The 252,702-nt window shown below is 40.1% G+C and overlaps 6 protein-coding genes across 8 annotated transcripts; 3 read left to right on the top strand and 3 right to left on the bottom strand.

Annotated features, from left to right (window-relative positions):
- Positions 1 to 46,600: 46,600 nt before the first annotated feature.
- Positions 46,601 to 116,826, bottom strand: igdcc3 (immunoglobulin superfamily, DCC subclass, member 3). The gene is made up of 14 exons (XM_080885061.1): positions 116,531 to 116,826; positions 110,755 to 111,060; positions 85,388 to 85,532; positions 85,163 to 85,293; positions 84,679 to 84,816; positions 80,923 to 81,081; positions 75,744 to 75,909; positions 60,050 to 60,297; positions 57,818 to 57,982; positions 57,358 to 57,546; positions 57,043 to 57,147; positions 55,121 to 55,256; positions 54,762 to 54,972; positions 46,601 to 54,640 (listed from the first exon to the last, which is right to left on the bottom strand). The coding sequence occupies exons 1-14, from the start codon at positions 116,592 to 116,594 to the stop codon at positions 54,515 to 54,517; spliced, it is 2,289 nt and encodes a 762-aa protein (XP_080741187.1). The 5' UTR covers positions 116,595 to 116,826; the 3' UTR covers positions 46,601 to 54,514.
- Positions 116,827 to 121,204: 4,378 nt separating this feature from the next.
- Positions 121,205 to 152,550, top strand: LOC308398938 (anoctamin-5-like). Its single transcript, XM_080885832.1, has 20 exons — positions 121,205 to 121,515; positions 131,672 to 131,730; positions 136,356 to 136,463; positions 139,847 to 139,915; positions 140,092 to 140,376; positions 140,568 to 140,687; positions 140,763 to 140,869; positions 140,950 to 141,084; positions 144,868 to 144,973; positions 145,246 to 145,306; positions 145,625 to 145,776; positions 146,102 to 146,176; positions 146,262 to 146,508; positions 146,607 to 146,785; positions 146,911 to 147,008; positions 148,444 to 148,574; positions 148,680 to 148,885; positions 149,006 to 149,184; positions 149,938 to 150,043; positions 150,161 to 152,550. The coding sequence occupies exons 1-20, from the start codon at positions 121,449 to 121,451 to the stop codon at positions 150,386 to 150,388; spliced, it is 2,718 nt and encodes a 905-aa protein (XP_080741958.1). The 5' UTR covers positions 121,205 to 121,448; the 3' UTR covers positions 150,389 to 152,550.
- Positions 152,551 to 154,597: 2,047 nt separating this feature from the next.
- On the top strand, positions 154,598 to 168,245 carry slc17a6b (solute carrier family 17 member 6b). Its single transcript, XM_080885339.1, has 12 exons — positions 154,598 to 155,249; positions 157,212 to 157,467; positions 158,319 to 158,437; positions 160,118 to 160,232; positions 161,409 to 161,496; positions 161,610 to 161,696; positions 162,107 to 162,249; positions 162,447 to 162,596; positions 163,780 to 163,912; positions 164,267 to 164,377; positions 166,872 to 166,999; positions 167,738 to 168,245. Exons 1-12 carry the CDS (start codon positions 155,176 to 155,178, stop codon positions 168,077 to 168,079), a joined length of 1,746 nt encoding a protein of 581 aa, XP_080741465.1. The 5' UTR covers positions 154,598 to 155,175; the 3' UTR covers positions 168,080 to 168,245.
- A 23,442-nt stretch (positions 168,246 to 191,687) lies between these two features.
- Positions 191,688 to 207,595, top strand: gas2b (growth arrest-specific 2b). Its single transcript, XM_080884930.1, has 8 exons — positions 191,688 to 191,805; positions 195,627 to 195,896; positions 197,442 to 197,551; positions 198,100 to 198,241; positions 200,151 to 200,214; positions 200,627 to 201,191; positions 201,286 to 201,393; positions 206,690 to 207,595. The coding sequence occupies exons 2-8, from the start codon at positions 195,674 to 195,676 to the stop codon at positions 206,909 to 206,911; spliced, it is 1,434 nt and encodes a 477-aa protein (XP_080741056.1). The 5' UTR covers positions 191,688 to 191,805; positions 195,627 to 195,673; the 3' UTR covers positions 206,912 to 207,595.
- Positions 207,596 to 208,095: 500 nt separating this feature from the next.
- Positions 208,096 to 220,694, bottom strand: tmem276b (transmembrane protein 276b). The gene is made up of 4 exons (XM_080885852.1): positions 220,024 to 220,694; positions 217,061 to 217,174; positions 211,986 to 212,123; positions 208,096 to 211,741 (listed from the first exon to the last, which is right to left on the bottom strand). Exons 1-4 carry the CDS (start codon positions 220,418 to 220,420, stop codon positions 211,491 to 211,493), a joined length of 900 nt encoding a protein of 299 aa, XP_080741978.1. The 5' UTR covers positions 220,421 to 220,694; the 3' UTR covers positions 208,096 to 211,490.
- A 2,643-nt stretch (positions 220,695 to 223,337) lies between these two features.
- Positions 223,338 to 249,249, bottom strand: slc39a13 (solute carrier family 39 member 13). 3 transcript variants are annotated; one of them, XM_080885630.1, is made up of 10 exons: positions 249,054 to 249,249; positions 242,357 to 242,738; positions 239,951 to 240,058; positions 239,607 to 239,749; positions 235,584 to 235,700; positions 231,184 to 231,273; positions 225,785 to 225,835; positions 225,518 to 225,650; positions 225,313 to 225,412; positions 223,338 to 224,255 (listed from the first exon to the last, which is right to left on the bottom strand). In XM_080885630.1, exons 1-10 carry the CDS (start codon positions 249,093 to 249,095, stop codon positions 224,177 to 224,179), a joined length of 1,245 nt encoding a protein of 414 aa, XP_080741756.1. In that variant the 5' UTR covers positions 249,096 to 249,249; the 3' UTR covers positions 223,338 to 224,176. The 3 variants fall into 3 exon arrangements, with proteins under 3 accessions (XP_080741756.1, XP_080741757.1, XP_080741758.1); XM_080885631.1 differs by having other exon boundaries at positions 242,357 to 242,722; XM_080885632.1 differs by lacking the exons at positions 223,338 to 224,255; positions 225,313 to 225,412; positions 225,518 to 225,650; positions 225,785 to 225,835 and adding an exon at positions 225,872 to 229,078.
- Positions 249,250 to 252,702: the final 3,453 nt, after the last annotated feature.

Below are 252,702 nucleotides of genomic sequence, written 5' to 3'. Positions count from 1 at the left end.
TGTCAAACTTACAACATCTGCACTAAAACGGTGTGGCCTGGATCACAGTAAGTCGTAAGTTGCAGAATGTAGCCTACCACACACAATATGTTTAGTTGTAATGTATTACTGTTGGATTGGCCCACATAACTCACGGTCAGGAAAGCAATAAAATAAAATTGGCTGTGTTAGTCTCAGCAGTGGAAATGTTATTGAAAATGTGCCGTGAAAGAGGTGCTTATTTAAGTATGAGTAAATAAACCACAAAGGAAGTCAGCAGCACGAACAGACTGAAGGCTGGCAGACCTCTCCTTCACATCTTATGATTACATTAATTCAGGCTGTTTTATCGAAGAAGGATTGTTTTTTTCTCCTTGAAGCAAGAAAAATAGAAACTATCATCAGAGATCAATTAAACAGTTTTTTTGCAAATTTTTTAAAACGTTGTGACTAAAGGTAAAATGCTGTTTTACAGCACTGAACACTGAAAACCTATTGATTATCATGGATCACAGTGTGTGTAATGAGTTACTGAGAAAATAAGGACATTTAAGAATATTTAGTTAATATTTTGATACTTATTGTATTATATTATAAGGCTGTGACTACTGATTGTTGTTAATAGCAAGATATATATTCATCCATCCATTCTTTTCTGCTTATCCAATTCAGGGGAGTCAGGAGCTGGACACTATCCGAGGTGTGATCGGGTGAGAGGCAGGAGACACCCTGCATGAGTCACCTGCCTATTTCAGGGCTAACACAGAGAGACAGACAACCACTCACATTCATACCTCTGGCAAATTAGAACCACCAATTAACCTATCGTTCTCTTTGGATTGTGGGTGAAAGCCAAAGCACCACGAGAGAACCCACACAGGCACAGGGAAAACATGTTACTCCACACAGAAGGGCCCCAGCTGGGAGTGGATTTGAACCCAGGACCTTTTTGCTGTTCTCACCACTGCACCACCACGCTGGCCCTGACTCACCACAGTAGGTAGCTCTGTATGTTTGATCTGGCAGTTTTCATGCCAGATGCCTTTCATAACCTTTCATGATGGAAACCCAAAGGGATTTGTGTCTCTTTCTGTGATTGAACCGGGAAGCTTTCATGCTGTTCTGTAAATGTGTTAACAAGTTAATTAGACCACCTGTCATAAAAACAAGAAAACACAAATATTTAGAAATCTGGGAAACACTTGTTTCAAACTGGGTCCACATTGTTATACCCGGATCTGGTTCCAACATGTGGATTCACACTGAGAAGTCAGAAATGAATCAAGCATCACATCCAGTCACTGAAACGAATTCTTCTATTCATGAATGCCATTAAATAGCAATAATTTCTGCCTTTTCCTGCAAAACGGTACATTTGAAAATTTATGGATAACAACAATAGTTATATTTTAGCATAAAAAATACAATTTCAAAAAAAAAAAAAGACATGTATGTCTGAACCCTATAAATTTATGGCAACTGAGACATAAACCTCACATTAGGTAGCGGTTTGTTAAGTACGGTACATTTAATTGTTAGTTTAGCAAGGTGATCTTTAAACGGCATATCTGAAGGAAGAGAGGGTCATAAGTAAAAACTACAAACTAGCATGCTAACTTATAATCAGCCTGAGGGGTAATGAGTTAGCTTCCTATTTTCTTCAGTTCCTGTTTTCAACAACAAGCTGCAGCTACATTTAAAGCCAGAAATAAACATATAAGGGCCACATGGTGCTCTCTGGAGCCATACTGGTGTTCTGGGACATAAAATGCAACACTGAGGTCATTGAGCATTCAGGTCACCAGGCCAGTTACCAGATAATTTATAAGCATTATGCAGCTTTAATTTACATGCAAAATGATGACATGTTACAATAAATCATACAGCAATGTTCATCATTTAAAAAAAAACAAAGTTATCCAAGAAAAATATATCTAATCGATATATCTAATAAATATGTCAGACAAGTTGAAAGGTGCTAATATTAGAAACCTGATACTGTGCATGTTTATGAAATCTGCTTCATGCTACTCTTTACCCTCACTAATGACACACTTACATCAGTGTTTTAAATGGAGAAAGCATGTTTATATTACAAACAACTAACTTGGCATTTGTACAAGAATGTAAACACTGTTTGTCTAACATATCGCCGATGTTCTTAGCTTAATGACACCCAGTCACTGAAGTGGAGAGCGAACATCTGCGAGATGTTAGGACCAATCCATTACTGCACATGACCAAAGCGCAAACGCATTTCCTCTTAAATGACTGTAAAGACATTTTAACCTGGAAACAAGCAAAGGGAGAGGACATATGGTTTTCTCCCTGCCACGTTATAGAGAACACAAGTAAATGTTCAAGCATCGACTTCATGTTTTCTGGCTCTAGCTCACTTAAAGCATGAAGACATGCAGAAATAAGGGGTAGATTAGAAACATGTGGCCACTGACTTGGAAGACAGATGATATGTGCTCAACAAGGTCATCCATTTACCTCTTCAACCAGAGTTTGGAGACCCCTGGGGATCCTCAGTGCTAAAGGTCTGAGGAGATGGGGATATCTGGCTTAGCAGGAGAAAACAAAATAAAACAAAACTACACTTTTTTTTGTCTTCATCTTATTGTAGTTCTTGTTGTATTTAATAGCATCTTAGTTTTTTTTTTTTTTTTTTTTTTTATCTCTTTACTCTTTTCAAAAACTATCTAGACTGAAAATTGCACATTGTTGTAATTTCTGTCTTAGCGCTCTGGTCTGGTTTGGTAATAGACATTTAAAATCAAAAGAAGGACTCACCAACATCGTAGGCCATAAATAAAAAATAAAACTGTAAGAAAAGTGTAAATGTCGTGGCTTTTTATTGGAACAACGGTGTGATGCAGTCTGACATTGCAGTATAGATAAAATACTAGTAGATATTGAAAGAGTCTGCCACAGAATTTGGTCAGTAAAATAAACAGGAAGGTGAGTCAGTCTTTGGGAAAGATTATGAGATGGAAGAAGATGTTAGGAGAATCTTTAACATTTGAGAAACTGAATCCTGGTCAGTCCAACATGACACCGCTGGCTTCAGAAGCCTCTAAGATGCCACATATCCACGCAGACATTTGTTCAGCTCTTCCACGTTTTATGTTGCTCTTCTTGAAGTGTTCATATTGTATTTTATTACTTGGAGTATCCTACAAAGAGTGCTGCTGCAGATGTTTGACACACTATATGGACAAAAATATTGGGTTACACTTCTTAGCCTGTGAATTTAGGTGTTTTCAGTCTTATGGCCTCAGCTGTATAAAGTAATGTGACCAGCCTTGTAGTCTGACTTGATAAAGATTTGTGAAAGAATGTCTCGTTTTAAATAGCTGACTGAACTGAACTGAATTCCTTCGCTTCTAGATAGTCTATGATCAAGTGTTATTATTGCAAAGCTGAAGCATTGAGGAACACAAAGTAACAGAGGTGTAAAAGTCACCGACACTCAATGATTGCAGAGCTCTAAACCTCCACTGGCATTAACATCAGCTCAGAGCTTCATGGCATAGGTCTCTATAGACAGGCATCTCCTGTAGATGTAATGTGTCAGTGACCCAGTACTTTTGGCCAGGTGGTGTATTTATACAACTTATTATCAATAGAAGAGGATTATAAACTTTGCTCCTGTCCATGAAGAAAGACATTTATATGAAGGTTCCTCATTTATTCGTGCTTTTTTTCTCCCAACAAGAGTGAAAGACAGGAAACTCACACAGCTGTGTGAATCACATAAGATCACGAGTTTTCAGGAGGTTAAAGTAATTCAAAATCTGGCTTCATTCAATTTCACAGAAAAAAGGAAATGGTACAAAACCAGACCACACTTGGACAAGAGGCTATTCCCCAGTCACATGACTCACTTTTAGGATCCCATCCAGGCAAAAAAAGAAAGAAGAAGAGGTAGAAAATGGTCCCTGTGAAACCTGACTCACAATGTGAAAACTTTAAACATAACTACACTTTGGATCTTTATTTTCTAACCAGTTTTCTTTGTGAATTGCTGTCTATCATCACGGATACATCTTTTTGATACACTTGGGTATAGTCTGTCTGTAAGACGTGAAGAGACAGGAAATGCAGTTTTTTCTTCCCACTGTCACTAAAGTGCTTGCTCACAGGGTTTTTTTTCCATTGTGGGGTTTTCTTTGTATCATTGTAGAATCTTGACTTTATAACATAACAAACGCACCGTTATGTAATGTTGTTGTGATTTGGAGCTATAAAAAATGAATTGAATTGAATTATGTGTCGGTTAAGATTTAATTCTAACACTGACAATGAAACTTATCATTAGCTCATGAAAAGGCAAATTTAGCCCTTTAAACTTTACTTAAAAAACTTTGTTCTTTTACAATCCCTTTCTGATATGTAAAAAGCACAAAATCATGACAAGCGGTTGTTTTGGGTTAATGTAAATTCCCTCAGGGATTTTAAGACAAGTTTCCCCAAACAAACAACAGCTTAAGAGTGCAGGAGTCACAGTTTATCATCTTGCAAACAATAACTGTACTGGACAGGACTTTAGTGTTGCATGATGTGGAAAACTGTTGCAGGGAGAGAAAAAACAGTTTGTTCACCTTCCGGCCAAGAACAACAGAAGATGGGGAAAAACTTTCCTGGTCATGGTACTTCATTCAGAGCTAAAATTCAGTGGTGCCTCATTTTATGTCCATGTACCAACACTACTCAAACAGCAAAAATGTCTTGGAAGTCGAAATACCATAAGCACAAATAAGGACCATGTATTTGAACTACATGGTTCAAATATGGTGTGACAACCTTTATAAAAACAGTCAACTCACACATACATTTAGCTCTGGAGCAGGTTGGTGGACCACTTCATTAATCACTGCCAATGACTGCCAACCTCTGAATCTGTTTCTCTTGGAGTCAAATATGAGAAAAGTTCTCAGAATCAGCTGGTGCTCTTTTTGTACAATAAACACATCTAACATATCTAAAGAATCCATGCATAATTTTATTATTGGGAAAACTGTTTTAGTTACATTTAATGACTGTATAAAAGTAATTTGGCTGTAAAAGTAATTTGATGCTTTTTAAATTGCTATATATATTTTTTCCCCACAGTAAAGGAAATCTTCACCTATACCACGTGGTGATAGTGTCACACAGGCTGGACTCAAACTTCAGACACAGACGGGGGTTTAGTGACTTTCCCAAAAAGGAGAATGTTTATAAATAATACACAAAACTTGAAACTACGAGATGTAGCTGTACGTGATACAAGTGGTGATAACTAAGGCACAGCGCAGGAAAGGGATCAGGATACGAGGTGCTGGGGTCAGAAGCTTTGAGAGCAGGTCGGAGGAAGCGTGGGGGAGAAGACTGCCGACGGGTTTCCGGTGAATAATCGTTTGGCTGTGATCCAGAGAGTCCAGAGTTCCAAACCAGAGATGATGGCAGGAGGGAAGGCAGGTGCAGCAGGTAATCTGAGTGGTGTAGTGACCAGCGATGAAAAAGGTAGGCGAGAAACTGCACAAGGTGAGTGAATGGCCCTAGAGGTATAGGGTCAGCAGAAGATAGCATCCTACCCGTTGTTTCTGGAGTTGGACACCCCTGAGCTAGAAGCATACTCTAACGGGCAAAATTAAGGGGCAAACCGTCCTACTTATTTAAATTTATGCTGGAATTATTGTGTGACAGCAGAAAGGTGCATAAACTACAGAACACCGGTCTTAAATAAAGCCAGCTGAACAGTCAACAGGTGTGGAGAACAGGCTATGAGGCGTGGAGTGGAGTTCCAGGAGTGGAACCGTGACAAAATACAACACGTGGCATAAAACATTTTTTAAATTTAAAACTTAAAGACAACAAATTTTCTCTAAATTATTAGCAGAAAAGAGATAAAACATCCAGGGTATAAATGATTGTTACTTTCATTTTATGTCATCAGCATTAGACTTAATGATGCACAACGTTGGTCATAGAAAAAATAATTTTAACAAAGGGGGATTTGAGCTTTAGATTGTGACACTTGAGTTGGTTTAAGTTTTAACACACTTTAAGTATGTGTTGTCAGCCCTGAAAATGTCCTGTTATGAGTGGTGAAAAATGTTGGAAAAATAACAACATTATGCACTTCAAGAGGCTGCGACGCACAGTTTTCATAGTATGATGGTAAAATTTTACTTTTTTTATGAAATGTACCAAAGTAATTGTAGAAAAATCACAACTGATATTAAGGTTCAGGTGGCTGGATTTACTGATTTATTTCATAAACTGACTGGAAGGTTAACCGACAAGCAAGCAGTGTTGAAAATTACTCACTTATCAAACAGCTGATGATAAAGGGAAGAGCCAATAATTGTAGCTTTAGTTCATTCTGTAAATACTGGAACTCACTGAAGGGTGATGAGAAGTAATAATATATTAAAAGTAAATTAGTATATGCAAATGTGAAGGTAAATGTTAATCATTGTGGAAGATCATTATTATATAGCCACGAAATTAAAACTTGTTTGCAAGAAAATAAGCTGCCAGTGCCACACAGAGCTCTCAGCGACATCAGTGGGAACAAGTCTGTCCAGTCGCCTTCTGGTGCTGATGTTTTTTCTAAAACGTATGACATCACCGTCTAGGAGCTCCTTCAGTTCCTTCCTTCATCTGACTTATCAAACCAGCCACAGTCACAGCGGAAAACTGATATCTACCGTTAGGCTGTGTTTAATATTCACGCTCACAATACAAACAGGAGCTCAGTCTCGGGTGCTGGAGTTCTCAAACCTAAGCTTGAGATGTCCAGTCCTGGCAATGTTTAAGTCAAGCGCCTGGCTTTCATTTGTGGAAGTCAGGGCATATTTTGTTCTGATAAAACAGCTATGTCACATGATTATTTGGCTCATGATTACTGTGTGAAACCGGCCTTGAATTAAGGTACTTTGGAAAATTGTAGGCTATAATATTGGCACGCTGGTCTGCGTGACTATACATGAAGGATTATCCATACTGTGGTCCTGATGATCAAGCTAAAACATCAGGCTGTAGAGATACAGTCTATTGTTATGTCTTCTTTGAATCAACATCTGTTTCTAATCTTAGCTACTTAATCGGGAGTGTGTGTGTGTGTGTGTGTGTTTATTCAGACAGGAACTGTTCTAACAAAGTGTGACATGAATAAAGTTTATATGCCATGTCTTTGAGTTTAGGGAAGAAATATGTAAACATTTGCCAGATGTTCATAAAGCCCACAAGTGCTTAAACCTAAACTTGATAGTGTAATTATTCTGTCATCTGCAGGTGTTTGACATCTAATGCAATGAGCTGTAGTAATTTTCATCACTCACTTCCCTCCTTCCCTCCTAGGATCTCATCATTGACCCAAAACTCAAACACATGATTTTAATTTTTTTAGTCTTTTCAACTCCTTATTCATTTATTCATACAAATACAATTTCTAAGTGTTCATTCATTCCTTAAGGTATGAAATACAACTTTGTTCTCAGTCAGCTATGTTTACTTTAAATTGAAACGATTCAAAATTGAAATCGATTCAAATTATAGTGTTTTTAATTTTTAAAGCAATCTTCAGTCAAAGTCCCTAATGTTTAGATGGCTGTCAGACAGCAGTGAGGGTTGATGTTCATGTGAAATACACTTACAGTAGAGACTCATCCATCCATGTCTTCTTGTTTATAATTTGAACTTTCATAAGTCATAAAGTTAAAGACATGTTTGTCTGGAGCCAAACAGAGCAAAAATAAATAAAAAATAAATAAAGTTTCCCTTTAGAGCCATTTATAATCTGCAAACAGGAAACCTTCATGCTGGGAAAGACATCAAGCCTAAACTGCTCCAAGACAGATGTGATTGTGTTCCCATCACTGCAGAGGGCATTTCATTTACTTACATTCATGTTGCAGCGACTTACCCTATGTAAACCTAAATTTAAATCAGCCTCTCTTAAATTAAACCCTTTACCTGACATCAACAACCTCAGACGGTATGTCTTGGTCCACTAACAAAACGAATTAGCCAAGGTCACCGTAAGTGCTTGTCTTCAGGAAGCTTCTTTTCCTTGGAAAGCCAGATCTTTCCTGGTTTTCTCTTTTCCCCACAATTTTTGTCCAAATATAATCTGGATGCCATACTGTCTGAAGGTTTTCTTCAAGGTCATATATCACAGTGCTGCTCTCTAGTGTTGGTTTTTATCACCGCCTGCCAAAAACCTCTGAGAAGAAATCAAGAACTAATGAGACATTATTGATGCTCATTTACTCTGTGATAACAAGAGAGTGAACACTGGTGTTGACCTCTCTTCACCGAGGAATTTAGCAACCTGAAAGGTGGGAATTATTGCTTTTGAAATTAGAGAGCATAATCAATTTCTACACTCATGTATTCAACTGCTCAATCAGCCAATCACATGGCAGCAACTCCAAGCATTTAGGCATGCAGACTTTAGTCAAGACAACCTGCTTAGGTTCAAGCTGAACATCAGAAAAAAGGCGATTTAAGTGACTGAACCCAGCATGGTTGTTAGTCCCAGAAAGGCATCCCTGTGTCTCAGAAGCTGCTGATCTACTGGGATTTTCCCACACAGCCTGTAGGCCTTACAGAGAATAGTCTGAAAAAGAGAAAATAACCAGTGAGTGGCAGTTTTCTGTTGATGTTAGAGGTCAGAGAAGAATTGCTAGATTGTTAGAATCGAAGTAAGCAGAAGAGCATCTCTGAACACACAGCACGTCAACCCTTAAAGCACATAGGTTACAGCATGGATCCAATCTGCCTTGCATCACCAGCTGAGGCTGTTTTAGTTGAGGATATATTTGTGGCTCAGTTTTTGAATCTTGACACGAATTAAGCATTGTGAATGCCACAGCCCATCTGAGTATTGTTGACTATGCTCATCCGTTTATCCATGTTCTGCTTCAAGCAGGCTAACAGACCACGTCACAAAGCTCAAATCACCAAACTGGTTTCTTGGTCATGACAGTGAGTTCACTGTTCTCAAATAACCTCCGTAGTCACTAAATCTCAATCCTATACAGCGTGTTTGGGGTGTTGTTGTTGGGATGGGAGAGTCACATCATAGATGTTCAACCAACGAATCTGCAGCATCCATGTGATGCTATCATAATTTTACCGTGTTAAATCTGTGTCATGAAGAATGAATGTACTGTTAGTTCCAAAGGTAAAAGTGCATCCAACCCAGTGCTAGCAAGGCATCCCAAAAGAAGTAGCCTGTGAGTATAACTTAGCATGTCAGGAGCTCAGTCTATTGATTTTTGTTTGATTGTTTGTTTTTGTAATACATTAAAGTTGTTTAACTAAATAAGTCTATATTTACGGATTTCTAAATTATCAGTTTGGCTACAGCATCTGTGAGGTTGATTTACTTTAAGTTTGCATAAAAATTAAAAGGGGATCATATTAGGTGGTAAATATATCTTTAACTTGTGGTAAATGTGATAAAAATGGTAAGAAGGAAGGAATCCTGATCTAAATATTGTTTCGACCAAGGTCATTCAGAACTGTCAGTGTACACGCTTTCTTCTCCCAGCAGGTGCCACTATTTGGCAGCTGATTTTCACCAGAAGACTCGCACTATCACAGCAATACTACAGGATATGACATATGACAAATTCAGCATGAGATCCATCACTCCGAGAAAATTCACTCCCAGCAGACCCCGAATATGGAGCTGTGGTGAAAACAAAAGGTTGTGGTGAGTGAATGCACACGGCCAGCCAGCTGTTCTGTTATGATTCACATTAAACATGATGGCTTTTAAAGGTTAGCGCAGATGGCTTTAAAGGTCAAAACTGGCATAACCTATCAGTAAGAATGTTTTCTGAGAAAGAAGTAGGCGCTTCTTTAAAATTTCAACAAGACGGTGTTTCTCTGTGAGCTCGTGGAATCAATCTTCCTTTTCTAAAATGGGCTTTAAGCTCTGGAAAATGAGAAACAACCCAGAGCAGCCACAGCTTTTAGTCTAAACACATCTAGATTATGTGTGTGTTCAGGTGAGTAGGAACAAGACAGCGTGTTCTTCTGTGTATGTGTTTCCCCAGGTGTGAAGTTGCCACCCAATCCTGAGTAATGGATGTAATTAACTGGGCATGGTAGCATTGAGCCTTTACATAGCATAAGTAATAGTCATGCTCGAGAAAATCACTGGGTAATGGGCAATTCCCCTCCCAGCTGGGAAGCTAAATCTCTGATCTCCTTTTTCTAAATTACCCAATTAAAGCTTATGCAGCAGATTTGTTTTTCTTTATAATCTTCTGTTTTAGCTGGATGGCATGAAGTTACAGGATTTATTTTTTAACAGCACAGAATCAAGAAAACAGCAGCAAAATTGTGCAGAACACAAGCCAACATGTTATGTGGGTTCAGTAAAGGTTTTCTTACATCTGTTCAGACAAGAAAGCAATGCAATATAGATTAAAAGGTTGTCTGTACACTAAGAAGTGAGAATTTATGTCAGACAGGTGGGGGTTAAAATTTGGTAAACACAACCTCAGATGAACTGCAGAAATGCAGAAACAGTGAATGAAAAACTAAGTGAAGGTTTTCTGCTTCCATAAGAATTATTGCACTTCATTTGTTGATCACCAATAAGTTTTGTGAGTTTGCTCATCTGGAAGATTCTCTATGCCACGGAGGAAAAACATCAGCAATGATCTTACAGAAGAAATTGCTGCTGCCTTTTGATCTGGGAAGGGTTAAACAAACATTTCCAAACAATGTGAAATCCATCACTCTGCAGTGAGACAGATTCATTGGAAATAATTATTCATTATTGAAAAACATTCAAGGAGCGCAAGGAGTGTACATCCTAACAAATTCACCCCAAGGTCGGACCATGCAAACTGCAAAAAAGAGCTACAGCTCAGACTCTACAGGTCTGTGCTTTGGAAAGACGACACCAAAGTGGAGATTTTCAGCCAAAACGTTTGGTGACTATCAGCACAAACACCTCATACCAACTGTCAAACATGGTGGTTGGGATGATTTGGGTTTGTTATAGCAAATCTATGACAGAATGACTGAAAAAAGACAAGAAAAGAATGAAGGTCCAGAACTTAACCTGACTGAAATGCTGTGGTGGGGACTTGCATAAACTAATACCTGCAAATGAACTGAAGCATTCTTGTAAAGTAGTTTTGTAGCGTAGGCCAAAATGAAATAATGTTCCTAATTTTTCCATACGCTGCTTCTGCATTTTGGGTCAGTTTCTGTTAAATAAATAACAACAGTGTGTAATATCTCATTGTAATTCATCTCAGGTTGGATTTACCTAAATTTAGAACTTGGTAAAAACTAGATCTTGATATGCAAAACCTCAGAATTCACAAAGGGTGTACTTTTGTTTTACCATGACTCATGTAGCATAGACGAATATCATTCACTGAAGTATTTTACAGCCTAAGCTAGTTTGCCTAGACAAAATATAAAATGCCATCTTCAAACATTATATATACATTAGATCAAAAAAAAAGCTGGAGATAGACAAAAAGACAAACAGATACTTTACTGATCAGAGGTTTTTCACTGAACACAGCTGACTGTTGTAGAGGCATTTGATAATTTTCTATATATTTATAACTACCTGCACCCTGTTTCACAGAGTCTTCATGTTGCCTTTGATATACTGCTGTGATAAAAACACTGATCAAAGCTGCTTTAATATCAGACACAGTGTTGCTAAGCTGCTAACGGACTGTCACTGCTGTGGAAGCTGCAGATAAAAGATGACATGTGGCAGCAGTCAACACCGGTAGAGACTGAAGACAGGAAGGAGCTTAGCAGGGAAATCCGTTTAAAGGCTGTAGAAAAATATGAGTACTACAGATCCATTTACTAAGGCTCACATAGCTTTAACTGTTAATGTCTTACCATGATCAGCTCATATACACACAGTAGTGGTAGAATGGGGAGTACTGCATACTCACATGGTAAAGCTTGACTTTAAAGGTGACGTCAGAGCACGAGGCTGTCAGAGGAACTGAGGACCCATATGTTGTTGAGAACTTGTTACAGGTGTTGAACTGAAGTGTGGTGCTTGTCTGTCAGTGATAATAGATGAGCTGGGACTCACAGGTTGGTCTGCGGCAGGGGCAAGGTGGTTACACAGATGGGTACACTGGCGGAGCTGTGAGAAAGGGAGCAGGTGGCAGACAGCAGCTCTAGGCCAGTCGATAAGGGACTGTTATGATGAAGCTCCGTGTGTTAGTTTGATGATTCGAGCAACGGCGAGATTTGGGTGGTAACCACAGTGCAGACAAATCAGCTAATGAAGGAGCTGCGGGTGGTAACCGGTATAATTAGCCCTTAATTGTCGCACATCCAGACATGTTTGATCATTTGGGTTTGTTTCATTTTTTAAGGCAACAAATTACACTTGGCTCCACTTTCCATTGATTCTACAGAAATTAATAGAATAGAATAGAATAATCCTTAATTGTCCCACAAGGGGAAATTTACTTGTAACAGCAGCCAGAAAGACACATATACAAACAAACAGTACACAGGACACAGAACAGAAAATACACAATTTTTCTTACATATTTACATATGGACAATGGTTACTATAAACAGAGTACTGTACAGTTATTAAATTAAATAAAAATAACTACAGATAAGAGGCAAACCAGGTTGTAGTGCGGCTCGGTTGATTAAATTATTGCAGTTACAGCGCAGATGTAAACATCTATGTTTGTTGGGAGCAGTTTTTTATTGTACAGTCTGACAGCTGCAGGGAGGAAGGTCCTGCGGAAACGCTCCTTCATGCAGCTTGGGGCGATCGTGCCTCAAGAGTTGGGTGTTCGCCTTGTAATCAGAAGGTTGCCGGTTCGAGCCCCGGCTTGGACAGTCTCGGTCGTTGTGTCCTTGGGCGAGACACTTCACCCGTTGCCTACTGGTGGTGGTCAGAGGGCCCGGTGGCGCCAGTGTCCGGCAGCCTCGCCTCTGTTAGTGCGCCCCAGGGTGGCTGTGGCTACAATGTAACTGCCATCACCAGTGTGTGAATGGGTGGATGACTGGATATGTAAAGCGCTTTGGGGTCCTTAGGGACTAGTAAAGCGCTATATAAATACAGGCCTTTTACCATTTATCTAGGATGCAGCAGTCTGTCACTGAAGGAGCTCTGCAGTTCAGCAACATTTACATGCATGGGGTGGGAGACTCTGTCCATCAGAGATGTTATTTTGGCCAGAGTCCTAATCCCGTAAGGCATAAACACCATGCCTCTGAATGCTCTTTAACAACATATTGATGCCACATTTTAAACATTTAAAATTAAATGCCTATTGATTTTAAGTGCCATAGGTGGAACGGATGTTGCTTTTGAGCTAATGTTCTAGTGTTTGCAACAGTTTATACAGCTATGCAGTAATGGCTGAGGGTTGTCACAGTACTAGAATTGCAAGCTTGATGCTAATACCCAGGAAAATACTCATTTTCATTTTCAATGCCACAGGGGGAAAAAATGATCCGAAATTAAGAGGAATTATTTGTTTCATTAAAAAAATAAAGATTGGAACAATACAAATAATAACAACAGTGCCAATGCAATTAAATTAAATTTGTCTTATGCCATGTGGAGAAAAAACAAACCTACTTTAGAATAATGGTAAGGTGTATATAAGCTACATTTTTTAATTTTCCCTTTTTAAGTTATCTGAGGTTTGGCTGTTCTGGTAATTTTCATTTATAATCAAATAAAGTTATTAAGGTAGGCTGCAATGTTTTCTGTCCAGACACAAGTAATTGTCCTAGCCTGTTAATTTAACACTGTCTATTAACAGTACAGACAGGCAGGACTGGTGCAGTTTGCTGTGTAGCTCCAGCATTGTTAGTTTTATTTTTTGCCATAGCCCCTACACTAATGATGCTAGTGTGGCTATGGAATACCAGTTAAATGGCTCGTTAGCATGTGTGTAGCTCTGGTTATCATTAACAACACTCCAGGAGCTTTACTAAACTCATGAAATGCCTCAGGTTTGTGAACATCAGCTTCTGTATGACGTCAAATCTCGCAAACGAGTATCTAATCCAATAGTGATTTTAGTGTTAATTATAATCCGAGTACTGATTTTTTGACAACCATAGCATTGGCTGCAGTTCTTTATTGCTTCTTTATTTTACTAATATGTGTGCTTCACATAAACCATGCAACTTTTAGCATGAACCTTCCCTGCCTCTGTTACATATCATTGACAATAACTTTTTAAACCATAAACCAAAAGTCTCGCACCTTTGCTTTGGCCTTTGACCTAGCTATCATTCTCGGGAATGCTATGTCCTTTGGACTATTTGATGGAATTTGACAAAAACAATGACAGACTTATAATCACTGGGCTGTCAGAAGTCAAAGGTCACTGTGACCTCTCAAAGCACCTGTATGGCCATAATGTTTTTGGCCATACACATGAACAGAAGGGGAAATTGTGGGTATATTTGACATTTGATCAGATACTGAACGGTTAATGCTACACTTTGGTGCTCATCTTTTAAATTCATTGAAATACTTCAGTACATATTGTGATGTGTTGGGTTTGGCTACATGTGCTCTTACATCACACCCCCGGGACCTAAATTTAAGGGAATTGTGTTTATTGTATCTGTTATGGTTGTGTAGATGTTACAGTTTTGTTACTACTGAAGCTACAGTGTTCTTTTATAGCAGACAGTTGCTGTTGTGGACAAATATAGATGTAAACTGTGATCTGACTAGTTGGTGAAGGCAAGATGTAGAGAGGAAACGTGGGAAAAGTGATAATGCGGTCCCAAAAACACGAGGTGATACGGTGATTATTTGTTGTTACGGGCACTTAGTTTAGATAAAACACTGCGTAAACGACATAGAGGCAACAGATCCAGTGGACTTCTGGATTTGTTCTCACTGAGAGAAGACATAAAACAAATGTATAAAAGTGAATTCATGTGAAGTCAGTCGTCCTTGATATAGGTGAAATGTCTGAAACTCTGTTGTGGATGTGAAAAACTTTTTTGTGTGGTTTAGCATATTTGTCTAAAAGTCTCTGCAGGTTTTAAGTTAGGTTGACGTCTGGTGAGTTTGAAGACCATAGCGTGACTCACATCATTTTTGTCCTCAGGTCATTCGCTCTTGTCGTCCGCGAACAGATCGGCAATAGTCATGTTTCTCCTCTTATTTGTTCAGTCGTCAGTCATCTGTAAATGTGTCAGTTTCTGTTTGTTGGTGTGAAACCTCTCTTGACTGTCTTTCTATCCTCCCTGTGGGCCGTTAGCTGCGCTGTGCACGTCTGTTACTGTCCCAGTAGTGTGCTGCACACACAGAAGGGAAAGAGAAGAGGCCATCTGGACTGGGTCACACTGTAGCAGCGACCACACGGGACGCAGCCAGAACTCCTCTCCAAACCATAATAACCGCCCGGGTGAGAAGAATAATGACAGCAGCTATGGGAACATTTCCCCTCTCTCCTTACAGTCGTGGTCTTTCTTCCCATACACCCCCTACCCCTCTCTGGATCTCACTCTTTCTTAACACCTCTTGAGATAGTTCTGCTTACATGAGTTGATAAATCCTTTTTTGTGCTCCCTCGTTTATCCATGCTTTGTCTCTGCACTACTGGCTTTGCTTCATTCAAGAGGAAAGCAGTGTATCTGCAGAGAGGGAACATTTGGGAAAGAGCCTTTTGTTGCTGATTTGAATGAGCAGCTTCCAGTCTGACAATTGGTGGCACACCGATAGGGGACAAACTGTGGTCCGCACGCATTCCCCGACACACTATTTCCTAGCAGTTACACACACACACACTGAGAGAAAGATCAGCTTTGTTCCTGCTTAGTTTAAGTGAATGTCAGGAAGGATAACAAAGCGCCACCACGAGTGACACAAAACCTACAATTCACCTTTTTAATCATGCATTTCCATAACATTGGAACAGTTGCTGGTACAATAAAGTACACTTCTCTTTCCTCTCTGGCATTGTGGAGATGTCTATGCGCAATGAATGCCATGTTGTGTTTTGTGTCTGACACTCTTGACCTGCATTTTTTTAGACCAGCATCCCTCCTGCCCCTCTTTAGAGCTCTGAGAAATTCCCCACTGTGTACGGGATCCCCAGTGAACACCTCTCTGTGTCTTTTCCTCCCTCCCTGTGTAAGATAATGAACTCACATGAGGGAGTGGGTGACCCTCTTTCATACTGTTCCCATCTATCTTTGCTGTGTGACAGAGAGAAGCAGTGTGGAGTAAAGAAAAAGGATGAAGTGCAGACTGGCAGTAATATCACAGAGACAGAGATTGAAGTCCTCTGGACTGCCGTGTGCTGGTCTTGATAATAAATGAGGTTAAGTTGTAAGTGGCCTCATCTCTAGCAGATGAAGAAGGAAAATGTCTCTCTTTTGGCCTGCCCACTTCAGCACAGCATTGATTCACTTCTGGACGGAGCAGAAGTCTATTATCTTGGAGATTACTTTCAAAGCTTTTCGTTTTGTCCTTGTGCCCGTGGATCGGCCAGGCACTACTGGGACTGATTGAGTGCCCTGCGGCCACAGGTTTGGCCTGAATGCAGGCGTGGACATCGGGCTCAGTGTGGACAATGGACACCGTCTAACTCTCACTCACTGTCACTCCTCTGGCCTCCATCCTGTCCTCACTTCAGCTCTTTTACAGATGCTTCTTCTTTCCTGTGTTCACCTCCTCACACTGCTGTTACCCTTTGGCTCCTTTTTTAACAAACAGCATTCATTAGAAGTCAAAAGCTTTCAGATCACTGTTCAGAAAGAGGAAAAAGCTGTTTCTGTAAAGAAAAACTAGAGTTACTGCCTCATTAATGCCTCAATGGGCCCATTAATTGTTGCTTAGAGTGGGGATGTCAAACTCATTTTAGCTCATGGACCGCATACAGCCCAATTTGTTCTCAAGTGGAGAGACCACTCAGTCCAGCCCATAATTAAAGAAAGTTAGTTGTAGAATATTAATTGTTGTGTTGTATGCTTGGTGATATAATTAGAACCATGAGTAAAAGGGGGAAGTAGTTAATAGGGGTCTCCTCATTCAGAATTCGAAAATGGTCAGCCATCCAGCAGCCCGAGGCATGCCTTCAGTTTAAAATTGCTGTATTATGGCCTTCCTCCCTGCAGTAATTACACTTTGCAAAGTTGGCTGTATTGGACTTTCTGTCGGCTTTAGCCCATGGGCTTATTTAGAGTCACATCAATACTTCTCTAATGCTTCATGGCAGACACTGATGTTATTCTGCTCTCACATTTTGCAGTCACAGATTACTGTAATGTTTTTGTTCATGTACATTTCATGTCACATATACAGAATAAATTTCATTGTAAAAAATATTGATATACAACATTTATTATTTTTAAAGCTTTATTCGGCTTATTCTCAGATTGTTTTTGTAACCTCAACTGTTTTTTCAAACTTTAATCTAAATGAAAAATCTCACTGCTGTATTTTTACCTGATAAAGTGATCATCTCTTTCCCTTTTATTCTGAAATATAACTGCGAGGTCTCAACCGAAATTGCATAATAAAAGAGGCCCTTGCAAGTCTTCATACCGCTCAGGGAGACTTCTGATTGGAAGCCTTGACGTCAGGTACAGGGTCAAGCCATCATGTTCCAAAAAGAGGTTCAGTTTGCAGGCCTTTTCAGATGTAACCTTACAAAGATCCTTCAAAGTTCAAAAAGTTAATCGTACATAATGTTAATAAGATAGCAGCTAAGCGTCTGACTCTGTGGAGGGTCTTTACCTTGCAATATAAAGCAACTTGAAGCAACTTGTGATTTAGCACTATATAATTCAAACTGAATTGAATTGAACTGAATGGAGTTTGGAAACATTCTAGTAAAGAATCCCCAGCTAGCTAACAGAGGTACCTGTTAATGCTATTTCTGTGCATAAAAGCATCTCCCTGTTGCAAAATCATGCCCTCTGCAGCACCAGTCCAATGAAAGACTATTTGGACCATCAGGAAACACACTTCTTTTTGTGCGTTTCTAGTTTCACTGGAGACACTGAAAGCAGTCTCTTCACTGTTGATCTAGTTGGTTCTCTGGTTCTCACTGCAAACCCACATTTCAAGCTTCAACCTAACCTATATTTGTGGGAAATGCTCGACACCAGAAAGGGTTCTGTGCTGATCCAAAAACCCACTTCTAACAGCAACACCAGCTACCAGTAATTAGCGATACTGATATAGGTGTTTGTGTTTCCATCTGTTGTGGGTGATCTGTGATACTCACAGTTTGTGGTAACAGAGTGGGATTGGCAGGCGGTGTGAGTGGTTTGTTTACAAAAGCAAAATCAAGCCTGCAGGGTGGATGGTTGGCGGATAAGCATTGTGATTGGCAGAAAATTAGTAAAGACGAAACTGAGACGGCAGACAGAGTTTAACAGTCTGTCAAGAGAGGGATAAATAACATGGGGAGCCGAGGACAGGTGAGATGGGTGTGGCGGACGGATAACTGACAGCAGAAAGTTCGAGGACATCTGGTGAGTGAGTGGGGTGTAAAAGGGAGGCACAAAGAGGCAGGGGAAAACAAAACAGGGAACACAACACAAGGCTTCAAACGGTGACACCTTAAGTGCTTTCTGTTTTCTCAGTCTTATAATATATAATCGTGTTCCTGTGCCTCTGTACACAGGGCTGAGTGCATTTTAATGTACGACACATTAAGGTTCCAGTAATGAAATGGGCTACAGATAAAATTGCCTTGCATAATGTAAATGTCTCTTCTTATTATATTCACCTGGCAATGGTCTTTTGACTGTCAGGCAGTGGGTGTCAACGTTTGCAGTTTTTCCTTATTAAATTGGTTGTCAGCTGTAAGTAGAACAGCAGTGAATCTGTTGATTATGTCTGTTTGCTTTAATATTATCTGATTGCCACCGATCTACAGTTTTTTCTCGTTGGAACTGCAGTTAAGACATTTTATTTACTGTAAATTTTGTGTATTTGTATGCAAACACGGCCTATAAGGTCAGCAAATTGTTCCTTTCCTTTCCTTTCCTTTCAATTCCTTTCCTTTCCTAATCCTTTTGCCCCCATTAGCTGGACCATCTGTCCATCCATCAGCAGGGCACCTCAGATGGGTCCACCTTTCATGAAGCACATTAAGTATTCCCTCCAGCTGTGTTGGTGGATGAATCAGTCAGTCATCACAGGTGCATGTGTCAAGCAGTCAAGTACCATGATTACTTAAAGAGCGTCCCAGCCAACCTGTCATTATAGACAGTTATGCAAATTAAAAGCGAGATAAATCTTTGCCTCTGTTTTTTTGGCTTTTAATTTTTCTAATTGATTTTCAGCGGGTTTCACTACTCAGCTGACGAGGAGCCAAAATTAGTTGCTCAATTCTTGTCCTTTGCAAATGATTTTATGGCAGCGTTTCTACTATATTCCCTGGACCATCCTGATCAATTAATCATGATAGATTTCCAATTTTCAGAGGCCAGAGTTTGTAAGATCCACCTTTATTACCTTTGGGACTAATAGAGTAACCTTTGCTGGCCTTGAAGACACCATCTAGACTAATGATTTCTTTTTTCACTGTACATATGCAGTGGGGACTATTAAATAAAAGCACACTATGAGTTTTATCAGTTTTATTGATTAAAAGATTTTACTGGAAAATGGATGAGACTGTAAAATGACACTGATAGCCATTTTTATTGAGATCCTGCGAGAGTAACAGCAAATTTGATGCGACTGAAAAATAATGACTGACTGATTGGTTGTGACTAGAGATGGCACGATACCACTTTTTTATGTCCGATACCGATATCATAAATTTGGATATCTGCCGATACCGATATGAATCCGATATAGTGTTTTTTAATCAACAAAACTGTTTTTTTAAAAATATCTTGCTGCATTTTGTATAAGTTCATACTCAAGTTTAAAACAACAACTACACTAAAGCTATTCTGTTATACCTGTATGCAAAAAAAAAAAAATTTCATAGTTCAGCAATACTGATCAATCTAATAAACTTAAACCTACACCATCCTCCCTATTCTGGTATTTTAAAGAGTACTTAGCATAAATATTAAGCAACCTAACTAATAGGGTTCCAACTCCCAGCAACAACAAAAATAAATAAATAAAAAATAGGGACCCACCCCTCACACTCCACCTCATGATGCTTAATCAACGTAATCAACCTTAATTTGATGCAGTGTGAAAAAAAAATGCACAGAAATCAATTATTTTTCAAGAAATATTAAATAGATTCAACATCTTTCTTCAACAAAATTGCAGACTGCACAGATGGTACCTTCTCAAAGGAAAAAGTACTATAGCTTACTAGGGTATATATATTAGACTTAATAGTCACTATATACAGTAATTGACTTCTATTCATTTTACATCAAATTAAAACTTTGGGTGAAAGATTCGGATAATTATTTATTAAAAGCTCGACATTTTAAATGAGAATAAGAAAGAAAAGTATGTCTTTGTGCCCCCTTTTCCCTGTTAATGCCCTATCGGCCCCCCTGGCTAAACTTTGCTAGATCCGCCCCTGCACAGTTACCAGCCGTCAGCTACGTAGAAAAAGATCCTCGTAGAAAGTAATAATAAATAAATTCTAACAACAGCTGATCAAGCTTAAACGTGCTGCTGTTGTTCAGCCGCTGGTTTCCTCTTTCTGGTGCAAAGTGGGCCAAAAACAAACTAGAGACACGGACTCGCGACAGAAAAGCCGATCAGCTGATCATTAAGCAGTTTCATGATTGAAGTAGCAGCCGGAGAGCGAGAGGCAGTCGTTTGTTAAGCTTAACGCAGGAATGCTTTACAAACATTCAGAGATGGACTTACACACTTGCTTTACTTCTCTCGGGGATAACTTTGTCGGAGATGAAATGCCGGGTTGCTAGCGAAGCTCCACATGCTATCCAGACCACCGACAGGTCCCGCATGCCACAGCCGCTCTATCACGTGATGCATACTGCTCTGACGTGCTAACGTTCTGAGGTGAGTTACGGCGTGTTGCAAGTTTTGTGAGGTGCTTTCGTGATATTTAATGGATCGGATTACATTTTTTATTTTTCTCCGATATCCGATCCAGTAATTTAGGTCAGTATCGGACCGATACCGATACGTAATATCGGATCGGTCCATCTCTAGTTGTGACAGTTAAAGCATAATTGGTCTCAGTGCGCCAATGGTGGCGCATTCATTAAAGACTATTATTGACTCCTCATTAAAGAGGGGCTGCGATATTTGTGTTTCCTATATTGAGAAGTCAAATTACATTCTGCAGTACTTTTATTCAATAATAGCACTTGGTGAGCTGAGCGCCTCATAAATATACCAGATTGTGTACAGTGCTTGATGATGGGGCTCCTCCCCTTCTTTGATTGGTGTCTAAGTGGTTCAGATGAAGGGCAGAAGGTGAATTGATCCAAGTGGTGTCCGGTTCATAGGCGGTGACTTGCCCATTTCGTGGAAGTCAGAGGGTGACAGCTAGTCCGCCGGCAGGGACGCGGCAGACCGAATGGCATCACTCTGAGTTGGGAAAGATGGAAAGGGAGAACACAGTAGAACAGATCTGTTGCTAAGTCTGGAGATGACCTTGAGCACATCATCCACAGACAATAATAATGTGACTGCTACGCCTCCCTGCTCTTACAACAAAGTGTGCTTGACTGTTGCTTTATTCACATCTTGAGCCTTGACAAACACTTATTTTTGACCTTGTGAGAATGTACAAATAACTGCCACTTTCTGTCTGCGTACGCCTTGTATGGGATCCCTGTTTCCTGCAACCTGCATTCATGTACTCATATACTGCTCACAAAAAAACTTAGAAACACATAAAATCTCAATGGGGGACAAAAAAATCATGCTTGAAATCTATACCAATATTTAATGTGTGTTAGGAGCAAAAGGATGGTACATTGTTTGATGGAAATGAAAATGACCAACTTACAGAGGGAAAATCAAATAAGATTTGCTGAAATTTCACTGCAGCAACTCAAAGTGGTATTCAGTAGTTTGTATGGCCACCACGTGCGAGTATACAAGCCTGTCAACATTGGGAAGACTATGGATGGTTTCGTGGGGGGATCTCGCAGATCTGGACCAGAGCAACGCTTAACTCCTGAAGAGTCTCAGGTGCAACTTGGGGCCTAACACCTGGCACAGGGCACCAGTGGTAAACTTGTCAATTCTGGTATTCAATGGCAAATTCCAGTCTGACTCCAATGTGCTGGGCAGTGAGCACAGGGCTCACTAGAGGCCCTCAAGCCACCCTTTATGCTGTATGTTTCCAGCATCTAGCTCTCCTAATGTAACTGCTGGTCTCCTGGAATCTCCTTCATCCTCTTGATACTGTGCTTCGCATTAGTAGCAGTGACACTGACCACAGCCAAATGTGAAACTAATGAAAAAACAGTCACAAAAGAATATAGGAGGGAAAAAATTGAAGTGACCTCCACCTGTAAAACCCAGGTGGATGTTGCCCCTCTAGTGCACCTGCTGTCAATTTCATTTTCAAAAAGAAGGTGAACCTGATTAACAAACCCCTCTGCTCAACTGATCGGATCAATATCCAAGTTTAACTGACTTGAGGCTTTGCTCTGATGAAAACATTTTCCTGTGATTTTTTTTTTTTTTTTGTCGTGTAGTTTGCAACAGCCATATTTTCATCTTACTGTTTTTTTTTTTTTTAAGTTCAAAACTGTGGAAAGCATGCTTATTTATTCTTTGGGTGGTGGAGGAAAAGAAAATCTATTGTTCTTGTGTGTTTGTGCTGAGTATGAACCCAACTCCCCAGGCAGTAAGTTTTGCATAGTATCTAATGGTAACAAGGGAATAGCTATTTTAATCCCGCTCCAACAAGAAACTTTATCTGTGTTGTGTTTATACTTCACTATCGCTGCTACAGCTGGTGGCCTGACCACCTTACTATGATTATATGACAAAATTGTATATTGTATTATTGTCACATCTCTTAACAACTTTATGGGCTTTTCCAGATTATTCATTCACTCACCCTCTGTTTATGGATATTGATGTCATTTTTTTCAATATGCTAATTAATGCTAAGTACATGCAAACAACAGTACACTGTTTGGACACAGACTTATTGGTGTACTACGTACAGTATGTGGCTGGGCTCCATCACTGTATTCAAGATGGCAGATCAATGTGGTGGTTTCCTCAAGTGTATGAGAGTGCATCATATTGTCTGAAGACATAATTACACAGTAATCAGTGTATATTTATGAGTATAATATTCTTTTTGCTATTAAATCTCAAACAAACAAACAACTGCACCTATAAGTTAATTTAATAATTTCAGTAATACTCTTTTTTTAGAAAGAAGGAAATTCCAGGCAATGCTTACTGACTGATGACTTGTCAGTCATAAGTGAGCAAACAGGTCAGTTAAATCCGTCCCTTGCTCGTTTTAAGCCTAAGAAGGATGTAAACATATCTTATTTTGTCGTAAATTTAGTCATTTTAACATGGGAACAAAGCAGGATTGACTCACGTTGGTAACAGCCTCAAGTGGCCATTTGAGGAACTGCATTTTTGTGTTTGTTTTTCGTTTTGTTGTATACCTCCTCTGATCATGAAATTTACTCAGACCCTAGCAGTGCCTTGCAGATCTTTGTCACATTGTTGAAATGTTTGGAAAACTATAAAAATAAGCATTTAAAAAAGGTAGCAAAACATTTCCATTTCCAACAGTACAGCAATCACATTTATGCTTCGCTTGTGTTTCCTATCAGGCAAGACAAATTAGCTGTGCATAAACATAATTTCCAGGAGAATGTATGCCTCGCTGTCAAAGATGGAGATTTAGGATGCAGGAATGAAACAAAAGAGCACCTGAAAGAAAACAGGGGAATTCTCTTCAAAGCACACACATGCTTGTTTTGTTCCCAGGGCATATTCATGTCATTGTTCAAGCCGACCGTGAAGCATTAGTGACAAATTGATGACTTTATAATTATGAATCCTCATACATACTGAGCAGCAGCAGGCAATCCACGAATGTGTCTCCAGCTGCAGAATCTTCTCTGGTAGTCAAACGACTCTTTTAACAACCTGGGTGGAAAAAAACAAGAAGAAGAAGAAGAAGAATCCCCCGTTCAGTGTTATTGCCATGTGCTTGACAGGCATTATCGCTACCAAAACTACATGTGGCTCACCAGCTATTGAAATGCAAATGTGAAAAACACAACAGGAGAGCAAACCCATTTCTGTAGTGGCTCTAAAAGCCATATGCTACTGCACACTGCATGCTTGCTTCCATCAGAATTTACTTTGTATTTTCATTGACTGCATTTAATGAAAATGAAAATGAGCACGAGAGATGAGGCAAAGGGAAAAAAGAGCATTTAAGGTAATTGCAGTATCCATATACTGTTTGAAGTCCTGTTTTTTGTGTTCAGATGGCTTCAGTCACTCACTATATATTCATAGAAATCTCAGGGAATTTGAATGTGAATTTGTGAACTTCTTCTCTTTGTTCTTTGTTGCAAAAGCATCTGCGATTCACGCTGAGAATTAACAAGTAGATTTGGCTACCTTTGAATTCCTTTTTTGCTTCCTTCCCATCTCCATATGAACTGGCTGCCAGTGTGATGCATAATGAATTATTCAAGATTTGCCTTGTGTTTGTGTATGTATGTAAATTATTGGAGATAGTTACAATAATTGAATAAAGGTGAGGCTTCAGTCTGATTGAAAGTGATGTGAGGAAACTCACAAAAGCTTTACCTTGGTACAGTTCAGTGTATTGATTTGCTCATTATTGACATCTACTTTTTTCAATGCACATATCAACCCTATAAACAGCACGCATGCATACTTAATTGCGTTCTCGCATAAATATTTGTTTATGCCGCGAATCATTTAGTCATTACGGATGAATTTTTCAGTGCCAACAGAAGAACTGAGGTGGCATCTTGTGTGACTGTGATGTTAAACAGAACTGAGTGACAGAAAGAGGAGGCAAATGTGTGTGTGTGGAAAAGGCTGCTTGTTATTGTGACACATATGCTGACCTTAATGTGCCCCACAGTGAGTGCTAACTAGGGCGGAGACGGGGCAAAGGCTAACGGATTAAAACATATATATCCTTCCACATTTTATTTATCTCTTTCTCCATGAGAGACAGTTTTACTTTGTTAAAATATTGACATTTTGGCCTCATGGTTGCTATTAAGCTTCAGCTACTGATAATACAAACACGTACATATATTTAAATGTGAAATAAGAGTAGATTGCTAAACCATTTATAGATTTGCTACTGATTCTTGCCTAAAATATTCTCATGGCCTTTTAGCAAAATGCACATATACTGTAACATACTCTACAAAAGTCTTGAAAATGCCAAATAGTTGCAGGGATTTATTGAAACATGCACAGCCATAAATGTATAGCCACAAAAACAAATTTTTGCACATTTATAACAAGCTTGAAAGTGAATATTTGGTATTACAATTTTTTTTTCTTCATTTTCTAGTGATCCACTCTGTGTTTATCAATCCAAGTATGCTTTCACTGCATTGGTAGTGTGTCTGGGATCATTGCCATGCTGAAATTAAGCCTTTGCTTTCTATATATTATTGCATGGTGGTTTAAAATCAAATGGTAGTTTTCTATGTTCATAATTTCATGAATTTCAACAAGATCCCCAACACAACACACAACACAGCTCCAAGCCATGACAGAGCCTCCACCACGTTTTACAGATGGCTTCAGATACTGTTGTACCTCTCTCCGTCCCCTCATATTGACGACAATTTGAATCATCCATCCATTCGCTTCCGCTTATCCTTTTCAGGGTCGCAGGGAGCCTATCCCAGCTGTCATAGGGCGAGAGGCGGGGTACACCCTGGACAGGTTGCCAGTCTATCGCAGGGCTAACACACAGGGACAGACAACCATTCGCGCTCGCATTCACTCCTGCGTTCACACCTATGGGCAATTTGGTTTAACCAGTTAACCTATCCCCACTAACTACATGTCTTTGGATGGTGGGAGGAAGCCGGAGGGAACCCACGCAAACACGGGGAGAACACAGAAAGACCCCGGCCTGATGGTGGAAGTGAACTCAGGACCTTCTTGCTGTGCGGCAACAGTGCTAACCACCGTGCCACCGTGCTGCCCTAACCACCGTGCTGCCAAAATTTGAATCAAAACTGTCAAATTTGAATTCATCACTTCATAAGAGCTGTTGCCACTGATTTTGAGTCCAGTTCTTGTATTATCTGGCAACCATTTCTCCCTATTTCCTACCTTCCACCATTTCTGATGAGGCTTGAGTGAACAGCAGATGGATCAGCTTAAGGGTCAGGTCTTTGGTGGATTATTTTTTTAAATATTTTTTACGATATGACTTTCAGATACTGTTTATCTCCTATAGATAGTTTTTCAGACTACGAATTCTACTTTTGGTCTCGACACACATGGCACACCATGCCAAGATAAACCAAGGTTTTGGCTTTTTGGGAATCACCTTCCTGGTGATTTTCACAAATTCAACTAAAAACATGAGAACATATGATATGTTTTTGTTGAAGTTTGTGTTATTTTGTCTCCATGTCTAAGGATACAGTTTAAATTGGTTGTTTGCTTAAGTGTCACAACACAACACTGGTTCATCCCTTGAGTTAGGCACCTTTTATGTTATTTATATAATATTTCAAAGGTCACTGTTAAGTAGCCTTAGAAACCAAGAAACCTTCTCCTGAAAAAAAAAGTACTTTGAAAGACTGTTTTGTAAAAGCCTTAGAGAACTGTTACTCAAGACGGCTATAAAAAAGTCTGGCTCCTTTGAAAAAAAATCCAGAGAAATGAGGGGCGGGTCAACAGTTTTGCTCAGTATCTTGCACACAATGCATAACATTCATTAACTTGCAAACTATAAAAGTCTTTCCACCAGTTCCTCTGAGCTGTGTGTAAGGCATCCACCATACAGTAAAGCAAGTTGTGTGTGAAAATGAAGAGGCTTAAACAGGATTACAAGGAAATAATGGGCTGCGGGAAGAAGCTGATGCTGTATTACTAATGAGTGGCCTTCTTTTACATCATTTGAGAGTTCAGATTAGTGCTGCAACTGCAAACAGGAAAAAAGACTTAGATCCTATGTAGTTCCCAGGGGGCTCCCCAGTGGGCATTTACCCACAAGTAGAGCCGAAAACTTTTCGGTCTGAAAATTGCTTACGTGAAAACATTTCATACAGTCTATTAGAGCTCCTCATCTCTGCCTCAAGCTTCACTTTGAATTATTATTTTTAAAATCTGTGTCTAAGTAGTTCAGATTCTGTTTCAATGCAATCTTAATAAATTATGTTTCGAGGCGCACTGTGACCCCTTTGTGAGAAAAGACGTTACAGGGTGAGTTGGGGTCATCCAGGGTCTTCCGTCCAAAATACTACAACTAAAATATACTTCTTTTATTTCTGTGGTTGTCTGGATATTGTTGTAAGCTATTGTGAAAACATAATTAAAGCATGTTAATGAAGGAGAGCGTGACATAATTTCTAAGAGACAAGGTTACGTGCTATGAAAGCAAACAATATTAAATTTTTTTTCATCTGATATGAGCTCAGGCAATCTGGCAAAACATATAACTCAGTCCCTGCTGAGTGAAAAGAGATGATTTCAATAACTATAAAGCTGCTAAATGGGGAACAAAAATGAAAAACCGTTATATAATTGATGACATTCATCAATAAGAGAAGCCTGCGAGGCTGAAAATATTTATTACTAGTAATTCATGAGCAAAATGAATTAAAAACATATTTTTTTCTGTCACTTGGCTCATTTCACAAAAAGACACATATCAAATGCAAGGCAGTAAATCCCAAGTTGAAATCTCTTTGTGTTACTTTAATTAAAGCACTGAAAACCACCACACCAAAGTAATGTTACAGTACTTTTCTAAACTGCATTTGCACCGAATCGATAACAGCGTGCGATGGATTTATGAGGTAGCTCTGAAGAGGCGTGCCAGGCACAAGTGTGAAGTCAGCTGATGCAGATGTGTATGCGGGTTTGGGGGGGAGGGTGATGCCAGGCAACTTCTCATGGGAGTGTTGACAAATCCCCAGATATTGATTGGATGCAGGAGCTTCTGGACACGTATGTCCAAACTGATCCCCTCAAAGCCCAGGTGAGAAACCAGAAAGTACATGTAGAAGACGACGCTGGAAAGGTAGTAAATGTGACAAAGACATATGCACTGCCAAGAGAAAGACTGTATCTCCCTGACAGTCTTATTGCTACTTGGTTTACTGTACATAGCAATATCCAGCACTGGATGACTGATTGCCCTGCAAGGGTTTATGGTTGTTGCAGAGGCACGTTGTGCATGCGTGTGTGTGTGTGCTTCAGAGAAAGAGAGAGATGCGGGTCTGCTTGTATTGACATAGCAAAGTAACTGCACCCTCGTCAGCAATACTCAGCAGGACAGTCAATCACTGAACCGACGACCTGGATGCTCCCGTTCTCTGGGGTGCAAAACATGCACATGAATGGAGACACACTCTGACATACACGCTGCACCCAGATGATCACATGTTTGACAGTGTGAAGAATTTCTTTATTTTTTCAGTTAAATGCTACCAAAAAAAACCCCGAACACAAAAAGGAACAATAAATATTTCCAAACTAATTCTCTGATTGTGGAAACAGTCTTGGAGTTTAACTTATGTTTATATATCTTTACAATGAATTACTGTTGGTCACTTGTGAGCTGAAATTTGCAGCCGCTGTCATCAAGCGTTTGCTCACAGGGGTCATGTCATTGTTGGTGTTTCTTTGTATTATTGTTGTAGTCCCATGAGGTGGCTGTTGTTGTGATTTGGCGCTATATAAATAAAACTGAGTTGAACTGAATTTTCCAGACCAAAGATTTATTGCTTCAAATCACTCTCACCACTCACTGTCAGTTTCAGCTGCAAGCTCCACTAACTCACCGTCCACATCAACGTATGAATTTACCTGAAAAATGCAAATTCATGTGGCTTATCTAACATGTTACCAGCTCTAAATCCTGTTTATAAGGAAAATTTTTAATATTAAATAATTTTGTCATTGAAGGGTTATTACAACACTAGTAAGTATGGTTATGATAATCCATAACAACTCGACATTGAGCTGTAATAGGTTTGAGTTTATAATGTGCTGCATTCACAGAGTCTGTGATCTCTTGTGCACACTGTCACAGGTCCACTGATGATGTCATCACAGATAACATGTTGTTTTCGCCCAGGGGAGGCAACGTCTAGCCATAAGTATGATGACTACCTATCGAAACAGCTTCACACTTGACATTGCATCCCCTTTAGTTCCTTTAGGTCAACAACTGTACACCCACCAAGAGTGAAGCAGTGTGAAAGCTTATATAATAATACACACAGGAAACACAGTATTCTACTTTTTCTACTTATTAAATGCTTAAATAGTCAGTCTGTAAGTTTGTTAAGAATTTAGATGCCCTATAATGAAACAAATGAATGCGGCTGCAGCTAAATAAAGCAAATGCCTATTAAATCAAACCCTCCTGAATGTGGTGATGCTTATTTGAAGCACCTCTGAACTGCTTCGTTCCACTGTCATGTCAAACCGACTATGTAACAGTATTTTATTTATGTGTGTGTGTGTGTGTGTGTGTGTGTGTGTGTGTGTGTGTGTGTGTGTGTGTGTGTGTGTGTGTGTGTGTGTGTGTGCATGCATAAACTTGAACTTAAACTGATCAGGGTTTGAGTACATGCATGGGTAGCTTTAAGCTGTAGTTACTCCCTCTGCCCATCAGGTGGCAATGCTTTTCTTTGCTTTGCATTCTTAGACCTTTCTTATTGAGCTTTATTGTGTTGCCATCCATACATTACCAAGCATGCAGTGTCTATAGGCTGAAACAACAAAGGAAAGCCCAGTCTCTGTGATGGTTATAATAACAAGACAAATCGAGTCAAATGCGATGTTTTCCTGTGAGACTGAGCCAGAAAACGATTCTGAAGTTTTAGTCTTGGTACGTTTTGCTTGAAAATGATCATAAAGTACATCTGAATCTCATCTTATTCTCCTGTCTTAATATGATTATACTGCTGTGATTAATGAGTCTTCCACTCTTTAAACAAATAGATCCCTCAGGTGAGCTCACTGGTATGTTATGGTCAAGTATTGATCTGGGATTAATGGCCCTGCAGACTCCACCCACTTCTTGTCCAGCTGAGAGTAATGGTTATTGAGTGAGCTGTCGATGGTAAAGAAGGACACTGGCCAGAGAACCGTGGAGGTGGTGTTAGTGGCCGGAGGGGGGGGGGGGTTGGGATAGAAGCAGCAGCCACCCTGACCTTCACCTTGCCTCCACACCAGCCCACAGATTTGATAAAAACAAACCAGCAGCCACAGTGACCTCCACCTGTGATCATTCATCCACTCATCTCTCCACCTTAACCTCACTCTTGATCACACAAAGCTTGGCAATGGGTCCCGTGTTTCAATACATCCATTATTATGACCATCTTTACTCCTGCGGGCAGTGATGCAATATGAGAGCAATGCAGTCATTGCACGTGATTCTGTCTTGGTGAAGCATAGGATTAAAGTGGACCCTCGGGCTAATCCTTGTGTTTATATGTTTGTGCTGTCAATAAGACAAGCTCAGCAGCTTCATATTACATTTGTTGTCCTAAAGCTTTAATCAAAGACCTTGTATACATGAAATGTTATTGTTGTTTGCCTACTGTTTCTCTCATGAATGAACCTTGAAGGAGGAGGATTAAAAAGAATAATGAGTTCAGACACTGCTCCACAGTTCAATAGTGGATACTATACAAGCATATATAAAAAGGAAGTTTGAAGCTGTTGATGGTATATGTCGCCCGTTTGCTCGAAAATCTCACAAATCTATTAAATGGGTCTGTTTTGTACCGGATTATGGATTTGCATGTTACATGCGCATTTCAAAGGATTTGGAAAGGCAGAGGAAATAAATTCTCGTGGGACTACTGAGCAGCAGAGAGGCCAGGTGAATAATGGAGTTCAGCGTATAAGGATGTGAGTGCAAATGTTTGCGAGACGAACATCAGAGGAAGCCGAGGCATAAGTGATAAGCAGCACCTGGCTTGTTAAGATTATTCTACCACTGGTAACTAAAAATAAAATATACAACAAACAGCAAAGAATCCATTAACTGCAGCTAAATGTGTCAACTATTAAACTCTCTACAATGCATGGACAGAAACTTTAAAGGTACAGTGTGGAAAATCTCACTGTTATAGATGTCAGTAGATGTGTTGCGAAAAAACAACGTGAAATTCAACATTTTTGGATCCAAAGTTCTTGTGTACAAACACCAAACGCGTTGCATTTTTGCAGAATTCGTCCTCAGAAAACAAACTGTGAAAGAAGTGAAGTCAACATGAAGTGATGACGAGCTGATCCTGATGCTTCTAGACAAGAAAAAGAAATTCTGGGTTCTCAGGAGAAGGCAGCAGCAGGGAGAATTTAATGGTATGATCCAGGATTTAAAGCTGTATCACAAATGCTGTCTTACATATTTCAGGAAAGGGATCCCATCACTCTCAAATGGTCACAACAAAAGGCTGCCCCTCGCTGAGCCTGGTTCTGCCTGAGGTTTCTTCCTGTTTCCTTTCCACTGTCGCCAAGTGCTTTCTTAAAGGAATTGGTTTGATTGTTGGGGTTTTCTCTGTGTTACTGTACGGGCTTTACCGTGCAATATAAAGCATATAAAGTCAGATCTGTTTACTCTGATCCAAAAATCAAACTTGGTTTGAAAAATAAATACAATAAATTTGTCTAGTGAATTAAATGGACATTGTAAACGGCTGCATTAAGAATAACAGAGTCCGAAAAATAGTTTTACAGCAGAAAATATTTGCATAGATTTTATGTATCTGGTGTAAAACTAGGTGTAAAATTATTCCCATTACTGTCAGCAACGAAACAAGAAGATTAAATTTACACTGCTAGGTTGAATTACTATGGAGCTAAATGTTTTCTTAATTTGAAAAAGTGATTTGAAACTGAAATTCTACCATTTGAATCGTGTCTCATCCTTTGATACATGACCACATGCAAAATCGGGGTCAAAAGTCTGAACCTAAAAAAATGAGATTTGAAGCTGAAAAATAAATTTAAGCTGTAAAAAAAATATTTGCATTAAAAAAAATATTTTCAAGTAAAGATTCCTTTTTTAATATCAAAAGTTAGAATTTCAGTTTTAAATCACTTTTCAAATGAATAAAACTTTTGATCCTGATTTAGCTCCATAAATAACCTGCTGAGCAGAGAGCAGGTGACTTCTGCATCATCCCTTCCATCTGGGAACCGTGCCGTTATTTACTCTCATTTTATCCCGACGCCGTCATGTTGCCTCTTCTTGTTTTCAGTTCTCCTGTGAAGGGAACGCTGCTCAAACAAAGGTGTGATCCTTCATCCTTCATTTGATCTTGACTCCAAAGGTGCAGACACAATTAAAAATCGCCTCAACAGCATGCGGACGCCTATAAAGTCTCTTCTTTGCTTATGATGCTTTGCTAAGTACTCTAGCCACATACGTAAAACACAATGAAGCGAAACAGCGATGTCCATCTCAGCCACTGTTTTCAAGATGGCGGAGGAACATGGTGGCTTCCACACATCTGTGTCTGCTCCTATGTGTTTTTAATGGATTAATTCCAAATTTACAAGAATACACCAAACAGCTGGAAGATGTAACACCCTAATATATATTTATAAGTATAGTGGTCCCTCGTTTATCGAGTTATGTTCTAAAAATAACCTGCGATAGGTGAAATCCACGAGGTAGCGAACTTTATTTTTTACAGTTATTATAGATGTTTTAAGGCTGTAAAACCCGTCACTACACACTTTATGCACTTTTCTCAGACAGGCATGAACATTTTCACACTTTTCTCTCTTGTTTAAACTCTCAAAGTTCAAACAAACAAGTCCAGTATCATAGAATGAATAGAGCAGCTGCGAGAGAATTCAACATTAATGAATCAATCGGACAGAGAGGAGGCTAGAAGAATGATCTGAGCAAAGTTTGACTTATCAGACTGTTTTGTTTCGCTTAATGCGCCTTATAATCCGAAAAATACTGTAACTTCAGCATGTCCAGAAATCCAACTTTTTGTGCGATGGTTAGCATCTTCCTCTTGGATGCTACCACAGCTGGCTTTGACGGTGCAAAACGTTTCATCGACATTGTTGTGTTTGTTGGGGAGAAAACTTACAAACATACAGTACAGCACTTCAGAGTCACACTGCTAGCGATAGAAGATTTATGTAAATTTGACAAGCTGAATGCATTCTGTACTGTACAGGAGACACGGCATTAGATTGATTGACAATGGTCTACAGCCAATCAGGACACAGAACCAGTGCACTGTAAAAAAAAAAAAAAAGCATGCAAAATTGTACAGAAAAAAAACCCCGCGAATTAGCGAGGGACCACTGTATAGCATTCTTTTTTTTTTATTAAATAACCTAAACAAAATGACTGGCTGCACCTTGCTACTAAATCTGCAGTCTATATTCCTGCATCTTCATGCATGATAATGATCTGGGGTAAACCCAGGCTGGTGTGTAAATTATAAATCAACTCATTAGTGATTCATCACTGCTTCAATCAGATGAAAAAAAAAAGTAGCAGCTGAGTTTTCTTTATCATCTTTGTAAAACAGAGAACTCAACCACGGCACCAAGTGGAGCAGACAGATGCACAACAGCAGCTATTTATATCTGTTTTCTCATTGTTTTTATTTATATTCTTACTACTAAGCATAAATATTTATTAAAAGTTGAACTGTTGCTTTCTAAACGTAGAATCTGTCTTTCTAACCATGAAAGTGAACAAAAAATGAGCTCCCCACACATGCCAGTGTGAACTCATTTAACTTTGTTTACTACATCATCTGATTTAAGCTTAAAATGTCAGACCAATTAGTCCTGGTTATTGATCAGCGCATCAGACTGAAGGTCTGAGGTCTAATACGGGCAGAGATTGCATTGTGTTTTTTCTGTAAGAGAGACAGTCAGTCCTCCTTAATTAAGGGAAGTATACCACAGCTGTGCTTCAGTCCTCAGCAGTTATTGTGGTCACTATGTTCTCCCTGACAATCCAACAATTCCAAGAAAAAAAATGAAAAATACAACAAACATGATCTTTTTATATGACAAATCTTTTTAAAAAAATAATTATAAGAACTTAAAATGAATATTTGCATGGCTGATCTTTAATTCCATAGATATAAACTCAGTACTTAAAGATACTAAAGATCCTATACTAATACTTAAAGATATTAGTATGCTAATGCCCCCACCCATGGCCCCAACTCAAAAGCAAAACAAAGACTAAACAAACACGCACATCGCCCTCAGATAAATAATAGTCCCGAATGGCACGTGACATCCAACATCTCCTCTGACCCAGCTGTTTCTATCCAGTAACCTTCTTTACAACAAGAGGACAGCTGGGCAAACACTGACCCCCATCTGCCCCTTTCGCTACAACCCCTTGAGATGACCTCACCCTCAGCAGCTCCCCAAATGGCCCCCCCTTTGGACCTTTAGTTCAAGCAGGCCGCCTCAGCAGCCAAGCAACTCGCCCTGATGCCCACCCAGGTCTGGGGTCCCTTAGTAGGAGCGATGAGCAAGACTCAAACACAGACCTTCTGCAAATACAGAAGGTCGTTTCACACAAGGAGCAGGGTCAGCGCCTTTAGACAACAGCAGCTAACCACACACTGCTTTCTTTCTTTCGTTCTACATATCCTCACATAGAAACTGTTAGTTGCTCAATGAGGAATGAGTGAACCATTCTATTTTTTTCCTCCTCCACACACACACCACGCACACACACACACACACGAACGCACGCACACACACACACACACACTGAACAACCCACTGCTTATTTGTTCCCTGGTGAGTTCACTCCTCAACTCCTCCAAGTCTCAGGCTGCCAGCCTTATATAATCGACACAGTACAACAAGTTCAACTCTCATTCTAAACAAAAGAAATCTTGGCATTTCTGGACCAGACAGACCGAATGTCTAGGATAGTTTTATGTAAGTAAGTGATGTATTTAATGTACATGTACGTAAAAGCAGATCAGAACATGTGGCTGAAAATACAAGATGTGATTCTCTTTGTTTAATATTACTGTTGGTTGGATGGGGGGATGGATGGATGCTAAAGCTGTTGCTCTTTCTGATTTGTGTATTTGAGATACTAGAGAAATATTTTGGTGCACCTGACACACTCTACTCAACCAGGTTGCAATTCTCCTAGTTTATGTTGGGATGATGATTCCTTCTCTCAGATTTGCAACTGCTGGAGTCCCTCATGTCCCCAGTGTGTGGCCACGCCCTGGAGTCTAATTAATACAACATACTGTGCATCCATATGGCTCTGTGTGATTAAACAGATAGGAGAAGGACGGGAGAAAAAAGGGGAGAAACACAGGAGATGATGCAGATGGGGTCCACTCTTCCATATTTCCATCACTGATATGGACGTAATGCTGTGTTAGTTGTTTCTGCTGCCAGTGGCAACGAAACAGGAAGCCAGCCTTGGCAGAAAACAGCATAAATAAATGCTGAAAAAATCTATTTGCAAAATCTTTGAAAGGTACCTTTTTTCATTTCCTTTGCTGTGAAACAACACACTTCGAAGGTCAGATATAAGTGCTGGAACAAAGCAAATCTTCAGTGGGTATGTATGCATTAGGTACCAGGAGAGGGCTGATGGTGATGGACAGAGACAGGCTGGGTGAGAGTCAGTAGGTTACCGTGTAGAAGAGCAGAAAATGAAAACACTGCAAGAGACTGAATGAGAAGAACTGAGAGTGGAGAGATGAAACACAAGTGTCATCCCTCGCCGACAGCCATCTTGGTAGTGTCTCAGTGCCAGGGCGGGGTGTAACACTTCCAAAGTAATATGTTACCGTAATCAAGTTAAAACAACACATTCAATAACTCACTAATGTCAGGAAATGTCAGCAACTGGGAAATGAATTGGTGGAGTGATCTACAGCTGGTTAGGAAAGGAGTTGTGGACATTACTTTCACTGTTGCTGCATGAAACGACAAGCGTGATGGTGAAGAGCAAACTGCCTCCAGGGGTGAATAGGTAGCAAAGGCAGTGATGAGCAGTCAGGTTTGCAGGCTTGTAGTGTAGAATCGCTTTAAAGTTTCTTTGGACTGAGTTTCATCTTTGCTTCAGGTTGTAGGTTTTATCTGTAAAACCTAAAAGAAACATTTTATGTTGCCCTCATTAGGATCGGGATCTGTGTTGGTGTGTGGGACGGTAGCTTCAAATCAAGTATGGAGTGATTCTTATATAGCACTATTCTACTCTTCTTAAGCACTCATAGCACTTTATACAACATGTGCCATACTCCCATTCACACTCACAGATTTGCACAAGTTCTTTTTTCTACGTCTAAGTGCTCTCTGTGTGACACTAACAGTCTGATGAACGCATCAGGAGCAACTCAGTGGCCATTTCTCAGTACGCATACTTGCGTGTTCTTGTGTAACGTCATCAGTTGCAACCCAAATAATGTATGCATCGAGTCAAGTACGTGAAAAATGCAATAAATGAAATAAGACACAAAATAAACTTTTATGATGTTTTTAGGTGAGAATGTGTAAACTTCAAACATCTGCCCAGTTGATCAAGTCAATTTTCAAAAGGTCTTCAAAGTTTTCGGAGATGCCCGTTCCCGCTGGTCTAACAGCCAGCTCGCCCCACCAGCTGTCAGCTGACCGGGAGGTCGAGGCTCACGATCACTATCGTTTTCAAAACACCAACTGGCTTTTGCCACTCACTGGAGTTAAACACGAGAAATAATTCACTTAAATGGTTTCTAACAGTTAATATTTGGTATATTTCAGGGTTTAATTTGTTCCTGAGCAAATTCGTTTGACTGACATTAAAGATGAGCTTCATACCTGGATTGTTTCATTTAATTTTAGTGTGTCAATGTAGAGCCGTGAGTATATTTGGGGATAAATTAAATGCACTATACTTATTTTAACCAATAATCCTGAATTAAAACTGACATTAAAAAAATTTTAATTTCGGAAGAAAGTGCAAGAGTTTTCAAGAACAGACTTACATACTCAGGTATTGAGAAACAGCCAGTATCTTGCCCCAGGTTTCAAATTGGAGCAGCCTGGGATCAACCCACCAATCTTCTGATTAGTAGATACCCTGCTCCAACTCCTGAGGCACAGCCACCCTAAAATGTGACAGTGCGCTTCAGGTCCATTTACACAGTAACACAAGCAGTGAAACAAATGCATGCATTTGCATGCAATAATGACTAATGTGTAGTACATAACTACAGGCCTTTACAAACTGAATGGGTTGCAGAAAAAATGACACGATATTTCAAATTTTCTGATCTGAACTTGTTGTGTAACATACACCGTTCAGCGTTTTTGCTGAAAATTCATCCTCAAAAAACACACTGTAAAAAGTGTAGATGAAGGGATGATGAGCTGGTCCTGATGATTATAAACAAGAAAAGGAAGAAATGGAGATTCTGAGTTGATCCAGTTCTCATGAGAAGGCAGCTGCAGAGTGAATTTCATGGTTTGATCCAGGAGTTGAAGCTGTATCATAACCGCTTTCGTATGTATTTCAGGATGTCTGTGAGGCAGTTTGAATTTGTGTTAGCAGAGTTCGGACCACGTCTCAGCAGGCAAAGAAATCATTTTAGAGAGCCAGTTGACCTGAAACAGCATCTACTGTAGCTGTGTGTCTGAAGTAAATTAGTATTTAATTATTTTTATCGTATTTGTATTTAGTACCAGTGTGTGATTTGAGTTACGAGTGCACTCGTTGCCAAATGCAGTGGTCTGATTGGTCAGATCTGAAAAATTTGGCTTGGTTTGAAAAAAAAACAAAAAACTAAATGCCCCAGTTTCATCTAATGAAATTACACCACTGGTATAAATGGGTGCATTAAGAATAGGTGTGTCTGACAAATATTTTAGATGGATGTCCAGTGTTTAAACGCATTAGTAGTGGGGATGATTTGTGGCCAGTCTTAGATTTCACACAAAACCACAAATGTCAGCTTCAGTAGGTGAAAAGGACAATGAATGCCATAAAAAAATTCACTGAACTCTTTCCACTTGTTCACATTTCACTAAAAATGTACTCAGCATGTGCTCATAGAAACAGTGTTACTGTTAAGGTGGATAAACCACAGGCTGCTGCAGACTGACCAGTTTTTCATGGGAACTGCCTCTACACAGGCTGTTCGGGACTGTTACACTGTAAAGTGCTTCAAGGCTCTCTCAAGCCTCTTTGGGGCATTTCTTTACACTTTCCCTAAGTGTTCAATGCATCAAACATTCCCGAGGGAATATCGACAATTCAGGGTGTTCTAATGTTGCAAATGATGGCAGGAGAAACTCATATTATGCCTGCAATCTCTGAGCAATGAATAGTGGCTAAAATATCAAATCCACACATTTATGTGCACCACTAGATGCAACTAAAGCTTGCAAAATTCACATTTTGTGATTTGCATGTTAAAGCGGTATATGCCATCTTCTTTTCCCTTCACGGCTTTGCATCCTCACACCTATTGCCACCTCCAGAATCATTTAATCTTCTTTCTTAGAGCCACCTCACACCTCCATCCCTTGCTTGCTTTGTCCCACCCTCCATCCTTTCTTTGTCCTGCTCTTCACTGCCACTGTGCACACAGGGGATGTGATATCTCTGCCACTTCCCCTCCCCCACACTTTACCCACCTCCCTCCTTTGCCTTTCTTGAGGGCGCTTGGGTGCACTGTACCCGTTAACCGGTGAGTAGTCATTCAAGCCCTTAGTGTGTGCATGGATGTGTGTTTGAGTGATAAATGAAGCAAAATCTTTCTTAGATGATGAGTGCCTACGTCTGTATGTGAGCCCTACACTTACTGCCAAAAGAAAAGGCCTCAAAATTTGTTTCTCAAACACATCTCAATGTGTTATGAGGTCAGGAGTAAGGTCTGCATGGTCGCTCTGCAGAACAATTCCCCCTGCACACATTGCAATCACATCAGCCCACCATCTCTCAGAACCAGTCACTCCATTAATGCTTTCAGTGCCACGTCTCCTGTGGCCTCAGCACGTTAATGCCCACATTCTCCATCACTCACCATCCACCACATGGCACTCCATCTCAAACCGGAGCCACAGGCAACAGCGTGGGGAGAAGTGGCAAAAATTATATCCTCTCTTTCAAGCACACAATCCTTTGCCGAAGCACACCCACACAAACATTTACAGCAGGCGATTTATCTGCAGATGTTCCATACATGAATATCTCCATTATTATCACAGTTTTAGCACTTAACAATCTTTCCCTCATTTACACTGCTGGTGGCATAAAAGTACCACTTATGCATACTAAAATATTTCATTTTGAAATGGTCTAAAACATAGACCGTATTCAAAGAGTGGATGTGAATTTTGTATCTGAAAAGTAAAGACAAGTGCTTTAAACCTGTGTTGATGTTTAAAAATTGGCCTCACACTGGTGACATCACAGTGGCTGCTTTCTGCTTTTACGTCTACTTCCAAGTGGGGAGGGTGTCCTATTTTGCATTAGCATTTTTTCACCCAATTGGAATTGTTAGTCTGCTTGCCTATCGATGACTCTTATCGGTTCCACTTCAACTTGCGTTACAATCTGCTGATTTCAGTTCATGTGCCGGAGAACCAAAACAGTGGCACTGTCTGCAGCGTGGATATGGACATTACTTTTACTTTGATTGCACCGAAGGACGACAGCGAGATGGTAAAGTACAATTTGTATCTAGGACAGAAACGGCTACATTACACTGCTATCACAACTTTGGCTCTTTGCAAGCATCTGTACAGACAGCATGATAGCGCAAGCCAAGAACCCACAGTGACGTTAACTGAGTGAATGTTGAATCCAGCCCAGCAGCCAGACCCTGAACTTCAACAGGTAACAAAAGCAGTCAGGCTGCAGCCTCCATTTCTACATATTCAAAAGTATGTTTCAAAAGTAGAATTACCGTGGCGATCGCTTTAAACCCTCTTTGTGCCACAGATAAGGGAATCGATAAGGAATAACGATAATGTAATGGGAATCACTAAATTCTTATCATTCCCATCCCAGTTTATCAGGCCATCTACACAGGTATTTTGCAATTTGCCTTTCCTTGATAACTATAACTAAGTGGCATTTTTGGTCACTGTAAATTGAGGTTTTGAAAAACTCCCTTCAAGGTGAAGTATTTCCTAAACTCAGTTTCTGCATTTGCATGTGGGGGCGGAAACCAGAGATTTTGTCTTGCAACATCAGCAGTGCGAACCTCTATCTTCTTTTTTGAGGTTGGACTATTAGGCTTCTGATTGGCCAACATTTCTATACAGTAAGGTGTATATGAGCATCGGTTGTTTGAGCATGCTCATGATAGCATTAAACAATGTTTTATGCATTTTCGTGTTGACCGAGATGTTCTTCTAAACAAAAGCGGAAAAATACCCATGTATGTGAATGTAGCCGTGGTGTACACTTCAACTTGCTCTATGACAGTTTAAGTAAGCGCCACCACCTCTATAACTATAAAAGTTAAGAAAACTGGAAAAAAAGCCTATAAATATGAAAAATAACCAGACTTGTGCCACAATAAGGAGGTTAAAAGCTAAAGGTTTGACATTAAAGTGGATTTTTAGATCATTAGTGACATACGGGTAAAAAAAAAAAATGCTCAAAGTGCCGACTCTGACTACTCTGTACCTGAAAGTCTGATGAGATGATGAGAGATGAGATAGCCTTTATTTGTCAGTTGCAGGTCTTTTGCCCACAACCGAGGTGACAGACCTTGCCGACCGTACATACAATACACAAACATCACATTGGGGAGACAGGTCAGGCTAGGTAGCAAGGAAAAAAACATTGAAATGTGTAACACAAAAGGATACTACAGGAATACACAGATATCAACACACCATAGCACAATAAACACAGACAAGCAACATGGGAAAGTGTTCCAGTGTGTACATCTGATCTGGGACCGCTGCAATCTTCGACTGCGCCTCCAACTGACCCGATGTCCACATCAGAGGGGAGGTAAGCGTTGGAGGTGGCGTTGGATCCGGGGTAGGGAGGGTGACGCGTCGGTGAGTATCAGTATATGTATGTGTGTGCGTGTCCATAGTTCAGCTGAGACAGTGTCCTTCGCCCTGCCAGGCTAAGTAAACAGTCTTCCAGCCAACCCAGGTGGCCTTGCATGGAATGGGAAGGAACAGACTCAACACAGTCGTTATCAGGGTGTTTTGTTCAGCTCCATCAGCTGGCCCCGAAGGGGTATCCGCATAAGTGATGTTATCTTTTACTTTAGTGCGAACAGCTCATATGAATTTCAAAGCAGTTCTACAGTCCAACACTGGTCTCTCAATCTCCCGTTGGTGAGCCGTGAGCTTCGCCATACTTTCGTTCTGTGATGTTATCATTTCTTGTGCTCAAGGAGCCAATTTCTGAGAACTCACGGCAGTGTGCCTCCCCGAGATGTCATCCAATTTTGTGCCCAGAGATGTTATTCCAGGCTAGCCCTTCCGAGATGTATCCAGTCTGCAGTCAGAGATCTTATTCTGAGTATTCACAGCAGCCGTAGCCTCTCCAAGATCTTATCCGTGCTGACTCAATGGGCCCATTTTGAGAAACTCACGCCTCTCCCATCGCTCCAATCCCAGCGGGCAGCCTTGTGGGGGTTTGAACAGCCGGTTCCGCTTTCTTAATTCTTCGATAAGTCAGGGCCAAGCCAGCTCCGATCAGCCAGAACCCTGTTACCATGGTTCCGAATAGGTAGATATCTTCAGCACTCAGGCTCACCCAAGCCCAAACTTCCCGTTGAGAAAGGGGTGTCAATTGCATTTAGGGACCAGTTGATCCAATCCATAATTCCTCTTTTAGGTTTTAGAGAACAGACTGTGAGAGAGTGTTCCAGGGAAAATACAAAAAAAAACCCCACAAGACTAGACAAGGACATAAGCAGGGAAGATAAGGGAGAGGAGAAAAAGTGCGTCCGCCTCCTCCGAGAGCCAAAGACTGTCACTGATGAAATTTGATCAGGTTATATTGAACTCATGATTAACTGTGGTCTCCCTTTGTTGTTTTGTTTAGATTGTTTTGTATTATTCTGGAAATGAATCCATTAATAATGCATTAATATGAAAACACAATGTTATGAAAGTAAAAGTAAAATAGTTATAATTTAATTGTCTTTGCTATAAAGTTTAATTGTGATGCTTAGCTTCGCTTTGAGTGTGAAACATTCATTTTTTATTGGAGCAATTTAACTAAAGGGCACACACACAAAAAATGAGAGCCTGTTAAATACACACACACACACACACACACACACACACACACACACACACACACACACACACACACACACACACACACACACACACACACACACAGAGTGACAAACACGGAGGATAGCGTTTTAAAACAAAACAGGAGCTGACAAGATGGTTTTGATTATCTGTGACTTGAGAGGAGGGATGTCACCTGGGAAGTGTGTTACAGCTGGGAAATCTGGACACAGTAAAAAAAGAAGAGGGAAAAACAGGAGAAAAAAACCCTGGTAACATCAGAAGTAGGCGGGTGTAAAAGTTGGCTGGTGTGACCTTTGGCCTCCCTCTCTCTCGACTACTCCCTTTGAGTCGCTAAAAGGCGTGCGGTGTGAGTAGCCAGAAGACAGCTGCGCCCCCACCCAGCTCTCTCTGGGAAACCGAGGTCCTCTTTCTCAACGCGTTTTAAATGCAGTGGGGTCAGGAGCAGCCGGGGCCCAGTTGAGGTGGTCCAGCCACGGATAAAGTTTCACTGCTTTACATGGCCAGTCTGGACTGTGTGTGTGTGCGTGTGTGTGTGTGTGTACATTACAGAGACAGAAAGAGAGGCTACTTGTGGAAAACTACTCTACTGTTATCTCTCTATAAAAGGAGAAAAGAAACTCGCTACTGTGATTAAAAACATCCTCTCTTTCTCACATGGCAATCTTCCACACAGCTATTAAAAATCTATTCACATCCACACATGCTGCAGCTCATGTATGCAGAGAGACAATGATTTAAATTAAATCCAGTAACTGTATGCTCACTTTAAATTGTTAAATTGTTGATATACAATAAAACAAAAGAAATGCTTGAATCTCCAGGTTTAACAGCCAAACATGAATTAAGGCCTGGGTGACCTCTGATTTCCTATTTGTAAAACTGAGGTTATTGTACGTGTCCCTAAAAATCTTAGAAATATGGTGTTTAACCAGGTGCTTAGTCTGGATGGCATTTCAAACTCCAGTAACACTGTGGGGAATCTTGGAGTCGCATTTTATTTGAATATGTCCTTCAATGTGTGTATTAAGCAGATATATACGACTATGTAGGATTACTTCTTTGTATTTGTGCAATAACCTTAAAATGGGAAACATCCAGTCTCAGAACGAAGCTGAAAAACTAGTTCATTACTTTTAGGCTGGATTCCTGTAATTCGTTATTACATCAAAAACTCCCTGCAAAGACTTCACTTGATCCAAAATGCTGTAGTGAGAGTGCTGACAGGGACTAAAAAGAAAGAACATATCTGTCCCATATTAGTGTCTCTTCCTTGGCTCCCTGTTAAAATCCAGAATCAAATTTTCTCCTCACATACTTGAATAATTAGACCTTGTATTTAAAGACTTCAAGTCAAGTCAAGTCAAAGTTTATTTATATGGCACATTTAAAAGACTAGTGTACATCAAAGTGCTTCACAATAAAACCGCAGAGCGGGCAGAACAAAGAACAAATAGTACAATTATACTTAAAATTGAATTTACATGGTGTAGTGCAGGCCGACAAAAGCTAAGTTAAACAAGTGTGTTTTTAAACAGGATTTGAACGATTGAACTGATTCCGAAGTACGGATTTCGACTGGGAGATTATTCAAGTGTCTAGGAGCAGCAAAGGCAAATGCACCGTCACCTCTGGTTTTTAAACGAAACCTTGGTTGCATTAGGAGCAGTTGGCTGGAGGATCTTAGTGATCTCTTTGGGTTGTACGGATAGAGGAGATCAGTTAAGTAGCTAGGGGCCAGGTTATTTAGAATTTTGAAATCAATGTGATATTTGATGGGAAACCAGTGTAGGTTGGCGAGGACAGGGGTGGTGTGCTCATGCCTTCTAGTTCAAGTTCAAAGTTTATTCTAGTTCTGGTTAAGAGGCGTGCTGCTGCATTTTGGACTAATTGCAGGCGCTGAAGGAGGGAGAGTTGGAGGCCCAGGTAAAGAGAGTTGCAATAGTCCAATCTAGAAGTGATGAAAGCATGGATACATTTTTCGCATTCTTTATGTGGTAAATAAGGCTTAGCTTTGGAAATTTGGTGTAATTGATAAAAGCTGTTTTTTAGCACAGTGGATACTTTCTTGTTTAATTTAAAAGAACTATCGATGAGCACTCCGAGGTTTCTGGCAGAATGAGAAAGGTGGTTGGCCAAAGTCCCATTGTATCAGTTAGCTGGCCCAGGGGAACGTGGCTATCAAAAACGATAATTTCTGTTTTGCTTTCATTTAAGATAAGCGAGTTCTGGGATAGCCAGTCTTTAACCTCCTGCAGACATTCGAACAAAGGCGAGAGTGGGGACAAGGCATCCAAATTTGTGATAGCAGATGTTATGTTTTTTAAAGATGAGTCCCAAGGGCAGCATGTACAGGGAGAACAGCGTGAGGCTTAATACGGACCCCTGAGGCACACCACAATTAACAGGGGCAGAAGAGGAAGAGTATTTCCCAAAGGTGACAGAGAAGGATCTGTCTGATAGATACGATTTAAACCATGAAAAAACATTACCTTTAAGGCCAACTACATGTTCTAGCCTTGTTAGGAGAATATTATGGTCTATCGTATCGAAAGCAGAAGTTTGATCTAATAAGACTAGAGCCACAGGGTGCCCAGAGATAATTAAAAAACTCAATAAGGCTGTCTCGGTACTATGACGGGGTTTGAATCCAATTTGTCACTGACACCACATGTCTCTAAGAAGGACTGAAGTTGCTGGTGAACCATTTTTTTCTAAAAATTTTAGACATGAAAGGAAGTTTAGAGATTGGCCTGTAGTTTGAAGGGGTGTTGGGGTCAGCATTGCTTTTCTTGATTACAGGTTGTACGGCTGCGTGTTTGAAGGTAGTCGGAACACAGCCTGATGACTGTGAAGAGTTCATTAGAAGTAAGATAGAGGGACCAATAGTAGTCAGAGCTTCCTAAATAATGTGGGAAGGAAGAATGTCATGCAGCGTATGATTAATTATTTCTTTCAGAGTTGAAAAAGATACAGGCTCAAACTTTTGAAAAACCATAGCGCATTCAGAAACTGGGGTTTGGTTAACTGCCGGTAGATATGGTGCCCTTAGTGCTGAAATTTTACCTATAAAGCAATGTAAGAATTCATAGTATTGTATCATGCCAATACTTACCTTCAGCTTTCGGGCCTCTCTTCTGTACAACCAGCTCCCAGTTTGGATTTGAGAGACAGACACCCTCTCTTCTTTAAAGATTAGGCTTAAAACTTTCCTTTTTGGTAAGCATATAGTTAGGGCTGGTATAGAGGTGAATTGAATTACAAAGAGTAGTGAAATGTGGCTGTCTTTTTAAGTTCCTGCGTGGGTGTCTTGTGTTTGTGTGCTGCAACCATGGTAAAAAGTAGATTGAATAGTTATACAGCTATTCATCCGTCTTCAAATGACTCAGAATGTGCAATGATTAATTTTCTGAGAATTTCACCATCACTCCTATTCATTATCTCAGGTGATTTATTTAAATGATTTGCTGGGATCAGGAAAGCTAAATAGAAATCCTTGGCAGTTATAAAAGGGTCATTTTATGTTGACTTAAGTGTAAAACTGAAAAGTGAGCACCCCCCCCCCCCAAAAAAAACAAAACAAAACAAAACAAAACAAAACAAAACAAAACAAAAAACAGAAAAGACAGCAGGACTGTAAACACAATAGGTCAAATATAGCTGAGGAATTAATTGAACCAAGGTCAAGAGCAAACTTAAAAAATGAGAATTGGATGCAAAAATGCATAAAATGTCCTTTGACTGCTCAGAAATTCAGATTGAATAATCAGTCTTCTAGAATTTAATAATAAACGTCCCGTGTAAGCTTTCCACGTTGCTCTGCAGGACTTATTTATTATTATGTTGCTGAATTCACGATGCATCCATGAGTACAATATATAACAATATTACTACCAACAGGTATGCTAGGAAAAAAAAAAGCAGCAAAAACAAGCAGACAAAAAAAAAATGGAATCATATTAAAGAGAGAGTGAGAAAGAGAGAGGACGTTGATTCATATTGGACTCTTCCTTTGTCTGCAGTCATGCACTGGGATTTACAGTGATTAGAAGTCCGGCACCACCCTTCATTGACCAGGAGCTCTGGGCCTGGTGCTCAATACTCTTTGTCTGGCCACGGAGGCCATGAGTTAATGTGCTGAACACGAGAACAGGATGGTGATGTGGGGAGGGAGAGAAGCAGCCTGCACCAGATTGATCTGCTGCATCTCAGCGGACTGCAGGAAGCAAGCGAGCAAACTCACGACTGTGCTGTAAATTACACTATTTTGCACCAGGTGCACACACTCACTCATGCACACTCACACACACACACACAGAATAAAGACAGACTCTGGATTCATTATCACTAGAGCTAGTTTATTATCACTGTTATTGTTTTTTTTTCTCCTATCAGTGTTGCACAATGAACCCTAAAACAATACAAACCACTAAAAATGGTCTATTTTTCCTTTAAAGCATATACATACACACATACAGTATATACACTATATGTGGATATGTATGCAGATTACAATTTATAGTTGCACCAACATGGTCTCTAGAGAGAGCATAGAAACAAAACCTTTTTATACAGCAGTGATCCATGACAGCTCTCTGAGAACACTTTTAAAACTATCTAGTGTTGACCTGAAGTAAACTGTGGGAGAGAAGCAGATATCGGCAGTGACCTCAGCAGACAGACGGACAGACAGACATGATTATGCATGATCATGAGCTAAATGTAAAATATTGTGCTCCTTTATTCCTTTGCAACTTTTTTTTCTTTAACAAAATCTGAGTAACACAGGCTACACCATATAGTTGCTCTTTTTAAACTTCTGGCACCTCATTTGAACCCTGCTGGGAATAAATGGTTATAGAATAGAACAGAAATTTTGCACATTTTAATACAGCATGTAAAGCCAGTAGAAACAAATCTACAGGGCAGATTTTTCCTACGGTGCCCTTTATCGTAGTTCAGACTTGGACCATAAAGACACTGCTTTTAGAACCAACATTAAAATATAATAAGACATTTATATAATGATGCATTTCTTAAAAGATGTTGATTTAAAAAAAGCATCATGAGCCAAATGTGCTTAAAGGTAATGCCTCCTCTGATTAGAGATTACAGTGAGCCCCAAGTCAATGTTTGACGCAATATATTGACAATATATCAGCATGTAAAAGAAGATGCATTTTTACCAGACAGCAAATTGAATGTTTTTGGATGAAGCAGATTAAAACTGAATAATCAGGGAGGTTTCTTTTCTGAACTGTTTGCTTCTTATTTATTCGTGAATATTTAATGTACTAAGGAAATGTGTTTCGTGGGCTTTAAACCCAGTAATTAAACTTCACCGATGGAGCAGTCTCGAGCTCTGCAATCACTTCTCAGCTCTGGAGGTGGTGACAAGGTGTGGGAGGTTTAAATCCTTGGCGTGGAAACATAGTTCATTTAAGAGGTTTAATGATTAAAAATAATCCCATCAGCATTTTTTTTCTACTTTTATACAAAATTCTTGGTGAAACCAGAAACTCTGGGTAAGAACAGGTCACACATTCATACGCCTACATGGTTTAGTATGTCAACATCATATTGACATAACTTTCTAAATTTCGTTTTGCCTGCAGTGCTGCAAGTTGAAGTTGCTGTGCATGTGGAAATTTAGCAATGCATCTCTCGTACGAAGCTGTTGCTCACTACAGTGCTTGGCACTGGGGTTTACACCTGCAGTGTAGATCCTACTCAGGAGCTCTTTTTTCCATTTAAGCAGCTGATTAAATGATGACTGAGCGGCTTTAGCTCATGCTGACAACATCAATATAAAACACACATTGTCCTCAACCGCAGATGCTTTGTGAAGGAAAACAAAGACACCTTTTTCACTTTAACTGTGACAGCACTGGCAGGACCTCAGCCTGAGTCACTCATGTGAGGATGACTGGTGGGAACAGGATGAGAATGAGGTGATCATCAGGCATCAGCGAGGACAAGAGAGACTTAGATTTGTCAACAGAAAAAAAGGTCACTCAGCCTATTTCATCAATATACACCAGCAAAACAGACTGACAATCAATAGTACCATATTGAGAATACAAGATTTTTTTTTGTATTTTTTTGTCATGATTTGGCTAAATATCACAGTGTTGCCAATAAGGATTAACTAAAACTTTTCAATTAGGGCTAAAAAAAAACACATCAGCTTTTTGTTTCTCATGCAGACTCACTGTAGGGTTTTTTTCTGCCTTCTACTTTTAAACATACTGAATTCAATCTGCTTTCTCAACAGGAGCGTGTAAAATATAATACTGATATCAAACATTAAAGTACAGTTACAATAAACCACCATTTGACAACAGTATAAATCACTCAGAAAATCCTGAAACTCAGCATTATTTGACACATACAGTCATCAGTGTATCAGAGCAAAACACCATAGAGATAAATGTACTGGAAATGTAATCAATTTACAGTCAGCTCAGATAGTCATTTGGTGCCACAACAATCAGTACCACATAATGTAAAGGACTTTTAAAAAAGGGCAAAGTTTAATTAGAAAAAGAAAAAAGTTAATATTTCGGGTGTGCTAAACGTCTTTGTCACTGAGATCAACCACAGAGTCACTAACACTCATAACAGACATCATAGAACAATACAGTGCCAATCTAGCCAGACTAAGCCTATCTTACCCCCCTGACTTGATCTGGTTACCTGTGTTTAGTCAATGTATTATAAGAGCATGAAGAGTTGGAGTCATATTGGCACCATATGTGAAAGAAACCCTGCACATTCCCAGTCCAGGATGTTTTATTTTTAAGAACCTGAGGGTATAAGTATGAAGAAATGACAGGTTTTTTTTGTTCTAAACACTTTCTTAGTCAATTTGATCAAATATTTGGTCCATCTAAATTTAAGATAATGGTGCTTTTACTAATTTTTCTAAAGCTCAGTTAACTTATTTAAAATGTTTTTTGTATTTTTGTTTTTTCTTGCCTGACCCAGAGTCGAACCCCCAAATTAATCCATTTAATATACAAAGTAAAGAAAAGCAGCATATTCTTATAAAAATCTAGATTGTCCTTGTGAATGTTACTGTTGTCACATGATTTCTTCTGCCGAAATTGTAACATGATGCTAATGTGCCTCCCTGTTTTCATCACCCCTCAGTACGCTTAAGAGGCGGATGAACTGTTTTATGACAAATGTTCCCTTTCCTATCAGAGGAGCCAAACAAAGGCAAAATGACAGTTAAATAACCATTATCCTGCCAACACCTGTGGACCTATTATGCTCATTTATAATTGAATATGTTTGATGAGGATAGCTTTGTACGATTCACAGTTCAGAGTAAACCATACCTATCTTATGCTGGGCTTTGATGAAGCTCTTAATTTTATCTTGTCTGAAACAAGTAGTACAAACTTCAATTACCAACTTTCTTCTGATTGGCTGCCCTTTGCAAACACGACGTTTAAACATAGCCGGAGAGACCTGGTATGGTACCTGAAGTGACCATACCAGGTATATCCCTCTTTTTTTTCTCTTCTTTTTAGAGTAGAATGATCTGTCTGAAATTGAGAAATTAGAGCAGAGCCTGAGATTTTGGGCTTACTTGCAGATATTTTGAAACCACTGTTTGAATCTTTGGTCATGACCATTGCGACAGCCATTCATATCACAGAAAGCAGTAAAAGCATAACAATTCCAGTTTTAATGACAGACAACGATGGCATTCCTTGCAGCAAATCTGTCTGAACTGGGCACAAAGCAGAAATTGAGGAAATTCAAGTTCAGTAGGCCAACTGTATGGCCGGCTGAGATGCATATAACACAGGATCAGAGAGTCCCTGAGCACACGCCCTCCCTGACCAAAGGTCAGGATTCTTGAACAAGGAACAAAGGAGGCTGTCTCATTGACAAGAGCAGCGTTTAGTGATGAAACACTTCTCAAAACTGCAGAATATGTAAGACAAAGGCCTCAGTTTGACTAACCATATCAGCAAAGGAATCATCTGCTCCCCACAGCTGATGGATTACAGCACCAGTCAGTCAGTGAGTACAGCTTTAAGCACCCCAATAAATCACACAGGTTCTAATATTATACAGCTATATGACAACCTGACCTATCAAAGTCTAATCAAGTAAACATGATGATCACCGCACCGCATCCACGGTGAATCAGGTTAAACGTCCGTATGACACTAACGCCTGTCAAATCCACAGTGGTGTACAATTTCCTGCAAGAGGACATTAACCTTAAATGACACCAAGGGACTGAGGAACAAAGTAAGGAGGAAAAAAATACCCATTGTGTCCTTTGTGAAAGTTCTCTCCACAGAGGTGAAAACACTGATTAAAGCTGCAGGAGCCCCGGAGAGAAACTAATCTGCAGTTAGTGAATATACACAGAGGAGACATTTAGGTCAAGCATTTGTTCTACTGTTTTGACAGTTGCCATTTCTTTTTTCCCCCAGCGCTGGTTATGATATCAACAACATAGTGTACAATTAAATGCAGGAAATAGATACCAGAGAAATGCAAAGAAATACGCATATGCAAACAAATTAAAAAGGCATAAAACATAGTACCTAGGATGATCACTAAAGTGAGATTGACTCTAATGCTGGTTTGCATAACACAATAAAATGACAGGTGAGTTACTGTTTTTGTGGGGACACGTACAGCTCTCAGTTTGGATGTGGTGGAGGACCAGACGGTGCATGCTTTTCAAAAGTACTCCTACACTGTATGTATGATGCATAAGTAGAACACAGGTCATTTTGCATTAGTTGGCTCCACTGGACTCAAAAATGCTGTGACCTTTAAACCATTGCATGCCCTGCCACCTGTCAGAAATGAAGCTGTTAATATGCTTCTTACTATTAAGGCTGATGAATGGATAACACAAAGCTGCCTGAGGAGTAGCACCAGGAAGCATTTTGCATTCAACACCATGGATTCAATCAAAGGTGTTTGCTGATATTAAATGCACTCATCTTACACTAATGTTAGTTACTTAGGGCAGCAGAGACATGACAAGCTCATTTTCATAAAAAAAGTGCTAGTGTCAGCATTTTACTGTTTACAGTATCCCATACCTGGATGCACCAAAGAGGTCTGAAAGTGTGTTTTTTTTTGTGTGTACATGATGTCGAGTTGTACGTGCCACCCACTTTTGATTCAGTTAAACTTATTTATGTCTAGAGAAGACATAAAGTAAATCACTACCGAAAAAAATTGATGTGCTAGTAATAAAAGTAACAATCACTACAAATTAAGCATGAACTTGAACTGCTTAAATAATTAGTGCTCAACATAAAGGTCCTAAAATGTTCCCCCTCCTATTGTGTCTGTTTCTATTGACTCTGTCTGTCCAGCATATTTTGCCAATTGCAATTTTTTATGTATTTATATTATACAGTCGTGTGAATTTATTGATCTTTTGACATATTGGGGGAAACATTTGGTCCCTTAGGAAACAATGCCTGTAGATAAAGGTGATATCTATAAGGGGGGCGTACCAGTTGAAAAATCCACCTGGGAATTCAACTAAGACGCACCACAAGTAGCCACAGACACACAGCTCACAAGCCGCAATACAAAAAGGCTCTCTGGCACTAGAGCGCTCCTCTCTCTGGCTTTAAGCACTCGCCACAGAAATAGCTGCACAAAGATTTGTTACTCCAGGCTGGAGAATGAGCCAGATACATCCTCTGGAGCAAAATCACAGCAGGCCCTGCTAGGGTGCCGATAACAGGCAGCTTTTCAGGTGAAGAGCCTTGTTAAAACTGAGCAGGTGGCTTACATGATGTAATTACTGCTATATTGGGCAACACTAGCTTCTGATGTATTTGATTTTAAGCTTAACTTCTTTTGCTATTTTTGTTCAGCAAAAAGTTGAGCGATTATCTTCAGGCATTATTTCAAAGATGACCTGGTTTTTGCTTGCTCCAGTATGTAATAAAAGCTAGCAATTTCCATGAGATATACTTACTGTGTCACACGACTGTAGATATATATATACATTAAGTTCATTGTTTATACTCTGTACGTGTCCTTCATTAAGACCTGAGAGAAAGGCCAACAACAAGATTGAGGTAGGTAACCATAATGCATCAAATCAGTACTTGTGCAGCAAGTGACAACACTGAGCAGAGAGCCGGCGAGAGAAAAGCCCTGTAATTGTTTAGCTACCCAACAACCGTCCATCTCCCTCAGCCAGCTCTCTGTCTGTGCTCGTCAGCATTCAAAGATATTATAAGCACCTGAAGCACATAGTCAGCGTTGACAGGAGGGAGAAGGCCGAGCAGCAAGTATAGTTTTGAGAAGAGTAACAGTAAACGAGCTTAACCGGCAACTGTTACGTCTACTGGGCACCAGAAGAGAAATAAAAGGCTACTGCTGCGTTCGTGAAGGAGGCTGGAAATGTGATGTGAAAACAAAATAAGAAAGTGATGCTGACACAAATATTCAGAAAAAGTTTAGAGATACACTGCTGTCAAAAAAAAAAATTAGAGCTTTTTTTGCTTTCTTTCCAGAGGTCAAATACCGCTCTCATATCTCTGTTGTCAAAACTACAGTTAAATATTAGATAACAGGACAAAATAAAAGCAATAGCATATACGTGCATTTAATACATAAATCTCTTCCAAATAGTTGTTTTTAAGCTTTGGCTTTTTTACATATTAAAAAAAGATATATTTAATAGCATGTGTTAGAGAATTTAGATTTTTAATAGCTCATCTAAGCGTCTAAGAGACCGGGGATGGTTAACAACAATTTTGGAATTAGGGCTAGGCTACTTGCCAAACAGCTATGACCTTAAAACTGAGAAAGATCAAATGAGAGCGGTTTCATCTGCCAACAAGAAAGCCAATAAGCAGATTTTCCAGAAATATGATCCAAACTATTCGCAGACACGGGCCATTTTCTGTTAACATTTGTGCTCAATTTAGCTTTATCTTTTTAAAAACACATGACATCTCATCACAGTTAGTCTTTAAGATGTCATTGACAATGCAGTGTATCTCTAACAGCCTTGTCATTCAACTGAAGCAACTACGGTGGAAAAAAGAAATTACAATCTTTAAAATAAAGTCAAATCTATCAAAAGGCTTACAATAGATTAGCATAATTCATACATATTTCCAACACACCATAACCGTACAACATGTTATCAGTCTGTCAGCTTGCATGAGGTACTGATGCTGTATCTACAAACACCATATTCACCAACAGAGGGAAGCCAGGACTTCACAAAGGGCCAAAAGAGGGTTTTTCATTATGCAATAAACAGACAAACAACAACAACAGCGACAACATTAACATTGTTATCTTGAGGTAGAAGATTAATTTCAGCATTTGGAAGTGCTTTATGTTGGATACTTTTTTTTTGTTTTCTTTATTTTTCTGTTTTACTTCGACAAGCAGGAGAAGAGAGATGATTCTTGACATCTGAGGTAGAGCGGCACCTGATTTTGTCACTTCCAAACCAATTCCTCTGCATGTAAAGTAACTGTGAGCTCAGGGGAAGGTAAAGTCCCTAAAAGCTTCCCACTACACATTCATTCCGGCTGAGGTAGGTTTCTTTCTTTTCTTTCTATCGCAAGGTTCACGCAGCCAAGTCTAACGCCTGCATGAAGGCCGAAAACTCATAAAAAAAAAATTTCGAAATCACTGAAACAAAGTCCTGAGGCAGAATATATCGAATCCCTGGAAGAAGGCTGAGATCTTCTGTGAACAAGAAGGTGGAATCATTGGTAGGTGAGAGTAGGCAGCAGGAGTCTTTGACATCCACAGAAAAGTAGAGATAAGACCAATAACTTATAACTGCTTTGACATATAAGTGATAAAGATATAGTGTATATATTTATATATATACATATATTTATAAACTTAAAAATAAAACCATTGTATAACAAGGACATTCTGGGGCTTCTGTCTTAGGTGCTGCCCAACACCAGCAAATTAACCAAAGACCAAAACAAAAACTAAAAATTCATCGGGCTTCAGATATACAGTCCTAGATCCTCCAGAACTCCTTTATAAAAGAAAAAAGTCTTTGCACAAAAGGAATGACGACTTTGAAAAAACAACAACAATCTGTCAACCTGAGTGAGAGAAAAGTCTGCGTGGACACTGGACAGTGTCGTGTGAATTGGCCTTCATACATTATTAGCCTTGGTCCTGCTGAGCTGCTCCTGCTACAGGAGTCTCTCGGAATTGGGTTTCCCTCTCCACGGCAAACTCATCCAGCGGTATCGTAGACAGCTGGGTGTTATTCAGCATGTAGGAATCAGACTGAAAACACGTGCAAACAATCAGACTGAGTATATTTCATTTAGTTTCAGCTTAGATAGAATATACTTTTTTTCCTTTAATTAACATAGCTTTCCTCACTCTTTTCACTCTGAGGACCTACCATGCACATTTCTCTTGTGTTTGGCTGCATGAAAAGGCTCTCGAGCTCATTGCTGTCAACCGCTTTCTTCCTCGCCGCGCTGCCATTGACCTCCATCTCTCTTCTGGCAGCCCCGTTAAGCCCAGAGGCTCCCTGGGAAGACGAAGAAGAGTCCACAGCAGCGCCGTTCCCTGCCTGGGGGGTGGCCTGAACTGTCTTACACATCATTAATCTGGGGATTACACGAACATGCACACATTAAACGTTTGCCTGATTCTATACACACGATAGAAATAGACCCTTTAACAGCAACTATTGGCAAGTTATTTCACTGGCACCATTAACTGCTGCATGAATGTGCACGTCGTGCTAGTTCTGACCTGCCACGGTAGCTGAAGACGAGGAAAAGCACGCAGAAGATGATGCAGGTAATGCCGATGTGAATGCCGATTATGATGCCCGTGGTGGATGTTTTGCCCTGCTCATCTTTCACACAGTCGCACGGGCCGTCCAACACTGAGGAGATATTGCACACAACACGGTCACATCACAGCTGGGTGAGCTTGGACTGTTTATGTGGCATGAAGGTCAACTTGACTGATACAAAAGATGCTATGTGAGACTAATCTACTTTCATGCTCCGTATTGATGTGGGCAGTGTGTAGCGGTGTGAAAATATTTCCATATTTGGTGGGTCACTGCAGCGGTATAAGGGGTAGTGGCAACAAGTAAAGACATCTCTTCTGTGAGATCGATATACGGTCATATTTAGCTCAAATCCACCCTGTACTCCAACCACGTTTAGCCCTTATTTTGAGTGATGATTCTTGTGATTTATTGGGTTTTTCGAGCTGTCATCTCAGCTAAACCATGCCTCAAGTCCTGGACCAGTCTGATAAAGATTAAACTTGGAATCCAAGTAACAGAGAAACAACTTTGTGGAGGATGGCTTTGGTGATGTACACCCACAGCATGCTAGATGATGCAAGATTTGCTTGGCCTTCACTACACTTCCCCAGACTGCTCGTAGAATCTTGCAGCCCACACTGGGCAGACCTTTTGTGTTAAAGGTCCACTTCTTCCAAGATAAAGTGGAACGATAGAAATGCAGCAGCAATACTTGAAAAAAAAAACCCAGCGAATCATTTTTAGTGAGGATGAAGTGAGTCAGGTATGTCAGCTCATATGCGCCATACTGAGGATCAGAGGGCAGAAATCATTTGATGAGCCTGTGTAGGCCAAAGTCTACACTTTCAGACAGATACGAGATTGGGAGAAAGAGAAAGAGGCGAGAGCCCCAGTAAAGATACTCTTTTTATAGCAAGATCAAAGGAAGGCGTGATATAACTGTATTTCTCTTTATCTTTGTAGTACATTAGTCTCTTGTATTCAAAAAGCACACCTCGAGAGATCCAAATTGCAGGATTGGCCAGGACTTTTCAATTTTCTACATTAATATTGGGCAAACACTTTTTCTAAATAAATATACTAGACAAACAGACCCTCTGTGATCTAGTTTTTCTCGCTGGCATCACTGAAAGATTAAATCCTGTAGTTCAAAATGCATTAACTCAAAATGCAGATCCAATAAAGAAAACATTTAAGTTTTTCAGAGACACTTCGCTTCTCTCAAATGACCTTTAACCATTTATTTCCACTCCGACAGTTCATTCTGGGATTCAGATCATGAGTCCTGGTTTTGGATTTGTCTTATTTGCTGACCCATCTTGGAATGACACGCCATTCATTACTTTTTTCTTACATTTCCAGGCAAACATTTATTTTTCTTGAAATATTTTTCATCCTACCTAAATACCGTCAGAAAGACTTATCACATCAGGCTCACAAAATCAATCAATATAAAAAGGATTAAACCCGTGGACACGTAGTCTATGATATATAGAGATGATGCATATGGGAAGCCTCTCCACCTCTGGAAATAGACATTGGTGAGATAATCAGATGACCTGTGGGACAGCGCCATCTCACTAATCCATACATCATCATGTGCATGATGATAATATTTGATTTATTTTTTAATTCACATCATAGTATTTGATTCAAACTTCAGTTTTGTTTTTCCAATGAAACAATAAATGCATTTCTATTATTCTCAGTTTATTATTTTCCTTTTTGTTAGGTGTATTGTTATAATCTTTTTTCTCCACTGTCTGTCTTCCTGAGATTTTTTTGTCCTTGGACAATGTGATATGGAAATGTGGGCAGACTGTACATTTCCATATATCCACATTTCAAGATGACTGTATTTTAAATGATGGAAAAATGATAAAGAAAAATTCACCTGATTTGGCCACTGCCTCCCGAAGTGAAACAAATCGTATGGTGGCATTCCCGTCTCCATGCTGGTTGTGAGCAATCAACTTTATCTCATAGACCAGTGAGGAGTCTGAACAAAAGGAAACAAAGAAAGCAATCAAAACTAAGCACCACGAGCTGTTAGTGACACATATTTTTAGCTCTTGGCAAAAACAACTATGTAAACCCACTAAAGTGCATTAACAAACCATTCTGCATCACAGGCCCGCTCATCAGCGCTTACGACGCGTGACGCTAATTACCAATAAAAGCAATGATACAGTCAGCTGTCATGTCTCACCCAGATGAGTGATGTTGTACTGGGTGACGTTGCGAGGGAAGGCGATGGGCCCAGTGAACAGTGGTGTGTGCGCTCTCCTGTAATACAGTCTGAAGCCCTGAGGCTGGCCCATCTTGGAGGAAGACTCCCATGTTGCTTGTACAACACTACCGTTCACCACCTTTGTGTAGAGGGAAGGAGGAGCTGGCACTGCAACACAAAACAAAATGTAAGCCAAAGTAGTTAAACAACTATCAGAAATTTGATCAGGTGTGGGAAAAATAAAATGTGAGCAATAATATTTTTACTTTTTTCCTCAGGATGAACAAGCTCTAAAATATAAAGCAATGAGAGCAGCCCAATTTGTCTTATGTTTTATGGATGTTCTGCAATAATTAAGGTGAAATCGTGTGTTTTACCTGTGCTACAAATCTTGTGGGAGTCTTGATATTTCTAATTTTTTTTTTTTCCGCCAACTCACCCTCTCCGTGAGTGCTCTCTGTGACACTGTCCGAAGGTTTGCTGGCCCCATGGGATGTGTAGGCCTTCACATAGAAGGTATAATTGGTGGAGGGCTCCAGGTCCCGGATGATCTGCTGCAGCGTGACCTTACTGACAGCCTCCTCGTATTCCATCTCCGCCGGGTCTGAAGGAAGAAGGGTGGAGGGAGAAGAGGGGGAATAAAAGAAAGGAGGAGCCAAATTTTGAAACGATTTGTAAGAAAAATAGGAAAGAAATAATTGGGAAAAGGAAGAAAAATGGAAAATAATATGTTTCTATTAGCACTTGTGCTTACTGCCCACTTCAGTGGGTTTTATCAAAGCATTTACAGTATTTAATAGCTAATTTAGTATCGCTCTGGGCCTCAGGGTGAATTGCAGGGGCGGCATAAGAAGATGGAGGGAGGAATCGGGAGAGTTGTTCAGGATGGGTTAAAGCATTTTATTGCTTTTAATTCAGCAATTCATCCAACCATAACCACTATCTACATCTAGCCCTCAATCCATTGGGCCACGCCACGCTGGAGAGGAAATTACAGGAAATACTATTAGTCGTCTCCCAGGTCCCTTAATGATCAGTTAATAGATCAACTGAGGGGAACATCAGCAGGTGCTACAATGGTCTCCCCATAAAAACAAGTAAAAACATACATAGTTAATTGTACCATACCCACAAGGTAAAGAAAATAAATAAATGACACATGCATTTATCAAGTAGGCATGTAGGGACTTTTCTAGACACCAACTGACAGCGGAGAACCAATGTAAACATCCAAAACAGTTGGGGATCAGAGATCAGTCAGTCTGTAACCCCCTAACACAGAGTGTTAAGTTGATTCTGTTCATCTGGACGTAGCATTTTCAATAGGAGACACTTTTCATCATCCAAGTGACTTCTTCAGTGCAGGTTTCCCCACCTTATAAACAGTACATGTGCATAACAGCCGACACTGGCACCATTTGAGGCAAAGTCGGTTTCATGACCTTTAATAAGTAAATTGTCATGATTATTGACCAATGACCATGGTGAACCTACAATGTTCCTACAATGGTGGATTCTGAGTTGGTCTTTCCCTTCTCACGTAAATGGCATCCTGGACTCAAAGCTCAAACTAGCCTTCCTCTCTGTCCCGGATGTGTACATCACAAATAAAATGCAGATATAGCAAATATGCTATAAATTAAAACTCATATATGGAAATTTTTTGTGAAAAGGTTTAATAAACACTCCGGCACTTATTTCATGGTTCAGGCTTTAAAGGGCTAATCTACAATTTTGCAAAGTTGATTTCTCCCTGGAGGTTTGAGGTCACGTTGTTGAATTTTGCAAACAGTTTGATTCAAGGTGTGTGTTGGTTGCATCTTGTGAGAAAGGAAAACTGAAAATCACCACAAAAACAAATTATCCTTAAATATTATGAAGCTGACATGTGAAAACAGCTTCTTGTTGTTTTTTGATTTCTTTCCTTTCTGTAGACCTTGGATCCACCTCTTTGTTTATCTTTAAACAAAAGTATGTGTCAAGGTAATTCAGTGTAAAATACTAAAACATGAATTTTCCATAGGCACCATATCACCTTGGTCGTTGTTTCTTGTTTCTCATTTAATATTGACGCGATAACTCTTCCAAAGTCTGACACACCAAACTACACATGAGATTTGACATCCCTCATACTCTACTACTAGAAACCTGCGCTTACCACTAATGAAGGGTTTTACCTTACCAATAATTTGTATGACTGTTACAACGATGGCTGCTAGTTTGAAGTGGCGTGATAAATAAATGAAATAAACTAAAGTAAAGCATTAGCCTGAAGTGATGTGTGCGTGCGTGTGTGTGCTTACAAATCGCTTTTGTGCCTCAGGACCATCTTTGTCTGTGTCAGTGCCGTTCCTCATCATTTCATTACTGTAGCAGCTTATTTACATAATTGAATTATAATGAAAGTGTGGCAGCGTTCTCTTGTTTGCTGCCATTTGTAGTTATGCGAATGAATTTAGCCGCATCCATTCCTAATTCTTCAGTGAAAATGTCATGGGGCTCCTCAAACACTTATTTACTTTCAGAGCTGATTTATTCCACGTTAAGAGGCCTGTGTTTTTTCTGCCTCCTCTCATCTCACCTGGCATGCCTTTTGACACTGACATCATGTCACACTTGTTTTAACTAAAGCTTTGCTTTAAACTGTATCTGGATCTTCAAGAAGCCCCACCTGAGGTCCGGCGGATGTGGAGCACATAACCGATGATGTCCTGAGTGTTTTTATCAGGTTCCCTCCAGGACACCTGTATGGTGGTGGGGGAGAGGGCCTCTGCTTCCACGTGGGTGGGAACGCCAGGCAGTCCATCAGCCCAGAGCACCGTGAGGCGGGCACTGGCCTGCGTAGAGCCTGCGCTGTTCTCAGCGATGCATTGGTAGATAGCCTCGTCATTCTGACTGATGCCATATATTGTCAGTGTGCTGTGGAAGCAGCAGAGGAGAGAAGCAGGAAGCAGAGAGTGTGGGAAAGAAGAAAGGAAACAAGGAAGTTTAGTTTCTCTGGTGCAAATGTGGAACATAAGATTCTTACTATTGCTTTACTAGCAGTGCAATAGCTGCACCTCGTGTTTGAGCAGGTGAATTCGCTGCCTTAAATTCTAACTATGAGGAATTTAGGTGCCTTCTTTAGCCTTTAAACCTATCACGTTGATTCAGTGCCAGTGATAGCAGTAATGCTTCTTACAAACTGTAAGAAAGAAACTGTTCTGTATTATGTGACTCACATATTTGAAGTTTAGATGAAATGCTACAAAAACTGTTAAAATCTGGGGAAAGTAACTGCCCATGTTGGCTTAAAAAAACAAAAAAAAAAAAACAGGAGTTGCAAACATTTTTAAGTTTAGATTTTGAAATTTTCTGCTCACAGCGTCAACAACATATCCTCTTTAATTATAGCATCGGGGGCAGACCCATGGGGTGGCCATGGCAACCAGACTATAAAGTCTGACCTCCACACAAGACCAGTGGTAATGACTGGTTTTCTCCTTGGAACTTTCTGTTTACAGAACTGTTTCTCTACAGCTACTTTTCCTTCATGTACTCATTTAAACAGTGAACCTTTTAAAATTGTAAATATCTTATGAGCTTTACAGTATCAGCAACGGTTCACTAATTAAAAAGGAAAAAAATGTAAATCGTGTATATTAAATAAGAGCGAGTGTTAACAAACAAAACCCCAAAATACAAAAACTGTTTTTCCTGTAGCGTTTTACCTCATCTCTATGCAAGAAATGAGCTCAACCTCCCCACCATTATAAAAATTGTCTTGCTCCAACACTGTGTAGTATTCTCTGTACTGCTGTCCAAACATTACTACTTAGTTTCACAATTTTAATTTTCAAAACCAACTTTTGACAGTTTACACACATAAATTGCAAGAATAACGTTGGAACATTTTTTTTTAAGTTGTCATTACACAAGTGTAGCACATCGTAATGTCTTTGTCCAAGAGAGCTGGTAGATTAAAGAGTGCTTAAGCTGCTAGCTGAAAACATCAGCCATCTATACAGTAACATGCATCTCTGATGGGCAATGTCTAGACAAGTCCTTCTAGGCTCCAGCGCACCTCGAGACTGAAGTCTTTATATGTCATAAACTAAAAAGTAGTGTTTTTAAATAAAGTCTCAAGAGGTATTCATGCTTGAATAAATCCATTTAATGTAGTATATCTTTCTCCTGGTAAGGACCACACAGAACAAAAGATGACTGTGACATAAAGTCAAGAGCACGAGTTACTGTGTTCAGCTGGGTGAGAGAAAAAGTGATTTGTGGCACAGACAGCAGGCAGCAGCAGTAAGAACAGAAGGTCCTCAATCATGCGGAGCACATACTAGATTCATCATGAACTGAATCTCCCATGGCAGTAGATAAATTTATATCAGTGCTTAAAAAAAACAAATTTGCCCACATCGGTATAAACTGTGACATTTCCATACACACATGTGAACTCTACCTATGGACACACACAAACACGCACACACTTTTCTATCAAACCTCTGACACGCTGCTCTTTGTCCTCATTTTTCTCTACTTCTATCGCTTCCCTCCTACCTGGGTTGTCCTCAGTTATAGAATAAATATAGGGGAGCACTGTGTGTGTGTGCATGTGTTTACCTTATGTATGTACATGTGTAGGTTGTGTAGGTGTTTTTAGACAAGAATACATAATCCACTTTTCACATTCTGCCTGTCTTCAAGCAAAAGAAATAAATAGTAAAACATTTAACATACTACGGAAATGAGGCACTGCAGTGTAAAGCATTTCTTCATGTCATTGTTATGTCAAGGCCATTTCTGCTGTATTTAAAGTATAATATATGCTGAACAAAACATGAATATGAAATGGACTGAGCTATACCTTGAAGATGGTGCACCCCTTGGTCATATTATTTCTAGAGTTCAGAAGCATTTGCCAGATAAAGGGAACTAAACTGTCGGGTTTGTGGCTCTCACGCTGTGTTTTAACTTTAAGCGAGGAAACTGAATGCAAACTGCAATATCCCGCTACTCCAGTTTGTATGAGTTGGTACAGCAGAATGTGACTTTTCTTTGATGAACAGGAAGCATTATATTAAATAAACTTTCCTCACAATGCTGCTATGAGGAAAAGAAATCAAAATATAGATGGGCTATTAGAAAGTAATGTGTCAATCTTGAACTATCCCTCTTCTCTTTATATTTTGCAGGAAAAATGGGAAATAGATGTAGTGATTTAACACTAGGAGGACCAGGCTTCTACCTTTCTACCTTTAAAACCCGCCACCAGCCAAATGGCTGGTAGGCTTTTAGCTAAGCTTTAGCTTCAGCCAAGTGGAAGCTAAATTGGCTAGTCATTCATATGTATATTAGGTTGTTACCTGGGAATTCTGGAGGGAGGGGAGTGGGGGTGTGTGATTGAGGGCGTGGGGGAGCTGCTAAAAGCTGTGCACAGTCACCAACTTGGAGTGTTTCAGTTTGCCGTCTTAGGGAGGACATTTTTACAAATAATAATAAAAAGTGAGTGAGTACATTCCAACATTTTCAGCAATCACTCACAATCCTGGCACTGCCTGTTGTAAAGGGTGACAGGGCTTGATCAGTCGTCCATTGTGGCATCGTCCATTGTGGCATCAATGTGATCACACCTTGTTTTGTTGAAACACTGTACAAAAAACACCCAGTGCAGTCTTCCCATATCTTGGCAAGGACCCCAATCGTCCCACTGGGGAGAGACTTTCTGAAAATGTAGTAATGAGGCTGATGGAACCATTCCTAGACAAGGGCAGAAATGTTACCACGGACAATTTCTTCACATCGCTTTCACTTGCGCAAAAACTTCTTGGACGGAAAACCACCATCCTCGGCACAGTCAACAAGATTCGCAGGGAAATTCCTCAATCCACTAGACAGACAGATCGCAGTGAATTCACCACTCAGGTATGTTGCAGGTCTTTTGTGGTTCTATGTTTATGTGTTTCATTGTGTGTAAAAGGGCTATGGAAATAACAATTTATCTTATTTCTTAGGTGTTTTCAACCTCTGCTGCCACGTTGACGGCGTATGCGGCCAAACGGAAGAAGACAGTCTATATTCTTAGCAGCATGCACAGCGTGGTTCAGACTGATAACACTACCAAAAGGAAGCCAAACACTGTCACCCTTTACAACAAAACAAAGTGTGGCGTGGATGTGATGGACCAGATGGTTCGGGAGTACACTGTCCGCAAAGGAACACGGCGCTGGCCAGTTGCCGTGTTTTATAACATGATTGACATGGCAGCACTGAATGCACATGTGCTGTATCAAGCATGCACCGGGACGAAGGAAAGACGGGTGGACTTCCTGGTGGAGCTTGCAAGAGAGTTGGCTCACTCTCATGTAGCTGCGAAGAAGGCAAGAAAAGAACAGTTGCTTCGGACACAACCCTCCACACCGAGCCCTGGAAAAAGAGCCACGTGTCAGGTCAAACACAATTGCAAGAACAATCATGCCACTGTGCGATGTGTTCACTGCAACAGATACACATGTGGTAAATGCAGACTACAGATACCATGGCAGTGCCAGGATTGTGAGTGATTGCTGAAAATGTTGGAATGTACTCACTCACTTTTTATCATTATTTGTAAAAATGTGTACAAATGGTTGGTTTTTTGTACTGTTTTTATCAATAAATCTCAGCAACAAAGGACATACACCCATGTGTGTTGATTTCTCCCTAAGATGGCAAACTGAAACACTCCAAGTTGGTGACTTTTGGAGATTTATTTCCCTGGATGATTGAGAATGCATCAAACTGAAACACTCCAAGTTGGTGACTGTGCACAGCTTTTAGCAGCTCCCCCACCCCCTCAATCACACACCCCCACTCCCCTCCCTCCAGAATTCCCAGGTAACAACCCAATTTACATATGAATGACTAGCCAATTTAGCTTCCACTTGGCTGAAGCTAAAGCCTAGCTAAAAGCCATTTGGCAACTCTCCGGGTTTTATAGGTAGAAAAGCCAAATGGCTGGGCTCTGGGCCTTCCTAGTGTTAACAGTTCTAACAACTCTATATATTTTTATGTGATCACCTTTATTATTCAATGAACTCGCTTAGGCAAGCTTTCCTGTAACTTATTGGTTGGTCTTTAGGAATAACTCCTGACATTCAAAGTTTCAAATTTCATCACTCCATCAGACCTCATCCATTTGCTTCTGCTTATCCTTTTTTAGGGTCGCGGGGGGCGCTGGAGCCTATCCCAGTTGACATAGGGCGAGAGGCAGGGTAGACCCTGGACAGGTCGCCAGTCTGTGGCAGGGCTAACACACAGAGACAAACAACCATTCACTCCCACATTCACACGTATGGGCAATTTAGACGGATCAATTAACCTATCCCTACTAACTGCATGTCTTTTGCCTGTGGGAGGAAGCTGGAGTACCCGGGGAGAACCCTGGCAAACACAGGGAGAACATGGAAACTCCACACAGAAAGATGGTGGATGGATTCCTGATGGTGGAATTTAGGCCCTTCTTGCTGTGCGGCAACACTGCTAACCACCATGCCACCGTCCTGCCACGGTGCTGCCATCACACCTATTGCCACTAATTTTCTGTCCAGTTCTTGTGTAATTTGGCAAAACTCAGCCTTTTATTCCTGTTTCCCTTCCTTAAGAATGGCTTCTTGACAGCCAGCACTAGATGGATCAACTGAAGAGCCAGATGCATCTGTTAGGTCTGTGTCAGGTCTTTGCTGCTTATTCAGATACCCTTCATCAGTTTTTTAGGCCACTTCTTCTTTTGTTTTCCACTTGTCTGGTTTTATCAGATTTTTAAAGGACATGCTGCACACCATGTCTGACAAACTGTGTTACTGTTCACAATTTTCATAGAGTCGCATAGATGGGAACAAATTATGTGTTTTGTGACAGGCTCGTCCTGTGCTTTGTGCTTTAAGATAGAATTTGTTTTGGTTGTTATGTGTAGACACAACGCAGGTTCATCCTTTGAGTAAGGTGCCCTTTTTAGGGTGACTTATGGTTTAGGGGTCAGTGTTAAATGGCTTAACAAACAACAAGAAATTCCTCTAAAAATTGTATAAGGAATGGACTGAAAACGAGTGAAATAGCAGGTATTGTCCAAAGACCCCGGTAACATTACAGGGAGTGCAGAATTATTAGGCAAATGAGTATTTTGTCCACATCATCCTCTTCATGCATGTTGTCTTACTCCAAGCTGTATAGGCTCGAAAGCCTACTACCAATTAAGCATATTAGGTGATGTGCATCTCTGTAATGAGAAGGGGTGTGGTCTAATGACATCAACACCCTATATCAGGTGTGCATAATTATTAGGTAACGTCCTTTCCTTTGGCAAAATGGGTCAAAAGAAGGACTTGACAGGCTCAGAAAAGTCAAAAATAGTGAGATATCTTGCAGAGGGATGCAGCAGTCTCAAAATTGCAAAGATTCTGAAGCGTGATCATCGAACAATCAAGCGTTTCATTCAAAATAGTCAACAGGGTCGCAAGAAGCGTGTGGAAAAACCAAGGCACCAAATAACTGCCCATGAACTGAGAAAAGTCAAGCGTGCAGCTGCCAAGATGCCACTTGCCACCAGTTTGGCCATATTTCAGAGCTGCAACATCACTGGAGTGCCCAAAAGCACAAGGTGTGCAATAACTCAGAGACATGGCCAAGGTAAGAAAGGCTGAAAGACGACCACCACTGAACAAGACACACAAGCTGAAACGTCAAGACTGGGCCAAGAAATATCTCAAGACTGATTTTTCTAAGGTTTTATGGACTGATGAAATGAGAGTGAGTCTTGATGGGCCAGATGGATGGGCCCGTGGCTGGATTGGTAAAGGGCAGAGAGCTCCAGTCCGACTCAGACGCCAGCAAGGTGGAGGTGGAGTACTGGTTTGGGCTGGTATCATCAAAGATGAGCTTGTGGGGCCTTTTCGGGTTGAGGATGGAGTCAAGCTCAACTCCCAGTCCTACTGCCAGTTTCTGGAAGACACCTTCTTCAAGCAGTGGTACAGGAAGAAGTCTGCCTCCTTCAAGAAAAACATGATTTTCATGCAGGACAATGCTCCATCACACGCGTCCAAGTACTCCACAGCGTGGCTGGCAAGAAAGGGTATAAAAGAAGAAAAACTAATGACATGGCCACCTTGTTCACCTGATCTGAACCCCATTGAGAACCTGTGGTCCATCATCAAATGTGAGATTTACAAGGAGGGAAAACAGTACACCTCTCTGAACAGTGTCTGGGAGGCTGTGGTTGCTGCTGCACGCAATGTTGATGGTGAACAGATCAAAACACTGACAGAATCCATGGATGGCAGGCTTTTGAGTGTCCTTGCAAAGAAAGGTGGCTATATTGGTCGCTGATTTGTTTTTGTTTTGTTTTTGAATGTCAGAAATGTATATTTGTGAATGTGGAGATGTTATATTGGTTTCACTGGTAAAAATAAATAATTGAAATGGGTATATATGTTTTTTGTTAAGTTGCCTAATAATTATGCACAGTAATAGTCACCTGCAGACACAGATATCCCCCTAAAATAGCTAAAACTAAAAACAAACTAAAAACTACTTCCAAAAACATTCAGCTTTGATATTAATGAGTTTTTTGGGTTCATTGAGAACATGGTTGTTGTTCAATAATAACATTATTCCTCAAAAATACAACTTGCCTAATAATTCTGCACTCCCTATATTACTAAGAATTTTACACAGTACTGCAGGTATCCTCCTAGATTGGTGAAAGGGAACATGAGCAAAGTGGCATTTCAGTTCTCAGCAACACTGACATCACGCCAGCCTCAGTGCGTTTCATGCAGATGGATTTTTAAGGTCAGGCGAGCCTCTTCTGGGTCAGCAGGTAGGACAAAGAACTGAATTATTCCATTTCCTTTTCAAAATTGAAGTGTTGTTACTGGAGATTTCTAATCTGGGTCAGAGAAAGCCGCGAGATGGAAGAGTCATTATTCGCTCCAGGCTGCCAGGTGGACTCAATCTGTATAATTATCAGGTCAAAGAGGTGTTCTGCATTGCAGCCTCTCTGAGCCAATCTCACCTCTGACCCCTGAGGTGGCAGCAGTCACCAGCCCTCAGCTCGCTACTCAACCATCACGTTTCTGACAGCCTTTCATATCAGCGATGGATGGAGTGTTTGCAGACAAGCAGCCTGACCAGACGCAGCAAAGAGGCCCCCAGGGATGCCCTACTCAATGCCACCGCGGCCGGATGCGCCCCATGAGTGTGAGAACGGAAGGCAGCGAAATTTCACAAGAAGTCGCTTGTTTGAGGAGGTACAGTAGCGTCCAGCTGCATGTATGCTAATTCACACACACCCACGCACTCACACATACATTTCATGAACACATGGATGGACGCTGTTAGCTGGTCACTTGTGAAATTCCACAACTGCTGTCAAAACCTGCTTTATAACTTCCAGGAGGAAAGCTCTAGATGTTTTAGACATTTTAGAGCAGGGATGTTAGTTAATGGGGCACAGTCAGTCGACTTTGATCCTATATGTGTTGTACTCCCCCCCCAAAAAAAAGGTGAAACATCTTCAAGAAACTTGATGATTTATATGATTATAAAAAAGCCGCAAAATTTCCGCTTTTTGTTACTTGATGCAGAAAATGGTCAAATTTAACTATTTGTCTGTATTTTACTTCTTTAAAAACAAACCAAATAATTGCAGGAATTTGAATCACTTTCACTTCACTTCACTTTCCAGATGTTCCAGCTATTAATAAGAACCAACTACTAATAACTTATATGTAATTTTCATTTCACATCTTGTACTGTTTGACGCTTCTGATTTAGAGTTTCATTATCAAGTTCCTGTTTGATCTTGTAATCATATTCATGAAGATTTGCTTTTTTATCTCTGTTAATTATCACTGCACAGTGATGACTGCATTAATTTAGGTATAATGATTTCAGTGCTGATGCACGTAATGTCTTGCATTTAATTTTGGCTTAATGTCTTTAGTTCAGCCTCAGTGTCATTTGACAGTTTAGTGACACGATGTTTCGTTTCTGAGGTCTTTTTTTCTCTCTGTTGCTTCAGCTGGAAATCTAAATCACATTGCTTTTTGTATCAGATCACTGCTGAGGAATGATGTGACAGATGGCGGATGTTTAGATAACTACGTCACAAGTATTTGTAAAGACCAAGAGGAACAAAACATTCCAGGAAACTGTATTAGTTATTGAAGAAATTCTCTGCAAGGTTTGATGCTGCTTATATGAACTCATATATGGACAACTCTCCTATCTCTACACATTAAAAGAAACTTTTTCCCATTTTCATGCACACAAGTTGATGAAAGGTTTTACAAGTGGCATGCCCTCTTTATTAATGATGTCAAGGTTTTCAGCACCGACTGATTTTCTAACAGCAAATGTGGTTCAGTAGTAGGGCTGAACGATTATGGAAAATAATCTAATTGCGATTTTTTGCCCCAATATTGCGATTGCGATGCGATATGCGATTATTTTTTAAGGTATTTGTCTTCTGTATTATTAAACAAAGACAAGCAATACATCATATAGTATGGCCAATACTATATTACATTAATTTTAAACTGTTCTTTCCTGGAAGACAGACCTCTGTTATGATGACATGAGGTGATGCATGAATTGATGACTGACATTTTTATTTAACTTCTTCAATCACAACAGTATATTTGAACATACACAATAGTTTATTTTTAGCTTACAAACATCTGAGCATAAAGTGCTGACAAGGAACCCTGGTGTAAACATTAAAATGAAAGTCAGTACAATGTGCAGATTGCAGAAATATACATAAACAAAATCAGTGGCTTTACCACACTCAGTTTTTCGACATCTGTGAACTACTAGACAGTCATTCAATTAAAAAATAATATTAAATAAATAAAACTAATAAATAAAAAATACACACATCTTACTGATCTCTGCAGTCAGTAACATTACACATAAAGTGCAAACATAATAGCAATTGTATAAACACACACACAAACACGCCTTTAAAGTTTAAAGGCGTGAAATTGGACGGTCTAGCCTTCTGAATCAGAAGGCTAGTTCTGATTAGCGTCACCGCTGTCTCGGTGGAGTTTAATAAACTCGGCCGTCTGCTTCTTGCTATCTAAAATATAACCAGACACTGGTGTAAATTCTCGACTGTCTCATACTTCTGTTTAATAAGTTTTCTGTTTGACGTTTAGTCAGCTGTGTGAGAACCAAGGAGGAACCCACCCGGGGGATTAATAAAGTTTTATTTTATCTAATCTAATAACTTTAATCTCAGCCAAACCGATTTACTCACGAACAAACAAAACACTGAAAAAAGCCCAACAATAACATTTTTAGGTTGTCTAAGTGACTTATATATTACGTTTAACCCGAGCAGCGAAACTCCGCGGTGATCTGAAAATGATGTGCCGGGAGTTGTGCCGTTCTCGGCCGCATCAGTAACCCTCGAGCTCCCGGCTAGCTGTCGAGCTGGTGGGTAGCAGACGCCTCTGAAAACGTCGAAGCACTTTTGCAAATATGGGATATCTTGATAAACCGAGCAGATATTTGATGTTTACACAACTACTTTCTCGCCTGAAAATATGTTAAAAGTTTATTTTGTGACCCAGAAAGATTAGTATGAGTAATTTTAAAACTTAGTAGCGGCCGCCATTGCTGGAAACTGGAGTTTGGCTGGGCCGCGCTATGAATTCTGGGATATGGTAGTAATTTGGACAGCCTTCGGCGCGTCGCTGTGACGTAATCGGTCTACAAATGCGGCCTCAGGAGGATGCAGCCCATGAATTGTATAATATAATCGCAGTATAATCGCAGCCTTTGCGGTTAGAAAATTGCACTTGATCATGTCGCGATATTATCGCAAATGCGATATATCGTTCAGCCCTATTCAGTAGCACAGAAAACTGAATGCAGCAAAAGGAAACTTTTAATTAACGGAAAAGTTTGTGTGGTCGTTTTTTAAGCAGCTGTGATCGGACTTTGGAGGTGTGCAGCCTCACGCCTGTAACTCTTCATCTAATAGCTCACTGTGGCTGCTCCGTCTTCTTGATCCATTACTCCCTGCAGTGTTACAAATTGATCCACTGTCGAGAAATATTAAAAATGACTTGTTTTATAGATGCACTGTTGATGAATGGCAGCAGTAAATGCTAAGCTTACTCAAATTGAAACCTTTGAAACCTTCGCCATCTTCAAATACTTTCTGACTCAGTTTCTTTTCAAATAGATCGGTCTGTATTTATAAGCAACACCTCACCAACGATCCAAACATATGTGAAGGGGAAAAGCGAGTGACAGAGTTGAAAACACACGGGAGGTGTATGGCCTAAATTTGGACTGTTTGCTTGTCTCATTGGAGCTCCTGAACTGAGCTGTCCCGTCCTGACAGGTTGACACCATCATTTACTCATCAGTTCAAGGTCACTTCACAGATTGACAGATAAGGCTGTGGACCGGGGGGGATAGCTGACAGTGGGGCTTTGGGTCTGTTGTTCAGCTGCTAAGGCTGTGTTTACTCTCCGTTGTCTCCGAGCAGCACCCCATCAAAAGCCAGCTTTGCCATTCTGGATTCAGTGAGAGTGAAAGGAAGAAGAAGAAGAAAAAAGTCTGGGGACAAAGAGAGAACAGGAGGAAGAGGCGGGGAAGGGTGGAGGGGAGGAGTGATGAGCTGTCTGTGGCCTGAGAAGAGGGAAGGGCCCAGGGATATGACTGATTACAGGCGAGGTCAGAGTTCAAGGCCAATGCTCAGGCCAGAGCTCGCTGTAAAGTGGGCAGGAAAGGGGGATGTGGGGCACAGAGAGGGGCCTGCAAACAAGAAAGGCAGGTCTTGGTGAAAGAAAGTTTAAAAAAAAAAGAAAAGAAAAAAAAAACCCTTTGAAAGGATTCTGCTACAAAATGACCAGGTTTGTGTGGTGCCCTGTTCCTTCAGATGTTGGCTATTAATTTGAAAATACACCACGCCTCTCACACACAATTGAAAATGTTCTTTTAGTTACTACATAACTTTCTAAACAGATAAAAAAGGATTGTTAGTCGATCTGAATGATTAAAATTTAATGATTTTTGTCATTCTTCTCTTTTTTTTTACCACAAGGGAGAATTTAATTTTCATCCACTGCAGTAAAACTAAACAGGCTGACTTTCAACCTCTCAATTATTAAACTGTCGGAGATCACAGCTTGTGTTTGTCGAGGGATCACACACGGCAGCTTTGGTGATGTAAGAACAATGTATAATGATCCAACTCTGAGAGGGTTTAAATAACCAGGATAGCATATTTCACAGGAGGCTGGCCAGCAAACACTAATAATGAAGGGGCTTCATAATAATGCTGGCAGTGTGTGTCCATGGTGTCACATTTGTTGGGTTGTGTCAGGAAGAACACACGCCTCGCGTGTTTACAGAAGCAGCCAATCAGCTTATTTCTGACATCACCGCATATTGCCGACACAGCCTCGTCGGTTTCCTGCATTTGGCGAGAAAAGCGTTCGTGCGGCTGAGGAGTAAAGGGCATCACACTTGTGAATTGTCATGTTGGATTATGTGTGAGTGCAAAATGAATGATGGCATGCACCGTGGGGCTATTTTGCACATACAGACTTGCTTTTTGATTAATGTGTGTGCGTGTGTATGAATGAAATGCACAATCGATTCCCCTTCCTTCCCTCTTTGCTCTTGAAGGTCAGCATCATGAGAGTCGGCAGTGTGTGTATATACTGTTACACCGACCACACACATTAATTAAAATCTCTCTCCTAGGTATGTTGCATTGTGTACTCAAGCCTACACTATCTGATAGCCTCTGAATATATCTATATATATGTACGTATCTGTGAAAACAGAATAATTGTGCTACCCGGAGCTGTTGAATGAATTTGCATATCATTATATATCATTTGTTTTAGCTTGGATCAGCAGGTAAATTCTGCCTGATCCCATATATATTTTTTAGGACCTCCAGAAAACACACTACATCATAGGTGTCAAACTCTGGCCCGCGGGCCAAAGTTGGCCCGCAGCCTAATTACATTTGGCCCGCGAAGCCATACCAAATTACTATTAGAGCTGGCCTGCTGGTATTATACAGCTAATATATATATTGTTTAGTATTAAGCTTTGCTTGTTCCATATTCAGTTTTTCAGCAAAACATGTTTGAGTCCATAAGAAAAGATTCATTCTTATATCTTATATTTTTTTTCAATAAATATTAATGTTTGTTCCAGTTTTGAAATTTGGCCCACTGTGTATTTGAGTTTGACACCCCTGCACTACATGGTCTTTCAGGCTCTCGGTAAAACTCACCCCACTGTGAATTGCCAGCTGAGTGAATTTAATATACAGCTAAAATCTGCAAGATGTTTATACCTCAGTGGGAAAGTCACATGTGTTTTTACCCTTTTGCCCTCAAATGTATACACATGAGATATAATGAGTGCAGTAGATGAGTAATCTTATGTAATTATGACTAAAAAATGTTCTTTTAAATATCCAGAGATTGACTAATGAATCTAAAAGTGTTCAGAATTTTTTTCCACATCATCAAATCTTGGCAATTAATGCATGATTAATCTTAAATGTAGACATAACCTTCAATTCAGTTCTGTCCATGTTTATTTATATAGCACCAATTCGCAACAACAGTCGCCTCAAGGTGCTTTAAGGTAAAGCTTTACCTTTACCGTATAGCACCTTGAGGCGACTGTTGTCGCTAGTATTTTGGGAGAAAACCCTGACAATCAGACGAGCCCCAATGATCAAGGACTTTGTGATGGTGGGAAAGAAAAACTCCCTTTTAACAGGATGAAGGATTTTATGACCTGAATGTGTTTTACTAGGTAGGAGTTAAACCAAGTGATCAAGACCATAAACTCACCAGGAAAGACTTTACAGAGGATGTAAATCAAGGGAGAAGTCAAACATGTGTCTCACAATTTTCTTTACCATCTTATTTAAGTTGCCCCCTGCTGGCCACTATAAAGAATGCAGACTTGAGGCACTGGCTTCACTCTGCAGACGACTACACCCATCTTTTCAATACAGGCTATGTCATTTACAGAGGTTTTTTGTTTAATTATAAAAGGTTGACTAATTCATAATTTTTTCAGCATAAAGGACTTTCCCCTCCTACACTCACCAAATTATTTTAGCAAAATATAACTACCGAACAAATATACAGCATCTGTGAGGGGAAAATTATACAAGGAACATATAATATAGATTCTGGATTTACTACTGCTTGAGCCTTGCAGCATATGTTTATATATGTTATCTGTCAGTCAAAGAGAAAATTTTCAGTTTCTAAGCACAAATTTCAACATGATTCAGTTGTTTTATAAATGTGAGAATTTCTTGATTTTCATTAAACAAACTCCCTGAACAGAAAGAGTTTAACATTACACTGCAGACAGACAGTGCAGAGTCTTAAGATGCACAACAAGCTGCTCGGTTCTCTAAATAGCTGATTGCAATTCCTGTTTAACCAGCTGAGTTTGTGATGTAATTAGCTAATGGGAGATCTCAAGCTGAGGCCTGCCTCCTTAACCAATCAGATGGTTTGCATAAGATTCATGTAACAGCAGGTCATGCAGTAATGGTGTAGAGTAGAAATACTGTAATGCTCTGGCTACCCTTTTTCTTTTTCTCGTCTCATCTATTCTTCCTGCCAACTCATCACTTCTCTATTGAACACAAAGTGAGATTCATTTTTCTCACTTTTTCACCACATCTAAGTCTGGCCTCTCATTTATATCTTCCCACTCTTCTTTCCTTCTTTGTTAGCCCCTCAGTCCATCTCGCTGACAAATAGAGACTGGTGGAAGGCAAGTAGGAGTGCAGCAGTGTGTGTGAGCGATGAAGGTGTCTGCTCGCATCACTCACTGCGATGTAGTGTGAGTATTGATTCTTTTTGTTGCATACTGACTTCATATTTCGTATAATATGAATAATAACAGCATATAAGGATAATTGGAGTATCGCAGGTTGAAGTTATGCCTAGCAGTGTTAAGAAACAGGCTGGAAACTTTGGGTTTCTCCAGAAATATCATAAAATCAAGCATGGATATGTATATGTATACGTATATATGTATATATATGTATATACATATATGTATATATATATATATATATATATATATATATATATATATATATATATATATATATATATATATATATATATACACATATATATATACATATATATATGTATATGTATACGTATATACGTATACATATACATATATATATGTATATGTATACGTATATACGTATATATGTATATATATGTATATATATATACATATATGTGTATATATGTGTATATATGTGTATATATATGTGTATATATACACATATATGTATATATATATGTGTATATATATATACATATATGTGTATATATACACATATATGTATATATACACATATACACATATATGTATATATATACACATATATACACATATATGTATATATATACACATATATACACATATATACACATATATGTATATATACACATATACACATATATGTATATATATACACATATATACACATATATACACATATATGTATATATATACATATATATGTATATATATACATATATATACATATATACGTATACATATACGTATACATAATGTAGCCTTTACAGCGCACACATAAAGACGCAAAAATAAATTGAGGCTCACGCCTTGGCAGGAACGTATTCCAGCAGCTGCTGCGTTATAGAAGCAACACAAATGTGGTGAAAATGAGCATTTGATGATGCCAATGATCAGATCAAGGCAATAGCAATTAATACTGACAACCATATTAGTCCTGTTAGCTGGGTGCAGCTTTGTAAGTGACGGCTGGAAAGAAAGAAATCTGATCTGTGATAAATGCAGTTATCACGTTATGTAACAGCCCAGATGATGATGACTTAATGAAATCGCTGTAACATGTGACAGATTCGTTACAGATCATTTTTAAGAAGAGTTTTTGGGTTGTCATTTTTGTTTTTCATGTAAATATAATATCATAAGCATATGCGGGGTTTTTAAGCTATAAATAAGTTAATATGAGTTAATAAGTTAATAAGATCCTCTGTAGGTTGTTGTACACGGTTCAAGTGGCAATTTCTATGGGAGGAAATGCACTTGACATTTTTGTTGGGCTGCCTAAAGTTTTAGGTGAGGAAACAAACAGCTGTTTAAACAAATTTATGGTATCAAAAGGGACCATTTTGTAGAAAACCTCTGACAGAATGAGCAAAAACTGAGCGAACTGTCTTACTACAGAGCTCTGTGCCTCTGTGAGCATTTATGTATATATGAATAAATTTGAATATGATTAAAGTAAATTTTTTTGTTTTTTTGTTTACCTGTTGTTGTTTCTGAGTTTGACGTGCCCCCCGGGCTCCAGAATCTGCCCGTTCTTCAGCCAGGTGAGCTGCGGCTCAGGCTCACCCCGCGCTTGACAGGTGAAGATAGCGGTGGTGCCGACGGGGCGGGCGATGGACTGTGGAGGCTGAACGAATTCTGCTGGAGCTGTAAGAGAAGGCAGACTGAGAATCAGATCGAGTAACCTCAATCCGTCAAGCAAAAGATGTTGCTGGATAGATCGGTGCCAAAAAAATAGAAATACAATTTTGGCAGAATTAAGAGGTGCAGAAAAAGAAAAAGCCAAAGGGTGAGAATGAGGAAGGGAAAATATGAAAGCCTAGTGTATGCATGAATGGTATAAATACTGCTGTAGAGATATAATTCAGGGTCAGTTGGCAGGATTATGATAGACACCAGATCAATGCAGATGCAGGAAAAGGGGGAAGCAGGAAAGCGAGATAAAGCCATAAGACTTGTGCAACCAGAGCAATACTTGGGAGTAATTTGCCTTAAAACAGCAGTTCAGTTTTTATCATATCTGCTCTCATCACTTGATTCAGGCTTCCAGCCATTATTCATTATTCAAAATGGCAGGTGCTCTATTTTAATTTAAAGAGTAATTAAAATTATACCTGCTGGATTATAATTTTCTACGTTGGTGCTTTTGAATGATCTCCTCTGTGCTTATAATTGTACCAACAGATGTAAGTGATCTGACAGCCTAATTTATTTATGACAACATTAGCCGAGAAAATTTGATGGTATTATATATACGTGGGTTTATATAATGCCTTTACTGGAGGCGTATCATGATGCCTTTAGTAAAAAATACCACACTGTTCCACCTTTTTTTTCTGTCCCTGTCATTTTCTTCATCATCATCAAGAGAGGATGAGCAACCTGAGAAAACCTGAAATAGCTTGAACACAAATACCGTGAGATCAAAGTGACTGAATCATAGAGGTGACTCTTAAAGAGAAACTTTTGGACCTATAATTTGATGGGATTATAAGATTGCTTAAAAAAGTATTAAAAAAGGTAATGAGTAATGTGCAACAGATTACTGTTTATAAAAAAAGGCTGCACTTGTTTTAAATAGGTTAAGTAATTTTAGCTGGCTCTCTTAGGGACAGCACATTTATGACATATATGGAGTATTGAGGGCTACATATTAAAAGTCCAAACTAAGAGGAATGAATGAAGAAATACAGTATTGTGCAAAAGTCTTTAGTCACGTCTTAATATTTTGCTTCCAATGGAGCTAGACTTTCCTGTCTTTTTTTAAAGCGGTCATGAGCCATAGTTCCTGTAAAATGGACCTAATATGCTCATTTTTATGCATATTTTTAATTCTTGGCATCTATTAGTGTACATTTACATGATATACTTTTTTGAATAATCCTTATTTATCCTATACTGGCCCTTGATGACCCTCAGTTCACCGTGTCTTCTGTTTGACTGCCTCTAGCAAACAGAAGGTTTTAAACAGGCGCTGCGCTGGCCAGAGCTGTACGCTTGAGATAAACATATTAACCACATCCTGCTTCTACTGACATCATACAGCCAAGAGTGGGAAAAAATCCCTCGAAATAGGGTCTTACACATACGCTGGCCTTATTTGAAAGTTTGGCCATATATAACGTGGGCATCCACCACTCTATGTGCCTTTATTTGACAAAAAAATAAAAAATATATATACTAGGAACAAGTCAAACAGGTCAACTTTAAAAGATCTGTCACACTTTCGGTTGTCAAGTTGAATTCCTGTTTATTTTGTTTTCCCCGCTCTTCTGCCCTCCTTCTTGTTCCAACACTAATAAATAAAATGTTGTCTGACACTTTCTCAATGTAAGCATTTTCATTCTTCCCAGTGGAAAAGCTAAGGGGCCGTTAGGCACTTGAATGAGGGGGGCTGACAGCGTGAGATGGTCCTTTCATTCATCTCAGTCCTTCCCAGCTTCATTGTCTGTTTTGTGCACACTTGCTGTGTGCTTTGAGGGCTGACTTGAAGGTGAAGGTCAGAGGGAGCTCAGGAAGGCATTGATTTGCACCTGTAAGGGTGTGGGGTAAGACCGTGAGCACCAGCTATCCATCTTACGCTTGTTTTTCGCTTCTTTGGCCGCTACAGTTTTACTCTTTCATTCTTTGTTTCTCTCTTCTCTCTTTTTGTACCCCAAAGGAGCCAACATAAATCCAGCTTGTTTACTGTGTAAGTGCTTTTTTAAACTGTGACTGTCTTCTTAGCTTTGTGCTTATTGAAGTTCCTAATCAGTGACAGCCACTGAAGCCCTCTTATAGTAGCTTATTATCTATAGAATAATGAGAATTACTAATTAAAGCACACTATTCCATCATAACGGAGCAGTTCTAACACGTGTTTATGTGTAGTTAATGAGGCATTTGTTGTTTCCTTAAATCAATAACAGAAACCAAAAACAGACAGCGGCACATCATGAATGTCCACATCTTTTTATCCTTAGCAGGTGAGGGGCTCGTCGCAGACTTGACAAGCAGATGAAATGAAATATTGTCTGCGATCGATGCTGCTATAGGCTGGAGCAAAGTATGGTCCGTCTGATCAATATGTGAGTGAGGCAGACACTGGATGTTTCCTGCTTGGTGGCAATTAATGCACAGGGCAGCCCACACCTGCCATATCCTTTTGGTCAAAAGCACCTGTCTCTTAACACTAACATCAAACACCTTCATGATACTGGCTCCAGCTCTGTGGAGAATAGATGAAAAGAACAACAACATTTCAATCAAAATGTTAGAAAGCACACAGAGAATGAAACTTCAAAGGACTATATTTCTTCTGCATGCTGTGGCAGAGCAACAGATTATTGACCTTTAAGTTTTTGTCTAATATTAAAGTTCCCCACATTACATAAAGTATATTTTCTTTAAAAAGACTTATAGGATGTATTAAGAGTTGATTTGTCTTGTTTTCACATAACCTGTACATACAGTAGTGTGTAATCAGCTAGTACAAATAAACTAATGACTATAACTACAGGAACACCTACACGTAAGACTGGCAAATCAAAGATATGTTATTATAGGATATTTTGAATTTGGATGTATCTTATAGTATCTAGTATATTGTATTATATATTGAGAAGAAGAAAAAGAGAGGTGCTATGGGTTTACCACTTTCACCAGATGATGGTGTTACTTCTTATTTATTGTAGAAAATCTGCATATTTATCTCCTGTGAGACTCACACAACTGTGTTATAAAACAAACAAATCTAAAATTGAATGCTAATGGCCTGTTATTAAAAAAAAAAACTGATTATACATGTCATTTGAGTGAAGAAAAGGCTCGCAGATACAATACTGCAGAGGCATTGTCTCTTGTTGCAGAGCCTGTGAAGAACCGCGGAAGAATTTTAAAAAGCTGCAGACATGAAGGCGCTGCTTTTGAGCTGAGGATACCAGTGCCAAAACAAAGACACAATAAATCAATTTCTAGGCGTTTTGAAAACCAACAAACAAAGAAGAAATAATCCATGTTGCTGGGTTTTTTTTTTATCCTTCTAGTGTGGCATCTAAAATCTGCAAATCATATCTCCATATGTCATTCTTTAATTTAAATTTGATGGTTATATTTATAGAATTTCCCAGAAGTGCCCACAGTGTGCATCTCATTTTTGTAGCTCAGACTGTAGTATAACAATTTTTATAACGTGGCTTCACTAAACCTCACCAACCTGAATCGAATAAACAGGGCAAACTCGACTGGGCAAATCAAGCCAGGTTTGCAATGTCCTTTAAAAGTGGGCAGTGCTGATGTTGATGTACATACTTTTCACAGGACTAGCAAATTATAATGGCTGTGAAGGCTGACTTGCACATCTTAGACCAACAAGTACAAGCACTTTGTAGTCTAAGGTGCTTTCAGTGGTCAGCAAGACGAGAGAAGTACTATATAAATGCAAGTCCATTACATTACAAGACAATGAAATTGCTCTGAAACTGCTTGCAGCAAAGCAAGCAGAAAGGCTGTGAATCTGTATCTCTTAACGATGCTTGTCAGGAAAAATGAAAAGGGGTTTAAAGAGTTTCTAAAAAAAAAAAAAACTAGAGCTCCTCTGAAAATATGCACGCATGGTCTATAGGATCTTCTAGGAATGGTGTCACAGAACTGATTAGTTAGTAGGCTATGCTTTGATACAACTTGATCTGTAATCTCCAACATAGCCTCTTAACCTCGCTAAACCCCAAATCCTGCTTCACGGTACACGTCCCCTGACTCTCCAGAGTCCCATCTCTAATCATCAAGTATCTCTGTGCTCAGTGCCTCCAAATACAAAACAATCTTTGTTCATTCTATCTAAAAAAAACCCTATTTGCCATAAAAGATTTAATCACATGTGCCTCCACAAATGCAATATACTGTACATGATAACTTCCCAGGGTTGGTAAAAACTGCGCCTGGTCCCTAAAGTGTATTTCAGAGACCACAAAAGCCGATGTTGCAGGACTGTCTGCTTCTCGGTGTGATGCTGTAAATCTATTTTGCTCTGTGTTTTTGTTCTCCAATATTAAAGAAATGATGATTCAAATAAACCTCTGCAGTTATGTATTTTTTTTATCTCTTCCTAACAGAGTGTTGAAGATTTGAAACCTGAAACTATTACTGAAATTGCAAAAGCTGAGAGTCGGAACTCTTTGTGAAATGTTTGTAATGCCTACCATACAGACTCTAGCTCTGAGCAACAAGCAGAGACATTTTAGTGGTCTTGTATCTTGCTGGTGGCACAAAAAGGTGTAAAAGTATGCTTGGTATACCAGAAATAGCTGATAATTACTGCTTGGAAGGTAGCAAAATAAAAATCAGCCTGAAATGTTTTGGTATGCTTTGCTTTGCTTTGCTTTGCTTTGGGGGAAAATCATTCAAAACCTTCTCCCTGAAAAATCTGCACCAACCACTAGATCAGAATGAGGGTTTTAAACTAAAGACCACCTACATAAAACACGCTGGTGGCACAGGAGCAAAGCACTTGTTTATCAATGCAGCAAAACTGAGGTTTCAGTCATGGTACAGTAATCATGTTGCCTGATCCACCCACATAGTGCTGAGCTGTACCTCGTCACGTTCCCCAGGATGTTTCGCAGGTGCTTTTAGTTTCACCCAACTGAAAAGAAAATGTCATTGCTTTTATCCAGAGCTCACCTTGGACCACCAGACGTCCTTGAGCAGTCCTGCGCACACGGGTCCCTGGTTTGTTAGCGGCACATACGTAGACCCCGGAGTGCTCCACACCAACATCTGAGATCATCAGGTTTCCTGTGCCGAGCACCTGGATTCCCTCCACCCCGATGGGACGGCCATCTAATCAGGGAGAGAGAAAAAGAAAACAGTTGAGAAGGATGAGTAAGAATCTATGGAGGTCAGCATAAAAAGAACCAGGTATATGGGCACAGTGGGTGTTTATGTTAGATGGGGGTCAACTGAACTATAGTAAAGATCAGAGTGGGTGTAAATCACTAGCAAGACATCTAATTAACATCATGCAAGTTTACGGCCACGAGCTGACAGAAGCAGCGCTATTTCTGTCCCCCCAAGGATGCAGCGCTCACAGCGTGTGTTCCTCAGGACTATAATGTGATAAAGCTGCCAGCACACCATACACCAAGAAAGGTCAGCGAGTTTGTGTTTGAGTCATGTACACGCTGCAATTTTTTAAAACTTAATTGGGACTTTGTGATAGCTTCCAGTGAGAATCATCTGGCTTTTGGGTGCTTTACAGTAAATCAATGCTGCTTTTCTGCTTCTCCCTAACGGATGTTCAGCTAATTAAAACTTTTATGCTCCAGTTGAGACATTCACCTTTTTCAGGAATTTGTCTGAAAAATCCTCAGAGTACATTTTCTTTTAAGCTGGTTTGCTTCTTGGCACTGGAAATGTTTCAGCTGCCAGTCTGGGACCAGAAATTCTAACTGTAACTTCTAATCTTATATCTACTTACACAATCCATAGCAGCCTCCTCTCTGCTTTTGCTGTAATTACATGATAAGCTCACACACTTTCCTGTGCTCCCTTATCTGCAGTGTCAACTCCAACAATGGCTTCAGTCTGCCTATGATGTTAGCTATGGGGCCAAAGGGGCATTTTAATCCCATCTGTGAGTTCCATCTGCAGCCTGTAAGCCTGTACGTTCCAGATATGATACACTGAAAGGCCAGGAATGGAGGGAAGGGAGACAGGTACCACAGCGGACAAAGGAGCTCCAGTCAGAAATGCTAACTATGTGGTCAATAGTCAGTGAATACTTTTGGGTTCGTCCCTTATCTTCAAACTTAAAGCAAGTCACTTTTCAACAGAAAGGTTACTTTGGATAATGAGTTTGACTGAAATTCACTTGCACATTAGCAAGTGAATTTCAAAATAATGCCACTAAGCCTAAAAATGAATTTGCTAATCAGGATTATCAACAAATTATTTTTTTAAGGTTTTATTAGCAAAAGACTGTGAAAACATATTGTTAGTTTCATTTTTAAGGACTAAGATATATGATGTTGAATGCCCATCACAAACGTTTAAGTTTACTGTCGTGACCCACATGACCAAGAGTTTTGTGGAATACTGAAACTGCCATCAGAACAGCCTTCTATCACATACTGCTGGTTGCAAGACAAATGAGAGATGATGGTCTATGGGACTACAGATCTCAGAGTCCTCTGTGGTGGTAAAACTGTTGCTGACGATAACAGTATGATCACCACTTATCTAAGTGAAAAAAAAGACTAAAAAACTGTAAAAGCGTACTTTGAAAACATAATGGCATACTCCAAACCAATACACTGTGGCATATGTTGGCCTAATCAAATTATATGATGACAAAAATGATTACCAGACTCATGATTTTGTGTGTATATTGTGCATGATAATATATCCCATTACTGCACATACAAATGTGCTTGTATCAAAGATACTTAGATTATATAATGGTGTGTATTTTACATTACAGCCATATGTGACATGAATATCTCACTAGTGTGTCTACACAACGAGTTGATGAATGTCTTAATTCATCAAGAGTACATGAAATCTTCTAATATTTTAAATTTTATATACACTGCCTTATCAATGTGGCAAAAACATGTTATTACTGTGTAGCTAATGCAAGTGTGTAGGCATTATGAGCACCTTTGTCTTGCAACTGTTATTTTGGTTTCTTCAGCCAAACTGTAGTGATGACACATAGTGTCATGAAATGTAAAACAATGAAATCAAAGCAAGCCTTTATTCTGGGTGATACAACAGGTCCAAAACCTAAAACTCCAAAGAAGTGCAGGTAAAACAGAAAGCAAAACATACATAGAGCCAAGGAAGAAGGCTGCACAAACAGATAATTGCTACAAAAGGGTGACAAGATGAAATTAATAAATGCAGGTGAATACAACAAACAGAAAGTGACCCAGATCATGACGCAGGAGACACCCAGCTACTGGAGTACAACAGGAAACGACCAAAAGACAACTACACTGACACCAAACATGATGACAGAGAGAAAAGGAACCCAGGAGGAGAAAGGGACAAGCCCTGTAACAACACAGAGATTTTGCACACCAGGTTTTGCTTTTAAATCAGATATGATCACCAGCCCTAAACTGCAAAAGGAAATCATCACAGCAAACACACAGACCAAACCTCATCACATCTCAAGCTCACCATTCAATTCATCAGAAGTGATGAAAAAAATCCTTTGAGTTCGCTTGAATCTTCAAACCAGCCAACACACACACGGCTCGTGTGATAAATGCCGCAGCTTCAATTAGTAAATGTGCAATTATGTGGCGATGCCTAATGAAGACAATACATGTAATTAATGCAATTAATCACGACAAGTCATTGAGATCTAATAAATGTCTCCAACTTGTGTGACACGTGTTCGTCTTCTTCTTCTTCCACATTTTTTTCATTATCGCACTGGGACGTTGTCCTAACAGAAGCAGTCTTGTTCTTTTCTTGCATTTTCCTGTTATATTCCTCTCTCTCTCTGGCTTTGCCATCACTTTCTCCCTGTCAGAGACTAATTAACTTAGTGTCAGAAAAAAAAAGAGCACAAGCTAGGAGGCCGTGGTGCCGCTGTTCAATGAATAGCAGCAAACCAACTCTGGCATTAAGGAGTGACTGATGTGAAACTATAAGATTCATTATGCGGCTTATCCTAGCCTCCCTGCTGTAATCTAATACATACAAATCCCATCGTGTTAGCATTTCATTCTGGTAACACTGTGTAAGGCAATACTGGCAATCTGATTACACCCAGATGCTGGGGAGGGGCTGTGATTTACATTTGGAACAGAAAATCAGATTGAATGAGAAGTAAAGTAAACAGATAGGAGATTGAAAAATTGTTCACGACAGAATCTGAGTGGTAGTCAAGAAAAGGAAAAATCCGCATGAAGAGAGCTGTCTGTGCAGCAATTACTCAGAGGCTCTCCGCTGCTTCCAAGGAGGTTTTAGCATCGTGAGGACACGAAGCAACAGAGTCGAACATCATGTTTAGCCCTAAGACTTAACCTTCAATCCCACTGCCTCATGTGTACACAATAGATCTGTGCTGTAACAAATATATTCTAGTAGAGTATGACCAATATAGGAATTTTACTGACCGATACTGATACCGATATTTGGTGATTTAAAAATCTAACATGAATATCTGATATAGTATGAAAAACTATGCAAGCATCAGCTTGTTTGCACATGCTGTTAAACTTTTTAAGTTTCGATTTATCAGCTGCCATAAATGCTGATGCCAGTGAATTCCATATCGATATCAGTGAATAACCAGTATCGACTGATATATCAGTCTGGCTCTGTATACTTCACAGTGGAAGACAGAACACACAAATGCCACCTAATCTCTCAAACACACAAACAAGAACACCAGGTCTGATCTGATCAGGACTTTTTTCTCACCTAGTCTGCTCCATGACACAATGGGCCGAGGGTATCCAGTGGCAACACACTCCAAGATAGCCGTTTGGTGAACAGTGAGGGTTAGGTTTTCTGGACCGACCACGATGACAGGTTCTTTGTAAACAGATGACTGAGAGCCTGAAGGGAAAAGGGAGACGAGAATTCAAGATTGGAATGAGCATGATGGATAGCTTCTTTTAATTGGATTTCTCCAAGTGCATTAGCTCAATATGCTGTATCTCTTAGATCTGGCAGCAGGACAATAGGTTTGGAAAAGTCTAGGAAATGTGCTATACAGATAAGCAGAGGCGTATTAAGTGACTGTATTTGATCAGTGATACAGAAAACTAAAGATCCGAATAAAGAAAGCTCATTTAAACCAAAGTCAATTTACAGTGAGGATATGTAGGCTTTCCTCAAATGACAACACACAAACAAAAAACCAGAGGTTTACTCAGATGCGTGCTCAACTATAGATACCAACCGGAAACTGTTAGGAGTGCCTCAGCACTGTGTTTCACTCCTGCACTGTTATGAGCCACACAGCAGAACCTTCCACTGTCCTCCTCACGCACTCCTGTGATCTGGAGAACGCCTGTGGGCAGGAGAGTGTACCTAAAAGACAGAAAAAAATCACGAGACTTGGCACCTTTAACCAAAGTGCTGCAGTTTCTTAAAACAAGAAGCCCAAGTGGTATTTTGATCTAACCTCTCATTACTGGTTTCCACTGGACGGCTGTCTTTTTCCCAGCTGATGACCGGCTCTGGCAGGCCGTGAATCTGGCACTGGAATCTGGCCACGCCGGACTCCTCAGCGTGCACCGACTCGGGTTGGACGTGGAAATCTGCCATGGCTGTGAGATAGAAAGAGGAGCAGTTGAAATATTAGGTCATAGCTTCACAAAACAGCTACAGAGCAATAAGCTCAGTTGCTTACAGAAAAAATAAGCAGCGCTGCAACAGATGGCGTGGCCCCCACAGATCCCAACATCAGAGAACCAATCTTGGACTACATAAAGAGACAGAATATCTACCAAAGGAGTGCTGCAACATGCTTGGAGCAACTGGCACATTTTCTGCAAGGGAAATTTATTTTAGTATTTATATTTATTTTTAGTGTGTTGCTTTTTCACAAATAAAGAGCAAGTACTACAATTTCATGGAAAATCCACACTTCAACTGTTGACAGAGATACTTGGGTTTTTGCACAAAATGGCACTGATTCACTAAATGCACTTCATTGTTGAGAGCTTTAACCTACCTGCTAACCTTACTATTTCACATAAGCCAATTCAGAGACAAGCAGAACGTTTCTGACATCACTAAAAATGTGTAAAAGGAAGCTTTTGTAAAAGAAAACAATCCTACAAATAACAACACAATGAAACACATTCAAGAAGTAAAAGCATAGCTATTTCTGTGAGAGCATGCAACCTGCTTGAGAGGATGTGATACATTTTTCTGCTGCCACTGTGCCTGTCCTTCATATGCAGCTGGTGAAACATTTTGTATGCAGGTAAGAAACATATGTTTCCAAAATGGATGCTAACGCAAATAAAGACAACATAGATAAGGCCAGCACCATATAGCCAAGCTAGTATCAATATCCCCACAGAGAGCCTCATTCAGCTGCAGTTCACATATCCACTCCCTGCAGAACAAAGGCGGCATCGAAGGTGGAGCCAGCAACAAACTCAATTAGAGAGAGGCCCTCTTCTTCCACAATTCTCCCACCTTCTTCAACAGAAGTGCATTTAAATGTCAACCATAATTAACTTGGAGGAAGAGGGGTTTCTCCGAAAACTGTTAGCATAACAACGGGAACAGACCCCTTATTATTTCATAAGACGACCCCCCCCACCCCCCCCACCCCCTTCCAACATGTAGCCTGCATTAAATTATTACTTGCAGGACCTTTATTTTGCAGGCAGCAATACATAATAAGCGTATTTATGCTTGGTTGCTGTCTGGTAGTTCTTTCTCTGACTTCTTGGGCTGGTGTAGCATTAACTTTGTTGTACTGAACTACGGACTGTGTGCACTTTGAATGTTGTCAAGGTTTTCCTGTTGTGCAGAACCAGAAAAGAAATATGTATAGTTTAAAATAAGCATATAGAAATGAAGAAAACAAACCTTAACCACTGATGCTGAAGGATGAGAGCACAGAGAGAGAGTGGATACTTCATTTAGAGAAGCACTACTTTATACCAGCGGCTGCAACACTGTGATTATTACATTTCAGAGCTTAATGAGAAGCGTGGCATTCTCAAACACGACTTGACCTTAGATCTTGGAATAGATGCATGGCGCTCTAATGAAAATTAAACCATGGTAATCTACTTTTTTTCCAGTAGTTCGCTCTTCATAAGCCATGACTTATGAAGCTGTAGCATATTTCTCTGAAGATACCATGTGAAATCATTTCTCTTAAGAAATGATAAGGCCTCACAAAAGCAGCGGTCCATTTTTACTGGGGTAATTCAGTTTGTTCGTCAGTCTCAAAGGGCCACACGGCCCTCACAATGCCCTACCTAATAAATGTAACATCACTCTGAAGCATACGTGGCTTTAAAGTCACCGAGAGCATCGGAAGTATTTTATCACCAAATCACCATTATGGTCCATTTCAGCTCTTTTTTTTCAATTCTTCCTTCTGACACAGTAAACTGCAAGCTTGGGAACACTTCAGTTTATAAAATGATGAAAACCCACTGTAAAGTTGTCAGAAGTTATTATTGTATATTTCAAGTTGCCCCATAGAAACACTTTTATGGGCTTGCACTTCATTTCTAGACAAAAGCAATCAACAATACGTTCTGCCCTGGCCTGCTGTCATACTGAGCCTGGGGCAGAAAGACTGGCAGAAGGCACTGAATTAAAGCCCTGAAGGTGCTGCCACTGCTGATGAAGGACGCTTAGGTGAAATGGCTAGAAATCCTTCAGAAAAACAATGTGCGGAAAACAAGAAGGTCAAGGTAACTGATATGATGCAAGACGAGCGCTGTCCTGGAATAAAGTCTCAAATTAAGATACAGGCATGCACGCACACAGCTGTGTGCACTGTCCGTGTGTACTGGGAACACTGAGGCACTTGAATGCTGCAGGACAAAGGAGGACCAGTGTCTATAGAAGTCTTTCTTGTGCATCTCTGCCAAGTAGTCAGGGTGTCTGCTGATCTGGCTGTTGTGTGTGTCCACTGACACAACCCCCTAACGGGCCCCACCCTTTGCCCTCATGCATAAAACATAGTCTCTCTAAGAGGCCCACAGTCCTCCTATTATTGAACCCTCGCAAAATCAGACACAATTTCAAAAATCACAGCGGGGTCACACCCACAAATGAATGCATGCGGCAGAGAATTTGATTAACTCTAAAGAAAAACAGCCATTTATAATCTGCACTTTAGTTGACTTTTATGGTGTATGCTGCAGAAGCAGCTCAACGTGATTTAGCAAAGCTATAGCAAACGCATACGAAGACATCCAAACACACAACCCTATCAAACCTCCTCCTTGTGCTCAAAGCACAATAAAAGCAGTAGACAACAACAATTCATTTTACTCATCCAGACACACACCTCCAACAAGACCTGTTCTGCCATTGTTTGTCTATCTCCTGCTCTGCTAAGTGTTGACAGACACTCTCACATGATTAAAGACTGTCCACTACCAGCGTGACGCCGCCGGCTTAAATGGAGCAGGTCTAATTACTGCAATAGGGGAAAGAATGGTTGGGGTGCATACTAAATGGAAATCCATACACAGGCGCACAGTGAGGAGATCACTCCTCGAACATATGTTTGACAGTTTCTCGGTGACAACCACAAAAGAATGATTGAGGGAGTAATATGAGGGAAGGTCACAGAGAGGAAATGTGAAACAAGGAGCTAAGCTGTAAATCAGATCTTGTCAAAAGTGACTGGCACTGTCCTGCTGCGTGTTGCACAATTTACCATGAAGTCGCATAACAATAAATCGGAATCGGGCCGAAATTAACATGAAAATCTCTTTGAAAGGAAAAAATGTCACCCCCGCTTTCCCACAAAGACGCACAAAGGATGAAATATGAAAGCAAGTGAAAATATACCATCGCTGACTATCAGACTTGAGGGCCGATGATGATGATGCTAAATGAGCAAACCAAGTACAATGGCTTCAACGTTTCGATAGCAGATTTTTAGCTCTGTCATGTGAGCAGCTTGTATCTATCTAATGAAGAAACGTAGATTAAATGGTGATTACTGAAATGACCCTACTGGTGAAGTTTTGGCTAATAGCCCCAAGTAATGATCCATTTCTTTATCGCTCTGTGAAACACTCACACAAATACTCCACAGATAATAATTAACACCATTACTAAAAACTGCCCAAAACTGCCTTATTTTTTGGCATCTCCAACTGCAACAACTAAATCAGGCAGCCAGATGAGAAATTTTCATGATTTCCAAGCACCTGTGGTCACATGTGGGTGTTCAGTGATATGACAGCGCTAATGATGCTAGCAGAGGGGCAGATATCCTGCAGTACTGTTCAAAACAGCAGCTGTTGTGAAAAAGCTTCTCCGGTGAACCCCTATGTTGTAATGTCATTGCCCTTCCTTCCATTTGCCTGCGGCCACCCTCCTGCCCCACTCCACATTTTAACCGTTCCCAGCTCTTCATCGCACCTCTCTCCCCACCCCCTCGGGTCCTCTCAAGTCTGTGACATCATTAAGCACATGTTGTTCGAAGCGGCAGTGATGACTGCAGTGCCCACCCCACCCCCAACTCAGTAAACCAGAGATGAGACCCATAAATAATGGAGATGGTGTACATGTACGCCGCTATAACGGCGTGCAGAGTCCGTGCTTCCACGGCCTTTAAATAGGTATCCCTGAAAAAGCAGGCCGTGTGCTGGGACCCTGGACTTGGCATTTTAATGCAGATGTGATATTTTATTAGCTCCCTGCCCCACTAGCCCCCCCACCTCTTTCTCACCAGTCCCGCTATCAGGCTTTGGTTTGTGGTGTGTGATGCTTATCACCTACGATACGTAGGGCTACACCTGGTCTTGTCTATCTGCCTCTGACACACACACACACACACACACACACACACACACACACACACACACACACACACACACACACACACACACACACACACACACACACACTTATTTCCCTCCATTAATGCTTCAAGCCGACACATGAACATCAGAACCTGCAGGAGCAAAAGCATGAGCTGAGGTGCAACACCTGCCACCTGAGCCCAGAAGTACCAGATGTTCACATGAATGTGAAGCTGAGAATCCAAACTGATTGATCATTTATATGACAAGTACTCCAACTAATATACTATATGGGTAATAAGATTTATAAGGCAATTTGCATGTGTACGATCCTCTTATTTTTTTTCTGTCAGCTTCACTCTCCATTTTGAGAAGAAAAAGGCCCTGTTTACCTTTTTAATTTTTTTGTGATATCACCTACAAATCGGATTTTTATGGTTAATAAATATCAGCGGACGACTAAAATGAAAACAAAATTAAATCCCTTCAAATCTCAGCTTGAAACACAGCAGTTGGTAAACCACTCAACAGACTGACACTACATTTCCAGGACCACACCGCTAACACAGTGCGCAGTGTGACTCTGCTCCATATAGACGGAGAATGAGTCATAGTCTTGTAATTGAATCAAACACCAAGGTATGAGGCCTTTGTGCACAGATGGCATTGAAAAAACACAGAGATTAGCTAAAATTTATACAAACTAAGCATTGTGTCCACTTCAATTTTGAGTGTAATTTTTCTTAGAGGGAATTACCAACCTTTTCTTTGCTTTTCTAACAGCTAAACATGTGAACTCTGCCCCTCTCACATTACACAACAGTTTTAATAAGATTATAATGGTCTTCTCTGATTGTGTTGCAGGCTTGTTTGGCTTTCCGGTGGTGTGATTGTGTGCAGTTTGTTGTGCTGATCAATAGTGTTAAACATATTAAGATTGATGGCTGCTATTAGGGGTCCCTGTCGGAGGTAGAGAGAGCAGCAGTCCTACAAGAGTTATCCCTCAGGAGAATGAGACAATATAAATCATGACAAGAACGATGACAAAATATGATGACCAGAAAAAGTGATGAATAAAATCATTTTCACAGTTAGACAGCTAAAGTTTGAGGGAATTAAAGCCAGTCTGGTGACAATGAATTGAAAGATACAGTAATTTCTCACAGCACTGTACTGTATTACCTGGAGATGAAGACCTTAAAAAAATTAGTCAATTAATGAATTACAGTACAATGCAAAATATTGCTTCCAAGAAGTCAGACTTTCTTGTCTTTTTTTTTTTCAAGTCAACTCATGTAACAGTTCCTTGACACTGGCTGCTTTTTCAGAAGCACCAAATGTAACAAAGTAACAAAACCTTTCAGAAGAATGTTTTGTTACTTTGTTAAGCCACTTACTAGTGACCTATGAATCCTTCAGGTATAAACAAGGGAACTAACTGAAAGGATGAACCCATCTTTGTCTACACGTGACCGAAAACTTAGTGAAGAACTAATTTTAAATTAAATCTTTTGTCACTTTGTTACAATTAGCCTGGGACAAAAATTTCAATTAGTCCCGAGTCTGTAAAAAATGCCAGTTAGTATTTTTGTATCAAAAAAGGTGTTTCCCAAAACTAAATACTGTCCATTTTTTTCCACGTTTCGTCCACATTTCTCCTGCCTCTGCTCCACCCACAACACCCCCCTTGCACTCCCACTCTAGACCTTAGCCCCAAATCTCCATGCTCACTACTGCAAGTAGACCCTAATTAAAGAGAGCCCTATTAAAGCACAGCAGATGCTGTAAATTAGGGGATTATTCAAATAATTCCCAGGCACAGCTTGGGTAAGATTAGAGACAAGCAGGAGAGAAAAGAGGAGAGTGAGAGGGCTGAGTGAGGACAACAGAGAAAGGAGGCTAAAATAACAGACAAGCCCATAACAAGAAAAGTAGAACTGATTTGAAATTAACTGCAACTCCTTCTCCCTGTAGCTGTCAACCTTGTTGATACTGTTTCCTTTTTACTGATTGAGGAAAATAACAACTGTCAAATAAGAATTTTGTGTATTCAGAGACTCGCGAGCAATTAAGAAGGGATTTGATGCAAGAGAACAAAAAAAAGCGGGCCTTTTGTAACATTTAAGGCCAAACTAAGCGTAAAACTCCACACTCATTAAAAAAACTTCAAACATCTTCTCATGACCATCGCAGCCGGCTTTCCAAAGACTTACGTTGTTTATTCTAGAAAACAGCTGTCTCTCTTTAACATGCAGGTGCATGGGCCTAAGCTTGTTCTTTTATCGCATGAGCACATGTCCAGGCTCAGTGTCGCCCAATGCCTGGATTATACTCTGTTGGACATGCACGTGGGCAGCTGTGGATAGCGTGGACGTTTTGTTGTTTGTACTCTAATAATTATAATTCCACTTGAAGGATGCGTGCGCAGTTGGTGCCTTTGCAGCTTATTTTTAGGGCAAACACCCCCCCACCCCCGGTGATAAAATTTGCATCATCCGGACACTAGAGGACCCTCGCACACTCGCAGGAGAGGAAAGTATATCAATAACAGTGACGCAGGGTCTCGCGGGGGTTCATCCAGTGTGCACTGTTTATCGTCTCAGACACAGAGCCCAAGGGCCTGGATGAATAAATGATGAGTATGCACAAAAACCATGCGTATGCTTTTTCCCACACGTGAAATGGCATTCATAAAGAAAGAATGTGTAATTAGATTGTGTGCATTTAATGCATGATTCACACCATCTAAACCTTTTTAGAGATTAAGCCTGACGTGGTGAATTAGACAAAGAATGAAGTAAAAACAGAAACAAAGTGGCCAATTTCTTTATTGGTTATAATGTTATTAGTAATACATTTTTAATGCTAATTGTTAGGGGTGTAAATAGCTGCAGCTGTGCATACTAATCATTCACTGGTCTGATGACCTTGCTTGCCTCTCTTCCTACTGTGACCATTTCTTTTGTACATCTGCCAGAGTCCTTTGCTCTGAGCTTACACAGTTAATAACCTCAGTCCCTTTTTTTAGTCTTTGGTGGTTTTTGTTCAATGTTTTTTTATCATCCCGGAAAACCACCTTTCTTTTTCTCCAATTTTCCAATGATCATTTAAAAAAATCACATTCCATGAAATTGTGTTTCTTCTTTGCTGCTGTTTTCATGGGCGAGTCTAATAACTTGTGGGACAAACAACATGTTTGTATGCAAATGATTAATTAAGGGACTGTCTACATCCATTCGTGACTACAGATTGGGATGGAAATCAGTCTTGTGCACATGCATGCAGCTTCACAGTGATTGAGATTTATCAAAGAGGACCACAGATACACACGGCTTTACAAAGCTGCCAAAAAGAATGCAAACGCACATTTCTGCCTGTCGTGTGACTAAAACGCAGTTTTAGCCGTTAGCCAAAGCATTAATAAGGTTTGGCCCTGCTGGCCGTCTTTATTTGCGTGCTTACATTTTGTGCACTTTTGTATTCTGTCCTCCTGCTGAGTATAGAAGAGGAGAACTGAGTTATAGGATTAAAGCATGGCACCAAGCCACCCTGTCTTGCTTTAAGTAGGAATGAACACAGCAGTGATGCCACTAGAGTACATGGTGAAGGAGAGCTCCACTTCACACATCACACATGAAGAGAAACATTATCTGTGCTCGCTTTCCAGGTCTTCAAAGTGTAGAGGAGGTGCTGTGACTCAAGTCATGTTTGCATAATTGTTCAGTTTGGAAGCAGCTTGGCGTCCTCCTTGATATGCTGCTCATATTTTCCACTATATTGCCACTGTCTGTTGCTCTTTCTGAGTTTTGTTTTTATCAGTCTTTCCCTGTTAAATGTTATTTTTTTGCATATCTGAATCAAGAATCCAAGGATGGGGACCCCCCCAGGGTATTTTTGTGTAATGTTCATTTAACCAGGAAATGAAACTCTTCATATTTAGAATCTCATTCGCGAAAGTTTCTGGGGCCATAAATAGGCGAGAATGCTTTTTGTGGTCGTGCGTGAAAACAAATGCTCAGAGAAAATGTGAAAACATCAGACATCACATAAATACCATACAGAAAGGACCAGAAACCCGAACACAGGGAACCAAAATCACTAACCAGTGAGCCCCTGTGCTGTCTCTGATATGAATAACATTCGTCTTGACTTGAGTTTGTGCCTCTTGTCCACAATCTAAATTTAGATTAAGAAAAAGATCAAATAAATGAATAGTTAAAGAGGACATGAGGACACAAACGGGTCAGTGAATGAACATTTCTCCCATTAGTAGAGCCTCTCTTAAAGAATGTGATCTCTTCTTGCTTAACTTGACCCACTTCTTTGTTTATCCCTCGGACACATTACCATGTTATTATGTGTGATGGCCTCAAACACATTAATTCATATGGCTCAAAAAAAAAACTAAATAAAAGTACCAGCAGTCTGGTCCAAGGTAAAATCATTATTCAGCTTACTTATGTTGATACAGGATGCATGGGAGGAAACTAGATGTTTTGTACCTTTACAGTACAGTCCTATAGATAATTCGCAGAAAAGCATATTCAGTTTTTCGGAGAAGATAATAAAAGAAAAATGAGCAGACAGTTGAAAGCGGGTCAGGTTTTGGGCTGTTAATGTCTGACTTTTTCCTTAACTTGCGAGGCAGCTGAAAGTAAATCCTTAAACATAATGAAATTCCTTTCTCTGGAGCGTTTCAGGGAACAATGGGCGCTTTTTCGTAAGCGTCCTCAAATTCATTTAGTCGTAGAGGAATACATTTCACTCGCAGTTCCACTCATGCCGTAAGCATCGTGATGATTTTCATGTTTTCCAGTTGATTTTTTCTTTTTTTTGTTAAACCTCCTACTCGCCGCACATTTATTGCTGACAGTAAAAAAGAGAAAAGAGTCTACAATCTTTTTCACACCTGATTATTGCTGGGAAGCACCATATGTCTTCTCCATGCAATTGTCTTCTTCCCCAGAAGTCACATATCTAATTATCACCAATACTTGTGCTTCAGAATTCAAATGAGTCGCCTCTCCTATCAGCCACATAGCTGCATGAATTATGTGCTGTCCTCCATTCAGCTCATTCGCCGTATGCTCTCGGCACAAAAGTAAAACCCTACAATTCTTAATCCTTGACTTGCCGTTTGTTGAAATATTTTCCAACGTTTAGAGTTATCTGGGGTTAAATGAGATTTATATTCAAATGGAAATGCCACTAAATTCCTCTTTGGATGGTCTACGCCTCTTGTTTTGTGAAGCCAGAAATGAGCGAGGACCTTGGACAGCAGAGGCTCTGAATAACAACCTGGGTGAACATTTGGCATCACAATTCTCCTCAGTCTAACACTCATTACTTCCCCCTCATTAGAGGACAACTGTTGGGTTGGTAAGCCACGCTGAAGAGGCCACGATGAATCTCCCACGAAGAGGTTTTTTTTAAATTTGTGCTGCTGTGTCTTGATAACAGAATGCTGATGAAAAGAACACAAATGTAAAATTAGAATTTTTTTAGATACATATGAACGTGTGTGTATGTGCTGCTTTCTGAGAGTGCAGCACGCAGCATTAACTACACATCTGAAAATGACTTTGAAGGGAGGCGCTTGGTCTGAACCCTGAGTAGATGGATGACCCCACATCTGGCACTCCCATGGGAAATCTGAAAGACGCAGGGCGGGACCGGTCCGTGCGCTCCACTGCATCTCATAGCACCCTTAAATGCTTGCTCCCCAAATGGCTAAAACGGCTGTGTAAATCTCACCTCTGCATCACTCCATCCCTTACAACACAACAGAAGTCCCAAAAGGGAGGTCCAGTTGGCCTGGGCCCCCAGTTGTGCAGTTACCACTGGGAATTTATCACATCACAGCTTCCAAACATGCAAACCCGCGAAAAGTTACCCGAAACAAATCAGTCACTGTGACAGATTTAGAGTTTTAATCCTGCTTGCGGGGTTTCCAATACATCCACTTTTTGTTTCCCCCAACATTGTGGATCAGAAAAAACCTTAAAGGATTTTTCTTTGCACAAGCTAAAGCTAAATCAGCAAAATATGGATTCTTGTTAGGATCGATCGCTTCTTGAAGCTATACAAAACAATAACGGCGTCAACAGCAAATATAAGCACTAATGCTTTTCTAGATTCAGCATTAAGACCCATAAATTTCCCAAGACTGAATTATAATTTACTATAAACAAGATTTATGTGGCTGCTTTCCATTCAGTGTATGAGTGGGCTTTGCCTGAAAGCAGGTAAACAGCCACTGTAGACAGCAAAAAAAAAGATACATCTACTGAAATAATTCATCTTTTATTGGCTTTTTTTTTCTTACTCTATCTGCATTCATAAATAATGGCTGACTCACAGAACTGTAACTCTTTGCCCTGATATCGACTGGTTACACGAGAAGCGGTGCCCAGAGACGATAATGGATGGGTTTCCAGGATTTCAATGTAACTTCTCAAAAATACAAAATTTTAATTGTTAAACAGATCTGTGAACAAGGTCTCTCGTGACTGTCTGCATTAATGGAGAATTTAGATAACATCATAATTATGTTATATGGAAATAACATGTAAATATACTTAAAAAAAGCTGATTTCAGCATTTTCTTCTCATTGACATTAAAATATATTTGCTTTATGTAGCACATCAGAGTATTCCAACAATGAACGATATCATAGTGATGCTAGACAGAGTGAAACCCCTCAGTGAACCAACTCCAACCATGTACTCTTAGTTAGCTGTCCAACAAGCTGATATCTTTGCATCTTTTAAATCTCTGCAAGTCCATACCTGCCATTGTCACTTTCAAATATTCATGTATTTGGTGTTTAAAGCAAATAATTTGATTTAAAAAAATGTTTGACAGAAAACTAGAAAAAGAATCTAGAGCAATATACTGACACTATGTATATTTTGCAGGCACCAAACAAATAGAATAACTTTATATTGTTTCCAATCATGACTCAGTGTCCTGAACTATACAGCAAAGCCACACATGCAGTTAATTTTCATCCATGCGGTCTGTCTGTACGTCCTCAAGTCTTCATTTTCCCCCCTTTGTGGTGTCAGTGAATGTAGATAGCTATCTCACAGGGAAAAGACACATGCATTTGCTTATCCGTACTGTGCAGACTTACTCTCATTTTAGACATCTTTCTTCCTTTTTTATCTTCATTCTTGCTTCACTCTCTCACCATCACATCCTCATCAATAAGAATAGAGAGGTAATTATAGTTTTTAAAAAGATTTTTTGTCCATTATTTAACAAGAAATTACTTTAACAGAGGACACAAAGACGTAATATTTAAATCACCTGTTTTGTGCATCTTAGTAGCGATTAGAGACTGTTTTTATGAATGGCAGATTATAAAAATAAGAATACATATATATGCCAAGTATATCTAAGATATTATAAAGTAGAATGGTTGTTTGATGAAGCAGTGGTGTGCACGAGATTGTCCATTAAAGACCTGAAGCTGTGGTGGTTGTGTGCAGTGAGTTAGGCTCGTTCATTTCTCAGAAATGATCCATGTTACTTAGACACCAGCCCTGGGACACGCTGTCACTTTTACCCTCAGCTTAAAACACGTGGACACACTTATTCACGCATGATGGCTTCTATATGAAAAAAGGTGAAGAGACTCAGTAACATGCACAGAAATTAGTTTCTCTCCCTCCCTTGCACGGACACGCACACGAGCACATGTACAATTGCTCACACCCGTGTCTATGCCGTCAGCTCAGCTGACAGCAGTAATGAGTTTCTTCTCTGCGTAAGCCAACTGGCACCCACTCAGGGGAATTTATCAGGCTGAATTGTGGCCATTAATCACAATCCTGGGCAACACATTGCCATCAAGTGCGTGGCAAAGAGAGATGCATTGATGGGGGGGGGGGAGATACACTGATGAGAACGACATGAGAGAAAAGAAAACATAACAGTGCTGGTTGGGTAAACCGCCTGCTTCTTTTTGGGCTTTGCCTGATGCTGAGCTAAATGGAGGATGAAAAGACAGTGAGAGAAAAAAGATCAGACCCTGAATGCTGTAAATATCAGCTCAATTACTCCAAGAAGAGATGCTGTGACATCAATCACGGCGACAAGATTGGTGGAAGATATTTCTAGCAATTGCTTTGTGCTGTTCTTAACTTCTCACAGCAATACGCACACACATATCCATGTGCACTGAAAGAGATGAAAAAAATGTATGCGCTGAAGACTGGAAAATATTGCGTAACAGGAAGAGAAGCAATAGGGAATAATGTCACAGCAGCTTTTAAAGCCTAAGGAGCATCTTAGGTAACAGCAGGTGCTGCTAATGTATGGAAAACTGCCATCACCTCGTTTTCCAATACTGAGTCACTGACACCAACACATCCTCTCGGTGAGATGCCTGGAAACTCAAAGCCTGCCTCCCATTCCTCTCTTTTGACTATCTTTTTAACCCTCCCTTCTTTCCTCCATTCATGCTGCCAGCTGACTGCGGTCACCAGGGATATTACTGCCCCTTGCTCATTCAGGGAACCCAGCCCCCAATGCTCGCCTCCACCCTGAGCCCGATGAATCCATGATAATATGCAGTCAGTAACCTCCCCCCCACCATAGCCCCCTTTGTACGCACATGTGTGTCTCCCCCTGCCACGCCCACCGCATGGAGCTTAGCTCACGTGAAATCATGAGAAAAAAATTACCACAGAGGAAGAAGAGGAGCAGAGACAGGGAGGAAAGGCAAGTGCAGAGCCTGTCACGACCACTTAGTGTTACAAGACGGTGGGTGAGAAATGAAAGCCCTTTGTCTCTGCCGCTACCTATAGCGGGTGCAAACAAAGCCTGTGCAGACACTACATTCAGCGACAATTTGCTCCATCTGATAACGCGACACTACATGCGGGGCCCGAATAAACAAAGAGCAGCTTTGGATTTACATAAATTGAGAGAAATATTTTGTTTCTGAGGTCCAGTGAACAATGAAATTAAATGAAGGCCTTATCTTTACAGTGATTCCTGTAAATCAAATTCCTGTCAATCAGTGAGGATTAACGCAAGATCACAATGATTAATTGTGTTTTCGAGCAGCCGAGAGGGATAATTTTAGTAACTTCCCTATATAGTCTCCTGTCAGGAGCACGCCTCTGGGCTGCAATTACAGATTATATTTATGGTCGATTAATCTTCACCCGGGAATATGGAAAGCCACCGATTGATTAATTTAATAGCACTAAGAATACTCAGTTGATATTTCTTTTCCACTGAGATCACTTCTTTAAGGTGAAATTTTGTGACATGCTGTAAAACGCGTCTTTAATCAAGAGTCCTGTCTGAGGAAATCCCTCTCAAAAACACGAGTGTTTCAGTATTCGTATAATTTATGTCCACTGACAAAGAACGCATAAGCAACCTGTAACATGGACTCTGTTGACAGTCATGCTCTCATCTCATCTGTTCCTTGCAGTGGATAGGAGGGGCACAACTATAAGCTGTCAGACATAAGCACATATCACCGACGCGTCCAAATCACCATCAGCCGCCTAACCCTCTAAAGCTGTCTTACCTCTCACAAATAATGCCCATGCTGGAAAATGGAGAGGGCCATTACACCGCTAGTGTCATGTTTCATCTTTTCAAGCTGTGGCAATGAAATGGTCTGCCTTACGACTTACTAACACATGACATGAAACCACTTCTGCAAAGAAAAAAATAATCTGAGATACATTCATAAAAATGATTAAAGACTGCATTCAAACGGATGATACAAATTCTTTATAAGTTTACAAAATAAACACATCTCGCCTCGCAGCGCTCACTGAAAGACGAATTTTATAAAACAGCTCTTGCAAAGGATCCGACACTCTCAGCTCCGTCACTTGAGGATTGGAAATTAAATGTTCCATTGATGCTTTCAGAGTGAAACACACCTTCATGTTAAGGGAAAGCGGCAGGTCAACGTATTGTATGTGCAGTCTCTGACCGCAATCCTGCGCACATATCCTTGTCAGATCATTTAATTGATCGCAAGCGAAGGTAATGTGCGAGTTACAGAGATGAATTACGAGCCCGGGGTCGGGGGAGCAGTTTTCCGGCATGTTCAAACGGCAGAGACGTGCTTCTTTGAGCTAAGTGAGCCCGATGTTGCCTTGTACCCCTGGTGACTGTCGAAATCAGCCCTGAAAACAAAGCTGTGGGGGTCAGAGGTCCCGGCACAGCATCGGAATGGAATGTTCCTTCCTGGTTCAAGGTCCAGCCTTCAGAGCCGGAGAGGCCGAGGGATCACTCGAGACCACCGCCACATGCTCCACCTATTTCACTTCCTGCTGCGCTCCACTTTCATCTGTCTCACCTATTCCCTGCTTGGATTTTCACGCGGCTTGTTTTGCTGTGGCCTTAGGAATATTTTCTTCATTCCTCCCCCCGTTTTAAATCATTTAAAATGCTCAAAGATTTTATAAGTCTCTGAGCATCATCCGCACTTGTATAATGTGTTGGCATTCTCAAATGCTTTATTTCATACAACCCAGTGTCCAAAACCTGTGGACTATCAGTTCACAACAGCGGAAGAAAATGTTCTACTATAACCTCGACTGCTCTGTATCTAATGTATACTGACGAGAAATCACTCTAAACAGCAGAACTCATAATTTATAATGCAAAATTGTAATGAAACTGCGCATTTTTCAATTATTAGATTTCCCCAAAGTCATACAGAACAAAGCTAACAGAACTATAGACACTGCAAACAGGTTGCCAGCAGGAAACTGGCCATCTCAGAAATCTTTCATCCTATGCCAGCAGTAGCCGCTTCTAATTGGTTCCTGTGGAATTTGTTTTATCCCTGACGACCAACTCTGCACACACTGTGGAGCCTGACAGGCTTTTACCCCCAAACGCTTCAAATACGTGTAGTTATAGAGGGAAGAAAGTAAAGATTATGGACCTCAGTGAGTTTATGCTGTTATAACAACTCCTCGTTTCAGACTGACTGTAAATGCAACAACAATGCATGGATGCTCACATGGAAGCTAAAGGATTTCAACACGGCAAAAAAAGAAAAAGTTACAAAAGAATTTGGTCAGCCCAACTTATCTTACCCCAGTTTACTTATTGAAAATATACACACTTTATTTTTTTTTAAATCAGTTTAATTATCTAGATTTTATTTTTATTTATTTATTTATTTGCACTGCTCAGAAATGGCACAAATGGCTTCACAGGCTGTGAGTTGCAACCACAGTTGTAAGAGGCTGGAGACAATAGCTGACCCAGGACAGGCTGCGAGTCTGTCACAGGCCAACACAGAAAGGCACACACTTCACATCTACTCCGCCGCCAATTTAAAATCAGCAATTAACTTAACATGCATGTGTTTGGATGGAGCACTCTGAAAAAAACCCACGTAGGCACACACAAAGGCCCCAGCTGGCCAGGAAGTCTGAACCCAGAGCCAAAAGTTCTCAAAGTCAGCTGAAGAAGAGTGTACGCTGAACCCTACAGTATTCATTTTATATGAAACTGGCCTATATAAACTATGAAAGGAAGGATAATTAAACTTAGATAAATTAAGTTTAAGCATTTCAACAGACTTCCTGTGACACTCATAAACTTCTTTTCTCCTTTGAAAACAGATATAAAGGAAATTAGACAGCTTTAACATGTTTTACGATTATGTCACAGTTTTGTGATGTCATGATAACAAAAGTATCTAACTACAGCAAAGGTTAGCATTAAATTCAGTATCTATGGAAGCAGGGTTGCAGGCTGTGCAGCAACATGTAATTCAAAAACAACTTATCTGTTCCATTTAGACGTTACAGTAGCAAGAGCGCTCATTTTTTTATATGTCTAAGAATGGAATTCCCTTTTTCTTAGACTACACAACAATATAAAGTTGACATGTTTACTTTGAGGTCATGACTTAAAAGCTGTAGTGTGTAGTCACTCAATCCTGTCACTTTAGGGCAAAAATAGCTCTAATGCACAACTCAGTCATTATCGTCGCATGAGCAGTGTAAAACACTGCCATGCATCTTCCCTCTTACTGAATCAATAAATTAATCGATCAATCAGTCCTCCAGCCAGTATTGTTTGAAACGTGTAAATATCAGCAAGCTCAAAAGCAACACTGAAAATGTGACAGGCACAAATAAATATCTTTACTGATATTTACAGAAAAAAAGACAGGCTGCTGCATCGCTTATTTGGGAAAGGGCGGGCTTAGTTCTCTGGTGCAGTGGCAGGGTTGGGTCATTTTATTTCACAGCCAAATCCAAGGTCACTGCCATTGCCCCGGGGCAATCATACTAGGGGGATGGGTCCCCACTGGGGAATAAGACCGAGTGTTGGAAGAGGCGAAACGTGATGGGAGTAGAATTTAAAAGAAAAAAGGGGAGGGGCATTCTGCCCTAGTGCACACAAAAAGGTCACCGTTTCCCAGATAAGGACCCCCTCTCATCGTCCAGCCCCTTATGACCTCTGACCCTTTTATTTCTACGTCAATGCCGAAACAGAGGGGGAAGAAAGAGGCAGGAGGGAGCATGGGGAAACACACCCACCCAGAGTCAGGAGTGACAAAAGGGGGCCTCAGCCACAGCTAGCTGTGTTGGTCAGGAGAACAAACGGTCAAGGCCACCGTCACAAAGCAGAGCCAACAGAGGCTGAACATCTCCACAGCCTCTGCCTGTTCCCAGCCACTCCACTGCCCCTGCATTTCATAAATGACAATAGCTGCTGGTCTGCTCCGAGAGGTACCCCAACACACACAAACACAAACAGAGCCGAGATAGTGGGAAAGAGATGGCAGAGGCCCAAAGGAGAGCTGCTGCCTGCCCATCACTGACAGGCCTTTGTCTCAGACTCTTCTGCTTGTTGGCAGAAAGATTTCCTGATCCCTGCTTAAACAAAATGCAAAACTGGACTGAGGGCCCCCTGTGTGTGCATGTGTGTGTGTGTGTATGTGTGTGTGTGTGTGTGTGTGTGTGTGTGTGTGTGTGTGTGTGTGTGTGTGTGTGTTTTGTGAAAAACTGAGAGGGCGATAATAATATCCACAACTGGCTCCACCTCCCGCCTGTCTTTGTCCTTATTACACATTTTCACAGATGCAAAAACAGAATGCATGCCAAGAAGGAGACAAAAAGAGGGGCCTTATGTGTTTTTATTGGTGGATGGTGCAGACCCCTGTAAAGACTTTTAACTGCACAATCTGGCCATAAAGGCTCTGTTAAGTGTAGTGAAGCGCGGTGACGGGGCAGGAGCGAGAGCTAACCAAGCCCTTCGTCAAGCCTGGAATCACAGGAACAACATAACACGCGCTCAAAACAAGCTCACACATCCTTATCTTTCTATCCCTGGGAGGACACGATTGATAAAAATGACTTCCTGCAGCCAAAAACCTACGTGGTTCAAACCATAATATAAAATCTTAATGATGTGGGGCCAAAGCAAAATTCCACATTTGGAGACTAGTCCGCCTCTTCCAACCTTTGGCCCGGCCTCTGCTCTCTCTTCTTTCACCTCTCACCTCTATTACTCAGGAATTCCTCCCATGAGCCTTAAAAGCAGACAGAAGGAATTTTAGGCCCCCTATTCATTTGTTTGTTTGAGAATAGCTGGGGTGGTCCAGAGACGGCCGCAGACTTCATTAACAGAGTGCCACTTTAATCAAGACACACAAGCAAAGGTAGCACCATATGTACGTACAAACAGAATCGCGTACACGTCCACTGACAGTCATAGACAGGTTGAACTTGAATTTGAGACTAGAGCTAACCTTTTGTTTCTTCCTTTTCACTTGTTTGTTTACCACACTGTCAAATTCAAGGCACATCGAATAATCTACATCGAATAATGTCTAGAATCTACCCAGCGATGAGCTGTTTCTTTGAGGCATTTACTTTCTAAATTATGTTATTCCAGTCTGTGTTTTCCAGAGACACAAAGAACTATGAAATATGTAGAACAATGAAATCTGAATGAGCTACAGCGTACACAGCTGCTGAGAGCAGCTGCTTAGAGAGTTGGCGCACTGACAAAAAGAAGCAAAGTTTGTGTATGCGTAGATATCTGTTTTATCAATTTGTTACATATGGTGCACGCGCGTGTGTGTGTGTGTGTGTGTGTGTACAATGTGCGTACGTTTTTTTCTTAGGTTTCTGGCGCAGATTTATTTGCATTTTCAAGAGGGATCCCATAAAAATAACAGTGATGCGATTAAATCCATGTCATAACTGAAGTGCCTCTAGAGGACTAAGTTAAACACATTTAGTCTCTGAGCGGCATCGACACCTTTCTGCATCCTTTTCCTTGTTCGTGGGCTTCACTTGCCAAGTGATGCTGTTTATGCAGGCAGTTATTTTTAAAGCTTAAGGATGCTGAATCCAGCTCATCCTTCACATTATCCCATATGGAAAAGATATATATAAATCTTATAAAGTTTTTATCTGTCTTGTATGAAACTTGTATGAAAAGCATACAAGAGTGAAAACACATATAAGATCCCTTGAAAAATTATATAATGAAACTTGTATGTTTTGTATACTTACTAAAAAAATATATGAAAGTAATGAGAAAGTGGCCACTTTCATGAGTAAATCATATATGTTTTTACTATTTTTTTTCCATATGAGATGGAGCAGCTAACAGTGGATATTTAGAGCTCTCCATGCATGTCTGTGCTCTGTACATGGCTGAAATCGTCTGAGCACAGCTTAGGACTTGAGCACAGTGGCAAACATTGCACTCTTAATTTTGTTGGTTCAGAAATTGTTAAATGGATAGAAATTCCAAGTTTTTTTTTAATAATGAGTAAATGAAGATGATAAGGCATGCCATGAGCAGCATGGAATCCCTTGGCGATTTTCCACCGCTTTTAGGTGAGTGACGTGCCATCTTCAGACGTAATAGAGATTCACTCCGCTCCTTCCCCACAGGACTGCTGGACAAGTTTCAGCGTTTGTCAGCATAACTACCCACGGGAGGTTTTTAGTATTGCTGTTCACTTAGCTTGCTGACAGCAAACAGCATCTTTACTTGAAGTGGAGCGTGTTACAGATAGTCAGACGACCATCGTCGTTGCCTTTCAGAAAATGAACCTGCTCTCAAATCAGAAAAATAGCGTGCTGTAATAAAACCGCTTTGTTGTTTCCGATTTTTTAATGAGCCAGAACTGAGCATTCATAATCAAGCAATGAGAGCTGCAGATTGAGTCAGCAGGTGCAGAGTAATAATCGGTTTCTGGTGCAATTACACAACCGAGGTCAGAGCTCTCATTAGTTTAGCTTGCTCATTATGAGCAAAAAATAAATAAATTCTTTCTCCATCAGTTCATCTGAGCTATGCTGGCAGACAGATGGAGGAGTGCTGACCACACAGCAGGAGGGAGCACTCTCAAGTTAACATCAGCCTATGTACCTGCCCACACGAAAGGGGGCAACAACAACAAGTCTGCAATGTTTTCAAAGGGATACAGATGGATTACTGTTCTATAAGTGAAAATATGCTGGGTGCTTTGGGTGCCTTGAAAAGGGGCAGCACGGTGGCACGGTGGTTAGCACTGTTGCCGCACAGCAAGAAGGTCCTGAGTTCAATTCCACCATCAGGCCGGGGTCTTTCTGTGTGGAGTTTGCATGTTCTCCCCGTGTTTGCGTGGGTTCTCTCCGGGTACTCCGGCTTCCTCCCACCGTCCAAAGACATGCAGCTTGTGGGGATAGGTTAATTGGATAATCCAAATTGTCACTAGGTGTGAATGTGCGAGTGAATGTGAGTGTGAATGGTTGTCTGTCCCTATGTGTTGGCCCTGCGACAGACTGGCGACCTGTCCAGGGTGTACCCCGCCTTTCGCCCTATGACAGCTGGGATAGGCTCCAGCGCCCCCCGCGACCCTGAAAAGGATAAGCAGAAGCGAATGGATGGATGGATGGAAGTGAAAATATTTATATTAAACTCATTCTCATTTGGCAAGAGACAAAGGAGCCCGCCAAGAGGCTTTATGTTAAAATATTAAAGCTATGTTTTGCTGATCAATATGACAAAAAGATCACTTGCTTCACGGTAAGGCTAGGAGGAGCAAGGGAGGTGGAACAGGGAGGGGGTTGATCGAAGGCAGGGTTTGGCCTGCAGACAAAGGGAGCTAACAGGATGTAAGGATGGAGCTTCAGCGGTCACCCAGGCAGGAGCTCATTGAAAGGGGTGGGGACAGGAAGGTCGGAGCGTGATCAAGAGCTACACGTGCACGCACAAGTACAAACACGCTCATGAAACCTACCATCAGCTCCACATAAATCACTCTTCCTCGCTGCTGTCTGAATCTGAGTGGCCGCTTGTGGCAATCTGTCCACAAAGCTCTGAGGAGTGGCGAACTGCAATTTTGCAGCTTCTCCCACATGTAGACTGATGAAAACATGTTTCTTTACATTTGCATCCAGAGAGGAGTTAAAGTCACATGAATGAGTGGCGTGGGTATAAACTGAGGCACTTTTACAGGCTTCCTCTGTCATGTCCTTTAACCCCCCCCCTTCTCGGTTTCTTGTTTTTTTCATTACAGTCTTGTTGAGAGGCCTGCCATATAACAGTAGTTCAATGGTGGTTTTCGGACTAAACAAGGTGGATATTATGCATACTGAAGCGATTTGTAAAATAATAACATAGTCACGTGCACATATGATGCTATTTTACTACTTATTACTTCATTCCTGACTCATATTCACAGTGAACAAGCTTATTGCGTGCACACTGCTGGCTTTTTAGATCTCTTCAAACAGTCCCTGAGGTCAACTGCAGTCTCTATATAAGAATCGAACAGGGTGAACACATATTTCCTACCAAAGCTTCAGCTCTTTCCAAATAATTCCAGACAAACAGACAAAAGCAAGTCATTTCAATTGATCCTAAAAGCTATTTTGTAACAGAGGGCTTTTGTGGTGTGTTGCCTGGTGACGAGGGTGTGCTTGTGGGGGAGGGGTGGGAGCCCTGGCTGGGTCCACTGTACCGGGCTTGTCATTCATCCAAATGATGAAAAGCTTCCGGAGCCTAAGCTAATGAGGAGGTCTGAGAGAAAGTGAGGAAAGAGAGAGAAATGGACTATCAAAGAGATAAAATTTGGGAGGGAAAAAATTCCAAGTGTTTCCTGGACCGACTGTCGATTTAGAGGGGCAACAGGGAGTCAGTCCTGCACCAGCTCCCGACTGTGAGCTCACACAAACGGTTGTCAAGCAAATAAAAAGTAAAATTTATGGAGGGTGGTAGTGTGCAATAAGATGGAGGATTCATCCACTGGGAGGGCTATAAAGAGGCTTCAGTAATCGCACCACCTATTGCATCACAGTGGTGCAAGTCACTCTCTGTTGTGAGAGGGACTATAACCCAGCAAATTACCACTAAAACACAAAGACAGAGGCAACATTAACAAACACTGAACAGGAAAAGAAACAAACACGAGTCACTGGCCCTGTTAAGGAGAGCATTTCCTTATTTTGTTCCATTTGTCTTTGTAAAAATGTTGAAAACACTTTGTCCTATTTAATCCATGCCCACTGCATAACTCTGGCAGGCCAAGACAAGATGAAATAGAACAAGGTTTTATGTTATTTACCTAATACCTGGTGATGAGTGCCACGAGAACACATCTGGGCTGAACAGGTGACCTCAGAAACATGGAGTTGGAGGAGTGCCAGAAATTAGGTTTAGTAATAAGGAATACTATTTCACTCTTTACAGCAAATGTATAGTATTTCAGACACATACTGCAACAGAAATAATACAGGCATGAAAGCCACGTCGTGTTTCCTGTTTCAAGATTGGGAAAAAACAAGATCTCAATTACAACAATAAAGAGAATGAAAGATAACAATTAAATGAAACTGTAGTATTTTATGACATATGTACTAAAAGTATCAAAGACATGACAGATAAAAGAGTTTATTTCATTTTAAGACTACAAGTTCTTGCTTTTAGTGATGGCTTTTCATCGAAACTCTATTAAGGAGGAAGACTGACGACAAGAACAAAGCCTTGTCTCATTCAACGCTTTGTCAACAAACTGGTCAACACAGCTCAGAGGGTCAAAGCTCAGAGGTCAGAATGTGACTTTCAGTAATTCACTAGTCCCTACCTAATCAATACCAATCAAGGGTAAACCCGGAAAAGGTCAGAGGGAGAACAAAGCCAAGTCAAAACAGGATAAATCAACCGTGAAAGATTTTGAACTTGAGCTACCATGTTCACTCAAGATTTGCTTTGAGGTTTGCTCCTGGTTAAATTTATTCACTGTTCACTCATTAAATCTGTTTTCATTCATCGAATTTTCCAGAAGCAGAGGGAGCGAGAGGACTGCTTCACACTTGCATAATTCTTAATTGTTCATGCTAAAACCCTAATGAACCATTGAACTAAAGAAAGATTAATTTGCTTTACAGTTAAATAACAATTAGAAAGGCGTAGCTTGACGTTGTTGCGCCCTTAAAATTAAGTGTGATTATGATATGGTTTGGAATCATCAGAAAGGATTTCAGATATATTCAAGGCAGATTAGTAATGCAGAGTGTTGCATGGTTGGAGAGTGGAATAGATGCTTTCACTGGATCACAATTCCACACTAGAGAAACATTGATATATATATATATATATATATATATATATATATATATATATATATATATATATATATATATATATATATATATATATATATATATATCAATGTTTCTCTCGTCCATCAAAAAATATTGCTAATGGAATCGACCCAGAGAATAATAACCATGTAGCTAATGCTATACATACTGAAATATTTAACAGCTTTACATAAAAATGCAAATTAACTATATTTGAGAATAGTGTATTTTAGGTCACAAAACCTTATTATCCCTCCAGGACCATGTGTTAGTCTAACTGGGATTCAAACTGAATCTCTAAATGAGTAGAGCCTGACTCATATATCAGCTTGAGTCAATATATCGCCTATTTCCCGGTATGTGTTAGCTATTTGCCGTTATATCTGCGGAATCTGCATTTCTAATTGTCGATAAATACAAAGAAAAGCAAAAATGGGGGAAACAACCTTCAACCACTGTATAAGTGTTGCCAGCAACTTTTCTGCTAGCAACACATGTCCTTGAAATGACACAAAGACAACAACCAGCTGATCTGAGCAGAGTTGGGTAGAGTATAAACGAGCAATCCACGACTTTTTGTCACATTTAAACATGATTATTTTTAAATTGTGTTGTTATATTAGATCAGCAAGGATTTAGATCTAGTTACACACTGCATGTGTGAGAGAGAAAAATATTCGATGATATATTGTATTTTTCAAATCTCTAAATATCGGTGTGGGCATTGTTAAAAACCGTACATCAGTCAGGCTCCACAAATTAATGTGGGGGGGTTTTTTCCACCAAGTTTTCCTACCCCTGATTCATTTTGTGAAATGAAGGGGCACTACTGTTGACTTTTCCCTCATGCAGAATCAAAAATGTGCCGCAACAGAGGATTCAATATGACCTTTGAAAAGAAAGACCTTTTAGGGAGGCTGTGAAAGGTTGCATGTGCTTGACAACGCCAGCCACTGAGCTGCAGTGACTTTTCCCTCTGGCCAGTGAGACGTCCATGCTAACCTCCCTATCCCACTGGGTTAAAAGCTGTATTGGGCACAACAGCACAGCAGTACCCTGTCTACATATAACCACAGGAATCAACAGGCTTCTGTGAGCCTTTGTCCATCTCTGTGTTTGAGAATATACATAACAGAGCCTTCGAAAAAGACTTAACTCGGCACAATGTGGAGCAGTACAGTATCACTAAAACTGCAGGAGGAGTGTGGATCCTGGATGCCTTTGACTTAAAGTAAGTGGAGACATGCGAAACGGTGACAAGATTAAAAATGCAGTAACAATTAACCATGGCAACAACGCAGGGAAAACGGGGTTGAACTAGAGGGACTTCAAACAAAGGGTCTGGTCGTCATGCTTGAGAAAATGCACCTTGATGCCTCTACCACTGAGTGGGTTGCTGGGTTTCTTCGAGCTTATTGCACTCTTACAAAGCAGCTTGGAGACTCTCAGTATGAGCGCTTGTTAATGCTAAATTCAAAAGGCTTCTATTTCTAAGCAGCACTGCAGATGAGCATCAGAAAGTTCATTACACTCAAAGGCGTAGATTAAATTATTCAAGCAGCTGGGGATATATTAAGAGCATTTACTTGAGCATGCACAGCAGCAATACAGAGACTAAACCAAAATACCTGAGGTAAGCTTCCATTACAATGTTTACATTTTATTTATAGAAAAATGATCATAACTCAAAATCACAAGTTAGTGCTTGTGATTCTGCTTGTGTTGTAACTGCATTGACTTCCATTCAGTTAAAACAATCAGTTCGAGACAAACTGATATATTGGTATCCTGATATAGGATAATGTAGGATGATGAAGCCAGTATCTCATAATGACAACAAAAGAGCAATAAAATCAACAGAGATGTCAATCATAATCATGGTCAGCTAATTCCAGAGTGAAGGAGACTTCCTCTACACGACCATCAGCTGGACTCTTTTTTTTTTAAGTCCAAAAAAAAAAATTCTTAGTGTAATTCATATATGTCGTCAACTTTTGCTGTTTATTTCACCGTGCACTTTAATATACTGCAAGGGAGCACCGGTGTATTCAAATAAGTGCGACGCATTTAAACCAACCCATATGGAAAAGAAATAGTAAAAACTTATATATGATTTACTCATGAAAGTGGCCACTTTCTCATTACTTTCATATATTGTTTTAGTAAGTATCCAAAACATACAAGTTTCATTATATAATTTTTCAAGGGGTCTTATATCTGTTTTCACTCTTATATGCTTTTCATACAAGTTTCACACAAGACAGATACAAACTTTATAAGATTTATATATATCTTTTCCTTATGGGAAGAAAAATCCTCCCTCGCTGAAAAATTTCACTTCCAGAAACTACCCCCCAAAATTCAGTAGTTACTGGGGACTGCTCGCTGCTACTACCATTTATTTATGCTGATGACCAAAAGAAAGACTTACTGGCTGCCTGAATGCGTGCCTTACGGCTCACCACCAACCCAAAGGAATTCTGGGCGATGCACTCGTAGTCGCCCTCATCAGAGGAGCCGTCAGATTTGGTCTTCTGGAAGTGTGCAATCAGCAGCGAGCCATTGATGAAGGTGGTATGATGCTGGTCCTGAGTTAAAAGTAGGCCATTACGCCTCCACTGTGTCGTAATCGGGGGGATGCCATCCACCTGGCAGTGGAGCATGAGAGGCTGCTCCTGCACAGCAATAATGTCACTGGGCTCCAAGGTGAAGGACAGCTCTGCCTCGCACATCACACCTGAGGAAACACAAACACATACATTTTAACACAAAAATAAATGGTAAAATGGACTAATGTTTATATATTTATATAGCGCTTTTCTACTGTAACTCAGGACTCAAAAGGCTTTTTACAACAAATTTCCTTCAACCAATCACAAACCGTTTGTTTCTATACCTATTCACCTGGTCACACAGATGCACCGGGCCAACTCAGGGTTCATCTTGCCCAAGCCAGGGACTGAACCACAGACCTTGCAATCAAGTTCCATTACAGCTCCAGATTGAGCTATTGAGTGTGCGTGCAAAATGTGGTGGCGTTGGCTGTGTATGATTACTGGAAACCACACGACCTCGAGTTGAGTAACTTGCGTTACCCATGTTATGCTCTCACTTCCTTTAAGTCTATTTCATTCACACATTTTTACTGTTTCTGCTTTACTAAACTACAATCTCATTTTCATTTTTATCACCAATTCAATGCTCTCCATTTAAATGTTAGCAGGAAGAGCGCTGCAGAGTTTGGAGTAACTGTCAGTTTAAAGATTCTTCACAGCTTTGCTTTGACCTAACATTAAACACAGGTGCATATAAAGCTCAGAGGAGTCAGCTTTAATAGTAATGAGTAAAAGCTGAATTCCTAACATTAAAAAAAAATCTACACAGTGAGTGTAATAGTTGTAAAATATGTGTTATGTGACCTCCGCGATAGTCCTTCGGGGCCTTACTGCAGCATTCTATGTAAGGTGGAGAGATGAATGGACCCAATACCTATAATACATAATCCTTATGAAAACTCCTTGTGAAATCATACATTTATTATCTTATGTGCGTCACAAAATATCTTCCTTTTAATTTACATTTATTTTTCTCTGTCAAGTTAGTGAAGCTTTTTTAGCCTTTTTCAATGCCATCCATCCTTTTCAACAACCCTTACTACCCGGGGTCACAATGGATGCCAACCACTGCATCAAAGCTGATAATTTCCACATTAACCTCTGAAGCAAACAGTAACCATGTTCCTAATGTCCTTATAGCTGCTCACCAGGCCTCACACCTGATGAATACCCCTATGGAAAAGAAATATTAAAAACTTATATGATTTACTCATGAAAGTGGCCACTTTCTCATTACTTTCATATATTGTTTTAGTAAGTGTCCAAAACATACAAGTTTCATTTATATAATTTTTCAAGGGATCTTGAAACAGGGGATATCTGTTTTCACTCTTGTATGCTTTTCATACAAGTTTCACACAAGACAGATACAAACTTTTATTTATATATATCTTTTCCATATGGGTAAAACGCCTTGGCTGAGCCACCTCCGGGCTACAGTCCCAAGAGGATTCACCGTCTGTGGAGTGAACGCACCCCAAGCGAGTGTATTCTTGTACTAAAGAAAAGCACTTGTAGTCTTCTAGTGACTGTACCGTTTAACCTGTGGCTGTAACACTGTCACAGCTCATTCGCACTTTCATTTTCATCCGTCAGCACAAAATTATGCAGTTTTTCTTAACCGCACTCACAAATCTAATGTGGTTAGTGCAGATCAGATTTTCAGTGTCTGCAGTCTCTGAGGGTAAAAGAGGTTGCCGGGAGAATAATAAATAAAGGATGTAAACAGCCTGACTTGGCTTGGTACTATAAAAGAGGAGCTTAGCGAGCTCTCTTGGTATCACGTTTCAGCTGCTGATGGACTGAGCATTACCAGTTTCTGCCCCAGGCCTTGGAATCTGGTGGGACGGGCTAGGGGAGGGCAGCAGAGGGGGGCAAAGCACAGGGGTCAAAACACAGAACCTCTGGCTTCATCATTTCAAATTCCAGAAGAGAACCACTTCCCCTGAGGAAAAGGCAGGGAATTCACTGACACACTCCACGAAGATCACATATGGAGCATAATGTAAAGAAGCAGCTCTCCCTATGTTCTGTGTCCCTTCCTTACTCCCCCCCCCCCCCCCTCCCCCTTACACTCAACAAGCACGGTAAGTGAAATGACCATGAGACCAGAAGAGACATCAGTGGTACCACTTGTGAAAAACAAGGGGGTGGTATTGGAGGAATAATTAACCCTTAGCTGTCAGATCCTGCTGCCTGAGCTGCTGCTCTTTAAAATGATGCCGGCCACAGAGCTCCATCTCGTTTGATCCAAATAATATCCCGCTTTCAAACAGAATCAGTCGGCAGATTTAAAAGAAAAAGAAAAAGGCAGCAGCCACACACCCAGGATGTTTTCCACTCAGCTCTACATTATTTGTGTAAACTGAAAGTATATTGGAGGCTTTTTATTCTCCTCTTTCAAAGCTGGCAAAAAAGACATTAATCAATGTTATCAAGCCTCGGAGCAGACAGGATAATAACATTTTAGTGTTCAGTGTGTATACGGGCTCATTGATCTGGAGTGGATTAAACAACTTTAATGATTTTGTGTTCAAGCAATCAGAGTTTCTTCCATTAGCTAAAACAATCTGAGGTTGCTGGGCTCTGGCTTTCCCTATAAATATAGTGTGCTGCTAGAGTGATTGTTTAATGCCATTCTGAGCACTGGCTCGGTAGAAGGTTACAAACAACAGTATGAGAAAGGTCAGGGAAAATAATTTTCACCACAGCAGCAGATTATAAGACAGATAGATCCAATAATGCACAGGCAGAAGGAGGACAACAGAAGGAGGGGAGAGCCGGATTTTGCGCTCTGTGTGCTTTAGGTTAAGGTCATCTGTGAATGCCGAGCATCCAGGGGTGTGCAGAGGGAGAGGAAATCACAGCTGTACAAATTAGTGGCAAAACCAGTGGCCTAGCCACAGAAACACGTTTGCGGGCATCAGGGTCTTCAGGCTTGGCTCTTCGTGCCTTGACGAGGAGACAGACACACATTCACACAATTTTATGCTCTTTTCATGCCCAGAAAACAGGCACTAGCGCAGGGGATTAGCGGGTAAGACTAGAGACGACCGTCAGCTAAGTGCAACTCATGCTTTGGCTTGCTTACTATTGACAGATAAGTGTGGCGGGCTGGCACTAAGATTTATTGCTGCAATAGTAGAGTGAAGATGACACCCAGTGACTCACAGACAGATCAGAGCTAGCAGACACAAGCGCCACTGACAGAGCTAAGTAAGCTCAGGACACACCACAAGCAAAGTGAGGATACAAAGTTACTGATATCATATCACATGATAGCACAATAATAATGGGTGTAGTCCAAGTCCAGACATTATACTTAACTAAACTTAATCAACTAGATTAGAATTACTTACAAAAGGCCTTGTTGAAAAACTACGATCTGTGATATAGTCTTAGAGATTCAAGTTAAATATGACATTAAAGGAAAAGTAAGGTTGACTAAAGCAGTTTTATCAGTAGTTACCTGCGTTCTCTTCTCACTCTGTCATTATGTGCGTGTTAAGTGTGACTCTAAATACTGCATTAACTCAAAGATGGGGTTTATTTTCAATGCATGGCTTGATTGAAATGCTTCCCACACTTCACAAGTACACACACACACACACACACACACACACACACACACACACACACACACACACACACACACACACACACACACACATATATATATATGAACTGTAGATGGAAAAACTGCGGCGGCACTATCTTGTGAGTGTCAAGAATTAAATAAAAATAGACTTTTAAAAAAACACCAAAAACTTGAAACTTTAAGTATGATTGAGTGCGTAAGTGCAGATGAAACAAACGAGAGTTGTGAGCATGAATAAAACCATTAAAATGAACAACTTCAATTCCTTTGCTGGTTATAAAGCCTCTAATGTCTGGCTAAAAACAAACAAACAAACAAACAAACCAATATTTATTTCTTTTCCTGGGGGAAGACTATATGTGCAGGACTGATGCTAAATTTCCCTCCTATAGGCTTCAGCTTGATATATTATTAATCAATACTCTGGTTTTCTAGCTACCTTTATGCTCCATCGCATTAAAGAGCGTGCTGCTTCAACTGATATTTACCCATTATAATAGAAGCTTGGAGCTGTTTAGTTATGGTAATAATGCTAAGAAGTAGCCCATGAGGTGAAAAGAAAGTAGTTGCACAGTTCAGCTCTCTCCATTACTCATCTGTTGCCGGTGAACTGCGCAATCTTCCCTCAGATTAACCAAATCATTTTGAATTAAAATGCAAATCAGTTTGGATTTTTGATGCTCTCGTTTTTCTCTGAAGCTCGAAACTCACAAACCACCTCAGAGCCGTCCATTCAAAGCAAATAATTAACCCTCTGATAAACTGAACTTTTTTTTAATCGTGAGATCTTCAGAGTGATGCTCTGAACTCTTCCTGGCTCTCTGACTTCTTCAGTCCCCATGAGATCTAAGGCCAGCTTTGGTCTGAATTCTTTTCTCTGTGTTATCAAAACTGCCTAAAATATCATAAAAAGTGCCTTTATCTAAACTGAATCTAATCTCTGCGGCGGCCAGGCACTTGAAAGCGCTTCATTTCCTTAATGTGATGGGAAGATTGGAGCTTCATCCATCACAGAGCTCTGTTTCTGACGTTTTTGTTCCCAGCCCTCTCGCTGAACATGTTATGAACCACTGTGTACAGGCCTTTATGATTCCAGTGGGGCCTTTGTGGGTCCCTGTGTGGTATGCTTTGCAAATACTCAATACTCTCTCTTGCCTTTGAATTAAGGGGGCCCCACATAGAGCGAGAGAGAAACTGTCTGTCATATTGAACAAAGGGATGTGAAAGAAAATTTGAAAAGAAAGAGAGAGACAGTCTTGACATTTAATCTGTACAAATATTCTCCCCAGCAGGCAATAACTACAGTCGTTTAATCTATTCTGAGAGCAATAACCACTGTCACCTCACCCAGTCGCAGGGTGGTGTGCTCTGAGGACTGGACAGTCAAGACCTCCATCTGCTTTGAAAAAGTCCCCTGATATTAAATGAAACTATTTATGAGAGGCGCATAGTCACTTTTTACAAGTTAGCTGTGAGTTAAGCCCTTCTAACCTGCACACTGTTGGCTCCTGTTGGCAAGACTTTCTCTGTGTAGGCAATCATAGTTCACCCTTAACTTTAATCTAATGTGGATCAAAATACGTGCAAATGAGATATCGACCCTCATTATTGGGGGACTACAGCAAACTTGGGTGGGATGCCTCGTATCGTGGAGCTACCTGGACATCTGAGTGCTCCGAAGCATCTGTGCGTAAAAACACTTACAGTACAAGCGCTGCAGAAAGCACAGAGTACAACTTTAAGCACACTCCAGGTGTTGGTGCACATGTCGGCAAAGTGCACACAGGCATTCCGCGGTGCACGAGACACAAGGGCGCTCACTCCGGCTCTTACTGCCCAGAATACAAACAGACACCGGAGAGGGGCCAAGTTCAGGGTTACTGGTCACTAACAGGCTCGCTGCTTGCTGTAAGCACCGAGCTGAGAGAGGCTGTCCTCCTCTGTCACGCTGTTACACTCTGCTGCATACTACGCTATAAGATAATGCCACTTACCGATTAAAGCGTTCAGGAGTATTCCCAAAAAGCACAGAAGGCGGCGGCGCCTTGTGGGTGCCATTTAAACACGGAAGATATTTCAGCACTCGCAGAGAACAACGTGAGATGAACAAACACGGGTCAAAGAAAAAAAAAGAGCGAAAGGAGCGCAGACGTCCAGCTTCAGATACTACATGTTCCGACCTACAGTGCTACATTGAGGTGGTGGGTCGCAGGGGTCGAACGAGATTTCGCCATTTTTAACCATCTATCAGCAGTCTGTCAGCATCCCGCTCTCTCTCTCTAGCCTCCTCACTCACTCTGCTGTATCCTAAAAACTGCCTCAACCCCCCCTCCCTCCCTCTCTCTCTCTCTCTCTCTCTCTCTCTCTCTCTCTCTCTCTCTCTCACACACACACACACACACACACACACACACACACACACACACACACACACACACACACACACACACACTGAATCTGGTCTCAAACAAAAGAGCCGACTGCTGACTGTTTTGCTCTCAGTGCACGAGAAACCTGCACAAGCGGCATGATTTCTGCATGTCAGGAAAACAAAGCCAACCTTGTATCAGTACAGATGACTGCTCCTAATTACAGCAATCAGTCATTATCCCAATAATAAAAAAGAATAATTAATTGAGATTATATCGATTTTCATACGGGAAATATGACGTAACAAGCCTCAGATATCAGTAAATTAATAAATAAATTAACAGACTGTGACAATGAATGATTTTTATTGTATGAAATAAAAAATAGCAACCATCTGGTTCCAAACTGAACACATGACATCTGTGTCTTTAATTGTTCGTCAGTTTGCGCTGGTTTGGGTTTGTTTTCAGCTTCAGTTCTACGAGGACAATGAAACCAAAATGGTGTAACTGTGTCAGGTTGGCTGTATGTGTTTTATTTAAAGCTGATGGTTCAGCACAAGTAAACCTGATATGATAAATAAGGAAGGAGGGCTTCCGAGCACAAGGTTACGACAAAGCTCAGCTGTTTAGCTGTAGACGAGCTCCTCCTAGTGGCGGTATTTATGAATCTGTGTACACCTTATCTGTGTCAGCCATGCGCTCCGTTATTTACTGGACTAACACGTGTCACATGTTTAAAAAACCACACTCAGTGATGACTTCATTAGGTGCAGCCTGCTAGTACCGGGATGGTCTTCAGATCGATTCTGCAAGTTGCAGGAAATTCTGGTCCATGTTGACATGACAGCATCACACAGTTGCTGCACATTTGTTGGGCTGTACATCCATGATGTGAATCCTACCACATCCCAAAGGTGCTGTACTGGACTGAGATATTTCAAGCCTTTATTTGTTATAATTTTGTTGGCCATGGCTTACAACTTGTGAAAACCCCCAATTCAAAAGCTCAGAAAATCAGAATATTACACGAAAACAATAAAACAAAGATTTTAAATAGAGAAATGTCGGACCTCTGAAAAGTAATCATGCATATGTACTCGGTACTTGGTTTGGGTCACATGAATTACTGCCTCAGTGCGGCATAGTATATATGCCCTATGCCACTGAGGTGTTATGTAAGCCAGGATGCTTCAATAGTGGCCTTCAGCTCTTCTCCATTGTTCAGTCTCATGTCTCTCATCTTTCTCTTGGCAATGCCCCATAGATTCTCTTTGGAGTTCAGGTCAGGTGAGTTTTCTGACCAATGAAGCACAACAATCCCATGATCATTGAGCCAGGTTTTGGTACTTTTGGCAGCGTGGGCAGGTGCCAAGTCCTGCTGGAAACTGATGTCAGCATCTCCATAAAGCTCGTCTGCAGAAGGAAGCTGGTAGACGGCTGCGTTGCCACAGGATGTCCAGAACTCAAAGGACAAATATCAGCCAGAGAAAATTCATTGAATTTATTTAAAATAGCTGTTTTAGGTCCTCCTCCTTTAACCCTTTCATGCATGGATTATGACAACTTCAATCAGGATTTTTCTCTTAAGTACTTTAATTCATCTTTTCATGCCTAAAGATGAAATCCCTATTGAGGTTGGCATACTTCATGCATGACAGGGTTAAATAGCAATAATTACAATGAAACACGACATACATCTCTAGTAACATTAAACGACCAGTGGGTGGCAGGGTATGGCGTGACACATCAGTGTCCGGTGTAGTGGTTTATGTGCAAGTATACCATCAACACTGACACAAATACAAGAAAACAGCCTTTGAATAGCTGTCCACTGTAGTGACCACTATGCGTGAAAGGGTTAAGGAGCAAAGTTAGCTTTAAGCCAACCCTGCTGTTATTGGCTGCCCCTCGCAAACAGAAGGTTTGAACACTAGGTATCTGTGTGTCTAAAACTATGTATGGCTGTGGTTCATTGGGCAGAGCTAGTTCAGTCCCCAGTTCTTACAGTCTGCATGTAGAAAGTATCCTTGGGTAAGATGCTGCTTCCCAAGTAATATCTCTGTCTAAATAAATAAATAAATCTGGGTAAATTCCCAGATGATTAAACATGGAACTATTTTCCTGGTAATACCTGAAATGAGTAAAGAAAATCAACTTATTTATACCTATTTATGCAAGATAATTCATAACTTTATTGAGGGGGTTATATTGGTTGGGTCTGATTATTGGGGGGGTCATAACCTCCCTAACCACCCTGGAAATTACGCCCCTGTTCCCAAGTGTCCTCAGATGCTTCTATCAGTGTGTGTGTGTGTGTGTGTGTGTGTGTGTGTGTGTGTGTGTGTGTGTGTGTGTGTGTGTGTGTGTGTGTGTGTGTGTGTGTGTGTGTGTTTTACCCAGAGTTTGGTGGCTATAGCATTGGCTTGTGGAGGGAGGAGGAGGCCTTTTCTGTCAAGCAGACAGAGACCTTGTGTGTGCTGCGAAATAGCAACAAGGGTTGAGAGCAGTTTATCAGATGTAAGCATCAGCAAGGTCTCAGCAAAAAAAAACAATTAGGCAAAGCAAAAAGCTTGTACTAATGTGTGTGAATGAGTGAAAGATGTGTAGAGTAGAAAGTGCTTGAGTGCTCAGTTAATGTAAAGAAGTGGTCTACGAGTACTAAAACATCCTCGTCAGCTACTGAAAATCATCTTTAGCATCTTTAGTTTTTGCATTTGTTGTGGTCAGGAACTGGCGGGAGAAAATGAATGAGAATATTCCTCTGGTCTTTAAGATAGAGTCATTTTTTTCTGCTCATTTCCAGTTAAATATTTTATTTGTGGATTCCACTATATCGCTTCGCATAACTCACAGTTTTCTCTCTCTCTCTCCACATATATAGATATAGATATAAAATATCCCCCGCTCACCCCTGCAGGCAGTCTATCCTTCAAGCTCAGGTCTTCTACCAGAGGCCTGGGAGCTTGAGGGTCCTGCGCAGTATCTTAGCTGTTCCCAGGACTGCGCTCTTCTGGACAGAGATCTGTTATTCCCGGGATCTGCTGGAGCCACTCGCCTAGCTTGGGAGTCACCGCACCTAGTGCTCTGATTACCACGGGGACCACCGTTACCTTCACCCTCCACATCCTCTCGCGCTCTTCTCTGAGCCCTTGGTATTTCTCCAGCTTCTCGTGTTCCTTCTTCCTGATATTGCTGTCATTCGGAACCGCTACATCGATCACTACGGCCGTCTTCTTCTGTTTGTCTACCACCACTATGTCCGGTTGGTTAGCCACCACCATTTTGTCCGTCTGTATCTGGAAGTCCCACAGGATCTTAGCTCGGTCATTCTCCACCACCCTTGGGGGCATCTCCCATTTTGACCTCGGGACTTCCAGGTTATACTCGGCACAGATGTTCCTGTACACTATGCCGGCCACTTGGTTATGGCGTTCCATGTATGCCCTGCCTGCTAGCATCTTGCACCCTGCTGTTATGTGCTGGATTGTCTCAGGGGCATCTTTACACAGCCTGCACCTGGGGTCTTGCCTGGTGTGATAGACCCCAGCCTCTATGGATCTTGTGCTCAGAGCTTGTTCTTGTGCTGCCATGATTAGTGCCTCTGTGCTGTCTTTCAGTCCAGCTTTGTCCAGCCACTGGTAGGATTTCTGGATATCAGCCACCTCCTCTATCTGCCGGTGGTACATACCGTGCAGGGGCCTGTCCTTCCATGATGGTTCCTCGTCTCCCTCCTCTTTTTTGGGTTTCTGCTGCCTGAGGTATTCACTGAGCACTCGGTCAGTTGGGGCCATCTTCCCAATGTATTCTTGGATGTTCGTTGTCTCATCCTGGACCATGGTGCTGACACTCACCAGTCCCCGGCCCTCTTCCTTCCGCTTAGCGTACAGCCTCAGGGTGCTGGACTTGGGGTGAAACCTTCCATGCATGGTAAGGAGCTTTCTTGTCTTTATGTCAGTGGCTTCTATCTCCTCCTTTGGCCAGCCTATTACCCCAGCAGGGTACCTGATCACGGACAGGGCATACGTGTTGATGGCCTGGATCAACACCTATACATACATACATATATATATATATATATATATATATATATATATATATATATATATATATATATATATATATATATATATATATCGATCTTCAGTACTACAAAATGACCACAAGATGGTGCTATTTCTCAAAAACAGCCTCGCCACATGACAAATTTTTCCTACACGATCTCTCTCTCTCTTTTGCACACACACATACACCCAGTTTTGCCGACGTAAAAAAACAGAAAAAAAAAATCAGAGCCACTCCCCTTTATGCCTGGTCTCCTCGGTTAGCACTCAGGAGCCGTGTTGGGACCGTTTCAGTGAAAATCGATTATAGTGTAAATATGATCCATCTACCCTCCCTTGACCTGGATCTCTTCGCTGATTTCAGTGTGTGATCACCCAGTGCTGGTCTTCACAGACACCGAGAGGAGACAGCGGCATCCTCACCGCCTTACCCACTTTCCCGAGAAGGTGAAGCCGTTATAATAACAGCGCTAGCCGCTATGAGACGAATAAGTGGTAAGGCGAAGGATGAGACTCTGATCGAGCTGCAGAGCGCCAGGGCTGCAGGTAACCGCATAAATGCAGGGTTTTATTTCTAAATGTGGCAGCTGCTGTGGCAGAGCGACGCTCTACAAGTTACAGTAATCCGAGGTTCATTGTAAACTCGCAATTCAGCAGTGAAGGGTGAATATTTATATGTCCTCTAGTTGTTTAGTCTTACGTGGCAAAACCATTTCTACATGTGGCTGTAATTTGGTTACTCGGCTTGTGCTTGTATACAGCCCAGTTAGTGATGCTGGGTTGCACCAGAGATCCCATGACCAAAACACACATGCTGTTTGTTCTTCTTGTCTACTGCTTTGATACAGCCAAGTCCCTTACAACTTCAGGGTGACACTGAGGTCACACACATAGTCTGTTTCCCAAACTGAGCCAGACTGCATATTTATTTTTAGCGCACAATATCTCAGTGTACACTGTAGTAAACTATCCTAGAAGCATCTCAGGCATTTTTTAACGAATTAAATTAGAGAAGAAGACAAATTGATCCATGCTGTAAAGCATGTGAGTAAACATACTTTTTGCTATCTGTCAAGCCTAACATGTGTCACCTTATCTAATGGGACTAGCCCCCTGTGAGATAGTCAGGCTTTACTGACTCTTCGCCTATAGTCACATGAAGTCACCTCTCTGGAGGTTCACAGTCTGAACAATGTGCCACCACAGGAATGCTTTCAGACGTGAATTTGGTTGAATTATGTCGGCTTACCGTGATTTGTTGCTTCTACGTGGACATTAGAAAGTCAGTTAAGTTGATGGAGCACTGTGAAACCTAATGGTTTGGTTCTGCGGTCGTTTTAGTCCTGAGAGGATTGTATGACATTGCTGCACAGGACTTGTCCTGAATGAATCTTACTAATGAATGAATGAATTAAATGACTTGCTTTCACTCCAGTATCTAAAGTAGCAGATCTATGAGTTAATGACACTTTTAATGTTTTGAGCACTATGTGTCAGTCCATCCCAGTCTGAATAACCCATGTCTTTGCCTCACAAACACTAAATCTTCATTTTTATGCTGTCCTCTCGCTGACATTTGAAACTCTGCACGTGTGCAGTGGGAAACTTTTCAGCATTTCTAAAACTGAGCCACAGACGTCTGGAGGCATCCAGCAAGATTTTGCATAAGTCAGGAGACGCTCTGGTTTCCAAAAGAAACACAAATCCATAACAGGAAAAATACAAGTATACTCAAGTTGCAGTAAGAGCATGGCATGTGCTGATATCTGCTGACCTGCTGGAGGACAAGATGAATTAGGTTCACTGGAAACCTCTGTTGCTTTTGTGACAAGAGCAGCCGGGCCTTTTAATTTGTGAGCCTGCTTACCTCTGCCTAACAGACCACTGCATCACAACAAGACCATTATGAGAAGAGAAAAACAAAACGTTTATAGAACACATTTTCCAGCATTTTCATTCAATCAAACCATGTCTGAGTTAAGATTACGATGCCTCAATTACACCTTTCCCTGTTTGTATTTGCATATCCTCCGCTGTGTGTATTAGAGGGTTGTTTATAAGGACACGTGGCTGTTTATTTAGAGTGAGCAGTAGATTAAAAGACTGCTGTTCTACAGAGGCTTTGTTCGGGCTCTTATCAGGCCAGACTTTCAGCCACAAGTGAAAGGGGAAACAAAGGAGAGGAAGGATTCAGTCCTCACTTCAGTGTGTGTGTCTGTATGTGTTACCTTGTTCACAGCTGCCCAAACACTGATTTATAATCGTACATGACATTCTGCTGCTGGATAAACACCAGATGTCCATGGACAGCGTATACCGTTTGGTGGATGGTTTTCTAAAATCAACCTGCTGCTTGTTGTCACCCTCTGTCAGTAAATCTTTTTCTTGGCCAGTTCACAGTCAGGGAAAAAATCTTAATGACTCCACTTTTAAGTGCCCTCAATAGTTATTAATTACTCATTTATATCGGGATTTGCCTCCTTTTAAGGTGATCTCAATCCGCAGTCCAGCTGATGAAGTCATCTGCCAGTCAGAGGTGAAGCAGAGCCAAAGAGTTGCTATGGAAACAGGCCTTGTAATTAAATTACTCCCTTTGAGGAGGCAAACAGAACAGAATAACACATGGCAGGCAAGCAAGACGTCCTCTCACCACAACCACAGTAAGACTAGATGAGGTCTTATTGTGCTGCCAGAACTATTTTCAGAGTACAGACCTTTTGTTTTGGGCATGAAATACATTTTTTGCTCTATAAATTTTTAATCATAGGTGGCATATGCCTCTTTTTTTCCTCTGGGCTTTCACCTTTTGGTACGTTTTTGTAGAGACAAGTGACAAATAAAAAACCCATCATGTGTCTTAGTAAGGTGTCGGGCCATCGCACGATGCCAGAATAGTTTTAGCGGATTTTCAAAAGTTGTTTTCACACTTTCAGACTTCCCTGAACGTCTCTAGCCACTGCCTGACAGAGGTGCACGTGAGAAGGCTGATATCAGCTGGATCAGGCATTAGACACTCTTTAAATGTCAGTTCCCAAGTGCAAAGGATGCTTGATGTTACGCTGTGCTGATGTGTGAACAGCGCTGTTTAGAATTCGTTGCATTTACAGCTAGTGAATGGGCGTCGTCTGTGCCGCCTCCGGCATGCAGGGAGCTCCCTCGCCTAAACCACACAGAGCATGTGCAGTAGCGCGAAAACAGCTGAAGGGAAGTGTTTCCTGTTGTGTTTTGTTTGAGAAAGAACAACAACATCTATCCTGACTCAATTTTTGCAAAATTTGCCCAAAGCTCACATGTGAAAACACCTCTGAAAAGTCGCTGGGACTCTGATGAAAACTTGGAATATCGTTTTTCCAGAAGATACGCCCCTGATTTGGTGCTTTGATGACTGTAGAGGAACGCACTATCTGTCACCACCATCACCGACTGGGTGGAGATCTTGTGAGGGAAAGTTCAGTAGCAAATGATTCGTGTCATTTTCATACTGATCAAAAGATTCAGTGACCCATCGTGCCAGTCCCACCAGGATAGACGTGTTTTATCAGGGCAAAAGGTAACACCTCCATATTGATTCTTTTCTTAGGTGATAAGGGCACTCAAAGCAGCAAACCATTCCCCCTCACCAACATCCTTACTGTAGGAGTGTAGGAGTTTTTCCTTTAATATGTCACCAGTCTATATGGGTGCTCTTTACAGGGCAGCTTTGGATGCAGGAACCTGACTCACTGTTGTGCCGTCTCTCATTGGTTAATGTTGTTAATCTACTTATTGGGCAAACAAAACGCCCAAGGCCTTCATATCATAGACGCAAGGAAGCTACTTTTGTGCCCTAATCTGTCTCGTCCAGTCATCCTTTCAAAAAATTTCGTCAAACATCTCTTCCTTAAAAGCCCGTCAGACACGTCAAGTGTTGAAGTCCAGGCGTGTTATGTTGTGTCTGTTTAACGCGATGAATTATGACTTCTGCTCTGCATATGACCTCTTCAGCTGGCACTGTTCAAGCTTTCCGGTAATTGTCAGGAAAGTATCAACAATTTCCTGATGATAAGAAAGGAAACTTGTGTTCTAGGCAACAACATGAGCATGATACAAATGTGAAAACACAACTGTCAACATTTCAAACAATGCTTTCTAAAAATAAGACACCATTAAAAAACAACCCACTTTATCAGTAGTGTTCCCTTGTATATGTTTAAAGCCTCACGTATTCAATGTTTTCAAACAACATTTATATTAATCTGGATGCATTTTGAATATAGTCAGCTGTATTGACAGGAAATGTTGAGTGGCAGACTTTGAGGATGCCTCGTCCTAGAAGACAGAGGCCCTGGGTTTGAGCTCAGGATGTTGTGGTTTGACTGAAACAGGGTGTGCACCGTGCTTGCAAGATTAAAAGTTCTTATTTGCGTTTTTGCATCAAATTTTAAAATTTAATTCAGTTCTTTTTGTAAAAACCTGACATACTTGCCTGATGCTCTCATCAAGACTCACTTGTGGTTCGCGTGATCCTGCATATTGGATGACTTTGAGTGGGAACCCCTATTTAGACTACAGTATTGTTCATCGCATTAATATTTCATATACATCGATTTGCAATTGAGCCCTCATGCCCCATCTGGTATTATTAAACTCATGAATAGAGAGAAGTTGTAGAGCAGTCTGTGATATGTTTGTATTACTTCTCTTGAGAAAGGATTATGCTGTCATAATAAACCAGTGCTGTGTTTTCCATTTGTCAAAGTGGAAGGTCGAACGACACTCTGAAGAGCTCTTAATCGAGTAAAATATAGAACGCCTGTTTCAGTACAGCAAGCAGGACATTCTAGCTCTGTGCCAGGCACACTGAAGAGCTACACGAGAGTTGTTAGCGGGGCCTCTTCTGAACCATAGGCGCCCACGCATGTTGCTTGAGTCATAGTAAAAACGATTTGCTTGATACTGAATCAAAGGTACAAAAACACAGCGAGTGCTTTTCATCAGTGGTCTCGATGATCTGCAACATATAAAAGCTGTGGTCTGATTTCCAGCAGTGATAGGACTCTCTGTTGTACTTTTATGCTGTTCTTTTAATGCTTGTGTAAGTGAAAGTCTGATGGCTCAATATTTAACCTTTGTGTTGTCCTGATCTACAGTTTAATTCCACCTCCTAACCACTGTCTGTCTGTCCCTTAAAGATGTTCCTGCTGTGTTGACTGCATTCAGGATTAATCTCCACCCAGGTATGGGCAGATCAGAGGCTTTATGTGACGCCTGTCTGTCCGTCCTCGCGTCATTGTAATCTCTGCTATTTCTCTTCGCACCCTCCATCGCGTGCCGTCATCATGTTTAATGTCACTGCGTATGCTCCATTTATGTAAATTTGTTACGGCTTTCCTGTTTGTTTGCTGATCAGAATCAAATGCCTCTCTGTCTGCTATCTCAGCTTTCATATTGTAGCCATTTGCTTAAGTGTCTGCCGTCTGGTAGCTTAATGTGCTGTGTACTGTGTCAAATTTGTACTATTTGTACTGGTGCATGCACCCAGACGCTGAATTAAGATATGTGCCCATGGTATTTCAACTTGTGGCTAGGCTATTTGATGATTTATATCATAAGCAACATGTATAACTTTTTATAGCAAAGTTTTGCTAGTACTATAAAAGCAGAAAAACTCCTGCATGTATAATTTTACTCACAAATGCGGTATGTAGCACAGCCTGTGGACTCTGTGGGCCCAGGAGAGATATGTTGAAGCTCTAACAAGCTTCTGCCTGAATACTTTGCCTCAGTGCTTCCACTACAGCATCAAGAATGAGCAACCTTTGATAACATTACCCAAAAAGGTCCACTAATCACCGAGAAATTAGGGACTACCATATTCAAACATAAGTCTGACATAAGAAGAAGAAAAAAAAACTCATTTGGCTTCAGATAGTCTTTTGCTGAGTAAAGAAGGATAGCTACTACAGCTAGCTTTTTCTTTAGGTAGCCATCAGTCCTTCTGCAGTAGCTTATTCTTAGCCTGTGGTATGTTAGCCTGTAAAGTATGCCTTCATTATTACAGGGAGTAACACAATCATACTTTGAATGCATTCTTATAGTTCAAAGTAAAAATGAAATACAGTGTGTTCCTCTCAAATGTGGTGGCACAGAAATGCAAATAAAGCACAAGCACTGAAGTAAAATGTAAGCGCAGTCACAGGACTCCATGCAGGTTTGTGAAAATCTATGTTCACCCCACGAGTGATTAAATTGTATAACCGTCCTTGAGAGCAATAAGTTGAAGTGACTTTATCAGACTCTGATATCATTTTGGAGAATGCTGTTCTTCGAGTCATTGTCCTGTTGCATGATTAAGTTTAGCTTTTGGACAGATGACCTTTCATTTGACTCCAGAATTCTTTGGTATACAGAGGCGTTCACAGTGGGAATGAGGTGTTTGTGTCATGTTGTGTGTGGTTTCTGCCAAACGCGGTGCTGTGAATTATGACCAAGCATTTCCACTTTGGTTCCAGAAGTCTTGTGGTTTGTTCAAATGTAACTTTGCAAACCTAAGTCTTTTAAAGTCTGAGATTCAACTCTTTTTTGAGCATCGCATTGAGGTGAATTTGCTAGAATGTGTTCTTGGGAAGAATGGAAGCTGTCTTGTGTTTTTCACTTGTGGATAATGTTTCCCACTGTAGAAGGATGAACTTCAGACGGTGTGGAAATAGCCTTATAATCCTATCCAAATTAATGAGCAGCAATTGTTTTTCTATTATTGATGTCCCTCTTGGTAATATGTAATAACACATATTGTGTGTATTGTGATAATAACACACACCTAGACCTCCAAATTGCCCAAACGTCTGCTTTAATAGAGGTGTTCACACTTACAGTGATCTTTAAATCAAGTGTATTTGATTACCAGCACCTGCCTGCTATTCTTCCTCTTAATTCCTAGGGAAGCAGTAAGGGGGTGTACATTAGCCATTCATGTGGCTAACGTACACATGAGTGGGTGACTGAGTGGGTAGGTGATGTAAACTTTCACATCCTCATGTTAGATAAACACTAAACCCAGGATGCTGTTTCAGATTGAGAAATGCAGGTTGACTTTCATAATCTTTGTTTCGGTGACTCAGTGTGATGAGGCTGCTAGCCTTACAGTGTCACACAAAAAGTGAAGCTATGTGTGCGTCTCATCTGGGGGCTGCATGTGTCCCCAAAGCTGCAGAAATTAGAGACACCTTTTCTGTAACAGGCAGTCCTGTAGCAGAAATGATTGTGATTGTGCAGAGGTACATTTGACTACTTTGGTTGTACCTTAGTCCAGCTTTGCATATATCTTCATGAACACATATCCTTCGAGCAGGCTGCCTGCCTGCAAAGAGTGGAGCGAGCACAGAATCAAGTTTTGTCAGTTTACTGTAAATAGAAAGGCAGCACGGGCTTGTCTGTATTTTCATATCATTAGATTGTCTGGATAAAGATAGATTATTGTTAGACGATAGCAGTGACAGAAGTGTTATAGCCCCTGCTTTCTTTTCTTTCTATTCTGCAAGATCAGTGCTGTCTTTAGGGAACCGGTATCCTGGCACAAGGTCTCCTCTTCTCTTCCACTCATGTAATGTGAATTGATTTCTGATTTCTTTAATTATTTAGAGTAATGGAGATTTTCCAACTCTGATGCTGGTCACTCCTCACTGTTCTTAATCTTGCTGACGGAATAAGTTTGATGTGAAGCAGTAATTGAGGGGAGATATTTGTCTGGAACGCAGCGCCAAACCAGGACGGCGCCTCCACTGTGTTTTACAGATACAGATGTTGTATCAAACCAAAGGTCTGAAAATTGGATTCATTTAGTCCATTCCTTGTGTAATTTGGCATACCTCAGCCTCCTTTCCTGGTTCCTGTTCGTTAGAAATGGCTTATTGATATTTCTGATGTGGCTTCAGCAAACATTAGATGGATCAGTGGGTGCATCTCCCAGGTCCTGTGTCAGGTTCATCTCTTGAGTTGGTGATTTTTTTTTTTATTGTTGAACGATGATTAGGTCAGTTTTAAGTGGCTTATACAATAAAACAAATGTTCCTCTGAAAGTGGGGATTTGTAAAGAGTAGACTGAAAATAAGTGAAAAAACAGCTAATGACAAAAGAAAACTTTGAGAGACCTTTGGAAGGTCTGAAGAACTATTGCTGAAGCCCACTATTACAAGAATGAGGGGTGGCTCAAGACTTTCGCACAACACAGATAGACTTTATCTTAAAGATCTTAATGATTGTTATTTCCTAACACGATTCAAATTCCAATGATGCAGAAAGTAAAGATGCGAAAATAGTTTTTCGATTGTTCTTATGATAAAGCTCTGAAAGCTCAGTGCATACATCTGCTACAACCTTGTTCTGTTTACAGCTCATAACACCAGCAGATGCCTCTGCTTCGGCTACATGTGAATCTCTCGCCTTCCTCTGCTCCGTCTGAACATCAGTACAGCATCATGTCTCTGGATAGAATCAACTCATTTAGGAAAAGAGATTAGTTGATTCTGTTCTTGGCTGCATCGCACATGTATAAAGTCACTACCTCCTGGATGAGTTTGCACTGATCTACTTCCAGTTTTGGCCTTGTGGTGTGTCTTACAGGGCAGGACCTATGGGCATGAGGTATGCACAACTTTTTATGAACTGGAATCACTAAAAGCACATCTCTCAACTGCATCTCAGTCATGCAACAGGTTTTGAAATGCTGTTTGGCTATATCAGGGTCAATACTCAGCAATGGTGCTCTCATTTGTTTTGGAGATGGTTCAAAATGCCACTGTTCATTTCCCACGAAGTTAGTAACATGTTTTTTGACAATCATGCTGACGAGAGAGTATCTCAGCTCCTGTAAATAGATAGCAGGAGATGTGTAATTGGGTTAAATGGGTGGAAAGTGGGTAGTTAAAAGAGCGCATGGCACTTCTCACTTATTCAGTTTTGCCCAAATTAATAGCTGTCTCATTTTAATACGTGGTAGTAATTTCCAGTGAAGACTCATTTATGGCCATCTGTTCTAGTAAGTGTGTCTGTTGCCCTGTTTCACAGAGGGAACGCTACTTTGTGTTTTCCTTCAGTCTGTCTCTCTGTGGAAGTTGCTGGCCTTTTGCCTTTGTTTGCTCTAAGCCAGGTTGTGATAACTGTGGACGGCTTGGCACAGTTGGAGTTAGACCAAAACAAGTGGGATAAAAAAGATAGGAGAGGAAAAAAGCAGCTCACACAGGGTTAATTGGAAAGACGGTGTAATATGCTACTTATATTTCCTGTGGATTCTTATAGTCTAACTGATATGCCATATTCTTACTCCAAGTGCCTCTTTAGGCCTCTCAGTGAAGTACTGCTGCTATTGGCTGTCACTGCTGTCTGTCAGACCCTCCTGCTTAACGAAAGGTCTCTGCCAGTGCAAGCTGAGGGAGACTGAAGCGCTTTGTGTTCTTTGTGTGCTGCGTGTGTGCTTCTTTTAGGAGGAGGCTGGACCCTTTGATACAACAGCAACCTCAACGGCCAGCTCCTCCCTCTCACTGATGTTTTTGTCATGCAGCCTCCCCCACAGGAAGTGCAGCTTTCCCACCATCCAGGAATAATAGGGAAGCAGGCGGCTAGCAGAGCAGTGCAACATGAGCACATTTCCTCTGCCAGAGTCTGCCACGCAGGGCCGGAGAGGCTCTGCTGGAATGTGGCGAGCCATTGCATAAGTGTGTATGTGCAATGTGGCCTTTGTGTTTTCATCTCTCTCAACTCAGTACTTACAAACATGGTGATAGTCAGTATCTCCTGATATTGCCTCCTGTAGTCTTTTTTTCATTGGCTCTTGTTATATTGATGCTGTCTACTATGCATTTGTAGCCATAACAGTAATTTGGCAGCTGATTCTTCTTAAAGGGATGTTTTTGTTATGAGTGAGCTTTAATTTATCCTGCGGTCCAAATTATTTGAACTAGTTTAACAGTTACTTACTGTCAATTTAGATGATATATATGCAACTATTGCTTTTGAGAAGTTAGAAAAATCAATCATGTTTAATTCATTAATCATGTTTTTTGCTTAAAGTCTGCAAATTTGTAAGTATGTGCATTTTAAGCTTAATTCACTTCAACCAGGTACCCGTCTCTGGGTTACCTGTTTAAGATTGGCTATGTTTGAGTTTATGTGCTGCTAATCCTTCAGCAACACAAACTAACATGAAAAAGACCACTAAGTCCTACGTGAGACAACCATTTACTGACATGAACAAATATATCATTTAATGATTCGACTTATTCGACTGGGCAGCAAAGTGGTGGAGTAGTTAGCATCTTGTTGCACCTCAGAGCAAGAAAGTCTGGAGTTCATGGGACCGTTCTGTGTGGAGTTTGCATGTTCTCCATGTGCCTGTGTGGCTTCTCTGCAGATATTCCTCACACTGAGTTGTGTGTCAAGTTAACTCCTGTCTAAGGTGTATGCCACTTTTAACCCTATGGCAGCTGGAGGAGGCTCCACCACCTCCGTGACCCTGAATTGGATTGGAAGCAAATGGATGGATGAATGGATGGAGTGTATTTAGACCAGTTCAATTACAATACAATAATACGATAATAACTAGATAATTACTATGCTATTACATACCAAAGACTGAATTCTAAAACATGAACAGCATTGTTACTGCACTCTTCTGTACAGCTGTATAATTCTCTTGATGTTATTCTTTTCTTCATTTATTTTGCAGATGAAAGCAGCGGAAATGGTTCTTTATCTGAAAGGGCACCACTGCCAGGAAATACAGAAGTGAGTGCTGGTGTATCTGTGAGCATTTCAACACATTCCCTTTCTATCTAGCTAGCTAAAAAAAATTAAGACATTTTGGGAATGACAGTTAAAGGTTTATCACTTTTTTGCTAGTTGTATGAGAGGAGCTGGTCAGCTCAGAGCAACTATTTTTCAAAAGTAAACCGATGTGCACACAAAGCACTGGTTAATGTGCTATGCCTCCTTTGTTTAATACAATACATACTGGATGCATTGAAACGCTGCTAGTTGCTAACTTCATGATGATTCCTATCTCCCTACTAAATGTAAACAAGCATATATAAAAATATCTATTTCCATTAAGATTTCCATTAACAGTTAATTGAGCAGCCTTTTGTCTGTGTGTTATTTCCTTTGTAGTCAACTAAATTGTTTATGTCAGTGTTCACTGTATGTATGAGTAATTTTAAAATCTTAGATGACCCTTTGGTGACTCACCCCTCTGATTGATGACTCTGATGAGTCACAAGATAGCCATGTTATCACAGAGTGCCGCTCATTTCAGCAAGACTGAAATAAACTGTCTCTTTGGTTTTTCAGTGACATAATGAGGTCATTCCACAGATGCACTATGTATCTTAATAATACAAATGATGGTATATTTCTGATATGTGTGCATGAGGTTTCAGTGCATAACCATTGAACACTGAATCGCTATATTTTTAAAATTTTCTCATTAGGTCAAAAGATGTTTTATTAACCGTCCAAACAGGGTGTAGTTGACCAAGCTGTATTCCTCTGCCTCTGGTCTATATGTCCCTGCTTCTGCCAAATTATTTTTACCGCCCCATCTGATTTTTAGCACTGCATCTGAAATGATCCACAGTGCAAACAACACTTAAATCAGATGCTGTCTTTCACTTTCAGCACTGTGATCCTGTGACAGGTATGACACAAAGTAGGGGAGGGGAATGATCTGGAGTGCTTCTATTCTATTTTTTTTTTATTAAACCACTAAGCACTGTTGTTTCAGAGTTAGCTAAATTACCTGGAGAAATCAACAGGAAACTCACAAGAAAATCCTAGAAATATTTCTACTTCGTGTGGAAAAAAATACTTGAAAAATACTGATTATCCCCGATTGTTAACATCTGAATTTCCTACAACTATGAGTTCTGCAATGCTGTATTTAAAATCGTTGAATTGCACTCAACAGGCCACTGTCTATGAAGAAATGAAGTGCACTGCTTGCTGGCTTTGAAAGTAATGGTGCCGCTACTGTGATGGGCCGATAAAGAATAGCAGCCACACTCCTGAGTGAAAAGATCGAGCCTAACCTGAGAGTCATTCACATATGGTTCAGGATGCTGTAAAACACATAACTTGCATATATGTTAACTCTAAAAATCAGAAAACAGACTTTTTCTGCAGGATTGCAGAAAAAGTCTGTTTTCTAAGCCTAATATTGCTGCATTATTTTTAAACTGGCAGCATTTTGTGCAGTTGAAATTTAAGATTTTTTCATTTAAAACTGAGGTTAAATAGCAATAAGTGGAAATGTGATTTAATCTGGGATGTTAAACAGTTTGTCTCGACTGGGTCACCTGTGTTTAAAGCCATAATAAGACAGATAATGTCACAGAAAAATGTTGTAATATTATTTTAAAGGCTGTGGTTGTGTGATCTTGTTTAGCTGAAGTTATAATTAGTTTAGTTGTTATAAATGGGAAACTGACAGCAGTAATAAACACTAACAGGATTCAGACAATAAACCCTCTGTGGTTTTCTCCCCACAAATTGCACCCTGAATATAAGAAGCTGAGTCACACTCCTTTAGAGGAAAGTCTGTTAGTCAATGACAGCGTCTGATAAGAAAGAAAAAAAAAACCCTGGGTGGAGTGCAGCAAACTGCTCAGGCAACATGGCACTTCAAGTCCTAGTCAAGTCACTGTAATAGTATATAGTTCTTAAAGTATGTTTTGTTTTTTTTAAACATTTCAATTCAAATGTATGTTACCTTTTTTATTTTGTTATTCTTTCATTGCAAGACGGGTCATGCAATCAATGACAGACAAAAATGATTAAAATAAACAAAAATGGAAAAGCAGCAAAGATTTAATATCATAATAAGAAATGAAGCCATATAAATGTGAAACATACTAATAGAACAACAAAGCTAATCCACAAAATGACATCATTTAAACTCAAGTTTTCCATGTAGTGTGTTTTGGGCATTAAATTAATTAACATTATTTTTAGACTTTATCTATAAACATTAAAAATATATATACAGGCAGTTCACACTAACTAGCTCAAAGTGGAGTTAAGACATGCTATTTCTCACTATTTTTATTGAATATCAGCTCAAATATCTCGTTTTGCTACCTACCATGCAGCACCAATTATTTCGAGATCCCAAGCTAAATTATTTAATGTATAGTACAAACTCAGATTGCCTTTATATGCAGAGAAAACTAACATACATTCAATTTCTTTTTTTGTTTAATGATCGTGCGTGCATGGATGCATGATAGATGAAATTAGAGTAGCTGAAAATAATGGTTATTGTTTATTTAAGCGTAAAGGTTTCTTATATACGGAAACAGTAAAGATGAATTTCTACATTAATGGAAAAGTATTTAATGTTAGAATTCTAAATGCATTCAGGTAATCAAATACTGAAATTTAAGTAACGATACAGACACGACACATTTTTCCTCTACCGTCCGCTATTTTTGTGTAATGTTAGGCTTTGATTGTGTAGCGTTCAGGCTTTGCAGTTAAATCTGGTTTCTTTACAGTCATCATTGTTGCCCTCTAAATGTTTCTAGTCAGAGAAAGTGTTTTTTTAAAAATGCTTTTCGGCTGAAGAGCCAGAACGGGTTGATGTCTCTGTAATCAGTGGTCTAAACTGCATATATCATCCTCAGACCCAGCAATTAATTTTTTTCCTATGTTGGGGACATGAGTTTACGATCACTTTGTCAAGCAGCATTTATGGAATCTGCATGACTTCTCTGACTTCATTTCAAAATGATGGAAATTTCAGCTTCCATATTTTATGGCCACAAGAGAGGTTAAGTAACACTGTTTGTTTTGGGGACTTTTTGCAGATATTATAATTCGATTGCATAAGAATTGTTTCTTCAATTTGAGAGTCTTAACTTTGAGTTAGTAGGATATCAAAATTGCACAGTAATTTTACTACTTCCAAAACTAAACTTCATTGTCCTCCGTAGTGGACACCAGGACTTACTGCCTCTTGTCATGTAGTCTTCAAATAGTCCTAAAATAGAGTGTATACTGATAACACACAGACTTGTTTTTCAACTTCTTACCTTTGAAAAATGCATATCAAACTTCTCTGCTGCTATATGATTATGGCACGGCTACCATGTATTGCTAACTTTTGGAAATTTAGCAAAGCTCCGTGCTCCACCATTGCTGTAAAACAATGGCCAGTTGGAGTGAACAGAGATGACGCGACTTTCTATTCAGCAGCTCTGGTTTCAGCATGATTTAGATAACCTAAGATCTGAATTTACTAGCTCCTAGTTATAGCCAATTCAATAAGCTGAGACAGATGCTTCAAGAGTAAGCTGTCAGAGTAACAAATGATCTTGATGTTTCTGATAAGTGGGAAAACCATAATCAGAATGCTTTATTAATCCCAGTAAAGAACAGTAACTAACTAAACTAAATCAAATAATATAATCAATAAATATTATACAACAAAGTTATAAATAAATAATAATGCATCTAATAATAAATATCCCAGTATATTACACAAAATTAAATATATATAGATCACATTGTTATATTGACTTTGTAATTTTCTCTGCAGAGGATGTGATGTTAAGGATGTGCAACGATTGCAGTGCGCACGTGTGCATTAGATGGAGGATTGTACAGTGAGATAGTCACAGGCAGGAGTGATTTCCTGTGTCTCTGAGCGATGCATTTGGATAATCTCAGTCTCTCACTGAACGTGCTCCTGTGACTGACCTCACACCCACTCATGGAGTGGGTGTGAGCTATTGTCAAGCACTGTCTTTATCTTGGACAACATCCACCTCTCCGACACCACCTTTAAAGAGTTCATTTCCACCCCTACAACATTACAGGCTTTACGGATGAGTTTATTGGGTCTGTTGGCATCCAGGATCCTCAACCTGCTGCCCCAGCATGCAACAGCATAGAGTATGGCACTGACCACAACAGATTCATAGAAAATCCTGAGTATTGTTTGGATAAAGAAAAAAAGAATAGAATAAAGCTCTCTGGAAAGTGAGAACTCTCTTAAACAAAGTGGAACAAGGCTGCCATGGAAAGATTATTTCCTTCAAACATCTATCATATACAATACTTCTTATCCATAATGGACTTTTGAAGTTGTCATTTTAGCCCCTTCTCCAAATTTTGACACAAGGTGTTATGTCATCTGTATGATCTTTAAGTATGATTTCAGCTTAATGTCAAAATATTTTTTTCTTTGTGACTCAGGAGGGTATATTTCCTCTGTGCTTTTTATGTATCCAGTTGTATGAGTGCAAGCCTGAGTCAGTTTAATTTGTTTCTGTCTGTATCTGTCAAGGGTGGACGTATGTTTGGCTTCCCAATGTTTCAAAGCTAAAAGCTCTACTTTGTGGTTGTTTCTCCTGCAGACAGACAAACTAGACCCAAGCAGAGACACTGTGTTCTTTAGGGACGGAGTGCGAAGAATAGACTTTGTGTTGTCCTACGTAGATGACAAGGACGGAGAAAAAAAACAGGTAAGCGTAACAGAAAAGGGCCAAATTGTCATTACTTGCCTACTCAGCGTTTTAAAATGCTAGCAGACAATATTATTATGCAATTTCTAACTGGAACAGGAATCCATGCTGTAAAGAGGAAGTGAGAGTCAACCCCTTTTCTGTGAACATATGACATTTGTAAATGGAAACCCAGACTGTTAATCATGTGAGACATCCTATGAGCCAAGATATGAAGCAAGGCCAAGATGTGAAACCTCTATAAGACACTGTGCCTCCTCCTCATCATGTAACTTATTGAGATCATCTCAAGCAATGTGAGAATGGGGCTTTAAACATCCTAATAGCAGTGGGTCAACAACCCTCCAAAGAGAAGATCCTCTCAAGGGGTTAAATATCTTGAGTTCTCCCTCAGTTATTTAAGAAGTGAAGGTACACGAAATATCTTCGTGAGCCTTCATGAGTTGCCTTCCTTTCAAGCAGTGAAGAGGGAATAGTGTCATACAATTGCAAGCTATGACACATCCTTGATTTAGTGCTGACTGTGCGTCAGCACTAAATCAAGATTTCAGACACTTAACTGGTCATCATCAACTTTGCATTATTCATCACAGTCATCGCTGCGGTTCCATTATGGGAAGAAACTATGTTTGCATAGTTTATGTTTGCAGAAACTAATATACAGGCCTTGGAAAACTACTATATGTTGCATTGTGGATTTGGTGGGTATTGTAGAAGAAACAGATTAAACAGAGAAAGATAACATTGTGGATTGTTATATCGTGCCCTCGAAAGGGGCTCTTTTGGACACAGAAGCTGGATGGTGAACATAGCGGATCCAAACAGCCAGATACATCCTTCAGGAGACTTTAAAGGCCCAAAAACAAACCTTTAAAGAAGTGAATACCTGCAATATTTCGCTGTGTGCTTCTTTTGTACTCAGAAATTTGTTTTTACTGTCCCCAAGTGGTCAAAAAATTGCTTGGGGAAAAAAGTAGACGTGCAAACATCACATAGATACAAAGCTATTAAAGAAACAACAAGGGAGTGGTCACCTGAGGAGTGGAACAAGTTTAACATTGCCAGGCTTTGCTGGCTAATGCCATCTAGCTCTGTTTATGTACAAAATTGGGTTTTTACTCCAGTCAGAGACAATATCAGAGGAACTGATGAGAGTAATTCTGTGGAAATTATCACAAGTGCACAGAGTGGTAAAATAGGCCTAAATATATTAATATATTTCTACTACATTGGCACTACTGCTTATTTCTAATGTGAAAACTGCACTTTAGAGCTCTGAAACTTAAAACTGCATGCACTTAAAGATTACAGGTTGCTCAGTGTGTTTAGCTTTTACACTTTTCCTTAGCCTCCTAAAGGAGAATTGCTTAAGTTTGTCGCCAGATCAAAGTGGAATTAATTTTGTTAATTGAATATCTTCAGTGGTTAATATGGTGCAAATATAAATGGACAGTTTTCTCATTTGTGTTCTAGAAGCTTCAAAACAAAGCAATGTTTAAAAAAAAGGCCAAATCTAAAAATGTACACGACCTTCTGAATATAAATGAAAGGAAATTACTGTGACAGTGTGACACAAGGCTAGGCTTTACTCAGTAGCGTTTAGTCAGCTCTACTGATTATATTCTGAGTAGTCTTTAGCTCAAGAGGTAGAACAGGTCATCTGAGTGGAAGGTTGGTGGTTCAATCCCTGGCTGCTTCAGTCTGCATGCCAGATACTGAACCCCAATGTGCATTTACCAGGATGTGAATGTTACATTAGCACTCAGGTGTAGAAAAAAGTGCACGTTGTATGAAATGCTTTGAGTGCTCCAGTAGAGTCAATTTACCGTTTATGGAGCATATTCAAAGTATCTATATTACACTTACAGGATACGGTGTCAGAGAAAATGCAGCTTACTGAAACCTACAGTAATCTGGTCTGGAGCAGGTTATCTAATAGTTACTATGCTGATTTTCTTTTATAGTACACCCCTCTGAACACTTATTATGTCATGCTTAAGTTTACCACATAAGAGATCTGATTCACTATTTAATGGCAAATTCCAGTATTTTCTTTTAACAACCTCCAAACTCGAGACAAATGGCAGTAGACTGAGTCTTATCCCTTTTAAAAATACTTTCCTTAATCCTCCAGGAGGGACTTATCAGTGGGGTGCATACTCTCAGAGTATCACATACACCCACTGGATAACAAGGAAAACCACAAAGAGACACATGCTCCCACAACAAGTGGCATCTGTCTCATCTAATGTCCATGTGGCCTAGCATATATAAAAAAGACACAGAGCTCTAAGATCCAGGATAGCAGAGCACAGGAGCTGCGTCTGGATACAGGGCCAGTGCTGCTCAGTTGCATTTCAGGGAGAAAAATCACTGATGCAGTGACATAGAGCACACTAGATCCCCAAGGAAGTGTTATAAATACCCTTGCACTCCGAGGAGAAGATGTTTACATTTTCACTCTCACAGCCCTCACGGATAAGATTGTACGAGATCAAACATTCATATGTAGGTATGATCTTGGTAATACAGTTTTTTGTTAACTTTGCTGAAATGTATTCACTCAATCAAATGCAAATGTTTTGTCATTTGCTAGGGTACCCTCATGTTAACCACACCTGGCACCACAGGGCGTATAGGGGTGCGTGATGTATAAATATGGGCGTGTTCACCTCTGTTCTAAAAGTTTGATCTGACCAAGATGATGCTGGATGTTGAATAGCAAAACGACAACGTTCAAGCTCACGTGGGTTTTAGCAGACGTTAGAAAACCAGACATGGTACACTTTCATGATGGCATCTGAAATGTTCTGCATGAGTTTCCAAACATCCAACACAAACATGACACTTTTTGTCATTTGCTTTAAGAGGCTTGCCAAGATTTCAACTTTAACCACATTTTTGTATCTGTCATTTGAATACACTGAATATATACATAAGCTATTTTTTATAGCTCACTGTTGTCATGTTTTATTTTGATTCATTCAAAGTGTATCAAATAAAGGTACATTTTTATATTTTTAAATGTTTTGTTATGTGGCCATCCCTCCCTACATTAAGGAGTGAAGGTCACTTTTGTGCTTCTGTAGCAGACATGTGGGCAGTTGTGCTGTCAGTTACTGACATGCTCAGTGCCTGTTGTTGATTAAGATGTCAACTTTTCCCTGAATAAGTTGCTGGTGCTTTACCAGTTTTAATCCGAAACCCGTGCCTGTAGGCCTTCATACCTTCATTTGGGAAAACTGTAAAGGTTTGAGTCGTAAATACTCATAAATAAATAGGAAAAGGCTTTGGCTGAATGTCCCTGTCATGGATCCGTAAAAAGGAAAACAGGCATGAGTCTGTTGAGCGCCAGTGTTTTTGGTTTGTGTGTTTATCCACAGGAGAGAAGGAGGGCGTTTGAAGCCAACCTGGAGAAAAGAGGACTGGAACTGGAGACAGAAGACAAATCGGTAAGAAATTCAACTGTGTAGTTCAAGCGCCACCTAGTGGACAGTGTGCTAAGGCACACCTGAGTCCAGATATAATTGTCTTAAAGGGATGGCTAAGTGTTTGACAATGCCATGATTATTGCCTCAAAAATCCTAACAAAGATGCTTCCTTTAAGTGTTCCTTATTTTTCCACCAGGACTCCAAGGACCAAAAGACCTATTTCCTAAAGATCCACGCTCCAAGGGATGTACTGGCCACCTACGCTGATGTCTTGAAGATTAAAGTTCCCTTCAAGAAGAGTGACATTCCTCAAAGTCAGGATGTCGCTCTGGAGTGGCTCACGCAGCCTTTTCGACTGCCGGGCAACATCATGCACCCAGAACCGGACTATTTCACCTACCACTTCGACAAGACCAAGACTGACTTCTTCCTCATCGGGGACAAAGACACTTTCTTCCCACCATCCACAAGAAATAGAATTGTTAGTATTTCAAAGATATATTTTAAATCTCTTAATGATTTTGTTTTTTATTAATTAAGATCCTTTTATGGGTTTTACCCCAATGACCACAAAAGTGTTTTGTATCAGTCAGGCAAAACGTAAAATGCATTTGGCTGAAAGGGTAAATCCAAATCCTTTAATCTTCTGTTAAACCTCCTTCTCGTTGGTAGGTGTTCTACATCCTGTCTCGTTGTGCGTACTACAAAGAGGGGCAGAAAGATAGAGAAAAGACGGGAATCAAGCGATTACTCAGCAATGGGACCTACACGGCGGCCTTCCCCCTTCATGATGTAAGACACGTTGCCAACTTCAAAGTGTGTTTTGTTCAGCGGGTCCTGTTTTGACATTGTGTCTTTCGCTTTCAGTGTCGGTACTGGAAAAAGGGCAGAAATGCAGAGGAGCGTTACAACCTGTACAAGCACTGGGCCAGGTTTCTCTGCTTTTATAAAGAGCAGCCCCTCAACCTCATCAAGTAAACAAACACACGTCCCATATCATCTTACGTCTAAAATTTCCATTTGTCTTGATGTTAAACTCTTCATTTGCTTGCAGGAAGTACTACGGAGAAAAGATCGGGATCTACTTTGCCTGGTTGGGTTTCTACACAGAGATGCTCTTTTTGGCAGCTGTTGTGGGCCTTATATGTTTCATCTATGGAGTGCTCAGTTATGATGACAACATAACAAGGTTAGTGCCACCAGGGGGCATCGCAGCTGTTTGGACAAACCTAAGTAAACAATTTACTTCATCTACTTTATACAGGAAGAAGTCTTTTTATTACTGTAAGTACACCTGGCTAAAAATAAGCTTATCTGATGTTGCAGTAAATCCTGCTTCCTGTGAAGGTTATAGTTTTTTTTTCTTTTGTTTTGCTTAAATTATTTTAGAAAGAGACTAATTACACTTTGCAGTCAATTAAAGCAAAGTTATATTTTGTCTGTTATATGTAGTCTATATTGAGCAGAGTAGGCTAGTTAACATACACAGCGCTCTCTATAATGTAGAAGGTCATCAGCACCACAAACTGCAACCTTCCAAATAATAATAGCTCTCAGACTGTTTACTGTAAATCATAACAATAAAACTTTTCATGATCTGACATTTTAGCTGACTGCAATAGTTCAGGCTAGGGGAGACCATTAAACTGCCATTTAAGTGTATGTAATTGTTGACCACAGGCAGAGAGGTGGTACAGTGAAAAGGTCCTGGCTTCAAATCCATCCTTTCTCTGCGGGTATTCTGGCTTCCTCCCACAGTGCAAGGACATGCATTTAGTGGGGTTAGGTTAACTGGTGATTCTAAAATGCCAATAGGTATGATTGTGTGTGTGTTAACCCTGTGGAGCTGGTGAACTTTCCAAGGTGTACCCCGGCTCTCACCCTGTACTAGCTGGGATGGGCTCCAGCTGCCCTGCAACCCTGAACTGGATAAGAGGAGGAGAATAGATGGATAATTGCTGACCAGTGAAAACTAAAACCAGCAGGCATATTGTATAATAAGAACCTGTGCTCTTTAAGGAAGGCACACTGATATTTTTTCTCACATTCACCAACAAGGGGGCTGGTGGAGTCAGTGACGGACTACTTGTTTCACCTGTTTAACAGTCATAAAGTGTGTGCTGGGATTAATGTCAGGGCTCTGTGCAGGACTTTCAAACTGGTTAATTTCTATATAAACTATGTGGACAAAAGTATTGGGCCACACCGCTTCACCTGTGAATTCAAGCGTTTACAGTCCCATTACTATAAATATATACAGTGGGGCAAAAAAGTATTTAGTCAGCCACCGATTGTGCAAGTTCCCCCACCTAAAATGATGACAGAGGTCAGTAATTTGCACCAGAGGTACACTTCAACTGTGAGAGACAGAATGTGAAAAAAAAAATCCATGAATCCACATGGTAGGATTTGTAAAGAATTTATTCGTAAATCAGGGTGGAAAATAAGTATTTGGTCAATAACAAAAATACAACTCAATACTTTGTAACATAACCTTTGTTGGCAATAACAGAGGTCAAACGTTTACTATAGGTCTTTACCAGGTTTGCACACACAGTAGCTGGTATTTTGGCCCATTCCTCCATGCAGATCTTCTCGAGAGCAGTGATGTTTTGGGGCTGTCGCCAAGCAACACGGACTTTCAACTCCGCCACAGATTTTCTGGAGACTGGCTAGGCCACTCCAGGACTTTCAAATGCTTCTTACGGAGCCACTCCTTTGTTGCCCGGGCGGTGTGTTTTGGATCATTGTCATGTTGGAAGACCCAGCCTCGTTTCATCTTCAAAGTTCTCACTGATGGAAGGAGGTTTTGGCTGAAAATCTCACGATACATGGCCCCATTCATTCTGTCCTTAACACGGATCAGTCGTCCTGTCCCCTTGGCAGAAAAACAGCCCCATAGCATGATGTTTCCACCCCCATGCTTCACAGTAGGTATGGTGTTCTTGGGATGCAACTCAGTATTCTTCTTCCTCCAAACACGACGAGTTGAGTTTATACCAAAAAGTTCTACTTTGGTTTCATCTGACCACATGACATTCTCCCAATCCTCTGCTGTATCATCCATGTGCTCTCTGGCAAACTTCAGACGGGCCTGGACATGCACTGGCTTCAGCAGCGGAACACGTCTGGCACTGCGGGATTTGATTCCCTGCCGTTGTAGTGTGTTACTGATGGTGACCTTTGTTACTTTGGTCCCAGCTCTCTGCAGGTCATTCACCAGGTCCCCCCGTGTGGTTCTGGGATCTTTGCTCACCGTTCTCATGATCATTTTGACCCCACGGGATGAGATCTTGCGTGGAGCCCCAGATCGAGGGAGATTATCAGTGGTCTTGTATGTCTTCCATTTTCTGATGATTGCTCCCACAGTTGATTTTTTCACACCAAGCTGCTTGCCTATTGTAGATTCACTCTTCCCAGTCTGGTGCAGGTCTACAATACTTTTCCTGGTGTCCTTCGAAAGCTCTTTGGTCTTGGCCATGGCGGAGTTTGGAGTCTGACTGTTTGAGGCTGTGGACAGGTGTCTTTTATACAGATGATGAGTTCAAACAGGTGCCATTCATACAGGTAACGAGTGGGGGACAGAAAAGCTTCTTACAGAAGACGTTACAGGTCTGTGAGAGCCAGAGATTTTCCTTGTTTGAGGTGACCAAATACTTGGGGTGGCTGTAGCTCAGGTGGCAGAGCAGGTCAGCCACTAATCAGAAGGTCGGTGGTTCGATCCCAGGCTGCACCCTGGCTGCATGCCAAATATCCTTGGGCAAGATACTAACCCCGTGTTTGCCTACTGGTGGTGGTCAGAGGGCCCGGTGGCGCCAGTGTCCGGCAGCCTCGCCTCTGTCAGTGCGCCCCAGGGCAGCTGTGGCTACAATGTAGCTTGCTATCGCCAGTGTGTGAATGTGTGTGTGAATGGGTGAATGACTGAATGTAGTGTAAAGCGCTTTGGGGTCCTATGGACTAGAAAAGCGCTATACAAATGCAGGCCATTTACCATTTATTTTCCACCCTGATTTACGAATAAATTCTTTACAAATCCTACCATGTGGATTCATGGATTTTTTTTTTCACATTCTGTCTCTCACAGTTGAAGTGTACCTCTGGTGCAAATTACTGACCTCTGTCATCATTTTAAGTGGGGGAACTTGCACAATCGGTGGCTGACTAAATACTTTTTTGCCCCACTGTATAATATATATAAATATAAAACCAAGCACCAAGCTATGCAGACTGTAGCTGTTGTGTTTGTGCTCTTTTCTTTGTCACCAGTGTTTACATCCTATCACACTCTTGTCACAGATAGAAAGACACTTTTTCAATCCATTTAAAAACCAAATAAAATATACAGGTTCTAGACTTCCTGCTCAGCCCTCTGCCTCACACCTCCTCCAGTGCACTTTGGGTCAGATTCAGGGTCTTCAGCTGGTAACCTGTCACTAATGTTTCACCCTGTACCCTGTACATCTCCAGGTGAGGCGGCAATTGGCTACATCAGGATATCCCTCTGCCACCCCCTGCATCTGACCCTCCTCTGTAGCCACAAACAGTAGCTCATTTCCTCCACTTCTTCGGCTAGTTCCTTGACAGACCTCTGCAGGCTTGCGCCTCTTGTCCCTGTAGTTGGTGGAGCTGGATCACCGAACTGTTCACAAAAAAACCCTGCACACCCAATTTTAAGTGGATAAATGGAGGCTGCCCAGCCTGCAGTTCACTGCCAGATCCGAGCACTTGAGCCACTTTAGGTCATGTGCCGCTACTATGCCCTCTAGGTCTAGAATGGACGAACAACACACGAGGCCAGAGGAAACCGTGAATGTGCTTTAGAGCGATGAAATGTCCCTTTAATGCTTATACTATGGCAAAATACCCTTTTTAGACAATATTATATACAGACACTTTGAATATTATTGAATTGCCTTCTACTGTGTGTACTGTATGTTCATCTGTGGGTTTCTTTATTTTGTTTTATTTTTAGCAAAGAAATATGTGACCCTAAAATAGGAGGCAGTATCATGATGTGTCCTCTTTGCGATAAAAACTGCACTTTCTGGAGGCTCGACTCAACGTGTCTCTCATCCTGGGTAATTATTCCATTTCATATATTAGCTGGTCGCGTTATTATAATTTCATTTACACATATGTTACATTGTATCAATTTATTTAAATCAATGCGGTTTATGTAATCAGTGAAAAAAGGTCAACTATTATTGCATAGACTAAAATGTTTTAGATTGACCACATTTAATCATACAGCTACATACTGAGTAACCAGCATGTTACCCTGTTTGTTCCCAGCATGTGATCTCTTGTGCTTGTCTGAGGAACCTATACTTTTCCATATTCTCTCTTCCAGCAATCCCATCTGTTTGATAATGAGGCAACCGTGTTCTTTGCCATGTTTATGGGGATCTGGGGTAAGTGTCAGTCTGTGCCGCTCTTGCTGTTTTTGACTTCTGTAGGAGATCCAACGAAACCCCCTCCTGTTGGCCAGATTTTCCCAGTTAAAGCCCTTTCACACGAAAAGAGCGTCCAACTTTGCCTAAACTGCTCCAGTCCGGGAAGATTTGCTGGCACAATTATGCTGTTATGCCAAAGCAGCGGGGCTGTTTGTAGGTAGCATAGCATAAAATGCAGCATAAAGCCAAATGGATGTGAGAGTTATGAGAGTTTTGATCGATCTTGACCAGTTATGGTTTTTAAAAAATGCCGTGTCTTTTTCTTGACTTTGACAGTAACTCTGTTTTTGGAGTTCTGGAAGCGGCGCCAGGCCCGGCTGGAGTACGAGTGGGACTTGGTGGACTTTGAAGAGGAACAGCAAGAGCTTCAAACTCGGCCTGAGTTTGAGATCAAATGCACTAACAGGAGACTCAACAAGATCACACAGGTGCTTTTCAAACTATTAAAGTTATAATAGGCAAAAAGCTTGGACCTAAAGGAAAAAATGGGAATTACACTGAGTACAAAGAGTGCTCCTCTCTCTGTTTTAAGGCTCCCCTTCCCAGGATTTAAACCTCATTCTCACAGGTTAAAGCCCTCATTGCATTTTGCACCCATTTCCCTCTTCCTGCTCCTTTACACTGCCAAACCTTCTGCCTCCCACTCGGCTTTCTAAAGCTGGAAAAACAGATATTGCAGTTAAATTTGCTGAAAAGGTTATTTGGTATTTTTCTGTCTGTCTGAGCTTTAAATAACAACAATTTATCTTTCAGGAAATGGAGCCATATCTCCCCCTCCACACCAGGTGTGCTCGCTACTGCCTCTCTGGAGCCACTGTTACATTCTGGGTAAGCGATTATTCAGCTGAAGTGCATGTGTGTGTGATTTTATAACTAGTCACAGCTTTATAAATCATGTGTGTTCTCTCCACAGATTTCTTTGATTCTGGCCTGTATTACTGGGGTCATAGCATATAGGTTGGCTGTCTATGCATCCTTCGCAAGTATCATTGGCAACCATAAAGGAGAGTCCGGCAACCATAAAAACAAGACCCTGCTAGTCGGCGGATTGATCACCCCACAGCTGGCGACTTCTGTCACCGCTTCCTGCATCAATTTTGTCATCATCATGATCCTTAACTTCTTTTATGAGAAGGTGGCCATCTGGATCACTGATATGGGTACTGGGATTTAATTGGGCAAACAGGATTTAGAAAATACAATAAAACTGATGATTTACTATCTGATCTGCTAACTGATGATGCTTTGCTTCCTGCAGAAATACCAAAAACTCACCTGGAATATGAGAACAGGTTGATTACGAAGATGTTCATGTTCCAGTTTGTCAACTACTACTCCTCCTGCTTCTATGTGGCCTTCTTCAAAGGCAAATTTGTGGGTTACCCGGGTAACTACACATACATGTTTGGCAAATGGAAGAAATTTAGGAATGAGGAGGTGAGTTTTAAAAGACAGCATTTAAGCATTGTTTCTTTTTTTCTAAACTGAGACGTATTTCTTTAAGCAGACATCCTCATAAATACAAGAAATGTGACAGAAAAGCCTGTCTCTTGCTGTCCTAGTGTGACCCCGGAGGCTGCCTGATAGAGCTGACCACACAGCTGTTGATCGTCATGGCGGGGAAACAGTTATGGGGGAACATTCAAGAAGCTCTGCTGCCGTGAGTACCGTCAAATGTTTGTCTTATTTGGCCGAACAATAAGCCACAATCTGTGAAACCATCATCAGCTCCAAAGTCTGGAAAAAAGTCAGAGATTTACATGAAACCACAAAGATAATACATTAACTATCTATGGCGTAAAGTTTAGTTAAAAATATTTTACCCTACCCTTAGAAAGAAATGTCCAAGAGTAAAAAATGTAACTTCAATTTCAGCAAATATGAAGTTAATTTTCATATAAACATTTAATCCAACAACCAAATAACTGTGTGTTAAAGTCCTCTCCAACCTCCTGACACACACACACACACACACACACATGTAGACACAGCATCATTTACATATACACACTATTGCTTACCCACACACATCACAGTTAAGTGTATGACACTTAACATGCCACATTCACACAAGCACTGACTCTAAACTGAGTGCTGTCTGAATGCTCTCTTCACACACATTCATACTCCGATGGATGCATCAGAGAGCAACTTGGGGTTAGTGTCTTGCCCAAGGATACTTGGCATGCAGACTAGAGGAGCCAGCGATTGAACCACCAACCTTCCGATCAGTAGGTGACCTGCTCTACCTCCTGAGCTACAGTCACCCCACTCCTAAGGACCCGAGTCCCTGCTTTAACACACCTAATTAAAGTGATTCGCGTATTAAACGCCTGATAACAAGATGATCACTTGAATTAAGTGTGCTGTAGCAGGAAAGCACCTAAAAACCTAAACAAGTATCCACAAGGATCGGCATCTAGAAGCACTAGCAAAAATTGTCAAACCAGGGCCTAACATTGGGGGTGGAGCCTATCCCAGCTGTCATAGGGCAAGAGGCCAGGTACACCCAAACCCCTCCATTTAACGCACGGAGCCACCACATCCAGTTCCCATTGTGAATTTGACTGTATTGCTCTTTGTATTGCCTCACCTTACCTGATTAGGTAGAAAAATGCCTTGCTTGTTGACAGTCTTCCATCATACAGTAAATCTTCTAAAGCCTGAAAACAAAGCCCAGAGGCAGTTGGGAGAGTTTCCTCTCTTGAATTACATTAAACTGAAAAGCTGTCGTGCATTTTTTGTCCAGCCATGCTAAAAGAATTTCTGCCTATTGCAGCTTAAAAGTGTAAGTGAAGATCATTAGCTGGATTTTAAGTGCCTGGCGCATAAATGAAAGCGACTTAACAGAAAACAGTATTTATAAAAAACTAAAAAAAATCACACTTTTTACATGAACCCATGACAAAATGAAACCTTCTTGAACCTTTGAAATTGCTACAAAACAAGCAGGGACTTTAGAGGTGCTGAGGTGGTGTCTTAAACTCCCAGAGGAGAACTGCATCTTAAAATCTGCAGCTTGACGTCACCATTCTTGCTCTGAAAATCTCGTTGTGGAAAGCTCCACCATATTTTTTCCATATTTTTTTTGCTAGGTTGATGCGTAACTGGTGGAGCAGCAGAAAGGGACGTCACAACCCCGAGAACCATTACAGTCGATGGGAGCAGGATCATGTTCTGCAGAACTTCAGCCAGCTGGGCCTGTTCTACGAGTACCTAGAGATGGGTGAGATGCTTCACTAGTCTCTCTGATAAATTCAAATATCAATTAAAAAGTCACATTAAACAGGAAATGTTTAACTTGTCCTGACTGCTTTCCCTGTAATTCCAGTGATCCAGTTTGGCTTCATCACTCTCTTTGTGGCCTCTTTCCCCTTGGCCCCCCTTTTGGCCCTGTTCAACAACATCCTGGAAATCAGGGTGGACGCCTGGAAGTTCACCACCCAGTTTAGGCGACCAGTGGCATCCAAGGCTCGAAACATCGGAGCATGGCAGGAGATCCTAAATTCAGTGGCCATCTTGTCTGTTGTTACCAATGTGAGTTTTTTTTCCCCTTTCATCGCATTTAAAATGAGGTTAAACTTCATGAGATAGTGCTTACGTATCAGCCTGGAAATAAGCTTCAGAAACAACTTTTTGTGGTCCCTTTTCTTCCAGGCTTTCATCATGGCCTTCACCTCAGACATGATCCCCCGTATGGTGTACCTGTATGCCTACAGCAACAGTACCAGCATGAAGGGCTACATCAACAGCAGCCTGTCAGAATACAGAATACCGATACGACCACAAAATATGACTGAGGACAACTGGTTTCGTCACTTCAATACGACCTGCAGGTATTAGAGCTGAAAGAAGCTCTTTAGATATTTTCAGCATATTTAAAGCATTAATAAATATCCTTTACAAAATATTGGTAGAATGAGTTAACCAATGAAAGTCATTGCAAGACTCTGCAGTTCGTGCCTGTCAATGGAGTGTTTTAGGATCTTTCATCTGAGATTCAGGCTCACTAATCTTACAGTGTTGTTTCCAGCTGCTACATGCAGCAATTGGTGGTGAAAAGGCTTTCGTGAGGCAAAAATCAGAGTAAATATTTGGCATTCTCACTGACTGTAGATGAGTACTAATGTTGTGTTTACATGTTAGCAAACATAACTTTTATGAAAGGCATTTCATCAAACTTGTCAGTTAGGTTCAAATTACTGTTTGCATAGATCTACGTACTTTTCAGTTTATTCATGTTTCTGTCTGTTATGGGAGCCTTATTGTACACTCACTGGTAACTTCATTAGGCACACACTGCTAGCAGCATATTGAACCCTCTTTCGACTTAAGAATTGCCTTATTTCTTCATGGTTGGCTGGAAAAGTTCCTCAGAGATGTTGGTTCACATTGACATGACAGCTTCTGTAGCCCATTCACTTCAATTTATAAGGTTCTTCTGCAAGCATTGGTGGTGTATCGAGTGGTTATTTGAGTTAGTTTCCCCCAGAGATGTCAAACACTGGATATTTTCTCATTTTCAGACCATTCTCTGCAAACCCTTGAAATTTTTGCATGTGACGCCGCTCTCTTGTTGGTCTGTACAGATACCGTGACTACCGGCACCCTCCAGGCCACAAGAACGAGTACACTCACACCATGCAGTTCTGGCACATCCTGGCAGCCAAAATGGCCTTCATTATTATCATGGAAGTAAGACAAAATACACTTTTCCCTCACACGTTCCTCACTCGTAAAAATAAATAAATAAATAATAACCTGAATTAATGTTGCAAAGTGATGATATCTTTACCAACGCTCTCTTTGCAGCATGTGGTCTTTGTGGTGAAGTTCTTTATTGCGTGGATGATCCCAGACGTCCCGTCAGATGTGAAGGCGCGCATCAAGCGAGAACGATACCTGATTCAAGAACACCTGCATAACTACGAGGTGGAAAGGCTCAAACTGCAGCTGAGTGCCAGCTTCATCACAGAGCCGCAAACTTCGGAAACGTCGTTGACGCCAGACAAACACGAAGTGCTTTCTGAGTGCCTGTAGCACCTGCGTCGCACCTCCAGCTAACCAAGCCGAGGGCGGACATGTCTGTGTATTCTCTTCTCCCTGAGAACAGCCATATGCAAGGGCTTCTGTCTTTGAATTCAAAACGCTATTTGTTTCATTTTGGATGGACAATAAAGCCTTCCACATTATACTCCTATGTTAGGAAACGCATAGATACAGCATTTAAAATCCAGTGCAGTATAACATTTTATTTTCCTTAAAATCAGCTTCTTTTGCAGACGAAGCGTTTATTTTCCATAAAAACTGTATTTACATTCATCTTTCTTTGTCATAAAAGCATAATCTCTGTGTTTTCTGATACAGTTAAGGTTTGTTTTCTTGAATGTGTGACAGTGGGTTTGATTCCTCTTTAAAGAGCTGACTGTGACGTCAATTTAGTATTCTGCATGCTAGTCTTTGATGAGAATGAAGGACTGAATATTTAGTCAGTTGTGAATGTAGAAAACACTCATGCTTACAAATATTTAAAAACATATGCGAGATGAAACACAAGTCAACTGGCGGTGCTTCCTCGGACAGCTTCACCATGATTAGTTTTTTATTTTTATTTTAATAGGTAGCTACATAACAATATGTCTACTGATCTACAGCCGAGCTAGTAGACTATGAGTTTCATTGTTTGAGTGTTTATTATATGTAGAAAAAAGCTCTTTAAAACTGTGCATTTGAAAACCAAGTACCTCCATCACACTGCAGTAACACTGTAACAATCAGATGTGTGGTGTTTTTCCACTCACTCTGACCTGAGTTAGCGACAGAAATAATGCGTTAAGACAGCAGCTGCAGGCTCGTGTCTGATCTTCTGCTTGTATTACCAAGTTGCTGCGGGACCAATTGTAAAGTTTCTCTAAAAACAAACAAACAAACAAAATAGACTACATGAAGAACATGTTGTCAGGGCACTGGACAGATCATGTGTTGGTTTTACTTTTCCCCGTTTATACAATAAATGGCCAACTTTTAATTTTCAACTTTCACATTAGTTATGTCACCACATATTATTAATCGTCCAACCGCAAGCTGAGAACTATACAGGAAGCAGATCTTCTTGTAGCCTGGTGGGGATATGTATGAGTAACATGAAATGGTTTTAGTAACCAGCTCATTAACTATAGCTGACGTCTAAGTGCTGCTGTAGATATAAAGATGCTGTTTTTTTAAGGGGCTATAGTGCAATTAATTTATTGATCCATTTCTGCCCTGTGGCCTGAAGCATTTGTGTTTAGAGTTACTATTTTTATGCTTTTACATTTGCCTATAAAAGACCTTGCAGCATTTGGGTTCTTTCTTTTAGATCAGGGGTCCCCAATCTCAGTCCACGAGGGCCAGTGTCCCTGCAGGTTTTAGATGTCTTCTTGATCCATCACAGATTTAAATGGATAAATGACCTCCTCAACATGTCCTGAAGTTCTCCAGAGGCCTGGTAATGAACTAATCATGTGATTCAGGTGTGTTGACCCAGGGTGAGATCTAAAACCTGGAGGGACACCGGCCCTCGTGGACTGGGATTGGGGACCCCTGTTTTAGATTGTCCTCTTCATCACCTCGTAACTGGCCAAGAAGCAGTGTTAGCTCAGACAGCTCTTCCACCACACTAATGAAAAATAAGACTCCTGCTTTACATTTTACATTGTAGCAAGCGTCTGATTGATTATTTTTTTAATAAGTTGATCATTTGTCATATAGAGTGCGTATAAATCTGTTATGCTTTTTTAGGTTTCCGTGTTTGTGCTTTAACTTCTTACAGTAAAGCGGCTGATGCAATCAGCAGGATATATCTGACAGTCGACACTCACTCCAGTCTCAGGATTTAAAATCTTTCAGTGTCTGTTGAGCATGACTGTTTACTGAGGCGTGCAAAATCCCGCAACATCCATGATGGACTTCCCAACAAACGAATGCCTTAAACATCTGTCTTAATTTGTTTTTGTATGTTTTTTTTTAAAGAAAAAAAATTCCTATCTGTTTCTCAACATCTGTTGCATAGTATTTGTTACTGCTGCAAACTATGTGCAGTGTACCAGTTTTGTGCATGAACTGTGATCATGTAAATATTTTGTCAGTATCAATATGTAAGTTTTCTGTCGACTGTTGAACAGGAACTTATTAAAATTGTTAAAATTCCCAATAAATAAAGAAAAGTCATTTTTTGTTGGAGCTTTATTTTCAATTACAATAAGACACCCAGCGCATCTATGTTTTGCATCTTTCTCCAACATAAAGATCTCATCCAACTTTATTTTAAGATCACGTTTTTCTCCACAGAAAAACATCTGTACAATTTAAACAAGCTTAACAGTTAATATTTGGCACAACCACCCTTATTCTTCAACACAGCCTGAACTCTCTTAAGCTGCTTTTTAGTCATTTCTTTAAGTAGTCTTCAGGAATAGTTCTCCTGTTTTCTTGAAGGACATTCAAAGCTCTGCCTTTTTCTGTATTTTGTGTCAAGATAATCCAACACTGCTTCGGTAATGTTGATGTCCAGGCTCTGCAGAGGCTGATCTATGACTGACAGTGCTCCATTTTGTGTTTTTATATATTTGCTGAAAATACTTTGTCCTTAATGAGGCTCCACTGTGTTTTACAGACTGACCTGTAAATATTCAAGACAATTTGAACTAAAATTGTCAAATCTGGATTCATTGGTCCATCAGACCTCTCGCTGCTGATTTTCAGTCCAGTCCTTGTGTAATGTGGAATACCTCAGCCTTTCCTCTCTGTTTCCCTCTCTTATGGTTTTTACAGCCACCTTTCCATTAAAACCATGTCTGGTGAGGCTTCTGTGAACTGTGGATGAATCAACTGAAGGGCCGAATGCATCTCTCACGTCTGCTGATTTTTTTCCCTATATCTTAAAGACATAACTTTCAGATGCTGTTCATCAGTGGTTTTTAGGCCATTTCTCTTGTCCTCCCCTTGTCCAGTTTCTTGATTTTTTTTAAGGAAACTTTTTTCTAAGGTTTTTATAGCTCTTTGGGGAATCACCTTGTTGATAAATAAGTACAGTTTTATCCCTGTCAAACTGTGTTATTGTCAGCATTTTTCATATATTCAACTGAAGAAAGGGGAACAAATTCTGTGTTTTTGTGTCAGGCTACTTGTAACAAAGTGTCTCAAGATAGAATATATCTCTGGTTCTTTGCTGAGTTGTCTGTTATATGTAGACAACTCACTGGTTCATCACTTGGTTTAGGCGGCTTTTATGCTTGAATGTTAACAACAAAGAAACACTCGAACGAAAGTCTTGCTCCTTTGAAACGTGTGTGCACTTTCATCAGGTCAGTGTAAGAACTATGCACACTGTTGCTCCGGCACATCAGTGAAGACAAACCCAGTTTTTGAATAATGACTTCAGGAGAAGCCAAATATAAACTATTATACAAATGCAATATAAATACAAAAATCTAACAACAGACACACAAAATATGCACGAATAACCTCAAAGATTGTCACACAAAAGTTTCAGACTGCTATTTTCAACCACCAGGTGTCGCCCCATACCAACAAATAAAAAGAGCCTGGTCGCTTCCCCCAGGTTATTTGACTGTGAATAAAATAAGATCTTCGTATTAAAGCATATTATTATTATTATTATTATTATTATTATTATTATTATTATTATTATTATTATTATTATTATTATTATTATTATTCGACGTATGCTTTTGAGAAAGATTTCTTTTTAATTATTCTAAGATTTTCTTCATGCTTCTGTGGGAAGATGTGGTTGTCAAGGAGAGGAAAACCGGGGAGACGGCTAAATTATTGATGGATTCCTGCGTTGAGGAGCTTTTTGGAGGGCAGCACTGGGATGGGTGGGGGAGATCCACTCCTGTTCCATTGGTTTCCATAGCACCGCCCTCAGGAGAACTGCAGCTCTCATATGTACTGTTGCTGTTAATATTCGTTTTTTCTTCAAAGTGTTAAAAAACACAAGTTGATATAAAATAGCTTCATTTAGTTTCACATTTCAGCTGATAAATAAAGAGACCGATTGAGCTATAAAGCAGTTCCTTTTCTTCCCCTCACTATTTTTTTTTTATTTGCTATTAGACACAGGCTCATATATATATATAAATATATAGACATGGCGTTTGTGGGCATGTTGTGTTTTGCGTGTGGCCTTTATTTGGGCTGAGCAGCTGGCCAGATGTTTGGACGCGGAGCGTTGCTGTCGCTGACCTCGGTGCTGAACGCGACGTCAGATGAACCTGCGCTCACCACAGGAGACACGATACAGCCTCACTCGCTCTTTGATTTATTGAAGCCACTCCAAACGCCCACTCCCGCTTTCTGAACTTTAACTTTTGTTTTGTTGGATTTTTTTTTTAATTATTTCATATCCATCATTCATTAGCTCTGTTTCTCCCCCCTCTCTCTTTCCTTTTTGGGTGCGAAGAGAGATCCATATCGCTCCACGACGCCGGCTATCAATTTTTTCGCTCGCTTTCGTCGTGATGGCACTTGGCTTGGCTACTGTACGCCAGGCAGGAGATGAGTTGGTGGTGGATGAAGGCGAACTGCTCGCTTGATCCCCCCTTTTTACACCAGGCTCTTTTCGCCTCTGCGCTTTCAGCCTAGCGCTGAGAATTATTCCCGGCTGTTGGATCGTCGCCTTCCTTGTGGGCTCATTTTTTTTCTCGTAATTTCGTTTGTTGTTTTCCTTGCAGCCGCTGCAGTCCAGCCATCCTGCGCTGTAACATGACGCCTGAACAGTAAAACAAATATTGAGAAAACAGGCCTGCATTCAGAAACTGGATATGGAGTCAGTAAAGACGAAAGCAACGGCGGGGGTGAAGGAATTTGCGGGGAAGACCCTGGGTCATATGTACAGGTAAGGACGGGCTCTTCTTTTTGTGGGTAAATCTGGACAACAGCGCGTTTGAAACCGTCTGAGCCCAGATTATTTGTATGCTGGATTTTAACAAGGCACGACGTGTGGGTCCAGAGGGCACCCAGCACTGTCTCACAACTTACAGGGATACTTAGTCACGCCTCTAGAAGAAAATAAGAAAATTCTCTCTCTCTCTCTCTCTCTCTCTCTGTGTGTGTGTGTGTGTGTGTGTGTGTGTGTGTGTGTGTGTGTGTGTGTGTGTGTGTGTGTGTGTGTGTTGCTGGCAAGGGTATGGATGCCACTAGATCCTGATGCAGGGGCCTGCACATGAATCTGATTGGCAGATTAGGTTAAAGAGGACGCGCAGGCCGCGCGAGAAATTTGTGGGACTCCACTCGTGATTTTTAAAGCATTTCACGATGTCGTTATAACCAAATAAAAGGAAATTCTATTCATTTGAATCATTTTAATCTACAGCTATCACTTTGATTAATTCAGCACCTCGATATGTGTGTGTGTCTTTTCTTTAATGTTGATGTTTGGTGATTTAAAAAACCCGTTTTATTTATTTTGTATTTATTTTTGAGTGTTCAGCAGAATAAATGCGTTTTTAGACTTTCCGCTATATTCACATCGGGCCTATTCCCTTGCGAATTCATCTTCTCCGCCTTACATACCCTTGCACCTAGTGCTTGCTCAAATCTGCAGGAGAAATGGAATTAAACCGACTTTCGTTAAACATCAGTGGCTCTCTGTATCCTCTCTGGCTTTACCCCCTGAACCAGGTCTTACGTTTCACCCCAAATACACGCATTTAATTCTAATATTCTGCTGTCCCTTTTATTTAACTTGGAATGTCTTCATTCGTTTGCAGAGACGGAGATTTACATGTTTTGATAACATTTTAGATTTAGACAATTAACTGATTGCGACAAACGCGATTTTCCTGGACAGAAAAAATTAATACATAAAAAAGAAAAGCACGAGGAGTTTGAGGAAAGCCCACAGACGGGTTGTCTGCAGGCTGGAGCTGTTGCTCGGTCCCTGAATGCTAATGAGTGTGAAAGCGAGCTGGGTGCTGCAATGCGGTACAGTCAGGGGCATATTCGACTTAATTCTGCTCTACAAGGGGAACCTTCATTCTCGTTTCCCATTAGAAGCTTTCCCCTCCTATTGGAGCAAATAAAAGCATCAAATTTATTTTTTTTAATTCGTTGCAGGAGTCGTCTGACTAAAGCCTCACAGACATGCTGTCCTCAGTGTGAATAAATGCTCTCCATAATGTAAATACATCACAGAGGCCTAAACCTCCCACTACCTCTCTCTCATTATGGTGATTCTACAGGAAATGCTTCCAGGATTTACTTGACTGTTTGACAAGACGTCTCAAACAGTATCCTGGTCACACCCACACACACACACACACACACACACCCACACACACACACACACACACACACACACATACTCCCAAGCACCCAGCCCCTACTAAAATATTCATGCTAAATGGAAATATTAATGGGCCTCCATGAAAGAAAGAAAAAAATCTGTTGTTTTTATAAATTTGAGAATCTTAATTTCATGTGGTGTTAGTTGGATCCGCAGACAGTGTTATTCTTAAGCGGTAGAAATCAAGATAACTGGACTTTTGTGGTTAGTGAAGAAGTTTCACCTCCCATCCAAGAGAGTCCCAGGTATTTACCCTGTGGACAAAGGGTGGGTTAGATCCTCCTCCAAAGGGACAACCCCATTAGACAATAAATACCTGGGACTCTCCATCAGTTTTCAGAACGAAAAAAACCCCCAAAACTCTTGGATGTGGATGAGGTATGAAATCTCTCCATGAACCTTAAGAAAGAAAGAAAGAATCCCAGTTGGCTTTATTTCAATCGCCTAAGACTGCCATGACCTGGATGAGTGAGGATCCACACAGACAGAGTTATCACCCCCTGGTTGTTGCAGGGTTATAGAAAGGAGGCAGAAAACCGGGGAAGTGATCGAGCTCACGGAGGATGGAAGGCCACGGGAGGCCGCTGAGAAGAAACCCCCGCTGTGCGACTGCAAGTGCTTCGGCCTGCCCCGCCGCTACATTATCGCCATCATGAGCGGCCTGGGCTTCTGCATCTCCTTCGGCATCCGATGCAACCTGGGCGTGGCCATAGTGGGCATGGTCAACAACAGCACGGTTCACCAGAACGGCAAGATCATCATCAAAGAGGTGTGGCAAAGCGAGCGAGCGAGTACATCGTGTACAGACGAGGCACATCATGGCACATGGTTATTAAAACGAGTTTCTCTGCACATGATAAATGAGAAACACATAAAGGCCTTCTATTGCTGGCACACTAGGCCGTGAAATAGCCCCCCTCTAAGTTTAAATGAACCACGGTAGTCATTTCTACAGAGCTTTAGTATACATACATCTGTGTGCAGGGAAAGTAAAAATGCGCCAGAGATGCTCCTGATTTAAATGGCACCAGGCCTCCACAGCTTACACAGGATATTCTTAGGATTAAATAGCATACATTGATGGTTCAATAAGATTTAAGATCAGTAGCGTCACTGTTTCCTGTGTATGGTGTAATAAATTACGTAGAACAGTGTCAGTGTCATGATGTAAAAGCCAGTCTTTTTCTTAAAGGGATATTACATACAAAAGGTGCATTAAAAATGCCTGAAAATTTCGAACAATTTCTATAAAACATGTATTTAGTATTCATCCTGACCCCTATATTATACAACTGCATTATCTCAAATTTCGTCCAATATTCGTCTTTACCAAGAAAGCCAAACTGTTACACATAACTAGCTTGCTTTATATTATTTTTTTACGGGAAAATTAGGTGCTTTAGTAATCGGATCAATGAAAATCCAGTCGAAATAAACACATGCAGGCTTTTATTAAAAAGGCCCCCGTTTAGATTTATTCTTCGATAGAGTAAATTCGTTCATTTCTTGGTTAATTAGCCACAATAGAGCTCACATGCAACACATGTACGTTTTTCCAAAGCGCATAGGCCACTTGTTCATTTTAACTCCACTGTTTTTGTTTTCCATATTATCTGCCAGAAAGCCAAGTTCAACTGGGATCCAGAGACGGTGGGAATGATTCACGGATCTTTTTTCTGGGGCTATATCGTGACACAAATCCCGGGAGGATATATATCCTCCAGGCTGGCAGCGAACAGGTAGGCGGCACCTCCCCTGAATTACCATAAATACGACACAGCTATATTCAGTCGGCAGATTTTCGTGATTTGGTGTTGGGTATTAAAAGAATTGTTTGAACAATTGGCGTGACTTTCGTTTCCTCTTACTCCCTTTGTCTATTCATTTCTATATTTGCAATTTTTATCAACAGTGGGAAAACAAAAAACCCGTTCAGGCGGGGAGTGGAATAAAATCACCTCCGATTAAAAAGAATAGTAAAACCAAATACAGCCAAAAGCAGGCATAAAAATATCCGTGTCTGAACTGTGAAACGGATGAGCAGGTCACGGTTATATGCAGAGCATCTCTGCACAAAGGGAGCAGACAGTCTGCAGATCTGAAGTGATGCAGAGCTGCAGGGAGGGCACTGGGCTGGCAGGCCTGCAGCTCCTGGTGTCAGGGCTTTCTGCCACCTGTTAATGAGCTCCCTTGGGGGAGCCGGGTCTAATCTGTCGCTCTCTCAGGGCATGGATACCAGACCCGGTCCTGTCGCCAAAGGCTTTAATTCACATGAGCACTGCCAAATGCGTCAGTCATTATAATTACGTTAAACTGCAGAGACTGTATGCTGTCATATCAACAACACGGCACACATTTTAGTGGATGGACGTTGATATGGTACCAAACATTTCTCATCCAATCATTTTGCTCAAATAAAACGGAAAATTGTTTTTTTTAAATGATATTTTTGTGATATTTTTATTTAGGGCCCGCGACTTTTACAATCGTATCTCCCTGCAGTCCGTTTGTGTGATTGACACGAGGATGTAAGCGAATCAATCGGTCTCGTGCTCAACACTAGTCTCCACCGGATTAGGGCTTGTCCCCCCACGTGCGGAGGAGAGGGGCGGGGGAGTGTGGGACGTGACAAAAATGAGAAATAGCTGTGTGTTCGGCCTTGCTCTGCTTGCTCACCTGCTCCCTCCTAAAAATAAAGATGGAAAAATATGGCCTATCTATAAAATAAAAATAAAATAAAATAGCGATAATAAAAGCATTCCTGTTTCTACAACCTTCCATGTAAGCTTTCAGAATAAGCAGTGCTAGGGCTAAATTTAACAGCCTGATGAATAATTAGCCTGCATGAATCTTTTCTCCCCCGAGTTATAATGCAGAGCAGTCATCGGTTAATTGTCCTCTTCGCTCTCGGTCAGCGTCGAAACTAAAATTAAACGCCATTCTTCAGGAGAAACACGTCTCGAGCTGTACGAAAGCGAAAACGGTTGCTAAGCGACACGTGACGTGGTCATTTACGGGGTGTTGCTACTTCAAATATTCATTTACATGACGTCAAAGAGCGCGTGTAAGGCAGAGCCAATCAAATCCGAGGACCGGCGAACAGCCCTGCATCCTCCTCAGGTGCAGTGATGGTTTAAAGCTGAAATGGAAGGTTTCGGCTTTTTCCAGCAAAACAAAGTAAAAACAAAGAGATTTAAAATTACCATTGGAAGTAACACATACTATTTTTTGTTTGTTTTATGGATTTGCTTTACTATGAGTGTCTGGAAAAAAACCGGGCAATGTTCACCCAAAAAGCACGCTGTCGACTGTTGTGATACTTGATTAATAAAATGTGTTGCCATACGTTCAGCACAGTTAATAATGAGGCGATTTGCTATGATTGAAATTTAAAACGCTGGTCATTGTGATATTTTCAGGGTATTTGGTGCAGCCATCGTCCTCACCTCCACTCTCAACATGTTCATTCCCTCGGCTGCCCGAGTCCACTATGGGTGTGTCATATTTGTCAGGATATTACAAGGACTGGTGGAGGTAAGACACTGTCAGAGGTGCGTCACAGCAGTCTATGTTTTATTTTATGTTATTTTATTTTATTTTTATTGTGTGCATGAATAAAAAAAATCAGCAATGAATTTATTCTCTCACTTTATTCGCTCACTGTATAATTTTAGTTCCCGAGAGAATAAAGAGTATGGCGTGCAGTTCAATGAAATGCGAGATGCACTGTATTGATCCAGTCCACTCCAACTGGTTCCATGGCTTTGTCCAGCTCATTTTTCTTTCCTTTATTGTGCCTTTTTGTGCCTGAATACAAACAACAGTAAAGTGATCCTGCAGAGATGGATAATGGGGAAAATGTTGATTTGCAGAGGGATATCAATCCTCCTGGCTTTGTAGTGAAATTAGACACTCATGTTGATGAAATATACCTATTGGAGTAAAAAACATGGAGGGCTTATAATGCAGTTCTCACATGGGCTATAAAGTCTGTTGCGATAGATATAAACATACAAAGATACAGCTTTTCCTGGACATATAAACACGTGGTAATGTACACAGTTAATTTCCTTAAAGACCAGCAGGCCCTACTGTAAGGAAGCCTGCAGACTGGATTTAAAATCAGTGAAGTTTGTTCAAATTAGAGGCTGATTAGCATTTAATGTCTGCAGGCCTGTTTTGCTTCTTGAACAGCTCATCAGGTCATCATGGTGCTGAGCTGTTTGTTCATGGTAATTACAAGGGCGAAAATGTTAATTTTGATTACTTATGACATGTCTATTGGTTCAGATTCAAGTCTAACTGGGTATTCCAGATGGACGTTTAACACATCCTAAACCTGAAAATATCTGTATTCATATACATATAATAATACATCTGTATAATAATTTAATTATGCTTTGGTCTAGAAATCCTGAAAGCCTTTCCTGTTATAATAGTATTCATACAGTAGCCTACAAAAAGAGTGCAAGCTAATGAAAGTACATGCTCTGCAATTGTGCCATTGTTCAAATTTTGCAATATTTTTCACACAGACCATATAGATTGGCTACATTTATATAATCCCTCTGGCCTCTGGGAGACAAGAGTACATGCATCTCTATAACAACAATAGCTTAGAAGAACAGGCCAAAGTGCAGAGAGTTTCACTGATGATTATTGTTTTACTGTAACAAATGAAAACAGACTGTTCCTTGTGGTTGGCTTTAGGGAGTGACCTACCCAGCCTGTCATGGGATCTGGAGTAAATGGGCGCCGCCATTAGAAAGGAGTCGTCTGGCCACCCTCTCATTCTGTGGTAAATACTTTTGTTTCTGTTTCTCCTTCTAGATTCAGATATGATTTGTTAAACTTTACTTTACCTTGATGATGTCTGTCCTTGCAAGCACTGAATCGCTTTCTCCTTGCCAGGCTCCTATGCTGGTGCTGTGATTGCGATGCCTCTGGCTGGGGTCTTGGTTCAGTATACAGGATGGTCCTCAGTGTTCTATGTCTACGGTAAGACTGTAAGACTCAGTGAGGGACTGCATGGGATAGGCATGCATATTGATACAAAAAGAACTGGAGATAAATTTTTATATATTAAAAATACATGTAGGTTATAAATGTAACTGTTTTTAAGCTTTGCGAAAAACTAAGAGACTTCAGTGAAAGTCAAATGGATTTAGCCAGGCAGACTATGTATTGATTTTCCCCCCCCCCTGATGTTTTGGTGTGTCAATAAATAACCCCCATGTCTTTCTCTGTGGACTGGATACAGTTAGCTTTCCTGTCTGGCTTTTATTCTCTCAGGCATTTTAGAAAGATCAGGCTGCCAGAGTCTCTGCATGTGCTTACTGCTGAGGTCAAAATTAGTTGCAATGCTTCTTCTGTACACCTTCTGACTTGTAATTTGTCCATACAAACAGGATGCTTTGGCATCTTCTGGTATATGTTCTGGATCTTGGTGTCTTATGAGAGCCCTGCTGAACATCCAACCATCACTGATGAGGAACGCTGCTACATTGAGGAGAGCATTGGAGAGAGTGCCAAGCTAACGGGACCTGCAGAGGTGAGGGGACACCAAAAACGTCAAAAACCTGGGCTTAAGTAACCTCACAAAATACCCCGTTTTTAGCCCATTTTTATTTATTTATTTTTTTGTAAGAAGCATTACAAAAATATGAACACAGTTCCAGAAACTGTCAGTCAGGCAAAGCTCTTTACCTTCATGTGAACACAACCATCATTTTTCTTAATCTTTTCCAGAAATTCAAGACACCCTGGAGGAAGTTCTTCACCTCTATGCCTGTCTATGCAATTATTGTGGCCAACTTCTGCAGGAGCTGGACATTTTACCTGCTGCTGATTAGCCAGCCTGCATATTTTGAAGAAGTGTTTGGTTTTGAGATAAGCAAGGTGAGCTTACAAAAAATGTCACAAGACAACCAAAAAAAGAAAAAAAAAAGAATAGAGACATGAAAGATTAAAGTCGTAAAGAAAACCCCTCACCACTCAGATTCAGTCTGTTTAAAGCTGAGAGTGACGCTTTGCTCTTGGACAGATTCATTGATTTATTATGAGAATCAGTGTGAGTGCAGCTGGTGGCCAATAGTTCTCTCTCATGAACTGATACACATCATAACAAAGTGATGCAATATACATTTCCACTATATATCCATGCTTATCTTTTAAGGCCTGTGTGAACTTTTTCAGATGATGGAATAAAAAAACACATCAAAGCAACTGTAACTTCAACAGGTTTAAATTTAAAAAACAAAATGCACTGTAGTTATTTTATATATTGCACAGAATCTCTTAGAGCAAGGATGTCAAGGTCATTTTACATTAAGGGCCACAAACAATCCACTTTAATCTTAAATGGGCCTGGTGAGTGAAACGTTTAATTATGTGGGGATTAAATTACATATTTAATCCCTGCGATATATTAATATGAGATAAAGAAGTGCAATTTCAACAGGATGTGTCAGTTTTTCTACATGATATTGTAGGTCAGTGCCGGGAATGTCCTGTAGTTTTAAAACATTGTTTTTTTGTCAATTGATGAAAATTTTACTTGTTTTTAACTGAAATTTCTATATTAGACAGTAAACAACTAGAACTTTTCAGTAATTTAATTGTTTATCTTTTAATTAACTACTTTGGTGTAGCATGAATGGCTGTGGGGAGGTCTTTATCAACAGAAAAAGGTGTAAAATGTAGAAATATACAGTAAAAATTCCAAAGATTTATGCCATTCATCTTATTTTAGTGACTTTCAAATCAGAAATTTGTTATTTGCTCTATAAGACCAATATATGCTCAAAGTGTGTTTGAGTTTGATCCTTATTAGCTGCTCATTCCCTCAAACATTCATTTGACAAAGTATGAAAATGCATTAAAAACAGGGATATTTTCTATTTTCTGCTCAGCTACTTTGAATAAGTGAGAAAATACGAATAATGAAAAATATAGAATGTCCTAAATTGTAGAGCCTTTTAAAAATTAATGGAGAAACATCTTCAAAAGTATAAATCTTCATCTATTATACTGGCATTCAGCTGTGCATCTAATTTTATTGATTTTCTGTATGGGACTTTAGGTCGGTGCACTTTCTGCCCTCCCCCACTTGGTGATGACCATCATTGTGCCCATTGGTGGCCAGCTGGCCGACTACCTGCGCAGCAAGAACATCCTGACAACTACCACTGTCAGGAAAATCATGAACTGCGGAGGTGAGAAGTCTGAACCGAGGATGAAATCAAAAATTTCCACACCTCTCTTTGCACGGCTGCAGGGTGTTATTTTGATGGTGTCAGATCCATAGTGTTGTTTTTAAGGTGCTCTTAACGGCCAGCTGGGCTGCAGAGATGGTTTTGTTTATATTTTTTGGTAAAAATCTATCTGCTCAATACTTCAGTACACGGGTTGACTCACTGATTGTGACTGTGCATTGATTTCATATCTGACACTTGTGTAATTGAGTGCAGATCATGTATCACGCTTAATTCAATTGGCACCACAATGACCAACTGCCCGTGGGCTTTGTCTGTGCTTGTGTGTGTGACACTACTGTCTCTCCCTGCCAGGATTTGGCATGGAGGCCACATTGCTACTGGTGGTAGGATATTCCCACAGCAAAGGGGTGGCGATCTCCTTCCTCGTGCTTGCAGTGGGCTTCAGTGGATTTGCTATATCAGGTTAGTAGGCGTAAAAAGATCAGAATATATGTGGTATGAAACAAGATGTAAATTAAAAGTGATTAAATAATGTCATCACTGTTTAGATTTAGCTTTATTTCATTTAATGTTTAATGATTTGGGGCTTCAGTGAAAAGGATAACAAGCTAGACAAAGAATAAATATACTTGTAAGCAACACTTGGTGCTACTGCACTGCTTTTTGAGACAATTTATAAAATGACCCAGAGCTTACAAAGAAAGTGTGCACTTTTTTAACATTAATACAGCAGCAATCAGCTGCCCTTTATGGACAAAGTATTGGGCCAAGCCTCTTAATCCTTCAATTCAGGTATTTTTATTTGTTTATCCTTTATGTAATCAGAAAGTCCTTTCAGATTAGCATCTCTTTTTTTTTAGGGGAGTCCTGCCTAAGAAGGCCCACCATTAGAATGTTACACTGTTTCAAATTAATAATAAAACATAACATCAACATACATAAAACAAGTCATAGTCAAAATAATACAAGGACAAGCTGGAGAATGCTCTGAACTCACATAGGGCGACAAAATCATTCCACTTCAATGTGCTCTGACGGTCATTCTATGACCAAGGTGCAAAACAAGAGAGCGCTGTTCTACCCAGTTCAGACAAATGCAACCCAGTTACCACAGGAGTGGTCCTCTTCAGTCCTCTTTACAAGTGAACGACTGGGTCATTCTGAAGTGCTCAGTGCACAGTACTGTAATATAACGTTACCACAGCAAAAAGGCAGTTTATGAAATTTCTTCCCTCCTAGTTCTTCTATGAACAACTGTTAAGTGGGATTATTGCAAAGTGGAAGTATTTAGGAACCACAGCAACTGAGCCACAAAGTGTCAGACCACGTAAAGTTACAGAGTGGTGTTGACACTCTAGTAGGCGCTCTTTTGAGGCACATCATCAAGCCCAACCGATGTTCAAGGGGGTGTTAATTATATTAATAATAAAAGCCAATATTACGTATTTGCCACCTTGCCACCATATTGTATCAACATTTTTAACGGCAAATAAAAATAAAATCCTAAAGAAGAGATGAGAGAAAAACCCTTTGATCACTCAGCAAGGACACAACAAACACCTAACTCAAGCTTAATCGGGCAGAATGCAAAAGAGTGATTAATGACTTGCTTTGATAACAGACGGCATATATTTTAAAACTACATTGTTGGGTTATCTTAGTGAGGACTCATAAATAACTACACATAACAGTTGTTAGGAAACTCCTGTAACAAAAATAAATAGCAGCCGAACAAATATATATATGCCTAATATCAGTCTAGATACTGCTATGTATGATGTTAAAGGCAGCTCGGTACTTTTTGTCTATATAATATATGTACAGTAAGGATTTGATGGAGCCATTGCATGCTCAGCAGAGATCATAGTGACACTCCCTCTGTGCGTGTTGTATTACAATTTATGTGCCTTTGTTTCCATTCAGGTCAGTTTCAGAGTCTGCTCTTTGTTTCACCTCAATCTCAAATTTGAATTTTGTCCGAAATAATTGTCATTCAGTTTGTTTTTAAGACTACCATAGGCTGGCAGTTGTGGCTTTGAGTTTTTCAGAATCAGAATCAGAATCCTCTATTGATCCCTAGGGGAAATTATTTTTTGTTACAGTGCCTTTTGGACTTTATTTACAACTTCTTGGTTGAATGAGGCATAAAATAAGACGACGTGTGACAGATGTGCTGATTTGTTTTGGTATTAAATGCTGTTGCTCTGTGTTCTATATTTGATGCTAGAGCTAGAAGACTAGCATACCACAATGAGTAGAACCAGGAGAAACAGCGAGTGTGGCTTTCTCCAGCGTTTTAAAAATAAAACAAGCATTTATGAAGCTAATTAACACATCATATCGTGTCTATTTAATTCATAATAAATAAAAGTGTTTATTTATTATTTCTTAGCTAAGTACAGACTTCAAGTTGGATATTTGGACAAAAAGACTATAAAAATGACCTTTTTCCATGGAAATTATCCATAATTAGAAAGCTGTGGAGAGTAAAAGTAGAAATTTAATTTCATTAATGATCCTAAACCTTTAGGCCAGCTATTCATTCAACAGCTGTTGTCATGTTTATGCTCAGTTATAGAAGCTGCAGATATCTGTGACTACGTGCAAAATCAGTTTCTTGCTGGTGTTCTCCAGCTTTCTCCAAGAGTGTTTAATAATTCAGTGCTAGCTGTCTCGGGAGACTTGCCAGGCAGGCGGCGTGCAGCAGCTCACGAGGACACTTACTCATTCAGCTAGTCAGAGTGGGGGAGGAGGTCGTGTGGCGAGTTGGTGCCTATTTCTGCAACAAGATGGTCACCATTTGTGCTACTTTTATCTGTAACTGTGTCATGCATCAGTTGCCTTTTATACTTTACTCATAGCATTTGCCCTTTCTGTATCAAACTGGCCTTTAAATTATGTTAACCAGGCTTGTAGCTCACAAAGATAAAATCTTTTGTTGTTGTTTTGCTGTCAGGCTTCAATGTCAATCACCTGGATATTGCTCCGCGTTATGCCAGTATCCTAATGGGCATCTCTAATGGTGTGGGCACCTTATCTGGCATGGTGTGCCCGCTGATTGTTGGTGCTATGACAAAGCACAAGGTAAGGGCTTTTCCTCCAAATGTGACAGAATCATGAAAATCATACATTTCAAATGTGTGCAAAAATTAACAAATAACTCTGAAGTTTACTTTAATTTTCCCTGCTTGACATTAAAAAGCATACAGCATACCTTTCATTAATGGTTTCTGGCAACATTTGCATAAACAGTTAAAGAAATAACAGCATGTTATACATTTGCTGTAAAAGTACAGAGAAATTATACTTCACCCAGACATTTACAAATTCAATTCAATTCAGTTTTATTTATACATGAACAAAATCGCACTACAGTTACCTCGAGGCGTTTTGTCTTCTAAGGTAAAGACAATAACAATAAGAGAGAAATGGCCTAAATCTGCATGCAGTGACCTTGTAGTTTTTTTCACGTAGCTATATGAGTATACTATATATGTATTACTATATATGAGTAAACTCTAGAAATGTCTTGATTATCTATTATTTATTTAAATAAATAAGACTAAGACCATCCCTCTGGGAGCTAGCCCACAAAAGTATAACTTGCTTTTACTTGTACTTCTCGGTAGCAAGTATTGTTTTCTACATGGACTGATGTCATTTCTACACATAATTTGATGTGTGCAGCCACAGATTTACAAAGTAGACACCTTTTAAATATTTCTCCAATACTCTGCTCCAAGGTCACAAATAATAAACAGGCAAATTGTTGGTATGATCAGCGTATTTATGAAAACACTATTTTTTTTCTTCCCTCTTCAGACCAGAGAGGAGTGGCAGTATGTATTCCTCATAGCCTCCTTGGTGCATTATGGAGGCGTGATCTTCTACGGCCTTTTTGCATCAGGAGAAAAACAGCCGTGGGCTGACCCGGAACTGACCAGTGAGGAGAAGTGTGGCTTCATTGATGAGGACGAGCTGGCAGAAGAAACAGGTGACATCACTCAGAGCTACGGTGCTTTCGGAGGGCCAGCCAAGACATATGGTGCAACCACACAGGTGAATGGAGGCTGGGCTGCCAGCTGGGAGAAGACAGAGGAGTATGTCCAGGAAGAAGCACAGGGAGGAGGCTATGGATACAGGCAGGATGAGGGATACTCCTAAACCAAACACGCACTCACTGATATATGAGTAGGTTTATTTTCCTGAGTGTCAGATTTAGTCTTAAAATGATCTACAAATGATAAACAAGAAAACCTACAATCCGTTGTCGTATTGATTGCACAAATTCTAAAGAAAACAAATAAAAAATGTAAAAAAAAAAAAAAAAGATCAACTCAATGTTAAAATGAGATCATATAAATAACTAAAGCTATTTGATTAATAGAGGTGTAACACATATCAAATTGGCAGTCTGTTAACGTATTATTATGCATATTAATGATAGATATATTTATTTGGAGTCCAACTGTGTATAAACATGAACATTTTCATCCCATCAGCTAAGGTTTCCTGACCACACTGAAGCCTGTAGAAGTACATAGAAGCTGACCCTTATTAATCAAATGAACAAGTACAGTACAATGTCCTCCAAGCCAGCCATCTCAGTGTGTGAATATGTCACTGCACAATATTGTAAACAGAAACTAGACACTCTCTTGGTATAGATCGTACTCTCTCTCTCCTGAATGCACTCGCAGTCGTGTGTCCTTTTTAATGCACATTACTTTTGATTTCTCATCACCAGCCTCTGTGTGTCTTGAACATGGAAGCGACCTGGTGTGGAGGCTTGTAAAGCGGCATTGTAACTTGTGATGCTCATTTAGTTACACATGCAAACGATAAAAAAAGAAGTGTCCTATCTGTAATTCCTTTTGTGACCCTGTACTGCTGCAGTTGAGCGTTTTTTTGTGTGTGTTTGCAGCCCAACACATCTTAGCAGTGTAGTGAAGGAATTAAGCCGCTCCCATTGTAATACTCAGCATCACCGTCATGCCACTTAGAATGTAACTGTACCAATGCATTGTTTTAAAGATTTATCTAAAATAAAACATATATGAAAGAAATATTGTATGAATTCAGATATAGCTGGATCACAATAGTTATTGTCATATAAGACCTTATCAAGGGTTTGTGCAATGGAAAGTCTTTGGGGACCAACCAAAACAAGTATGAGAGCCTTACTATTATAGAACTGCAAAATTAATATTATTTAAAAAGAGAAGAATAAATAATAATAAGAGATATTTAGAAATTTTAACAAACGGATGCATGAGGACATTTGAATGCATCATATTAAAAACTCCTGAAAGATTCATGTTTCCTCACAGCATCTATTAAGATTTTAACACAGAGGTTTAATCAGATTTGACTGACAGTAACTAAGCAATCCTTCACTACATAAATGTTGTAATGTTGCCCTTTTGTTCCCCAGCTGAACCCCGCACACATAAATCCGTCATCTTACAAGAGTGAGAAAAATGCAGGTGTTCAAAGCAAGAGGTAAAAATTGTTTACAAACATTCCCCCCAAAAAGTATTTGTATGTTAACATACAGTATATTTTCACTTTTCATGAGATTCAGCAAAACGGGAGATTTCTATTTATATGGATGGAAAACCAAAAGCAGCACTACAGAAAGGAGGCAGTTTATGCACTGATAAACAGTGTGGACGTCTGACTTATCGAAAGTGTTTTAGAGTCAGAATTAGACAGAAATGCAAGACAACCCAGAACCATCTGTTTGTCCTCAGTCTGCACTCACACTGACGAGATCTGAAGGGGGTACATTTTCTTTATTTTGTCTCAAGTTGGCACTTCACAGTGTAGATGTGTGTGGCTGTGTATTTATGCATGGAACAAAGTGAAATGTGTAGTGTGTCCTTTTTTAACGTTTCTTTTTTCTTCCAAAGTTTTTCGTCTTCGTCTCTGAAACTGTTACTGTTGCTTCAATTTCTTTGCACAATTTACCAAAGGTGAAAAGCTGAGCTGGGTTTTAGCTGGAAGTCAAACATTTTTAAGGTAGTACAGACCATCAGCAGTGAGGTTCCAGCATATTGGACCTTCAGTGTGCAGGTGGCACCAAACATTACTCAGTGTACAAAGCAATAAATCCATAGTAACAGTTCTGGTCAGACATCATGAACACTCATTGTGTAACTGTTTTTTTAAAAAAAAAGGCATTTGTTAAACATGTCGTGTTTTTTGTGATAACAAATGTAGAAAATAAACACTTGTAAAGAAAAATATGTAAAAAAAAATTACATTTATAAAATATTGTACTAGAGTCCAACGCAAACGTCTTTGACAACACGAAAAGTCTAAGGAGTTTGTGAAGGGGCTGCTCACCAGATGAGAATGATAAACTGAGCTCTGCCTGAGTGGCAAATGCTCTTCCTCTTCTTCTTCTTCATGTTTCTGATTTTGTTTTGCCGTGGTCCACACTGACTTTGTGCTGTCGTTGTTCTTTCACTCTCTTTCTCTCTTTCTTTTCTCAGCACTATGTTGGGTTAATGTGTTTCATTCAGTGGCCGGACCCCCGATGTCTTATTACCCTCCTCTCCTCTCCTGTACAACCACTAATTCAGTGTCACAATATTCATTGACATAAAGGTTGAAACGTAAACATGCGATTTTGAAAAATAGCAAATGTTGCAACCTGAAGTAGTAAGAAGTTTCCTGTTTTTGTGCCTCTGAAGTTAAAGTGTGAGTCTATGGCTTCTGTTGCTGTGTAAATTGAGAGGTTTGTTGATGTCAAAATGAAATACTCTATATCCTTTTTGATATAAAAAATGATGATAAACAAATCTGTTTGTGTCTCGAGTATTTGTACTGGCAACAAAGACGAATAAATAATGCAAAATAAAATTCAGGCAACACTGAATAACTTGTTACTTTTACCTCATGCTGATCTAGTGAAGTAGTTTGCAAAGAGTTTCTGTTTTACACATCCTGCAGGCAATGAAGCAACATCGCCTTTAACTGTAGTCATGTTTCCGGCCATCTGCGGCCAGTGTTTCACTTCTATGGAGTCATATAATACCACTGAATCGATTACTGTCAGTGATTTAAAAAAGCTACGGTCACATCAGAAGCAACAATTTGTAAAATGTAGATTACTTCTAGGGAAAAAAAATCTTGGATGATTGAATTTATTGCCAAACAAAAATTAAGCTTTTGACATAGCAACTCTAATAAATCCTACATTCTTTGTGAATTGTTGCTTTTTTTGTCTCCAATTATGAGTTTATATAGTTGATAAAGATTGGACGATAACAAATGTATATACACGTGTCTGTACTCAGTGTCCTGGTGGATAGCTTTGCATTTAAGCGCCTTGAGGCAACTGTTGTCATGGATTGGTGCTATATAAATAAAACTGAATTGAATTGAAAAATGTCATCCAGAGGTAAATGTGGAAGATTAGAGCTTCACTTCCTGTGCTGTGTGGTGTGATGATTAAGTTTAAACCTTGATGCTCTGTCAAACGAGCACTACGTCAGTCGTGCAATCAAACAGGGTTGAACTCTCAAATGCATATTTGTGAATGTATGTTTTGTTTTGCACTGATAAAAAAAAGGTTTGCAGTGAAGCAGGTCTGAGGACAGAAAACATTATGTGTTTCCCCCCTCGGTGATATTTTTTAACAGCAGAATATAAATAAAAGAAACATGTCACTGAGTTGGCTGTTTTGGATCTTTTGTTCTTTTTATTTAATCAACCAATTTAACATAATTGGATTCTTTCTCATCACAGCTTCCTGTATTAGAGTTCAGACAAACAAGGCCTCTGCATTTGTCATAGTGATGCAGCAGTATCATTCATGAGACCTGCCAAGTTGTATCTTATTGCTTTATTTCAAGTTTATATTCATAACATATGTCAGGTTTTTTGTGGACTTTGGTCCAAAAAACACAAAAGAAAAACAGGAATAATTAAAAGAATTTGCTTTATCCAGGCAATCGTAACTGTAAGGCTGAGATTTACTGTTCCACCAAGGCCACAGGAAGTACACAGTTAATGGCTGCCCTCCTTCCCCCTTCGGTGAAATCAATAGGGTCAGTCTCCAGTGTTCTGCGAGACCTATTGACTGTTCTAACCTCTTAATGGAGATGAGAGGGAGGAGGAGCACTTATTGAGCTATTTGGAAGTGTTACTTCGATTTAAGTGCTGACTCCTTCCTCCATTCTCAAATCTACAGCACATGGTTCTCACAGATGGTCGCACATATTCAACAAACTGAAACAGTGTGTCCCAGCCTGATAAAGGTCCCACTCAGAAAACTTAAACAATTATGAGCTCTTACCAAAAAATATTAGAAATGACCAGGAGGAAAGAAAGCTTTCTGAAAATGTCTACAGTTTACCCCTTAAATTTATTTGGCTTAAAATACTTGAATTAAGCACGAAATCATTCAGCCTTGATGGTTGTACATTGTCCTTCTGCTACTATTTGCTCTTTAAGGACGCTCTTTGACAATAAATACAAAAAAGCTTAAGTGAATTGTTATCACCCAACTGTGGTCACTGATCTAAAAAAAATTAATACCGACACTCTGTTATAACAGAAGGCAGTTATTCCAGTTGTGAATGACTTTAATAAGTAAGGAATCTTTATATTTTGCTCATATCAGGGCTGCTGAATACACATATACAGGGAGTGCAGAATTATTAGGCAAGTTGTATTTTTGAGGAATAATGTTATTATTGTTCTCAATGAACCCAAAAAACTCATTAATATCAAAGCTGAATGTTTTTGGAAGTAGTTTTTAGTTTTAGCTATTTTAGGGGGATATCTGTGTGTGCAGGTGACTATTACTGTGCATAATTATTAGGCAACTTAACAAAAAACAAATATATACCCATTTCAATTATTTATTTTTACCAGTGACACCAATATAACATCTCCACATTCACAAATATACATTTCTGACATTCAAAAACAAAACAAAAACAAATCAGCGACCAATATAGCCACCTTTCTTTGCAAGGACACTCAAAAGCCTGCCATCCATGGATTCTGTCAGTGTTTTGATCTGTTCACCATCAACATTACGTGCAGCAGCAACCACAGCCTCCCAGACACTGTTCAGAGAGGTGTACTGTTTTCCCTCCTTGTAAATCTCACATTTGATGATGGACCACAGGTTCTCAATGGGGCTCAGATCAGGTGAACAAGGTGGCCATGTCATTAGTTTTTCTTCTTTTATACCCTTTCTTGCCAGCCACGCTGTGGAGTACTTGGACGCGTGTGATGGAGCATTGTCCTGCATGAACATCATGTTTTTCTTGAAGGATGCAGACTTCTTCCTGTACCACTGCTTGAAGAAGGTGTCTTCCAGAAACTGGCAGTAGGACTGGGAGTTGAGCTTGGCTCCATCCTCAACGCGAAAAGGCCCCACAAGCTCATCTTTGATGATACCAGCCCAAACCAGTACTCCACCTCCACCTTGCTGGCGTCTGAGTCGGACTGGAGCTCTCTGCCCTTTACCAATCCAGCCACGGGCCCATCCATCTGGCCCATCAAGACTTACTCTCATTTCATCAGTCCATAAAACCTTAGAAAAACCAGTCTTGAGATATTTCTTGGCCCAGTCTTGACGTTTCAGCTTGTGTGTCTTGTTCAGTGGTGGTCGTCTTTCAGCCTTTCTTACCTTGGCCATGTGTCTGAGTATTGCACACCTTGTGCTTTTGGGCACTCCAGTGATGTTGCAGCTCTGAAATATGGCCAAACTGGTGGCAAGTGGCATCTTGGCAGCTGTAGGCTTGACTTTTCTCAGTTCATGGGCAGTTATTTGGTGCCTTGGTTTTTCCACACGCTTCTTGCGACCCTGTTGACTATTTTGAATGAAACACTTGATTGTTCGATGATCACGCTTCAGAAGCTTTGCAATTTTGAGACTGCTGCATCCCTCTGCAAGATATCTCACTATTTTTGACTTTTCTGAGCCCGTCAAGTCCTTCTTTTGACCCATTTTGCCAAAGGAAAGGAAGTTGCCTAATAATTATGCACACCTGATATAGGGTGTTGATGTCATTAGACCACACCCCTTCTCATTACAGAGTTGCACATCACCTAATATGCTTAATTGGTAGTAGGCTTTCGAGCCTATACAGCTTGGAGTAAGACAACATGCATGAAGAGGATGATGTGGACAAAATACTCATTTGCCTAATAATTCGGCACTCCCTGTATGCTGGAAATGTGGATCCTTTTTTGGGGTACTGCTGCTTCGCTCTGAGTGTTTGACCTTGACTGTAAAGAATGACGCACTTTGTGAAAAGTTTGGCTCCTGTTTTACATTCTCCTTCTGAAGATGGAAAGTTACACTGTGTTCACCCAAGTTTGCCTACTTACCTCAGAGTGTAGCACCACAAACTGGGCTGAAAGCCAATCGTCAAGCAACACGTAGTTTATAAAAGTGTGTGTAGAAACATGAGTCACACAAATAGTCATGGACCCAGAATTTATTAAATAAAGGAGTAGGTGTAGATTTGCTTAAGAAAATATGACCAATGTCTAAAGAGGACTTTTTTCAGCAGATAATCACAGTCCGAGGACTCAAGGTCATACTCAAGTTTCACCTTAATGTTGCATATATATCCACGCATCCATTTTCAATGTGTACTTTTTCTTCTTTTTTCTATGGATCCCCATCTGCAGAGCGGGATGGGTAAAATTCAGACCACACACTCTCCCAACAGCTCTGACGTCAAACAACTCTGCAGGCCTTCTGAAAAGCCCAAGGTGACACAGAGATCAGTGTTTGATTGATGCATTTCTGGATCAGGCGGATTCCCAAAACATGTCTCTGTCTCTATCCCCCCCCCCGTCTCTATCTGCGTGTGTGTTATTCTTGTCTTGGAGTCTTGTCTTGGCTCAGCTCATTGCTCCTGTTAATTTGACAGGCTCAATAAACGTGTCACCATTCACCCATAAATAGCATTTTCTCACAGTCAACCAGCCTGAACCGCCATCCTGCCCCCAGTACAAGCAAGGGAGCTGACCCGTAACCCTTTGTCATCGTCACACCAATCACAGGAAAAAAAGCCACAGCTACACCCTGCTGAAAAGGTAAAAAAAAAGAAAGAAAAATCATCACGGGAAAAACCAAGCCAGCATACTCTGTCAGCATACTGATGCAAGTTCTGTGCAGAAACGCGTCATCCAGCAGCCCTTTTGAGATTTAACTTTTTCATTTGCATTGTGTGTTTAAATACAGCATGTGGGCACATGTGTCTGACAGCATGGATGCCAAACTGAGAGAATGAGTGTGCATATGTTCAGCATCTTAAGTTGCTGCTCAGACGTGGATGGGGGGCAGGTGCTGCTACAGCCTCAGGGGAGCTCGGGGGTGGGGGAGTGGGGGTTAGTGTCGGGGGATGAGAGGAGGATGCCAAAATCACTTTTTAATTACTCAGGGGCTGTGCTTGTGTCATGCTCGGGCCCCTGAGATCCTGTGTGGCTCATAAATAAGCTCTGGATTTGCACAATGTGCCTCCAGCACCTGTGAGCATCACACAGGATGATGAAAGACTATCATTTTTTTATATAATTCATGCAATTTTTGCATGAATGAATGAAGGTAGTTTAAGCTGCAATAAGGAAGGGCTCATTAGTACTTCAAGAACTATAATTCCAAACAAAAATATCTTTGTTCAGTGTCACTTCTGCTATCTGCAGTCACATAGACCCACATGTGAGCCGTCCATGGTGCTCACTAAAGGATTGCTGCATAACACAATCATGTTTGTGTTCATCGAGGTGCACACATATGCACACAGCAGGCAAAACACAGCATAGAATCCTATCATGTTGTTTGATAAGTTGAAGTTCTACACAACAGACCAGGATCAGCAGCAATTGGTTTGGAAAGACACAGCGGGATCCTCCTCCTGCACGAGTCAGGAAGCACGATTGGTCCCACATGACAGCCCACAGCTGGTATATATTTAGCATGCCACCCCATCCTCACGCACACCAACAACCCCTATTTCCTAACCACACCTACGTCTCCTCCCTTTTTATACCTCCTGCCACCTTGTCAGGAAGTGCGTCATCAGCTCGTCAAGGGGGAGCCTCTGGGGCGCGGCACTTTGATATTGTTCCTCCTGCATCATGAGTTCTTCAAGATCACACACACATATGGACGCACGTGCGCAGGCACACACTGAATACATGACGGTGAGATGCTGGGATATGTGCATGAGGCAGAGGGATGTGCAGGCACGTGCGTGGAGCGCACATAAGAACGCAGTCATTTTAAAGCAGTTCTACTGCGTAGCAAATTCTACCATTGTCCAGAATAAAATGTGGATTTAATGTCTCTTCTCAAAAAAGAACGAAAGAAAGAGATTGGAATTTGTTGTTGCTTCTCTCTTACTGACCATATTCTTATTGAATTTGCTGATAAGGGTTGATATTTGGACCCTTCCCAAGGAGGAACACTGGGAATTATGGAGTGAAAAGAGAAAGGAGGGGGTATTTTTTTTTCTGGACTAATGCAACTAAGGCACCTGGATTAGAGTGTGCATTTGTGTCTGTGCAGAGACATGCATGCACTTGTGTGCCAGTAGCTCCTTATTCAGACTGGCCTCTTAGTGCTCTATCACCAGATGGGAGCCAGCAGTAGAGATGTGTGTGTGTGTGTGTGTGTGTGTGTGTGTGTGTGTGTGTGTGTGTGTGTGTGTGTGTGTGTGTGTGTGTGTGTGGCAAGGGGTGGTGGTGGTGGTGGGGGGGGCTTCTTTTGTCCTCCTGCCTGTCACCGATGGCTTCACAGTGGGGTGATGAACACACTCCAAATCTCATTAAAAAGTGAGAGAAGGGGGGAGAGGGCTTTTATGTCTGATGGGTTTGCAGGAAACACTGAACAGCAAGTCCAACTTGGTGTGCGCTTCGTTTAGCTTCAAATGGGTTTTTAAATCAGAATCATGTTTCATAGCTGCGAGATACGTTGCTCATGAAACACAATCAGATTATAAAGATAAATCACAAACACACATCCCTTGAAGCGTTATTGATTTCGTGCTGTCGCCACTTTTTGTTCATCTGATTTGATTGGGTACAGTGACGTGACACGTCCTGATAGAGAGGTCTCAAAGCAAAGTGATAAAACAAGCACAACACTATCACCATCTGCCCCTTTGTTCTGCATTTAGAGCCCGGGCAGAGTACACGCTCCTCACTACTAGAGCTGACTGTGGTGAATTCATTTTCTATTACAGTCATTTGTTAGATGATAACAACCCCCAAAATACATGGTAAGCAATCCTAATCTTCAAAACAGGCCTTTCATTATCAAAGTTAAACCACTCGCTGTAACTGCCAGTGCAAATGGCACAACACCAAGCCCCCTTTGTAAAACCTGCAATTTACTCATTAGGGCTAGAAATTGGTTTGAAATTGCAGGCGATTACTTCTCATCTACAGCAGAAATCTCACGCAGTTGATCTTCAACTGAAAAAACGTCCTCAATGCTCCTCACACTCTCTGCTCTCCGCTGTCGACTTCCTGCAGCCATTTTTAATGAGAGCCTACCGACACACATTTGCATTCATCTAATGGATTTTGTGCGTGTGTGTATGTGTGTGTCATTGCAGTGATAAAATATTGATGCCCGGCACCTTTAAGAGGCGAACCCGTGTGAGCAGACACCTTGGGACGAGTGTGTGGGAGGAAAGGGACAGACAATAAACAAATAGGATAAAACACACAGGAGACCCCGCCTCTGATGTTTGCTTCTGAAAGATCGCAGTAAAAATTGTGCAGCTCATACAAAGTAGGGAGCTAATACTACATCTCCCTTGGGTTTCATATAACAGCCCATAAACTCAGGCCAATTGTACTGCTAGATTGTGTGAGTGTGTGTGTGAGTGTGTGTTCTTTATTAAGTGATTGATTTATCAGTGATGACTGTCAATCACATAAATTCATAAAGAGGGCTCCTCATCAGTAAAGAAAAACAAACTAGTTCTTGATGTTCATGTAAGATATATAAATCAGTTCTCTGATTCTAAAATGACATCTTCCTTTGTCATTAACACCATCTCTTACAGAAATGTACAGCATCATTTTGGACAGATGCTGAGAGCCTTGTTAAAACATCCATTAAAAGCAACACCTGTGAGTTCTGCATTAACACAATATCAGTCAGACCACGAGACTAGACCTGTCAGACCAAAGTGGGCTAAGTGAAGGCTGCAGAAAAGAATCAGATGAAAAGGATAAGATAATGTCATGATCTTTCTTTCATCATATCAGCTTCCTTTGTTATCTGGTCTGCTTCTTTTGGCTCTCTCTCCCTCCCCTGTTCTCTTCCTCGCTCTGTCACTGCTGCATGGTGACTCAGACACTGCAGAGATGCTACATCTGAATGATATACCAGATGAGTCACACACTGATCGGCCGCTGTCCGACTTTCAATGTTTTATTTTATTCATTTATTTTTTCACGCATACAAGCACCCACCGGTGGGTTATAACCTCTGGACCACTGCACAGGTTCAAAGTGCAAAGACAGGGAGCTGTCATGATGGACGTACCTGAGAATGCTTGTTTTCAGGCTCTGCTCTGCACCTACGCTCCACACTAAACAAACAATCTGATTTTAATGGTGTTTCCTTCACACCGCCCTGACCGCTGCTGCAGGAGCAGCATGCGCATAGTTGGTAAATCTGTCAATCCTCTGCTCCACAGAGGGGCAAGATTTCTGTTCATCCCTCGCTCTCTCTGTCCATCTGTCAGTCTTTCTCCCGTCTGCTCAAACAGTGAGTCGGCAGACTTGGCATTTAGGGTTTTAAACCACATACAGACTTTATTCTGTGCTCTGACACATTAAAAATAAGAAAGAAGTTTTTCGCTTCAGCCAGTCAGTGAAGTTCAAAAAACTCCCAGGAATCTGTCATGCAAAGTAGGGACACTTACCTACTGCACTTCTACTGGTCTCTTTAAGGGTCACCACAGTAGGTCGTCTGCCTCCATCTCACCCCATCTCTAACATCCTCCTCTGTCACGCCAAACCTCTACATATCCTCCTTCACTACATCCATAAATGTCGTCTGTTGTCTCCTTTGTCCAATATATCCACCGTCCTTCATTCAAGCTCATCCAAGCCATGTCAGAATTTTTTTCTTTGTATTATTGTAGGGTGTTGCCTTACAAAACAAAGCACCTTTAGGCACCTGTTGTTGTGATTTGATGGTATATAAATCAAAGTGAATTAAACTAACTTTGTCTCCAAACTGCTCAATCTGTGCTGTCCCTCTGATGTACTCGTCGGTTAAGCACTAAAGCTTCCAGCTCAGCTTCCCGTCATTTTGTCAGTGCCACCATCTCCAAACCATCCTCCATCATAGCAGGTCTCACTAGAATCTTGTAAATCTTCCCTTTCACTGTTGCTGTTATCCTTCTGTTACTGCTACTGTGTTCAAATTGAAGGTGTTTAACTTGAGTTTTTCCACTGAATCGCCTTGTGACCACTTTTGATAGTAAGGTAGTTGCACAGGTCACCTGGTGGAATGCATCCTGCCTCCAAAAAATCGGGGTCAAACTTAGACTGACTGGATTCACTCTCAGACAGACTGGCAACACGTTGCAATCAGTCGGACTCAGTGTGCACCGAACTTCAGTCACAATAATTTTGTTTGTTTTGCAGTCTCCAGAGATAATAATAATGGATTGGATTTATATAGCGCTTTTCAAGGCACCCAAAGCGCTTTACAATGCCACTATTCATTCACTCTCACATTCACACACTGGTGGAGGGAAGCTACGGTTGTAGCCACAGCTGCTCTGGGGCAGACTGACAGAAGCGAGGCTGCCATATCGCGCCATCGGCCCCTCTGGCCAACAGCCAACAGTAGGGTAAAGTGTCTTGCCCAAGGACACAACGACCAGGACAGAGAGCCCGGGGATCGAACCAGCGACCTTCCGGTTACAGATACGCTTCCTAACCCCCTGAGCCATGGTCGGGGATGTAGCATTGACCAAACAGTAAGTGAAATTCAAATTTAACAGCGCAGAAATAATACAAAAGTAGTTCCACTTGGGACTTTAACCCACGTCTCCTGGATCAAAATCCCTCACACCACAAATCGGAATGCAGGATTTAAATCATTGAGTAAACTTGTTAGATCACTGCTTGCACATAACCTCTGTTTGGGGCTAGCATCCACATCTACAAAAAAAGATCATATATTGTATCTGCTTCAGTGTAGCAAGTAATAAAGTAATATAGCAAGTAGTTCCTACTGCTGATAGAGACTGAAAGAGTTAAGTTGAAGAGTGATCACACTCTTCTGCAAGGGTGAACCTGGATGAATTCACAGAATTTAAGAGAAAGGCATGTTGAACTACTGAAATGGCTCATGGTCTTTTTTACAACAATAGAAGAAAATTCATTTTTTCAAGGCTAAGCTCCATAAGCCTCAAAGGCTGGAGTGATGTCCTACAGTGGGGCAAAAAAGTATTTAGTCAGCCACCGATTGTGCAAGTTCCCCCACTTAAAATGATGACAGAGGTCAGTAATTTGCACCAGAGGTACACTTCAACGGTGAGAGACAATGTGAAAAAAAATCTATGAATTCACATGGTAGGATTTGTAAAGAATTTATTCGTAAATTAGGGTGGAAAATAAGTATTTGGTCACCTCAAACAAGGAAAATCTCTGGCTCTCACAGACCTGTAACGTCTTCTGTAAGAAGCTTTTCTGTCCCCCACTCGTTACCTGTATGAATGGCACCTGTTTGAACTCATCATCTGTATAAAAGACACCTGTCCACAGCCTCAAACAGTCAGACTCCAAACTCCGCCATGGCCAAGACCAAAGAGCTTTCGAAGGACACCAGGAAAAGTATTGTAGACCTGCACCAGACTGGGAAGAGTGAATCTACAATAGGCAAGCAGCTTGGTGTGAAAAAAATCAACTGTGGGAGCAATCATCAGAAAATGGAAGACATACAAGACCACTGATAATCTCCCTCGATCTGGGGCTCCACACAAGATCTCATCCCGTGGGGTCAAAATGATCATGAGAACGGTGAGCAAAGATCCCAGAACCACACGGGGGGACCTGGTGAATGACCTGCAGAGAGCTGGGACCAAAGTAACAAAGGTCACCATCAGTAACACACTACAACGGCAGGGAATCAAATCCCGCAGTGCCAGACGTGTTCCGCTGCTGAAGCCAGTGCATGTCCAGGCCCGTCTGAAGTTTGCCAGAGAGCACATGGATGATACAGCAGAGGATTGGGAGAATGTCATGTGGTCAGATGAAACCAAAGTAGAACTTTTTGGTATAAACTCAACTCGTCGTGTTTGGAGGAAGAAGAATACTGAGTTGCATCCCAAGAACACCATACCTACTGTGAAGCATGGGGGTGGAAACATCATGCTATGGGGCTGTTTTTCTGCCAAGGGGACAGGACGACTGATCCGTGTTAAGGACAGAATGAATGGGGCCATGTATCGTGAGATTTTCAGCCAAAACCTCCTTCCATCAGTGAGAACTTTGAAGATGAAACGAGGCTGGGTCTTCCAACATGACAATGATCCAAAACACACCGCCCGGGCAACAAAGGAGTGGCTCCGTAAGAAGCATTTGAAAGTCCTGGAGTGGCCTAGCCAGTCTCCAGACCTCAACCCCATAGAAAATCTGTGGCGGAGTTGAAAGTCCGTGTTGCTCGGCGACAGCCCCAAAACATCACTGCTCTCGAGAAGATCTGCATGAAGGAATGGGCCAAAATACCAGCTACTGTGTGTGCAAACCTGGTAAAGACCTATAGTAAACGTTTGACCTCTGTTATTGCCAACAAAGGTTATGTTACAAAGTATTGAGTTGTATTTTTGTTATTGACCAAATACTTATTTTCCACCCTGATTTACTAATAAATTCTTTACAAATCCTACCATGTGAATTCATGGATTTTTTTTTTCACATTCTGTCTCTCACAGTTGAAGTGTACCTCTGGTGCAAATTACTGACCTCTGTCATCATTTTAGGTGGGGGAACTTGCACAATCGGTGGCTGACTAAATACTTTTTTGCCCCACTGTATGTCAGTGACATACACGCCTCACTGATGCTGATATTAAATACGCTGGTGACAAAAGCATTGAATTATAATTTAAAGAAAAAACCCTGACACTGTGAAACTTTTTTTTTCTTATATCACAAAGAAACCATTTGTTAGAGCGGCTTTATTTTGGCTTTTGCAAAACCTGAATCATGTGGTGAAAAGCATCCTTGCATTTCTGTTCCTAGGTTGTATTGATTAGCGCGTCGCTACATGTATTATACCTGTATGTCCTTGCCTATTTTGATTTTTTTCCTTTCTGTTTCTTTTGTCCATGTTTCTAAAACTGAGATGAGTTGCTATGGAGACCAGGATACATGTGTAAAAGGGAAGAGGCAAAAAAGCGAAATGTAGTGTTCGGGAGACACTTGAAGGACCATTCAAACTGAAGCCGAAAGAGCAAGCGTACACTGTACGTCACTCACATTTCTTTTTCTTCTTTTTGACTCATTATGCTTCAAAAACACAAAGGCACAATTTCGTAAAGGTGCAAATGATAATGAACAAATCAGCATCTCTCCTCACGCACCTCTGAGTGTGAGTGACGGTCTGATCTTTCATGTGCTGACAGAGGTTAAGCGACTCGCCAGTGATAATACAGCCATTTCAGGCACTCCATCACTTGATAATTACATTACACCGGTACTCCATTGCTTCCACTCGCTTCCGGTAATCTTGTTAAGATCCCAGTGATTGGAATCGTGGTGACAGAGACAAATGACAGCGGGTTGGCCGCCAGTGGAGCCAAGCCCTCTCCATGTCTGACTGAAGGTTTTGAAGTGCATTAAGCCTTTGTCATGTAACTATGGAGCTGTAGAGGCACACAAGCACCGAAAAGCAAAGGCAGACTCTTTAAGTTCTCTATTAAAATAAGTCCATTTGCTAATTTGCACTTTTAGGAAGAACCATGTATCCGCATTTCTTAAATGCGGATACATGGGTTTCCTACACAATGGCTACAGACCATGTCATTAAAAGTAAACATGGCTTCCCCTTTTTTTCCTTTTCCCCCTACTAACAAGGGCTTGTGATTGAGTTGCTATGCTGCCCTCTGGTGTCCATTTGTTAACACTCCACTCAAACCACTGGTGTTTTAGGATCCTGTATGCTGGTTTGCTTCATATGGAGTACAGACCTGTAAAAATGTACAGCTCTTTTTTTTTTTTAGGTTTCATTATTCCCCGCTGTAGACTCAGAGACAAAGTACAGTAATTTACCAGCCCTGCTTATAGACCTGCTTCACATTTAGATGCTCAGTGTGACAGGTAGCTTAATTAAAGTAAAGGTCTGCCCTGCAGCTATTGACCGCCTGGCCTGCCAGCCTGTGCTGAGTTAACCAGCATTCATCTGTCATCTGCAGCACTGGCTGACATATTTTTTATTAGTCCTTTAAATGAACGCCTCACAGCCTGATATCCACAGACAGGCTGTGACACTGAGACAGTATGAGGGTGATTGACATGATTTAAATCAGAGCAAATACCTGTGAGAGAGAAAAACAAGTGACAGACTTCAACATAAAACGTAACATTATGATGACACTAGATAAAAGGTGCATGGTCATTTAAAGGAGCTACATTTTCTTCTTAAAACATTTTATGACTTGACAGAGAGCAAATGAGGGGTTTAAAAATTAAACAAAGAAAAAAAAAACAATAAGACAACAATAAAATTGATTTAAAGGCTACTTTAGTTTCAGGAGATTTTTAGGATTTATTTTTTCAGGGGAATGTTAAGACCTCAAAACACAGCTATCCTTTAAATTATTCAAGGATGTAAATAACCACTATAAGGTGAATCCAACCATAGAAGACATCACAGAAATGCTTTCATTAGTTGAGAGTTTTACCACAACAAGTGTACTGACTCTCCTTTCTTTCAATTTAAATGGGCTATAAAAATATAAACAGGCAATGATTTGAATGGGAGGAAAACGGTGCATATGAAGTGAATAAAAAGCCAGTGTATTCTTCTCAAATCAGAACAGAAAAACACACACACACAGATGCATTGAGTTATATGAAGGAACCTCATTCCACCTTAAAATGAAATCTGCTTTAATCTGACAGAATGATAAAACACTTGTGAGTCTCTAATAAGTGTGGCCCCATCTGATGGACCCCAGGTCCTTTTGACCCAGGGGACCAATTTGAGTGGTACACAGCACATGGTGCCGGGCTGAATTGTCGACCCCCACCTCCACCACTAGCTCCACTAGCACCAAAATGGAGCAGGATTAGGGTTCAGTTGTCTTGGCAACCTAAGATGCCATCTGTCATGTGTGTGCTGATCCACGTCGTGTAGCTGAGACATTGTTTTAATTCAATCATTTTTTCATTGCCAGGCAGACTTGTGTCTGTGTGTATTTAACTAGGGCGGAGTTAAAAGACAGGGTCTGTGTGGAAATCTCAAATGTGAAGCTTTAAGAAAAGCAATCCAGCAAACGGCCAAGAAAACAAAGAAAGATGTAGAAGAACACGAGGCCAGTTTCGGTTAGGGGGTCTTAAGAGAGGAAACAAAAACATGCTGTGAGTAGCTATGTTGTCTGGCTTTGTTTAACAGTCCGGGCTGTGCTCCAGATGCTGATCAGGGGACTATTTATTAACTCTGTGGGTGCATCTGAGTCATTGTTAAATTGGCTTAACAGGTCTTTAAAATATCTCTACTATACAAGCCTCTGCAATTCACAGATTCACACAGCCTCTCTGAAAACAACTGTTGGCTGTTGTAAGAACTACAAAATGGTTTTATATCTAATCTCATATGGGTGTAGCATGAAGTGAGACTAATGCACACCGTACACACATTAAAATTCAATACAGCAAAGGTCAGCGAATGCTAACCAGTGCAAATGAGCAGGAGGGCAGCAGGGAGGTATACTTATCGAGGGAAGGGGGAGTGTCTGATAGACGTAGGAACATGAGGGGGTTGTCCCCCTTGGGGCAGACTGCAAATGAACCAGCAGCCACACCTGAGACACACACACACACACGCACGCACACACACACACACACGGACAGACACCAAACACACAAAGTGGTGTTAGCTTGTAGCTACCTCCGCCACCTACCTGACTGATTGACGCCCCGGAGCTACAACTATTAAAACAAAACATCATCATCTGAGGAAGTGTAATTAACATCCATGCTGTCTCGGCAGCGTTAATTAACATATTATAATGAGAAAAAAATGTGTTACCACTACAGAGTCCTTAGCAGAAACACTGCTGATGTTCATCTTCTTAACCCTGAAGGGGCACAGGTACAGAGCGGGAGGGAAAGAGAGAGAAAGAGAGCCAGGGACAACAACAAGAGACAACATCGTCACATTACAAAGGTATAGTAATCATCCACAACTATTTTCAGTTGCGGATGATAAAAGTTTATTCATCCCGTGAATCCTATGTATGCAATTCAAAAGCAGGAAAACACACTCCCAAAAAATCACCCCAGGCGTATATGACAGAGAATGTGCATCTGCTTTTTTGAAATGTAATTAGTTGCTTTTTGTATTTTATAATTTATTTATTACATTTTATGTGGAGTGAATAAATAAAAGTATATTTACGGTGGCCCCTAGAGACAAAGCACGTCCAAACTCTGAACATGTACAAACTCCAAAGCATGTACAGCATGGAGTTTGTACATGCTTCGGAGTTTGTACATGTTTTGTTAGTCCAAGGATCACTGGACTAAATGACTACAGACCTGTGGCTCTGACATCTGTGGTCATGAAGTAATTTGAACACCTGGTCCTCTCCTACCTCAAGACCCTCACAGCCCCCCTCCGAGACCCCCTGCAGTTTGCATACAGAGCCAACAGGTCTGTAGACGATGCTATCAACATGGCTCTACACTTCATCCTGCAGCATCTGGACTCCCCAGGAACCTACGCCAGGATCCTGTTTGTGGACTTCAGCACTGCCTTCAACACCATCCTTCCAGACCATCTCCAAGGCAAGCTTTCCCAGATGAATGTGCCTGATCCCATCTGCCGGTGGATCACTGACTTCCTGACAGACAGGAAGCAGCACGTGGGGCTGGGAAAGACTACCGGACCATCAGCACCGGGTCCCCCCAGGGCTGTGTTCTTTCTCCTCTGCTCTTCTTCCTGTACACTAACTGCTGCATCTCAGCTAATCAAGTTTGCAGATGACACCACCGTTATTGGACTCATCGTGGACGGGGATGAGTCTGCATACAGGAGAGAGGTTGAACGTCTGGTGTCCTGGTGCAGCCACAACAACCTGGTGCTGAATGCCCAGAAGACAGCGGAGATTATTGTGGACTTCAGGAAGCACACAGCCCCACTCCCCCCCATCATCCTGACTGACACCCATATCACCACTTCAGACTCATTCCACTTCCTGCGTACCGCCATCACCCAGGACCTCAAGTGGGAGCCCACCATCACCTCCGTCATAAAGAAGGCCCAGCAGAGGATGTACTTCCTGAGGCAGCTGAATTCAACCTGCCAACACGAACGATGATGCAGTTCTACACTGCAATCATCGAGTCCATCCTCACCTCCTCCATCACCGTGTGGTATGCTGGAGCTACTATCAGGGACAAACAGAGACTGCAGCGTGTTGTGCGCTTTGCTGAGAAGGTGACTGGCTGCAGACTCCCATCTGTGCAGGACCTGTACAGGAGGCTCCGGTCCATTCGGACCAAAACCTCTCGCCATAAGAACAGTTTCTTCCCCTCTGCTGTTGGACTCATGAACAATAACCATATGACTATACTGTGTTCTCTGCATCTGTTCCATTTTTGCACTGATCATCAACTGCATTCATGTATATATCGATCTGCTTAGCACTTTTAATTTTAATTTTTATGTTTATTTAACTGTTGTATTACAGTGTGTTTTGCACTAAGTACCGCAGCAATTTCCCAATGTTGTAAACCTGCTCAACATTTGGCAATAGAACCCTTTCTGATTTCTGAATCTCCAAAACACATTTAAATTCCAAAACACATGAAACCTCCAAAACAAATACAAACTCCAAAACACAACGAAAGTGAAACAAGGTAATTGCAGTTTGTGTTTTGAAGTTTGTACGTGCCCAGCATTATGGACCATTCTGGGCATCCTCTGCGTCCTCTGCACACGGCCATAAACAACCAGAGGAGCCTGTTCAGTGAGAGATTGCTTCTCCCAAAGTCAAGGACCACCAGACTTAAAAAGTCCTTTGTCCCACACGCCATTAAACTGTTTAACTCCTGGCTGGAGGGGAGAGGGAGGGGAAACGGGGACAAAGGAGGGGGGAACAAGTAAGCTGTAGTGCCTTTTCACTGTGGAATAGTTTTTGTTAATATCCAACGGTGTAATAGACTCACAATACTAGAAATGTGCGGTTCCCTTGTATTCTTATTCCTATTTATCCCTTTTGTATACTCTGTATTTATATATGTGTATATATGGTACACTTCTGTCGGTGCTGTGCTACTGGAAACCCACCCGAGGGATAAATAAAGTTTCATCTAATCTAATGTAATCTATAGGGCAGTACAGGGCTTTCTATCTACCACTCCACTGTGATATAACGAGCGGTCACAGTCACGTGGCTTTCCGTTGCCCTGGAGGTCCACCCATTTGTAGTTAGGGCAACAGAAGATGCCTGGGACAGTTCACCCATAACTTTAAACTTTTCCTGCTCATACATGCTTGGAACGATCTTGTCACACTGAAGTGGACACGCAACGAGATATCATAGCGTGGCTCATGCACGTTTATCACAGTTTAAACCCCTTGTTTTGCACAACGGAGTACGGCCTCCCGTCTGCAGCTAAACACCCCGGTAGCTTTTGTAATAGCTTTAGCCCGGTCGGATTGGGCAGCAAAGGGCTGCTTAAATGCCGCAAACTCCTCTGCTCCGCCACTTGGATCGCAAGCGCTGACCATAACTATCGCTTGACAGACCCACCACGCGCACCACACACATACTTTTTTTTTCTCTTTCAAATCTTCGGATCACGTGCGTGCCGAACCGTGGAGTGGGATCGGTTCGGATTTCGGATCAACCGTGATCCGTTGCACCACTAGTGACCACAGTGCACACGTCTAATGTTGCTCACAGTGGTTCAAGGGACCGCTCAGGGAGTTTGTGTGTTTGCTCAGACACATGAAAAATTAGAGGGAACATTGACCGTATGTATTTATATATAAACATATATAAATAAAACCACCGTTTTTTTACATTAGTAATTCCTTTTGTGCATAATTTTATATTGTTGTTGATAATAAATTAATTAAAGCAAGAAAACAACCTGAAGAGCCGGTTGAGGGCCGGTTAGGAGCTGAAAGAGCCGGCTCTTTTTAGTGAGCCAAGCCGAAAGAGCCGGTTCTCTAAAAAGAGCCCGAATTCCCATCACTACTCACCATGCTGATGGTATTTTATGGCTGTCAAATGCTATTGTATGGTTTTTGGTAAATTCAGCTAAAGAAATGGAAGGAAAGTATTTGTTTTTGCAACTGGCTTCTAGTAACAAAGTAAAATTGCTTCTTTGGTAATATTCTTGTTATGTGCACATATCACGAGAAAGTCTGGCTCCTTGGAAGAAAAATATAAAAAAAATGAAAGGTGGCTCAGACTTGTGCTGTACACATCTTTATTCATCTATTTCTGGGTTTTAATTTTTTAAAAAACCTAAGTCCTGTTGATATACAAACCATTCAAAAGTACAAAAGGTGGACATTGTGATACCATGATATCTGAATGAAAGCGTGAATTTATCAGCTAATGTTAGCTAACTTAGTTAGCAAGCTGCTTTCCTAACTAGGTGTAAGATGCAATGCAAAAACACTAAGCTAAGTAGTGCTATTTAATGACTAATAAAACACTACAATTTCACTTACCAAATCCAAAGCGTAAAGTTCTTGAATTGTGAAATTTTCTTAGTGCAAAAGAAGATGCAAATATGTCTACAGTGTTGGGAAGGTTACTTTTAAAGTGTATTCCACTACAGATTACAGAATACAAAATGGCCCAAAATGTAGTTTGTAACGTATTCCATCACGTTACTCAATGTGACTAACGTATTCTGATTACTTTGGATTACTTGATATATTGTCATGCTTTTTACAACTACATGAATGTACTATTGCTGTGTGATTTATTACTATTAATGAAGGCTAGTCGCTACCAATCTAACATTGTTAGCTGGCGTTAGTTGAGGTTAGTTCATAGACTGCAGACTGTTAGACTTGATAGATAGCATTAACAACCTGCTAGCTGCAAATAATCATGTGCAGTTCTGAAAGCAATACCAACTAGATTTTTAAATCTTAATATAAAATGAGTAAGATTAGGGTGGACATTAGATAAGGCTGCACTTTTTGCAGCAATCTCTTATATAAAACTATTTCTGTATCAGTAATGTTTTTTTTCTGTCTGCTTTCAGAAACTGCACATGATTATTTGTAGCTAGTAGGTTGTAATTTAGCCTTCATTAATAGTAATAAAACAAACAGCAATAGTTCATCGAAGATACTGTAGTGGCACACAACCCAGATAGCTACCACAACTAAAACAAGGTAGTTGCAGTAGGCGAACTTTAGTTTTTAAAAAAGAACTTACTTCCAGATGTTTCTTTAGGTTGGAGGTGGAGTCTTTTGATGCTGAGAGCAGCTTGGTTGCTGGCAAACAGAGTTTACATTGCACATCAGATTTCACCCATCCCATTCTTCTTTAAATGTGAAGTGGTGTCAGAATTTCCAAGTAAGAAATGCATTCCTGCCCGTGCACTGCTGGCTCTGTTGTGCTGGCTCCGGGTCCATTGTGTAACTGACACCACCAATATTAACAGGATGCTTACATTAGCGCTTCTTATTCCGTGTTTTGTTTGGGTTTCCGGCAATGTGTGGAATTACCAAAATAGAGAAGGGATAGCCTAACATATGAAACAGGAAGAGACCACCCTGGAATCCATTTATTTCAACAAAGTAACTGTATTCTAATTATCACCTACTTAAGCGGTTACAATTACTCATATTTTGTATTTTAAATACGTAATGCCGTTACTCCCCAACACTGTATGTCTTTAACATACAGTTTTGTTTTGTTTTTTTTGGGTTTTTTTTCTGCTCATTCTGTTGGTTTTTGTCTTTTGCCCTTCTCCCCCGTCCCTCTTCTCAGCTGTTTCTCTTTCCCTCTTTCTTTCTCCCCTTCTTTCCCCCAGTCAAGTCTGTCCCGTATTCAGTAAGTGAAAATAAAATAAACAACAAAAGGTGAATCAAATGGACCATTACGGCAAGGCTGGGACGGTCAATTTGGTAAAGTAAATCCGTTGGGCATCTTTCTTTGCCTTTAGACAACAATTCTGATGGCAAAAGAGGCAAACGGGACAGGCAAAGAAAAAACAACAAAAAAAACCAAACAAACAAAAAAAAACAAAAAAACAAAGTAACTGTATTCTAATTATCACCTACTTAAGTGGTTACAGTTACTCATATTTTGTATTTTAAATACGTAATGCCGGTACATGTATTCCATTACTCCCCAACACTGTATGTCTTTAACAACAAACAGTTGATTGCTTGCAGAGTGATTGCATAGGCAAAAACTTTACCCTCATATGCCAGTCAGAGGTATTCTTTACGCCCCTTGGTATCACCTCCATGAAACTACTAAGATATTTTTATCTTATTAGTATCTAAGTATCATTGAGATTTTATGTTCCCTGGTTGCTCCATTGCTGCTAGTTGTGTTTGGATGCCTAATAAGAATAAATAATTTAATTAATTAATCTTTAATTAGTTAGCCAATGAACATACATGATCCTTTTCTGAAACACAGCATGACCAAAATTTACAAAATTACACATTTTTGTTGTGAATATGACCAAAAATGAGTGACTGAGTCCATAAAGTCAACAGGAAAGTATTTTCTGAGATGAGAAGACTTATCCATGGACTTATGGAAGCCTTTTTGCAAACACAGGGGACATTAAAAACACTACAGATTCAAGTCACTTCCTCACATGGCTCCACATTTAACATACCTGGAAGATACATCCATATTTTATACTGTAGGGGTGCCTAAAACTAGGACAGCTAACCATTTAGCTAACTTGCATCAGACCAGTCATAAGCAAACGTAAGACTGTCCTCAAACTACAGAGCAGTCTGTAATCTCCACTCAAGACATTTTTTAAAATTCCTTAATTTCACTGATTGTTTTAAGCATCCATATCTGCAAGCACACATAATTAAAACTAATAGAGAAAACAAAACTCCAAACTCTGAGGCATTGAAAGAACCATCTAAATGTAGATGGCAACTTCATGATTCCTTACCCATAGTGTCATTTTTTAAAAAGTTTTTGTTATATTAAAACACTGCAAACAGTCATGCAAACTAGATTTTTTTTAAAGGATCTTTGTTTTAAACATTTTTAATATTCAGTAGCTATTCGACTGTAATTGTAAATGTGTTGCTATGGGAACCAAGTTTACTTTCTATTAACAGCAGGAGAAGGAGAAAAATGTAATTTAATTAAGATATCCTGTTTAAATATATTTATTTAAATATGGAGGGGGGAAAAAATCCCCGACAAAAACGAGGGAACAACAGATATGTATTTCCTTCTTTTCTCCCACGGTCTAACCTGTCTTCAGCGGTTGTAAGCTGACACCACAAACTTGCAGGCATTTAAAAGTGACGGCCCCCTTTACATACTTTAGTGTACTCACATGTGGTGGACCTGAGGGCGCTGAACATCTGGTCGTGAGTGATGTGTGTACCAGACGAAAAACACGTAAGAAGAAGACTGTGAATAAGAGACATCTGTGGAAGAATCCTACAGTTACTGTGAGCGTTTTGTAAGTATATTTTATATTTATGTGGAATTATTATTATTATTATTATTGTTATTATTATTATTATCATTATTATTATTATCATAGCTGTGGTCATAACAATTTATTTCAAGAAATAGAAAATGGATCAAAATTTACTATTTCAGAGTTGCTTGTGTATTTTACAACAACTACCACTACATGTAGTTAACCATAACTAACCATAACTTACCTTTTTTCTGTCAGAAGAAAACGTGTCTTTAAATGTCAGCTTTGGAAACTTATTTTCACATAAGCACTCACAGAAGTTACTAAATGAAGAAACTGTTCTGAGGAGCTCATTGTTTGAACCAGTGGAAGATTGAAAAATGTATATCTTGGTACCAGAATTTGATTTGATAGGGTTTTACTGGAGCAAGAGCGTGTTTTATCGAAGGAGCATAAAGAGGTGCAGCAGGCGATAGACCTTCTCATCCTGTGTTGATATGGAGTTTATTTAGTCTAGAAGCATCGTAGGGTAGGTCGTGGAGTGAGAGCTGAAGCCTCTTCTTCATTCAGTAGTTTTACATTACCTCTTCTACTTTCCAACAAGTCAAATGAGACGGACTCAAAACTGATGGAGTAAGATGCTGCCAGCAGCGCTACTGCCGTCCAATATTTTATTGATAGTAATTTCAAATAGTTGCCACACAGAAAGCATCAGATTTTGTTGGAAGCTGAAGAAATGATTTCTACTTGTTTTAACCCCAAAGTAAACACCAAAGCTGTGCCTGCCATGTAGGAAAGGAATGTAGTTGTTTACCAGATGCTGCCAGGCTTTGATTTCATTTAATAGCAGAGCTGAGCCGAGGGTTGCAAGAATCCCATTCATAAATAACATCTTGTCTTACTTAGACACATTTAAATGAATGCTTTGGCTCAGGTCCGTAATAATTCAGGTAGTCAGGTGTGTAACTTTTCTAGTTTTCCTCTAATAGCTCATTTAGAAGTGAAGATTTAGGCTTTTATTTTGAAAACACATTAAAGGGTGTGAGATAACAGTGAAGCACATCTCTCTTTGGAAGCATTAAAGTTTGGGCAAAGTAAACAAGGTGTAAATCAGAGCTGCATGCACGGACCTGTGTGTTTGTTTATTCGGCATTGATGTGTGTGTCTTACAGCCTTTACACGCAGCTCTGCAGGAATATAAAGGCTGCTAGTGTCTGAGAGCTGGGCCAGTGGTTGACCTCTGCCTTCCCTTCCCAGCAGAGCTCTCCTGTAGCAGAGGTGTGAATATTGCACCTGGATGTTTTCTTAGAGACAGAGGCTCCCGTCTGTCAATCTGTAATCCAGCATCAGACTAGGCAGCCTGTGCCCTCCACATATAGCTTGCCTCCGTCCCACATCTGCATGAAATGTTTAAAAATGATATTTTACACTGTGTCTAGTCAGAGTGGTATTTTTACAAGTTTCCCACATTCATCTCACACAACCCAAGGCCAGAATTCAGTGCAGCTTTGCCTGACATCTTTTGTGAACATGCTACAAAGAGGTTTGCTGCCAAGAGAAGTCAGCTTTACAGCAAACTACACCTGAACTTGTAGTGCTTATCTGCAACGAGGAGCTACATGTACTTTGATAGATAAAACACAGGTGGTATCAAAAAGCCAGCTGCGATCCTGCTGATCTGGGTCCCTAACATCTATCTTCAGGTGTGCATTTACTTCACTATTCTACTAAAGGTAATAAATATTGGGAGTGGGATTTCCCAGAAACAGGATTTTTATCAGTTATGTTAGAAGCACAGCTCAAAGGACGCCAATATCATTTTGTTTTTGTCTGGTGTGAAACAAGAGTAAAATATTATTATTATTTTTATTATTAAAAATCTGACACGTTGTCTAAGCAACACACCAATTTCCCTTGTTGGATGGCTACCACAGCATTTATGAGGGTCTCAGGATCACATACTGTATATAATAGATTGACATGGCCAATGTGACGTTACCTACCTACTAGTTGACTGGTTTTGAACTCTGCATTTTGAAGCTTCAATAGTACTGAAGCATAAATGTGTGAACAAGCGGATGGTTTGGTAAATTCTTAAAATGCCAGCAATCTTTGTCATCAAGCTCAAACCATTTAGGTGCAACACACAGAAATACATATTTGTCTAATATTGGCAGATAGCTGAATAATAAAATCCTAGCTTCAGTCATCATAAGCATGAGTACAAACTTCTTGAATGGGCTGCAACACACAGCAGGCATATTTGTAAGGTAACAATGGGAACCAATCTCTCATTTGGCTCCTGTGTGACTGGTTTTAGTGGAAGTGAAAACTAGCAGACAGCAATCAACTACAGCTCTAGGTAAAGTCTTGATGGTTGAGTCAGTCAAAATCACCTGCCCTACACTGGTTATGAAGAGCCACCGGGAGCAAAACAATTTTTTTGTCAGGCTTTTAATCCTGTAAAACTGTCTACCTTTAATATACAGGCCTACTGTTAGCCTCAGATGGCCACCACATGAGCAGCAGTTTTTGGTATTTCGGCGTTGGCTTAATTTTGCTGCTGCTGTGTCGTGACTTGTAGACTACGCTCAGAGAACGCACACATAAGCATCAATGAGGCTTGTTTCCTGGTGCAGCTGAGGTTGCTGTAGGAATGTGTAGTAAAAAAGATTAAACTTGTCTCTGCTTTTAATTAATGGCAATATATCAGGTTCTGCATTGGGTCAAAGAACTACAAGAAGCATATCCTTATTCCAACTGTAATATTTCCACCCTCTGTGAAGTGTTTTGCCATTTGACAAGCCTTAAAATTAATTGATTTTTTTGCCTATGCTGGACTGCTCAGATCTTATTTTACATCTCACCGGTAGCTTAGAAAAACACCCCCAACATCCAGAATGTTTTCTTGCCTTGTTACTTTATAGTAACACATTAAAGTCAGTCAACTGGCTCGAAGTAATCATATCTCTACTATATATCAGTCAGCACACCCACTGACCCACTGTACATGTTGTCATCTTAATTCTAGCTGATTAGAGAGAGCAAGCCTTTGCATGGTGCTGAGCTTTACGATCGTGACTGCTCTGGGAACAGGACAAATGAGCCATGCAGCAGCACCAGGAGACTGGCTCGGGGCTGTGGCTGTACATCTTATTAAACACAAGCTGCCTGCAGTCAGTTTAATCCCTTTGATTAATGATTGTGTGGATTGTTTGGTTGTGAAAACAGGGTTTGCACATGAAAACCAGTGCTGCAGCTTTGGGAGAAGGTTTCAACATGTTTTGTTGTTTTTGTACATTCACTTTAAAGGACTTACAAATATTACCCTTGAAAAACCATTATATTTTAAATTATGTATTTGGCTTTAGATGTATTATAATCTAATTAGATGTAGATGCACCTTTACAACATTTAGCATATAGGTATATGAGTTATTTTAACTGCTATTCATAGTTTGAATATGTCTGATCTATTTTAACTTTCTTCATGGGTAACAGATATAAAATTAAGGCCCACAGTTATAGGAGGGATAGTGTACATATAGGACAAAGGATGGTGAATATGACAGGAGGGAAAGAGAAAGAATAAGATTCATTGATGTAGTGAAGGAGGACATGCAGAGGGTTGGTGTGACAGAAGAGGAGTGAGATGGAACTCATCCGTAAAGGGAGCAGAGGAAGTCAGGAGGTCAGCTGTGTGAATGTCATACCCTAATTTGAGACAACACTACTCTGCACATTACTGATGAAGAGCAGGTGTGCTTGAAATTACTTACTATTGAGATGCAATAAATGAATAAAAATTGGAGGACCGGAGTCATGTGCGGTCTTAAATGGTCTTCTTTTTAAATCCAGTTTCTCTGGACTAGTGGGATTCATCAAAGATCATTTGGTGCTGAAACATGGACAGTGAAGTTGGAGCAACGAAAGCCACTCTTGGCAGTCCCATCACCCCGAGGCAGTTGACTGGATTGGGGATGAATGGCTGTCTCTCACTAAGGTACAGACACTCTGGACCAGGCCTGGCCTGTCCCCAGGAGTACCACCAGTGGCTCCCCTACCGCCATGACTCCAGCCTTCTGCCCATGAAAGAAGACCTGGCCTTCTGGCTCAACACCATGATGGGTGAGACAACTTTTTATTTTGTAATAAACTGTATTGAATAATACTGTTTTTCGCCAATGATGATCAGATCTTGCGGACCTTAGAGGCCTACTAGGTTTTTATCCATTAAACACCTAAGTTATATATTTAGGCCCAAAGCTATTAAACAATTTCTAAACAATAACCAATACTTTTTATTCTGTATTTGATTGGAAGCCAAAACAAGTAGCTGAGGATTAGAGTAATATGCTCGTTTTCCCTGTTTCTTGCAGCAGAATTCTTAACTAACTGTAATAAAAAGCATTGCAAAAAAATATTGCAGTATTGCACTGCAGTACTCAACTGGATGATCCATAGATAACCTTTAGATTTTGCTGGGACTCAGTCTAGCTATAATACTATACTTTCAAAACAAAACATGGCTACAAAATCTTGAATTTAGTTTGGATTTTTTTTCTAATCCACACAGTCACACGCCCAATAAATGTTAAATGCAAGTTGCGCCTCAATCAGCCATCAACAAGCTTCTGGCTTAATTCTGGTTCAATATTTGATATTTGGTCGATATTACACAAATTTTCAATAAGACTGAGGTCTATTGATTTGAGGTGAAGTTGAAGAATTTGGAAGTCATCCTCCAGTCCTTGACAGCTGGTACAGTGTTCCAGAAGGTATTTGGCTTATCCAAATGTCAGACAAGCTTCAGTTCTGAGCAGATGCTTCTTTCTTGGTCTTTGCTCTCTTAGTCCATTTCAGTGTAAAACTTGCTTCACTGTGGAAAATAATTCTGGTGTTCCTGCAGTTCCCAGTTCATTGCAGGGTTGAACCTTGGTGTTCCTGAACATCCAAACCAATTTCCTTTCATCTGAAAGTGACAGTTTTGGCAGAGTGGTGACACATCTGAATAAATTTTACTTAAATGCATTGAAATGCAGTAGTTTAGAAATGTCTCCAAGAGACCTTCCTATTATGTGTAAATCCATAATCCTTTTAGCTCTTCGCTGAGTTTCTTGGACTTTCCAATTGCTCTGAGTCAATCCAATAAGTGCTGTCAAACAAATCCTTTTATGCTGACAACAAGAAACTGACGGTTGTAGTCAATCATGATAGCAAGGTGTTACTAGATCTTTGTGTTGCCAACTTAAAAGAAATGTGTGGATTAGAGAAAACTCAATCTGAATTCAAAGTATTAAAAGATATTATTAACACTATTTACAATGTGTGAATATATGAGTCATTATGTTTGGAATCAAACATAATGACTGAAAAAAATTGATGTAATCATGTCATTATTATTTCAAACTTTGGTTCACCCATGTTCACTTTCACTCAGCTACAGTATAATCCAGAATTACTGATTTCATATTGGATTATTCTGAGTGCATCTGATTGTTAAAGAATCCTTCTTATGAAAGCAAATGGATAAGATCCTCTTGGAAAAACCAATAGAGGAACATATTTGATCGACTTCTAAGATCTTTTTTTGAGTAAAGCAAAATGCAAAAAGCAAACAATCCTGAGTTACAGTTGTGACATTTCTGTGTGTCATGTGTGAATTCTGCCCAGGAGTGGACCTCACAGCAGATAATCTGATGGAGAGTTTGGATAATGGCGTTCTGCTCTGTGAGCTGGCTCAGCTGCTGCAGGACAAGATGATACACAACAACAATGGCAAGGTGATGTGACAACACAAAGTAATGTGCACAATTATTTGCACACCAAACGGAAAAGAAGATAAGGCTAATGTAAAAACACGTAATGTGAGTCATTTTAATAACAACAAAATAAAAACAAAACAAATGAAATCTAACTTAAGAACAGTCAGAGTTCAGGTAGAAACTAGGTCAGGTCCGACGTTGGCAGTGATAATGTCTGGCATTTCATTCAGTGCTTGTCTATGTCTTTTATGTCTATTCATGTTTTCTTTCAGTAAGCCTCTCCTTACTACAGTCGTGTTTTGTAAAGATCTTACCCCTGATATGCCCTCCTTGCACACCAAATGCTGGCATAATGCAATTGGAGAGGAAGTTGTCTCTTCCACTCAGTGTGTTTATGCTCAAACTCACTAAAGAAGGCTTTTCTATTGTTGATCATTGGACAGGATCCATTGTGTACCCTGAAACACTGATCCGGGATAAAGCCAGTCAGTGTGCTTCTTAGAAATGAGAGCTTATGTTTCCACTGCTTCTCTGTGAATGTGCTTGTTGAAAACAATCAATCACAGGTCTTCACAAGAAGAGTGATCCACTGGCGAGCTGATGCAACTTCTGGATCATTTTTCGCCAGGGACAACACGGCCAACTTCCTCTACTGGTGTCGAAAGATTGGTGTTGATGAGGCTTACCTTTTCGAGTCTGAGGATTTGGGTGAGTTAAGACCTAATGAAGCAGAGAAATTCAGACCTTTGTTTCTTTTAACAATACAAGGCTCAAGTGAATCATGCCTCACAGCACTTACAGCACATTACTGATTAACATGAACATGTTGTATCTCAGCATGGTGCGCAGTGTGTCCTTAAAGAAACTGGACAATTGGAGAACAAAAGAAGAAGCGGTAGGCCTAAAAAAACAAAACTGTACAGCAGATGAACAGTATCTGAAAGTCATGTCCTGACCTTGATCTGACACAGGACCTAAGAGATACATCTGGACCTTTAGTTCCATCTACTGTTCACTGAAGTCATTCTTAAGAAAGGGAAACAGAAGGAAAAGGCTGATGCATGCCAAATTACACAAGAACGGGACTGAAAATCAAGTATAACAGGTCCTACGGAATAACAAATCCAAATTTGAAATATTTAGCATTTGAGAGAGAGTTACGACACTGAGACATGATGGAGGCCCAGTGATACTTTGAGGCTTCATTTTAGCCAGCCATGTCAGAGATCTTGTCAAAATTGATAGAATTATAACCACAAAAAAGTCAAATCATCCATCCACTATGCACTGAAAAGGTGTCTGACTGGCAATGGCTTCATTTTTCGGTAGTGATCCAAAACACACTGCCAGTGCAGTAAAAGCATACCTCAATACAGGTGCACACAGTGGAACACTGTCAGCCATGGACTGGCCTCCTCAGAGCCCAGACGTCAACATTATTGAAGCAGCGTTTGATCAGCTTGACAGAGAACTGAACAAAAAGCTTCTATCATCCAAAGAAGAGCTTTGAATTTCCTTCAAGAAGCCAGGAGAACTATTCATGAAGACGACCTAAAGAAATTACAAAAAAGCTTGCTTGAGAGAGTTCAGGCTGTATTGAAGTGGTCATACCAAATATTGACTTTCAAACAAGTCCAAATCCTTTTTTGCCCTTATATACTGTGTTGCCGTGTATGTTTTCCCATGATAGGTGACTATAAACATTTGCACAATACTATAGTAACAGTTGCAAAACTACTACCAATTGTTTCAAATAAAACATTAACAGTCCAGTGAGTCGGTGATACAATGTTTGTGACTCAGAAAAAGTGAAGTATACATATCTCACATCTCACCCCAGTCAAGTCCAATTGAAGTACCGGTTTTAATCAAGTTAAATGCAGTAAGTAAGTCTAAGAAAGAACATTTTGCACTTCTTAGATGGGCATGTCTCTGCAAGGTGGCAGATGCGTAGGAATGATAATGTACAGGCTAATCCCCACCAGCAACAATGAGTCTCCCCTGCAGGCAAAGTTACCCACTTCACTTGATTAATTGAAGGAAGTGGGAAAATACAGTTACCACAATTTGACAGACTTAAGTTTACTTCATCAGTGACACAAAGGGGGGATGATATAAACTTCTTTCTTTTGTCAAAACAGATGAGTCAATAGAAACGCAGCTGTTTGCTGATTGTATAACTTTTTTTTTTTTTGCCATAAGTGAATGCTGTGGCTAATGTGATGTCTTTGGACTCAAACGTTTGTCATCTTGACAAATAACAAATTAATAATAATGTTTTCTGACACAAACTGAGTTATTTTTATTTCATAAACCATAATGGACTGAAGTGGCTTACTTGTTGATGACTTCATGCCTTCATGCCATCAGCAGCACATCCAGGGCCCTGAGGAATTCCTGGTTCAAAGAGAGAGATGCACAATAGAGACAGAATACCTCCTGAAACATATCCTCTATGTTCAGGCTGCAGGCCCCGCTTTTTTTTTTTCTTTTTTCTTTTTTTTTACAAAAACAGAAGCTTATCTCTGGAAAGATCTTTCCTTTCAGATAAGTGACCTTTTTTTATTTGTACCCCTGTATCCTCTTTGTCTGTACGTCACGCATGTGCTGCCTGAAGTCCTCCACAAGCAGCCTCGGGAGGTGTGCCTGTGCCTGATGGAGCTGGGACGGATTGCAGCCAGGTAACTAGGAATAACCAACTGTCCATCCACAGAGCAGCTCCAAAAATAAAACTGTGATTGCATTACACTTAAATGAAATGTATTCTTTTTATATCATTGTTTTCATTCTACTGCCAATAGCTGCATGTTTTCCTGTTTAATTTTCTTTTCTATATTTAATTTTCTTGTCATCTCATTTTCTGTTTATCCTTCATGATGATTTTCACTGCTATAGCAACTCATTCATTACTTTTCACCTCTTAAGTTTTCATTTCTAGCTGCATTAGGTGCTCACTTTAAAAAAAAAACTAAGTGATAACTGCTGAAGTATCTCCAAGAGTTTAAGCACCTTGATGTGAAAATCACTATGTTCTCTCTCCTGTGTTGATTTGTTTGTGCAAATGCAAATTTTTTTGTTAAATTTCACTTTCAGGTACGGCGTGGAGCCACCGGGGTTGGTTAAGTTGGAGAGCGAGATGCAGAGGGAGGAGGCAGGGAGCTTATCTCCATCATCCCCTATTTTCATTTTTCCTCCTCTCTCATTGTATTCACCATCCCAGCCATCCCTACCACCTGCCCCTTCTCCCCCTCTCCCTGCACCCGCTCCCCTCACTCCAAGGGCAACCAGTCCATCTGAACCCCTCGCTGCTTCGCTTGCCTCTGATCTTCCATCAGCCACAACAAACCCAGTAACTATGTTTTCATCCCCTCCTCAGTCCCCCCTCTCATCCTGTACTCCTTATACAACCACAGTCTCGACACAAACACCTTTGTTCCCTTCATCCTGCACCACTAACACATCTGCCTCAACTCCGCTGTCAGCGCCTTCACCAGGCCAAACCCTGGAATCCACCACCAAAGTCTGCCTTACCGCAATAAACGCCCGCCGTGCGACAGCTACACCTCCCACTAATTCCCCACCTGCAGCCTTGACTCCTCGCTCATCAAACAGGTCAACCATCAGGAGGAGCTCCTGCACCAGCATTTTGGATGACTTTGTGCGTATTTTGTTTCCAGTGAAATTAATCTCAGTGGTACACTGTTTAAAATACACTCTTTTTGAGTTTGTTTTCTCTGTGGAATCTGTAATAGGTAAGAAACATTATTGAAAATCCACCCTGCAGTTGTCCCATCACCTTCCTGGTTGAGAAACAACCAAAGGGCTGTTACCGTGTTGGGGACAAAGTTCTTTATATACGAGTAAGTATGTTTCCGTTATCCCTTTCTCCTAAAAATTACTTGTATTTTGCAGTAACTTTGAGATCCTCCATACAACTCTTTAGATAATTTAGCCAACATAATAGAAGCAGTAAATACACTCTCTGACCCTTTGTTATGTACACTTTGCCAGTACTGAGTTGGACCCCCTTTAGCCTCCACAGTTATATTAATTATTCATGATATAGATTTAACAAGGTGCTGGAAACATTCCTGAAAAATTGTGGTCCAAATTGACGCGATAGCTTCATGCAGTTGCTGCAGATTTATCAGATCCATGATATGAATCTCCTGTTCCACGACATCTCAATGGATTGAGATCCAGTGGCTATGGAGGCCATTTGAGGACAGTGGTTTTTGGTGACCTTGTGCAAAATATAGCCGCAATTTCCTGTTCTTGGCTGACCACATAGCAGTGCCGTGGTACCCTATGTAGTTCCACTTCTGTACCTCATCTGCTTCAAGGTTCATTGTGTTGCTTGTTCAGAGATGTTCTTCTGCATACCTTGGTTGTAACAAGTGGCTGTTTGAGTTACTGCTGCATTCCTTTCAGGTCAAAGTCTGGTCATTCTCCTCTGACCTCTAACATTAACAAGACTTCTCTGACTTTCACCCAGAGAACTGCTGGTCTCTGAATATTTTGTCTTCTCTGTAAAGATTGTGTGGGAAAATTCTAGTAAATCAACAGTTCCTGAAACACCCAGAGCACCCAGTCTAGCACCAACAACAACACCACCTTCAAAATCACTTAAATCACCTTTCTATCTCATTCTGCTGCTCAGTGTGAACTCAGTAGGCTGTCTTGACCAAGTCTACATTCCTAAATACACTGAGTTTCTGCCATTTGATTGGCTGATATGTATTAGTGAGCAGGTGAATAGCTGGACCTAATAAAGTGGCTGGTAAGGGTATAAAAACATAATAAACAAATAAGTAGTATGTAAATATATATTTTTAATAGAAGTTCGGTTTACATTGCATTAGTTTGATGACAATGCTTTTAACTTGTTGTTTTTTTAAATAAAATATTAAAGTATGTTTGCTAATAGGACAGGAGGCTTTGTGATACCAAAAGACAAATAATAAACCACACCTAATGGGAGCATTTGTCACAGATAACACATAATCACATATGAGGTGTGAACGTTTAATCAAGAGTTGAGTCAGCAACAAGTGCAATGTGTCAGAGGGACTGATTTGCATCACTTGGGATGGAGACCCTGATGTCTTTCAGCCTCCCTGAAACATCCTCCATCTGTATGCATGTGTTATGAAGGCTCAAGGATGGGGAGGCAGGGTTGCTTGGCAACCAGTGGTCAGGATACGAATGGGCTCACAATGATTGTATTCAGTACATAGACCTTCAGTGAAGAGTTCAAACCTGGAAGAAAAATAAACATGTTTCTTTCAGGGTGATTCTGCAAAGATATGACCCTGGTGCGCATTTTAAATGGCAGCCCACTCGGGAGTGCATGTATGTGGGTACGGTTTTGAATACAAAGATGTACTTCAGTGTCTTTCATACATCCCTCCATCTATAAAAACTGAAAATGTGACCTTGATGCTTGCTGTATGTTCTGAGTACACGATATATCATTTTAACATAAAAAATAATCACTGGGAATCTAAAAGGTGAGATCTTGATAAGGTTTCTCACAGGTTGGATCACAGTGTTTGTTCAGGAGATGAAATTTATTAGATGCATAAGTTCTGTTGCAACAGCTACATTATGACATTAGTGTCAGAATGCATATTTCTTACTTCCTATTTAGAGAATCATATCTGTCATATCATAACAGATATAACATATGTTGGAACACCACTTCTTAGAAAGCTGAGGAAGTACAGATGCATGATAGCCAAATCATGGGCTGGCTAAATGCATATGCATAAGCAAGATTAAAGCTTTTCTATGCTATCAAAACTGCCTTGTGTGCTCACATTCTTTATGCAGTCTTTCAGATATAACGTCTGTCCTTGAACCTGCATCACGTCTTCATCCCTAATTATTAGTTTGTAGATAAATTGCACTGCTTCCTTTTTTCCCGGTTGCTGAAAAGCAGACAAACATGAGCTGTTTGAATAGAGTGATCAGTAAGCCATCCATTACCTTGAAACCCACAGCTGCCTACACGTGAGTGGGGAAACACACCATAAACCTCCATTTCCATATACCGTGATAACCCCCGTGTCGCTCCTAGGGGAGTGTACCCTTCAGTGTGTACAGACCTTTTTAAAGAGCAGATACTATTGATTACAAAGACAAAGTCATTAGCGATGGGTTTAATCAGACAGCTTGTTAATGAGCGGCTGAGCATGACGTGTAAACTTTCTACCCCGCCTCTCTCTCCCCTTCTCTCTCTATTCCCTTTGGACTCTATTCAATCACGCTGGCCCTGGAGTGCTTTGCTATTCTTTGGTGTTAAAAAAGAGGAAGGCTTCTCTTTCTTCTCTCTGCCCAATTAGGCTCTCGTTCAGCTTTGTAGCAGAGACCCCGTCTGGCTGTGCTGATGGAAGGAAAAGAGATTTATAGCACCTCACAATATTAAGACACATCATGCTAATATAGTGATGAACCTAAAAAGCACTCTTTTTTTTCATGATCACATATAGCTGATTAAAATCGTTTTCATAGAAACACTTCTTCATCTTCCTTTCTCAAGTGCTCTCGAGAAAGACGTTGACTCAACAGAAGCCATGTGGTCTTTGTTCTATAGCCGACCTTTGACATAACAGTGGAACGTGAAGAAATGATGAACAAGGAATGTGTGAAATATTTATGAAACCTGTACTCGGACCAAATCTACTGCCTTTGTTGTCATCGTTTTACCTGTTAGTAAGCTCAGATTTAGTAAACATTACAATGTAGCTGAGGCTTATGTGAGCGACGTTAGCTTTGTAGAGGTAAATTTAAGATTATGCAAATCTTCATCACCACAACTGTCCTCCAAATCATGAACGTGTGTCCAATCTGATGAACATCTTTACTGTAGTGGATTTGGGGATAACTAAAGTCACTAAGCTTTATCTTCTGGCGAATGAGGAGTTATTTTTAGCAAGATATCTCAATTTGACCTTTTAGTGCCATTCAGAATCTGCAATGGTCTAATCAATGTGCTGTCTTATAGGGTTTCTGTTATACTGTCTGCACCTAGACATACACCCTGTATTCAATAAGGAGGTCTCGCTGATGTGAGATCTCTAGTAAAGGGGAAACCGAGTACAACAGGCGAAACAGATTAATGGCATTAGAACCGGTATGGCTCATCAATTTGTGTGTTTGCTGTCAAATTTAAGAACTGAGCGCGCTCACAGCATCAAAATCAGCGCTTGTGGCTAAAGCCTGCCTCCTACTGGCATGTGTATAGAGGACTCCTTTTCCCTGAGTACACTAATGCATCTTTCAGGAGGAGAGGGGGAGAGAGGGAATCGATGGAGGACACAAGGGAATCCAGACGTTAGTTTATGGGCTGCAGACATAGCAGGGAGGGGGAGGAGGGCGGGGGTTACAGAGACAGAAATAAAGGAGCCTGAAATAACAAAGAGGGCTTTGGTAGATCATCTCCTTCAGAAAGATGCTGACTTGTTTCATTTTTTGTATTTTCTTCTTAGATGATTAAGTTGGTCTCTTATTTGACAACATTAGTCCATGTTTGAAAAATTACACCCAGAAAATAGTAGACTGCAGAAGCTATTTATAGTCTACATCAAATAACAAATCTAAGTTTATCTTTCACTTTATTTAATACGTTTAACCCTTGTGTGGTGTTCGTATTTTTGTTACTCAGCCAGTGTTCATGGGTCTGGTGGACCCGCTAGAGTTTTGGCTTTCCAAATTAACACTATCAAACAATTTTATGTTAAATTACTCAACAGATGTTTACTTCATCCCAATTACAAGACATATGAACAGCAAACATGGTTAATTTTTTCCCTTTACCTTTGTTAGATCACATTTATGAATTAATGTGCTTCTCGTTTTTCTTTTATATAAAATGTTATAAATAAATCAGTTATAATCAAGTGGAGTGAGTGGAAAGACACAACACATTTACACGTGAAAAAATAATTAATTGTTTAATTTTTCTTTTGAAAAAAACTGAACACGGGTCTCACAGACCCGAACACCATACAAGGGTTAAGCTTAGACAGTCCATTGTTAAGAATCTGGACTGAAACACGAGGTTTGCCAGTGACAGTAAATGAAGACAAAGAAAAAAACAACTGTGTTTAGACAGGTTTTTTTTAAAATTTGTATTGTGACTGATGTTTTGAGAATGATAACCAGTCACACTGATATTTCCTGGAAGTGTGACAGGAGAGTGGTTTATTCAGGATGTCAGACTTGACCCCTGTCAACCTCAACAGTTTAATCTGCAGGATAACAGCTGAGACGCACCACGTCTGGAGTTTCCTCTAAAGCCGCCCGTGTCTCCCGCCTGCGTGTGTGCGTGTGTCTGTGCTTGTACCATTGATTTCTTTTTCATCCCATACACGTGACACACACACACTTCCATACATAAAGCGAGGAGATGTGCTTGTATTATCGCATTCTTAATGGCCCTGTAATGAAGGCTTTATTGCTGATAAGGCAGGGGGTGGGTGGGGGGGTTGCTGGCGCTGACAGAACAACGGATGGCTTTGCAGGGCCTCTTGGGAATGTTAATGTCTGCTGGGAGTTGAGGGACTGAGCTGAACTCATCTCAATTTCTCCTTCCATTGCTTTTTTTTCTCCAAGGCTCTATATTGTGGCATTAGTTGCCATGGCAGCAGTTGGTTTTCAGCTGTAAGGACGGCTGTCTGTGTACGATTTGTTGATTCAGACACGACTGACCTCACTGTAACTACTGTTAACAGACAGACTGGTAACGCTGCAATTATTATCATTTAAAATAGTTCTGCTAGGTGGCTTGTGCTTCAGATCTGTGCGGGTGCGCCATTGTGCGTCACGGTGTGTGTGTGTGTGTGTGTGTGTGTGTGTGTGTGTGTGTGTGTGTGTGTGTGTGTGTGTGTGCGTGCTCAGCTGGTTCCACGAGGAGCTGTTTCATTTGGCTTAATGAGATTTTGACAAAGCTTTCCAAGACATCATTTGCCTTTCATAGCCAGTGCTACACACACTCACGTGTATGTGATTATATGTGTGTGTGTGTGTGTGTGTGTGTGTGTGAAGCACTGCTTAACATATATTTGAGAGTTCAAAAACATCCTGGAAATGCATCAGCCAGAAACTATATGGAAAGTTTATTACCCAGCATTCCCTCCCATGTCACCTTTGCAGATGCTGAATGAGCGTCACGTGATGGTACGAGTGGGTGGAGGATGGGAGACCTTTATGAGTTACCTGAAGAAACATGACCCCTGCAGAGGAGGAGAAGGAGGAGCAGTGCTGGCAGGTAAATCTGAGGTCAGGCTCTGTAAGGACAAACCAAAGCCACCCAACTTGAACATCTCACCTGACAGTTACATGGTGGTCGGAGCCCATTATCGTGGCAAGAAGTAACTGCCTCCGGCTTCAGGTGGCAGCGGGAACTCTCACCTAATCAGAGCAAAGTGTTCAAGGTCAGTGATTCAACACAGCTGACGTCCATTTTACCTCAAGTTAAAATACAATCCAACCTTTTCTCCTTATACACAGATGTGACTGTTCTTATAGCTGTGTGAAGTACGCAACTGACTGTGATTACAAGCTTACTTAACTCTGCGTATGCCACAGTGCGTTAGGAGGCAAATAAATGGCAACAATTTTATCAATTCACTCGCTTTCACCGCTTCCTGCTGCTGCAATTTGTGCTTCAGCAGCTTTATTTTGAGCTGTAAGAAATTGCAGCGCAGATATTTTTGTCAGCGCACCATCTTTTGGATGTACATCATTACTTCCATATATACTTCATTGTGAAACACTCTTTCAGGAAAAGGTTTTTTTTGGTACTCTGCAATAATGTGTCTGGTGTAAAGTCATGTTTAGATTTGTGCAGTTTCTCAAGCTCACAATGTGTTTATGTTTGTTTGAACTTTTTTTATTTTAGACATCCACATTCCTTAATCATCTGTGTATTTGAGTTTCATTGGATGTTTGCCTGTAATTAAACCTTTTTTCTAAAAAATATGTGTTTAAAATAATTGTAACTTTTAAAAAAAACATAGACTTGATTGCTATTGCAAGAACTAAATAAAAGATTTCTTAATGCTGCTTCATATTTACTTACTTCTCACGTTATTTGTATGTTTTGGGCCTTTTAACACAGATTTACTCATCCAAGTCTCTTTAAAAAAAAAAAAAAAAAGCAAAAAGCAAAGACACAAAATGTTAAGTTCTCCCTCTAGGTGGCACCATGTCCTCAGTGACAAAAGGCCAACTGCCGCCGTGGTGATTAGTTGGGGAAGTAATGTGTCAACACTGGCGCTATGATGGTGTCCTACCTTCCTGGACATTCATCTCTTAGCTGGACCGTCTGTTTTCAGTTCAGCTCCAGAAAGCACCTCTACCCTACAGATTTAACAGTACAAAACATCTTGCTGCCTCAGACAGACGAGGATCGTCACATATTAAAACTTTCAAGATAAAGGTGCTTTTTTTGTCTTGTTTTTTTTTTTAAACAGAGTGATTCACATATAGCTCTGCAACTTTGGAGGGCAGAACTGCAGAGTCCCGGCACAAACACAAAGACAGAAAGCAACAACATGTTAATAATTACATGTTTTATTTCAGTAAAATAAACTAATTAAAAATGGACACACTTTTTCATATATTGAAAGAAACTAACTGTAATGAGATCATGCAAGGCTGTAATGTCTGGCTTTTGTTTTTTGTTTTTTTTTTATCCCCACGTAACATCTGCAGTGGATGGAACCAGTATAAATGTAGAAAATAATAGCTGTGCTACTGAAATGAGAGCCACTCTTAATGGTGGCATTTTCATGGGTCATCTCTCATTGCACAGAGTACTTCTCTAAGTTTCTCATGAAAGTTGGATTATACAACAATTTCCAGTATCTTGTTACACGGTGCTCATCCGTCCTCTAACGTTCGTTGTTTTTTGTTTTTTTGTAATGCTTTGTAAATCTTGCTACTGTGTGCTACTGTTCTTTTGTTTTGAGTTGATGACAAAACTTCAGCTTCAAAACACAGACACTGCTTTGTGTTGGTGTTCATTGAAATTTACTATTTGAGACATGGGGGGCTGGGGGCTGGGGGGTAGCTGTGTGCTTTCAAAATGGATCATGTGTTATGTTTTGACTGCACACATGCAGTGGTGGCAAAAGTCTAATTCCTTCCCCACCCCCATAATACGCAAAAAAGAGTTGTGTGCAGTTGTGCTTCAGTCAGAACAACACATTGTACTTTCACCATGTACATATACATTACACTTCACTGCTTACAGTATATTACTGTGTTTCAGTTTAAGTGCAAACTTAAAACTTCATTAAAACACCACACAGCGTCGCATTCTGTCAGTTAGCAGTGTAGCGAGCATAGATATAAAAAATTTCCATATTTATAGTATGCCCTACTTTCAGGTGGAAACATTTCCACATTAAGAGCCTCGGCCGATTGACCCTGACCTCACAACACTGTATAAACGCGGACTCACAACAGGGTGCTTGTTACATGCTCTGATCATCTTTTGCTCCCTTGTGTGACCTTGCAAACAAATATAGTGCCACCAGCTTAAGACTTCAGGTTCACTAAATCATGAAACGCAGCAAAGTGCAAAGATTCAACAAGACACTGGCGATACAGTTTTCTATCATGCCTCAGTTCATTTCCTCATTGATGGTGATGGTGAAATGACCAAACGTCACACACAGTGTTGTTAAGACACTATAACACCTTTTTTTTTCTAAGAGAGTTAATTGACATAGCTGATAGAATATCTCATGATTCATCTCAGGCAATCAACACTTATAAAAACATCATGGCTGTAATATTCTTGTATCATGTAGTCATGGATCGTGGAGGTGGTGAGTTTTGTCCTTTTAAAATATATTACCTCTAGTGACTCGGGAACAAAAAATTACAGCGTTACAAAAAAACAAAACAAAAACCAAATGGCTTTTGTGGGTTATTCTCGCCCAGTAGTGTTAACAGGGTGATAGTTTTTCCTTTTATATTTAACAGCTTTAAGTCCTACACTTTATTTTCAGACATTTTTACATTGTCCAAACCATGTTGCACACTATGGAATATGACATTTTCCAACTTAATACAGAAAACCTGGTGTATTTCAAATCAAAAATAAGTTTCCAAGAACGCATTCCTTAAATTTGACTTATTATGGATACTTGTCATTTCAAGTTTTCTCAGTCTAGTTATTTTCGATGTGTAAATTAAATAATTCAAACTGAATGTGTATTTGCAGTACAGCTCGAGACACATGTCTAGGCATATGTTGCTGTAGGTGCTTTGTTTCGACCTCGGATTTGGAGGTGTAAGACAAAAATGAAGAATTCCTCTGTTCCTCTCACACACAACAATGTGTAGTGTACTGTTTTGTTAGCTAGTACACAGTACATTTGCATTTTACTGGTACAAAATATATTTTTACTAAAATGATCAGTCATTGTGTGAATTCCAAGCATCACAGCCTTCAACAGGATTTTTTCTACTTATAATTTTGTTCTTGTTGTTGTTTTCTAAAGATTAACATCCATATAAAAAAAATTGTAAACAACTCTTAAATTCACAATATGCATTTGATTGCTGGACAATGAGGTCTATCACAGAAATGATCTTTTATTGTGCTCCTTTCCTTATATTAAAACTAACATTGCAGGATATTAAATGATGATAGTTTGGCCTTCCACTAATGTTTGATATAGTCTGTTATTGTACTTAGTACAGATGAGAATTCTGTGTGCAGATTGTGCTTGTATTTTTAGTGGCATCACTGAAGTTGCATTTCTTTCTCTTCTAAAATTGCTTAATTCGCTTCTATTCAGAGAAAAGAAGGACTGGCCAATATGAGGTTAAACAGCGGAGCAATCAAATACCTCCTCCATAGTTTGGTTTAATTTTTCTTGCTGTCAGGTTATGATTCAGCCTTCAGCAAACACACCGGTCTGTCAGATCCATGACAGTGCAGCAGATGCTGTGTTTCTTTTACTCAGATTTACCTGCTTACTTGCATTACTTTCACTTGGTAATCGACTGAACTCTGCCGGCCATCACTGCCTCTGAGCAAACAGAAAACAAATATTCAAAATCTACTTTACACAAACAATGATCTGGATCTACACTGAGATGCATTTGTACATATATAATTGTCAAAGAAGCGTCAAACAATTTGCTCTGGAAGGCAAAAATTTTACTTCTGTGTATTTTATCATACTGACCGCACTGCTAGACCCAGTATAGGCTGTAGACGTGTGCCCTGGGGCTCATGTTTGATATCAGTTAGTGTGCTATACTAAAGATAGGCAATGGGCAGTCAGTGCCAAATTTTTTTCTTCTTCTTTTTTTTTTCCATTACGAACAGTAACACAGCACACTTCACTCGACTGACAGAGGAATGCTGACAGGATGTTCTGGCCTGATGTTTGTTCCTTTTGCTGGATATCTCTCATGATTCATCCATAGTAATTGAGCATGTGTGGAAAGGCTGGTGTGTGTCTGTGTTTGTGTGTGTGTGTGTGTGTGTGTGTGTTTGTGTGTAAATGTGTCTCTTGTGTGGGATTGTGTGTGGCTTTATGTATTTAAGAGAGCACCATTTTATGACAATTTCTCTTCAGAGAAAACAGTCACCATTAGATCATCATAAAGTCAGCATTTCAAAAATCAAAACCAAAAGAAAAAAAGTCTTATTTGTGCTATTAGAGCCATGTCCCAGTCAAACATTGCTGTGGGTGTCACTCTTGGCCTTTACGGAGGTCCCTCGGGGATTTTCAAGATTAGGTGTGTGAAATTTGCCGTTACTTTGTTCCTTCTGTCACAACTCAGGCACACTGAACACTGAAGGGGGATGGCGATGCTGAGGGTGTTGTGAGATGGTGATCAGACAAAAACTGTTTCAGAGTTAAACATCAAGGTTGGAAGGGTGTGTTTGTGCGTTCGGTGGTTCAATCGCTTCACAACGCCCCTGTCACACGGTTCCGTTCTCCTGCCTCGGCTTGTGGATGGTTGTGCGAGTGGCAGGCGTACTCAGGGATGGAGCCAAGGTGCAGAGGAAGCCAGCCAGCAATGTGAGACCGAGGCCCCCCCAGGCACAAAACATGGACCAGCCATAGCCATGGCTAATGTCTTCAGGGAGGCCATACATGTAGCGAGGATAGCGGGATAACTCGAAGTTGATTCCTGCCACACATGTGCACAATGAGATGATGCAGCATGTTCCTGTGTGAGTGGAAGAGAACAGGACTGGTTTACATGGTTTTCAATCGATTATTGAATTTTTACATGTACTCTGCATCTTACTGCAGGATGAGAATCATGTTACTGCGGGACATTGAACTGTTATCTCATGTTAACACAAAGGTGCTCTCAGCTGTCATCAAATAAATAAATAAAGTGAATAAAATTGGATTTTGCATGCATGCATTCGTGTGTGTGGATGTGGGCATATGTGCTCTCACAGTACCTCCCATGAGAAAGAGTAGCCCAGCTACATATTGCATGAGGTCATGCTGCTGGCAGCATCCCAGCACTCCAATGATCCACCCGAAAAGAATGATGGACACAGCCATGCCCACAAAGCCAGCTGTCATTCTTCTTAGATCTGCAAGCAGAAACGAAAACTTCACCGAGGGAATCGTAACTTACAGACACTGAATACTAAAGCTAAAGGCTAAAGTATTATTATTACTATTATTGAATTCCTTATGTAAACACGTTGCATCACTGAGAACAAGATCTCTTTTTCATGACACACCTGTGTGCAATAACATAAGTGTAGACAGACTGCTAGACAGGCAGAAACCTAATACAAAGAGACATTATACATGGTCATAAATTATGAAAAGTATTTCCCAGGGTAGATATAGACATGTAATGTTTTAAAATCATCCAATTAAATAAAAACAACAACAACATTGCTTTAATTGTTTGGTTGTTGTTGATGGGGTTTTCCCTTTTTTAGTCTTTCAGTTTTTCCAAACTGTGTGAACAGGAAGTACAGCTAATATTAAAATGTCATCAGACATCGTGCAGTAGAGCCTTGTAAATAAACTTTATACATTGCTGCTCTATTTGCGAGGCAGGAAAATCGCACTGTGTTTCACAGTTAGAACAAAGATACAAGAAACACAGGAGAGTAGGACAGTAATAACTACTCTGTGATAATAGTTAAGATAAGCATGAGTCAAGAGGCAGGCATAGAAACAATATCACCATGATAGTGTAGACAAAACTATAGATTGTACAATGATGTTACTGGGAATACAAAAGTCAAATCCCTGGAGTTCCACAGCAGCCTTAAAAGTGAGGCTAGCACCTATCCAATCAACAATTTCATGTAAACTAGGCTACATGCTAACTTAGAAATAAAGTTACCAATGAATGTTTACTTCTAATTGTATTATCAATAGCAAAGTTGTGACGGAACCAACTGGCTGTCCAGTTTCGTCTTTCAGAGGAACTAATATTGTAGTATGCTATGATATACTTACTCGTGTGTCAAGGATTTAATTAATGCCAATAAAACAACTTAATATAGATCAATATAATATTCAAAAATCAGAAATCAGTGAATTCAAAGCTCTAACTGAACTTTATTTCGTGCTAAACTATCTGCTTTTAGACAGCTTTTTCTGCTTTTTCGTGTTGAAACAACCTGCTGTGTTAGAAGAGGAAGTGTTTTAAGACATCATTACGTAGTTTCAATATACAGTTCTTTCTAGGAAATAGTCTTATTTTCCTCATCTTCTAGACAGATCCACACAGTGAAATCAAATGAGGATCCCACTGTATACACAAATAAAACTAATTCAATCTGTTAGTAAAAATAATTACATATATAATTAAACAATTCAAAAAGACTGTAATGCATTAAAATGATATCACTTTCACAGAAAACCTTTTTAAGCCAGAACCATGAAACAGTTGCCAGAAAATTCTAAACTTTGATAAATGAAGTGTTCAGTGAGCCTTCTAATAGCTAATGTAAAAATTTAGTACTCGTGCAACAAAATACAACGAGAATAAAAATGGAAAAATATAGCAAGAACACAAATAACAAGAATAAATGCAAGGATGTATTTTTAACTCATCTTAACTGAACATCTCTGCATTACCAACGCACTGTATCACCCGTACTGAATATAAAACAACACACCTACAGGCAATAAGATAAAAGTAGTGGAACATGATACTGGAAATCACTACTGATGGAATCTAAGGTCTGGCAACTCACTATCTCATATTAACCTAAAGGTGCTCTCGGCTGTCATGAAGAACAGAAACTGAATAAAATTGTATTTCGTCTGCAGACTCATGTGAGGATGTGCTTTTCACAGTACCGTGATACAAGGATGCCAAGAAGTACAGGTCTACTCAAGGGTTTAAAGGGGAGGTTTAAGAAAAGAAGCCCCTGTGTTAATAACCCTGATAACCGTGAGGTCAGTATAAGGTCAGCAACACATTTACTATTGATAGGCAGCTATGTGTTAAAAGTGGTAAATATAGGTATTTTAATTATTCAGAAATGGATAAGTATCCACTGCGACGAAGCGAGCGTCTTGCTAAGGCTTATAGGTTTATAAAAGACTGCAGGGAATGACAGCACAAGGAGATTATTTCACATAAACGTTTCCAGCAAGACTGAAAAAAGACGTGGCTTTTGCAAATGCATTTGAAATAGTGAGGGGGGAAAAAGACAAAAAAAACATATTTATGTTTAATATTTCCACACTTATATCATCATATCTGTACTGTAAGGCAGCGGTCCCCAACCCCTGGGCCTCGGACCGGTACCGGTCCGTGAGTCGTTTGGTACCGGGCCGCGAGAGTTGAGGCTCAGGTGTGAAATGCATGGTTTTCAGGGTTTTTATTGGTTTTCAGCGTTATTTTGTTATCGTTTTTATCATTAACTCGGTTTTCCTGGGTCTTTTCACGTGTTATGAATAAATCTTCTTTTTTTCGGTACCGGTACTAGTTTTATTTTGTTGTATTTATCCGCAACACCTTAAAGGCCGGTCTGTGAAAATATTGTTGGGCATAAACCGGTCCGTGGCGCAAAAAAGGTTGGGGACCGCTGCTGTAAGGTATAAGAACAGTATTTTGATTTTGGTGTTATACGCAGTTGTACATTTTTGCCATTATTTAAATTGCATTTATACAGTATGGGTACTTGTATGTATAGTTGTATCTTTTAATATTTGATGACATCTAGAAGGCAAATAAAAATCACAATAAAATGTATTGACAGAAACAAAAATGTCTATTTGAATTTGTTGTTGAATGTGTTTTCACATAATTTTTTAATAAAAAATCAGCAATCCATCCATGCGCTTCCGCTTATCCTTTTCAGTGTCACGGGGGGCGCTGGAGTCTATTAAAATCAGCAATGATTTAATAAAAGTTTATAAATAAAATTCACATTAGCCTCTGGAAGTGCTCAAGTTACCTTCATTTGCTAAAACTAATTAATTTTGCCACTGCCTCTCACATGAAAATAGTTTCGGACATGTTTGAGGCTGACAAGAACTGACAGGATGAAAACACTGTTATGTGAACATGGCATCTTTCATCTAGTGCATAGGTGTCAAACTCTGGTGTCAAACCCGCGGGCCAAATTTGGCCCGCAGCCTAATTACATTTGGCCCGCGAAGCCATACCAAATTACTATTAGAGCTGGCCTACTGGTATTATACAGCTAATGTATATATTGTTTAGTATTAAGCTTTGCTTGTTCCATATTCAGTTTTTCAGCAAAACGTGTTTGAGTCAATAAGAAAAGATTCATTCTTATATCTGAAGGAATAAATATATTTCAATAAATATATTTCAATAAATATTAACGTTAGCCCGCGACTTTGTTCCAGTTTTGAATTTTGGCCCACTGTGTATTTGAGTTTGACACCCCTGATCTAGTGGATCAATTTTAGTTTAACAAGCAGAGCTAATGGTAGTTACAGTAAAACTGTCTGTCGGTACAAAGAATAAATAAGAGCACAATACAAAATGTGTTTGTCTGTGTCCACCTGCCAAACTTATGTTCAACTTTTACTTCTGGTTTGGGTCTCCTCCACCTCCAGAGGGAAATATCTAGCTGATAAGCTGCTATATGTTCCACTGCCTGTTCCTATTTTTGTCTGCTATTCAGTGCTGTGCAAGCAAGTCTAAAGTGAGTTCCTTTTTCTCTGAAAACAGTGACACTAAATAAGAGAAGAAATGTGTGTTGATTCAAGTAGCAAAACAACGACTAAAACAGGGATAACTTTCATAACTAGCGTGGTTAGTGGTAGCAGGTGTGCTGCTGTTTCTCTTTTTTTGATTAAATGTGCAAACATCCTTTACTTTCTCATGCAGCTCTGATTTTTGATTGGTGTTTCACAGGTCAACAGTTTCAGGACTTAGTAATAAATATTGCATGCTTGAGCTGTTTTTATGGATTGTATGATTAAGAGCCTGTATGTGATAGTTATGTAGATGCTAAGAGCAGTATGATAAATCCAGAGCACTAATAGTAAGACTAAAGCAATCCTGTTGTACAAACAATAAAAAAAAAAACACCACTTTCCCTTCGACTACACATCATGTTGAGTATTGATATTCATTAAACAGAAGCAAATGTGATTTAATGTGAGAAAAAAGTGAGAAAGACTTCCAGCAGTTCTTTAGCTGGCAACATGGTGTTATTTTGATTTGGTAATAATAGAGACATTTGTTTGACGAAAAAAAGACATAGGACCCAACACAGTGCCTTGGTGCACACCAATGTCACTCAAAAACAAAGCCCATTACTAAAAAAAGATTGTTATTTAATTTTCTCTTTTTATTTTTTAAATTATCATTAAGCTAGTCTAGTAATGCTATGATCACACTAGGAAAAACAGTGGCTGGAAACTGTGTGAAATAAACTTCTAATCTTCATGCTTCAAAGATGTAGATTACATGAGCAAACCACTTGCAGTCACTTGCTGTGTGACTTTGACTTTGAACAGCAGTACGATGGAATTAGCCTGCTATCAGATTGTGATTGAATGGGTTCAAACTGGCAACGACATGCAATCTGTTTGTGATAATGCAGCAAATAATTGTGATAAATCAGTTAAAATAACAAATCTGTTCGCATCTACATAAACAGAAATCCACATTAACTTCAGAGTCCAGCCAGAACCTCAGAGATTTAAAACAGAAATTTAGATTCCCTCCAAATAGTGAAATTGTTGCTGTAGATCAGCAATTTCAAGATAATATCAAGAATGCCACCAAATGACAACCAGCTGAGTCGAGTATCCAATACAAAAAGAAACGTCACAGATGAGATGCACTTATCAGACTTGCTGAGTTAGACTGTAATGTTTTGGCAATCAGTCTGCTTGTATTGATCAGACAGCAATTATTTACAATGCCAAACCCTTTCGAGTCTGACCGAAATTCTTTGTAGAAAAAATACATGTGTATTAATGAATAACTCCAAAAACCAGATAGTCAATCACCAAACACAAACACAGCCAACACCAGCTCCATAAAGACAAAAACTTTAATACTTACGGAGTGCATGCCACTCATCCTGCCGTATAGTCTTTGTGATGTTGATGGGTAAATTTCGCGGTAAGATGGACGAAGAATAGTGATACTTGACTGGGATACATCTCTGAATTATGCCTGGCAGAAGAAAATGGAAACAGTTGTAACTGGAGGACAAATTCCTTTAATTCAAGTAAGTAAGAGGGTAACAAGCAAGGAAATTAAGTAAGAATTGCATTCTGAACCTTCGCCCTACTTCTGGGATTGTAAGATAATGTGTGTATGCAAACATGGTAGAAAAGCTTCTTATTTATTTTCCACCCTCACTGGGTTTTAATTTTCTGAGCTGGCCTTATTAACCTTGTTTTCCCAACCACTCCTACATTGTTATTAAGGGAGGGGATTAGGGAAACAATATGGAATATGGATTATTCCACCGACAGCCACAACTGTTAACTGTTCTGCCTTTAAAGTGAATCTATTTTGATTTTTGCATTTGGTTTTGGGAACCAAAGTCTATAATCCAGATCCTGCTTTTCATATCAGATCTCATATTAAGGAAAATTGTGGATACTTGGCAAGCCATTAAATGTCCCACACACCTATTGAAGATTAACATAAATTAATTTAGCTTCATGACTGGAGCTGTGATCAGTGAACCGACTGACGCCTCCCTGAGTCTCCTTTTTGCTTTGTTGTGAGTTCAAATGGGACAAATCAGACATTTATCACAGCTACGGTACAATGAGTTTGATTATTACTCGTAAGCATATCGGTGCCCGGCTTTAATCTGATAACGCAAGTGAAGGAATCTTTGAAGGTGTCACATATTGTGAAAGTCTAAGTCCAAACATCTATAGGGGTAAACTCTGTTCCACATATGCTGAAAAACTATGTGAACAAATTAAGATTTTGAACTCCTAATACTCTGTATAGATCTGGAAATGCATTCAGAAATGTTTGCATTAATTAAGAAAATAATCTCCCAGATGAGACACAATCAACTATTAAAATGCTTTGCAGCTTTGACCTTTCTTTTCATCTGATTCCGAGTGCAGTTCTGTAAACTGTCTCACTTAAAATTTGTGTTATTATCATTTATTGTTTGCCTTCAAGCAGGATGACAGAGTTTAATTAAGGTCACTTTAAATCTGACAGACTGGTTGACGTCTGATTGCACAGTAATCACATTTTGGCTGCTTGAGCAGGAAGTAACAACGTTAGCACAATTCTGATGTTCAATTACATACATTCGTGAGATCTAAATGTAATAACAGCGGACGAATCTGCGTAATGCTTCTGGTGTATATTCATTGTCACTGTAGTGAACATGCCAATGGCAAAGCAGAGCTACTGCAGCGAAGAAAGATATAGTTTGGTTTACATGTTATTATTCTCCACATAATGCTGGTGCTTTATAGCCAGTGACCATTATAAATAATCAGTTTTCTTCTATGCCATCTGTACCACTCTTTGCACAAAACATGATAAATGAATGTGAAGCTATAAAACCTGAAGTTAAAGATGATCCTAAGACTCAGGCAGGGCTATCTAAATCGAGTAATAAAATCTATTTACTTAGACTGCATACAGTATTTACTTCTGCAGGCACTTATAGTAAATACTGTAAGTTCTATTATGCTTGAAATTGAGCCAATTCTAATCTGCACCTCCGTTCTTGCTGATAAGAGCTCAGTATGGTAAATATCCCAAAGGCATGGAGGCTAGTAGCAGCAAGAACTTTTAACATAAGTTAAATGTGTTGTAGTCTGTCAACACGCATAGTGCAAGATGTGGACATGGTCTCATGAACACAGCTCATAACCAACATAGTAGTGCTCGTTTAAAACTCAAATGTTTTAAAAAGAAACACAGTCCAGTTAAATAATAATACAAAGTACAGCCTGAAATAACCAGAACACTGAATCACAACCATTCAGAGACAAAATCTGAATAAGCTTCATCAGAGTTACTTGCTGCTGCAAAAACTACATCGCACTAATGTGTTTATGCCATAAAGTCAGCCTTTACAGGACAATGGGGCAATCAGTGAAACATTAACAGAACACTGAAATGATGTAAGTGCACTGCTCTTACAATATGATGATTTTTGAGAGCAGAAAAGAAAATGCACTGTAAATTATTCATTGGAGAGCCTGAAATCTTGTGTTATTCGTGCAATTAAATGGTTTTTAATTGTAAAATGAGTGGCAGTAGTTATAGTAGTTGGGGGGGAGGAAAGTGGGAAGTATTATGTAACAGAATTACTGCAAGGTATCTAAAAGGCTGCTAGATTTGGTGTGAATTGGTTTCAGTACAGCATGCTGTGGCTAAATGAATGTTATTTACTGGTCTGTTTTAGCCATGCTGATCTACTTTTATTGTGACACTAACCAACAACAACAACAACAAGGACCACAAAAAGTCCCCCAGTTTCAGGACCTTACTCTTTTCCAGGTATGACATCAGGCCTGATACAAAGGTTTTCATTGTTGTTCACTGAAGGATGGCTGTGCACTGAGTTGTCTCTACTGTAGCCTAATATTTAAAGCACTTGCATTAAAGATTCAGCTTCTGGTGCACACTGAAATTGTTTTATTTATCATATTGACTATTACTAGACCGCTTAGGCTCTTATAGACAAGACTATCCTCTTGTTATAATAATATTATAGAGAGAGAGAGAACGAGAGAGACTTAGCACCATGGACAGTGAAATTACCCGCTAAATTAAAAGACACAATAGATTCCAAAAGGCCATCCTCATGTTTTATAAAATGTCAAAGCAGAGACATGCTGATGTGAGAGGCCTCTGGATGAGTGTGTGTGTGTGTGTGTGTGTGTGTGTGTGTGTGTGTGTGTGTGTGTGTGTGTGTGTGTGTGTGTGTGTGTGTGTGTGTGTGTGTCAGGCTAGGTGAGCTCATCGCTGAGCATCACGGCCTGGTGGTGCACACAAGAAAAGCCAGGCTCCAGACTGCTCGTGTTTACCTTTGTAAATGAGGTCCTCGGTCTCCGGGTCAAATCCTTCCCGGTGACATTTCCTCCAGAGACCAGAGATGGTGGAGTTAAACTGCCGGCTACAGTGAGACTCCATGGCAGACGCCCCGGCCAGAAAGTGCCGCTTCCTCCTGAAGACAGGAGCAGCATCTGGGCCGTTACCTTCCCTCTCCAGGCTCTTTGGAGGCATCTGGAGGGGGAGGTTGTGGCTCGAAATGTAGATGTAACCCGGGTCGTTTCGCTTACTGGCATAGTTTTTACACCTCTCTCGATGTCTCCTCGCGTCCGTCTCGTACCAATAATCGGTGCAAATCGCCATGGCGAGCAGCCCCAGCGCGCAGAGAGCCAAGAAGAGCCCCGTGCCCGTTAATATTTTCATAGCGGCCATCTTCCCCACTCGACGGAGAGCCCAAACAGTCGCAAGAAGGTTCCTCCGTGGCCGTGGTGATACCGCGTGAAATAAATCACGACGGCACTCACAACCTCGCGCAGTCCCGCGCTGGGAGCATGGTGCTGAAAGGCCAGTGATGTCCGGACTAGATGCTGCGGTCTATTGTTGTGGTACCCGGTGAATGCAATGTTGTTCCCACCATCTGTTATGGTACAGGAGGAGAGGGGATGGATGGCGACCAACGCTGTGAGGAGGAGGCAGGGGCAGTGATGTAGTTGCGCTCTCTCTCCTCCAGGTTGTTGCGGGATGGGGGAGCAGACAGAAAGCAGCTCTGTTGTGGGGGAGTGCTGGTTTTTAATGCTCGGATAGTCACCTTTTGCACTAAACGTGTAAAAGACAGGTGCTGTGGAGTCACAGCTGAGCAGTGTGCAACCGATCCTTCAGATTAAGAATCATCTACTTTTTTTTTTTTTATGTGTGTATTTATTGTTATTTATCTCCCACAACTGCGTTCCTGCACAGCAGCAGAAACGATGCACAGTGTAGAAATGATGTGACATGCTTTAAGTGATAATTGTTCTATACTGGGCTTCATAACTCAGCCATCCAGGCAATGTTCACGAGATGGCTGCCAGCTGATACACAATCACATGTGTTTCAGAAGCGAGTTCCAACACAATTAAATTTGTTTCAATAAAGGCACAAATAGAGCTATATATATTCGTGTGTCTGTGTGTATGTATGTATGTATGTATATATATATATATATATATATATATATATATATATATATATATATATATATATATATATATATATATATATATATATATATATATATACACTTGTGTGTATTGCACGTATGTATTAGATAATGGTCCAGCAAGAGTAAATCTGTTAAAGATTCATTTACTCTATATTGGGCCTCTGCTTTGTTACAGAATAGTTTACAATCCCAAAACATTACTTTCCAGGACAAGCACATATTTTAATCTGGGCACCCCAGGAGAAAACATGTCTTGATGACATGATGACTTTAGTAGATTGAACATAGACTGAATTCCCTTAAGGCCTTTATGAATTAATATATATAATTTAAGTTGTAAGGCTCATTTTTTTCCCCCGTAAGCAGAAACGTCACTTTACATTTTACTACCCAACTACCTATAATGTCGCATGTGCATGCCTCTTTTCCCTTCAGAATTCTCTTAATACTTCATGACATAGATTCAGCAAGATGTTGGATGCATACCTCAGAAAGTTTGGCCCACATCAACCTGATAGTATGACCCAGTTGCTGCACATCCACGGGGCGAATCTCCAGTTCCACCAGGAGGCCATTTGAGTAAAGTCATTGTGTTCAAGAAGCTAGTTTGAGATGATTTGAGCTTTGTGACATGTGACTGGAAGCAACCATCAGAAGATGGATGTGGTCATAAAGGCATGGACATGATCAGCAACAGTATTCAAGTAGGCTGTGGAGTTACTCAGTTGGTACCAAGGGGCCGAAAGCGCGCCATGAAATTATCCCCGACACCATTACATCCCCAACGACCTGAATTAGGCAGGATGGATTAGTGCTTCCACGTTGTTTACACTAAATTAAATTCTAAACCTGATTTCTAAATGTCACAGCACAGAAATTGGGACTTACCATCATCACCATCAACATTGTCCAATTTGGCGAACCTGTGTGAACTTCCTGTTCTTAGCTGACAGGTGTGGAATCTGCAATGGGTTTCTGCTGCTCTAGCTCATCTGCCTCAAGGTTTGATGTGCATTCACAGATGCTCTCACACATGAAACCCTTGGTTCACTGGTTATTTCAGTTACTGCTGCCTTCCCATCACTTCGAGGAAGCCTTGACCATTCTCATCTGACCTCTGACATCAACAAGGCATTTTCACACAGAGAAACTGCTGCTCACTGGATATTTTCTCTTTTTCAGAGATGTCCCCAGAGACGTTCATGTGGGAAAATTCAAGCAGATCAGCAGTTTATGAAACACTCGGACCAGCCCCTCTGTCACTACCAAACATGCCAAGTTCAAAGTCACTTCATTCATTCCTCTGATGCTCATCTTGAACTTAAGCAGGGCATCCTGACCATGTCTTTTCCTAAATTCTTTGAGTTGCTGCCATGTGACTGTCTAACTGGATACTGCATTAACAAGTAGAACAAAGTGGCGGGTGAGTGGATGCAGAAAAAAAAATTTCAGTGTAAAGTTATGAAACACAAAAGCTTTTGCAAAGCTTCATGTTTTGATTTGTTTTTTTGTTGTTGTTTTTTTTAACACTAAACAGTTAAATCCACTCTGAAAAGTGAAGTTATTAAGAGGACGGTGTAAACATCATCAAAATATTATGATTAACATCCATCTGTCACATATTCCAACCCCCCGACTCCAGGAAATAAACTCTTGGGCTAAACTACGCAAGGATGAGAATAAGAATGAAAGATTTGTTTGTACCATTTGCCAGTGAAACCTCTTCCACTACAGAGTAAATAGTGGTTGCTGGTTGTCCTTCTGTGCTGTGACTTAGGAAGGCTCCCACAGACAATAAGCTGCTCACAGGCTGATGACTAAGGAAGGCAACCCGTGGAGGAGTCGTTATGGCAACAGAAGCTTGCCAAATAGACTGTGTTGAAATTGGACAAGTGTGAACATACAATCAATACCCCCCCACACTGCCATATGACATTTTAGGCAAAGGACCTTTTGCAGTAAAATTATGCTCACGGTGGACAACAAGGTCAGCTGAACACGTCGCACTGTCTCAGCACCCGCGCACAACTCTATCAGTCAAAATATCCCCAAATCCACTGAATCATGTGTCCCAGTGCTTCCTCTTGTCTGCTAAAGCATGGTGCTTAAAGTTAAAAATAAAATGGCTTCTTTAAACAGAGATGCTGGAAATTTACTGGTGATTTTATTCAGTGGTGGAAACTTTATATTAACAACATGACATGAACATCTGCATGGTTAACTTTCTAAAAATGTGTCTTAAGCATTACAAAACTGTTAGTGAAAACTAAATATGAAACCATACCAATCATCTTCTTCCTCGTGAACTAATTTCAACTTTGTCAGAGTCAAGTATACGGCGCCGGCACAGCTTTGTAACGAGCCCCGACTTCTGCTCGACAAAAGGTGCAGCCTGTGTTATGTTAGGGAGATAAAAGCATATCGAGTGTACTTTGGTGAGGAGCCGACTTTAAAGCGTTAAACCGTCCTGATTTCTTGGCACTTATTTCTGAACAAGGCAAAATGACAATGTGGTGCACGTCTGATGAATCCGTTTTCTCGTTTTCAATAAATACGCAGCAGCTACATGAGAAACAGAAGATGGGCAGCAGTAACAACACACAAAACATTTAAACAATGTAGCTCTGAATACACTATAAAGAGGGAGGTCCTTGTACAGGGCCGGTAATACTTGTTCTGACCAGGTACGTCAGGCGTACCCGTGTAAAGATACATGTGCAAAACATCATGATTATCTGTTCAACAAAAGACAACTTGGTAACAGAACTCCAAACGATCCAAGTTTGGCACATTTTGAAGTGTCCACATCATTTGTTCCGTCGACAGTCGTCCATCCGTAAGGTGCCAATGCTCTGTCAGACGTTTTTTTAAGCATCACACAAAAGTTTCTATGAACATATATGACAGGTAAAAGATATGAGGAGAACAGGATGTTGCTCCGCTATTAAGTTTTAGTTTTTGGTAAGGCAAAAAGGGTGTTTCCGCCATTAGCAGTCGAGAATGGCAGAGAGCAGAGCCATGACAGCCACGCCACAGAAAATGAGCAGTACCTGCATCAGGGAGTGTCTGGAAAAGCAAACAAAAAGATAATAAAACTTTAGACATTGAGACTAATTTGAGCACATTAAAGGAAACCATCTGCCCTTTTTGAAACCACAGAGCCAGTTTTCCATTCCTTGCTAAGTTTTATTCTACTAAACGATCGGTCACAAACTACACACTGGCTCTTTCAGCCATCTCCAATGTCTCCCCCTGTGGCCTCGAGCAAAAACTAGATTAATATGGAGCATGGGAATAAAAAAATGGCCATTTGTTTTAAGGGTGTGCAACCAAAGGACTGATAAGCTCATGCCATGGCAAGGAGTCCATTACCCATCATAAGAATGACTACCACTCCTACAATCCTCTATTCTAATTCCTTTGCACAAACACAGGTAGGACTGAAACTGTCCTGCAGAGCTTTAAATAGCTGCTTTGTTACAAAGCTAGCCTAACCCCCCTCCCATAAAAAGGCTAATATATGCTTTCCTTTTACTTCACACTTATAAAAAAAATAAAGTAATTTGTTATTTCAGTTCTATAATTTCATATACGCATCAAAATCAAGATGTTGCTATAATAAAATGCTACTGCAACTAAAAGCAGTTAGGTGTGTCAAAAGATTTCAATATTTAAACCTATTTGTGATGTTGATAGGCTTCTTTATATTAGGCTGAAGCATGTTTTCCATGCAGATTTATTTTAGGTTAAACAACAAATAAACAAACAAAACCCCACTCTGGCTGTTTTGATAGTAAATGCTGGTGTCCCATGTATTAATCCATCTTGGCTCACATTATTGCCAAAGAACACATAAAGATGTGTATAAATATACATGTGGTGTGAGTCAAAGCCGGACGTTCGGTTTCCGGCAATACCAATCACAGATGAACATCTGTTTGTGAAAACATGCAAATTATTAAAACAGATAAAAACAAACAAACAAACATGTGATTTAAAATAATTCTTCTTGTTTGAAATCCATTCGACATGCTGGTTAGACCCCGAGAATAATGCTGTTGATTTCCTCAGTAGCAGTAAAAGCACTTTAATAAAGGACTTCTTTAATAAACATCCATCATACCTGAAACTGGATTCCTCGAGAAGGTCGGGCACTACATTCACCAGGGCTATATAGAGGAAGCCTCCAGAAGTGAAAGGCAATATCCAGCTACTGGCATTTTCTAGGCACAATATGAAAGTCTTCTTACTGAACATGGCGACTGTAAAATGCACTCCAGTTATTAATAATGTGTTTGCTTGTGTGTTGTGTATTGGCCCCATCCTACCTGTGCCTTTTGGTGACTGAGCGCACAGAGCGAAGAAAGCTCCGAGGACCCCAACCAGTGCTGTAGACAGCTGCATGCGAGCAGCACTCCATCTGTCAAACCCGGCCCTCAGCAGAATGGCAAAGTCCCCCACCTGCAGATGATGTTACCCACATAAAAAAAATGGGTAAACATTCAGCGTGTTTACAAACACTAGAGCACTTCCATTCTTCCGATACGCCTTAAGCAAAGTAAACTGTACAATTTAGCAGCAACTCTGATCCTCACCTCGTGTGGGATTTCATGGAGCAGGATTGCGAAGGTGGTGAGGAACCCAACCTGCAAGAAATGTATCATTAGTGCTGCTTTGTCCTACACAAAGAGCCTAAAGAAAACCACAACTGAGTCAGGTATGCGTCAATTATTTCTTGTTTTGTTTTTAGCATGAATTAGGGAAGACAAAATCTCAGCAGATCACTATAAGTGAGCTTAAATTTTTTTAGCCACAGTCAAGGAAAAATGAAAATCTCATGAAACAAAAAATGTAGTTCATACATCAGTAAGGTCAAGTGACAGTGAAGGTAACTTAAGCTGGTTTAGGCTTTAAAAAGCTAGAGTAATAGCAGCAATGACCACCTGCTTTTGAAACAAGACCTCATTGATCTGAGGGAAGTTGACAAATTTATAAAGTCCTGATTATTTCATTCTCAAAATAAATATGTTGAAAGCACGATCATAGACCAGTGTGAATGAAAAAAATTGCTAATTTTACACTGTGCTAAATGCACAACGAGTAAACAGAAGACACTGGTGAGATGTCTTGTATGTGCATGTTTGAGACATTGAGTTAACTTCCTCTCTGGCACACGGATCCATAGTTCACGCTGCTTGCCTTATGTCTCTCCAGCTGGACTCCCATCCCACTGCTACAAATATACAATAACTTACTGAAGCGATACAAATTCATGTTACTGCAGTTTGGAGTGCAGATTTTTTCAATAAGACCGTAATGCACCAACTCAAAGGCTGCTCCCACAAGCCGAGGCCGTATATTTCTTCAATTTCAGACACTGTTTCGTCGTTTGGAATAATTATTATTGTATTTTGTATTAAAGTATTTATTATTCAACCTTTTGAAGTGCAAACAACCAACTTTGTATTCACACTTACCCACACTCAGTGGACATTATGTTACTGAGTCTGATGTTTCCTCCTCTGAGGTTCCAATAACAAACCACTGACATGTATTTATAACGCTGTGAAAAAGTATTTGCCCCTTTCTGACTTCTTTTTTTTGGTGCATTTTTGTCACACTTACACGTTTGACATCAGATAACCTGAGTAAAAACAAAACACTTTTTAGACGATGATTTTATTTATGCAAGTGGGGGAAAAAGCTACGAGGTGGTTGAATTATTTGTGATTAACCACTCAGTTTCACTTGCCATACCTGCAAAGTGAAGCAGGTTAAAAGATCACCAAAAGTAACATATCATACCTCAATCATGATGAGAACTTTTTCTCATCTAACAATAACAATTGCTGCTACTATACAAATAAAGACTACAATCAGAGGATTAAAACTGAGAATAAATTATCAATTATCCACTTTAACTGTAGAAGTCGCTATGCTAATTTTAGTCATATCAAAGAATATCTTAACCAGTTTTCACATCTATTTAGTGTCATTGCCTTATCAGAAACTTGGATCAATATGGAAAAAGGAAGAGACTTTGAACTGGAGGGTTATGAATTCACATTTATAACTAGGCGAAACAAAGGAGGAGGAGGAGTGGCCTTGTATGTGGACAAATCCTTGAAATTTAATGTGGTGGAAAAGATGACGATGGTGATTGATAATGTACTAGAATGTATTACAGTTGAAATTTGTAAAGAAAAAAGTAAAAATGTAATCATTAGCTGTATATACAGAGCTCCAGGTAGTAGTATTGAGACATTTAAAGACTGGATAGAAGAAACATTTATTGAAATAGCTCGCAAAAAAGTTTTCATTTGTGGAGACTTCAATATTGATTTGCTAAACCCAAATAAACATAAAACCACTGAGGAATTTATAAACACAATGCACTGTATGAATCTATTCCCTAAAATTACTAGACCTACCAGGATTACATCACATTGTGCAACTCTCATAGACAACATTTTTGCAAATGACATTGAAAATAAGACTGTAAGTGGACTCCTGATTAACGACATAAGTGACCATCTTCCAATTTTTACAATCTATGATAGGAATTACAAGATCAATAAAATGGACAGTAAAAAAGAGTACAGACGAGTAAGAACAGAAGAAAGAATGAATGCATTTAAAAAAGATTTATTGAAGGAAAACTGGGGTGAAGTATATCAGGAACAGGACGTTAATAGTGCTTATAATAAATTCCTTAGAATATTTACATTACTGTACAATACCAACTGTCCAATAAAGCAATATAGTAGGAAACAGAAATATATGGACTGTCCATGGATAACAAAAGGTCTGCAAAATGCATGTATAAAGAAAAATGCTCTATACAGAGAGTTCTTAAGAACGAGAACTAAAGATGCTGAAATCAGATACAAAAGATATAAAAATAGGTTAACTAATATACTTAGATTTAGTAAAAAGGAATACTATAAGAAGCAATTAGATATAAATAGAAATAATAATAAAAGATTATGGGAAATCCTGAACAGTGTTATAAAATGTGGGACTGGACAAAAGAACTATCCCAAGTATTTCATTTGTAATGACCATGAAGAATACAATATGGATGTTGTGGCAAATAGTCTCAATGAATTCTTTGTAACTGCTGGACCAAATTTAGCAAGAACAATCACTCATCCTGGGAAAGCACAGGAAAAACCCGATACACTGATTGACAGAAATCCATATTCTATGTTTCTCACAGCCGTTGATGAAAATGAAGTTCTTGAAATTGTCAAAAAATGTAAAAATCACAAATCTTTGGATTGTAATGATATTGATATGATAGTGGTTAAAAGAGTCATTGAGGCTATTATAAAACCATTTACATACATCTGTAATTTATCATTTCAAACTGGTCGATTTCCAGACAGAATGAAAATAGCAAAAGTTATACCTCTATACAAATCTGGAAACAAACACCATTTCACAAACTACAGGCCTGTCTCTTTACTACCTCAATTCTCAAAAGTTCTTGAAAAACTGTTTAAAAACAGACTGGAAAAATTTATAGATAAACATAAACTACTCACTGAGAGTCAGTACGGATTCAGATCAAGCAGATCAACATCATCGGCACTATTAGATTCAATAGAATACATCACAAATTCCATAGACAAAAAGCAATATGTGGCTGGGTTATTCATAGACTTGACAAAGGCATTTGACACTATAGATCATGATATATTAATAAGAAAACTGGAACGTTATGGTGTCAGAGGGGTAGTTTTAGATTGGGTCCGGAGTTATTTAAGTGACAGAAAGCAGTTTGTGAAAATAAATGGTGGTTGCTCCTTATGTATGGACATTGCTTGTGGTGTACCCCAAGGGTCAGTTTTGGGTCCAAAATTCTTCAACTTGTACATTAACGACATCTGTAAAGTGTCCAAAGTATTAAAAATGGTTCTCTTTGCTGACGATACAAACATTTTTTGCTCTGGTGATGATCTGCAGAATTTATTGGAGGATATGACTAATGAAATAAGTAAAGTGAAGTTCTGGCTTGATAAAAACAAATTATCATTAAATTTGAATAAATCTAAACTTATGTTATTTGGAAATAGTAGTTTAAATACAAATGCAAAGATTCAAATAAATGGTGTTGATATTGAAAGAGTCAGTGAAAATAAATTTCTGGGGGTAATAATAGATGAAAAACTTAACTGGAGAGCTCACGTAAGATATATTCATTCCAAAGTATCACGAAGCATTGCAGTACTAAACAAGGCAAAACAGGTATTCAACAGAACATCACTTCATATTCTCTACTGTTCACTGGTTTCACCATACTTAAGCTATTGTGCAGAGGTCTGGGGCAATAACTATAAAACCACATTACATTCACTTTTTACTCTTCAAAAGAAAGCAATTCGAATCATCCACAATGCAGGTTATAGGGAACATACAAACTCACTATTTTTGCAGTCTGAAATATTGAAAATTGACAATCTGGTGAAATTCCAAACAGCACAAATTCTATTCAAAGCAAAAAATAAAGAACTGCCAGGTAATATTCAGAGTATGTTTTTTTTTGAAAGAAGGAAGTTATAATTTAAGGGGTTTTTGTAACTTCAAAACAATGAAGGTACGTACTACAAGAAAAGGCTTTTGTGTTTCTGTTCAAGGAGTGAAACTATGGAACAAACTGAATATGGAATTAAAGCAATGTCCAAACATAAAACTGTTCAAAAAGAGTTATAAAAATATGATCTTCTCGATCTATAAAGAAAAGGAAAATATTTAAATTAAGTGAATGTCTCTATTTAAAAACAAACAAACAAAAAATTCATGATGTGATATTATAGTATATAGTATATCAGAAATCTGTTCACTATTTTTATTACAAATTATATCAGTAAGGAAGCTGACTAAATATTCACTGATAATTTATGGGACAGGGGTGGGATTAAATAAGTGTATACTTCTTCCCACTCCCTTTCAACATGTAAATTAATCAGAATGTTTTTTTGTATGTAATTTGTATAGTATATATATTTTTTTCTCTCATTTCTTTTCTAAATGTACTTGTATATTGTTCACATGTTGAAATAAATTACCAATCAATCAATCAATCATGTAAGTGTGACAAATTAAGAAATCGTGAAGGGGAAAATATTTCGGTGCATTGTATAGTTTGTATAGTATACATTATACTTGTATAGTGTAAAACATAAGGCCCGAGGGCCAGAATCAGCCCAACAAAGGCTCCAATCTGGCCCACTGGAAGGAGTGAATAGACTATGATGTTTAAGCTTTTCCCCCCTACTTATATTAAAATCACTCAGGAATTAAATGTTTAGTTAAATGTTTTTACACTGACAGAAACGGCACTTTCACTTGTCAGGGCCAGTTCGATGAAAACAGAGTAAAATGTGTGTCTTCAGACAAATATTGCTTCTTGTTCAAGAAACAGAATTTGAGGGGCTGCTACTCGACAGTCAACATTCAAATACAGTATCTGAAAAGCTTCCATTATAATTATAAAAGAGTCCAGCATCAGCTACTGCACTGTATTTACAGTAACCAACTGTCAGTATGTGACTGCAACTTCAGGGAACATCGGCAATTATATTGTAAAACCAGGAGTTCTTTCATGAATATGCATGCAGGAGACTAATTGTGAATAATCACATTCTCACAAAACTACTTTGCTGAATCAGTGTGGTTTTGAATTTGCATATTTTCAGCACAAAACTATCCAGATAAACTAAAACAAGGCGCCGCCACTGTTTTAAAGCACACTTTCGAGACTGTCACAGCTCTGTTGCCATATTGGTTAGCTGGCATAAAGCACACATAGAGCTTGAGTTATTGCTGGACCCAAAATAATAACTGCATCTGAAACCAAGAGCAAAATAAAGAGCAAGCACCTGAGCTTGAAAAAGCAAAGCTGCTAATATTACATGCAGAGTACTTTAGATGTAGGACAAGCTGTTGGCTTTTGTGTGTAAACTACAAAAGAGGTGTCACCTTATCTTACCTTTTTGCTAACCAGGAAGCTCCCAGATACTGCCAGCCCATGGGTGAAGTTGTCAATGCAATTGGCGAGTAGGTTTAGGTATCCACTCATCTGTGACACAGAACACATGACACATATGTCACTGTTAGTCACATTACTGCATATTAGTCAGAACTGAGAAAACAGCAGGAATGGATCACTTCTGTTACAGCACAGCCTCGGCAGAACTCCACTGCAACATTACATCCATGACGTAAAGTGTAGATGTTTACAAAGTTTACTTTGTGGACCACATACAACTAAAAAAAAACTATTCTGGAAAATAAAAATAGTTTCTAGTTGACTAAATGCTCGAGACATCTAGAAAATAATTAGCGCAATTTCAGTGTCTTTAGTGTCTCAGTGTTTTTCCACATTTAGTCAGTCTAATCTCACCATAAACAAACACATGAACAGGCCTTGGGTTATGTCCAGATGTCTCCAAATTTGACTTTGGTGAAATTTTTCCATGATGTGACTTATTCTTGCAACACATTTTTTTTAATGGTGCAATAAAGCAGATTTTTTTTTGTTTTTTTAATTTCTTCTCTGGAGCTCTGGCCGACCAAAGTTCAGTCTTATCTAACACATGTTTGACACCCACGCCACTGCGAACGAATAAACTAAACATAATAACACATAAAAAGATTTTGGTGATTAACTCTTGACTTTCTCTGCCAACTTTCTTGTTACCGTCTCCAAAAATAAATTGTTTATTATGCTGTCACTAAACACTCCCTGGTTCAAAAAACTCAGTGCTCCAAGCATGATATGTGGGGAAAGTGAAACAGCTTTGTTTTTCAGTAAGCTCCTGCTTTGTCTTTTCAAGGATCCCAGTATTTATTTGCACATACACAAATTGCATGTAAATGCAAAAGCAATGTGGTCCAATTCCCGGCTTGTATACCGCCACCAAACAAACTTTATACACAAAATGGAAAACAAAATTTTAAAAAAAGTTAGTTACAAAAAGTTATGACTTTATACTTTTAGCTCAGTTGTGATCTACCCATTTTCACAAATCAAGGTAGGTTAAATATACACACAAAAACACATAAAGACAGACAGACACCTCCCCAGTGTATTCATCAGACTGGTCATATACTGGTGGAAACCCTTATGTATGGGATCACATTTGATCAGATATTAAATTGGTATCACTAACCTTTAAAATCTTTAATACATACGCTATATGTGTAAACAGCAGCACAATCTGTTTGGTGCAAGTATACAAGCTGCGAATGGCACCCCATTGCTTTTGCATTTACGCACGATTTAAGTATGTGCAAATAAATATTTACATACTTGAAAAAGGTAAAGAAGAAGCTTATTGAAAAGGGAAAGAAAAAAAAGAAAACTGGTCCACTTTCACTACATATCATTCTTGTTGCAGTCAGTTTTTAAACGACAGAATTGGATAGGGCGCACCATGTCCAATACAGGGTTGTGACTGAGGGTGAAGTCATATCCCAGCTGTCACAGGATAGGGCAAGGTACACTCTAGGTACACATAGTAGGGCTGCTCAATTAATCGAATTTTAATCACGATTACGATCTGGGCTTTCAACGATCATTAAAAATGACAGAGCCGATTATTAGCCCCTCCCTCATTTATCCGCGACCCCTTAAAGGCCGGTCCGTGAAAATATTGTCGGGCATAAACCGGTCCGTGGCGCAAAAAAGGTTGGAGACCGCTGATTAAGAGGACCCGAGGGAAGCTCGGAAAGCTAAGCAGAAGTTATTTGGAGAGGAGAGTGACTGCTGTTGGTTGAAAAGAGAGGTAAAAAAAAAAAACTTCAGTGGTGTTGCACACTATTTTATATTATTTTCTAAAGTCATTGTTAACCCTTTAAATCCGGTCAGAGCAGCACGCTCCGTTTTGTGTAACTATTTTTAAATCCCTGTAGAACCCGAACCGCGTAAGCTAGCGCAATAATTTGTTTTGCATATGAAACCGGAGGAGTTGTACTTACATCTTTTGCCATCAGCTTGTCCTCGGTCACGGTTTCCTTCCACATAAAGCTTTGCAAAAATTGCATAAAAAGCGGTTGCAGGAACAAAAACATAATATTCCAGAAACACGCTTTGCCGATCCGATCAGCTGTTCGTAACACTTCCCACAGTGAAACAGACGTCAGCGCGAACTGTCGCATGTCCGCCATTTCCTGGCCGAAACCGGAAGTGACGTCATTTTCGCGGAAATGTAGTTTTTTACTTGTAGGCCTTAAAAGCCTATACTGGTCATGTTTGACTTTTCTGAATAGTTTCTGGGATGCTTAGAACTCAAATTGCACTGCTGGAAATAGTTTATTTTGATGCACCTGCTGTTTTCTTTGCAAATTTGCATCATAGGATTGTTTTTTTTTGTTTTTCCTGCAGTATATAAAAATTGGTGTATCTCCAAAATAAAACTATGAAGACACTCAAACTAAATTTCCTGTTGTTGTAAACTATTTTTTGCAACTTTTTTGTATTTAAAGTTTTGAGGGATAAACCTCTTAAATTTCTCCAAGTAGAAATATATGTAAAAAAACAAACAAAAACGATATAAATTTTTTTGTAGTTTATTGCACTTTTTTGCAATTAATGTAGTTACTATGGACTTAATGCATACATATTATTAAAATATGGGCTATAACAGTTATTTAGCAACTTGAAATGCTCCCACAAATGGCACTACAACATGTAAAAAAAATAATATAAGCTCTGGCGGACTTGGTTCTATAGTAGGTCTTAAAGGGTTAAATAAATATCGTCAAATAATCGCGATCTCAATTTCAGTGAAAATAATCGTGATTATCATTTTTGCCATAATCGAGCAGCCCTAACACATAGGTCACCTGTCTATCACAAAGCTAACAAAGAAAGACTGACAACCTTGCACACTCCACCTACAGCCAATTTAGAATCATCACCTGGCTGAATATTAGTAGTTATACCTAAATTATTACAATTAGCAAATTAATAAGAAAACACAGCCCAAGCCATCCTAAGAATTCCTCTATAGACACCTCGTGAGGTGAGGACAACCATGTAATTTAAGACACTTTCACTGCAATTTCAATAGGTGTTACAAGGGGCCATAACACCCCCTTAAAAGGGTTTATTTAGGAGAAAAATACATTTTGTAATAATTATACCTGTTATAATAGTTGCTGCTGGTGCATTACTGAGGACCAGCTTTGAGGCAACTATGAATGCTATAGCCATGAGCAGGGATATGGTCCACTCAGCAAACCCCAGCTGGGAAACCCACCCAAAACTAACTTGTATTAGCTACACTTCATTGCCCCCTTCTTAAATAAGGATCTGAAACCTAAATAACCAAGTCCCATCATACTTCACACACCTCAAAGTAGGGCAGGGCAATATGGCCAAAAATATTTATCACAATATATATTTGAAAATTTGCGATAATGATATAACTGATGTGAGACAAAATACTTCACAACTCCACAACTTTATAAGTGCAAAAAATCCCCATCACTTTATTTTCACTTAAACAAACAGCTGTTTTTAACAGTGCAAATGCAAATTTTTCGCTGACAGCTTAACCAAAAGGCACTTTTGGTTAAACATGCAAGCGGACCGGAAATAACGACGGTCTGCTTGCATGTTCTACAAAAAAAAGAAAAAAAATTGCTTTGGTTGCCATCTGACAGACAAAAACGAAACCAGTTCCACATCACTGAAGTGCACGTTTTTAAAAAACAATTCTGGTTAATCTGTTTCATTCAACGATCCGCTTTTGCCCTTCTCATTCTCCTTCGCCGCTATGCTTTTTCCGCCATGTGTGTATGAAAACAAAGGCACTGCGCAGATAAGACTGTGAACTTTCCTTTGTGTCCTCTCTCACCCTTAGAATGACCCTCACTCAGCCTGGCTCTGGCTGAGATCTCAAAAAAGGAGTTCTTCATCCCCACTGTCGCCATGTGTTTTGCTCATAAGGAATCGTTGTACGCTTGAGGTTGTGCATCTTTACAATCCATTGCACGATGAGATAACTATTGTTGTGAACGGGCACTATATGAACATTTTTATATTGAATTAACCCATTATTTATGTTACCAACCAGCTTATGAGACATTTTAAAATGTAGCTTATACCCTAAAAAATAAAATTGTTAGAGAAAAAGGCATTGCAAAGGACCCACAACAGAGTCGTTCTACAGCAGAACTGATTATGCAAGTCTCTCTTCCTGGTTTCACTGAACCAACTACGTTGCTATTTATTACTCAGTTGGAGAAAGTAAATTTTTTTTTCTTTAAATGTATTTCTTACATAAGCAAACCATGTCAAATTCTTACCCCAAGTGATGCCCCCATCTTTCATCATTTTCTGTCTTTTTGTTAACCGGGATATGTTTTGGTTGTCAGCCTTACCTTGATTTTCTCTGATCCTTCCTGCAAACTCTGCTTGGAGGATTTCCATGACTCAGCATGGTGCCTGTTACTGAGTGATACCACTGCTTTTCCACTGAAAACTGAATTAGGCTGTGTCTGTGGAGGAAGAAAACGGAAGGGGGGGAGAACGCACAAATGAACACATCTTCTCAACAAGAACTTTAAAAAAAAACAAAAAAAAAACCTCATTTAAAATACAGTTATGGTCAAAACAGTAAGGAAATGGTAATGCCTGAATCCCACAGTGCAGTAAACAGTCATGTTACTGCTGCTCCTGCCGTGTGTCAAACAGTTCACCCACAGGCAGCTTAACAGCTGGTAAAACATTCTCATTATATTTTGACCTTCTTACATTTGCGCTAATAAGCAGTCGTTTGTACTTTTCATTTGTTTTCTCAGAAACAACTAAATCTCCTTTAAATTCGACTGCCGCTCCATCATGTTTACATTTTCATATTATAAACAAAACAGAACGAGAGAGCGAGAACCATTCATCTTAGGCTATAGGGTTTGTTTTCCGAGAACAGCCAGCTTCCTTGTCCCATTATTCAGAAACCACTTACGCTGCCATTTAAACTGATAGTCAAATTAAATGAGAGGGAAATAGGCTGCTGACTGCTGGTCGCCGAAAGGAAATTTTTGCTCCATGTGTACGATTGAAGCATGAGGAAGTAATAAAGCGTGATGAATTTTGGGGGGTTATCAATCTCCTCCAACAGATTGGAGCTAAACTGTCGGTGCCAAATAGTCTGAGTTTTGCCTAATGAGAAATTCAAAATGACCTAAGAAGCCAGAAAGTGATAAAAATCCTATCTTGACATTTTCCATTTGACTCTGAGGCTCTCCACGCGTTTGTTCGTTCTTCTTAAACACTGACCCAATTAGAGTAAAGAAATTTAGTTCAGCTTGTTATACTTTTTGCTTCCTATGGAAAGATTTGCCACACAATATTATCAGAGAAAACACCTATAACCACCTTCTCGTTCTCTCATTTCCCGTCTCTTGCTGCCTGTGTCTATAAGTTGAGTATTATCCTTTGGACACTCAAATGGCTAAAGCAGCTGCTACACCCCAGCGCTATAAATAGACACCAGTGGAGGAGCTGAGCCATGGACTCCAATCTTCTCCCTCAATAGCAATAGAAAGATAAGAAAGGGAATGAGGCTGCCTTTACAAACGTACTGCTATCAGCCAGTGTGTTTGTCACTTTATATTATCTCCATCAACCCCTAAACAATAAACTTAAACAACTAAGAATGCTACAGTATTTAAAGTTAATAGTTCATTTATAGATATTTAAATAATAACTATAAATAGTTGTTTTTTAAACCAGTGCACATAAATGCCACGTCTCATGTAGGTGAGGTTGTTCATGAGTAAACATATATGTTTACCTACAGGGGATGGTAAAGGCAGAATTCAGATGAATACACATATAAGGTGTTGTGAAAATGTGTTTGCCTCCTTCCTGATTTCCTATTTTGTTGTATATTTGTCACACTTAAATGTTTTAGATCCTCAAAAAAATGTAAATATTAGACAAAGATAACACAAGTAAACACAAAGTGCAGTTTCTAAATAATGTTGTTTACTATAAAAGGGGAAAAAAATCCAAAGCTACCTTTTCCCCCCACAAAGACAGAGCAGACACTCACTTTGCTTTCATGCACATATGCCCAAATTTATCACCCCAGATACATCGGTATCTGTATTGTCTGATTTCTGCAAATGATTTCTGATTTCTGATGAGATGACTCAGGAGGGGTGGGTTATTTTTATCCTCCCATGAGGCTCTGTGGAATCACCAACGGCCAACAGTGTTGTGGAAAAAGTATTTGCCCCTTCCTCATTTCTTGTTTTTGCACATTTGTCATGCTTACATAATTAAGATCATTACATTACAATAATGCGGTTTTAAAATTACTATTTCATTTATTAGGGGAAAAAGCTATCCAAACCTGATCTCCCTTGTTAAATTATTAATTCTGACTAACCACATTTTGTGGAAAATTGATTTCAACTCCACTAGGCCCCACCCAGCCCAGATTAATGCCAGAACTGTTGAATCACTTGTATAGATGCTGTGTGACAAAATAGCTCAGAAAGCAGCTTAGAAAGAAAATCATTGACATCTTTCAGTCTGGAAAGAGTTACAAAGCCACAATAACTAGAGAACTGCAGTTAAGATCAGAGGTCATGACTGAACAATAAGAAAGAGACTGAGCAAAAATGGCATCCACAGGAAAGTTCTAAGCCAAAAAAAACCCTGCTGGGCAAAAAGAACACAAAGGCTCGTGTCACATTTGAAGCTGGAATAACTTTGGAATAACCTGGATGACTTGTCATAAATGCTGGAACCATGAATTCTGCTCTCCACCTGAACATCCTGAAGGAGACTCTCCGAACATCAGTTCATCCCCTGAAGCTCAAGCACTTGGGTTATGCTGCAGTACAATGATCTGAAACACACTAGCAAGTTTACCTCTGTATAGTTAAAAAAAAGTGACCTAGTCAAAATCTTGGACTTAAATCCAATTGAGATGCTTTGGTGTGACCTTAAAAATGCCGTTCATGGTCGAATACTCTCCAGTGTGGCTGAAATAAAACAATTCTGTAGAGTGAGCTACAATTCCTCATTGCTATTTACCACAAACACTTGATTGCAGTTCTTGTTGCCAAGGGTGGCACAACCAGTTATCAGGAGCACATACTTTTTCACAGCACTGTTTGGCATTGCAGCCAGACACCAGAGGAACGTATCATTATAGTAGTGCTATCCAACCTCTGAAAAAATGTGCGGCCCAGACGTGCAAATAAAGAAGTGCACGGATGAAAAAGGGACGCACACACAACGGGAGTTTATTTCTCACGTCCAGCGTGAAGAAATGTTTGCACACTGATATAAGCTGAGGGATTTACCCAACCATAATAATAAATGCTAATTAGTGAACATAAGTAGCTGGATATCAGATAAAGAGCTACAACGTTGAGTCACGATATTTTTCGGCTCTTTAATTAGGGGTCCAGATACACAAGTGTATGTGCAAGTACAACCTTATGCTCTAATTTTAAAATCAGTCCAAAAGTCAGTTTTATCCTCCTGTTGTCTCTCATTTGATGATAGGTATGAGGGATCAGTGTAGCTGCACCACATACACACCAATTTCAAAGTGCGCAGAAGTCCAGACCCAGTCACATCTGCTGGGAGCGTCACTTACATGTAAAAGTGCAGCACGAAAGCATAGCTTGGCAGATTAAATTGATCATGAATCTCAGAATAATCACAATATTAATATGAAGCATCAATTTGGAAATGAGATAAAAATTGACCTGACTGTCAAGCTACCCCAAATCACTTTGATCATCATAACCCTATTACTCAGCTGTACGACACGTAGCTGTCCTCCCCTCTGTGCTGATAGTAGTGCGGACATGAGCAGTGTTTGTGTAATTTGTTAGCCTGTTAAATACAACGCTGGAAAACTGGCAACAATGACCCTGTCCAATATACAAATCCTTACAAATGAGCAAATTAAAGAGAAGACATAAAAATCCATCTCTGACAGCACAGTGATGCTGTTAGCATCGTTAGCTTTCTGTGTGGACTTTGCTTGCTCTTTCTGTGCCTATTGGGGTTCTTCCCAGATCCTCCAGGGTGAACTGATGCTTCTAAATTGGCTATAGATGTGAATTTGAATTCTGTCCAGTATCTGTCCCCGATTTGGTCAAATAGCTCACAAAATGGATAGATGGCTATTTCTCTCTCACTGAACAAGAATGCCGATGTGCATATTTCCCAAAATCTCAAGCTGTTGGTGAAAGCGTCATGTGATGTTTCAGTCATAGAAAAAAACTGGCAGAATTATGCTGACTGAACACAAATGCATTCTGCACCAAGCATACCAATGAAAAGATAAATATGTGAAGGCTTGTATTGACATGTGTGTGCGCAGCACTGAGCATATTCTTCTGAAAACGCAGCATTTCAGCAGAAATACTTACAGTCGATTTAAAATTCAGGTCAGAAACTGAAGTGGAGTTCTTGGGGCTGTCTTGGTCTGGGAACATTTTCTCCAGGAGCAGGAAGGCCAGCAGACCGATGATTACCCACAAGCCTTGTGTCATGTAGTGGTTTTGTTTACCAGCTGGAAGGGTAGCAAACAGACTGCAAATAAGGCTGAGAGAGCAAATACACTTCATAAGATGCTTCAGGAGAAGCAGACTGTTAACAGTGAAAGCAAGCTGGTGTCTAAATATTACAATGATAGTAAACATTATTAGCAATTATAGAAGAATAGGTCAAATTGAATAGAGGTGGTGAAGGCACTGGTGGAAAGGAGACCCACCTGAAGAGCCAGAGAGCTCCCAAGCCTCGGGAAGTAGGTGGAGGAATACATCACCCAGGAGACCACCAATAGCAAAGCTCAAGAGCTGTTTCAGCTTGTGGCATCCAGCTGACAAAACACACACACACAAAATATCAAGGTAACAATTATTTTGCAGAGTAAAAGTTATAAATAATTTTATACAATTTTCATGTTTTTGGTTTACAATTACAAGCACAAACTGATTCCACTTTCCACTAATCATTTTGTCACAAGAGACATTAATACACAAGAGAATCTCTGGCTCACCTTACTAATATTAACCATGCTTACTCACGCGCCCTGTTTTTATTCCTGAGGAGTTTCCTTGGTAATGACTAATGTCTCACAGCCTAAAATACACATTTGGCCTGCCACGTTCTTTAGGGTGGGGCACCTGAAAGAGGCCTCAGACTGACCTACAATAACATGTCTAGTTACTGAAGCTCAACAGTAAAAACCTCTCTCACTCTTCAACCATATGTTAACTGGTTAAAATTACAGGCAGGTATTGTAAGGGTACATTACTGCCTGCCAGGGATGGGTACTAATGCCTGGTACTAAACAGGCAATGGGGTGAAATGTTAAATAATGAATAAGCTCTGACGTAATTGGTTCTGCTCTCAGGACTGGGGGAGGATGTAATGCATTTTCACCATTTCCAATCTAGAAACTTCTCTTGTAGACTGCGTGCGAGGCCCACTGGCACAATGCTGCACATGTATCGAGACCCTTCGTTTAATAACAACCACAAACGAGAATGCAACATACAAAAATGTGTCTAGAATTCAACACCACTCACTGCCACAAGCGCTGCAAGTCTTTTCTTGTCAGGGCAGAAATGACTAATATCTTGAAATATCTAGCGGACATCACTTACTGATAATGTCGTTTTCCACTGCCATGTCCAAAACAAGGAAAATACTGCATGTGACTGCACAACTCAGTATTTCTCATTGAAAATCCACTGCACAAGTAGTGCCAGATCTATTAGTCTCAGATGTACAAAATTTTGGTTCCAATTAGAAAATGTCGGTACGTGAATAAGTTACGACTAAGGTGCTAAACATCACAGTGCCTCAGTGCAGCCTCACAGAGCTGTTGGTCCGGCTTCCATTTTCCCGCCTATCGGGCATTTCTCCTTTCATTTTTATTTGGTGTGGACCTGGGTGACCTTTAGACTGACAGTTTGAGAGTCTTTCTGTTCAGTATGGTATTTTAATGCCTCGTGGCAGGGGGGTGGAATCATTATCATGAGGTCACCACAGGAGACGATCTGTTTACCAGGAAGCAGCAGTTTTCCAAAAGGTTTGAGTACCCTTCACATTAAACCATGAGGAATGTGCAGCTGGGTTTAGGAGAGGCTGACCAGAACTACTTGTTGATCATACCGGGATTTATTATTCAACAGCTGGAAATCTGGAGATTTTAGCTATATCGTTGTAAGAAGCTTTGAGAATCAGCGATGCCAGGTCAGACTTCTGTAACTGTAACATACTTCCTTGATTCACTACAAGCATTTGAAGTCTGAACTCTTGTCCTTTAAAACACTGCCATCTCGGTTTATGTTGACTATTGACTATACTATTGTCAAATGTATTTTTGAGCAAGTAAAAAGGATTATAAATCTAAAAGTTTTGGCCAATTGGTGACAACTAGGGACAAATAACCCTCTAGGGAATGCCCAGACTGGTCGGCGAACTTTTATGAGAATACACATATTTTTGGTTGGCAGATGGTCACCAAGCAGTCTCTACACCCATGTGACTGAGGTCTTCCATATTTACATCACCAAGTAACAATGCAATGCCATAAAGCCCCGCAGAGCAATTATTTAGTGTGCCCTCAAAGAAAGAATGATAAAACGAAATGTTCTCTTGTTGGCTGCAAGACCAAACACAAGACTGCTCATGCATTCCTCGACATCAGAGCAACTGAAGACTCAGTGGGCGACCTTTACTGTAATAGCTATGTTAGCTCAAGAGAAATCTTTTTATGTTTAAGGTTAACAACATCCAGCGTGACAAGGGTTACCATCTGTTGTCTTCATTCTGTGTGCATGTTGATTATATTTAATACAATTACAGTCCCGCCAACTGTGTTATTGTTTACATGTGTGTTTTGTTTGTTTTCACTGTCAGATGCATGAACATGAAACAGTGACACAAACGCAGCCCATTAAAACAGGTGCACCCTAGCTTTTGTTATGCCAAATGACCCTCACAGCATTGTCTATTGTTTCACCTACACAAATATGTGTGATCGGCTTCTCTTGCATAGCGTCACATATGGTAAATGTCTATGCAGGTTTATCATTGCAGTTATAAAATACATGTTATAATATAAATAATGCACAGGCATACTGATGTTGCACATCGTCTCTCTCACCTTCTGTTTTGAGGGCTGCTCCAGCTTCAATGGGAATGACAAGAAGGGGGAAAATCCCACTGAGGCCTACAGCAACAGAGCCCACGAGAGACAGGAGCCAAATATGAGCACGCTCACTGGCTAAGAAGTCTGCTACTGCCTGGAGGCCTGGGAGGTCATCTGTCAGGCTGGGGCCTGGTCCTGCAGCTGTGGCCGTCGCATGAGCCATAACTGTTTGTGTCATCTTCTGGTTGCTCGATGCCCCCCTGGAGGTCAGCATCAGCAGGGCAACCGGGATAAACAGAGCCGCTACAGCCCAGCTGGGCCTCCAGTAACGTCCACCTTTCATCCGTTCCAAGGTCCGAAAAATACTTGCAACCAGTAATTCTGTAAAGGAAGGAAACTATAACAAAAACAGGTCTTCTCTGTAGCTTATAAATGTACTTTTAAAAAAACAACAACAAAAAAAACATATAATTAAACTGAAAACTTCTAAAACCTTTCAAAACGGTTAATCTTTGCAGCTGAGTAGATGGAATTGGTGTTTCTGCTGCAGTTTTTTTTAATTTTTATAATAAAATAAAATGAAAAATGAACAGAAAGATTGAAACACAATCTACAAACATCCTTCTGAAGAACAGCGATTATTTCCATGGAACAATTTCTTAAAAGTTATAAATCACACACAGTACTGTGAAAAAAATCTTGAGTCACCCCTCATTTCTTTTTATTTCGCTCAAAGGAAGCCAGGCTCTCTCAAGCTATTTCAAAATGTGTCCACTCATTTTTTCAGCCCAGTTCTTGACCCTTAACATTTTCATAGGACTTTTTTTTTGGAGCCAATTAACACTGACCTATGAAGCATAAAAAGAGATTAACAAGTGTTCTGTTTACACATATCGGACAACTTTTAACCAGAAGTAATTTCAAATTATGTCTTTAGTCAGTTCCAAAAAAACAAAATTTTATTCCAGTTTCTTTAACAGAATCTAAAAACAACAAAGATTTCACAGTTTGCCAAGCATAAAAAGTTTGTTTGGTTTTTTTGCACTAGGAAGGTGATTCCCACAGACCTAATACCGTAAAACTTCACATATCTCAGTATGGTATGAAGAGAATCCTTAACAATTTGAGAAAACTGGACAAGTGGAGGACAAAAGAAGAAGTGGGAGGCCTAAAAACTGTCTATAACGGATGGAACAGTATCTAAAAATCATGTCCTCAAAAAGAAAGAAAGAAAGAAAGAAAGAAAGAAAGAAAGAAAGAAAGAAAGAAAGAAATTATTCCCAAAGAGTAATGTCTTTAAGACATATATAAAAAAAAGAAAGAAAAAAAAACACACACACCAAAGACCTGACACAGGACCTAAGATGATCCCGGTACTGTTCACTGAAGGCTCACCAGAAATGACCTCAGTGTAAAGGAAACGGAAAAGCTGAAGTATGTAATTACACATTAACTGGCTGGACAAGTAGTGACAGTAAAATATAGCGATGAATCCAGATATTTAAGTTTTGGTTCAAATCCTCATCAGAACAGAGTGTGACACTAAACAGAGAGTGTCTATATCCAGCTGTAAAACACTGTCATGGTTTGGAACTGCGTTTCAGTGGTGTTGGGAGTCAAAATTGATGGGATTATGAACGCAGAGAAGTACCATCTGATTTTGATCCATCACGCAATGTAGGGCTGCTCGATTATGGCAAAAATGATAATCACGATTATTTTCACTGAAATTGAGATCTCGATTATTTGACGATATTTATTTAACCCTTTAAGACCTACTATAGAACCAAGTCCGCCAGAGCTTATATTATTTTTTTACATGTTGTAGTGCCATTTGTGGGAGCATTTCAAGTTGCTATACAACTATTATAGCCCATATTTTAATAATATGTATGCATTAAGTCCATAGTAACTACATTAATTGCAAAAAAGTGCAATAAACTACAAAAAAAATTGAAAATCATTTTTGTTTTTTTTTACATATATTTCTACTTGGAGAAATTTAAGAGGCTTATCCCTCAAAACTTTAAATACAAAAAAGTTGCAAAAAATAGTTTACAACAACAGGAAATTTATTTTGAGTGTCTTCATAGTTTTATTTTGGAGATACACCAATTTTTATATACTGCAGGAAAAACGAAAAAACAATCCTATGATGCAAATTTGCAAAGAAAACAGCAGGTGCATCAAAATAAACTATTTCCAGCAGTGCAATTTGAGTTCTAAGCATCCCAGAAACTATTCAGAAAAGTCACACATGACCAGTAGAGGTTTTTAAGGCCTACAAGTAAAAAACTACAATTTCCGCGAAAATGACGTCACTTCTGCTTTCGGCCAGGAAATGGCGGACATGCGACAGTTATATTATACTGAATATTATACTGCAAATTTGCAAAAAAGCAGCATATGCATCAAAATAAACTATTTCCAGCAGTGCAATATGAGTCCTAAGCATCCCAGAAACGACACAGAAAGTCATAAAGTCAAAGATAACTTTTAAAAAGACGAGTATAGGCCCTGAGGCCCTGATAGTAAAAAAGACTACATTTTATGTATGTATGTATGGCAAACTACATACACAAAAGACTACAAATGCAAAAGTTCGCGCTGACGTCTATTCTTTTATATTATTCATGATGACGTCACACAGACCTTACTGGAAATGATATCAAGTCCAATAGATATCCCAGACCAACGTAGGAAGTGTTACGAACAGCTGATGGATCGGTAAAGCGTGTTTCTGGAATATTATGTTTTTGTTCCTGCAAGCGCTTTTTATGCAGTTTTTGCAAAGCTTTATGTGGAAGGAAACCGTGACCGAGGACAAGCTGATGACATCAGATGTAAGTACAACTCCTCCGGTTTCATATGCAAAACAAATTATTGCGCTAGCTTACGCGGTTCAGGTTCTACAGGGATTTAAAAATAGTTACACAAAACGGAGCGTGCTGCTCTGACCGGATTTAAAGGGTTAACAATGACTTTAAAAAATAATATAAAATAGTGTGCAACACCACTGAAGTTTTTTTAACCTCTCTTTTCAACCAACGGCAGTCACTCTCCTCTCCAAATAACTTCTGCTTAGTTTTCCGAGCTTCCTTCGGGTCCTCTTAATCAGCGGTCTCCAACCTTTTTTGCGCCACGGACGGTTTATGCCCGACAATATTTTCACGGACCGGCCTTTAAGGGGTCGCGGATAAATGAGGGAGGGGCTAATAATCGGCTCAGTCATTTTTAATGATCGTTGAAAGCCCAGATCGTAATCGTGATTAAAATTCGATTAATTGAGCAGCCCTAACGCAATGCCACCTGGAAAGTGTCTGTTTTGCAACACCTTCCATTTCTTTCAGCATGACAATGATGTCAAACACACTGCCAATGAAGTAACAGCATACCTGGATAGAAAAAAAGCACACAAACACAAACAGAACAAATAGCAGCAACATTCAAAGAAGAGCTTTGAATGTCTTTCAGGAAGCCTGGAGAACTATTCCTATATTTCCATTTGTGTTAGTATTTAAGTGGAAAAATATTTAGAAATGAAAGGTGACTTTAGACATTTGCCCAGCACTGTAAACCAGGACCAGTATACACTATATACTGTGTATGTAAGTATTGGGTAGGGCTGAACGATATATCGCATTTGCGATAATATCGCGACATGATCAAGTGCAATTTTCTAACCACAAAGGCTGCGATTATACTCTGGACATGTCCAAATTCATGGGCTGCATCCTCCTGAGGCCGCATTTGTAGACCGATTACGTCACAGCGACGTGCCGAAGGCTGTCCAAATTACTACCATATCCCAGAATTCATAGCGCGGCCCAGCCAAACTCCAGTTTCCAGCAATGGCGGCCGCTACTAAGTTTTAAAATTACTCATACTAATCTTTCTGGGTCACAAAATAAACTTTTAACATATTTTCAGGCGAGAAAGTAGTTGTGTAAACATCAAATATCTACTCGGTTTATCAAGATATCCCATATTTGCAAAAGTGCTTCGACGTTTTCAGAGGCGTCTGCTACCCACCAGCTCGACAGCTAGCCGGGAGCTCGAGGGTTACTGATGCGGCCGAGAACGGCACAACTCCCGGCACATCATTTTCAGATCACCGCGGAGTTTCGCTGCTCGGGTTAAACGTAATATATAAGTCACTTAGACAACCTAAAAATGTTATTGTTGGGCTTTTTTCAGTGTTTTGTTTGTTCGTGAGTAAATCGGTTTGGCTGAGATTAAAGTTATTAGATTAGATAAAATAAAACTTTATTAATCCCCCGGGTGGGTTCCTCCTTGGTTTTCACACAGCTGACTAAACGTCAAACAGAAAACTTATTAAACAGAAGTATGAGACAGTCGAGAATTTACACCAGTGTCTGGTTATATTTTAGATAGCAAGAAGCAGACGGCCGAGTTTATTAAACTCCACCGAGACAGCGGTGACGCTAATCAGAACTAGCCTTCTGATTCAGAAGGCTAGACCGTCCAATTTCACGCCTTTAAATTTTAAAGGCGTGTTTGTGTGTGTGTTTATACAATTGCTATTATGTTTGCACTTTATGTGTAATGTTACTGACTGCAGAGATCAGTAAGATGTGTGTATTTTTTATTTATTAGTTTTATTTATTTAATATTATTTTTTAATTGAATGACTGTCTAGTAGTTCACAGATGTCGAAAAACTGAGTGTGGTAAAGCCACTGATTTTTTTTATGTATATTTCTGCAATCTGCACATTGTACTGACTTTCATTTTAATGTTTACACCAGGGTTCCTTGTCAGCACTTTATGCTCAGATGTTTGTAAGCTAAAAATAAACTATTGTGTATGTTCAAATATACTGTTGTGATTGAAGAAGTTAAATAAAAATGTCAGTCATCAATTCATGCATCACCTCATGTCATCATAACAGAGGTCTGTCTTCCAGGAAAGAACAGTTTAAAATTAATGTAATATAGTATTGGCCATACTATATGATGTATTGCTTGTCTTTGTTTAATAATACAGAAGACAAATACCTTAAAAAATAATCGCATATCGCATCGCAATCGCAATATTGGGGCAAAAAATCGCAATTCGATTATTTTCCATAATCGTTCAGCCCTAGTACTGGGGGATGACACAGTTTTATTACTGGCGCTGTACGCCACCACAAGAGATCTGAAATTAGACATGTCAAGACGAAACTCAAGTGCAGGTTTTCAGAGTTAAATCCACGGTTTCATGAAAACTATCATACTAACTATAGATATTAAGATATTACTGCCATTTTTTATTGCCTCAAAAAAAAAAAACTTAAATAAAATCATTCTAAATAATACAAGCTGCTTTTACCTCTTGTTGTTGGTTTACTAGAACTGGGAGCACTGATCCAAATATCAATAGTATCAATAGCAATGGTGGTTAACACCTCAAACATGCACTATGAAAAATGTCTGAAACGTTTTGTGTTGACTGCCACGTCCATTGTATTTATAACCTATTGAACTTTTAAACACAAGAAGCTGACCTGCTTTAGAGCATTTACAAAAAAACTCCACTTTTAATATGCATGAAAAGATGAAAGGTGTGTTTTGTTACCAAATTATTGTGAAAAGTGAGAAAAAAAATCAAGTGCTTCAATTTGCTATGATGATACTTAACTCATAAGTCATAACACACTGAGGTCCACTCCATAAGCTGCCTTGTAGGCTAAAAATATCAGTATTGATATTGATATTTCCAATACCTGCACTGTATTTACTTGATATTTGATTGATACCAAAATTTGCAATCTGGCCGAGCACTACTATTTACAGCATTTACAGCCTGTATCTGTCCACAGCTTTTGTCCACTAACAAAAACGAGACTATAAATTATAGAGCTGTAATTCATAAACCCTTCCTATAATTTGTATATACAAGAATACCCTCAAACATAAGCCAAGAGTATCCCTGTATTTATTAGGATAAACTGTAACTTAAATATGGTGTTAGGTAACAGTAGCACTACACATACTGGTCCCATTAAAACATCTGTGGATTTGATTTTTACTCAACTTCCATCAATAAATAGAAACTTTTTAAACTCTCGGTAAACACTGGAGGCATTAAAAAGACTTTGGCATACATGTGACAAAAGTTCAGCTATGCTGGAGGAAGAAAGTTCCAGAAATAGCAGACAGACTTCCTCCTGGCAGGAGCCTATTGATATTTTTGTACAAGCCTTTTTTTTAACAGTGACTGCGAAAAGTTTAAGTGCCTTTAATTTATTATCGATTAATCACATTTTTGCAAGGGGGAAATGTATAACACGTTTACGTCGCTGTTAAACATCCAGTTTGACACTTCCCTGCTTGGGATTTCCCTGGAATTGCAGATTTAAGCAGCACGGAACATACGCAGTTGCGCTGTGATATTAACCGCAGAGAAGATGCAAGGACGGTGGTGAAAAAAGTCGCAAGCAGTGCGGCAACTTAAAAAAAAGCGGTTAACTCAAAGTTGTGTCAGCCAAGTTTACACTTGGGGTCTGGTTAGCAGGCTAACGTTAGCCCGTAAACGTGCAGACGGGCACAGCTACAGAGATTAGCCTCGCTGACACGCAGCCACTTCACATTAAAGCTAACCCTGCTATAGCTAGCACCAATTTCACAAACTTACAGATGGCGTCAGTGGTCAGGAAACCAAAACAAATAGCAGTCAGCATGTGGCTTTTTTTTTTTTATCTCTAATACCTTGTGATTTCGGCAATCTTTGCACCAGTGTGTCCCTGCCATCCAGGCCGGCTTGATAAAATGCAGGCTGAGTTCCTCCAGACTCCAGCTGCTGCTGCTCCTGCAGACAGGGATCCGTTAGCTGCAGCGCACCAGAGACTGCGGGTCACCGCGGCTTCCCCAGTCTCCGAACCATACGCTGCTCCAGACAGCCACGTATCAGGATCATGGAGGGGAAACATAAACAACAGAGGAGAGGCACAGCATGGATCCCGCCCCACCAAAACGCTCCAGGAAGTAACTTTATTGCCCCCCTCCCTTCTTTCACTCGGGACCCTTAAGCTCTCTAAATCAAGGCCAAATATCAGCATACTTTTCTTGCTCGGGTAATTTTTATTTTTACTTCAGTGAAATGGCGGGATGTAACTAGATACCACTAGCACAAAAAAATCAAATCCTAACCCAAAAGAATTGTATAATTGGTAAGAGTGTTTGAAACAGATTTCAGAATCGACTGATCCGATTAGTCGAACAAAAAAAAGATTATTTGCATCAAATATAAAAAAAACATGCCTCCCATGTTTTTCTTTTTTTAATGAGAGTAAACTGAATAAGCATTTGTTTGTTCTGCAAAGTAAGACAAATAACTATTATTGTGCTTTAACAGTTTACACTTTAAGTATATATAATAATAATTTTAATTAGACTATAACAGAACAGATAATTCATGTTATCTATAAAGAAAAGTTTGGCTACCATCAGTATAGTCCATCACAGGTGTAAAATGTAGAAGAAACAGCTATATACAGTTGTGGTCAAAAATTTACATACACTTGTAAAGAATATAATATAATGGCTCTACCGAGTGTCCCGTTATTTCTAAAACTCTGATTTTTCTCTGATAGAGTGATTGGAACAGATGCTTCGTTGTCACAAAAAACATTCATGAAGTTTGGTTCTTTAATGAATTTATTATGGGTTAACAGAAAAAAGTGATCACATCTGCTGGGTCAGAAATATACATACAGCAGTGCTAATATTTGGTTACATGTCCCTTAGCCATTTTCACTTCAATTAGGCGCTTTTGGTAGCCATCCACAAGCTTCTTGTTGAATCTTTGACCACTCCTCTTGACAGAATTGGTGCAGTTCAGTTAAATTTGATGGCTTTCTGACGTGGACTTGTTTCTTCAGCATTGTCCACATGTTTTCAATGGGGTTTAAGTCAGGACTTTGGGAAGGCCATTCTAAAACCCTTATTCTAGCCTGACTTAGCCATTCCTTTACCACTTTTGATGTGTGTTTGGGGTCATTGTCCTGTTGGAACACCCAACTGCGCCCAAGACCCAACCTTCATGTTGATGATTTTAGGTTATGTTGAAGAATGTGAAGGTAATCCTCCTTCTTCATTGTCCCATTTACTCTCTGTAAAGCACCAGTTCCATTGGCAGCAAAACAGCCCCACAGCATAATACTCCCACCACCATGCTTGATTGTAGGCATGGTATTCTTGGGGTCAAAGGCCTCACCTTTTCTCCTCCAAACATATTGCTGGGCATTGTGGCCAAAAAACTCGATTTTTGTTTTGTCTGACCACAGAACTTTCCTCCAGAAGGTCTTATCTTTGTCCATGTGATCAGCAGCAAACTTCAGTCGAGCCTTAAGGTGCCGCTTTTGGAGCAAGGGCTTCCTTCTTGCACGGCAGCCTCTCAGTCCATGGAGATGCAAAACACGTATGACTGTGGACAATGACACCTGTGTTCCAGCAGCTTCTAATTCTTGGCAGATCTGCTTTTTGGTGATTCTTGGTTGACTCTTCACCCCCCTGACCAATTTTCTCTCAGCAGCAGGTGATAGCTTGCATTTTCTTCCTGATCTTGGCAGTGACGAAACAGTGCCATGCACTTTATACTTACAAACAATTGTTTGCACTGTTGCTCTTGGGACATGCAGCTGCTTTGCCCCAAGTGACTTTCCTGACTTGTTCAAGTCAATAATTCGCTTTTTCAGATCCATGCTGAGCTCCTTTGACTTTCCCATTGTAGCGTTTGTGGGCGTTTGTATCCAATGAGCCCTATTTAACTGGCCTAAGAGAAGTCACCAGCTGTCGTCACTCATAATCACTCACAAGCAGTTAAGAGGCTATGCTATGAAGCTCAGTTCACTGACAACTTTCTAAGTCACCAAAATTGCTAATTCATGTTGCTGTATGTATATTTTTGACCCAGAAAATGTGATCACCTTTTTCTGTTAACCCATAATAAAGTCATTGAACAACCAAACTCCATGAATGTTTTTTGTGACAAAGAAGTATCTGTTCCAATCACTCTATCAGAGAAAAATCAGAGTTTTAGAAATAACGGGACGCTCGGTAGAGCCATTATATTATATTCTTTACAAGTGTATGTAAATGTTTGACCACAACTGTATATAGTCATTGTGGCTTACGATAATTAGATATATGGATTAATCTTACTGCCTTCATGTGGAATATTTTTAGTATCTGAGGGATTTTTTGGCCTAATATCACTGCAAAACTAAACAAACCAGAGTGTGAAACCCCCCCCCAAAAACAAAATAGAATAATGGTCAAAAAGAGAGATGCATACTGTCATTATCATCCTCATCGGTCCCATTATTGTTGCTGTTAGATACAGTATGACTGTAAGTGTCATTACACAATGCAGGTCTTATTGCAGACAGTGTTACTTAATATAAATAAGGAAGAGAGTGTAAACTACAAGCAAGTTACTCCTTTGCTGCTTTCGTTGTATTTATTTACAGGAATCAAAAACACTTAAGTTCTGGCTTGTCTTCATATTTAAAAGCTGGTACAATTTTATCTTTAAATTCAGTTAATAAAAGTTTTAGAAAATGAACGTGGTATACTGTTAACCTTTATGTCCATTATGTGTTTTATTATGAAATCAAAGCTAAGTAGGCAAACAGGTCTTATTATCACTATTACAGGTTCCCTGTGCAGTTTCCTGCTTCTATTAATGCAATAGAGGAACATTTTAATGTGTGGGTTCCTGTTTTGTTTGTTCATGGACACATCTAGGTGGTCATGACTTATCAGCAACTGTGGGTAGGCCTATGTTTTTACTTTTGTCCACTATAATAAGGGAGGAACTAAAGTTTTTAATTGCAGTGGGTCACAAATGAATAAGTTACTTGTTGTTGTTCTGGATATTATTAAAACTTAAAACCAGTTTGAGAAGATTATAAAATATGTTGTTAACAATTAAACCAATGCTTTGCAATTTTCTAGCTTTATGACCTCTTAAAAAATAACTGGTCAAGTTTCAGAAGTTTTGCAGTAGCCAGCAGCTCCTGAAAGACAGAGTTCCCCTATGATGTTTAAATAATATGTGATTCAGTTAACTGTCTGAGAACTAAAGAGGTAAAATTGGGCTTCACAATATCACACACAAAAGGCAAAGATAATAGAAAAGTGAGTGTTTGAAAGAAGACCTGACAGACCTGAGTTTGGGAGACACTGAGCTACATCTCTGTAACGAAATATATATAGTTAAAACTGGATGCAGCTCAATCAGTAGCTAAAACAAAATTCGGCTTAACGAGGTTTGGTGTCTTCTTTATGTTTTTTAGTGTTTCGTTTATTTTAAATGTGCACATTAGAGTTGTTTCTACCATATATGGATCTGTAA

This window comes from Rhamphochromis sp. 'chilingali' (assembly GCF_963969265.1).
Source record: "Rhamphochromis sp. 'chilingali' genome assembly, chromosome: 6".
NCBI lineage: Eukaryota > Metazoa > Chordata > Actinopteri > Cichliformes > Cichlidae > Rhamphochromis > Rhamphochromis sp. 'chilingali'.
The sequence above is the reverse complement of the archived record's forward strand: the minus strand, read 5'-3'. Positions and strand labels throughout refer to the sequence as shown.

Excerpts from the sequence above, each read along its gene's own strand:
- igdcc3 (XM_080885061.1), bottom strand. The coding sequence starts at position 116,594 with ATGGCACCCACAAGGCGCCGCCGCCTTCTGTGCTTTTTGGGAATACTC. Across the intron at positions 85,533-110,754 it reads GGCACGCATTCAGGCAGCCA|CCATGGCAGATTTCCACGTC; the intron begins GTAAGTCTTTCT and ends TCTATCTCACAG. Across the intron at positions 81,082-84,678 it reads TGTGTCATGGAGCAGACTAG|ATGGCCGTCCCATCGGGGTG; the intron begins GTGAGAAAAAAG and ends CTCCCTGATTAG.
- LOC308398938 (XM_080885832.1), top strand. The coding sequence starts at position 121,449 with ATGAGACGAATAAGTGGTAAGGCGAAGGATGAGACTCTGATCGAGCTG. Across the intron at positions 141,085-144,867 it reads TATGATGACAACATAACAAG|CAAAGAAATATGTGACCCTA; the intron begins GTTAGTGCCACC and ends TTTTATTTTTAG. Across the intron at positions 146,509-146,606 it reads CATCTGGATCACTGATATGG|AAATACCAAAAACTCACCTG; the intron begins GTACTGGGATTT and ends TGCTTCCTGCAG.
- slc17a6b (XM_080885339.1), top strand. The coding sequence starts at position 155,176 with ATGGAGTCAGTAAAGACGAAAGCAACGGCGGGGGTGAAGGAATTTGCG. Across the intron at positions 157,468-158,318 it reads GCAAGATCATCATCAAAGAG|AAAGCCAAGTTCAACTGGGA; the intron begins GTGTGGCAAAGC and ends ATTATCTGCCAG. Across the intron at positions 167,000-167,737 it reads GTGCTATGACAAAGCACAAG|ACCAGAGAGGAGTGGCAGTA; the intron begins GTAAGGGCTTTT and ends TTCCCTCTTCAG.
- gas2b (XM_080884930.1), top strand. The coding sequence starts at position 195,674 with ATGGACAGTGAAGTTGGAGCAACGAAAGCCACTCTTGGCAGTCCCATC. Across the intron at positions 195,897-197,441 it reads CTGGCTCAACACCATGATGG|GAGTGGACCTCACAGCAGAT; the intron begins GTGAGACAACTT and ends AATTCTGCCCAG. Across the intron at positions 200,215-200,626 it reads CTGGGACGGATTGCAGCCAG|GTACGGCGTGGAGCCACCGG; the intron begins GTAACTAGGAAT and ends TTTCACTTTCAG.
- tmem276b (XM_080885852.1), bottom strand. The coding sequence starts at position 220,420 with ATGGCCGCTATGAAAATATTAACGGGCACGGGGCTCTTCTTGGCTCTC. Across the intron at positions 217,175-220,023 it reads CGAGGACCTCATTTACAAAG|GCATAATTCAGAGATGTATC; the intron begins GTAAACACGAGC and ends TTCTTCTGCCAG. Across the intron at positions 212,124-217,060 it reads GGATGAGTGGCATGCACTCC|ATCTAAGAAGAATGACAGCT; the intron begins GTAAGTATTAAA and ends TTCTGCTTGCAG.
- slc39a13 (XM_080885630.1), bottom strand. The coding sequence starts at position 249,095 with ATGGCAGGGACACACTGGTGCAAAGATTGCCGAAATCACAAG. Across the intron at positions 231,274-235,583 it reads AAGGATCAGAGAAAATCAAG|ATGAGTGGATACCTAAACCT; the intron begins GTAAGGCTGACA and ends TCTGTGTCACAG. Across the intron at positions 224,256-225,312 it reads CTCGAGGAATCCAGTTTCAG|ACACTCCCTGATGCAGGTAC; the intron begins GTATGATGGATG and ends TTGCTTTTCCAG.